The 285,107-nt window shown below is 47.2% G+C and overlaps 7 protein-coding genes, 2 long non-coding RNA genes and 1 other non-coding gene across 26 annotated transcripts; 5 read left to right on the top strand and 5 right to left on the bottom strand.

Annotated features, from left to right (window-relative positions):
• Window positions 1–255: 255 nt before the first annotated feature.
• Window positions 256–72,717, bottom strand: FIG4 (FIG4 phosphoinositide 5-phosphatase). Of its 3 annotated transcripts, none has more exons than XM_037012251.2 (23): window positions 72,522–72,717; window positions 62,345–62,443; window positions 60,934–61,057; window positions 53,894–54,050; window positions 51,341–51,391; window positions 47,240–47,388; window positions 41,399–41,527; window positions 39,178–39,278; window positions 37,896–38,058; window positions 36,771–36,868; window positions 34,988–35,121; window positions 33,583–33,699; window positions 31,862–31,907; window positions 31,046–31,194; window positions 30,532–30,698; window positions 24,348–24,486; window positions 19,868–19,926; window positions 18,500–18,647; window positions 13,746–13,829; window positions 11,817–12,012; window positions 10,663–10,745; window positions 7,793–7,879; window positions 256–609 (listed from the first exon to the last, which is right to left on the bottom strand). In XM_037012251.2, exons 1-23 carry the CDS (start codon window positions 72,585–72,587, stop codon window positions 432–434), a joined length of 2,724 nt encoding a protein of 907 aa, XP_036868146.1. In that variant the 5' UTR covers window positions 72,588–72,717; the 3' UTR covers window positions 256–431. The 3 variants fall into 3 exon arrangements, 2 of the variants coding, with proteins under 2 accessions (XP_036868146.1, XP_073076906.1); XM_073220805.1 differs by lacking the exon at window positions 72,522–72,717 and adding an exon at window positions 72,404–72,509; XR_005059698.2 differs by lacking the exons at window positions 256–609; window positions 18,500–18,647.
• A 540-nt stretch (window positions 72,718–73,257) lies between these two features.
• On the top strand, window positions 73,258–162,541 carry AK9 (adenylate kinase 9). Of its 5 annotated transcripts, XM_073220796.1 has the most exons (41): window positions 73,374–73,409; window positions 77,209–77,336; window positions 78,601–78,664; window positions 80,169–80,221; window positions 80,321–80,417; window positions 86,737–86,849; window positions 87,850–87,999; window positions 91,597–91,725; window positions 94,901–94,975; window positions 97,086–97,184; window positions 99,913–100,052; window positions 100,131–100,311; window positions 103,930–104,074; window positions 107,097–107,192; window positions 107,278–107,382; window positions 109,787–109,935; window positions 110,663–110,749; window positions 113,866–114,022; window positions 115,183–115,297; window positions 118,296–118,369; window positions 119,481–119,639; window positions 122,996–123,085; window positions 123,705–123,905; window positions 124,237–124,340; window positions 128,276–128,488; window positions 131,642–131,902; window positions 132,818–132,942; window positions 135,461–135,680; window positions 139,304–139,369; window positions 144,857–145,063; window positions 145,374–145,592; window positions 147,703–147,916; window positions 149,898–150,099; window positions 151,842–151,988; window positions 152,095–152,315; window positions 156,314–156,510; window positions 157,482–157,651; window positions 157,864–157,962; window positions 159,712–159,814; window positions 160,956–161,070; window positions 161,434–162,539. In XM_073220796.1, exons 2-41 carry the CDS (start codon window positions 77,220–77,222, stop codon window positions 161,634–161,636), a joined length of 5,682 nt encoding a protein of 1,893 aa, XP_073076897.1. In that variant the 5' UTR covers window positions 73,374–73,409; window positions 77,209–77,219; the 3' UTR covers window positions 161,637–162,539. The 5 variants fall into 5 exon arrangements, 4 of the variants coding, with proteins under 4 accessions (XP_073076900.1, XP_073076899.1, XP_073076898.1 ...); XM_073220798.1 differs by lacking the exon at window positions 87,850–87,999 and having other exon boundaries at window positions 73,286–73,901; window positions 161,434–162,541; XM_073220797.1 differs by lacking the exon at window positions 110,663–110,749 and having other exon boundaries at window positions 73,292–73,901; window positions 161,434–162,532.
• A 2,825-nt stretch (window positions 162,542–165,366) lies between these two features.
• On the bottom strand, window positions 165,367–166,306 carry LOC118971310 (uncharacterized). The gene is made up of 2 exons (XR_005059701.2): window positions 165,835–166,306; window positions 165,367–165,530 (listed from the first exon to the last, which is right to left on the bottom strand). It is a non-coding gene; the product is annotated as an uncharacterized lncRNA (long non-coding RNA).
• Window positions 166,307–166,363: 57 nt separating this feature from the next.
• On the top strand, window positions 166,364–180,180 carry ZBTB24 (zinc finger and BTB domain containing 24). The gene is given in 8 exon segments (XM_037012260.2): window positions 166,364–166,731; window positions 167,055–168,037; window positions 170,227–170,394; window positions 170,895–170,978; window positions 171,622–171,705; window positions 176,793–176,874; window positions 177,604–178,166; window positions 178,169–180,180. Coding segments are annotated over 7 exon segments (2,115 nt in total). The 5' UTR covers window positions 166,364–166,731; window positions 167,055–167,082; the 3' UTR covers window positions 178,348–180,180.
• A 5,621-nt stretch (window positions 180,181–185,801) lies between these two features.
• Window positions 185,802–195,987, top strand: MICAL1 (microtubule associated monooxygenase, calponin and LIM domain containing 1). 5 transcript variants are annotated; one of them, XM_073220800.1, is made up of 25 exons: window positions 185,804–186,034; window positions 186,997–187,308; window positions 187,396–187,603; window positions 187,814–187,918; window positions 188,228–188,332; window positions 188,439–188,594; window positions 189,181–189,281; window positions 189,898–190,155; window positions 190,424–190,539; window positions 190,701–190,827; window positions 190,972–191,053; window positions 191,613–191,751; window positions 192,154–192,344; window positions 192,522–192,610; window positions 192,712–192,753; window positions 192,877–192,960; window positions 193,054–193,210; window positions 193,520–193,596; window positions 193,873–194,149; window positions 194,277–194,371; window positions 194,632–194,745; window positions 194,840–194,933; window positions 195,114–195,213; window positions 195,298–195,371; window positions 195,718–195,987. In XM_073220800.1, exons 1-25 carry the CDS (start codon window positions 185,879–185,881, stop codon window positions 195,864–195,866), a joined length of 3,408 nt encoding a protein of 1,135 aa, XP_073076901.1. In that variant the 5' UTR covers window positions 185,804–185,878; the 3' UTR covers window positions 195,867–195,987. The 5 variants fall into 5 exon arrangements, with proteins under 5 accessions (XP_073076903.1, XP_073076901.1, XP_073076902.1 ...); XM_073220801.1 differs by having other exon boundaries at window positions 187,000–187,308; XM_073220803.1 differs by lacking the exon at window positions 185,804–186,034 and adding an exon at window positions 186,449–186,523.
• A 131-nt stretch (window positions 195,988–196,118) lies between these two features.
• SMPD2 (sphingomyelin phosphodiesterase 2) lies at window positions 196,119–199,025 on the bottom strand. Its single transcript, XM_073220806.1, has 10 exons — window positions 198,625–199,025; window positions 198,386–198,482; window positions 198,208–198,284; window positions 197,846–197,939; window positions 197,679–197,768; window positions 197,398–197,480; window positions 197,141–197,273; window positions 196,944–197,048; window positions 196,620–196,773; window positions 196,119–196,522 (listed from the first exon to the last, which is right to left on the bottom strand). The coding sequence occupies exons 1-10, from the start codon at window positions 198,672–198,674 to the stop codon at window positions 196,134–196,136; spliced, it is 1,272 nt and encodes a 423-aa protein (XP_073076907.1). The 5' UTR covers window positions 198,675–199,025; the 3' UTR covers window positions 196,119–196,133.
• A 130-nt stretch (window positions 199,026–199,155) lies between these two features.
• PPIL6 (peptidylprolyl isomerase like 6) lies at window positions 199,156–227,208 on the top strand. 7 transcript variants are annotated; one of them, XM_073220809.1, is made up of 8 exons: window positions 199,156–199,425; window positions 203,789–203,884; window positions 206,059–206,247; window positions 209,755–209,817; window positions 209,921–210,068; window positions 214,279–214,335; window positions 220,476–220,611; window positions 227,023–227,208. In XM_073220809.1, the coding sequence occupies exons 1-8, from the start codon at window positions 199,156–199,158 to the stop codon at window positions 227,039–227,041; spliced, it is 978 nt and encodes a 325-aa protein (XP_073076910.1). In that variant the 3' UTR covers window positions 227,042–227,208. The 7 variants fall into 7 exon arrangements, with proteins under 7 accessions (XP_073076910.1, XP_017516515.3, XP_073076908.1 ...); XM_017661026.3 differs by lacking the exon at window positions 227,023–227,208 and adding an exon at window positions 224,968–225,643; XM_073220807.1 differs by lacking the exon at window positions 227,023–227,208 and adding an exon at window positions 222,415–222,561.
• On the bottom strand, window positions 225,654–229,726 carry LOC140845781 (uncharacterized). The gene is made up of 2 exons (XR_012124669.1): window positions 229,608–229,726; window positions 225,654–227,926 (listed from the first exon to the last, which is right to left on the bottom strand). It is a non-coding gene; the product is annotated as an uncharacterized lncRNA (long non-coding RNA).
• A 1,109-nt stretch (window positions 229,727–230,835) lies between these two features.
• Window positions 230,836–241,328, top strand: CD164 (CD164 molecule). Its single transcript, XM_037012328.2, has 6 exons — window positions 230,836–231,063; window positions 233,614–233,700; window positions 234,857–234,931; window positions 236,272–236,307; window positions 237,344–237,406; window positions 238,806–241,328. The coding sequence occupies exons 1-6, from the start codon at window positions 230,916–230,918 to the stop codon at window positions 238,970–238,972; spliced, it is 576 nt and encodes a 191-aa protein (XP_036868223.2). The 5' UTR covers window positions 230,836–230,915; the 3' UTR covers window positions 238,973–241,328.
• A 22,825-nt stretch (window positions 241,329–264,153) lies between these two features.
• CCDC162P (coiled-coil domain containing 162) lies at window positions 264,154–276,653 on the bottom strand. Its single transcript, XR_012124670.1, has 4 exons — window positions 276,520–276,653; window positions 270,757–270,907; window positions 268,895–268,990; window positions 264,154–267,833 (listed from the first exon to the last, which is right to left on the bottom strand). It is a non-coding gene; the product is annotated as a coiled-coil domain containing 162 (transcript).
• Between the last annotated feature and the right edge of the window lie 8,454 nt (window positions 276,654–285,107).

Below are 285,107 nucleotides of genomic sequence, written 5' to 3' on the forward strand. Positions count from 1 at the left end.
AGTTAACATAAAACCATTAGAATAAATTTTTTTAAATGTTAACTACAAAGAAAAACACCCTGACTTCACTTTGTACAAGCGGAGTTTTTTGGCTTGTTCATTTACTGTTACTCTCCCAGACCTGCCATTGTGCCTGGCACACAGCAGGTGCTCAATGAATACCTGTTAAGGTGATTTCTTAAGTATGATGGTGTACTATATTGGCCACATTTCTAAAACAATGTATTTGTAAAAGAAAGCAATGACAGCAAAATACTCAGTCATTTCTTTATTACTATAATTTGTAATTCACCAGTTAGAAAAAGAGGAAAAACTTTCCGATGTCAGGACCCGCTGGGAAATTACCTTTTTAGGAAGGGGCAAACAGATCACAACATGAGCAAACTGGCGATGTCAGCCCCGCTGGGGCCGCCACGGCCCCCTGCACCTGTTCACAGGTAGCGGTTTCTGATGTATTCTCGGTACATGGAGGTGTCTTCTTTCCCGAGGGGCTGCATGATACCATAACTGGCCTGGATGTGGGCTTGGAAGATCTCTGTAGATTTTCTGTCAACTCTTGGAGGTTGAACTTCATAGATGTTGTCTTGCGAGAAAGCCGAGATGGGTGTTCTATAAGAAAGAAGACAGGGCCACAGTAAAGAAAGCAAAGGGCCAGCAGGGAGCTGGGGTCTGCTGGCACCGAGAGCTGCTGCCCTTGGGCGCCCTTGGGCGCACGGGCTGAGTAGTAACAAGAGGTCCTCCTCTGCTGGCTTCCTCCCTTGCCTGGAGGACAGACGGTCCAGCTTCGGCCCAGGCAGCCTTCCCTGAAGCACAGGCTGGGTGGGCACCCCTCCTCTGTCCCTGGGCACTCTCCTGTCTGTATACCCAGACGCCTGCCCCCTGGACTGCAGCAACTTTAGGTGGGGGCTCGTGGCACACGGTGGGCACTCAGCAGTGTTTGCACACTGACTTTGCAACTTCACTGAATTCGCTTCTTAGTTCTACGTTACTGGTGTTTTTCAGGAAGATGTATTAGGAATCTAGTACACTAGGTAGGGGGGCACTAATCATTCTTCCCTTACATGCTGAGGAGGAGCAAATGAGCTCATGTGTGTAAAGTGCTCACTCAGCACAGCGCCTTGCACGCTGAAGTCTAGTAAACGGGAACTGCTGTGAAGTCACCAGTACGTAACCCTGAGACCCCGAGCACTCTGATGACCAAACGGCCCTTGGCCAGTTGAAGCTCATCTGCCGGAACAGCTTTGCCTGAACTGACAGTTCTCACTCTGCTTCTCGTGAGTATTGACGTCTTTAATTAGGAGACGAGGCCGCAGATCACAGGGAATGTCTTCGTGAGGTGTAGTGCCATCTCGCCATGCTGACACCCCCAAAACTCCGAATTCTGAAACATGTCTGGCCTTAGGCTTTTGGTGAGGGATTTGGTCTGCAACAGGCAGCTCCCTTTTCCTGGGGGTAATTTGAAAAACTCCTATGGAGAACCTGTGGTCTAAAGAGACCAAAATGCACCTGAAATGCTAAGTGAAATCCTATTTGTGGTCAACCAGCGGCAGTGAACGTCTTCAAGCAAGAGCTGTCCTTCAAGCGACACACACCACTAGCCCCACAGCGGGAAGGCGCGATCCAGCACCCCAGCGCTAGGCGACGAGCATCGTACTAGACCCAGCGCTCGCTCCCTAACGAGGGGATGCTTGATCTACCCACAGTTTACATTTCCAAGGTGGGAGAGAAATGTAAGAACCTCCAAGACCCTCACGGGGGCTGCTGGCCGGCATGTCTCCGAGGCCCTGGGAGGACGGGGCTGCCTCGGGGCTCTTCAGTCCGGCAGGGATACTCGTGTCGCAGCTTAGCTGGCACCTGTTTCTGGATGAAAGGCCCAGCGTTCGACACTGAATGGCGTGGAGACCCTGAGGCTGCCGTAACTCGCCCAGCAGAGAGCTCCGCGGAGGGCAGGGCCCCGGGTTTCTCTCCTGGCCGGGAAGAGGCGACGCCCTTACTCGCCAGCAACTCCTCGTGACCCCAAAGGCCTGAGGCCTACTGCCCCGAGCCAAATGCTGTGAGTGTTTCTGTGAATGGTACAAATCCTCAGGCTCACTTCTTCTCACCTATAAAGCCTCGCTGTACCTTTGAGAAGAGCGCTGTGGTTCCCCTCAAGGAACGTCACGGTCTTATTTAGAAAAATGTATTTGCTTGTTCACTTGTGGGCTGCTTGACCGTTACTGCTCGGTGCGCTCCAACGCCGAGGACGCAACGGCAGCCCAGGCTGCAGTTCCACCCACGGAAGGGGACCCGCTGGGCAGAGATGCGTCAGACGCACCGCATGTTTCTAGAGAACATCCTTACTGCGGCCTTTTTGTGCTCTTTCTTAAAGTGGTACCACTGGCTCAGTTATAACATGACCGTGTCTGATGACAAACACACTTGGATGCAGAACTCATGTTTGAGCCCCTTCTAAAGTCCAATTCCTATCGAGGCTTTTTCTCTAACATGTAATGAATGCCTAGCAAACATAGGCTGGTTTCAAATAAAATATTTAATTAGTCAGACTGAAATGTCTCTGATTTTAGTAATGTCCTGATTATTTGTGAAAAACTAGACAATATTTGTATGATTTCAATCCCTGTATATATGTGAGATCTTTCCGGATGTTAAAACCTTCTTTTTCTATGACTCGCGTCTGGGCATCCACCAACCCCAGCTGGCATTTCCAGAGACTTTAGTGATGGTTCCAGCCACAGAATATATTTATTTCCTTTCCCAGGGAGCCCGTCTGGTGCTGCCGCAAGCCCACCTCTCCTCCCAGGGCGGCTGTTTTCACAGTGCCAAATGCTCCTTCGCTGGTTACGACTGTTGCAGAATCCAAAGAACATCACAGGCAGACAGGACCCTACGGAAGCCGTGACCGACCCTCTGTCTGCAGAGGACGGTCCCGTCAGGGCTCCTCAGGTTGCTGCCTGTACTTCCTGGGGAGACCGGGGTGGGGGGTGGGGGGGGAAGGGGCAGGTCAGAACTGATCGGATGCCCTGGCCTCAGCGCGGTGCACCTCGACCGATGCCTCTGGGGCACTTGCCCTGGACATTATTCTTGCCTTTCTGTAGGATCTATAATTTCTATTAGGAGGAGGAGTCCTCATCACCCTGCTGGCAGAGGGCCCATGACACACACCGCCATGAAATGATTTGCTGGCCTGTGATGTTGCGTAAGGCTTCCTTCTAGCCCTTGATGCTGCTCAGGGCCTGTGGCCCCAGTTCATGGAGGCTGTCCCGACGGGTTTTGTGGTGGTCCATTGCTGCTTCTCAGTCCCTTTATTAGGCTGCTTGTATCTTTCCAACAAGGAACTCCTACACTGAAGCCTAGTCATGAATCTATCCTACCAAGATCGTGCAGTGAGAATACACTTGCTTCTTCCTGTTAAAAAGCCGAGATAATGTGCCTACTACCCATAGTCTGCGTGTAAGTACACAACTAAGTCCAAGATGTGCCTCCCAAGCTACCCCCTAAGCAGCAGCCATTAGCCACAAGTGGCTATTTAAAGGTACATTAAAATCAAATAAAAGTTAAAGTAAGTCAGCAGCACCGGCCACATTCCGTGTGCGGTGAGGGGCACTGGAGGGGGCAACAGAGACAGAGCATCCCCGTCACACAGAAAGTCCCATTTGACAGACTCTTTGAGGACCTCTTCCTTGTAATCTCTTCCCCAGAGACCCTGGGTGATTGTGCGTCTTTCCAGGCGCCCGCTGCTCTCACCCAGCGCGTCCCTGCGAGGCGTGCTTCACTCCTCATCTTTCCTTCGCGTTTACATGCTCGCGAGGACGCGGACTCCAGTACCCACTGGCCCGGGTCTTCAGGGAGGCTCGTGGGCTTCATCGCTGTCCAGGCTCCCCGGGACGGACAACTGGGTGAGCGGCCCAGTGGCCATCTGACCCGCTGCCGAGGCAACACCTGTGGAACCTGGCTGGTCACTGCCTCCAAACGGAAGATGTCGTAAGGCTCAGACTCCCAGGCCCTGGCCCTCTGTACTGAACAGGAACCTCTAGCAATAAGGTCCTGAATTCTGTATTTTGTATCCCTATTAAAAAACAGTTACAATGCTAATTATGTTTTTAATATAAAAAACCATAAAACATGGCCTATGTTAGTATTAACTAAATAAAACTATATGTACAGGTAATTGAAAGAGTAACCAGAAGTCTGAACTGAAAACGGAATGCCTCCTGTTACCTATTTAACCATTTCTGGGGACACTCTGCTTGCTCCCAATTTTTAATGCTGTTTTCTGTTTGCTTGGGGACTTACAGCTCAATATGCTTCCCAAGGTGTTCTGGTATAACCAGAATCTGGAATCCATCGCTCCAGGAGAAATGAGCAGTTCAGCTGTGGAGGAGCAGATGCCCTTCTGTGCTGACATCCTTTATAGAACCACGAGGCCTGCTCTTTCCCCCGCTCCCCTGAGCAGGGGGCCCTGGAGCCATTAGATGGGGTGGAGCAGGGAGGGGCACCCTGTGGCAGCCCGGGGGGGTGGCTGAGCCCAAGTTGGTGGGGAAGGCACCCACACCTGGCAGGGGCAGGGTGAGGGGGGACCCAGAGGCATCCCCACGGGCCCACGGAGGGGGCTGAGGCCTGCGCAGGTGAGAGTGCACATGAAGGGCGGCGCAGGCGGTGCGTCAGAGTCTGAGCAGGGACAGGCAGGTGCGGGTACCCACGTGGAAAGGGGCTGGGGGCCAGGGGGCGAGGGGGCATTCATGAGGGTGGGTGCCTGCAACGGGCGTCAGAGCCTGAATGCAGGGCGTCCGTGCTGCAGTGGTGATGGGAGGTGCTTATGAACGGGGGAGGGGGGGTTAACTGCACAAATGAAGGTAAGATGGGTAAGGGGGGCCAAGTCCCTCACTGTTGAAGGAGGGGGTCACCAACACGGAAGGGGAGAGAGGGGAATGGCCTCTGAGCGCCCCAGTTAGAGGTGTCAGCATGAACTGATACACACACGTATCTGTATGTAATTTATACGCATACACTTGCATAAACCTATGTATGTGAATGTATTTATATACATGTGCCTATGTATGTTTACCTATATTATGTAAATGTGTGCGTGTCTTCTACGTGGGCCTGGGAGCAGCGACAGCCTGTGGGGACACGCCTACTGCCCAGACCTTACACCTTGGCTTTGACACCACTTTGCACTGAAGAGAGGCAGGGATCCTTGGAGAAATGACTGATTTCAGGGCTTGGGCAGGCAAGGAACACGATGAGATTAGAACATCTTGTGCCAAAATCAAGGAAGTGTTCAAAGAATGATGAGGCCGTGTCCAGACAACACAGGAGTCAGGCTGAAGGGACTCAGATGAAATGTGGGACGATTCGAGCATCAAAAGAAATAATGACAGCAACAGATTATACTCCAATGAATAAAATAGGAAACCAAGACCTCATATGAAGAAAAATAAATGAAAAAAGTTAAAAGTTTGATGAAGAGAGATATTTACATAGTTTCAAAGTATCTCCCATAGTTAAAAGAAAAAAAAAGCAATTTCACAGGAAAAGCCCAGAGAATACCACTTTAATCAAGGAATTGAACTAAAGATCATTAGTAATGGGACCAAGTGCAACTGTGTGCCACCCTGTGGGACAGAATGACAAGGACCCACTGTGGCCTCTGTGACGCTCCTGACTGACCATTAGGTGCCTAGTTGCAGAGCTTGAATTTAAAGGTGCACACACACACACACACACAGAGCCCTTCTCCCCAACACCTACAACACTTGGGGGCAGTGCCATGACAGCACAACGCTGAGCTTAACCTGCAAACGCTCTGCAAAAACACACTCATGTTAGATTATTTACTCAGTAAGTGGAAAAGGTTGTCAAAAAACTCTAGGTCCACTTGGTTCTCACGTGCTAGGACTTGGAAAAGCAAACACTACTCTAAGAAAAGAATTTAAAAGTAGTAACTGCAAGATCATTATGGATCAAAGTAACACAATTTTGAGGAAAAGGGGAAAACATTCTTCTTTTATTTTGTATGCTATATTCATTTCATCATCTTCTCCTAAGTTGCCCCATACCATTTTAATGGATGATCAATTTGCATAATACAATTTGGTCCATAGAGTCTACTAACACATTTAAATACTTTCCTTCTTTGGCTGCATCTATTTCAATTCATATGGGAGCCCATACTTGCATATGCTAATTAGACGTAAGACAGAAAAAGTGTCTCTAAATTAATAGGAGTTTATATGGCTTTTTTAAAAAGGAAAAAAAGAAAACAATGGTGATGGGGAGAGAATGATGGGGTGAGTGCCCTGGAGGCTGTGGTGAAGGAGGAAGTGTCGGCTTGGCTTCCCTCCCCTAATTGGAGGCGCCGTCCGTCTCCCCTGTAGGTGTCCGTCTGTCTGGGCCAGTGGACCCAGATTCCCTGCACACTCAGCTACCGACCTTTTCTCACCCTATTTTCTTCTCCTAGGTGGTCTCATCCGTAACTGGCGGCCTTAGTCACCACCCACGTGCAGTCACAGCCCCAGGGGCTCGCTTCTGAGTCCCGGCTCGGCTGACCCAGCTGCCTCCCAAACAAGGCCCCTTGGGCGCTACTTTAAAGCAGAGCGGACTCCCCTGCAGTGCTCCTCGGCTCAGTACAGGCGGCTCTGAGAGGTCCGGACACACGCACACTCGACACCCATCAGCTAAATGAGTAAATGAATCCACTAATCAGCCAACCTGTTAGACAAATCAGAAAGCCCCCTGTGAAGGGCTCTCTTCCTCTCCCTCGTCCTGTCCGGCTCACCTAGTAGTCCCCAGATCCACCCCCTTCCCAGGCTCCCCCCAGCCGCCCTTCTCTGCACCCGCCTTTGCCTGGATTTTGGCAGTAGCCTCCTATCTATCAGTTGCGGACGTGCAGGTGCAGCACACAGAAAACTGAGGACTCAAGTCAACCCAATCCTTTGCTGAACAGGCTGACACAGTCGGTCTAAGGAAAGCGAAGAGACATTTACTAAACATCAACCATATGCCAGGCACCGGGGTGAGCTGCCCCGGACGCACTGCCCTCATTCAGTCTCCCCAGTGACCCGTTTTCTGGAGGGAGCCCGGTGGGTGCAGCATGACGGAGCCTCTCTGGGGCTGAGCCTCTGGGTGTTTGGTCCCAACAAAGCACAGTAACAGTGAACAGAAAGCCGGTGATACAGTGACGGCCACAGCTTACTGAGGACTTATCCCAGGCACGAGCTAAGCACTTCGCGTGCGTTATTTCACTGACTCCTACCACCCTCCCATGAAGTGGGCACTACTATTACCCCGTTCTGCAGATGATAAAACTGAGCCACACAAGACTTAGGTTACTTACTCAAGGGAAAAAATAAACAAAAACACAAGTAGTAGAGCTGTGATTCAGGATATGAGCCTAATTGTGTTTAAGGATTTACTAAACACTTGTTTAACCTGCAGCAAGTTATTAGGACTGGTGGGGCCATGCAGCTGGAAGAGGCGAGCGCCTCACTGCCCTCAGTGGTCCCGTGCTGAGCTGGAGGAGCCCGTCCCCAGGGCCGGAGCTCCTGCCAGCCCACCTCTACCCAGTGGAGGGTGGAGTTTACGGAGACACTTCCGCTGACTCCAACCCCACCTCCAAAGGGTGCGTTTCAGGCACAGGCATGGCTAGTTTTCCATGGATAAGGTACCAGGAGGGGATGCGTTAGTGCTTATACAGTGGTGACAAGACTGAACATTATTCTTACAAAATCTTAAAGAAAAAAGGGACTGGCATGAACACAAGGCTTTTTTAAAGCCCTCATCAAGTACTTACAATTTTATAACTCCGTCCGGGCACCTGGAACAGAGCTGCCGGCTGCTCCTGTCCTGCTTATGCTGACTGTGGCCCAGCTGAACGAACCTACAAATCACAGTGGAGAGAAAGCAAGCTAAGGAACGTGCAGGAAGTTCAGGAGAGCTCACGACCCGGTCGGAGCTGAACCGGCCGCAGTGTGCTCATCTCAGACAAGTGCACAGGAGTCCCCCGCACAGCACAATACCCGGAAGGTGTCTGCTTTTAGGGTAGGCCTGTTAGAAGCGCAGGGGGAGGGAGTCTATTTAAAATGTTAAGTCATGACCGTGGCTATAACCTCAACTACCTGCTGAGCACCACTGAGCCCCACCCCTCAGAAAGGACTGGAACAGAACTCAGGGAACCGCCCCAGGGCAGCTCGGCAGCGAGGGGACACCTGCCATGGGCTGGGGGCCACCAGCTCTTTCTCAAGGGCACACCTGCCTACAGGGCGCCTGTGCTACGCGGATCCCTCTCCCCCAGGGACAGGCTTGTGGTTCTGTTCTGATGTCCTCTGGGAGGCTACAGGGCAGAATTAAAGAGCAGATTCCCTCTGCTTTTAATATTTAAAATATATTCTTGTGGTGACTATGGATTCTTTTATAATATGTTTTACTAGCTTTTTTAAAGGTCAAGAAAAGTGCTGCAGAAACTACCACTCATTAGATCATCACAGTGATGCTGCAAAACATAGACACCTTACTTTTATCCAGCATTTACTTTTAGCAAACCAACATTTTTTATTCATTTTTGGGGAAGAATGTCACATAGTATCTAATCTCCATATGGACTTTTAAACTTCCCAAATCGTGTGTACAATCACTGTCAGAATTTAAAAATGAAAAAGATTTGGCAGAGGCTTTGAGGAAGTGGGAAACTTTTGAGCTGGTCAAGACAGCAAAGCAAAGACGCCCGAAAAGAGGAGGCAAAGAAAGGAACAGAGAGCAGGCTCTGCGGCCAGCAGCAGGCCGGGAATCCCCAGCGGGCCGGAGGCGGACGGGCCCTGCAGGAAAAATGGGCAGGCGGGCAGGCAGCTGGTCAAGGCTGCAGGGCTGCAGCAGGAGAGGGCACCTGCCTATGCAGGGAAGAACTGTACGGGTTCTCGCCCTGCCCTGAAGCTCTGTCCTCTGGATCTGAGGGGCCCTCGGGGACCCCCAGGCCTGGCGAGGGCAGGAGGGGTGACCGTCCTTGAACATTTCGGTCACCCTGGGCCCAACTCCCTCTCTCAGACACTGACAGACAGGTGGGGGGTGGTCCTACTGCCTGTTGTGTGCTTGCCCACCCACAGGGGCTCTGCACACACAGGGGAAGAGATGCCAGGACTCTCTTCGCCTCTTCCCCCAGGTGTGCGTCAGCAGCAGGGACAGGTGAGGACCGAGAATAAAGAGCACAGCGCTGCCTACAACCTGGAGAAGGCCTCTGGATAAGCCACCAAACGGCCCTTCCTGCGCTCCTAGCCCGTCAGGGGGTAATACTATGTCTTCAGTCTACTGCAGAGCTGCCTACAGGACAAACACGGTGAAGTGTTGTGCATGCCAGAGGGGGAGGTGTTGTTCTCCGGAATATCAAACACAGAATTTTATTCTGGGACAGGGAGCCTTCCCTGCCCTGCAGGCCTGCCCTCGCTTTCTTCTTAGATCCTCTCCGGGGATGCTGTGGCCGAGCAAGGCCGCGTCTCACTCTCTGAGAAGGGGGAGCTAGAAGCGGGCCTCGGAAGCGGTCTGAGCCGGACAGGCTAGAGGTGAACGTCACACCTGAAGCCGCAGACACTTTCCTTTTACTTTAATTTCAGTCCTTGAGCAACACACGCACACACTCTGGTAATTCGCTCAGAGTTCATTCTCCCAGACCACGCTGCTCACGAGGCCCATTTCAACTGCTCCAGATGCTGGGGCAGCTCCGACGGGTAAGCGAGTGCATGTCTGTGCCCAGGGCTGGGGAGGGTGCGCTGAGCTCTGCACGACTCCGGTGGCTTCTGCTAAGACAGTGGGCTGCCCTACCAGTGCTCCTGTAATCGGGAAATGCTGTACATTTCTGGTTTTTACATAGTACACAGCAGACTCCACCAGTCTTAAGTAAAAAGCTGACAATATCCAGTTTGACGGATTCTAAAAATGAAATACTTCCCTTGAAAAAGAACAGAAGCCGAGGGCTCATTTATACTTGAGCGTTCATGCAGCCAAACTGACACGAGTGCAGCGGGCGTGTGGGGGGCGGCACTGCCTGCAACAAGGAAGTCGTCTCAGTGCACGTGAGGCTCAAGGGCGTTTACAGGGGTCTTGGCAGGCTCCTGAGGATTTCTAGGCGAGGCATGCTCCTGAGAGTCACATAACACTGGACACAGACACACACACAAATTATGTGTATGATCTCAGGAAGTGCCTTTTGCTGGTTGTCTCCCAGTGAGAACCACCTGACAACAGGTCTGCCCCATTCTGGATCAACCCCCTTATTTCATGGCCTCCTTTCTCCTCCTCAGCCACCCCTCCACTGGCCCCCAGAGGGAAGGAGAATGCAAGGTCCTTGATCACCAAGAGCCCGGGTTCACTTTGAAAGAAGGCACCTGACCTGAGGGTTTGTCGATGCGGGAATGCGGAAGCGCACCTCCCTGGGCAGCCTGCATGTGGGCAGGGGCACCACGGGCTCCTCACAGACGTCCACCCCAGGGGCAGCAGGCCCTCCGAGGATGAACCCATGGGGAGTTTGTTCTCCTGGACACCACAACTGTATTGCAAGCGGAATTCATTTCCTTCTGTATTATTGACTATTCTCACTTTGTAAAACGTAACCAGAAATGTTATTGTAATAATACATTTGCATTTTTCCTTTATCTCTATATGAAAGTAGTTTACCTTGAATAAATGGAGAGATCTTCTTCTGAGAGGCCATCTGAGAGGTTAATTCCATAAACCTCTTTCATCGGCTGGACCACATTCTGGTGTTAAGAAAAAAGGAACCAGGAAGAATTTTTAGACATCTAGCATATTAATTATTTCCAAAGATGAAGAAAATGAACCTGTGAATTTTTCTGCAAAAGCAATCACAATGTTCTTCAATGTATTTATTAAGCATATCAGTTAATGATTTTTTAAAAATCTGATTTCATTTCCACTAAATAGTTATTTTAAGGTAAAAAACTGTTAAAAGAATTACTAGTTACTTCTTACTACCCATGCCAGTGTACCGACACCAAAGGAGAAGGCGCTCCTCAGAGTATCAAACACAGAGCTTTATTTCAGGACACAGATTCCTTTTTTACTAGTAGTGCAAGAGTTGGCAGACGTTTTTCTGCAAACGGCCAGGGAGTGAATATTTTAGGTTCTCGGGGTCATGCCCTTCACTCTGTGGGTACAGTGCAAAAGCAGCCACAGATAATATGTAAACACACAGGCAGGGCTGGGTTCCGACAGAACTTCATTTGCAGAAACAGGCAGCAGGCAGGATCTTGCCACTCCGATGGTTTGCCGACTCCTGGAATAATGGGTTCGGTTCTTGTATCATCACATTCTATTTGTCACACCTACATCTGATGACATCTGGCTACTTCTGGAAACAATTCCCCCACAGCTAGATTTGGTTCTTTTACTGTTTACTTCCCTTTTATTTTGCTAAACTGGGAATGTAAATTAAACAGGATGAATTTCCCGCCGGGGCTACGCAGACAGGCCGAGGTCCAAACTGCCCACTCCAACCACATGTCAAGAGAGGGATAAACAGAGCCGGAGTAGATGACCTTCCACAAAGGGGCAGGAGTCTTTAAAAAATTCTAAAGTGCTAGGAAATTCACTATTACAGGTGGCAGCAAAGTCACCACTCTCATTTCTAAATGAAACCATTTGAAGTTATGTCTATGCTGAGCGTGTTCACCTCTGCAGGGCCTCGAACACATGAGGACGGCGCGCGACAGTGCGCGGGCGACGGCCTGTCCCCACACTCCACCACGGCTGCAGGCGGCATGGGCCACCTCCCCCAGAGCCCCATGCGGGCCCCCCACGCCCTCCCGCACCTCGGCCACCCGGGCGCCGTCTCCCGCGTCGCCCGTCTTCACCGGCGTGGAGCGCTGGGACGCAGGGCCCTCCTCCTCGCGGTCGGTCCCCGAGTCGTCCTCCGAGCTGCTGGACACAGCCTCCTCGCTGGGCGGCGGCGGGGCGCTGGCCGCTGTTTTCCGCTGTAAAACCGCTTCTTCTCTGTTGCTTTTGTTCCTTTGAAATGGGAGCATGGGCGTGAAATATCTTTAAACTGAACCCTCAACTCTCAGTGTGTATCACGCTGTCTAAGACCTTAGTCCCACTGAAGTGTAAGAAATGGACTGTGAGAAACCTGTTTCTGAGTTCAAGTTGTGCTACAGAGAAACCTCTATATTTTATCATGTACCTATACTGACCTTATATGGATTTAAACCCTGTTACATATTCATAAAATAAACCGGTTATGAGCATGTAAACCAGGGAAGACGAGTCTCGCCACTTGGTCGCTATGCCTTCCTTTGGTAACTGAGATCAGTATTTTCAAAGTTCATGTCACAGTAACAGAAGTGTTTGAGATATTAGTAAAATTATCTATAACTAATAAAAGCATCAAGAGGCCAACAGCCAAATCCATGTATATTTCCTTCCCTCTAATGATTTTTATCAATCACAGTGTCAGCTGATTATTTATACCAAAGGAATGAGTAACTGCTGGACATAAACTGAATTTTAAAATTCACTGTATTATTAGTAAATAACTGTATTTGCAGGACATTCCTTCTAACAGTAGAGAATAGATGGAAAAAAACCCAGATAAAACCCTACACTTACGAAAGTGTTTATTTTTATTTTAGTTCCAAATTTGAGAGTAGTAAGAATTGTTCTTTTAATTCAGAAAATATTCTATAAAAATACTTTTGGATTTTATGAAAAACATTTAACAGTTTACTCATTTAAAAAATTTTCTGTAAGGGACTTAAAATACTCTAATATTCTGAAATGCTGTAGGAAAGGAAATGCAATCTGTCTGACCATGGGTTGGATATTACTGAAAATAAATTGGTTTCTGACTTTCTACAAAAATTTAAGTTAACAACATTTCTGTGTTTTACGGTAATGGATGTTTATTGACATGTCTGTCCCAGTAGCTCCTTTAAACTCCTGAAGATATCCCTTTTTAAAATTCCTTAGCATCTGGTCCAGGGCTTAACACGCAGCTATTTAAGGCCACACATTTAAGCCACAGAAATGCTGTGCCTGGAAGACGGTAATTTCATTGTATGAATCCCAGGTATCCAATTCAGGACCCTATGCACACTCCGGACTACAACCAGGACTCAGGATCTAGTCTGCCCAGGGCTTCTGGTGAGCATCTGGAAGAAATCTTAGCACTGGGGTTTTCCAGGTCAGTGGCACTGACAGGGGTTCTTTGCTCGGACGAGCAGCGCATTTCACTCCAGTCTCGAAGCATGAAGATGTAGACACGGGTTGTCTTCTTCCTCGTATTACTGGATATAATGAAGTGAGTCTTCCCAAAAACAATGCTACAGTAATAAAAACTATTCGTTTACCTTAGCTGAGCACATATGTTTCAATGTCTCCTCAGGATATCAACAAAAATAAATACAAGGAATATAAATTTTTACCTACATATTTTATGTTGTGGGAGACAGGATTCTCAGCTGTTTACAGGACAGAACACAGTATCTACTACCTGTCTATGCCACCTGTGATAGTCCTAACTTAAAATAATGAAATGCACTGTATTGCTGAAATTCCCATAATTCTACTTTCAGTGTTGAACACTTTAGTGATCCCTGTGCTATGAATAAACCATCTGTATAAATGTAATAAATGGACTGTGTCCCAAACTATGTGACTTGAAGTTACTAGTTTTTGGTGGAACTTATATTACAACTGTTATTTTACACGAATCTTTAAAACTTCATTCTATATTTAAATCTTACCCCAATACTGACTTTCCAGTTTCATCTGGTTTACGCACAGTAAATGGACTTGGATCAATGCCAACGGTCTTAGGCATAAAGTCACTGAAGAAAGGGGAACAAAAATTTCCGCATGAATCACTGTCCATCCAGAAGGTTTGGTTTCCATTCGATTCACATTCTTATAAAAACCCTCCTGCCCTTGGAGATACATACATTCTGAGCCAAATGTTCAGGGGAGCTTAGGTGATCAGGGCTGTAAACCCCGTGAAGTAACAGCACTAGGTAACTTTGCTATTATCAGTCTTCCCTGTGAATTTTCTTTATGATTATGAGGCCCAATAGTTGTAAATTTAAGATTTCATTTACTGGGACAGAGTTGATACCCGAATTACTGCTAGGATGTATATCCTCTGGTTACAGAGCATGATTAGTTTTCTGGTAAAATTAAACTCATACAAACCAATAGTAAAACACTCCACCATACAGTCTTACGGACAGTGTTTCAATCACGCTGTATCACCTAAGGGAGCTGACATAAAGAGCCAAAGCAGAGCGGTGTGCATTAAGTATCAACTCCCCCAGCGTGAGGTCGGGGTTAAGTCACTCAACACTGTTGGGTCACTGCAAACAGAAACCCCCAGCTGACCACGTCCTAGCAGAAGCTGACGCCACGGCCTCACCATGCAAGCCCGACTCTTCAGATGCGAGGCAAGCGGTGTGGTTCACGCCGTCAGACCTGGGGCTCGGCAAGGACCCTGCTCCGAGTGTGCCTCAGTGCCACACTCTTTGAAGGAGAAAGTAATGATGCACCTGACTCAAAATGCCTATTTAACAGCTTGAAAATGTGGTCTTTAAAATTTAAGTGGCTCAACTTCTTTCTTTCTTTTTGAATATATATCATAAATCCTCATTACATGTGGACTCTGTATTTGAGAATTTGCTTACTCACTAAGATTTATTTGTAACTCCCAAATCAACACTCGGGTTTCACAGTCACTCACAGACATGCTCGTGTGCAGAACAGTGACAAAGAGAGAGAGCCAGCACTCATCTTCCCAGCCTAGGCAGAGCGAGATGACACTGTCCTTGGAACTCTCAGACCGTAAAGAAGTGTTCTTTCCACAGTCTGCTTCGGGCCATGTTTTCACATTTTTGTGCTTTTTGATGGTGATCTACCTGAAATGGCCCCTAAGCACGGTACTGAAGCCGTCTAGTGTTTCTAAGCACACGGAAGCTGTGTGTTACAGAGAAAATACGTGTGCTGGAGAGGCTCCACCAGGCATGAGTCACAGTGCTGCTGGCTGTGTGAACTGCATGTTGATGAACTGACAATATACATTAAACATCCTATTTAACTAAGTAAATTAAATATTAGACATGTTTAAACAGTATGATACAAAATAAGGTTATGTGTTGACTGGTTGATGAAAATGTTGTGGCCAGAGGCATGCAGGACCCTAAAACTATTTCCCCTAGGAGCAATGGTTCGCTTAGTTCAGTGTCCAGGAACTTTAAAGAACATAACTCTTCTTACTAAAACTTACTTGTAACTCCAAAATCAACACTCAGCTGTCACGGTCATTCACAGACATGTTTGTGTAGAAAGCAGTGAAATAAATAAATAAAATCTACTGTCTATCTCCACGCACACACGTACAGGCACAGCTCGGAAACATCGCAGGGCCGGATCCAGGCCACAGAAAGCCAAGACCACAGTGAAGCAGTCAAATGGGTTTTGGGTTTCCCGGTGCATGCAAAAGTCATGCTTTCACTACACTGTAGGTGGTTCAGTGTGCCACAGATTATGTCTAAAACAATGTACATATGTTACTTACAAAGATGCTTTATTGCTAAAAACTGCTAACTATCATCTGAGCTCCCAGAGGGTGGCGATCTTTCTGCTGGTGGAGGGTCTTCCTGCACGCTGGCGGCGGCCGACAGATGAGGGGTGGCCGCTGAAGGTCCGGGCGGCTGTGGCAATTCCCTAAAGTAAGACAACCCTGAAGTCTGCCACATCGACTGACTCTTCCTCGCTCCAACAGTCTCTGGAGCATGTGACGCTGTTTGACAACATTTTACCCACAGAACTTCTCCAAACAAGCCAATCTCCTCAACCCCTGCTGCCGCTTCACCAACTAAATTCAGCCCTGAGGGTTGGGATGAACTTCTTCCAAACTCCTGTTCTCGTTGGTGTTTTGACCTCTCCCCCTGAATCACAAATGTTCTTGATGGCTTCTAGAATGGGGGAGCCTGTCCTGAAGGTCTTCAATTTACTTTACCCACATCCATCAGAGGAATCACTATCTGTGGCAGCTGTAGCCTTTTATGAAATGCATTTTTTAATAAGTGAGGCTTGAAACTCAAAATTACTCCTTGATCCACGAGCTGCCGAATGGATGCTGTGTTACAGGATGAAATCAACATGCACCTCATCGTCCATCTCCACCAGAGCTCCTGGGTGACCAGGTGCATTGTCAACGGCAGTAATATGTTGAAAGGAATCTTTTTTCTGATGGTAGGTCTCAACAGTGGGCTTGAAATATCCAGTAAACCATGTAGTGAACAGTTGTGCTGCCATCCAGGCTTTGCTGTTCTGTTCGCAGAGCACAGGCAGAGGAGACTGAGCGTAAGGGCCTTTGGATTTCTGGAATGGCCAGTGTGCACTGACTTCAACTTAGTCACCAACTAGCCCTGAACAAGAGCCACAGCTTCTCCTCTCCAGCTGTGAAAGCCCTAGATGGCATCTTCTTCCAGCATAAGGCTGTTACCTACCTTGACGATCTGTTGTTGAGTGCAACCGCCTCATGAATTTCTCAGCTAGACCTTCTGGATAAGTCTCTGCAGCCTCTCCATCAGCACCTGCGGCTTCACCTGCACTTCTCTGTCGTGGGGACGCCTTCTTGCCTTGAACTGTGAACCGACCTCTGCCAGCCTCCTGCTTTGCCCCTGCAGCCTCCTCCGCTCTCTCAGCCCTCACAGAATTGAAGAGAGTTGGGGCCTTGCTCTGGACGAGGCTTTGGCTTGAGGGAATCCTGGGGCTGGTCTGAGCTTCTCTCCAGGCCATTGAAGCTTCCCCCACGTCAGCAGTGAGGCTGCTTCTCCTTGTGTCACCTGTGTGCTCACAGGAGCAGGACTTTAAATTGCCTTAACTTTTCCTTTGCCTTCACAGACTGGCTCCCAGTTTGCTGCAGGAGGCCTGGCTTGTGGCATATCTCGGCTTTCGATACGCCGTCCTCACTAAGCTGGATCATGTCTGGTTTTTTATTTCAGGTGAGAAATGTGCGATTCTTCCTCTCACTCACACACTTAGAGGCACTGGAGAGTCATTACGGAGCTTGACATCAGTACTGCTGTGCCTTAGGGGTCAGGGAGGTCTGAGGGCCGGGGAGGGTCAGGGGACGGCTGGTGGGTGGAGCAGTCAGAACACACATCACCAATCTCAGTCACCATCTGCTATGGGCAGTTACTGGTGCCCCAAAAGAATTACTATGGTGGCATCAACAATCACTGATCACAGACCACGTGACAAATATTATAAGGAGAAAGTCTGAAATAGTGCAAGAATTACCAAAATGTGACACGGAGACACAAAGTGAGCAAATGACATTGGAAAAATTACTCTGACAGAATTGCTGAACACAGACAGGGTGGCCACAAACCTTCAATTTGTAAAAAGCTCAGTGTCTATAAAGCACAATAAAATGAGGTGTGCCTGTACGCAGCAGTGTCATCCTTTGCTGAGCTGAAAAATTCTGGAAATGACAGCAACCTTACCATTAAAACTGCTAATCACTAATAAGTTTAACTGAAGATGAAGTAAGTAAAAATTTTGAACTTTCCATCTGAAACACTGAAGCCAAATTCAGAGTGACTTCTAGGAAACAAAACCATAGATTGTGTGTTTCTACATGTACCACATTAAGTTTAAGCATACATGTGTCACATCTGAAGAAAATGCAAAATACAAAAAGGTAAACTTTAGTATAAAACAGGAAGTGATTTGCTTTGCCCAATTTTCTTATTCTAGTCCCACCGTTTTTCTAAAAGGCCGCACCAAACTGTAAAATAGACCCAGAAAAAAATTGAAGTATGTTCAAAGGTGACAGACCAGATGGAGAGAGTCTGGAAACAATGTCATATGATTCATGAAAGAAAGGAAGGATACTCTGAAAAATGTTAACATTGCTCCTCAAATATCTCGGGGCTGTCATGTAGAAGAGGCATTAGACTTGTTGTGCCTAATAAAAATAGTAATATAATGATAGCCACCATTTAATAGTCACCCACCCAGGTCAGGTACTACAGCAGGCACTTGGTATGTGTGTGTGCACGCGTGTGTGTGTGAGAGAGAGACACCCCCCTATCTATATGAAATGAAGTTTCTAAGACTCAGGTAAGTTGCATAATTTTTGTTAGGTCACACAGGTAGGCAGTGGCTGCTCTAAGATTCACATCCTGGCCTTTCTAGTATAAAGATATGCTTTTTCCCTGAATTTGTATTAGTTCTCAATTTCTGTGTTCAGTTTAAAAAACTGGGTTTATTCCAAATGACAAACCAGGACCAATGGGAGCAGATTTCACCTCATCAAAGGGAAGAAACTATCTTCTGCCGTCTGACACGGGGGCTACCCCTGAAGGAGACAGTGAGGGGCTGGCCGGCTGCCGGACAGCAGGCTTACCGAACAGATGTCTGGTGACGGAAGATGTTTCTCCATAGACCAGGAGGACTGCAGTCCCCAAATGCTTACAGTATCAGAGCACTCACAACATACCGCACTGAGCTTGTCATAGCCAAGCAGAAGGTGTCATCGAAACTGCTCAGTTCATACGGGCGGAAGAACTCGCTGTGGATATCAATCTCTTCTTCATATTTGTGACATTTCTTCACGGTCAGCCTCTTTAAATTCGCAGCACAGATAACTAAGAGAGACGCCGCCTGTCAGCCTCGGAGCCGCAGATCACAGCCAGCAGACGTTTCTCTTCCATCAACTGCGCTCACAGATCGCGGTGTGGCCATGGCTCAGCTCCTGCCCCGGCACGTGCACACGTGCATAAGAGACAAGATATGTGCACAGAACACACAGCGTGATGCTGAGTGTGACCAGCTCCAGAGACAGGAGGACCTCTGCGAGTCCAGGCGGGAGCCGGGAGTTCTTTTAGAAATCAAATTAGATAGCTCTCTAAATTCCTGTTTGCTTTGAAATAAATACCTCTGCCTTCTAGATAAAAATCACACAGCTATTCAGTAAATTTTCCTTCATATTTCAAATCCTGGATATAGCCAATGTTAGACTGCTGAAGTCCTTTCCTTTTTCCCAAAGGTATAATTTCACCCACAATTTCAAGGTTACAAATATTTTAAAAGACTAACTGGTAACTTATTAAGAACTAAAAATAATTTGCAATCTTCTTACTTCCTGGCCTTCACCACCAGAGCTGGGAGGGCCACCCGTGACCAGATGGGGACCTCAGCTGAGGTTCTCCAGACTGGACTGGCAGCAGGTCTTACTCAGACCTTTTCACAAATAGGAAAATTGGTTTTCTCAAGATCAGAGGAATCAGTAAATTCTATTTAAAAGTAGTCAATTAGGTAAATTTAGAAATAGCATTCTAATATATTGTATGCTTGAGGGTATTCTTTTGATATAAAAACTTTCCTGCCTTTCTGACAAATTAATAAAATCTAATTTAAACTTTAGTGACTAAAATGTACTTTGATACACATATCTACCCTTTTCCACTGCTTAGATATAGAAGAAGTTTTTATTTCTCCTTGTAAAGAGATCTTCACTTCCCCCAAATATCTAGAAATACAATCAGAATGATAAAATATGAACTAATTTTAAATTAGTTTAAAATGATGAACTAATGTATTATATTCATTAAACATTGAGGGACATGCTAATAACTGTAAGATACAATGTACTGGCCTACTTAGATAAAAGAAGTGTAATACAATCCCTGTCCTTTAAAAAGCTAAGCTGTTACAATGCCTGGCCTGTTATGACAGCAACATAACACGGAGCAGCTATTCATTTCTTTATAACAGAATATTACATGCAAAGAACTTAATGCTTCAAGCTCACTGACGAACAATTTCAAAATATGGCAGTATAAAAACTAAAAGACATTGTACCTACCTTCATCATATGGCAGTGGTAAATGTTTTATTACCTCTGGTGTCCACCAGTAAGTGTAACTATAAAATTAAAAAAAAAAAAGATAAGATGGGCCAAATGTGAATGCTGGTTTTCTACAATTCATTGGATAAAAGGGATTGTATGGCCTATAGTAAGATGTTGCCTCTTACTTTAAAATTAATTCTTATTCTTTTCAAAACATGTTTGTGAAGCGTTTGGCACGGGAGGTCTTCAGCGTGTCAGTTACTTTCCAGCCCCTTTCTTGTTTCGACCGCATCACAGACCTGCAAAAGCACATCTGAGAGCGAGCGCTGCGACGTTCCCGACCCGCAGCTGAAGAGGCCGGGCGCACGGGGCAGCCGCCGGGCGCACGGGGCAGCCGCCGGGCGCTGCCTCCCCGCCTCCCGGACCTGGGCCTGTGTTAGTTACTCTGCAAGCTTTCACTGCTTGATGGCCGAGGGGCCAGAGTAAGGCAGGACATTTCTGTCATCTGGATTTCTGCTACAAGACTCCCTGTGAGCAGAGAATCTGAAGGGATCCTGAACTTTCTCCCTGAACACTGAATTTAACTCAAAATTTTTAGTTTAGTTCTAAATCTGATGGAATGGATATTTAGGGGGGAAATGCTATACCAAAGCTCATGAGAGCTAGGAAGGGGGGGGATGTGAAATGTTATATAAAAAATATTTAGAACATAGATGGTCAGAAAAAAGATCCTATTGCCAAAAATGCTAGGAAGATAATTTTTAGGTAAATAAAAGACTTCCTAAAAGTAAAATGCTGGCTGGCATCAGTCTTGAAGAATCCCAGTCACGAAGAATGGGGGAGTGTCAAGACCAACAGGCAGCACAGAACACTACCCTGGAGAAGGCGAGCAGAATGCGCCCCCAAGGGTGGCCAAGAGGTCACGGCCCCTATGGAGCCGGGCAGAGCGGGAGGGGGCTGCTGCGGTGGCAGGGAAGGCTCCTGACATTCGCCCGAGACTGAGTCATGCTCTAGAGCGGTGCTCCCCAAGACCCAGCGCACAGATCACCTGGGGGCCCTATCAAAAGGCAGATCCGGATGCAAAGGTGGGGCCTAAGATTCTGCGTTTACGATAAGCTCCAGGTGGTGCCAAAGGGCCTAGTCCTCAGACCGCTTTTTGAATAGCAAGGTTTCAGAGCATGAAAAGAACAGAAAATGAATAAACTGACTGTTGCGGAGAATTCAGTCTTTCAACATCTATTAAGTACCTACTGTGTGCCAAACATTGCTCTGTGTGTCAGAAATGCCATGTTGACAACACTGACACAGAAAGTAGAGCTACTTAACCCCAGGACTGTTTCTATGCTCACCAGCCATGATAAGTTTCATGCCAGAAAGAGAAAAACACAAGATCCGAGGAACCTGCGCAGAGCCCGGGAGGCAGAAGGGAGCAGCAGAGGGTCTCTAGGTGTGTCCAGCGCCCCGCACAGCGGGGACCGACCCTCTGAGCGCAGTGAAGAGGGACCACAGGAGACGGGCAAAGGCGGTCTCGATGTGCCAAAGGGAGACGGGGGAGAGTCCGGAAATGGCACGTGAGTGACGCCAACCCAGCAACGCAACAGAACCAAGCATCAAACAGAGGCGTGCGGTGGTGGCCTCAAAGATGGCCACTGACTTCTGTGAATCCACATAAATTTACTAAAACAAGCCACACCTGGCTAGTTTCATTTTCTTTTCTGAAGGGGACTCAGACTATCACAGGCCAGGGGAATGGAGAAGACATGGGCCAGCTGTTTAAGACGGGTGTGTGTGCAAGGTCTGTTTTGTGATGACCTGACCTTGGCAGAGGGGAAAGTAGGCAAGTTATCAGCTGACATGTAAGGAATTTCCTGAAGGATGTTGCTCATAATTAGCTTAGAGGAAAAAGAACCAAACCTTATGAAGAATGTGTTTTAACTCAAAATGCTTCATATGGAGAAAAAGAATGAAGAGATGATTTTGCATTAGTGGTTGAGACAAGGCCATAATTCTTAAAAGCATTACTTGACTGTATTTCCCTTAGCAAGATAAAGCAATTTGATGATACTTTTTTGAAAATTCAACTCCTGTAAGTGGGTCTCAGAAGCAAAAAAGCCCGTGGGAAATAAGTACCTGGGGAGGATGGGCTGGGGCGGGTGGCGCTGGGAGCGTCTGAGCGCAGGGCAGAGAGGCTCTCATTGCACCAGGCACACTGGCCAGGGGAGCAGAACCTGCCCCGGGGAAGGCCTGCTTTGGCACCAGGGCCTGTACGGTGGCACCACTTCTTCCTCTGCGCACAATACCTCGTAAGTCGGCTTTTGTTTTCAGCCTCTCACGGTAGGAGGCTCCGTCCCACGAGCCCACTCAGGAAAGTCAGGGAGATGGGAAAAGACTCTTCCTTCCCCGGGCTACCTCAAGAGCCCTCCCAAGTGACATTATATATGGACTTCAGCAAAGAAACTGGTATTTGTGAACACGGCAGAGGAATGTGGGCAGGATGACAACATGGTTAAGTGAGTTACAGCTGCTCACGAGATTCCAACCCCACATTGTGACGCTGTCAAGGGGGAGGGGCTGTTCAGCGGTATCTCAGGGCTGTGTCTACCCTACCGCAGTCAGCATTCCCCATCAGGACTTGTCAGGGGCAAGACGGCCAGCTGGTTAGATGTGGGAAGCTGCAGAGCCAGAGACAACGGATAATAAGTAGGACATACACTTCAATACTTTTGGAAGCAGGCAAAGCATATGGATGTGACAAGAATGCTCAAAAGAGCAGGACAGGATGGTACAGGTAAGGAAGGCACACAGCAGAACACTGACACTGGCTGGAACACATACAGAGGAGAGCACCCTGAATGCTGAACAGACCTGGAATCACGCGCACGAAGGGAGTGGGGCTGTGTGACCAGAGGAAGGGGCCTGCAGGGCGTGCAGACTTGTCTTCAGGTGTGCAAAAGACTCTCAAGTGGATGAGGACCTATGGTCTTAAGGGGTCTGTGGACACAGTTAGAGAGGCAGAGGAAGGAGTGTGTAAGCGGGCCGTCCAAACCCAGCTGCCTCCCCGCCCAGACACGTCCACACCGGTGAACCAGGGCTGTAAGCAGGGGCCGGGGCCCCCTCCCCGCAGGGGCGCAGGAGGGCTCACGTGCCGGACAGGGAGGGCAGCTGGGGGATCTCCCGCCTCCAAGTCAATAAAACAATCAACACTTAGTTTCTAAACACCTTGGTGACACTGTATAGATACTGACTCAATAAATGGCATCTTAGACGATGTGCAGCACAGTCACCTGATTCGGAACACAGCTTCAGTCGGTGGTCTGCGGCAGAGCAGCGAAGGGGGGGTTTCGAGTGACACGAGGGGGCACCTCACGGGGACCAGGCGTGGATGAACTCTACACAAACTAGGCTCATTCCTCCTTACCTTACTTGTCAAAAATATTATTTCAGAAGAAATCATTGGTAAACACAGTATTAAGTACAGAAAGCCCACCAAGTTTGGAAACAAGTGAATATATAATAGTGCTTATTGACAGGATATTATAATATGTGATAAAATAGTAATGCCTTAAGTTTCCAGATTTTATGGCCATCTTGTGTGATTTTTAATAGATGTTATGACTAGGGAATGTAAACCTCCTTTAAAAATAATAACACTAACATCTACTGGACTTACTATGTGCTAAAGATATTATCTCATCTAATTCTCAGAAAAATCTACAAGTTCAATCTTATTATTATGTCTATTTTACTGATGTGAAAACTGAGAATTGGACCATTTATGTGACTTGTCCCTGGTCACACAGGTATTGACTACAGGCAGTCTCTGCAGAGCACGGCTGCTTCAGGACTGTGTTCATTCTGTGTCGGACCCAGTACTACTTCCCACACGTTTGCCCACTTGATCCTCAGAGTGGCCCTGCAACCTGTGCATGGGCATCTCCACTTGGCCGATCAGAGAGATTGCCAGAGGCCCCATTACAGGTCCCGGGTAACGTCTGCGCACAGCCCGGCCCTCAGCCCAGCCCTCAGCCCACGCTTTCCTCCGCTTACTGCCTTAGGCTGACCCTAGGAAATGCAAGCATTTGCTAAGATGCCTGCAATCTGTCTGCACAACCAGCACAGACTGACAGAGGCCCCTTCAGGGCTGGGGCAGCAGTGCCACATCAAGGGCCCCAGCAGACAGGCGCGGTGGGCGCGAGGGTCACACCGCAGGCCTAACCCAGGCGGAACACTCCGCTCACGAGGCACAAGTGTTCGCACCAGCACACGACTCCCGAGGGGCCGCCCTGTCCACTGAATTCTCATCGAATCCTCACCAACTGCTAGCACGATTTCCCAAGCCTACTGTCAGGACCTCGACGATGCTAAACTCCTCATGGCAAACAGGTACTAAATGTGATGACTTTAGCCCATGTGATTATTTCTCAAAAAGAAAAGTATCTCATATTCAAAATAACATCAAATCTGAATTTACGCAGTAGACTAGGAAGGAAATTACCTTCTTCTTGTTGGTAGAAGCCTCATGGTGTTTTTATGATGCAAATAAAAATCTGTTGGGAGCTCCCAGAGATGAGGCTTCCCTTCAGCGGGGTGGAAAACTCCCAGGAAGAGATTGATGGAATCTTGTCTATCAGCATCTAAAAAGCAAAAATACGTATTTCAGGAAATCCACTACTGACATATACAACTCAGGAGAATGTTTTCTGACTAGGAAACCTGTGATTTCATAATATGTACCTCTGGAAATGATAATATTTATACTTCAAAAGTCATACACATACGCAGAATCTCAAACAGTCACCAAGAATTTGAGCAGAATTAAAATCTTGCTTCAAAAACGTTTCTTTTTTGCTCCTTACCGCTCATAATGTAGCGAGGGAGAATATAAACTGCTTCTTGAATTTTGAGAGATTCTTAAAAATCTTTAATAACTGCCATAGTACTATAGTAACTTGTTCTTAGAACAAAAACATACTCTCACCATTTATTTATCTACCTGAAACAAATACATCTTCGCTCTATTGCAAAGACGAGAGGCACTGGAAACAAATAAAATCAGTCCAATTCCTACTCATACTGCTGCACAATCTGGAGCAAGGTTGTTTGCACAGCTTCCACTTCTAACCCTTGCAAAGCTGCTCTCCGTTTCTTTAAGCAGAAACGATGTTTACAACACTTTCTGTCCCCCTCAGCTGTGGGCCTGGCCCCACTCCCTTTGTGCTGGATGATGATGGCAGAGCGGGCACACGGACAGCAGCCTCATTCTAACCATCCGACCAGCCCCGAATCCCTGATGATAGACATGTGGTGTATTTCCTCTTCCTTTTCTAATTATATTTGGGAAGAAGTGATGACAGGCACTGAAGCAGTCCCAGGCACCACTCCCCCGTTCTGCACCCTCTCCTCCCTGGCATCCTCCGTTCTTTCCCCCCATTTCCTTCTTTCCATTCTTGTCTCAGAGCCCTGTATATTCAAGTTTGGGGCGGACATCCACAATATCAATAATAACCTCTTTCTGAAAATGAGCAAGAAGTAGGAAGAGAGTGCAACAGAAATGACTGCTTTTGAAACAAGGTAACATTGTCAAAGAATCAATTTTCTTCCAACAGCTATAGTGAACACAGTTATTTCTGAAATTAGCAACATTGCTCTCATTGGGCTGTTTGGCCATTTCAGCAAAAGCAATAAAGGAAACATGGTACATCAAATATGTATTCAAGTCATTAGTATTTTGACAGGAAGCATTCCATTAAAACAGCACTTATCTTTCAGGTAAAAGTAATATATAAAAAGCATGTATTTATATGCTGAATATATTTGAAGCCTTTTTCGCCATTTGTTGAGGGAAAACATCAAGTGTTAAATGATGCAGACATTAACGCCCCAAGCTGCATCCTCTTTACACAATACGAAAGTAAACATACTGCTTTTATAGTAATTACACTCTTTCTGCTTCTTGAATAGCCTTAATGGCATTTAATGATTCATACTATGCAGTACCTCAAAATATCTTAATACTATCTAAAGAAGCTTGCCATTTTCAGCCATATTTTCAAGGAGTTTCTTTCATCCTTTAAACCTAGTAGCTTCCTTTATTTTAACAAGTATGATAAAATGTAAGATGTGAGAAACATGACCAAATAGAGGACATTCATTCAAAGGATCATAATGGAGATGTCTTGAATGCACTGCTGTTGTTATGACTTAAAACGTATCTCTGGTGCTAAAGGCCACTTACTAAGCATGCACCGTAAGGCCAGCCCTAATGGGCCTGAGGATTGTTTACTGGCTACTTTTGACTGCAAGTAAGAATATCGATGCCAGGAAGACAGCTGTCCTTGGACTATAGACAAGAACTTAAAACAGGGTAAGTCCTCTGTAGATGCAGATTACAAAGAGGACTAGATGAGTACCTACTGTGTACTTTTTCATGCTTTAAAGGAAAGAAGAATACACACCTATCAAACCCCATTCAAACAGGTAAACACTAACCAGTTCTGTTACACATTGTATTTAAATAGCTAAGGCTCAAATCTAACAGTTCTTTTTAATTTGCCAAAAGAATTTATTTTGGAACTAGAGTCTTTGTTGTTCTAATATTAAAGTAAGTTTGTGTTGAGGGGCCTGTGAAGCCAGTAAGGGACAGGAATATTCCTCAATAATGAGCACTGCTTAACTACTGCAAGGGGAAGGGATACGAAGGTTCGATCCCTAGCTCATACTATACACTGAAATAAATACAATTATATGTAAGAAAGACAAAGATTGACACCCTTACAGGCAAAGAGAAACACAGAATTTTTTTAAAGAAACAGAAATAGACAATGAGCATACAAAAATTCTATTTTACTAGCTATCTAACAAATGCGGGTCAAAACAATATATCATTTTCTACTATTAAGCTGGCAAATATTTTTTTTAAATGGGCACGTCCATACTCCGCTGAAGGAGCATTAACTGCTATATCCTTTCTATAAGGCAATCAGGTAAAACACACACACATGTATGCACACACACACATGTATATGTGTACACACATGTATTTTAAAGCCCTGAAAGTATCTATACTCTCTAATAAATATGCTTCTAGAATTTTCATAATAAAAGATCAAACATATGCAAAAAAGGTATATGTTCAAAGATGTTTGTTTAAAAGGAACCCAAATGCAAAATAATAACAACTGAATCACAATGCTGAAGGACAGGCTTCCATAGGCTACTAAAAATCATGTTGTAGAAGAATATTTAAGGTCATAAAGATTGCTTACATCATCTAAAAGGGCAAAAGTAGAATATAAATTATATGTGTAATAAAACTCGAAGGATCATATTCTCGTAAATATAAATAACTGGCTATCTCTGGAAGGTGAGGACTATATGATTTATTTATGAATTATTAAAGTTAACATATACTACTTTCACAATTGAAAAAAAAACATTCACTCATTCCTCCAAGAACCCGTTACGTCCCGCACTGAGGATTCAGTGATACACACAACTGACTTTTGGGGGGCTCAAACTGAGCAGTGGGAAACAAAAATACATGCAAGCAAGTAACGGTCAAGGGACTTTCAGGGGACATAAGTTCTATGAAGAAAATAACACCGAGCACCTGAGAATGGTGGGAGAGGAGAGGGACACTCATACTGGTGGTCAGGGAAAGGGGCAGAGGCGGAAGCATCTAAGGAGGGCGAGGAGCAGGCAGCCTCCTCCGAGGCCTGTGCCCGTCAGGACAAGTGCAGAGACCTGAAGGGGGAGCGGCCGGGCAGCTCCAGGAGCGGAAGGAAGGCCAGGGAGGATGGGGGCAGCGGGGAGCCAGAAGGCAGGTGAGGGATGGAAGGGCCAGACCACAGAAGGCTTGTGGGTCACAGCGACGAGTCTTGTTTTAAGAGCAACAGCAGCCCTGGAAGGGTTTTTAAAGAGGGAGTGAAGCGATCTGGGGTCCTTGGTTAAGAAGGAAATGTGACACACACACGCACACACACACACACACACTCAGGAAGGAAGAGGACCACGTGGCGCCACGGCAGGATGGGGGTGCCGAGGGGATGAGCCGAGGGCGCCAAGGCGGCTGGCGGACTGAGGGTGCTCCCCTTCGGCCTCTGTGGGGCCCGGTCCCAGCAGCATGCTGGGTTTGGACTCTGGCCTCCCCACCTGTGAATCACCCAATCTGTGCTGCTCTGTCACAGCGGCCCTAGGTGGTGACACAGGTTTCCGGGCACGGATGGGATCTATGATTTGCTTCTGAGCACCGGGCGTGGCCGAGGCGGGCCAGCCCCCCCCCCGACGCAGTGTGGTTTATATGAGACCCCGTCTTGCTAGCAGACTCATTCTAGAGGCTCCTTTCCTTGCTGGCTGTGAAGCAGCAAGTTGCTACGAGTCCTGTCGCCACGGAAACTGCAAGAAATTTAATTCCAACAACAGACACGAGTGGAGAAGTAGATGCTTCGTTCGTTAGGCCTCGAGATGGGACAATGGCGTGGCTGACACCTTGAGCACAGCTTCATGAGAGACTGCAGAGAATCCAGCTAACCTGGGCCTGGACTTCTGACCACAGAAATCCTGGGAGAACAAATGCATGTTGTTGAGCTGCTACGTTGTTAGTAATTTGTTACACAGCAAAGAAAACAAATACACTTGAACTGCCGCATAGCAAAGTGGCTCTGCACTCCCTCTGGGCATGGACAACGGTGAAAGCTGACCCCTGTGAGTGTTTTCATGCATGCCTCAGGGACCCCCCACTGCTGGGGGCTCTCCTGCCGTCCCCTTCGCGCAGCACATGCCTCTTCTCATGTCAGTCTCTCGCAGCTCCTTCCCCAGGAACCTAGGGACCATCTCTTGGTTCTTGTGCAAGGGTCCCTGTGGCCAGGGACAGACTCCCAGCACTTCCGCACCCTCCCCCGGGAGGCCTACATCTGGTCACAAGCAAACATGCAGGGACCGTTTGGCCCAGCCAACTTCAGGAGGGCTGGCTGTTCCCGACGTGGCAGCCCTCTCGCCAGCCTGTCCCTCTGCTTCAGCTCAGTCACACAGCGGCCCAAAGCCAGCAGCTGCACGGCCCCCAGCACCACTGCTGCACCAGGTGCCCAGGGCCTGCTGAAAGCTCCCCTCTCCAGGCCTGGCGTGAGCGAGTCACTCCAAGAGCTCACGCCGCACAATCTCCTCACCAAACTTTCTTCTCCATATTTTGTGCTTTTTTTTAGTCCTTGATCTGGTTCAAGAGCCCAAGACACTCAGAATCGCTGAGCACTTGCCATGTGAATTCTGGGGCTGGGGGTCTGACTCACAAGCACTCTGCTTTGCAACGCCTGCTGTGTGAAAAACTGCATCAGAATGGAGGCAGGAAAAGTGGCACTTTAACAACCTGTTGCTTTTAGTATTCACAAGTCAGAAAGTAAGGAAAGGGCATAATTTAGTGTTAATGTTACTATTCATTTCTAGTTGACATTTAAAAAAATCAGTGATGTTTACATTCTTAGAGAACTGTCAAGATAGGAGCCCTATTTAAAAATGCTTCATTAGCTAGTATCCAGAAGATAGGAAAAAACAAGTGCTGGTGAGGATGTGGAGAAAAGGGAACACTTGCACTCTGTTGGTGCGAATGTAAACTGGTGCAGCCACTACAGAAAACAATACGGAGGTTCCTCAAAAAATGAAAAATAGAAATACCAATTTAGCATTTCCATGTGGGTATTTATTTGAAAAAAATAAAAACACTAATTTGAAAATAAATATGCACCCCCATGCTCACTGCGGCATTATTTACAATAGCCAAGATAAGGAAGCAACTTGAGTGACCATCAGTAGAGGAATGAATAAAGAAGTGGAGTATGTATACATGTATTTGTGCATGTGGGTGTATATATGCATGCATGGAACGGAATACTACGCAGCCATAAAAATGAATGAAATCTTGCCATTTGAAACAACATGGATGGACTTGGTGGGTATTATGCTAAGTGAAATAAGTCCAACAGGAAAAGACATATACCCTATGATTTCACTTACATGTGGAATCTATAAAACAAAACAAATGAAGGAACAAAACACAGGAACAGACTCATAAAAACAGAGAATAAACTGGTGGTTGCCAGAAGAGAGGAGGTTAAGGGGATGGGCAAAACAGGTGAAGGGGATTAAGAGGTACAAATTCCACTTATAAAGTAAGTCACAGGGAAGAAAAAGTACAACATAGGGAATATTGTCAATAATACTGTAATAACTGTGTGGAGACAGTGGATAGACTTATTGTGGTGAACACTGTAATGTGCATAAATGTCAGATCACTGTGTTGTACATCTGAAACTAACACAATACTGTATGTTAACTACACTTCAATATAAAATTTTTAAAATAATGATTCAATACCTTCAAACAAATTTAACTGTTGTAACAAATACACAGAAATATAGGAGACAGAAGCCAAGGAATCAAAATATTTTGCTTTATGTAAAAGCTGCAATTATGTGTAGCACAGCAAAAGTGCCTTATTTAAAATACAAAGTTCATTCATTCATTTATAGAACAGATGTTTATTCAGTACTTTCTAAGTGATAGACTATTTTACTTAGACTTTTTAAATATTTAATTTTGATTTTATATGGCTTAAAAAAAAGTGTATGCATGAAAAGGAAAACTCGCAACAGTGTAAGTCTTAGAAATGCCTATTTTTCCAGAATTACCTGAAAAAGCATTACTGTAATATCTAGACAGGGTCTGCATGATGTCTTTTGAGTGCTGGGTCCATGGTGCTATCTTCCTGTAGGTTTTTACACGATGGACAAGTTGAGAACCCCCATACTGAAGGGACAGGGTGTCCCCGTGATCTTCATAGAGCTCCTCAAACAACCTAAGCAAGAGAAAAACAAACATTAAAGATTTTTGCCAAAAGCAGTATACATTATTCACATAGCCACAGATCCAAAATAAGTCTTTTACTTTATGAACTCCACTGGGCCTGTCCTTTCAAGTAGATTTTTCAACATCTTGAAGATAAATTAATGCAAATGCAAAATGTATTGGGTTAATAGCCCAATAAGCAATAAAGTCACAGAAAACGATAATTAACTTATATAATGTTGTTCAGCAACATGTTTCTGAGGAGCTCAAAGGAGAAACATGCTCACAGAAGTGCGTGCTATTCCCCAGGTTTGCTTCCTGCCTTCTGGCCTTCAAAACATGAAAAGTAAGGCTCACCTGACTGCATCTGTGTCAAACTGCAGGTGCGGCTTGTCGATCAACCCCAGGGAATACAGCTGATAGGCCAGCGCGCATTTGCCCACCATGAACTGGGCCGTGTTGGTGCGATCTAGGCAGTCCACACAGTTGGTTCGAAGAACGCCAGTCTAAAGAGAAATACCTTAAGACTTTCATTGTCAGCCAGCAAAACTACTTCTATCATACTTTAGATTTCTTCTTAGAAGTAGAAGAAAAGCTGTAGGCTGGTATTATTCCTGAACAAATAATGAATGTTTCCTCAATTAGAAAAGGTTCTCTTTGCTGCTCACTTACAACTCCGCAGCAGCATCGCTGCCCCTTCTAGTCTATGCTTGAATTTTCTTCTTTAGTTTAACAAGATGAAACAAGCAGCTCAGTTTCCACATGCACCAATTAATAAAATATGTGCTTTTTTTCTGATATATCATCTCTACTGTATAAACCAAATTAATGCTTGAGGCTGTAACATGCTTAAAGTTTAATTCAAACACATAGTGACTGTATTCAGCTCAGTCTCAAAAGTCATCCCAATTTGTTCTTGTCATATTCCTGTTTATGTCCTATTTCCAATAATAAAATTCATAATATAGAGAAAAAAATCCATGGGCCGTTATTAGTTTAGCTGCACATACTCTGTAAGAGTTAAACAGGAGCAGTAAAGCTTTTAAAAAAAATCACTCTCAAATGATTAAGTTTTGCATTAAATAGGAAGTGTCCCTCTCCACGACCACTTTCCAGAAAGCATCATACACTGAATACAGACTCTAGTCATTATTAATATGATGTCATCCGTACCTGCAGGCGGCCAGTGGGAATCACACACCCTCCTAGTTCATTCCACCTGTTTAAAAACACATACTTTAAAAACACTTAATAACATTATCTATATTAATTTTTGGTACAAGCTCTTTATTAAGATCAAAGAAAGTAACAGAGCTGAATGCATCTGAATAATGAGCTGATTCTACTTTCTTTCACCCTTCCAAATAAATGAATACGCATGTAACAGAGATGGGATGCTGTCCACGCTTCCTCAAGGAAGCCAGGGAAGGAGCATCTTAAATGCCCCACTGCCCCATGTGCTGGCATTGCCACCCATGCCAACCAAACTCCCTCTTGCTTTAACTGAAGCCCATGTCCTGCCTGGTCTCTACAGACATGAGTAATCACAGGGCATATTCTCCGAGCCTTATCCTTCTCCCTGCAACACTTGGATTCTCCCCTCCTCCAGCTCTTTTTCATGGGGCTTTGTTACATTCCTTTGCCTGTTTTTACAGACTTTCTTATTATTTTCCCTCCTATTCATTTTCTCCAAATGCTAATGAATGCACAGGGATATGTTCTAAGTACTGTGAAATGATATTAGTATCTTATTTTAATTACTTAAAACACTTTGAAGGCGTGGCGCAGAAAGGAGCTGACAGCAGGCCTGACGGCTGCTGGCCTCTCAAAGGCTCACTCCCAAGGCCAGCCCCTGGCCAGCACCTAGGGGTCGGGCTGCGGCCATTCTCGGTACAGTTAAGAGAGGCTCGCTGCGCCTAAACTGTATGGTTTTGTGGAACATCCTCTTTCCTTCTGCGAGCCTGAAATTTGGGTACCTGCCAGGCAAAGGCTGTCCACGGGACCAGCCTCCAATAATAAACCCAGGCACTGTGTCCACCATTCTCCCCTGCACAGCACCTCACACCTGCTGCCATGCCAGCTGCTGGGGGTATGAGGCCTATGCTGGGCAGCTCTGCCAGGAGAAGCCTGCACTCGGCTTCCTCCGCACTCTGCCTGTGCGCCTTTGCCCTTTGCTAATCCTGCGTCGTGTCCTCTGACCGTCACAAATCACGGCCATGTGCACAACAGTCCATGAGTGCTTCCAGCTCTCCTGGTGGGTCACTGAGCCGGGAGCTGTCTTGGGGGCCCTGTCATGGGTGCCCTAAAATTCAAGCTATAAAAAAAGAATTACTTCTGAAGACATACACCCTTATAGTTGGTGGTTTTCATTTTTTTTTTAGCCATTATAGGAAGTTAATTTTGTTAACTGAAAATAGTGCTCAAAGTATATAATAATGGATCCCAACAAAGATAAACACAGGTCCTTGATCTGAAGAAGCTCACAAAATAGTAATGAAGGAAGATTTCTGAGTAAACAACTAGAGTACAATAATAAACATTATTTTCATTAAAATGTTAATTTAGTCTATAAGAAAAAAATTCCTATTCCTATTTTAAACTGAAAAATAGAATTCATTGCAGGAAATTTTTCTTTACAGAAATATTTTATGTAATGTTGATTCCACGAGGCAAACCAAAATGATTCCGCGGCTACCACCCCAAGGTGTGTGCCTGCCGGAGCGAATCCCTGCCCACAGCGACTGTCCATCACGCTGACCCGAGCAGCCTGTCTTGTCTCCCCAGAGGAGTAACTCACCACCTCTCACACAGTACAAACTGCTCCTATTTATAGAGTACTTTTATCTGTAAGCAAAATTCTTGATTTATCTGAAGTGTTTAAATACCATACATACTTTTCATCTGGCCGCAAAATGCTACAGTAGGAATCAGGGCGGTTCACAAAGAAACCTGTTTTCTTCACCACACTTTCTGCGATCACATTCAGTCGGTCAAGAACATTACACAGCTTGCTGAGGAGAAGAGGAAAAATCACAAAAGTGTGAAGAATCCCAATTTTAATACATATTTATCATTATACCTGAAGTGAATAAAGTCTACAGTGATGATAACCAGTGATTTAATGTCTAAACTCTCTTATACTCAACAGAAATAGTGTAACAATTTCTAGAATACAATGTATACTCAATAACCAGCATGATTTGGTACAGAGGTGGTAAAGAGCTGTAACTTAGTATCAACTGCTGGCAAGCCTTCATCTTGGCACATTACAGCCCTTCCGGTTTCCCAGAGCCTTTCAAGTCAGTCAAGTCTGTGCATTCAGAAACAACAGGGAGGGGGGCACAATGCACAGTGCAGGTGTCTGGGAAGAAAACCCTGGAAATAAATGAATGTGAAAGGCTCCAACCTGCAATGAGGCTTATGCTCCGGGAAGGTGTGTATGTGTGAGCCTGTGAGCGTGGGTATCTGATCTGACTGCATAAAATGATTCAGAAAAAAGTACAATGAATTAAGTGCAAAACAATAATACAGTAACATCAAAAAATGAGACCTCAAACTAATCCGAGTGTTTACAGGATGCCAAGAAAGTGAGCGGAAAGGCAAAGGCGGGTCCATCAACTGCCTCCGGGGACGGACTTGGGCACATATGGAGGCTGCAGAGGTGCTCTCTGCTGGGCCAGGGGTCGGCCATCCGGCCCAGCGGGCTTCTGTCTGGTCCTTGGCTGATGGATTTGGATGAGATGAATTCTGAATGAGCCCCTGGAGGAAAAAGATGGGTGGGAAAGCAGCCCAGGAGGTGGGGGAGGGCCACAGGCTGCTACCGTGGGGGCAGAGCAGGAACACAGCAGCTCTGGGCATGAAGCGAGGGCACTGCCTTCTGGAACTATCCAGGTGATGGGCTTTATTTGGTATTACGCTAAGGAGTCCAGACTTACTACACACGGTCAGGAGTTACTTAAGGTTCTTCTCCAAGTGAGATCACTGGGAAGTAGTGTCTGAGAAAAGCGGTTAAGCAGGGAGAGAGAATGAAGTAGAAAAAGTGAAACTAACGTCCTCAAGGAAATGTAGTGGACTAGAGAGGTTCTGAAATGACTAGATACTTCAAAAAGAATTTGCAAATGGTGTAAACAGAGGGCTAATTTAAACACTGAAATGACACACCAAAAGCAAACAGCCGCTCAGCAGGTTCATGACAGAAATTTAAAGCCAACATTTACTTTTCCAGAGATCAGCTTCCTGCTATTTTACCATCAGGAGAAAAGTAAGATGACATAAGCAGACACATGCCTATCTCCTTACCTTTTGGTGTACTTGGCCATATCCCAGGGAATGTAAACAATGGTGTGCTCAGGAGGCAGAAACTGGTTGAGGTATGTCACAGCGGCTACGAGCTCCTCACTGAGAATTCTCTCATGCTTTCTCTTCTCTCGTTCCTTTAACAAAATTAAACATTTTAGTGTTCTAATAACCTTAGACTAGAGGAACAGAATTTTAACATTTGTGCTTTTCAGCTAAGACAAAAAGCCTAAGTCTTAATCTACTACAATGTAGTCTAGTAAAATTGAAGTAATATAAATGCTAAGAAATAAATACTTTACTGAATTAAAGTCAACAGATGCAGCTTCCAGAAGCCCAGCTCGCTCTACCTGGGTCTGGCCCACACAGCCCACATCACACTCTGGGAGAGCAGAACTCCCCAAGGACCAAAAGAAGGGACCCCCACCCCCCAACTCCAACCAGCTAAGGATCAGGCAGGGATGAACAGGGATGGATGGGAAATCCCCCGGCACATTTCTGAATTCAGCCTGCACACAGCGCCCTGCAGGCAGCAGAGGCAGGCCCTTTCTCCCCTTTCATGCTGTGGCTGAATGAAGTTGATAGGTGTTCACAGGACCACATCTGGCCCTCTGCCTCCTTGCCTGAAGGATCCCTGCAGGTCTTACACCGTGTCTCATTCAAAAGCGGCCAGTGCATTACCGTGCAGCTCCATGAATGGAACACCAGAGCTGCCACTAACTAGCCACGTGGCTATGGGCAAGGTTCGCAACTTTCCTAGGCCTCCATTTGGTCTCTGTGTGAAATGGGGTAACAATAGTGTCCCCCTTAGAGCATCAATGTGGAGCTTAGAGATACAACACGGTAATTTCTTGTTAGTGCATCTGGCACATGGTGCGTATTAGTAAGAATGAACTATTCTTATTGTTACCCCAATCGGACCTTCACCTAGAAAGAAGGTAGCATCAGGGACGCTGACATGGGGTGGAGGCACTACACTGGCACTGAGAGGTCTACGCTGCTCAGCCACGGTGACTACTTCTCAATGGTCATGAATTTAATCAGATAACTACTGTAGAAACAAAACAGGGTATCTATTTTGACAGCTAAGTAAATCAAGTAGATGAATTAGATAAGAGTTGATTAAGTTAAGGCAGTTTTGGATGAACATATAGTTTATTTTTACATCTAAGAAAATTATATACTTGGAATTTTTCTCAAAAGGACTTTAAATCAACTAGGAAAACAACTTCATGAAATTCTTCCATCAAATCTGACCTTTTTATGAGATGGAGAGAAAAGTTTATTTAATCAACCTTCAGTTGTGTCCATGTAAAGCATCTGCTTTATGCATTGTCTGTTCGCAGTGCATCAGTTCGTCAGCCTCCTTAGGGTCACAGACCCCTTTAACAACCAAAGAAAACTTCAGATATACAAGTGATTTTGCGTACCGCTTCAGAAGGGTCAGAGACAGCCCCCGCCGTCCTCCCCTCCCCACATACACACACAGTCTACCCGTGGCCCAGGATTTAAAACCTCTGACAGACTTGTGCCTGACCCGGGCTGACAGCCTACTGCCCAGGGGCAGCGCGGGAGCTGCATGGACTGCTGCCCCTGGTTCTCCGAGGCCCCCAGGAGGTGTCACACGGAATCCGCGGCCAGTGGGCACCGGCTTGGACAGCTCAAGACAGAGAGCTGTCACAGCAGGACCAGCTGGGGGGAGGCAGAGCAAGCCTGCAGAGCCCCCTGTGCTGAGGAAGAGGCAGGCAAAGTGCATGGCCGTCATGGCCGGATGAGCATGTCGTACCTTCACTAGGTTCAGGATGACGACCGGGGAGCCGAACCTCTGAAGCATCTGGTCGAAGTGAAGGGCAGCCACGTGCGCGAACGGGTCTGCCTGGTCCACTGGTGAGAAAAAAGGACACATGCAAATTAGAAGGCAAGAAAAAAAAATACAGGATTTTGGTTTTTAATGTTTATAGAAATGCAATTCATCTCATCTTCTAGTTATTTCACTCCCCAAATTCAAGTTTAGCAGATGTTTATTCTTCATGAATTTATTGAATTGAATGATTACTACATTTCTGACGTGAAACATGAGTAATTTAATAGCTGACAAAATTTAAGTAAAATATAAAGGTATTCTAGCCAGAGACGGGTAAGATTCCTCAAGGGAGGAACAACCTAAGACAGGCACAGTCACAGGGGAGCCATCAGGTGAGAAATTGGGGATCAACAGAGGTGAGGCTTAGAACCTCACCCCCCCCCGTGTTTTGAGAGAAATCTTCTGTATCCGTGGATGTTTTGTTGCCCTTGTCTAGCTTGGATTAATACTTAGTCTACAGGCACAGACCTGATCATCTACATTTGCTCTCTTACAACACTAAATTATGTTTTCTACCTTTATCTTGCATCTACCTACCACTTCAGCATTTTATTAAATAATAATAATAATAAGGGAGAAATGTGGGATTCACATATAAATCAAGTATAAAAATCAAACGAATAATCATATCTGACTTGATTGTTTATAGTTCATGATGCGTGATCAAAACGGAAAGTTTCTGTGATGACTGCCCTTGCACTGTTCACCATGTAAGAACTTATTCACCATGTAAGAACTTGTTCGTTATGCTTCAGAAGATTGGAGACTGACGAGAATTAGGCTTGGGGTTGATTAATGATTGTGCATTGAGTCCCCTATGCAGAATTTTATTGTTGTTAACAACCATTTGATCAATAAATATGGAAGAAGCTCTCAAAAAATATATATAAAGGTATTCTAAAAGTAATAGAAATCTCTCTTCTAAATTATCTACTTTCTACTACTAAAACTTTGTCAAGACCCAAGTTTTTATGAGATTCCTGCAACAGCAGTTCATCCTAAATGTGGGTAAAGAAGAGTCACTACTAAGAAGACCGCCCGACTCACATGTGATCGGTGGCTTAGGCATCATAGTTGAAATGTCCTGGGACCAGTACAAAGGGACTGAGCCTCTGACTTGCACATAAGAAGAGTAACTTCCTGCAGAAAAAGACATCACAGAAGCATCGCAGAGTATCTGCTCCGTTTCCACCTCATTTGCAACATCACCCTGCAAGGGAAGGTGCATGTGAAGGTATTAGGGTTTTTCAATGGAAAACATTTTCAAGTTAACAGTGGAATTATAACTGCTATTCCTAGAATGTTTTAAAAGATGTAAATATTGATCAATATTCAATGTGCACATTAGAAAAGGAAAACCATTATAATGTAATAAAGGAAGGCAATTAAAAATAGAGAATAGCCAAGGACAAAATCTAATTAAATAGCTAGTAATACAAGTAGTAGATAGAGGATAGCTTGAGCTGTATAAATGGTAGAAAGGGAGAGAAAAGAAAAACAATTACATGAAATTATAGAGGAGGTTAGGAAGACCAGTGGAATATAAAGATCCAATTCTGAAAACCAAGGAGGAATCAAAGGACAAAAGAGTAATATTCAAATAATGCCTGATGGACAAAAGGGGAAAAACGGGGTCTTGAGTTAGTTCACATATAAAAGTATATAAAGATATGACAAAGAATCATTTTAGAGGTATTAACATCTACCATCCTTGGAATACTCAAAAGTACATAATATAGCTGCAAAATTCTGGTTTTTCCTAAAGCACCAGTTAGAATTTTAAGAACGATGTTGCTATTTTAAGTCAGGACCAAAACAGTGTCTCACTCAGTCACACATCTGCTTGAGACTCGAGTTGTCCACTGCAAACAGATTCCCTGACTTGCAGAAGCAGGGAGGAATTTTTGCCATTTTCTAGGGGTGAGCAGCTAAAGACAGGGAAGAGGGGGAGGGGTCTCCCATGCCGTCCTCTACTTTGTCTTTTCAAGGCTGTTCTTCCAACAACTAGTTTTCCCCTCCACTTACTCCTTGGGTGGAGGTACTCGGCTAATTTGGTCTCTAACACTATGTACATATTACATTTTTTCATATATTACAGAAAAGGTTCAGCTCCCAAACAATGGCCATTTCATAACTCCCTAAGGCCTTGAACAAATCTAAGCTCATTTTTCAGAAAATCAGTATATTAGTATATTTCTCTTAAGTTTCAGATACTAAATTCAGATTTAAGAAATCTCACTTTCTAAAACCCCACTTGGCTTCAGCTGTTGCCAAAGCTGATGTAAATAACGGCTGAAATGTCAGCAGCGCTGCCGTTTCCCCATCTTACCTCACAGTTTGCACCTCTCTTGAGAAAGCGCGTCCCAGCGAATCTACTGGATCTTCTGGCTACTAGAGTGACATACACCGGTCGTCCGTAGATCAACAGCTCTTAGAGATCAAGTTAAAGCTGTTCAACACTCGGGCTGCCACACCAAACCCAGAGATCGTTAGGCCTTAGATACACATCTAAGTACATCCTGCAGGGGGCCCAAAACACACCAAAAAACTCCAGCCGAGGATGGGACCAGCATTGGGTCTCATTGTTCTTCCAAACTGCAAGTTTTGCGGCAGAACCAGGCCTCCCTCAGAAGGGGTTTCCTGGAACTTCAGAGGAAACGGTAACCGGAAGTAGGGTTACTAGCCGAGGGAAGACCGGCCTCTCCTGGTGGCCCAGTGAAGGGTGTAAATGAGTACAACGAGCTCTTTCTTGGTCCTCAGAGGTCACACACCTCTCAGGACGTGTGCCACCGAGCAGGGTTCTCCCCAGGAAGCATACCTGCAGTAAGGGACTGCAGTGAGCATGACACCGGGAACCATTTAACCAACATCAGCATAGTAGGTCCATTGCCTTACCCAACCTCTGCTTCATCTTCTGCAAGATGGTGTAAGTAATAATAAGGAAGCTAATGTTATCAGGCGGTTAGGAGGACTAGGCTGGGTAATGCATATTGAACTAGTGCCCGGACCAATAAATGTTCAATAAATCGCTATGACTTCTGTCATATACACTTCTAGAACTCGTTAAATGCTTGATAGCTAGGAGACTGGTGAGCTAAATTATAATCTAAAATTATAACGCCTGGTGCTATTTGCTCTTTTAAAAATGTATTGGACTTAATACATCAGGCCCCAAGTCAGCTCTTGGCAATACAAATCAGTGAAGAGATGCCTTTTAGGAATTGTAGCACATCCTTTTTGGTGTCGTTGCTGGTGAAAACCTTGTGTTCTTTCCAAGTAGATTTAATGTTCGCAACAGAAGAAGTAATTCAGGGCCAAATCTCTTTATTCAGTGAATGAACAAGCAGATAATATTGCGCTCACTGGTCAAAACGATCATAAAGTAGTCAGCCTGATTTTCAAGCACAGCTCTTACACCTCACTCATCTTCACTTCAAAATTCCTCTGTCTTCATCTAGCCTCCCCTCTCCCCGACCCTCCACAAAGGAGGTGGCCCTGGCCCTCGTCCAGGCTAAGCCCTCCAGCTGTACCCTGATTCTGCTCCTCCCCGTGCTCTGCACAAGAAAGCGTAACACTGACTCATCACACCCACCCACTTGCTGGTCACAAAACAGCTACTCCTTTAAAGTTTTCACCATAGGTCTTTAAACACCTAAGACACAAAAGAACATCAACTAAAAAGCATGCTGGGTGCACAAATGCTCTACATGATCTCAGAGAGGCAGGAAAAACCCAAACACCACTTCTAGGAAGTACACACTGCCTTCCCGAAGGCCAGAGCACAGGAACACTTCACTGGAAGGACATGGCTAGAAATTAAAAGACAAGAAAAACAAGTACTTATATGACCGAACCCAGATTAATCCACAGCTCAACTTACTTCTATTTAATCTCCTATGCCTCTTTCTAACCCAGGCCTCGTTACATTATACCTGAACTGCTGGAATCTTTTCTTAACTCATGTCCCTTGTTCCAGTCTCATGTTAATGAATCCAGCTTTAAAATGGCTGTCAACTCAAGCTTCCTAAGTATTACTTTGTACATACTTTGTTCACCCTCTTGAAAGAGCCTTTCAGAGGTCCCCGGCCAAACCCGAAGCCCCTGGTCCGACCACCGAAGCAATCTGATCCCCCACAAGGGTCCCTGCCACCACACTGTGCCCCCTTGGGGTTTTATGCTCAAGCCACGAGGTCACTCCGTGGGCTTTTCCACCTCCACACTCACAGTGCCTTCAGCACCCACACTCTTGTTCCCTGACTTCTGTTTAGGGCCCAGCCTGCCGCGTCCTTGCCGCCTGTGGTGGTTCTGCTCCTTTGCTCGGGCCAGGAGTGCCGCCTCACTGCCTCACCGGCGGGGCACGCAGCTCGTCTTCCTGCACGTCTCTTCAGGGGCCTGCATTCCGCTTTGTACTGCCACTACACGGCACCACGGGTGAGTTTCCTGCTGGGTGCACAGTGATTTTATAATCTTAGGATTTGAACGTGGCTTTCCACAAACTGGCAGAGCATAAGTTTAGTAATATGTATCTTAATTTTTTTAAAAAAGGATACTTGACTGCCCACAGAACCCATGAATGATATACAGCAGCCAGTCACGATGCACACTGTTTTTAATTACATCCAGAAGTTCACCGTTCCACACATACTTCATGTAGGGCTCACTACGGATCCCAAACACACCTGCAAAGCAAAAGCTGGTGTCAGAAAGAAGGGAACTGGTTGACGTTCGACTCACTGTTAAATTCTTAAACTTCTGTTTTTAACTTCAAAATTAGGCCTGATAAACAGCACTGCCATTTTCAGTGAATATCATTCATATCATCACACAGAACACTGCTGATTCTGTACCTGGTCGAAGTATAAATACACTTTCTGGTTTTTGAGAGTTTTTAACCTAAGAGAAAAGAAACAACAGAAAAATTGTGGATGCGTGTACAGATATAAGAATATGCCAGGAGACGCCTGGCATGTGGCAGGGAGTGCTGCCCCAGGGCCAGGGTGCTTGGGTCCAAGTCCCCCTCTGCCTCGCGGCAGCAGGGCTACAGGTGTGACTGAGAGGGTGGCTCACTGCCTCAGGGTCCCTGTCACCTCAACCGTTATCTGTGATGTGTGTCTGCTGTGAAGGGGAAATAGCTGGAAATGCACACGACGTGCTGAGAACAGCCGGGTGCCCTGCTGATACTCCCGTAAGTGGTGATCACAGCTTTATCAGGCCTTCTCCGTGGGAAGAAATCAACCCCATCACACTTGATTTCAGCATATCCAGATACATTTATTAAACATCAGTCTTACAGAACTCCTATGAAGTACGAAACAAGAAACAAGTATGTTTATAAGATAATAACTTAAAAGATTCTACAGTTCTGGATAGCAGGTAGTCAACACTATTCTTTCCAAAAATATGTTAAAAGTGTTCATATACTATGACAACTACGCTCGGGTTTCATTCATAAAAACGGAACCTCCTCTGCCCTCTACACACAGCAAGAGCAGTGCGGGTGTGGGCTGGGGTCCTGCCTCTGCCACCTACCAGCTCTGTGACCTTTGTCAAGTTACTTAACATCTCTGAACCTCAATTTTCTGAGCTGCAAAGTGATGACACTACTACTCGCTTCAGAGACAACTGTTCAGATCAAATAAAATATCTGCGCAGTGACTAAACCAGGGCTTGACACAGGAGGGGCTTTTTAAAAAATGTATTCTTTTCCTTCCCTACCGACCTGTGCGCCTCCTGCCCTCACTCTGCTTCCTATCAGTTTCCCCAAGCGGTAGAATGATGCCACCGCACCAAAGACGTCCTACGTCCTGACCACTGTTAATATGTAAGGTCACCTGGAAAGGAGGAACTGAAGTTGCAGACAGAATTAAGGCTGCTCATCAGGAGTCCCTGAGACGGGGAGGTCAGTCTGCACCCTCCCGGGGGGCCCAGTGTGACCACAGGGTCACTCTAAGTGAAAGAGGAGGACACAAGCGTTGGGTGTCGGAGTGATGCAATGTGGCAGAAAACCTGGTCTGGACTCTGCTGGCTTTGAAGAGGAAGGGGGCCGTGAGCCAGAGACTGGGCAGCCTCGAGACGCCAGAAAGGTAAAGAAAATGGGTTTTTCCCTAGGATCCTTGTCAGGAAAGGAACGCAGCCCACACACCCTAACTGTAGTCCACTGAGACCTATTCTGGACTTCAGAATTCCATGTAAGATGATACATTTGTACAGTTTTAAGCCACTAAGTGTGTGGTAATTTGCTACATCAGCTATGAAAACACAGTTTCTCATCTCTATCAAATGGAACAGAGATAGTAAAAAATTCAGGGGCTTTCAGAGGCTTAATTTAGATCTCGGAACAAATATTTAAACTCAGATTTGGGATGACATGCAGTGCAAATTTAGTAATACTTGCAGCTTTCCTACCACTAAGTGTGAGATTTGGAGGAAATGATGCAAGTGAATGCCCACGCACACATTCTCTTACCCTCTCTCTCCTAGCATAGGTCTCATTCAGGTGTCTGACCCAAGGCAAACCGATGGGATTGAGATGTTCCAGGACAGCGAGGGAACCCCAGGTTTGGCCTTAGAGCAGATGACAGTCAATCTAATAAACTATCAAGAGTCCAGGGCAATGGAAGGGATGGCATTCAGTTTAAGCAACAGCTGAAGTCTTCTGAGAGCGGATCAGGACCATTGGCAAGCGTAAGGAGAGCCCAGGCCTGTGCAAGAGCGCCCCACAGGGAGACACCCGCAACGTCACCACACACTCTGCCTCGGCAGCCTTATCTCCACCATCACCGTCTAAACGGCACACGCAAGGCGCCCAAGACAGCGTTAGCTTACTATGTTTCCACAGCAAATCTAACTCAGCTAAACTGCTGTCAGGCTGAAACGATTCCCTCACAACACTCCCTTTGGAAACGCCTCTGGCTTTAGAGCTCCAGGCCTAAAGGTACCCGTTCTGCCGTGTGACTGGTCAGTCCAGGGTCCCTGGGTCGCGGTGAGTCACACAGGCGATGACCCTACAGTGGCCCTGACGGAGGCAGTGCCCACAAGGAGCCAGGGGCTCAAGCTGGGACCAAAGGAAGAGCGACCTCTGACCTGTGCCATGGTCCCTCTGGACATTGGTCATGGGGCCCTGAAGTGTGGGCCTCAGTTTCCCACTTAGTCTTCTTTTCTTTAAAAGTGGCACCATACCACTAACAGGTACCAAAGGGAAAGGAACTGGGGAGGATGGGTGGGCAGGGAGGGATAAGGGGGGGGAAGAAGAAGGGGGGTATTAAGATTAGCATGCATGGGGGGGAGGGAGAAAGGGGAGGGTGGGCTGCACAACACAGAGAGGACAAGTAGTGACTCTACCACATTTTGCTAAGCTGATGGACAGTAACCGTAATGTGGTTGTTAGGGGGGACCTGATATAGGGGAGAGCATAGTAAACATAGTATTCTTCAGGTAAGTGTAGATTAAAAATTTAAAAAAAAAAGAAAGAAAGAAAGAAAAGGGGGATTACTCCTTAACAGGATAAAACTATTGGTAAATCAAAGATCAACGCATGCTTTAAATATCCTTAATGTTGATCACTTAAAGGGTGTCAGATGATCAGCTATGGAGGTACTCTTTTCTGATAATATTCCTTTCTCTTAATTAAAAAAAAAAAAAAAAGCAGTTACTGTGTGCTGACCTCCAATGAGTTCTGCACAGTGGTATAGAGGGCATGTCAAAGTGTGGGCAAAGGGTCTATTTGTTTCTACGCAGAAGATCAAGGCCTAGCTTGGATACCCAGAAAATGAACTAAGATACGATATGAGGAGGAGCTTCCGGCATCAGCACTCTCTGGAGGACTCGTGCCGGGGGATGATCATCAAAAAGCCTCCACAGGGATCCGGACGATGCTGTGGTTGTGGCTGCATCCAGCCCACCGTCTCCTGGACTTGCCATAAGAAGGAGGAGGGAGATGTCTAGGCTGGCATGTGCATACAGTGAGACAACGAATTTGACTGGATCTGTACTGTTGGAACTCAACCAGGAGTTGGGAGGGGTGCAAGTTGTAGCACCCCAAAATCTCATGACTATAGACTATCTATGGTTAAAAGAACATATGGGATGTGAACAGATCCCAGAAATGGGCTGCTTTAATTTGTCTGATGGTTCAAGTACAGTTGGACAATATCCATCATATCATAGATAAATTTTCACAAATGCCTAGGGTGCCTAAATGGTTTTCTTGGCTTCACTGGAGATGGCTGGTAATTATAGATTTGCTTTGTTTATGTCACCGTATTCCTATTATGTTAATATGTGTGTGCAAATTAGTTAGTAGTTTAAAACCTATACATAATTAAGGTACTATACAAGAAGATATGTCAAAGAAATAATCAATTCTCCCAAGTTTCCTTCATATGCTACATCTATAGCTTTTCTTCTTCCTTCCTAATTACAAACCTTAAATAGAATTCGTGCCTCATATCGAATTTACCGAGTATCATAATTCCTCCAGGTGGTAAAGATACCTCGAGACAAGTGCTGGGCATAGAAGCCACAGGGCATAAATCTGCAAAGAAGTAAAAAGCTAACCTTTGCAAACAATATGGCTTCTCTCTCACTTACCAACTTTACATTTCCCTGTATGGCCCCGGAAGATGACTGGTTAGCCAGAGACGGGTAAGATTCCTCAAGGGAGGAACAACCTAAGACAGGCACAGTTGCAGGGGGGCCATCAGGTGAGAATTTGGGGATCAACAGAGGTGAGGCTCAGAACCTCACCCCCCCTGCTTTGAGAGAAATCTTCTGCATCCGTGGATGTCTTGCTGCCCTTGTCTAGCCTGGATTAATACTTAGTCCATAGGCACACACCTGATCATCTGATCATCTACATTTGCCTTCTTACAGCACTAAACTATGTTTTCTACCTTTATCTTGCATCTACCTACCACTTCAGCATTTTATTAAAAATAAAAATAATAATAATAATAGGAGAAATGTGGGATCAACATATAAATCAAGTACAAAAATCAAATGAATATTCATATTTGACCTGATGGTTTATAGGTCATATTGCATGATCAAAACCGAAAGTTTCTGTGATGAATGCCCTTGTACTGTTCACCATGTAAGAATTTATTCACTCTGTAAGAATTCGTTCACCATGTAAGAACTTGTTCGTTATGCTTCAGAAGATTGGAGACTGACGAGAATTAGGCTTGAGATGGATTAATGATTGTACATTGAGCATTGACCCCCCTATACTGAATTTTATTGTTGTTAACAACCATTTGATCAATAAATATGAGAGATGCCCTCTCAAAAAAAAAAAAAAAAAAAAAAAAACCACCACATGCAACATGCAACCTTCACTGTATTCTCAATTTTTAAGGAAATGCGATAAAAGACATTTGGGGGAACAAGTGGGGAAATTTTACTGGGCAATATATATTAGTTAATATTATGAAATATGTTGCTAATTTTTTCTTAAGTGTGGTAATGATTTTGTGATTATGTTTGAAAATGTCCTTATTCTTAGGAGACATGTGCTAAAGTTATTTGGTTCAGTGCCATAATGTCTGCAAGTTATTCAAAATAGTTCAAGAAAAATATAGTGTACTGGAGCCAGCTTTTACCAGTTACTGAGCATAGATTAATATTCAGGAATTTTGCAAGCCATTTGTTAAACCATCAGTTTAAAATTAGCTTGAAATCAGCCATGATGGGAGTTTTTACACCACAGATATTGGCAAATACTACAAATGAGGGCTTCCCCCCTACCCAGAGACCCAATTTATCAGCACACCACTGTATATGGAATCAAGTGTTAATAATTAGCAAAACAACTCAAGTGTATATTGTGTTCAGCATGATATTCTTTTGTTTGACCTTTGGAAAGTTTTAAAATTTTTCAAAATAAAAAGTTGGAAAAAAAAAAAAAAAAAAAAAAAAGTGGCACCATACCTACTGAGCCGAGTTTTTACAAGGATTAGAGATATTGTATGTAAATGTCTAGCACACAACTGGCAGCCCATAGTGACTTTTTTCCCAAAACTAAGCCCACATTGAACTGGTCTCTAAGGAAATAAGGTGGTGGTGCATATTCTTCAGTACTCAAAAGATAATTCTCCATTTAAGCCAAACCAAGTCTAGACCTACATGTAGTCCATTAAAAGTGCATGAAAATGTGCTAAAAAATGTCAGCACATAATTTTCTGGTTGGCCCACAAATGCAGTCACATGGTGATAAAGGTTTTTACAAAATGAATTGGTCCAATTCATACACTAAACAACCTCAGGTGAGGAAAAGTTGTTTGAAGACGAGCCCGTGTAGGAAAAACAGAAAGGAAACACTAGTGAAGTTCAGGAGGTGCATTTCGTGGAAGCTGCATTATTAACATACATCAGATGTGCTAAAGGCCACCTACCACTTCCACCCTGTGTGATTAATCCTTCATCTTCAAAGATGTCGAAACTCTCCTGGCGAGTCTGGGTCGTTTCAGACTTTAACATCTCCAGGGGCATTCGTAAGACCGTGAGGTTATACTGAAGTGAGTGGGAGAGATCATAGCTGTAACTGAGAACATAACTGAAGCTTAGTAAGAATCATAAAAGCAAAATGCATTTCACAGTCTTGACTCCCAAATGGAGTTAAAATCTGTGAGTTAAATCACTTAGCACTGTTCCTTTACTTGGAAGCAAAGCTGTTCAAGTAAGCGCTGTGAAACACCAAACCACGGATGTAACTGGGAATTAAAAAACCATCACATGACTCAGGCACCTGCCTCACTAGAAATACACAACAAGATGTGACTGACCTACATTCACTGATTTGCAATGTGCACTTCTGCTTTCTATTGAAATCAATTAACTTCACAGTGGTGCAAAGGTGTCATGCTCAAATGTATTTGAGTGGAGTTCTATTGATGTTACAAATACCCGCTGTAATAGTGCATGGCCTGCACTCTAACTTACCTATGAGCAAAAACAGTTCTATAACTGACTTCATAATGAAACAGCAATAAGCAGTAACACATGCCATTAAAGGGAAACATGTTTCAGGAGAGTAACAACCACGCAAAAAACAATAACACTCTGTGCAAATAAAATATGGCCTTTAGGCCAAAAGGAATCCTTTACAATTCTGATTTCACATAATTAGTAATTTCTATGAGTATCTCTAAAGTTATATACTTTTAACACATTTCAAAAGGTTATCTAGAATTCCTCAAGTTTGTATAAATTTGTATTTAGTCATGTTATGATGATTACAATTCTGTCTAAAGACACATTGTTTTAATTATTACTTCTTTAATTTATTCATATAATTTGATTGAAATTGGTTTGTTTCATCTGTGAAATTCAATTTTACCACATTGGCTTGATGGGGCCATCAATTTTACTAGCATCTATTCTCACAGGGAGAAAAGTCATACTGAGAGGTTGGTATTTCAATCACATTCAGAATAGCATCCAAAAAATTAAATCCTTTGAAATAAATTTAACCAAGAAGTGGAAGATCTTACCCTGAAAATTATAGGACATTGATGAAAGAAACTGAAGAAAACACAAATCAATGGAAAGATTTCTGTGTTCTTGGAACAGAAAAATTAATATTGTTTGAATGTCCATGCTACCTAGAGCCATCTATAGATTCAATGCAATCCCTGCTAAGTTCCAGTGACATTTTTCACAGAAACAGGAAAAACAATGCTAAAATGTGTATGGAACTGCAAGACTGCTAATATCCAAAACTCTTGAGAACAAGAAGAAAACTGCAAACACCACACTTGCCGATTTTAGACTTTTTTACAGCACTCAGAACAGCACGGTACTGGCATAAAATCACACTGATCAATACAACAGCTAAGAGCCCAGAGGTAAAGCCATGCAACACGACCAACTAACACTTGACAGGGAGCCGAGAGGTGCTGCTCAAAGGAGAGCCTCCTCAGTGACCACTGCGGGGGACTGGACGGCCACACACAGAAGGAAGAAAATGGACCCCCACCTTAACCACTCAAAGAGTTAATTCAAAATGGACTAAAGACTTAAACATAAGACCTGAAACTATAAAACTACTAGAAGAAAACATGAGGAAAAAGTTCCCTGACATTGGTCTTGGCACAGACATGACACCAAAAGCACAAGTAATGAAAGCAAAAATAAGTAACTGGGACAACATCAAAGTAAAAAGCTTCTGCACAGAGAAAAAAATCAGCAAAATAAAAAAATCACCTATAGAATGAGAGAAAACATCTGCAAAACATCTATCTGATAAGGTTCAGTATCTAAAATACATTAGGAACTCATGTAACGCAACAGCAAAAACAATCTGATTGAAAAATGGGCTAGGGACTGGAATAGACATTTTCCCAAAGAGACTGCCAATGGCCAACATATACACGTGACAGAAAACAGCAACACATGAGAGAAAGACAAATTAAACCACAAGGAGATAGCACTTCATACCTGGCTGAACAGCTATAACCAAAAAGACAAGAGATAGCAAGTGTTGGCAAGGCTGTGGAGCAAAAGGAACCCTGTCGGTAGGGATATGAACTGTGCGGCCAATGTGGGGACAGAATGGAGGCACCTCGGAAAGTTAGAAGTATACGTATATCCAGCAATCCCACCTCTGTGCATCTATCCTAAGACAGGTAAACAACCTAAGAATTCACCAATGGATGGAGGGATAGATAAGGTGTGTGTGCACACACACACATGGGATATTATTCAGCCATAAAAAAGAAGGGAAATCCTGCTGTTCACAATAACAAGGAATGGACTTTGAGGGCATTTGCCATGTGAAATAAGTCAGAGAAAGACAAGCATTGTGTGTTGTCACTCACATATGCGATCTAAGAAAGCCGAACTCAGAGAGCAGAATGGTGGTTGCCAGGGAGGGGGGTTGGGGAAATGGGAGGTGTTGGCCAAAGAGCACAATGTCCCTTCTGTAAAGTAAGTAAGAGCTGGGGATCTAATGCACAGCAGGGTAACTATAATTAACAGTACTGAGTTATACTTGAAATTTGTTACAGGAGTAAATCTTAAATGTTATCACCATACAGACACACAAAATATCAAAATTATGTGAGGGGATGGAAATGCTGATTAACTTTACTGTGGTAATCATGTCACAGTATATGCCTAAATCCAATCCTCACACTGTGTACCTTAAACTTACAAATGTTACACATCAGAACCATCTCAATGAGGCTGCTGGTTTGGGAGAGAGGTGGGAGACATTTTAACAATCAATTCTTCCTATTTAAAACTATTGCTTTATTCTGGCTGAATCTTAAGAATGCAGCATATCTTTTTTAGCTTACTTATGAAATATAAAAACTTTAACCTACACACTTTTACTTATGGAATAACTTGACCAGAACTCAGTATGGGAGGCAAATGAAGATGAACTCCATGAAGCAGGGAAAGACAGTGTCTAACGGTCCCACCAAGCTTCCACAGTGCCTCGCAGATGCTAAAAACATAAACTTAAGCAATAAAAACTGGAAGCAGATGACTGACACAAATAGAATAGAAATACACATTTAATAAACATTTGTGGAAGTGCAAATTATTCCGTTAGGAGCCCCTTGACTACGCTACTATTAAAATAACTTTCTTCAGTTTTATGTCAATGAAAACATAATCCACTCGACACAGTCGACATGTCTTTCCTTATTTCACAGATATAAGTAAAGTTAAAATAATGCCAAGTACCCCCATCAGCATAACACACCAAGAGCTACACATCCTAGGTCCTCTTTTAGTTCCGGTGACTCAAGTCCTCACTGTGATGCTACTTTGTGTCTATTTCAGTGGATACAGTTCCCAGACAGCACATCACTGTCTGCTAGGCCTCCACGCTGGTCACCTCAGTGCTGGTAAATACTCTTACCACAACCTCTGCTACAATCAACTTGCATGTTGTTCTGCTATTGATATTTGGTTTAGCTCTGTGTTGGTTATTCGGGTTATGCTAAATAGAGAAGCTATAAATGTATTTTTATAAATACTGACTAATATTTTCTCTCCTGACCTATTTCCTTAGGGTATATTTTCACATCTACTTAATGTTACATTCCTCTTCTGGGAATACTATTAATTAATTATAATGCTATTAGCAGTACGTTGATATTGCAACCTTTGGTATTGCTTCCTATTTTCAATTTATTTTTACCTAGTTTTGTTAACAATTTCACAGTTCAATTTTCAGTTATCTCTGTGTTAGAGACTGAATGCAAATTTTATTTTTGTAATTCAAAATATAAAATAAGAATCTTTCATTAAAATCCCATCCAAACAAACTTGATTTTTATAGTAAGAAGTCCTTGCAAATTTCAAATATCAGATTTTTAAAAGGAGGAAAGATCTGTATCTTGTGTTTTCAGATGGAACAATTTGGCCATTTTAAAAAAAAGAACAGAGCAAGCACTACTGTGTCCTCGATTCTTTTTATACCCCTTAGAAAAAGATATAAACATTTAAGTGACTGATAGGAGAAAAACTAAGTTCAAACTTACCTAAAGTAAAAATTGCTAGATAAGTCCACATTTTGAAATATTCGTAGATACCTAAAAAAACAAAACACATTATATTCATATAACTCATCACTTTTTCATAGCTTAGCATATCCTTATATACACATTTGTATGTAAAGAAATGCCTCTAAAACTGAGGCATTCAATCCAGAACTGGGGTAGACATTTCAGTTGCTTAGAAGCAGTTTCTAGGTCTGTGGATCCTCCCTTCAGAGCTCCTTAGTTCCACAGTCTGACTGTCCCCTCATCACTAATTATGCCAGAGAGAGGAAGTCACGCACTTACATGTGTGGGGCACTTAGATTTGAGGCAAGAAAGAAGTAAATACTGATCTTGTTTTTACAATGTGCTTGGTAAATGCTTTGAGGTTGGAAAGAGGGGAGTTAAGAGAAACGCAAAAATGGTTGCAGATCACCACAATTTTAAATTGGGAAGTTTTTTAAACTGAAGAAAAGGTGTGGAATGAAATACCCACATTTACCACTTATGATTAATAAATGTGAACATTTTTCATATTATTTTCAACATTTTAAAGACATTTTATCACAAATGAATAATGAATTTGTCAAACGTCTTTCTACAAATATTAAGATGATCATAATTTTCCCCAGTGGATTGCTCTAGTAAATGTTCTAATGTTGATATAACCATGCATATAGGGATAACCTCCATTTGTCATTAGGTATGAAATGTTTAATATAGCACTATATTTCATTTCCTAATATTTTACCAAATATTTTTACTTAACTGTATTATTGGATTATATTGTATTATAAGTATGTTAAAAGTTTTACCTATCTAGTAACAGCACTTCAGTTAACCTATAACTAGGTATTAGTATAACTGTGTATTATTTTGGATAATGTCCATTTACTACAAGTACTAATCGTAAGATAATTTCACTATTTAAAGACAGTCAAATCACTATAGATAACAACATAATTTGATTTGTCTACTATTCTTGGCTAAAGAATCATAAGAATGGGGTTTATAAATAACATAATGCTTTTCAATATTTGCCCATCCCTTGGACTCATATCCACTGGTCCGATTCACCTTAAATCAATATGCTACACATGCCTGTAAGCTATATAGGATAGAGCATTTTTCACTTCATGTAAGACAAAGGCTACTTTGCCTGGTAAATTCAACTTAACTTCATCTGAAACAAATCATTTTTTAACAACCCCACCTCCCGATATCAAAGACAACATCACAAGAGTCCAGAAAACTACTAGTTTAGGTCTTAAGCAAGTGAGCCACACCACGTTTAAATCGGGTTCGTGTATCCAGAACTACATCATAAAAGTCTAGTGTAATTAAAAATCTAAACTACCGTCCCTAAAAATACATAGACATGTCTTTGTTCCTCTTTAACCCTTATATTTACAATAAATTAGTACAGTTAGTAAAATAAATCAAATCTATTATTTCTCTATCAATTTACTAACAGCCTTTTCCTACATTCTCAAGGCTCCAATAATTTTCCCCGAAAAGTTTTTGAAGATTTCAAGTCTATACAAAAATAAGGGAGAAAAACAGTACAGTGAGCGCTTAGCATGCCCTTCTTCTGGACCCACTATCAAACCTCTCTCCTAGAACACACACATGAACTTCCTCTCCAAGCACACAAGTACCTTTTATTTTTCTAGACCACTTTCAGTAAATAGCAGACAAAATGACACCTCACTCCTCAATATTGTAGTATATACCTATAATGAACAAGGATGATCTCGAAACAACCACAATATCATTATTATAACCAAAATTTAATAATTGATTCAATACCGAGTATGTAATCTACATACAAACTGTCCTAATAAAGCCCTTTATAGCTGTGTATGTGCGCACATGTGTGTGTGTGCATGTGCACATTTTTAACCAAGATCTAACAGAAATTCACTGGTTGCATGTGGTCACTGTATCTGTTCTAAAATCTAGAATGGTCCTTGGGCTTTTTCTTTCTTTGATGACGTTGACATTTTTGAAGAGCCCAGGTCAGAGGCAAAGTCTTTAAAAACAGCTTACAGAATGTCCCACAATACAGGTTTGCCTGATAATTTCCTTATGCTTGGCTTCAAGTTAAGTACTTTAACTAGTAAAAGTACTTAATGCTTCTAATTTTTTAAGAAAACTACACAAGTAATCTGTGTCCTTCCTGTTGCTTCACATTAAGAGGCAAATAACGTCAGTTTGGTCTCATTATTGGTGATGCTGTTTGAACATCTGGTTAAGGATCTGCAATTTTTCCTCTTTGTAAATACAAAATTGGTGGAGTGTATGTTGCCACTGAGTGAATATTCTGTTCCTCAATAACAACCTCTCACCCAGTGGTATTGGCAGCCATTATAGATCCTCACCTGAGTCAACTGTTACAATGGGGGTTTTTAATAGCCTTTGAACAAAAACTGCAGAACTCTAAGCCAGTGTTCTACATTTTTTAACATAACATGTATAATCTTTTGACTATATTATGTATTCTAATTGGTCTATCACATTAAAAAAATAAAAATAATAGTTACTACCAGTACATACCTGGCTTCGTCAGGATGAGTAATTCGCACAGAATCATTGGGTAGATAGATCATATTTGTATCTTCAATCTTATATATTGCATGACCTCCAATATCTGCCATCTTCCTCCTTTTAGTTATTAACACAATATAATAGCCTTCCAAAAACCTGACAAAACCTACACAACAAAAAAAGAGAAGTAAATATAACATTTCCTAAACTTAGCAGTACTTTCAGATACATCCTAAAAAGGAAAAGACTTTTGATACATTTCCTACTTTATTTCTACAACATAGCCACACAAATTTTCAGTTGTCTTAGAATTGTTCTCAGAGGATATTTATGCTAATGTTATCTCACTTAAAAATATGACTCTTAACAATTTTATTTCTTTCATTCATTAAGAAGAACTGTTGGTCAGCAGGTATAGAGTTTAAGTTTTGCAAGAAGAAAAAGTTTTAGAGTTCTGTTGCACAGAAAGGTATATGCAGTTAAAACTAAGCTGTACACTTAAAAATGGCTAATATTGTAACTTTTAAGTTATACTTTTTACTTATATGTGTAAAATAAAATAATATATATAATCAGTAAAAAGTATGCCAAAACAAACAAACGACAATGTAAGTTCTCAGAAACTTACAATACTGAGTTAACATACACTGTGAATCTCGATGGGCAATAAAGGCGAAGCACCTCCTGAGATGCGTTTGATCACGGATCCTCACCCCACATTAACCAGTGGATAGTATGTTCTGAGGAACATACTTCAGGATATGCTGCTCAAAAGAAGAGCAAACTTCATGGACTCTTGATTACTGGTGGCAAAACCCAACTTGAGCCAGCTTTTAAAAAAGAAATTTATATTAAGGATACTGAGGTGACCCTTGACACCAATGAGCAACAGTATGATTGGGGATCAGAGAAAAACCTAGTCAAGATGCATCTCTGAGCATGTGCCCCATTCTCTCTCTCCACGGACCAGGCCCCTCCACGTCTACAGATCAGGTGGGAGGAGACACTGCTCACACTCCAGGGCTCACATCCAAGACCTTCACTGGAAAGAAACGACTTTTTTCTCAAGTTCAATTTCAGAATTCCTGGAGAGGGACTTGGATTGAACCAGCTTGGGTTGGATACCCAGCCTTAGAGCCACGACTATGGAATGAAGTCACATTGAATCAGAAGCCAGCTATACAATAACTAGGTGACTTAGATGGGGTGGGAGGGGTGGGGGAAACAGTTCCCAGGAAGTGGAATGGTTGAGCAAACAGTGTATCCGGTAAGTCGCATGTCCTTCGTGCAATATTCCACAAATATCACTTCTGATGGTTTCAGCTTTTTATGAATGTTGGGAGTGCTATAAAGTTATATTTGTGTCAAATCATTGGAATGCACAGGCGCTTGGCGATTACAGGAAGGCCTCATGTGTTAATGCTCAGTAGCACTAAGTTCTCAACAACACACTAGTTACCATACAGTCTTGGTCAAAAATCTCTTGGCTCCCAGAACTTTTGCTTTGGGAGTTAAAACCAACTCTCTTTGTGGTGGTAGGGAGCGTCACTTCCAAAAAGGCAAAGTGAGTTACTCAGCAAACCCTCTCCATAGTCAACCAATCATAACTGGCGAAAATGATAGAAGAAACAGAACAAATCATTGAAAGTTTCTGGAAATTGTCCTAATGGCATACGGCAAATGAAAAAGCATTTATCCAGGAAAACCTACTAAATTTTGGTAAGAACAGCCAGTCTGTGGCATTTGAGTCCTAACCTGCTTCTCTTTCACACTCTTCTCCCAGGTCAGCGAGACAGAGTACCTACTCCGGGCAGGGGTAGTCAGAGAGAGAGGGCTCTCCCACCTCCCTGCAGAGCTCCGCCCGGGGCCCCAGCTTCTGCTCAGGAGGTGCAGGTCGCCGGAGTTTCCCTGCCCCCAGCTCTGTGTGTAGAAGCCCCGTTCCAGGCAAGCTCGGCTGGCATCTGGGGCTCCCACCTCACCCGGCCCCTGCCCCCAGCAGGGAGCTCCACCCCAGCATGACACACTCACAGTCAGACACAGGCAGATACAGTCACATATAGCTGACTTCCTGTCAGAGGCAATGGAGGCCAGAAGGCTGTGCGACACCGTATTCAAAGCACTGAGAGAAAAAGCTGTCGACCAAGAATCTTGTATTTAGCACCGCTATCTTTCAGAACTTTCTTGCTCGTGTGCGCCTGCACATGCGCAAGCTCTCTCTCTCTCTCTCTCTCTTTGTTGCTCAGGGTGTTATAATCTATAAATTCAGAACTAGGATTTTGGTCCTATGAATTTTTGCTCTAGAAGTGACAAATACCTATTATCTCTGTCTTGTTCTTCTCAGCTTACAAAAAAGGAAACTAGCAACTGAATATATTAACATAAATGAGCTGAAATTACAAGAGAAAAATACTTGAAGGATTTTATGAGCCATGCTAAGAAAAAATGCTACTAAAATAATGAAAAATATTTATTGTTTAGAGATCCACAAAGGACAAAGTGGTTTTTTTAAAAAGTTCATTTACACTCCTGTCCTGGCCTTGGACACTACCAAAAATTCCGAGTAAAGCTAAAGGATGCAGGAATGAGAAAGAAAAATAATTGATGATAATCCCGTTCAAAGCAAGTTAGGAAGTAGTTTTCCTTTCAGAAGGATACAGCTTACAAAAGTAAGGGTCTTGGAAGGAGCAGAGAAACACTCCAAAAGAGAATCTAATTGGGCTAAAGTAATAAATATTTCCAAGATGAAAAAGTTTCCCTTTATTCTTGCTATATATTTATTTTTACACACAAAAAAATTCTCTGTAATATTTTCTCTGAACCAACATTCCAATTGAATTTTAATTTTATGTTTTTAGCTCTAGACTATTCATATCATTCTACCTTTTCCCTTCGTAATTCAAATAAAGGAAAGGAAATATATTTCACAAGAGACTCTTTTTTTTATCAGCACAAATGCCTCCAGCATATTATAAATGAGATTATTTTCTTCTTCCTTTTTACTACCAGTTGGAAAAAATCACTCTTTTTAAAAAGATTCCTATCAAATATAGCCAAGAATTAAAAGGCCTCAGTTTGGCACAGACATCTGCTAAGAGTTAGCCTATTCATCACTTTAACACAGAAAACTAGAATACTTTTTTTTTAATCTTCATCCTATGTACTTCTGATCCCAGACCAATTTCACTGAGTACTTCCCAGAAGCCTAGATGGCAGTCATTATGCAAAAGTGATTTCTCTCTAAGTAGAGGAAGCTATGTTATCTGAAATGGACACCAAATGAGGTATCTAAGAAAGGATAGTATGAGAGGACAGAGTGGTGTGGACGGTATGAGGGGATACATGGTGTGGAGCTCTGGCGGCTGGAGGGGACCCCAGCAGCCCACCGACAGGGAAGGATGCAGTGCCCTGTGTGGGGCCAGGGGTCACCATGCCAGCTAGTCACTATCTTGAAAACTTTCAGGGCGAACAGCATATACCAGCAGGGAAGTACGAAAAACCTCCCCAAGGTATCCAGGGCCTTAGCATAGCACAGCCCCCTGGAACCAAGGCAACATTAACACCAAATCTACTGCTCCCATCTCACCTGAGCCCTCAACTTTATTGTTGGTTTTCTTTCTTATCTTGGATGTGCAATACATTTCTGAGGGTGATGCTTCAGTAACAACGCAGTCCGTCACTTAGTCTGCTACACTGACACGCATGCTACCATGTCCCCTCCAGCATCCTGCCAGCTTAAAAGAGTGCCCTCTGACAGGTGACCTGGGCGGAGAAAGGACAGAAGCCTGAGGCTGGGATTATCACAGAGCTGAGAGCAGTCAGGTCTACAGGCCACCAGCCGCTGACCCCAGCCATGCACCCCTGCACCAGGTGAAATGACTGTGTGAGGGAAACTCATGATCCCACCCAAAGGTTTCCTGAGCCTCCCACTGACAACAGAAAACAACGGAGCACATCGGAAATGGACAAGGCGGCTAAGGGACTGGATCAACCCATGACCAGGGACCAGTGACAGCCCATGAGCTTTTGGTACCAGTCCATGAAAGGACGAGGACACAAACTGAATGGAAGGGTCTAGAAACCTTAGAGCAATTTGAGATTGCCATGATATCTGAGTGCATGATCAGTGACCTTGCCTTGAACAGGGCACAGACTAGTAGGGATGTTACTGATCTTCTGTGATGAGTTACATGTGGCCCAGTTGCAGACAAGCTATACACAGTAGGATTACTCACTGGTCTGTGACACACTGGAAAAAATATGGTCCCTCACTATAGATGGTTGAGAATCACTCACTACTGTAGATCATTATAGCTGTGAACTAGATTAACCACGGTAATGTCCAAAACACATCAGAAAGTACCACCCACAAACTAAGCCTGCTGGAAAAGTCAGCAGAGAAGATATTTTAGTCATGGAATAAAAGAACCATCCTAGTCATGTCACACAAGTGTCATTTCGCAGCCAGACCACACATTTAGCATTTTGCCTTTGGCTATTTCAGTATCTCTCATTATTTCTAAGACAGTACTGGACAAATCACAGGCTTTTATTAACTCCCTACTTATTCTTCACTGATTCTAAGTTTTATGTGGTTGAGCTAGAATATATAAAATGCATTTCCTCGGATATAAAAAAATGCTTACCTAGTAAGCATTATTGCGTCACTTTACTAGCAGATCAGTTCTTCAGTGACTTCACCATCCAAGGATACTCTCAAACCTAAGAGGCCTCTAATTGCAAGAGAAATGGCTACCACAACACCTTAGAATTCAAGGTTGAGAGAAATATGGAGACATTTCCCCTCCCACAAAGTTTATTAACTAACGCTTGTGTATAAAATAAACTTCTCGTTACAAACTCGGTTATCAATTGGTTAAAATAAAGCCTCTGGTTTGATAAGCTTACTTATCAATAGATTTAAAATGAGGCAAGGAACATTTATAAAGCAAATTTGCCAAGAACAAAGAAGAATGAATGAAGAACCATAGGAACAGGAGTCCAGCAGTCCAGTGGCCATTCATGGAAAGGCAGGCTGCCCGACACAACTCCAGAACACCCACGGGCAGTGACTTTTTAAACACAGTTCAGTAACTGATCTTCACTTCAATTTCTTAATCATCATGGAAGATTCAATTCTGAATAATTAACCCTGGTTAATGAGGCATTCAGTATCACATACACCCTAGGAAATTACCATTTTAAAAAGCTGTGATAAAGCATCAGTATTTAAAGGAATAAGTTTAACCTATTAAGAAATACTTACGTTAAGCCTCCTGTACTTAAGACACATTTTATTTCCAGTTTTTTCTTTAACTTGAAACATAAGCAACATTTAAAGTGGAATTTAACACACGTGGAATTTATGAAATTTAAACATACGAGCTCACGTGACACGCCCACAAACACTTAAATGTGAAACATATGACCTCAAGGGACTTGTCAAGCCACCTAAGGCAAACAATGGACCTAAAGGGATCATACATGAAGAGCTATGAGGGCATACTGAGAAAAACAAACTTCAAATGCAGCAGAATATAATCAAAGTTTCAAAAAATGGAGTCACAAAATTGAAAGTGCTAATTAGAAAAACTAACATGAGAATTTGAATCAATTTAGCACAGTTAAGTCCCTATTAATTTCATTAACTTCTATAGATACCAATAACTCAGTCGATATTGCATACAACCCAATAGGTTTAAGAAGCACAAAAATAATTTTAAGTTTAAAAAAAAACAATGCACTCAAGGCTCTGCCAGCAGTGAAGTGAGACACAACTCCCTCTGCTTGGCTTCCAAGGCCCCAGGCGGCCTGGCCCCACCCACCTACTCGCCACATTCCAGAACCCGCAGCACCTTGGCGCCTGTGCCTCCACTGTCACTCCTCCCTTCCCACATCTGTCCCCTCCCTTCCCACATCTGTCCAGGTCTCGCTGCTCCTGCTCAGGGTCCAGCCAGAGCCTCATCTACTCCAGGTAATTTTTTCGGGCCATTCCAGGTCCAAGTAATCTACCTCTCGGGTTACCTTCAACACCACCTACCTTTTCCTAGACCGCTTGGGTCCCAGCGCTGCCGAGCGTGCACTGGCTTTTGTCCCTCCTCCGAGTCCCACCAGCCTGAGGTTCTCAGGGACAAGGACGTGACGGCGCAGACAGGTTTACGGAGCCACCGCAGTGAGGGACAGTGTGCACCACAGGAGCTGGGGGCACCCCACAGGGCCCCACAAGCCAGACAACAGGCTCATTAAAGGCCAAAACTGCATCTATATTTGCTCTTACTATAGGATCTGGAGGAAGGATGGAATTTATGTGAAATTTAAATAAAGAGGCTCAAACCAAGGCAGGAGTGTATGTAAAGAGATGAACATCAAGCCTGGACTATGAAGCAGCCTCAGGATCCCATTTCCTTGAAAACAATGTCAGCACAGCTGAGGACAGAGCGTCGAGAAACCCCTTATCTGAAAGCCTGCATCTGAGTTGTGCTTCTCTGTCAAAATGGCTTAGATCATCTAGGCAAGAGGGGAATGTTTTATCTTACTATATAATTTCAAGCAGCAAAGATTCTGATGGTCTAGAATTCTAGAGAACAGAGTTTTTCAGTGGGTAAGAAAGCAGTGCTCATTCAAGGAAGGAGTCAGGCACTTCATGACAGTGCCTCGTCCTTGGGAGAAACCCCTCTTCATTTTAAGCTGGATGCTACATGTATCTGTTTTTCCAGCTGACAACAGCAGGCAGGGCAAATGCAGACGATCCAGTCTAAGTTTTACTGTTTCATTCCTCAATAAACCAAACAGCAGACTCTTCAAAGGCCAAACCATTTGTATATTTGTTCATGTCCTATGTGAAACTGAGCAGCAGTACTTAAACTGAGTACTAAGCGCATGGAGATGCTACACAAAGGCTATTTGACATCCGTTTGATAGATAATGAAGTTTTAAATGACCAAAGCCACAGACAATGGGTCACAACTCCACAGCTACACAGCCTTGCAAACTATCTTTAAGTAGTTAGTCTACGCAGGAAAAAAGTGGTAAGAGAGAGACACGATTCTTACCTACAACACCAAAAGCTGAAACAGCTCGAAATAACCCGGTGGATCCTTTCTGTCCCATCTTTGTTCTATTTCCTAGATCCAAGCGGCCAAGAAGTTCTCTCACTTCTTGCTGAGTATATATATGCTAAAAATAAGCAAATTTAATCTGTAAGGTTATGTTTACTTTTTAGATTGATCATTAATTACTCACCCCTGAGAACTAAACACTGTTTACAGGAATCATTAGCTCTTTCATAGAGAGGTATGTAGCAGTGCATGACCAAGATACAATTTAAAAAGTCAACAAATTCTACAATATTAGCAATTAAGGGTGATTATTGGATCCCATGTTACTCTACAAAAAAACTGTCAAAACCTTATCCTCTGAACCACACATTTTAAGGACCCATAGACAAATATCAAGATACCTATGAACTCCTTAAAACTGCATGAAAGTTTTGGTTTTGTGTGTGTGCACACATGTGTGTGTGTGTGTACTTTTATGAGACCCATAGCTTTTCTTAGATTCTCAAAGGTATCCCTCATCAACCACTTAGCCCGCCAAATGAAGCCAAGAGTTAATAGGTTATATTAATAACACTCCCAGATTTTTGGGGAGTGAGGGAGGCAGTAACATCAGGAGCACAGGAAACCACAACACACAATTTATCTAAAATTATCTTAACAATGAAAGTGGTTTTGCAAAGAACTTAGTGAAAATGGCTTGTAAACTGTAGCTACTAACATATTTGAGAAACCAGGAATCTATATGGATTCAGAATATTCAGAGACAGGAACAAAGGGCAGGTTAGGTTTTCTCATTTTCAAGAGTTAGAGCCAACTGCTCAATACCACCGTACTGTACTTCACTTTTAATAACATCCACCTCATGTTTCTGTGTCACCTGAACTAAGTCTCTGTATTCCTGACTCTGGATAATATAACATCCGGGTACGAGCAGCTTAACGTTTCTCTAGGGCAGAGCAAGTCTTCAGGAGATCACCTACGGGTGATTTTTAGCAGCATAATAAAAAGTCTGCAGTACATAAGTCCTTCCCGACTTCTGGTAGCTTCATATGTAAAGCACAGTAATAAATAACCTCTTCAATAGATGCAATATTAAGAGTTACATTAAACCCTTAAAATATCACCCCTTTAAGAAAATACATTCATTATTGTATCCAAAGAGTTTGCTTTGTGTAACAAGTCAAAATGAGGGGCGAAGCGTAATTGCGGCATACTCCTTGACATCCATGATTTCTAGAAACCTGACTAGAGAGTCAAATTCTAGCCAACTATGAAAAATAGTTGTAAGTTTTAGATGTAATGGTAAGAGAAAAGAATTTATTACTAGAACAGTGAGGGTACTTAATAACCTTTAAAAAACAGGTACAAGAGTTTCTGTTCATATTCAGGTTTGCAAGAGACTTACCCTATCGTCGATTATGACCAAATCTTTCGGTTCTGTTCTATCAATCTTCAAAACACGGTATTTAGTTTCTGCATGATTGCTCCCAACTAGGAAGTATCTCTATAAATAAAAAGGAAATGCATTAGTTTTTAAAGGTATTTTGTCTTATACCCATTTAATAACCACTTCAGTTTTTGAAATTAAATACATTCATAAAGTCAGATTACTTTTTAAAGGAAGTATTTCTGTGAATTATGCAGATTAAAGAAAGCAGATTCTGAAAGGTCAACTTTTGAATTGAAATATTCTTAGTGGTCACAACAAACACCAGTCTGTTATCTGAAATGTACCCAGTAACCAGGTCAGATGAATTTAATTACATTATACAGAGATTACTCTGACCGATCAGAGACTGATGTTTAAACTTAGCCAGGAAGCAGCAGCTCTGGTAAGAATTAGAGAGCTCAACATATAATTAGGAATGCTTAGAAAATTACAGCTATTAAACTATTGATGTTATCAAATAAATCTTTACAAATTTTCTACAGAAGACTGAAAATGGCTTTAATATAGCAACTACGAAAATCCACCCAAAGTCCTATTAAAGATTAAAATGAGAGCACTTGCCTAAATAGCTTTTTATAGATAAGCTACAGGAAATAATTAATGTCCTTTCTTTTCTGAAACACTTTCTTGGAGCATTAAACCTGAACACATTAGTCTTCTTAAATGATTACTGAGAATAAAATGAATAATAAAAATGTAAAAAAAATTCTTAAATTAAAAAATGCTTTAAGAAAACCTAAACATGATGAATAATTTTTAAATTGCATTTAAGAAAATAAGTAAAATTCCATTAGGAAAAAGATATTATTGACGATATTTTGCTTCAAAAATGTCCTTTAAGTGGTACTTTTTCAACATTGCAAAAATTGAGAAGACATTGCCACGACCAGCTGGCATCTTACCATCTCACTGGTCAGGCAGATGGAGATGACACCACCCAAGTAAGTAACACACAAAACTCTCCGGACTAACGGCCAAACCCAAGCACACAGACCATCAGAATTCACAGCAGGGAGATTAACGCCAGCCCCGCGGATACGTCAGAGAAGTCAGGCCTGGGGCCTTTAAAGGATGGGTAAGATTTTTTAAGGTAAGATCTACTGTATATAAGAAGATAAGCAGTTGGTTATACTGTTTTAATGATAAATCTGTAATAATAGATGAGGTTTTTAATATTAAGTATATATCTGTTTACAAGGGCCTGATCTAGACTTCCCGGTTATGAAGAACAAAAGACAATAATTGAAAAATGACAGGCTAGGTCCGTCTTAAGAGAAAAACTAAAAAACTGAATCCCTCATCTCCTAGGAGAGGTAGTCTGGATGACACTACTAGTTATAATGAGGTAGAAATAAAGAAATCTGAATAAAAATGAGTAGACCAACTGGAGACATCCAGTGGCCAGGACTTGATGCTTTGGGGGAGCAGCTCAAAGGGCAGGGAGACTAAGGGGAGGGAGGCCAGCGACCCCCAGACTGGCCTCTGCCGACTCCTGCCCCTGAGACCCCACCACCGCCAAGAGGAGGGGGGGTAACCAACCGAGCAAAATTAACTTGGGAAGAACGGTTCGTGAACTGCACATGGCTGTCGGCAGAAGGGGCGCCACCTTCTTGAGGACTTAAGGGGGGGCAGTTCTCAGCGGAGCAGAGAGCGAGTAGAGACTGGGGGGGAGGGAACCCGGCGCGCTCATTAGAAGAGCAAGATGGGCGACGAAATGCTCCTCCCACGGGAGCAGCAGGCGGCGTTCGGTATGAGGACGCCGCTCGGTGCTCCCGGCTGTCCGTCCCTTCCAGGATGCGGTCGGTCCCGCTGCACTTGAGAAACGACTAAAGAACGGGAGGTGGGGGCACCCGGAGGAAGGCGGCGGTGCGGGCGGCGGGAAGCGGCACGGAGAGCGCGGGGGCGCCCCGTGCCCCAGACGGAAGGGGGTGCCGCGGGGGTGCTGCCTGCGGGCGATGGTCCCAGCAGCCCGGCCGGTCTCTGGGCCCCCTGACTGGGCCCCACCGTCCCCGCCTGCCCCCCACCCCAGGGCGCACTGCTCATGCCGAATGCAGCACCCAGCCCTGCAGGCCTCGCCCGGACGTGTCGGGGGCCGCTCGGCCCCCCATGTGATTACCAGCACCGAGGGGCCCGGGGTCTGGGCTCTGCGGCCGTTAGTTCGGCCCAGCAGCAGGTCCGGTCCGCAGGCGTCCCGCAAACATCAGGGCCAGGGGCCGCCGCCGCCAGCCGCGCACTCCGCCTTCAATCTGCGGGGTGGCCCCTACAGCAGTTACGCTGACCCATCTTTTACCGGGAAGCACACAGAAGGCCGGCCCCGTTAGGTCAGCCACTCGGGAAGCACATCACAGCTCTACGAGGTAAAGTCCCTGAAGTCTGGAATTTTCATAGGTTCCAGGAAATCTAAAGGACTTGGCGGTTTGTAATAAAGAGAGAGAATTCCTGCGATGCTGGTGGGCAAGTGCATCTGGCCTCTGCGGTGCACACCCAGGAGGGCGCGTCTACACCTCCCACACCCAGAGGCTCCCGGGGACCCCACGGGGCAGGGGAGCCACAAGCCGACATCCACAGAATTTACGAGCAGCTTTGGGCAGGGAGAAGGGCACGGGGCGCAGGGAATCGTCCACATTCCCTCTCCTCCCAAGCGATCGGAGAATCCTAAGGGTGTTCTGTGCAGAGAAAAGTGACCTCGTGTGGAGCCAGTTACGTGGCAAAAACCCGCAGTTCTCGGTGGCCTGCTGCGGACACAGGCACCGCCTGCCCTGCCCCTGGTGCGCCCTCGACCGCGGACCTGCACACCAACTTTTGAGAGCGGGAACTTTCCTCAGAGGCCTTACTTCTACTTGGTTTTACTTCCTTCTCTCTGTAACTGTGAATGACTCTAACTATCCTTGGGCTTTGTTATATATAATATTATACTTCAAAATGGATGTCAGCATTTAGGGACTGTAGTTGCCCTGATATGTCTTTTCCTTAAATTGTTCTCCACTGCTGATTTTTTCTTTTTTCTTTTGAAAAAATCTCAAACCTACAGTAAGATGAACAGAAGAGTATAATGAAAACCCTTATACCCTTTACGGAGATTCACCAATTGTTAACATTTTGCTACATTAATTTTTTCCCTCCCTACCTCTGGGTACGAGCTTTTTACCTTCTGAACCATTTGAAAACAAGTTGCAGGTATAAGGACATCCCCACACACGATCATAACGCCGCCGATACAATATTATCTATACACAATCCATATTCAAATTTCCCTGAGTGTCCCTATAATATCCTTTATAGCTGGCTTTTTAAAAACTGGACTCCAACCAAAGACCATACATTGGGTTCGGTTACCATATCTTTCTTTAAATACTTTTCATCTGGAATAGAAACACCAGAAATTCTCAACGGTAACACCAGAAGCTAGGGATACAACAGTGAAACAGTAATTTAATCCTCAATCAAACATGAGGATGGGATAAGAACATTTTAGACACACATGGGCTCAAAAATGACCACCCATGAACCCTTTCTCATGAAGCACTTGGAGGAGGTGCCCCGGCAAAATGAGGGCATAAACCAAGAGGAAGATACAGGATCTCGAGGAGAAAAGAAATCATCAATACAAAGGCTATTGGACGGTGATGAAGGGAGAGTCCAGGAAAGCAGCTGTCTTGGAGAAACCAGGCCAGATCTGATAAAACTCATAAAAGCTAACATGTGAATGTGGTGAGAGATCCCCGCATCTGGGAAAGTTGAGGTTGAACTCGTTGTAAGTTTTTGTGAGGAGCAGGGGCGGGACTGTCCCGGATCCCCACAGCGCAGGCGCCCGACGCAGACACACACGCGGGGCTGAGTCACTGCTGCAGGCACGTTGGCGGTGGTGGCTTGGCAGGCACTGGGATGGAGAATTAGGAGACTACCCAAAAACGCTGTATTAAAATGCCCAGTAGAATAGAAGATGATCTGAGCTGGCTCTCTTCTAAAAGTTAAATATCACTCAAGTGGGACTTGTATAAAGTTGAATGTGTTTCTCAAACGCACACGTGAACTCCAAATGGATACAATATATAATCCATTTTACAGCAAAAGTCACTATCTATTCACATTATTATGTTCTTTTATAATGACAGGCTAATTAATCACTCACTTTTCATCTGAGGGAAGAAAATCAGCTTTCTCAAAAGAGGAAATCTTAAGGATGTCTGACAGCATCAGTTAATCTTAAACTTCATTTGAACTTTCAGAATAAAGGTATTATTTTTAAACATCACTGTGAAGTTACTTCTCACAATCCAACAGTGTTGCAGGCCTGCCACCTCACTTATTCGTGCAACCCCACAACCAGTAATGCAGCCCAGAAAGGGAAACAAGCTTCTGACAGTCCACAGGAGTCGCTCCAAGTTCACTCTTTACAGCTTTGTAAGACTTCACTGGGGGAGCTTCAAGTCCCCTCTTGAAAAAGTGGCAACTCTGTCACCTGCAACCACACCTTCTAACTCAGCTCTAATCACCATGTCCTTTGCTGCACAGAAGCTTTTTAGTTTGATGTAGTCCCACTTGCTCATTTTTTGCTTCCCGTACTAAGGAGACATGTACACGAAAAACTTGCTCATGCTTATGTTCAAGAGGTTTTTGCCTATGTTTTCACCTAAGAGTTTTATGCCTTCATGTCTTACATTCAGGTCTTTAATCTATTTTCAGTTTACTTTTGTGGTATGGAGTTAGACAGTAATACAGTTTCATTCTCTTGCATAGTGTCCAGTTTTCCCAGCATGAGTTATTGAAGAGGCTGTCTTTTCCCCACTGTACATTCATGGCTCCTTTATTGTACATTAACTGACCCTATATACATGAGTTTATGTCTGGGCTTCTTGCCACTTCTCTTCAACTCTGTACTAGAGGTTCTTGCCAGTGACATAAGGCAAGAAAAAAATTAAAAATAAAAACATTCAGATTTGGAAAGAATTTCTTTCTAAATGACATGATTATCCATGTAAAAAATGCTAAGGAAATGACAAAAAAGCTACTAGAACTAGTAAGTGTGATGAGAAAAAACAATTATTTGAGTTGCTGCCTAGGCATTTTACAGTATCAAAACCATACTTATACCCAGAGTCTGGACATTTTGACAAGGACCTGAGCTTAGGATTCCTACCACAAATTCCCACTTTGCTATTCCCAGGGCACCTTTTAAAATACTACCTAGAGTTAAGCCCACCACGTTAGTGATCTTCACACCAACCACCCTGTAAGTTGCAGGTGCTTGCTACCCTGTTCTCTCCCTCCTGCCCACTCGTAGCCTGGGATGGAGGACTGCCTTTCCCCCAGCTCACTGTCCAATCTCCAGACCCCGTCCCCAGGAGCTGTAAGTAGTAAGTCTTATAACTCTACTTCCTATGTGTGGGTGCACTGAAACTTGGCCTTCAATCAAAATGAGCCCTGGGTTTCACTTCCCCAAAGTGTGAGCTCGGATACTGAGGGAAATAACTGCTGACCCCATATTGGTGGCTTGTGCCCCTTCATTCAGCAGGTGACAATCTGCATATTCTTAATTCAATACACAAGCTCTGGCTTTTCAACACAGTGAGTTTACCAAAGTTTCAGGATGTAAGGTTAAGAACTAGCAATAAACAACTATTAAATCAAATTTAAAATTTCACTTGAAATAGTATCAAAACTCCTAATACTTAGGAATATATTTTTTTAAAGATATAAAATTTCTACACTGAAAATTACAATATATTGCTAGAGAAAGTGAAGACCTAACAATTGAGAGATGTATCATAGACTGAAAGATTCAATGTTATTAAGATTCAGTTCTCCCCAAATAAACCCGTAGATTCAATTAAATCCAAATCACAAACCCAATAGACTTTTTATAATAAATTGACAAGCTGATTGTAAAACTCACATGGATATGCACAGGAACTTTGAAAAGAATGAAGTTGGAGAAGTTAAACTTCCTGATTTCAAGACTTATCATAAAACTATAATAACCAAGAAAAGGTGCTAATGCCAGAAAGAAAAACAGAGTGATCGATAAACAACACAAAAAGTTTAGGAATCAACTCACATTTATTCAACTAATTTTTTACAAGAGTGCCAAAGAAATTCAATAAAGGATAATATTTGCAACAAATGAGTCTGGACAATTGATGTATGGAGAAAAAGTGAACCTCAGTCCCTGCGGTTGCCAGCTCCCAAGAACCCTTCATGATTCTCATCTCCTGTATTCATGCCCTTATATAGTCCACTACCACAGAACAGAGCTGACCTGCATAACCAACCGGCTGTTGCAGAAATGATGGAGTGTGACTTCTGAGGCTGGGTCAGTTTCACTGCAGTTTCATTCTGTTCCACTTGTGTCACTCACTCTTAACAAATACAGCTGCCATGTCATAAGGACACTCAGAGGAACTGAAGCCTCTTGTTGACAACAAGCTCAACTTGCCAAGCACGTGAGCGAGCCATCTGCAAAGTAAATCCTCCAGCCCAGTCAAGCCTTCGAATGACTACAGCCCAGTTGACACCCTGACTGCAATTTCATGAGACCCTGAGCCAGAACCACTCAGCTACGACTCCCAGATTCCTGACTACTGAAAACTATGTGAAATAGTAAATGTTTATTGTTCTTTAACGCCACTAAGCTTTTGTTACACCACAAGAGGTAAGTAATACAATCCCTACATCATACACAAGATTAATATCAAATAAATGCCTAAATGTAAAAGTTAAACTATAGACTTTTTAGAGGAAATACAGGAAAATATCTTTGTGCTCTGGGTTGGCAGATTTCTTACAGTACAGAAAGCAATCACTACAAAAGAAAAAAACTGATAAATTACAGTTCATTAAATTAAAAACTGCTCTTCAGAAGATCATTAACACAATGTATACATACATCAAATCACATTGTAGACTTTAGATACCTTGCAATTTTGTCAATTATACCTCAATAAAGCTGAAAACGATCATTAAGAAAATGAATAGGCAAGCTAATGACCGAGAAAATGTTCACAAACATGTATTACAAAGGCCTTGATTCCAGAATATATAATGAACTCCTAAAAATGAATAATAAAAAGGCAAACAGCCCAATTTTTATAAGTGGGCAACAGATTTGAACAGGTACTTCAAAAAAGATATAAAAATGGCCAACAAGCACATGGAAAGATGTTCAACATCATTGTCGTTAGGGGTATGCAAACCATAATGATACCACTACAGACCCACTAGAATAATTAAAACTAAAAAGACTGAAGGCTGTCAGTCTTTTTAGTTTTAATTATTCTAGTGGCAAGGATATGGAGCAACAGAGGTTTCCATACCTTGATGATGGGAACATTAAATCGTATAACCACCTAACTACCAACCATCTGATTAGCAATTTCATTCACAGGTATTTCCCAAGAGAAATAAAAACATATGTCCACAAATACCCTCATTCAAAACTATTCATAGCTGGATTATTACTAGCAGCCTAAAAGCACAAACAATCTAAATCAATAAGGAAAGAGGGTAAACAAACTGTGGAATGTGTATACATGAGACTACTACTTAAATAAAAAGCATCAACTACCAATAAGCACGACACAGATGCACCTCAAAGACATTCTCCTGAACAAAAGAAGGCGTACTCAAGAGAGCGTGTACTGCACAATCCCACTCATATGAAATTCCTGAACAGGCATATCTAAAGTAAAAGAAAAAAATATATTAGCTACCAGGAAGGGAAAGGGTCAGTTGATGGGATGGACACACAAGAGAAGATTCTGGGGCAAGAAGGGGTGTGGTTCACACACGTCTAAATTCTGTAGCTTAGATATGTGCATTCGATTTATGTAAATTTTAAAGGAAAAGTCCCTTATAATATGTGGTGGGTGAGGAGGGGAACAAGTTGTAGATAATAAAAGATGACAGAATGTTGATAATTCTGGAGCTGGGTAATGGATATATGGGAGTTTATGATACTATCCTGTTCACTTTGTCAATAATAAAAAACTAGAAACAAAAAACTAAAGACATACAAACCACAAATGCAACGTTCTATTATCTGACTCATCAGAAATACAATTACTCAGTCAAGTCGATATACAAGTTTCTAGTAATTTACTCCCAGTCACAAACTAGTTACAATCTAGACTGGTACCACTTTTTGTGGCATTGTTCTAACTCTCATGGCCTCATTTTTGTCTTCTCTGAATAATAATAATAGTAATAATATAATAATAATAAAACCTCTTAGAGGTTGTATAAGGATTAAATCATAAAATACAGGTAGATATGTGCCTGGCACAGAAGTGTTCCAAAAGCATTAGCTATTATTCTCATTAATATAACTTGAAAGTTTTTTAAATTTCTAAGTTCTATTTAGTTGCCAGTAATTTCAGGTTTTTTTCTGAGTTAAATCCTTAAACTTTGAGCTTATTGCTCAAATATTTCTGCATATATCTTTAAGTCAAAACATAAAAAAGAAGAATCATGTGCTTTACTGACAAGGAAACTGAGGTTTAATGATTATGTGCAGCAGACATTCCCAGGGCGGCGGCCCTGGCGCCACCATCCCTTGAAACAAAGGAGTGGTTCCATAAACAAGTCTTTGCTGTAAGACCCCTTCCTGGCCGCGGTGATCTATCCCAGGGCAGATTCCCAGCGATGGCTGAGTGGATGGGATTCCTTCTCCCAGACCTGAAGCTGCGTCCTCGGCAGCTCTCTGCAAGGGTTCTCAAACCCTGCTATCCTGTTCCCGCCTTTCCAGGGGCTGGGGAGCTGGCTCTTCCAATGGGTCTGTGCCAGGGCTTCCCCAGCATCTTTCTGACACTCACCTTTTACCTCTAAGCTGGTCACAGTCAGTTTCCATTACTTAGATGACTGAAGAGGACCACAACCAAGTTCTAGAACACATGTATCTTTGTGTGAGACACTCAACCGGCATCTGCTGAGAGCTTACTTTGCAAGGCACTGTACCAGCTCTGTGCTGCCAGGGCCAGCAAGGTTCTGACAGAAGAGCAGAAGGGACATTACAAGGAGAGAACAGCAGAAAAGCACAGGGAACTGAAAGCAATACATTCTCACTGCAGAATAAGGCATATGAAGGCACATAGCTAATCCTCAGCAAAGCTTTGCTGAGTTTACATTAGATTAGATATTATAGGAGACAGTCAGTTGTTGAAACATATACGGCATTGAATACCAAACTAAGGGATTCAGAGTTTACATCCCTCAGAACTGGGGGGCCGCTGCTGGTTTCTGCGCAGATGAGGCCTATTGTACAAACCGTGCTTTGGAAAGAACACAACATCTTGGCGGGTCCACATGAACGCTCAGCTTATTACTGGGCTGAGATTTGGGTATGTATGTCTTCAACTAGGGACATTTATCAGCACCTTGCACAGAGAGCAAAAAATTTTGTTTCAATGTCAAAATGACACTTCCGCATGACTCTCCTCAAGAACTGAAGATACTTGCAAATACAGTATATTAGACAATTTCATCTTCTGGCCTGGATCAAATTAAATGAAGCTGTCAGCAAAATTAATGAAAGGTCAACAGTGTTTCTACACTGATGATGGCGCGGAGGCAGACATCCCCTCAGGACCATGTCATAACTGAGAAACTGTTGTACTTTCCTGTACCCCGTCTAATGCAAACAGCCCAAGTTTCACGGGATGAGCCTTACAGAACTCTCTAGAGCATAAGGAAGGGAGTTATGCAGGTGTCCTGCATATGCAATCTTGTTACCAGAAAGTGTATTTTTAAATACAGATCCTGATATCATTGTCACCCCAATTTAGAAAGCTGTACTTTTTCAACCACACAAATGACAAAAGTGTGTATTCAGAAGTACACTATTCCCTAAATTTTAGGGAACTAACAACCTAAACATAAAAATTTATCTGCTTTTTCTACTAGAAACTATTTACATGGCCACTTGATGTAATAAACAATTAAGTATATAAGACGCGTTGGAAAAGCGTATCAATGCTATCCAAACAAGTAGGCTGTCTTTGAACAACTCGTTTTTCTTGCCTTTCAAATAAAGGGAACCAAAAATTTCGTCAATAGACGCGCACGTGACGATCAATGCCTGCGATGCGGGCGCTCGGCGCCGCCCGCGGCCTCCCGCCCGCCCGAGCCGCCTACTCACAGCTCTGGTCTCGTAGAGAACCAGCTTCTGGACCGAGCTGATGATAGGGGCGGCGGCTGCGGGCATGGCCGGGGGACGCGGGGCCCACGGCAGGGCCCGGGAGAGAGGACGCCTCAGACCCACAGCGGGTCCAGCCGCGGACGACACCGCGGGGCTCCGAACAACCCGGTGACCCGCAGCCCAGGGCTTCCGACCCAGCGGCAGCGGCGGCCAGCCCCACTCTGCGCAGGCGCGGGCGGAGGGCGTACCACAGGGAGGCGCGTGACGTCCCGGAGCCTGCGCGCAAAGGGCGCCATCTTTTGTGAGGGCGGAAGAAAAAGTGGGCGGAGGACAGGTCGCCGGCCTGCTCGCCCGTGGGCTGTGGGCCCGTCCCGGGTGTTTGGGGCCCACTGCTTCCCTCCAGCGGGCCTCCGGGCGGCGTGCCCCGCGTTCCCAGGTGGCCCCCTTCCGGCTCGTACTTCCTAAGCCCGGCCGCGGGCTGCTCCGCGCGCCGGTGTCCCTCACGGCTCTGCTCTCCCAACCCTGTGGAAGTCAGCATCCGCAGGGCCAGAGGCGGCGGGCTGCGGGGATTTTTTAAAATCGCCTTTTTAAAAAATCACCGGAGGTGGAGATATGGGGCTTTGCCACGTGTTTGTGCCTGCGGCCAGCCATTTGTGAGCCCCGCAGAGTCTGCGCGGCTGGGGCGACGGCGCGACCTGGGCGGCAGGCTCTGGTCAGCGTGCTCGCGGTGGCCCCGCCCACCGGGCCTGGCGCGGGGCGGGGCCGTGGCGCGCGGAGGGGGCGGTGCCCGCCCGGGGAAGGGAGCCCTGCCCGCCGCCCCGCCTGCCGCCGGGTGTTTCCTAGGCGACGGGGCAGTGGACGCGGAGTCCCCGGGCGGCCGCGGCGCGGGTGAGCTGCGGGACCGTCCCGCGCCCGGGACGCGCTGGGTGGGTTGGATGGCGGCGCCTTCGCGCGAGGCCCAGGCAGTTCCTTCCCTGCAGAGCCGACCTCGGGGCCCTCCGTGAACTGCCGGTCGCCGCCTGGCCTCCGCAGCTGAGGTGCTGGGTCGGCCGGGGACGCGTCTCCCCGGGCGGCGGGGGACGCGGGGCTGTCGGGCCTGCGCGCGGGCCGCCTGTCGGCGCAGAGCCCACCGCCGGACGGCGTCGGGAAACCAACGTTTTTAACGGAATCGTGGCACGACCAGAACCAGTGGGATCCTGCGCGGTGTGTTGTGAACCCCACACTGAGAGTCGAATTTGAATCCTCTGCCCGCCTCGTACGCCCTGTGTTGCCTGGGGAGATGGCGGTGTCGGTCCTGGCGCTTTACACTGACTTGGGTCTTTCAGCAGGGAAAATACTTAGTTCCGTTTACTAACGGAAACCCAACTCTTCTGAAAATGAGTTGAGTATTTGCAGTGTTTTCATTTAGAGCAACAGCTTAAAATACCTGTACAATTCTGCTCTCATATTTGGTTTTCTGTTATGATATTATAGTATATTTAGGCAGTCCTAATTGAAACTTGTCTTAGTTTGGCTCACCCAGAAGCAGATCCTGAGACAAAACTTGGAGGGCAAATGGTTTATATGGGAAGTAATGTCAGGGAACAACAGCAGGGAAGGGAAGGAAGCCAATGGAAGGAATATTGTCAAGCCGACTTCTCTGTGGGCTGAGTTCCCTGGGGAACACTGGGGTGTATGTCCCATAGTTAATAAGGCCAAGGAGCCGGCCCATTTATTCACCAGCTCCCATCAGTTACCAGTTGAGGCCTGTTTATGGCCGAACATTAATTCATCAGAACTTCCAGCCTGCCCTGTGCTCAGGCAGACCAGATTGTGGCTGCGAACGAGCCCTTCGGCACAGAGTCACCCACGCTGGCAATTGGAAGTTGGGCTGTGCATGCATGGAAAAAGCGCGTGTCAAGTGCTAAGTTAGCAGTAGCATCTGCTGCATTCCAACCTTTGTACCACTCACATCCACTCTTCCCCACATCACGGTCACACCATCCTGTCACTGATTCTTCACAGTGGTGGCTGGTTCCAATTTCTAATACAAAAGGACTCACCTAAAGGTGATGAGTGGGACAAGCTACTGAATCGACTTCTGCAGTAGTCACACAAGGGTGTGGCTCATCGGGGCTGACTGTGGAGTGCGTTGTCACACCCCTCTCATCCGTCCATTCACGTGCCTCGTCCCCAGAACGCTTTTTCTCTTACCCTCCAATCTTTCTCCTTCCAGGCCCTTGACCAAGCCATTCAGCCTTGTCCTCCAAATCGAGGACCTGAGAGTATTGCTTAAAGCTCTGCCCGCCGGGAGCATCTCCTGTAATCACCATCTTTCAGGGCCACCCTGAGTGCGACTGAAGTCTGGAAGCATTCCATTTAGAGCTTTCACCAGTATGTTATGATTCATCCATGATCTTTTTTCCGTTTTCTATCAGCTGTCCCTGGGAGATTTCATACAAGGTGTGGACCAAAGAGAGACAGTGGTCAGCAACAGACAAGTGACATGGGGGCCTGGGCTGCTTACTCTTGCTCCTCGAGCGGGGAGCTGCTGTAAATAAAGGTCTTTCCAGCTGCACCCCGTTCTGGGCTCAGGAACCAGGAATATACCACGAGATGATCCTGCAGCCCCTTTGGACGCACTGTGAGATGGGCTTGAGCCAAGACCCCATTCATCACTGGTTTTCCGTCTGCTCTCAGTAACAGGGCCGTGAAGGCATTTGGGGGCGTCTGCTGCTGTTGACGTCGGCTCAGACCCTGGGTCCGATAGCCCAGGAGGAGGAGAGTCCCATATCCACAGTGTATATTTCTCCAGTGAATGGTTGTAGGTTCTCTTGGAGAAGGATTGGAGGTCCCCTACTGTAAATACTTGTTAAGGTGTTACATTGTCCATCCTCGGGGACTCCTTGGCAACCCTTCAATAAGTGGGTTCTCGAGCTGCTGACCAGGAATCATGATTTTCCCTGTGGCTGCTGCCAGTAGCTCCTGGGTGCCTTGTCCTTTACTCTTTTTGGAATACCATCTCCCAGTTTAAAGAAGTGCCCTTCTCTTCCTGGTTGCTAAGAGGTTTATCTTGTATTAATCATTAAAGGGTGTTGAATTGTCTCTTGTAGTTGTTCTACATCTAGTATGATGATAATACAGTTTTTTCTCCTTCATTTCAATATGACAAGTTGGTTTTCTCAAACTAAACCAGCCTGGAGTTCCTGGGGAAAACCCAGCTTGGGCACAAAAACGTGTGCTTTTTTATGTATTGCTGGATTCAATTTGCTAATATTTTGATTAGGGTTTTTCAAATCTTGTTCATGAATGAAATTGGCACATAATTTTGCTTTTTGACAATATTCTGTTCCTTAAGATGGAGGATAAGGGAGACCCATAAAGGGGTGTAAGAAGTCTCCACTTTATCTTTCCTCTGAAAGAGTGTCTGTAAGACTTGGAGCTCTTCAGTAAAACTATCTGGTTTCTTTGTGGGGAGATTTTTTAGTTACTGACTCAGTTCCCGAAATAGTCATAGAACCATTCTCAATTTCTTTTTCTTAAGAAGCTGATTTTTCTAGGAATTTATCAATTTTGTTTAAATTTTCATATTATTTGGGATAGCTTCTTGTTATCTGTACTATAACTGCAGCACTGTTATCTCTGTAGTCCTTCCCCCTTTCTATGCCTGATTTGTTTGATCAAGTAGACACTAAACATTAAGCATCACGGAAGATTTAACCAATAAATTCACAAACTTGATCTAAACAACATTTAAAGAACACAACATCCATCCAATGTAAATTGTGCATCCCTTTCAAACATACAGGGAATGTTTTTGAATTACTAGGTGCTAGGCTATAAGGCAAGCCTCAATGAATTTCAGCGAACTAATATGTGGAGAACATTCTCTGATTATAATGAGAGTTAGAAATAAAGAATAGAAAAAGCTTGGTTTAGAGATACAAGAAAACACACTTCTAGGAAACGAATGTCTAACACTGTTCCTTCTTCATCAGTCTTGACAAAAGCTTCCTAAGTCTTTTCAAAATACCGTTTCGCTTTATTGATCCTCTATTAATGTTTGTTTCTATTTTATTAATTTTTAAAATATGTTTTTCTAATTTTCCTGTTTTTCTAATGCCTTAAGGTGGGAGCTTATCTTGGTTTTCAGGCTTTCTTTGGTTCTAATAGAAGTACTTAAGGCTTCTAAATACTACTTTAGCTATATCTTATAAATTGTATTATATATTATGTTCTTTTTTTTTCAGTTCTACTTTTCTGATTTCTATTAGAATTTCTTTTAGAGCCATTAGTAGTTCCTACACATGTACACATATTGTATTAAGTATATGTATAACATATACATATGTGTATATGTATAGCTATTTAATTTTATCTTTAATAGAATACACCATATATAAATTATACACCATATATACACATATATATGCATTTATTCCCCTGATTTAGTCTTTCAGAAACACTTGGTGAACTGTCTTTTGTAAAGCATTTTGCTGGATTTTGCTTTTTGTCTCAAACTAGGTGAAAGCTAATTGTTTTAACAAGTAAGCTTAACTTATTTGTAATTATCGGCCAAGTCCATGTGTTTAGTGGTGTGGAACGTCTTTTAGGCTAAGTAAATCCACAGGATATTCTCGTTCTCCCTGACCTGCGTATGAGTTCTCACTCGTCAGGCGCTTTAACGATCCCACTCCTCCTGTTGCAGCATTCTGGATCATGAATTCTCGAGAGGGGGCGGAAGAGCGCCCTTTTGCAGATATATTTAATGAAGATGAAGCTGAAGAAAATCTGCTGCTGTCTAAACCTGTTTGCTTTGCTGTATTTGGGAAACCAGTAAGTTAGTTATCTTTTCTAATTCATTATCTAATATAATCTTTTTATTTTTTAAATAATAATCTTCTGTTACCATACAAGAGTAAAAAGCACATAGTATGGTCATTTTTTGAGTTTTTGTTAGCCTTTCAATGAATGACTTAAAATTTGATATGACATTGATTGTAAACTCATAACTTTATTACTGTGCACCATGATTGAAAAGGGACTTAGATTGTATCTATCTTTCATTACCTTTTGTTTATCGCCCGAGCACTGCACCAGAACAACTGTTAGGGGAATGTGATCCCGGGTTGTTGGAGACTCGTTCTGCATCTGAAACTTTCTGGGTGTATGAAGGCAGCCCCGGGAGGGCCCCCCATTAAACCCTCAACGTTGTGAGGAGCAGCGTGCCTCACCTTGAACCACAGTGCGTCAGCGGACCTCGTCTGTCCACAAAGCAGGAAGACCCCAAAAGCGGTCATAATTTAGCTTGCCTTTCTAGGCCGTTGGAGTAAGGACCTCTGGATAAGAGCTTTTTCAGCCACCGAGCTAGTGGGTCGGTAGGTTAGAGGGCCTGAGCTGGTGAATTAAAGAGCCCCTCCTGAGCAGCAGAGACTAAGGTGAGGGCCAGATACCATCTCTGACTTAATTTATACAGACCCTGGGACAGGGACCAAGAAATGTTTCCGATGACTTTCAGATGTTTCTAGAAATATAGTAGAGTTCCCAGGTCAACAATGAGAGTAGTCAGACATATGTTTCCTCATTAAAATAATCTTCTGTTTTTAAAGTATGATGCTTTCAAAGATGTCTGTTAAGAATTTTTTGCTCTTGGAAGTTACTAAATGGAAGTCTACCAAGACATTAATGATTGTAAACTTTAGGAAGGAAATGAAATGATGAATCTCAATATAATCACAATGATATATACTCAAAATTACAAATTTTGAGTCAACAGAGTAAAAGTCAACTGTAAACAGAGTTTACAGTCAACAGAGTAAAAGACCCAGAATGCCGTATGGCAGTGTCCTAGTTTCGGGGCTTTTCTTAATTAAAATTCCATTTATATCATTTTATAAAATGTGGCAAATGTGACAAGTAGTAGAGAAAAATGAGGCTATAAATATCTAGGGTGTGTTCTTCATTTATTTTATGAGAAAAAAATTTATCAGATAACATTGATGTAACAGTGATCATCAATAGAATCTTTAAAAATGAAAACATCTATTTCACTGGCAAATAGCTGTTCTATTGGGTTTTAAATAACATCTTTCTTTTTAAGGGGGTTGGGAAGACAACCTTAGCCCGTCAGATAACACAGGCATGGAAATGTATTCGTGTAGAAGGTAAATTCTGCCATTTTTCCCCAATATTTTACTATAAAAACTTAAAAATGCATAGAAATGTAAAGAATTAGCAGTAAGCACCATGTACCCATCTGATCATCATCTAGATTCTATGATTAACATTTTGCTATATTTGCTTTACTCTGTGTCATTATCAACCCAGTGAAGGTTCTCTTTATAATGGCATTAAGCGTGTTTTACCCTCTGTTGTTCCTAGTTTTGTTCACAGCATTTAGGAGGGGTTATGAAATGCCTTTGACTCCCGTCTTCTGCCTCCAGTTCTTTAATTCTGTAACTTAGAACTCTTGGGGACGCGGCTGGTGCAGGTATGTCCCTAGGAATGAAGAGAAGAGGAGAGACTCACCTCTGCTCTCAGGAGCGTTTTCCAGAGTTTACTTATCTTCAATGATGAATTTTATTTTTTATTATTTATAAATTGCTTCGCATTCTTTGCAGTGTGTAAGGATTGGCATCTTATGTTCTTTTAATTAATATAACTATAGCCTAATACAAAAATAAGCAATAGAATTAATTGGCAATTCAAAAAAGAAGAAATAAAAATAAACAAATATAGGAAAAGAGTTCAACCTCATTGTTACCCAAAAAATGCTAATTAAAATAACACCGACCCATATTTGCCTATCAAGTTGTCAATAAATCTTCAAAGTTTCTACAATCATTATTGGCGAAGATGTTTTGAAACAAGGTTCTACTCTGCTACAGTTTTGGAGAAGAACAATTTGGTGACAAGTAGCACGTGTGTGCATGTGCACACACATACACACACACACACAAAAGCTTTACATTTTTCTACTTTCTTTGATCAAAAAAATTCACCTGTGGGCAAACCCAAAGAATACTAAATGTTTTGTGGATTATTAGCAGCTAGGGACACAGTTCAGCTCCTGAGTCTTCCCCTAGGTCATGACCCTGTCATTTCTGTCCCAGGTTGTCTTCCATCAAGGGTTGGAATATTTCCCCCTGAAAAGGAAATAAATCATTGGCATTTCAGCCTCAGGACCCCTTTTTCTAATCAGCATTATTTTCACATTTCTTGATGCATCATTAGCGGGTTCTGGATATGGTTGTGTGTGTATGTGTGTATGTATGGTTATAAAAGTATCTGGATCAGTAATGCTAGTGTATACTTTTGTGTGATACTTTCCAGGGTCCAAGTACCTGGGATAGATGCAACCTCATTTCATCTTCATAGTCTCCTGTATGCTCCTACGCAGGGCGTAAGCGTGCGAGGAGCAGAGGTGTTTAAGAAGTTAGCTACTCAAGATCCTTTAGCTAGCGAGTGGCAGCGAGAAGTTCTCTGTGGAATATGTTCTGCTGCCTTATACTTTGGTGGGGTTAGACGACATACTGTGTATAAATGTGGTTTGTAAACTCTGAAGTGATATACACATATCTTTTTACCAGTTACTAAGCACATGGGATATGTCTCTTCATCTGTCAGTTCTAATACAGTTTGTGCTAATACTTTGAATTCATGTTTTAGCTTTACCAATTTTGGAAGAACAGATTGCCAGTGAAACCGAGTCAGGACTTATGGTAAATAAATCTAAGTTTCAAAGCTACTGTGACTTTTTGAAAAGCTCTGTGTCCCAGATGTACTCTGCACCAATATGCAATATCTGTGCTTGTTCTTAGCTGCAGTCACTGCTGCTCAGTGGTCAGAGCATTCCAGATGAACTCGTCACAAAGCTAATGCTGGAGAAGCTCAACTCCCGAGAAGTCTCTCACTTTGGTATGTTTATTTTTATGCATTGGTAGCTATCAAAGTAGCCTTAAAACTCACGCCTTAGCTGAGGCATGAATAATTCCCAGAGTTGCTCTTTCTTTTCCCTGGTACAAGAACTCCAGAGTCTGAATTTAGTTGAACACCTCAGATAGTTTTATTTGCTTTTTTGATTCTATTCTTCAGAGTCTACCTTTGCAAAAAATAAAATAAAAAATGAAAGCATATATGATCCAACCTTCTTTTAGCTGTGTATTACCCAGCAAAAGCTGGGGTCCTCTGGCGCTGACAGCCTCTGCTGCTCCCCATTCACCCTGAGTCTTATTACCAAGTTCTGTCGAGGGTTAGGTTTTCCTGTGTCAATCCTCGTGTAAGGGCAAGAGTGGGAACTAGAATGACACCTACTTCCCGTCTGGCTCCATATGTTGGCTTCCGCCTGTTCAGTTCACCCTCTGACTCTGGATCCGGGAAACCTCAGTTGTATTCAGACAGATGCCAAGCAGGGACCTTGGACCTATCCTCAAGATAAAGGTGACCAAAGCTCAGAATGGCTAAAAAGAAAAGAGCAAACTTAGTAATGTTTGCAAAAGGAGGAAGAAGAATAAACATGTGCTTAGGGGAGAACCATCCACCTGAAACAGATTTATTGAATGAAAGAAGAAACATTTAGAAAGTTGTTTTATATTCTCAGTAAGTTAGGGGAGAACATTGGACCTATTAAGATTACAGGGATAAAAATAAGTGCAGTAAAGTAAAAACCATGGTTGCTAAAGCAAGTCAGTAATAGAGAAAGCAGAGCAGACCTGTCCTTACACACTGTCTGCAGCATCCATACCTGTAGGTAGAATGGGCTCTCTATGTAGATTATGTACGGAACCAGCTTTGTCTGTCTGTCCACATATAGATATCTACCTATAGCATCTTTACCTGTAGGTAGAAAGGGCTCTCTTTACATAGATTATATACCCATATACAGATATCTATATATCATCTATTATGTACATAAATATGTATATATATGTATACATACATTATCCATCCATCCATTCATCTGTTGGTCAGTGATAAAGAGGATGAACTTGGAAAAAACACCCAGAATGTGGTAGCTTGAATGAGTAAAAAGTTAAAAAGAACAATCACAGAATTCCAACATAGTCAATAAATGACCTCAAAAAGCATAGTGATGCAGCATAGAGAATACAGCCAGGGTTCTGTAACATCTTCCCATGTTGACAGATAGTAACTGCACTAGTGGGGGTGAGGAGTTAATACTGTGGGTAACTGGTGACCCACTGTGTTGTATACTTGACACCAATATAAGATTGTTTATCAACTATACTTAAGTAAAAAAAAAAAAGCATAGTGATAGAAACTGAAGTATGTATAAAAGTAGGTAGGCAAATGCCTTTTTGTTTATACTCTATCATACTCTATCTCACCTTATCTCTTGAAAATTTTAATTTAGAGTGATTTACATATCTACAAGAAGATGGTATAAATTACACATATTGACAAGAAGAAAAAAATGAAAAAAATAAACCTACTCAGCTATGCCATCACCATGTTCATAATTTTTAAACTTCTTATTATGGGAAATTTCAAACAAAAGTAAAGAGATTGATGTAGAATCCCCTTCATGTGTCCATCACCCACTTCAACAGTGACAACGCTTGTCTAATTTTATTTCACGCAAACCCCAACCTACCTTATTTTGAAGCTAATGCATATCATATCAGTTCACCTGCAGCTGTTTTAGTATGTATCTCAAAAAGATAGGGACTCTTTTTAAGCTGTCACATGATCATTATCATACCCATAAGATTAATAATAAATCATCTACTAACCAGTCTGTAGTCAGATTTCACTATTTGTCCCATATGTTTTTTTTCTAGTTTCGTTTTTTTTTTTTTTTAAGCAGAATCCAACCAGGTTTTACACACTGCAGTTAATTCGTATGTCTCAAACCCTTTAAATCTGTAAGGTCCCCTTCTTTCCATCACCTTGTGTTTTCTGTGTTGAGGAACCTGGTTATTTGGCTTGTAGAGTTTCCTGCATTCTGGATTTTGCTGAATGTATCCCCTGTATCATTTAATGTATTCCTTTGTCCCCCAGACTCCCCGTGTGCTGGTAGGTGTCCTGAGGACTGGCAGAGGAGAAGTGACATAAGTGATTTCTTGAGCTGAGGGCCGCACTACATGGGGCCACGTTCTGGGCTGCAGAACTGGGCTACTTTACAGGCTGCAGGGGCGGCAGAGCTCCTCCTGCCAAGACTCCCCTCACCCACCCCCTAGCATCCCCAGAGGAACTTCCTGGGAGCCTAGCCCCCTGCCAGGCTTCAAAGTGTGCTCAGCAAGGCTTCTGTCTGCCATTTGGTCTTACCCAGCAGCCTGGGAGATGGTAGAAACAAAGGACTTTCGAATCAGGGATGTCAACTTGGGTGAGGGGTGGGTGCGGCTGCATGGTTGATGCAGAGTCCCTGCCAACAGATGGGTGCAGCTGGGGACAGTGCACAGTGGAGCACCGCCAGGCTCAATCTTAATGTTTTCTGTACCAGAGCCCTTTTCTGCTTGGAACTTTTATCACTACTTAGAAGGAACTCACACAGTCTCTTCTTACACTCCTTTCATTCACAACTCCATGAAATGCATCCTCACCCAGGAGGAAAAGGGACAGTCAATGCCTGGGCCTCTGAGAAGCCCCTCTCTGCTTCCTGCTTCTAGATTCCAGGAATCCTCCTCCCCAGGTAGTGGCTGGAGGCTCTGGTCAGGCATTCCCTGCCCCAGCTGCATCACGCTGTGGATTGTCTTATAAATTGTGGGTCACCAGTGTCCAGTCTTTGTTTGGCTTGAGGCCAGACAGCTCTCAAGGCTGACACTAAGCTGCCTGATGTCTCTGCTGCCTTCAGCTCTGTGGAAATAGGGATACCTTCCTCCCACTATGCCAGGAAGAGTGGACAAAGCGATTACAGGGGCTACTTGGTTGCCCCTGGACAATCACATGACAGCCTTTTGGTTCTCACCTGGTGAGGGGGATACCAGCTGGGTGCCAGCTGGGGGGTGCCTGCTCTGCCTGTGGCGATACGTGCAGAGCTGTGCAGCAGGCAGGGGCGTGGGCTGTACGGCTCCTCTGTTTTCAGCATGAAGGGCGAGGGCTTGGCTGTGGTATTGAGGCTATGTGGGGACAGGCTGGGGGAGTCTTCAGCTCTGCCTCCCTTCTCAGCGTGCCTACGGGATTGGAGAAGCCGGCGGTGGGCTCAGGAGCCCTGGGCTTTCTACAATGAGGCATCCCCAGCATCCCCCAAGTTCTTCCCAGAATTGGGTCTAGAAAGCTAAGTTCTCCCCTAAATATTCAGTGGTGAGACACTCTTAGGCAACAGAGCAATCCTTCCCACCTCTCCCTGGACAGCACTCCTGGGGTCCAGATAGGATGATGCTGGCCACCTCGCAATGGGTAGAGCCCAAAAATCCACTGCTCAGGCAATTCAGGCAGCCCACACAACGGCCTAAGCATCTGCTGATAGATGAGTGAACAAATGTGTCTAATAGACCAATCTCAGAATCCTCCCCTGAGAACATACTCGTCACAACCTTTTATGCTACGGCTATGGGGGGCAGCCGGACCCCACGCAAACAAGCCGCTCTTGTGCTTCCACCGGAGAGATGAAATGTGAGACTCGCACGCCTGCACACGGTTCACCGGGAGTCCCTGGTGAGCTCTGCAGATGGTGGCAGTGGCCGTAGGAAGGTGCAGGGTGCTGGAGCGCACAGGTGTTGTCCTGCCATCCGCTCGCGAGGCACAGATGTTGGGCAGCGTCGCCAGCAGTGGGAGTGAAGGGAGGTATTGTGTCGTCCCTTGTTGCTTAGAAGGGAAGGGCATGACACCTGGAGACTGACTGTTTTCTGGAAATGTCTGGCGAGGAAGGACGAACTGGGCAAGGGCTGTGTTCGGTGCAGGACTGGCCGTGCAGTCCTCTACCACACTCTCACCTGTGCGGGGCGCCAGCCCTCACATCCCAGGGACACGGGTCAAAATCTTGACAAGTTCAGGTAAGGTTTCAAGTGGAGGTAGATTAACGATAGATGCCAAACTAAAGTAGGGAGTGAGAGGCCAGGAAAGCCAAAATCAAGAACAGCAGGAGAAGGCAAGCAGAGACAGGTCCGGTTCGGCCCCCGACAGTGCCCGGGCACGCTGTGGCTGTGCGTCTGCAGGGCTGTGTCCGGTCCATGTAAAAGCCCTGAACAGGATGCATGCCTTAGGATGCCACCACTGCTCCAGAGGGTCTCAAAGACAACAGCAAGAGCAGATAAGTCTGCCATCTTGGAGGCTCAGGATCATAGGAAGACGGGAGAGAATCATGATTATAGCTCATACCCCCAGAACCAAGGTGACGGGTCTCCCTTTCTGCCTTTTGAATTTAAACTACCCAGGATCGCTTCTTTGAAGAGTGTCCAACACATAGTCAGAAGAAAGCAAATGCTTGAAGAAGCTCAGGAGAAACTGGCACACGCCTTCCTAAGCATTTAATGAGACTTTGTATTGCTGTGAGAGCTGCTGGTCTGCATTTTTAGAATAAAAGGTTGTGATGAGTATGTTCTCAGGGGAGGATTTTGAGATTGGTCTATTAGACACATTTGTTCACTCATCTATCAGCAGATGCTTAGTAACTTTTTTTATTATACTGTTCTGGACATTGCATAGGACAGCAGTTCTCAAACTTACTAGCCTCGACTCCGTCATACTTAGAGAATTGTTGAGGCCCCCAAAGAGCCTTTGCTTGTATGGTTTATATCAGTATCATAGTAGAAATTAAAACTGAGAAATGCCTAAAATGTTTTTAAAGTAGTAAAACCGCCACATGTTAGCATAAATAGCATATTTTATGAACAATAATTACAGTCTTGAAAACAAAAAATTTAGTGAGAAGAGTGGTAATTTTATGTTTTTTTTAATCTGTTAATGTCTCACATGAGCCCTTGCTGGATTCCCACATCTGCTTCCACTCAATCTGTTGGAATATGTTGTTCGTGTGGAAGTCTATGAAGAAAATCCAGCCTCACACAGACCTGTAGCTTAAAAAGGAAGAAGTATTTTAATAGCCTTTAGAATATTTGTGGATATTCTTGATTCTACATGAAAACTCAGCAAGGAGGTTTCTTTAAGATTAGTTGCATTGTGGAATCTGAAATCTGATCAGCAAACCTTTCAAACTCTGTTACATTGAAATCCATTCATTTGTCTTGCACCAGGAATGGGTCTTTCCCCCGTATGTGATTTTGGGTCACCATGCTTTGGTTATTTGGAAAATACCAGTCCATTGAATTGTGCATATCTTCCAAACATTGACACATTTCATTATACAATATCAAAAAATCGCATTGGCTAATATCACCACCAATACCGTCAGGAAAGGTTTTAAGAATTGGGAAGCTGTTAAGCTTGTGGCAGTGGATACAAGTTTTCTAAAATTTGATTTTTCACTTGAATTTTATAATTGGCAACAAATACTGTCAGTTGTCCTTGAAGTGATAGTGCTTTTTATAAAATGTCTGCCAAATACTAAAAAGCCACAATTTGTCAGTTGTTCTTGCAAGAAAATAAATGTGTTATTTAAAGAGCAGAAAAATTGATTGGAGGGTTTTCATTCTTACTGAAGGACTTGAGACTTTATTAATATGAAGAAAGTTCCTCAACAAGAGAGTGACATAATGGAAGAAATGTATTAAGGAAATTAATGTGAAGATGGCAAACGGTGAATTCAATGAGAAGATTTAGTTTCTGGGTAGGGATGCAAACCAATAAATGTGCTAAAACAAAATCATATTTCTGATATTCTGCCTCTTAAGTTATATGGGGGACACATGGGTGTTTCATTACTTTGTATAACTCACGTAAATATTTTATACATATATATTCTGTTATGAAATAATTTGAGAAAGAAAAATAATATACCACGCAACCCTTATAAGGTATCTTTACATTCATTATATAAGCTTTCCTAACATGAGTTAGAAGAATAATCAGGTTGGAATTTCCTTCCTAGAAAAGGAAATAAATGGGCCTAAAGTAAATAGATTTGGAATTTTTAAAGGTAGCTCATCCTCACCCTGTGATTTTATTTATTTGTTATCAGAAAAACATTGTTCAAGTTATACTTCGAGTGGCAATAACCTTAACTATTAATCATAAATTTTTGACAGATGATTTTAAGACCTACGTTAGCATTTATCAGTAACTAAATGATAGTTTATAAAGCAGTAATAATAAATCCATGCTCTATCATAGAATGATAACATTGTAAAACTTTAGAAACTGTATTTTTATTCCACAGGTTATATTATCACTGAAATGCCATCACTTTCACAAGATGCCATGACAACATTGCAGCAGATAGAACTAATTAAAAATTTAAATTTGAAACCTGATGTTATCATCAATATTAAGGTAAGAATATTAGTTGCTTTTCTAGTATAGTTAATCATTCTTTTTGATAGTAGTGAAATTCAAGGAATGTTCTCACAAAATATGAGTGGTTAGAGAGATAATAATTATGCATCAGCCATAGGGCTGAGTTGAGCTTCCTCAGCCCGCAGTGCCCGGCGCCTGTGGGTGCGTTCAGGGCCCATGTCCTCTTCACCAGGCATCGTCAGAGTTCCCCTTCGAGAGTCATTCAGGCAGCATCTCTCCAGACTTGACTCCAAGCCGTGGTCCCCTCATGACGTTGGAATCCGATAGCAGATTCTTAACCCGCCCGAGCAGTCTGTCTCCAGTGTGCAAACTGGCTTTGATCATGACATTGGGCTGCTTCTCCTACAGGGTGCTTAAGAATTGAGTGAAATAGTACGTGTGTGGTGAATGTACTTTGAAATAAGAAAAGTTCTCCTAGACTTTGGTTTGGCTTGTTTTACTATCTAGATCCAGTTTTCTCATTTATAAAACATTTAATTATATGAAGGTTAGACTAGAATGGATGACCTTTCAGGCCTCATTCATGACAGCCACTGTATAGAATTCTTTATCCATGAGGTTGTGAATGATGGTAAATGCTGTAAATACACCATTTTTTCAGTGGAAATATGTATTATCCCCCTGCTTTTCCTCCATTCTCAGCCTTCCTAAAGTAATGTGAGTCCTATGTACTTTTGCAGAGTGAACCAATTTTTATTCTGGTTCTCTGACTCTTTTTACTGTTCTAACTTTCTTTTTTCATCACAAAACTTCCGATACTTTCTCACATACATTAATTTCAGACAAAGTATTGGTACAGCCTAAAAGTTGTGTCTTGGCCTCTCCAGGCATGACTCCAGACACTACATGCCATTCACGATACTGCGTCTGCCCAGGGTTTCAAGGAGGTTTGGTTTGTGTATTGATCGCATCATGTCTGAGTAGGAAGGAAAAGCACATTCAGAACACTTAAGTGGTCACTGATGTCGCTTCTTAGTGCCCTGACTATGATTTATGCCGAAGAATTTCTGGACAAAGGCAGCACAGCAGCACAGGGCACCTATGCGGAAGAGACCAGTGGGATCCCGAGATCATCGAGAGTCGCAGGAAGAAGGGAAGAGACGCCCAGAAGGAAGGGAAAGAGGAGGTAACGGCCCCTTTTCCAACTTACCGCCAGTAGGTTAAAGGAGAGCCTTGGCAGAGAGGGTGGCAGCCACTGGAGAAAAATTACATTTTCTTTAAATTTTTATTTAGTCTGCAGGAAATAACAAAAATATTTCATGCTTTCAGCAACTATTAGATCATAATGTCCAGGTCCTCGGGTTTGACCTTCCTGTCAGTGTGGCAGTCCCTCCATATCCTGACAGCTGACCTGAGCGTGCTTGGTCACCTCCGATGTGCTAAGCAATCCAGAATGAGGAATTACAAGAATAAAAGACAAAGTGTTATATGGGGAGCAATTTATGAAGTTAACTCAATTCCGAAGTCCGACAGAGAGAGCACATGAGAGGAAATCTGTAGCCCAGTTTCACACATACGTGTCGTTAAAACAATCCTAAGGTCAAGGACGGGAAGCGCAGTCAGCAGGGCATACAATGCCTCTTCTCCCGGGACTTAGGGAGGAAGCTCTGATACTAGGAAACCTGTTAGCAGGTGGCGGTCCGGACTCGGCCCACCAAGGCAGGCTGGGCCATAGTCTGCCGGTCCCTGCTCTACTGAAATGTGCAAGTGATCTCTCTTATAAATTAGTTTATTTATAGTTTTTAATAATGTTATGTATTTTTATAATTGCCAGAATTTATAACTTATTATGAATTTATTGTAAATAAATACTATTTCTATTAGGGTCTACACTCTGTGAAGTCAGATGTTAACTTAGAGGTGGATACATTGTGAATCATGTGTCGGGTAGAAAGGACTCCCCCAGGTTGTACTGCCCCGCAGCCTATTAAGCTGCCCCGTATCTAGCTTGGCAGTCGTATTTCAGTGGTTATATTTACTTCAGCTTTGTCATCCTGCTGGTTCCCTCACAAATGGATTGAATGAATCTTCGACTTTTCTTCTTTCATTGAGAGTAGATCTTAAAAGCTCTCATCACAAGAAAAAAAATTTGTAACTATATACGGTGATGGATGTTAACCAGAATTGTTGTGATGATCATTTTGCAAAATATACAAATATCAAATTATTATGTGTACACCTGAAACTAATATGTTTTTTGTCATTACCAATTTTTAAAAACCTATTAATGTAAGAAAACCCATTTAAAAACATAAAATAATCTTCCTAATGCAAATAAGGCACTAGATAATAGCATCTATGACAGGTTTTTTTTTTTAAAGGAAAACCTCATAACAAATGGGAATGAAATTATGTCACTTTAGCATAAAGAAAGTGCCCGGACTTAAGTCAGAGATGGTGGGATAGGTAGTCGCCACCCCCTCAGTGCCGGGGCTGTGGTTGCGTCAGCCTGTGCGGCAGCTCGAGCCTGATCCGGAGCGGGTGGGACCAGCCTAGGCCTGTGTGCACTGCCCAGGGTGGTACCTGGAGCTCCAGGTGCCTCCTTAACTTACAGGGATTAGCATTGTGTCAGATTTTAAACTTAGCTCCCCAGCGGCTCTGGCCACACTTCCCGTGCTCGGTGATGAGGTGCAGCGCACGCGGTGCCCGCAGAGCCCCCGGGAGTGAGAGCCCCGGCCCCCTTCAGAGGACAGCTGCCGCTCTGCACCGGCCCAGCCAGCTCCCTCTGTGTGGGGGTGCGAGCCTGTCTTTTATCAGGGAGTCTGCTTTTTCCAGAGAAAAAAGCCAGAATCAGCATTTTTAAAATAAAATCAGTAGCTAGTAATCCAAAATTGTAGAGCCACAGTGGAGGCCAATGCCGTGGGAAATCGTCAGATCATGTTGTCAGCCTGGATTCAGCCCCGCGGGCCTGGTTTTTGTGATCCCTGCCTCGTGGCACAGCCTTCCTCAGAAGTCAGGCAAGGAGCCCACCGCCCCGCGCGTGGATGGCTGACTGTGTGGGGAAGGTGCCCCCCCGTGCACCCGCACCTGTCAGCCTTCCCCCTGCTGTTCCGCAGCCCTGCCCCCGCCACACCCTTCTCAGATCTCCCCCAGGGGTGCCTCCGAGGCCACCCAGCAAGGCGCTGTCTAGCCCCGCACTGCGCAGAAGTTGTGTTCCCCCCATATGTGACTGTAAACGTGCTAGGAGCCCCTTTTTTAAAAGCAAGATAACAGATGAAGGTTATTTTAAGAATATACTGTATTTAATCCAATATACCCAAAATATGATTTCAACATATAATCAGAATAAGAATTCTCAGAGTGATGCATTCTTTTTTCATGCTAAGTTTTCAAAATCGGTGTATTTTATACTTACGGCACATTCCAGAACTCACTTGCCACATGTCAGGTGCTCAGTAAACATAGATGGCCACTAACTGCCATGCTGGGCGGCACAGCCCGACCCTTCTCCCTTGTTTTCCTCGGGGCACTTAGCCGCTTTCTGGAATTGCGTTGTTTGTTTGCTTCCGTGTTGTCTGCCTCCCGCCCTGACTGTCAGCCCCCTGCAGCAGCGGCCCCCGCTCCCACGTCTGTGACAGTGCAGCAGAGAGTAGCCGCCGGGAGACCAGAGTGCGGCCGGCAAGCGAGGCGGATTAAGCCGCTTTGACATGTTACAGTCTTTGGTCTGTAATTCCACCTTTAGGAACTCTTCCAAGGGAAATACTAGCAATATAAAGATTTATCTGCTATTCAGTGAAACATAATTGAAAAATTTTAAATATTCTTCTTGTTCAACTATAGAATAATGATTAAATAATTATGTATTTAATTAAGCCTATTAATAATATATTATTTGACTATTAAAATAGTGCTTAAAGCATTTCAAATAGGTTATAAAATGGCTTGTACATTAGATAAAATGATGTAAATAGTTGAAAATGTGGATGTGTATGCATTGATAAAAACTAGAATTAATAGATAATAGGATAATAATAACAGGACAATAAATATGATATTGAACCCTTACCAGGCCTTAGGCTGAGAACTTTTATACATACTATTATTCCCTCTGCCTTGAAATGTTCTTTCTGTCAAAATCTGTGTGGCTCTCTTCCTCATTTCTTTCTGGTTTCCACTCAAATGTCACTTCTGCAGAGAGCCCTTTCCTGACCACTTGATAAAATACCATCTTTCCCATTGCCCCCCATTCTCTCTGCCCTGCATGGTTTTTCTCCAGTGCTTACCATTGCCCAACATGTTATGTATTTATTTGTCTACATGTTTCCCCGACTGGAATGTATGCTCCCAGGAGCCCCAAGGTTTTGGTTTTCTCACTGTCATATCTCAAGCTCCTCGAACAGTGCCTGGCACATAGTAGGTCCTCTATCAATCTGTACAGAATGAATGAGCAAATGGACTACAAGCTCAGGTGTTCAGAGATAATCTAATTTCTTTATTTCGTCTTTAAAAATCTGATGTTCTCCCCCTACTCTTCCCTACTTACTGGGGAGAAGAAGAAATTAGGAAGTATCAAAGTCAATTTAAATCAGATGAGTTTTATCTCATCTGATAAAGGCCCCTTGGGTATTCAGTCTCTCTAAAATAAAAATCCTCAGTCCCGGATTTTCCCTACTGCCTGCTTCTCAGCCCAAAATGGCACGTAGGTGGAAGTAGGGAGAGATGTGGCTTGTATATTAGGTAATCATTAAAGATATTTAAAATCTGTCTCTTCTTTTCCATTTAGGCATTTATTGCCGAAATGCAGATGGCGGCTGAAATTCTTCAACATCTAGTTCAGAGGTCTGAGGATTATTTGGAAAATATTGAGAACATAGTTCAACTTTATAAGGAAATGATTCTTCCTTCGTTAGAAGTAAGAGCAAGATACATTGCTGAAAATGAGAATTCTGATGTTTGCATTCTATCGCTGGTTAAATAGCTTTCACATTCTTTCCTCCCCATGTGTTATCTGTTGATTCTCCTTTTCCTGAGCTTGGAATGCCGTTAGGATGAGGCTTCCATCCCACAGGCTGTTTCAAGAGCAGTATTGTCTTACAAGGCAGTGCACTGCTGAAAAGGGATTAATGGGCTGCATTTTCTGGGTCATTAGGGGAATTCATTTATGGATGGAGATTGGAAAACCCATGCTAACAGACTGTTTTGTAAAAGCATTTTCAGCCCATAATTTATGGCTTTATCAAAACAAGCGTACATTTAAGGTGCATCTTTTATTCCAAAAGGAACTGTTAATTTACTTAAATCAAATCTGAAGAATGATTCCCGGATTGGTTTCTGTGGGCATCCCACTTCCACTCAGAGCTGCCTCCGTGTAAGCACGGCAAGGCTTACAGTGTATACTGTAACAGGAAAGTTTTAATCAAAATAAGTAGCATCGTAAAAATAAGATAACTAAAATTACAGTTATGTGGAAGGCGTATTTTATATGGTCAAAATTCCAGGGCAGACTGCCAAATTTGTGTCAGAGATTTATTCAGTAAGCATGTATGGAGCTGGATCTCTGGCCAGACAGCCTGCTAAGCAGAGGAAAACCCAGTCCTCAAGCTGCCTCTTTCCTCTGCCAGAGAAACTGAAAGAATTTCTTTTATGCTGTTTTAAACTGTGTATTTATTTTTAAAGACAAATGAATGATCATTTTCATTCTCATTGTTCGCCCCCCAAAATGAGAACCGGATGTCATGGTTGTCTTGTGTATGACTTGCTCCTTTCCACCTCCTCGTCCATCCCCGGCCTTTAAACATAGCTTCTTAAAGAGTAATTCACATTCTTTCTTCCTTCAACGAAAATATCCTGCATTCTCCTGAAGTGGCTGGCATTCAGTATGAAACAGCATAATTAGAATCAGATTCAGAAAATTAGAGAACTGTTTTCATGGGGGTAGGGAGTGGGAAGCAGAGACAGCCTCTTCAAGAATAAGCACCAGGTCTTGTAGCCCAGCACCACCGAGGCCCAGAGCGGCGCCCACAGCCTGCCAGGTGGTAGACGCATCACAGATATTCTGCTGAACAAGTAATGACGTTACGAAGGCAAAGGAACGACAGGTTCAATTTCGTGACATGGAAACTTATGGAGATAAAATTTGAAAATAAAACCTCCCTCAAATAAAATGACAACAAAGCAGAAAAATGTCCACATCAAGTATGATATAAGATTTAAAGCTCTGATGTTTTAAAGCATCACAGAAATGATTTCTTCAGACCTACAGATTTACACCCACCTGAGGTAAATGGGCAACAAATATGAGCAGTTTACAAAAATGAAAGACAAAGAGTAACAAGCCTGTGGAAAAATGTTCTGCCTCACTGATAATAAAGAAATGCTGATCTAAATAATGAAATATTTCCATGATCAAATTTTAAAAGATGGACTAGCAAGTATGTCGTAAAGCAAGCGCTCTCATATCCTGCTGACAGGAAGATAGTTAGTGTGGGCATTTTTTAATAGCTTGTCCACAAAAAAGTCAAAAGTGGGAAACTTCTGGGCCCTGAAGAAAAGCACAGATTAGGGCTGGTGGCCCTCGCACCAACAAGAGTTTCAAAGCCTCGATCCTAGACTTCAAGTCTAGGTAACACGTTCTAAATTGTAAAACACTTGCCTTACATGGTAATTCCAAGGTACCGGTGTGTGTCGAAGAAGGTGCTGGAGAGCCAGAGAAGGCAGGAGCCTGCAATCCCAGTCTCCTCTGGCCTGGCTGAGATGTCAGTTCACTTGGAGGCCAGCACCGCCAAAAGTCAGTGCACCGCCAAAGGAGGAAGGCAGGTGGAAGTGAACTAACCATCATTTTCTGGTTTGCATTCTGCGTCAGGAGCAGTCCAAGTGGAAGTCCTCGCTCTCGCCTGTCCTCACATCCCAACCTGATTCCTGGTCTGATCTGGAGCATGTTTCTTTGACCTTAGGAGTGGCTTAGTAAATCCACTCTTAAGAATCTAGCTTAAGGAAAGAATCTGAGATACAGAAAAGCATCATGTCCGTCCGTGTTCAGAACATGGTTATTCAGGTCACATTAATAAAGCTGCACGATGTGCTGTCTAGAAGAAAAGAAACACTTAGAACCCAACTTCACGCAGTACTGCGAGAGACAAAACGCACTTGACAATCGAGGTGATTTTGTTCAGGCTGTTGCAATAGGGAGAACATCCACTGATGGGGACCTCTTCACAGTCATGGAAGGGGGCCTGGAGTTTTATGGAGGCAGGTAAGCAAGGGAGCCATCCTCACGTCTTATGGGGTTGTGAAGAAGGACAGAGACAGATCCTATCTGAGTCTTTGAGGAAGGGTGGAGATGAGCTTATCTCTTGACCATTGTTGCTTTTTGGGAACACATGACTCACAGAGTCCAACATTGCCAATGTACCAGAATAAAATCTGGTGGATTTTAGATATTAACATTAAAAACAAAAGGATATATAGTGGAAGAAAATTTAGAAGAATATGAATATAATCTTGAAGAAGAGAAAATTGAAGCAAAAGAAATCCAGAAATAGTGAAAACAGAGTTTATTATAAAAATCCTTCATATTGTAGAAGATAACATAAACAAAGTTAAAATATAAGTCATAGCCAGGTAAAATATTTGCAACCCACATGACACATAAAGGTTAAAGGCTTTCCATAAATGTTAGGGAAGAGAAACAGTCTAATAGAAAAATAGAGGTTATGGTCAGACAGTAGATGAAGAGGGACATCTGGGTGCTTGTCATCTACCACAGGGGAATAAAAAGAAAAAACAATCCCATATTTCAACCACCAGTTTGGGAGAAATTATTCCATGGATGTACAGAGACAAATGCCCCAAAACATTGTCTATTGGGAAAAGTCTAAGACTTCAGTGGAGAAAAAAATGAAAAAAAAAATAGAACACTGAAATTCATGGTAAGAAGTCTAGTTTAGGCTTTGCAAAAGAGCATGCATTTTATCACGTACAGAGCGAACAATCTAGCTCGAAAGACTTCTTCCTAGTATGTTACGATTCTGGTGTGTTCAGTTTCACCACAATCCTGGATTATGAGGATTCTTTTCTGTTCTCTGCAGGAAGTGATGGCAGAACACAATTCCCAGTATCTCATTGAGCTGGATGGAAATAAGCCCCCAGAGGAGCTCTTCATGGTAAGTGCATGAAAGCTTGGAAAATGAGAACATTACTGCCTGGGCTATACAATGTTAATAAACGTCAGAAACGTATTTACATGTTTAACACCATTTATTTTTGAAAAAATATTTTTGACCCTTTAAAATTTTGATGTTAATTTTATTCAGCTGTCCATATTTAAATCAAAACTGCATTTGAATCAAAAATCTCTGACAAAAAGAAAGCAAAGTAAAAGCAAATCACAGCCAATAAGCTCACAGTAAGATGCTTCACACGAGCCATTAAGGAATGCAGACCAGAGCCATAAGGAGCTACCAGTTCACACCCACAAAGAAACAGACAGCAACAAGTGTTAACGAGGACACAGGAATAATGGAACGCTCCTGTGTCGGGTAGGATTGTAGAATGATGCAGTGACTTTGGAAAATGGTGGCAGTTAAGTTAAACATAGAATCACCAACACGACTCAGCAAGTCCTAGGTATGTACCCAGAAGAACTGAAAACAGATGCTTAAACAAAAATGTGTACATGAATGTTCATAGCACTATTCACCTAGCCACAAGATAGAAATAACTGAATGTCTGTGTACTGATGAATGAACAAACAAAATATAGTGCACCCACGCAATGGAATATTGTTCAGCAATAAAACAGAGTGAAGTGCTGACACACGGATCAGTCGTGAACACACTAAGTGAAAGGAAAGTCACAAAAAAATCACATATGATTCCATTTTTATGAAACGTCCAAAACAGGCAAATCCAGGGACAGAAAACAGATTAGCGGTTGCTTGGGGAAGGGAGAGGGGCTCCCACGGCGGGAGGTCTCGGGGTAAGTGTGGAGTGACTGGTGTGTGGAGGGTTCCTCCGCGGGCTGGTGAGAATGTGCTGAGATGAATGGTGGTGGCCGTGCAGCTCCGAGCCTGTGAACAGCCGCTGAAACTGCACTCAGTGAGTCACATGGCATGTGAATTACATCTCATAAAAGTTTATAAAAAAGAATATATATGTATTTGGAAATACAGTGTTTTCACTATTTTTTTAAAAATGATGAGAAACAGTTTCTACATATAAATAAATGTTGAATAATTTTTATTACTTAAATATGAAGGAAAAACTTCTGATATTTCAATAGGAAAAAGGCAAATGCCTAAATAGAAAAAACAGGCAAAGGTCATGAACAGGTAATTTAGAAAGAAGTGCCCAACAAATATATTTTTTAAAGTTCTCTAATTAAATACTGAAAGAAATGAAAACTTAAAGAATGAGGCAGCATTTTCTTTGCAGATTTAACAAATTTATCCTATACCCAGGATTGTGGGGAAGGTTTGTGCTCTTAGACCCTTTCAGTAGGAGCATGCACTGTTACAAACTTCCTGGGAAATAATAGGGCATACATGTGTCCAGAATTTTTTTTAACTGCTTATATAGTCTGTCCAAAGAGCCCCAACTTCTAATAATTTATTCTAATGAAATAAATGGAGATACAGAGAAAGATTTTTGTTCAAATCTTTCTGATTATAATCAGAAAAAAAAGCAATTGATGTCTTCCAAAATAGGTATCTTGGAAAGCTGATTCTTAAATGTGTGAATTTTAAAAATTAATGTATGACTTTTGGCTAAAACACAATAGTAATTCTTCTGTTCATATTAACAACAATGAGTGCATCATTTCAGCATATTTCATGCGATCACTTAAAATGTAAGGAAGAGAAGGTATGGTTTTTTTTTTTTCCAAAATGAAGATATCTTCATTCTTTTTTAAAAAATTATTATTAAGGTAAAATTGACATGTAACAATGAATGATACCTATGAATGTGGCCTTCACTGGAAGCAGGGTCCATTCGGATGTACTCAGGGTAAGGGGAAGTCGTACCGAATGCGGGTGGGCCCTTACCCCATCTGGCTGGTATCTTTGTAAGAGAAAAAACTCGGGCCCACGGGGGAGGGTGGCTGTGTGACCTCAAGAGCAGATGCTGGAGTGATAAGCCCTGGACCAGAGAGTCCCCGCAAAACACTAGAAGCCCGGAAGACGCAAAGACACCTTGTACCGCCAGCACATCACTTCTGCAGAATGTTTGAATGTTCAAATGCCAATGTATTTAAAGATTCATTCTTTAAATTTAGACAGTTATGGATCGACTTAAATATCTGAACCTAAAAAGAGCAGCTGTTTTAACTAAACTTCAGAGTGCAGAAGAAGAAATTAATGACACAATGGAAAATGTAAGTTACTTTTAATTGTTTGAAAATCTACCTTTTCACTATGTGTTGTGACCTTAATTTGTATCCTTTAAAAGTTTAAGAAGAGTTCCAGGATACCATTTATAAAATGGATTTGATTTCTGGGAAAAAGCTATAATTATTAACACAATATTCTTGTAGGCACTGAACATGACAAAAGTTTGAAACAAAGAAAATAAAATTAGAACAATCAACCACAGGCATGATGAGAGAGAAAGAAGCCCAGGTTCCAATTTTGCATCACCAAAGAGCAAAGACATGCCAGTCCTCAACACTATAAACACTCATCCACTGCAGTCACTCACACAGTATTTTTGAATAACCACTGTGTTCCTGGCACTGATGTATTATGCATGTGATGGTGACCAAATTATAACTGCTAAATGCTAAAAGGGCCATAAGGACTTTAATTGGAGGATTTGATCTGGGAAGTTTATTTTCCAGCTGTATGAATAGAGATTACAAAATAAGTGCCAGAACGGTAGAGGTGATTCAAATAAAAACCCTGGAGGAAGAGGTCACTTTGTCATTCTGTGCTGCATGTGATCCTGGACCTCAGTGGATGAGCACAGCTGGAAACATGTCCTAGGTGCTCAGTGACGCGCACTGGCGCTGAAGAGGAGGAAGAATGGGCCGCTCGGCACCAAGCCTCTTCTAGGTTGTCGTTGAAGGAATTTTTATTAGGTGTTTGTAAAACCTGGGGGAATGTCCCAGGTAAAGATTTCATCCTAGAAATGATTGTATGCATAGGCCTCAGGTTATGGTTCATGAGATATATAACAGGGATGGCCATCTGTGCAGCTGCGCAGGACCCTGGCTTTAGAAGGGCCCCACTGTTAGTTCAATGCCAAGCTATCAGTCTTGAAATTCTTAATAACTTCAGAACAAATTCCCTGTGTCTTCATTTTATACTGGGCCCGGCAAGTTAGCTGATGACGTGAGGATGCGTCACCCAGTCACAACAGAGCTGGGCAGAGCCGGACAGCCTCCGCTGGGCCAGACATTAACTGTGTAGTTGCTGGATCCGGGGAGGGTCCAGGGGTCCTTTAGCGAGAGGCTCAGACTGGAGGGGCCTTGGAGTGCAGAGGCCATAGGGGCCAGCCTTCTGTGTCTGCTCCTGGCCGTGGCTGCATCTGGGTTCCCTCTCGCAAGGGCCTCTGACTCAGTCTCAACAGCAGCCAGTCTGCTGGCTGAAGGGGAGGTGGGGGGCTGAGGGAAGGAGCAGTTGGCTGCCCCAGTGAAACAGGAAGTGGCGGTGGCCCCTTGCGCCTCCTGAAGATCTTCAGCCCACCTTCCTGTCTCCTGCTCTCTATGCAGCCCCTTCGGAGGGGCCTGGGGTCAGCACGACCTGACCCTCTCTAGGATTTTTGCAGTGAGTCAAGTTGCTTTTTGTCGCCAGTCCATCCCATACCCATCCCTGCCACACAGACCCCAAGCCTTCCCTTCTGTCTGCCCTGCGTCAGTTACAGTGTGTCCGTCTGCTTTTGTGCTTGCAAAAATGTATGGGCATGGCTGGCCAGCTGCTGGGGCCTCCTCTTCTCCCATTCTCCGTGTCTGCATCAGTTCACCCCTCTTTTCATTCTTCTGCAGTCGTTTTCATGGGGGTTTGCCAAGTGGCAAACACAAATGAATGTGTTCAGCGGCCTTGTCTAGACTGTGGTGGTCCTGATCCTTTTTAGGCAGGAATATCACACTCATTTGAAAGCTCATTTCTCATCGCCCACAGCACCTGCTAGACATGTGACCCCAGGGACTTGAGAGGAGAGCATGGCCTTTTCCCAAGTTTGGACAGGAAATAAGGCTGATAAGGGGCGAGTACCCGCCTCCTGGCTTAACCAGGTGCATTTCAGTCCCTAGCTCTTGGTGGATCCCATGGAGAAGGTCGGTAGCCCAGCGTACATCTCCGCGAGGCTCCCAGCCCCTGCCCCTGCCCGGAGCCTTGGCAGCTTCCTTAAGGTGTAGCTGCTCCCAGCCGCTGGCTGGAGACCTTTGGCCACCCCAGCATCGCGCGTGCCTCTTGGCTCTGCTGCTGCCGCCCAGGAAGACCACAGCTCCCACTCTCGTCTCTCTTCCTCCACCAGCTCTGCAGCCAGCATGTCCCTGTGAGACCCACAGCTAGAGGTTGGGGGCAGCCCACCTGGACGCTGTGCCCCTGGCAGATATCCCCACGTCCTCCCTGCCAAGGGGGTTCTCTCCCCCCTCTGGGGCAGCACAAGGACAGCGAGCCTCTCAGCAACCCGCAGCCTGACTTCTCTGGGGGCCACCGACAGGATCACAGGGGGAGACACTCCATTTAAGAGGAGCGAAGGAGCTAAGGAAATGCAAAAGTCAATCTGTATACAACATCTTACCATTTAAAAAAAAACGAGTAAATCGACTAAGAATCTGGTACATTTCAAACCTTTTCAATAAAAATTTTTCAGAACTTTTCTGCAAGAGATGGTAGGAAATGCTCTGTCAACCTTATGCGCATCCTTCCTTAGAGTGGAAAGTGCTCGGTAAAATTTAACAAGGTCTTAAAACAGAAATAAAAGTATTTTATTAAATTTTGGACAAGTGCAGAATGATTGCAGTTAAGTGACAAGTCAAAATTTGCTTTCTAAGTCATTTCTTCAGGTAAAGCACTATCAGAAAGAAATGAAATACTGAACACCATCAATTTCAGAGACTTATGCCCACATTTTTACTGCAGTGCTTGTTATATTAATAGGATGAGCTGTTCCGTAGGCTGGCATCTTACAAACTTATTGCGCCAAGATATAGATGGCGGAGAAGCAGATGGGGACGCACATGTCCTGTGACTTTAAAAGAAGGTAATCTTCATCCAGGATTGCCAGATTTTTCTGTGAGGTAAGTAATTCTCAGAGTTTCATTTTAAAGTTTGCCCATACCTCTTTTCAGTTGCTTATGACTGTGGCATATTTTAAGTTTTCTAGGTAAAATATACTGTCTTTCATCAGAAGAAGCATTAAAAACATTTTTATTGAACCCACGTCCCTACCTTCTTCCACCGATGCCAGCACCACCATTCAAAGTATTCATATTTGGGCCTCAGTCTTCAGGGAAAACAACCCTTAGCGGTCTGCTTGCCGAAAATTACGGAGGAAAGGTAACTCCTAACCTACTAGCTATCTTTCTGCCTGTTTACACTTGATTATAATTGGTAGGGTTTAGGCCTCAGAGGATTTGTACTCAGTTTTCTTAATTTTCCGTGTCAGCTGGGTAATTGTTCCCCGGGGGTGCAGGGGGGAGGGCAGCCTCCACGCTCTTTCCTGCAGCTGCCAGCCCCGAGCCCCTCGCTGCCTCCCGAAGGCCACCTGATTTGCCTGATAAGTCACACAGGCCGTGACACCCATGCCCTTTTGCACTCGTCTCATCCCCTGATTCCACGCCCCCTGGATCACGGCCGTGCCCCCCACACGCTCACTCCTGTCGTGATTCCGGGAGACGCCGTTATCTGCGAGCCCGGCCCTTCCAGCTCCCTGGCCGGTCAGCTCGGGGACCTCCTCCACCGGTCCTGTCCTCCACCTCAGTAGGTGCGGTTCTTTCCAGCCTGTCAGGAGAGGTGGCAAGGAGTGGGGACTCAGGCTGGGGCTTGAAGGCCGAGCCAAAGGACTTGACCGGGGACCGGAGCGTGGGGGGATCAGAGGAAGAACGTGTGGCCAGGGCCTCGGGTATGGAGGGAGGACGGGCACAGATGGGACGCTGAAGGCCAGGCGGGGGCAGCACAGGCCCTGGCAGAGGCTTGGGCTCACTCCAAGTGCTCTTGACTTACACACAGGGACAGCACTTTCTGTTTGCTTTTGACTTTGTTATTGTAAAACATGACAAACATACAGAAAAGTGAAGTTTATGGAATCATCGCAGAACAGCCCCCCATCTAACCACCACCCAGCGCAAATATGAGCTGTTGCCAGCGCCCCAGAAGCAACGTTATGCCTCTTCCCACTACACGTCCTCGTATTCTGTCCACAAGTAACCGGGGCCCTGAACTTGGGTACCCACTCTGCACTTGGGTTCATGGTTTACTGTAGAAGTGCGCATGCCAACACCATAGGCGGTTTGCCTGTTTTCTTTAGCATGTGGATCTAAGCAGTTCATGTTTGCTGTGCCTGGCTTCTCCCACTCAGCATAGGATTGTGATACTTATACGTGTCATTACACAGGCTATTGCATATGGCTACACTTAACTCATCTTATTGTTTTATTGTATTCTACTGATTGAATTATACTATAATTTATCTGCCCATTTGATAATAATAAAGTGATAATGAAACTTAGGTTAATTCCACTTTAGCGTATGATGAGTATAATACTGCTGTAATTATTCAACATGTCTCATGTCTCTTAGTGCACATATAGTATCTTTATGTATTTTGGAGACATATCTAGGATATAGGGTATGCATATATTCAACTTGTGTAGATAATGCCAAGCTGTTTTCCAGACTAGCTCTGCCGCCTTACAGTCCCATCAGCAGTGTGCGTCCTGTTATCCCACATCCCTGCCAGCCTTTGTCACGGTCAGCTTTTCTTACTTTAGCCATTCTCGCAGATGTATCTCACTGTGGTTTTAATTTGCATTTCCCTGATGACTAATGAGGTTGAACATTTTTCCTCTGTTTATTGGCCATTCAGATAATTCACTTTTTGAAGTGTTTGTTCAAATCTCTTGCCCATTTAAAATTTTTTTGTGTAGTATCGGTAGGAGTTCCTTATTTTGTCTATCTACAAGTCCTTTTTTGATTATAAGCATTATGAACATTTGTGGCTTGCCATTTCACTTTTTTAATGAAAAACGCACCATACTCGATTCATTTAAAGCAAGTCACTAAATACTGCCAAACTGAAGAGGAGGCGAAGTAGGTTCCCCCTTCTGAAGGGAGGAGTGAAAGGTTCGCGGACGTGTTCTAAAGCCATCACAATCTGTGTCAGACAAAGAACTTATAATTTTAAAATATAAAAAGGTCTTACAAATCAGTATGCAGATAAAGCCCCAATGGGAGAAAATAGCAAACAGGTAATTCACAAAATAATAGATAAAATAGCTGTTAAACATGAGAAAAGAGGTATCACCTCCCTGATATCAGAGAGATGCCAGAAACCAGAGATTTATCATGTCCATTTCAACGTTAGAGTTGGAGATCACACTATTAGCACCCAGAGCTGGTGTGTAGCTAGGATGGAGGAACATACATTCTCACGCATGGCTGGTGAGAGTATGACCACTAGGGACGGCAAGTGGGAATATGTATAAAAGCCTAAAACCTATGCACGTCCTTTGAACTGTCAATTTTATTTTATAAACTTTTCCTAAAGAAACTATCAAAGATATCTACATATATGTGTTCATTGTAGCCTAGTTTGTAACAGCAAAACATGTATACCTGAATATATATTATTGGTATTTTAGTTAAATAAGTTATAATATATTCCTCTACCACAATACTGTGCATCCATTAAGAAATGATGGTATAGACATATACTTATTCACAGGGAATGAAATAATATAAGCATACTGAAGGAAAAGCAAAATGGAATTTAAAGGTATAGAAATATTTAAATTTAAAAGGCATACAGAAATCTATTTCTAACATCCCAATACTCAGTATGAAGTATGTTATCTACCTGAGAAAGGGCTTACATTCATAATATATATAGAATTCGAATCTAGTTGCTAAAATGTGCAAAAGGTGAACATACGCTTAAAAACAGAAGATAAGTGAATGACCAATAAGCACACAAAAAGAAGCTCAAAACTATTAGTGATTAGCGCAATGTAAATGTAAACTGCAATGAGATACTTCCGCACACCCACTAGAATGGCTACAATTTAAGATTAGCAAAACCACGTGTTGGTAAGAATGTGGAGCACCTACAACTTCCATACACTGCTGGTAGGAATGTGAAATAGTCCAGCCGCTTTGGAAGCAGTTCATGGTTTATTATAAAGTCAGCTATACACTCAGCATATGATCCAGTAGTTCCACGCCTGCATGTTTATCCAGGAGAAATGAAAGGATAGGTCTACACAAAGACGTCCTCACAAATGTTCATTGCTACTTGATACCAGCCCGTTACTGGGAACAACCCGAACTGGCCATCAGTCCATGAATGGATAACAACTGTGGGGTGTTCATTCATACAATGATACTATTCAACAATAAAAAGGAACAGATTACTAATGTGTACAATTACACTGATGAATTTTGAAGACATTATATAAGGGGGAAAAAGCTTGGAAAAGGTTGTTTCCATCTATATATTCTAGAAAAGGCAAAACCAATCCATAGTGACAGAAACAGAAAGTGGTTTCCAGGGGCCAGGAACTGACTGTAAAGAAGCATGAAGGGAACTTTCAAGGCAATGTAAATGTTTTATATTTTCACTGTGGTTGTTTGTTGAGGTATATATTTGTAAAAAACTCATCAAACTATACTTAAAATGGGCACCTTTTATTGTATGTACATTGTACACCCAGAGTTGTACTGTGTGTACATCACACTATGCATTATGTGATGCATGTATAAATATATAATCCTACATGAAAAATATGGCTGAATTTCTATGACAGCAAGTACTTAAAAATCAGCGAATTCTGAAAGTGACATGCCTCCAGTGGCAGTAGGATTTCTGAGATGGGCAGGTACAGAGAGAGAACCAGCCCAACGAACCATGTGTCCATCTGCAGTGACTGCATATGTGGTCCCCTCGGCCACTCTTTGCAGGTTGTTGACTACGTCAAAGCTGTTCAGCCACGTTTTGATAAAGCCCTTGAAAGCCTGGTGAGAAATACTATAGCTGAGGCCACGGAGGCAGCTATTACGGCTGTGAAAGAGCAGCTGCTCACACAACTGCAAGCTAAGAGACAAGGTGAGCCATCTTTTCAGTGTGTTTCAGACATAGGTCGGCCACTCAGCCTGCTCCCTGTGGGCAGTGGTCTTGATGACCCAGCCGCCTGCCCACCGGAGCCTCTTACTAATGCGTGGCTGAACAAGTGAGTATATATAAACCTAATTCATAGACAGAAAGATTGCAATTCTAGACTTACAAGGAAGAGAATCAGAAAGAGCTTCCAAATTTGGGTTTCTGTATTTTTATGGGTCTGCTTGCCAGGCAGAGATTGTTTGGGCAGAATTTACACCTTTCTCTCCACCAGTTGCGTCAACTACCTTCCCCCTGGTTCCCGGGGAGCTGGCAGTGCGGCTGCGGCTGCTGCTGCCGTTGGAGGCTCGTACGTCAGCCCTGACTGTACTTAAGTCTTACCCCCGGGAATACTAACTTCCAGTTCAGAAAGTCACATAGTGGAGAAACAGGAAGAAGCCTTAGTGATCAGTTAGCACAACTCTATAATGTCACGGATGGCACTGAGGCAGTTCCTGAAACTCACCAGCTGGCAGCAAAGCTGAGACTTGAACCCTCGTGCCCGAAGCCCCCAGTGCCCTTCTCCAGACCATCTGGTCTCCCTCTGGAGCTCACTCCTTATTTTAGAATACACACAAGGGTGTTTTTCTGTTTTTCTCATTTCACGGTGACTTTTGGAACTCGATCTGTTTTGGTAGAATTTATAGGTGTGACTGGCATCTTATAAGTAGTCGCCTTGGAGCACACGCGGGTAGCCTCACCCAAACGTCGCGTAGTCGAACGCCCTCCGCACAGCACATCTTCTGCTCTGCCTGGGATCTCTCCCCCTTCCAAAGGTTGGGATCCATAATTTGAGATCAGCTCCATCAGTGTCAGACTAGATTCAGCTGCCACCGTTTGGATTTCCCAGAAGCCATGGCAGTATTCTCTCCTCTAACAAGTCATCGCTGCCTCAATTCCAAATAGTATTTTCCTACTGAAGTTTCACAGTACAAAAGTCATAGCCACTATTTACTGAGCATTTACTATACATGGAGGCTATGCTAAACGCACTGCATGTATTATCCTATTTATCCTCATAACAGGTGTGTGAGGTGGGCATTTTATCTCTGTTTTTGATGGATGAAGAAAGACACCAAGGCTCAAGGGGCTCCATACCTTACCCACGGTTGACAGCCAGCAAGTGATTGGGATTCAAATCAGTGTTTGCACTCTACCCTCTGTGTCTCTCAAGGGCTCACAGAAAAGGGGAAAAAGCAGATGGAAGCAAAATTCACTTATCCTTATTCCCCAGAGATACCCGCTACCCACTGTTAAGAATTTGATGTGCTCTCCACACCTCACCTTTTCCTACTCATATTTGTAATGATTAATTGTGATTAGGTCCACCATGGCAGTGATAGTGGACCTTTTAAAATGTGTTCTTGCCAGTGTTTCTCTGTAAGATTATTAAGTATTTCTGTCTGGAATGGATGTTGAACATTATCAAATGCCTTCTGGGCATCTATCAAGATGATCATAGAGTTTTTAATCCTACCCCATTGATTTGATCAGTTATACTAATATATTTTCCAACAGTAAACTATTTGTGTAGTCAGAAACAAACCTTACCTGGTCTGGTATATTATTCTTATAACATTTTTTTCTTTTGCTGGTTCACCTAGGATTTTTCCCCCACTTGCATGTCCAATCGGTTTATAGTTTTCCTTGTGCTCTATTTGTCTGATTTTGCTTTCAGGGTTTCACTAATTTTCTACATAAATTTGAAAACTTCCCATCATTTTCTACGTTTGAAAGTATTTAAATCTCAAGGAAATTATCTGCCTACATGGCGTTGTTGAGCTTTACTAGGCAAGAGCCCATTATTTGCCTAACATATCTGCCGCTCTTCATCCCCGTTAGCCTATAAACAAATAGAATAGCGATTTTAGGAAACAACCAGAAGACCAGCATTGACAATAAATGCCATCCCAGGCATCATCCAGATGGTCTAGAATGAGTTTCTGTTTTCAGTATATTATCTTCAAGATGAAAACCAAAGTCTAAAAAAATAGTTATGGACAGCTCACCAGCTAAAGCTTAAGAAGCGCTGACCCAGACTACTTCAGGCTGCACAAAATGAACTCGCTGATAGATTCAGCAGGGACCTGAGTGCCCGCTCTGTGGCAGCCGTGATTCCAGGCCCTGGGCTGCAGAGGCGGGCAAGGCGCACGAAGCTCCTGTCCTCCTGGTGGTCACATTTTAATGGAGGGAAGGGGGGCAGAAAACCCCAAGTGAACAGATAGAGAAAATATCACACAGTCCTGGGGCAGGAGGTAATTGGGGCAGGGGCGCTGGGGTGTTGGTGACCAGGGAAGACCTCGGACACTGACCTGAGGCTGGATTAGGAGAGGAAGCTGGGCTTGTGGGGGAAGAAGGGTGATTGGTAATGTTTCTTGGAGTCTGGTGATTCCTTTCACACTGGATTATGGCTGAAATTTCTGGAGCTCTCCACAGATTGCCTTCTGCCACCAGAATATGGAAGTAGGTGCTCTTGCATAGGCTACAGACTTCAAGACATCTTTCTTTTCTTTTTCAAGTTCACCAATTATTCTAAATCTGACAGTGGGGTTAACCCTTCTCTGAAAATTTTTAAAATTTGGGATGTGTTTGCTAATACATTTTTCTCCAGTATGTTTTTTAGAAAAATTTGTCAGTGGAAAATACTGGAGCTTTTTAAGAGAATTTTTGAGAAATTACATAATAACACAGAGGATGGCGGCTAACGTGGAGTAGGCTTCCCGTGTGCCAGGCGTTCTCTAAGTTCAGTCCGTCCATTGCCCCGGCCAGCCCTTGCAGCAGGGCTGCTGGTCTGAGGGTCCTCACTCTGCCCAGGAAATAGAGGCTAGGACAGCACGTGATTCAGGAGGCGACGCCCAGAGGGTCAGAGCCCACGCGCACGTCTGTCCGGCCTCGCGGTAGAGGACATAATTGCCAGGCCGGTCTTCCCACCCCTGCACCTTCGTTAGCGGAGTCGGTCGCTCTCTTCCAGCCGAGTCAGCTTCCAGGGAGTCAGGTAAGGAATCTGACGAGTTCCCCAGTGATGCGCGGAGAAGCTTGGAGGACCTCCCCGCGCCCGCCGAAGGAGGTAGGGGCCGTATCACTGCTGTCGCTGGCCCGGCTTCCCAGCACAGGCAGGCCCACCGAGAAGGCATATCGCTCTTCCACTGCAGGGTTCTCTCGTGAGTCCCAAAGAGGAGGCTCTTCCCTGGACGGCGGAGAAGCCCAGACGAAGTCAGGAAACGCCCTCAGTGATGAAGCGGCCAAAACGGATGACGGTAGGCACGTGAACACCCAACGCCATGCCTACGGCTCTTGCCTCCACTGACTTTATGTTTTATCATGTTTACATTAGCTTAAAAGCTCAAAATTACCCCCAGCACTGGAAACTTCAAGAGGAAAAAAGTTAGCTTCTCTCTTACAGATTTAAACCAACAGTTATAGACCAGAAATAGATTTACTACAATGAAAAAGAAAATGTAGAAACCACGGAGTCTAATGTGATTAGAATCTCCCACCAATTTTTTTGACTATTTCCAAATGTGACACAGTCATCATATCGTAATAAGTTATTTTTTTAAAAGCTCTCTACTTTCTGCAATGTATTGGAATAAAAACATCAACCCAGAGTTTTAGCTGTGAAATGTTAAAATTGAGTGTATCTACCTTATAAAATCTTTCCATTCACATTGGAACATAATTGAGAGCATACAGTGTAAGCTGTTTTTTACCTTTTTCTATTTATGACATAACATTTGGAATATATTACTTCATTAGAAATATTTTAAACCTAATTTAAAAATACTGTACATTTTCCCTCTTCATAGTTAAGAGTTTTAACTAGTTCTTTATGTTGGAAACAAATTACTTTTCTTTTTTTTTTTTGCTATTACAAATAATGCTTCAATGATTTTTTTAAATAAAGATTTGTCTGCAGTTGCTCATGTAACAAGTCTGAAGCTGCAGTCAAACTGCTTTGCAGGGAAGTAGTTTCACATCATGTTCCCTCAGTGACGTACAAAGCATGTGTCATTGTGGCCTTAGTATTTTCTCTCTTGAAGTATTATTTTAGTTTTTGTTTGACTCTTTCTGAAGTTTAATATTTTAATGTTAACTGTTTCTATTCTTCCCTGAGGTGACCGCTTTTCTCTTTTGTCCATTTTTCTAATTTATATCAGTTATATGGTTTCTAGATAAACTTTCTATATTAGTCGCTTATTTTTCATATTTTTTTCCAAATTGAGTGGTTTGTCTTTTAAATCACCTTGCTGTTTTCGAAGTAATCTTTCATGTTTTCATAGTCAAATCATTACTTTCCATTTGTTAATTTCTTCCATTTACTTTCAGCCTTAAAAAGTCTTCCTCTCAACCCAAGGTTTATGTTTACATTCCTTTTTTTTTTTAATCAGTGCAACCTTTTCGTAGTTAGTTTTTAAATGCTTCATATTGTGTGATTTATTGTGTCATATAATGGACAGCTGATTATGCTTGGTTTCTCCTGATTCCGACGGATGCTTATTTCAAGGCTTGTGGGAAATGAACCGAGTATGGCTAAACTTGTGCGTGGCCCTCCTCGCCCAGCACACACACAGGCACAGAAACACCCCAGAAGAGCCCCAGCCATCATATCAGTGTGCCTAGCAGGAAAAGGGAAAAGGGAAGGGACAAAAACCGGCACTCCACCCAGTTGAGGTTTTCCTCTTTAAAGGGGTGACAGGAAGACTCACGAGAACTACTTGCGTCTTACCTACCAGCCACCCAAGCTGTAAGGGCAGTTGGGAGATGTGCTGATGGTAGCTGGGCACTGCGCTGAGCCCTACACAGTCAGGGTTCTGTTCCTCAGGAGGAGGAGAATGAATGTTGGTGCACACCGGCAGTTTCCAGAGCAGTCGGCATCTTTGCCTGGCTCCTTCTGCCTCGTCGCGCCCCCCTTCCCTAAGCCAGGGGAAAGCATGGGTCCTTGCCTCCTCCACTCCGGCTCTCCAGGAACTGCCGCCTCCGTCCGTCCCTTAGAACGGACTTCTCACCTCCTGGCAGGGAGGGCAGCAGGCAGTTGGTCCTCGAAGGCCCTTTGGGGTTTTCTGGCCCGGAGCAGTTGGGGTCTGGCAAGGAGCCTGACGGGTGGAGCCTTGGGGCGGCCTGCATGGCTGGAAAGGCAGAAGTGGGGGAGCCGGGCGGGCGGTCAGTGTCCTGCTGCTCTAGGGGAGCGGGCGAGCACTGACCGCATGGTCAGCCGCGTAAGGAGGCACACAGTGGGGCAAGAAGTGAGAAAGCATCCTGTGCCACCCTCTCTTCCATCCCTGCCAACTTGCTGCCCACCTGGCCTCTCACTGCCCCCTGAGGCCTCATGCGCATGATCGGAAGTGTCCATCTGGTTTTCTGACTCTCCCCTCGGTGCCACGGCTTAGCTCAACCCCAGGAATCCTGGGCCCATGCCTATTCCCCCGGCTTCTGGGTTCTAACTCCTGGACAGAACTTTCTTCTCGACTCGTTCACTTTCATTCCCAGGCACTGGCGTCAGCCCCTGCTCTCATGTTCTGTGACTCCTGACCTCACATTCCGCCCTCGTGTTTCTCCCGTCCTGTTGCATGTACTGGGTTTGGGTATCAACAGTCGCGTTCTGCTGCAGTTGGCTTTGTCCACTAAGATCAATAATGCATTTTTTAACTTACTTTACTTTAGACTCAATTGAAGACACGATAGAAGAGGTGACTGCAGGTCACCCACAGGTCCTTTCCATGATAGAGGAGACTGTAAAAATGACAAAGGATATGAGTTTTGAAAACCCATATGAAAAACATGCTGAAATCTTAGAGGAAGTTCTCCAAGAGGTAAGAAATCCAGGCTGTTGGTGTTTATCACTGATTTAACAGTGACTGAGAAAATGTTAACTTAGTGTAGCTATTTTAGAGTCTCATGTAACAGCATCAAAATCCGTAATTTTTTTTTCAAATTCATATACATTTTATAGTTAATGTTGTTCTGTGTAATGCACTCCAGTGAACAGTTGCTTATGTTCTCCAGTAAACTTTCCTTTATCAACAATTATGCAGTATAATTTTATAGCTTTAAAGTTAATTCCGTTCATTGGTGAAGAGACGGTATATATGAAACCAGCACAAATGGTAGATATTTCAACTCTGAGCTGATTAGTTGTAAACCAAGACAAATTTCGCTCCCTAGCTAATTAATTTCATCATCCAATCTAAGGGGCAAGTAACACCTCAGAGGCTGTGTCCCACCTGTGCAAGTCGAAAGGCTTTTCTTTCATTTATAAACACAATATCCACACAGGCCTGTCTTGTAGACCTTGAGTAAGCATTCAGAGCAGAAGTCTAAGACCACAAATCAGTTTGGGGCTCCTAGTGAATTTCTTCTGTATTTTGAAAACTGTGTAATTTTAAATTATCAGGTAAGAAGAAAAATATTTTGCGAGAGTACAGAACCACTCTGTAATGCACCAGCTGGGCACCTCGAGCCCCAGGCTGTACCCAGAACGAGTTGCCATTTCTTTCTGAGCTTCCCAGGGAGATCTTTCAACATCTTCTGCATCCCCAGGTTTTCCTGTCATCAGTTCATTCCTCCAGGATCACTCTGAGCACCTACCGCTTACCCTGTACTGCGCTGGATCCTACAGACATGAAGGTGAATTAGCCACAGCTCCGTCCTTTAAGGAGCTGGCAGTCCAGTGGGGAAGGCTGACGTATGACCCAGGAATTGAGTTACCATGTGCTAAGCGATGGGACATGTGTGCAAGAGGCAGGAATTCCATGGAGGTCAGGGCTACCGTCTCTGCCTGGGAGGTGAGACATGCAGGTGAGGGTGTCTTCAGCACTCTGAAGTCCCGTCCTCACCCTTCCCTGAAAATTTCTTCAATTCTCTTCAGAGTATATTCCGGAGGCTGAAAATCTGCAGGGAGTCCTCCTGGGCCTTCTGATAGAGGAATACGTGCCGTGTCTTCTGGTGGCAAACGGCAGCTCAGGGGTTTTGGCATCAAAGCTCCTATCAGATCGTCTCTGTGTGGAACCTGTCATCCGTCCTGTGATCTCTGTGATACAAAAGCTATTTGTGAAATGTAGCTAGATTTGAATCTAAAACTGCTCCAAAAAACAAGGGCCTTTTAAAACAAAGAAGTAGCTGAAGAGATACGCTGCTTTATGAAGTCTTTTGCTCATTTTTTCAGATAGTCCGTCTTTTTTTTCACATGTGGATCCTTCTGCAGTGAGTCCTCTGTTGGATATATTGCAATTATCTATAATTATCTTCTATTTTGAATAATAAGAGTTAATTTACTAAAGTGCAATTTACCAACTTCTTCATTTACAATGAGTGCTTTTATGACCCAAGGTCAGAAAGATATTCCTCCAGGTTTCCTCTGGAAACTCTGTTTTGCCTCTTATGTTAGATCGAAGGTCCATTAAGAATTAATTTTTGTGTATTCAGAAAAATATCCAAATGGCCAATAAGCATATGAAACAGTATTCAGCATCATTAATCACCAGAAAAATACAAATTAACATCACAACCCAACAGGAAAGGAAAAAATATTTAATAATGTTGGTAAAATTATCTATTGGACAAAATACAATTCAAAATCTCATATCAAAATAGAAGTATATTCCATGTAAATTAAATAGTTAAATAGCTAAATGTAAAAATGGCACTTTTTTTTAACTAGATGGCAGCATCGTGTCACTGGAATGACCCTCCTGCTGGTCAAGGACTCTGGGCACAGATGAACTCGGGAAGCAAAACCTCAGTAGAGAGACTAGTTAATAATGAGTTCTTCCCAATGAAAAAAATCTCAAAAATCAAAATTTCAAGACAAAGGCCAAACTGGGAAAGTATTTATAATAAATATGATATGTTAATTGCTTAATATAAAGATTTCTTACAAATCAAGGAAAGTCTAATACTGCAATATAAAGCAGGCTAAAGATGAAAACAGATTATTTCATCAAAGAGGAAATGAAAATAGTTAATTGAAAAAATTTAAATTCAAATTGCAACAAAAGTATGAAAACTAAAACGAGATACAAGTTCTCACCTGTCAAATCGGCAAAGATTCTGAAAACATCTCACGATCCGTACTAGTGAGGCCATCACCACAGGCACACAGAAGTGGAAACGATGCAGATATTTGGAAGCGACGCGACGGTGTGCCTGAGAAGCCCCACAATGGGCATCGCCTCGTTCCCTTTGACCTATAAACACACCTGCTAGGAATCCAGCCTAAGGACATACATGACATTTGGATAAACATTTATATTTAAAAATGTTCATCACAGTATGATGTTAAAATTATAAATGATGTAAATGTTTAGCAGTAAGAGAATTAAACAAATTAAGATTTATCTGTTTAAAGAAGTATTATGAAGCCATTAAATTTTTCTCAAAAAAATTTGAGGTAAACTAAATTATATTGTGTTTTAATTTTCATATCTTTAAAACTTGGGCTGTAATGTGTCTTATTAGCATTTACGTTTCCTTTTTTTCTATTGTATTGAGTTATATTTGGTATATAACATTGTATTAGTTTAAGGTGTACAACATAATGATTTGATATATGTATATATTGTGAAATGATCACCACAAAATTTAGTTAAATCCATCACCTCACATAGTTACATTTCTTTTTTCCTTCGTGTTGAGGACACGTAAGAGATATCTCCTCTCTTATCAACTTTCAAATACACAGTACGGTATTGCTGACCATGGCCACCATGCTGTACGTCAGAGTCCAGGAATTCTTCATCTTGTACCTGGGAGTTGGCGCCCTTTGACCCCTTCACCCACTCCCCTCCTGCCCGTTCTCCGTTTCTGAGTTCAGCCTTTTTGGAGTCCTGCTGTCAGTGAGAGCAACAGTATTTGTCTTTCACTGACATTTCACTTACATTTCTTCTTTACAGTTTTGTTCTTTTTTCCTCCTAATTCTCTTATGTTAAACATTCCAAAGTGTTTTAAAATTCTTGTTTTCAAAAGAGTCTTCATTGAGATGGAAATTCAAAAGGAATTTAAATTAAGTTAAATTAAATTATTAAATTCTGCAGAGGAAGAGGGTTCTGCCAGCCTTCATGGCACCTCTGCCCTTTGACTCGTAATATTCTGTGGTTACCTGATGGTGCATAAACTTGTTCAAAATCCTCCAAATTGGGGTAGTCACAGATCTACATCACTCATTTCCATACTTGTGTTGAAGCTGTTGCTGCCGGGCCAGGTCAAGGGGCGGGGGTGCCAGAATGCAGCAGAACTCCTAAGCACCTGCAGGGTCCGCGGTGGCCCAGCTGCTCCCTGCCGCTTCCAGTGACCGTGCGAGCGCCTCCTTCTCTCTCACGCCCAGGGACGAAGGCAGAAGGGAAACCAGGAGCATCGTGCCTGGAGAAGGAAGCTGGACAAGGCCCTTACTGCTCAGGGTGGTCCACGCACTGCAGGCACCTGGGGGCGTGTTAGAAATGCAGACTCCTGGGCCCCACTGCAGACCTGAAGCTGGATGCAGATTCTGTGCTGCTCGACAACATGTCACAAAACACACAGCTCCATTTATTTAGAGGCTTTGCTTCCCGCTCTTAATTTGTAAAATGTAGAGCCTTGTTGCTTTAAAATTAAGTCTCTCTTAAAACTAAGTGGCTCTTTTTGTTTTTCCTTCTGAATCAGAAGAACTCAAAAAATACTTGGGTAAAAGTCCACAATGACATGCTAAGGTTGCACCCTCAACTCCTGCAGCTGTGATGGAAATATCAGTCTCTCTAATTTTTTCATAGGTGGCTGAAGGAAACAAGGAGAGGTTCTCTGGCACCCCGAAATACAGAGGGTGGGTACTGGACAACTGCCCTGTCACAAGAGAGCTGTGGCTGGCCTTGATGGAGAAAGGAATTGTTCCTGATTTAGTAATCTGCTTGTCTGACACAGAAAACAATGGTTGGTAAATATTTATCATGTAATTTGAAAGTCAAGTTTTTATTGCTGATAATGTTTTTAGTTGAAGAACAAAGTGGAAAACTCTCCCCCATGACCCCAGGTACACATACCACCCCAGCGATGCCTTCACGAACTATAGGTACAGAAGACGAGGCATTCACCCACCACACAGGCGGCCAGTGCTGGTGCGGGGCTGCTGGATATTCTATGAGGCCCTTGTGATGTTTCTTGGGAGCGGAAATTTTAACACCCCCTTCCCAGTCAGCTCTATAACTTACTAGTGAAAACGAATAAGGCTGCGCATTAACACTATGTGTTCCACCTTCTTCTTCTCAAATGGGAAATATTAAGTAGGTAAAGATAGCAGAACTAAATTGTAATTATTCTGTTACTTTGTACAAAGCTATAGGAATCAAAACAGTATGGTACCAGCATAAAAACAGACATGTAGGCCAATGGAACAGAATAGAGAGCCCAGAAATAAACCCACACATTTATGGTCAACTAATCTTTGACAAGGGGGCCAAGAATATGTCATTTCACCTCTTAAGGAACTATATTTGAAAAGAGTTTTCAAGGGGAAAATGTAATAAACTACCTTTTCCTGTTTTAGTTATTTCTACCATGCCAATATATACCTTTTAAAAAGGATTTAAGATGATGATCTCTTAATGTTTAAAGAATCTGGACTCTATTTAGATGAATACTTAAAGGAAAATGTATTGGGTATATGCAGAAATAATTTCTCATTGTTAATTTCCAAAATACACTTGACCCTTGAACAACTGTGGGTTTGAATTGTGTGGGTCCACTTTTACACAGATTTTTTCAGTAAATATATTGGAAATTTTTTGGAGGTGTGCAAGAATTTGAAAGAACATTTCATTTTCTGTAGCTTACTTAATTGTAAGTATACAGTATGTAATACAGAATAACATACAAAATATGTGTTAATCAGCTGCTTATGTTATCTCTAAGGCTTCCGGTCAACCGCAGACTGTTAGTAGTTCAGTTTTGGTGGTGTCAGAGGTTACACTCGGGTTCTTGACTGCGCAGGGGTCAGTGTCCCCAACCCCTGCGTTGCTCAAGGGTCAGCTGTGTATCTCGCTATATTTTATAGAGCTTCAAAACTAATATTATTCTCCTTCTCTGTATTTCAGGAAAATGTTTACTTAACAGACTGTATTTAAAGAATAAACTTGAAATTGACTTAAAGATTTTAGAAAGATTATCAGGTGAACTACAAGAGGAAAAAAAAGAGCAAGAAGCAGCGAGGTAAGAAACTGCCCCACATGTGGTAGGAGGGTTAATGACTCTCTTGTAACTGTTAAATATCTACTGGTAATTTACACTCGTGAAATGTCTTTAATATCAAGATTGTGATCTACCAACTAGACCCAGTCCTAATTCATACCAAGAAAGCAGTGATATCACAAATTCTTAGAGAATCTCTCAAGTACAGAGTTGTGGGTATTTTCATGCCCCCAAATCAGACTTGTTCTAAATCAAATGTCAGCTCTGAAAACACACTGTAAAGAACTGAGAGCAGGTAAGATTGTTTTTGACGCATTTATCTGTGACTTAAATAATTTTGCTATTATCCACAAATTGAAGAAATAATATGATAAAAGTACACGAAAATACTCTTGTGTGATGGAATTAAAGTCCAAAGCCCGACCACGTTCTGTGTGAGGAATAGTTATTCTCTAGTCTGGGGGCAGTGAAGAGCTTTTTAAAAAATGAACATTAAAAAAGTTTTTAAATCCGACTATCTGTGGCCAAGACTAAACTGTAAAGAGCTATCAAGTTCTTCAGATTAGAAAACATAGCATGTAAAGAAACTGACTGCTGAGCCTTGCTCTGTAGACCCTAAACAGTTTAATTTGCCCCCTGGGATTCCCACTTCGCTAAGCCATTTAAGAACTGAAAGTCTGTCTTAATCCACTAAACCACCTCAGTTAATCCCCCAGCGCTCCTCCTTTTCGCCCCCAGGTATTGGTGGTGCGGCCTGACTTAGGGCTGCTCTTTAAACTCGGGGAGTTACGAAGCTGGGAGAGGGGGCTAGTGAGGATGGGCAGATAACGGACAAGTGTGTATAGAGGATTCTTTTCAGCGTTCATTACTCATCTAAATTAGCCATTCCTTTGGAAACTTAACGCAAAAATATATGAAGTAATCTGCTTACATTAGTTGATAAAATCACTGATATATTGACTAAAAAGTATTAATTCAAACAATAATTACAAACTTGCTACATTACTTTTAGCTTTCAAAAGTTCTATTACAAATAGAGCTACAATCTGCTAGGATTTAAGGGATTACCTAATTTTTTCACCAGTATATGAGAAATAGTCAAGTATTTGAGAACAGATGAAAATAACAACTTAAGAGTAAAACAAAGTTCATGTGATTTCTAGACTGAAGGTCTGGCTGCATTTTAAGTAGATAATTTAAAATACATATACATCTATAATTTTTTTTTAAGGAAAAAGATCTCCACTTTCTCCCAGCTCTCTACCTTTGCCTCTCTTTTACCATATGGAATTTTCTGTAATATCAATTTTCACTTCTTTTGAATCTAAAGTTTTACAGCTTTATAAGCTTCTTAATGGCCAAAGACTTGCCCAGATGAAAGCAGGCTCCTCTACATTTCTATATGTTGTCTTTAAAAATTCCACATGAGTATTTCAAAAAAAGATATTTTTCATATACACAGAAAATACAATGTAAAGGAGTTAAAAAGAAAAACAAAAGATCAGAGGTGCGTTTAAAGGCCATACAACTTGGCTGGAAAAGAGGTGAGATGCAGAGGACTGAGAGTTATCCCCCGGGCCAGCACCCCGGCCCTGCTGAGTTCCCCGTTTCTGCAGGTCAGCGGCCAGACGCACCTGTCGGAGGCGGGGCGACTGCTGCCGCCGCCCTCGGTCACCTCTCCGAGGGCTCACAGAGGCGGCCAGAACCGGCGGCCGAGTCCCTCCTCCCTCTAGTCGGGCTCAGACGCCCCGCAGCAGCGCGCCGGGAGCCGGGTCCGGGGTGGGCAGCCTCCTCGAGGAGCCCGGCCCCGCTAGGCAGAGCGACACAAGGTGGGGACGATGTGCAGAGACAGGGCCGGTGGGAGCGCAGGGACCTCGAGTCATGCCAGGGCTTGAGGCCGGACCGCGGCCAGAGAACACCCCCGCTTGGCAAGGGACCCTCCTGTCTGGAGAAGAGGTGTGGTGACGTTTTTTGGGAGAATATATGTAACTAAATGTTCACAGGACGGGGCAGGCAGGGACACCAAGGATGCTGAGTGGGAGAGAGTGGCGGGCCTGCAGAACGGCCTGAGGAAGGCCCCCGAGGGTGCTGCCCGTAGAGAGGCCACGCCTGACTCCTGCCTGCCGGCAAACGCTTGCTGCCGCTTTGGGCCGTTATCTTACAAGATGCAGCCGACATCCTTACACATGTTCTTCGTGCAGTAGCACGCCTGTCCCGAGAGCTGGCCTGCTCCATGTAGAATATCTAGGTCAAAGGCATACACATTTCAGTTTTTAATGAATATTGCCTGTCTCCATCTTTTACTAGCCTTATACCTGTCATCACCATTAAGGCAGGCTTAGTGCTCAACCCTAATGAAGAACAGATTCCCTCCTGTTACTTAAGCTTCCATATTCCAAGCCTCCTTAAATCATTACTATGTCAAAAAGAAAATGAATCAGACTAATTTTTCTGATTAAAAGATAAATTTACAAATTTTTATTCATTATAGAGGATTTTTTAAATGTAAGAATAAAGATTTAATAAAATTTAAAACTTTCAGAATGCCGCTGTCCAGAGATAATTCCTGTTCGCCCTTGGACTGGCTTTCTTCCATCATTTCGCCATAGTTCATATACAATTTACCACGGAATCACGGCGGCGGCGTGCATAGATTTCCATTACACCTTTTTTCACTTAACATTGTACTGTAAACATTTCTCAGTTAATCAGAAGGGGAAATGGTACAACTTTCCCCATTTGTCTTTTCAGCATGCAGTTAGACTATCCTTTGTCAATTTTCACAGATTTCCTAATTAATAGCTAGTTTTCCAAAGTATAACATTCCAACTTTTCATATATAAAACACTGAAAATTAACTGGCCTCAGTATGAGCAAACTACACATTTACACTGTAAAGCAAAAAAGTATAAAGAATATTATACCTAGTTTATTTTTACTGCTATACACCTTCAGATCCATTAATATTGAGATGCCTGAATTTCCAAAGATAATTAAATTTTGGACCTTTTCATTTCAGAAAAGCCAGAGAAGAGGCATTGAGAATGGAAGAAAATCAAAGGCTACTGGAAGCTATGAATGAGAAAGCAAAAGGCAAACACAGATTGATATCACTAATCATCTGCCATTGAATTTTGTATTGTTAGAGCAGGCAACTGCGGGATTTCCAGGGACTGACAGACAGGGTGGCATGCCTCAGTCTGCCCATGAGAGGCCAGGTCTAGGTGGAGGCCCATGAAGTACTTATTCGACCCCCTTTCATTCTCTGTGTTCCAGCTTGGGTAATTAATTGTAAGGTCACTGGAGTAATGGATCCATAGGAAAAGACCCCTGACCCAGGTACCTTCCCCACCCCACCAAAGAGGGGCACAGAGCAGACAGCGGGGGCAGCAGGTCTGAGCTGTGGCCCCATCACTGATGGCTCACGGCTGCTGGAGTCACTGCTGTCAGAGGGTCCTGCAGGTGTGCGCACAGGGCCACACTCTTCCTGTACCCCTGGCTTTGGTCTGAAACCACCATTCCCATTATAGAAGAACTTACACCAGCAGTTTCTTTAGGACAAATTTCTACCCTGGAATCCACGGGTGAAACTCCAAGGCCTGTGAGCCTGAGTGGGAGAGGAACTACAACTTTATTTTCACCACTTTAATTGAAATTTAGTATTTCCTTCAACTAGCATTTAATGTAGGCAACAAACCACAATAATATAAAAAGGACCTTGACTTTGTCAATTACTGATGTATTTTATTTCCAGTGTTTTGTACTATATTTGAAATCCATTGCGTACTTTATACTTACAGCACATCACTGTTTGGATTAGCCCCGCCGCAAGGGCTCAGTAGCCACCCGTGGGAGTGACTGCGCACCAGACGGTGCAGGTCTACCTGTCCCCTTGCTGCATGGACATTTGGGCTGCTTCCAGCCTGCTGCTGTTAACAGTGTTTGGGAGGCTGTGAACTTCCCCTCTTCGGCCTTAATCCTTGGGCTGGTGCTCACATAGCACTCTGAGCACATGACCATCACCATTTACCACTGCCTTTTAATAGATAAAATATATCAAATGAAACTTCATTAAACCCCTGCTTCAGGAGGGAGGGGCCATTCCTTACTTTTTGTTTTGGCCTCAGCACTTAGAGTGCCTGGCCAATTAAATGTTTGTTGACCTAAACTGAATGATAATTCATTTCTTCTCATTTTTTTCTAGAAGTGGAAGTGACTGAAATTGAGGCTGAAGAAGAGATTGAAGGTGAGGAGTCTGAAGTTCATGAAGAGTCTGAGGCCCTTGAGGTCGCCAAGGAGACCCGAGGATCCTTACCCGAGGGGTCAGAAGTGTCCAAGGGCCCTGAAGTAGAACCGGAATCAGGTTAGACTCTATTGAGGGCCGTGCCCTTAACTCCGCCACGCCCACTGCTGTGTCTGTGCGTGCGTGCGTGCGTGTGTGTGTGTGTGTGTGTGTGTGTGTCTGTGCTAATAAAATGGAAGCAGGCTGCGGCTGGACAGATGAGCCCCCGGACAGCAGCCACGTCCAAACCCCACGGCTCAGTGCGGCGGGAAAGCTCTGCCCCAGCACCGGGAGCAGGGCCGGCTGCGTGATGTGGAACACACTGTTCAGAAAGCAGGAAGAAACTGTCATTTAAGGTACTAAAATACAAAGCTTTTTCTTTTCTTCCATGATCTGTCTGTCTGTCATGGTGCCTCTTGTTTGCCCTTTAATGCCATTGTAAGTAAAGAAAAATTAAGAATTTAAGTTATTAGCATGATTCTACCACTAGTCTTTATGTCACACAATGCCATTTTTAAATGAAATATAGGGCACTTAACTCATATACAGAACCTACCAAATTACAGAATTGTATTTCACAGCTCTGCATGCATATACATTTAATTCTTACCAGAATACTAAGTCAGTTTCGTGCACAAAAGTAACTCAAGTTTTTATTTCACCTCTTAACATGACACACATCCTACCAACACTCACCGCCTCTAGGTGCCTGATGATGAAGGAGGGTCTGAAAGGAACAGGAACCCCGGTCAGCTTGTCCTTGCCCTTCCCCCTTATCATCGTTCCCAGCCTAGGTATTCAGCTGACACAGGAAGGGGTGTGGTGGGGCTCTGTGGTCGTTCATGTCTCTGAATGCTCTCACCTTCTTCTGCATTGGAAGCAAGTTCTAGTTCAAAGGGAAATCTCGGTGTCTCAGGCTGTGAGCACTGTCCCCTCCCCTGCCACTGAGTCGCACCTGCTCCCACACCTCAGGTCCCCTGACGCTATGCTCCTTGCTCGTGCTGGGGCACCAGGAATGTTCATGAGAATGAGGTGCAGGGAATGACAGATACATGCACAGATCTCTGCTCACATGCACTGCTCTCCCAGTGGAGTCCCTTTGGGTTGTGCCTACAAAACCCAGTTCCCAGACGGTCACTGGAAAGCTCCCAGTGACAGCTGAAAAGCACCTAGGCGAGTGTGAGGCCTCTTTCAGCAGGTGACTCTGTGCATGCGCACAAGCCCGCTCTGCCCCAGAACCAGCTGGGCAGGTGGGTGGGCAGGCCAGAGTCACAGGCCCAGACAGGAAAGCAGGCTTAACGTAGCATGAGAGGGCACCCTCCCTGCAGCCCCGCAGGGGAGTGAGGCCCAGAAACACTTTCAAGCATGGTCAGTGCTGGATTAGAAGGTCCTAGGCACCTGCTGCGAGATGCCAGCATGAAGCAGGTAGGGCCTGGGAACCTGCTGTCAGCTGGTAACAGGGCCAGGATAAGGGGCCATTTTATAATAAGAAATCTCAAGCTCGCCATGGATCATTTTTATCACGGAAATTGGCATTCACTTTATGGGACAATACAAAAGCAGATTCCTTGTGCCAGGCAGAGGAGCTAGCAGGATGGAACACGCAGTCATCGATGCTGTGGACGGAGGACCCTCCTATACTTTAGCTTACTTAGAAGGCCGTTTCCACGGTTTCCCGATGGCTGTGTGTGTGTGTCTGGCCTGTGCGGAACGTGAGTCTCAGAACTGGGACAGACTGTGGTATGAGAAGTTAGGCAGGTAAGTAAGTAGCCTCGCTCTCCCTGAAAGCGTCTGTGCTGGTCTGTGTGGGAAACTTGCTCACATCTTCCAGGAAAACCGTTTTCCATCCTTGCCTTCAGCAGTGATACTGGTTGAGCTCCTCCTCAATTTCGCCCCACCTACACCCACAGCTGCGACCTCAGCGCAGCACCGCCCTTCACTGCCCCCTGTGCCTTCACTGTGGTCTTCCCGTGCGTCTCCGCGAGTGTCGTGATAGAGTGAGGAAATAGCAGGTCCTGCTGCTCCAGTGCCATGTGAACACAAGTTAGAGTAGCATTTAACAGCAGATGATAGACTTACATGTGCCCTGTATCAGTTGTTATTCTGGTCCATGCCCATTTGTAAATTTAGGAATATTCTCCATCTGTGGCCTTATATGACTGGGTATTTTTATGCCATATCTTACCTAGCAAGAACTGTATTTTCAGTGAGCCATAGCATGCACGCTGGGGGTTGAGTTTCTTCTCTCGTCCCGCCGCAACAAGAGTTGAAGGGCAGAGACACAGCAGTGAAGTGGAGTTAAGGCTTCATTCCAATGCCCTCCAAGGGAGGGGCCAGCCAGAGTCAAGGTCAACACAGGCAGGTTTGCTTGAAGAAAGCAGAGAGGAAGGAAAAACGGAGGGAAGGGAAGCGCACTGAACTACTGCTCAGCACAGGGCAGTCCCCTGCCAACTCCTAGAGCCAGGCCCACCTGGCACCTGTGTCCGCTTGAAGCTGCACAGCCTGGGAACTAAGCCCCCATCACCCCAGGATTTGGGGGAGCCATAGAGCTGAGTGGAGTGAGATTATGTTCTCAGAACTTCCCAAAGGCAAAGAGGAAATTTTCAGGTAGGCTGCTAAGGAGCACGATCATGCAGCTGAGGTCCTGTCCTGGTCATCCAGGCGACAGGAACTTGCCAGCCCAAATCAGAGCTCTCAGGGGCCCCGCCCTACTTACCTGGAGTAAAACAGAGAGTGACACACTCGAAGACAGGGGGTTGTGGGCAACCTCAGAGAGGAGGAGGTGTGCTTAAGGGTTTGGGTCTGGGGTTTTATAGGGCCTTTGGGTAGGGGTCAGCGTGAGGCATGATGTGTACAGGTGACTCATAATTCCTTTGAAGTTTTGTTTTAAGAATAGGGTTATTTAGGTGACTGCATTGGCCTGGATCTCAGTGTTCTTTATTCGCATAGGTTTGTTTACACTTCCAAGAGGTCTGTCTGCTGCCCTGTTCACAAAGTCACTTGAGTAAGGGGCAGGAAGAAGAGGAAAAAACAGCATATAGGTTAAGTTAAAGAATAAAGTGGACCTTTTTTCAGGCTAAATAGATCTTACAGTGGCTTGATCTGACTGATACCATGCAGACAGGGGCCGCACTCTGATGCTTTTCCTCATCTGGAGAATGTCCAGACACTCCAAGTTGCTCCTGGCCTTTGGAATTTCAACTCATTAACTCACTGACTCTGGGAGTCCTCCCTGGCACCCTGGTTTTACATGGTTACCTTTTTGAGTACCATTTAGTGGGCTTCACTGGCTTTATTCTCATTCTACCCACTCATGTCTATTTTTCTGCCTAACATATACAATTAAACTGTGTTTTGGAATTTTATTTGTGCCAAAATGTTCATAAAGGATTAATGTTTTAAAATTCAAACACTATTAGATTTCTTTATTTTTATAGTATCCGAGCCTCCTGAGGACACTACAGTCAAAACAGAAATCCCAAAAGGATCCAAAGAGGGCCTAGAAATGAAAGAATTAACTGAAACAGGTCAGAACCTAAAATAAAAGTAGTCAGTACATAAAAGTGTTATTCATATTCTCTTACAAAGGGTCCAACCCCTTATTTTTAGGCCTAGTACATACTTTCTACCTCTTTCTATATTGTATCACAGTTGATGTGTGTTATATTCATTTAGCTTATTACATTAAAAGTGTATCTATTCTACAGCATCTCACTACGCTGACGGCCGTGACTGTAATGGGGTTTGTGGGGGGACTTGGTGAAGCGGGGAGCCTAGTAAGCCTAATGTTCTTCATGTAATTGTAGATTAATGATAACAACAACAACAAAAAGTGTATCTAGTCAGCTTATAACACTTTTTCATCAGATTTTATTGTATGCATTTTATTAAAAAAGTTGCTATGTGAAATTCACGTTAATTATCCAAACAATTTGGATTCTATTAATAATGATTCATCTGCGACCAATACAAGGAACAAAGCATTATTAAAATATGAATTTGTGAATGCATTTTTTGCTTAGAACACTGAGTTTATTTCTTTGAAATGTTTTAAAAATATTATAAAGTATGAATTGTTTTGGCAATATGGCTAAAGATACCATGTTTGAAGCCTCTCTCTTCTTTCCTTTAACCTTTATTCAAAAGTCGTACTGCCTGAGTTTCCGGAAGATGCTTACCCTGAAGTTCCCGAAATGCAGCCAGTTAAAGATCAGATTAGCTCTTTCAGTGACCTCTGGAAAACACTGGAAGTGACAGTCAACGACTCTTCCGTTCAAGTCTTAAACTTGGAAATTGCTGGCAAAACACCAGAGGAGCTACTTCAAAAAGCCGCCGAGGCACTGGAGAGTAAGGGCCCAGCTCGCCCACTGTCAAGGGCAGCCGGTGTCATCAAAAGCACTGCGGAAGCCTAAAGCCCTTGGGGTGGTTCCTGAAGTGGACCGTTCGGTACACCCTGGGACGGTACCTGCAACATTTCACAGCTCTCAGCCCAGGCACCCACCAATCAGGGCAGCGCTGGTCCAGACAGTGCCGCCCGCCTGGCCGCGGTCACTTGACGAACGTGTAATGCGCTGTTTGCGTCTGAACTGTAATGGCGTTTCCGTGTCTTTGACGCTGGGATATGCTGGTATCCTTTTACACTGAACTTACCTTCCCGATGTTTCTCCTTTTTTTACAGAACCTTTCCAGTATGCGGCGTGGGAGTTGGGTACCCAAGACTATGATGAAGAGACGGAAGACTTCCAGGCCGAAGCCGAAGTGGATGCGGAGCCGGCAGAGGAGGTAGGCGCCCCTCTCCGCTGTTCCTTGACCTCGGCCCCGCCCCCGCCAGTGCACCGGGGATTAGGGACCGGAAGAGGGGGGAGGGGGGACAGCCGCCTGAGTGTCGCTAGAAGCAGAAGCGAAGCAGAAATGCATTCAAGCAAAAAGGCAGCTTGTCCTGCCAGAGGCACTAAGGTGGCGAGGCGGGATGCCCGTCGGCGGCAGGGGAGAGATTCTGCGCGAACCGACCTCCCGTGTGGACAGAGGTGAGGGAAATGCTGGACGGCGGTGGAGGGGGGTGTAGGCAGGGGGCAAGCAGGGGGCAAGCAGGGGGCCCGCGGACTCACGGAAATGGAAGCGTCCCAGCGGCTGGCCGCTGAGAGTGCGGTCGGGCCGGCCCAGCCGTCGGAACGAGGAGACGGGCGCACGCGCCCTGCGGGCAGGCGGCGCTGGGCCCGCAGTGAGGCGGCCCTGCAGCCGCGGATTCCCCGAGGCCCACCCTTCCGCGTGGAGCGGCCCGTCCCGGGCCGGGGCCTGCGGCTGGCGCGGACTCTGCTAGTGTTCGCCCACGCCCTCGCCGGTTTTCCCAGCCCTGCCAGCTGTACTTGACGTGCGACATGGTGTGACCGCCGCGGCAAGGCCGGTCCACACAGCCGCGCCTCGTGTGTCCGCAGCCTGCGCGGCGGCGGGAGCATTTGCGATCTGCCCTCTTACCGCCCTGGGCACGTGACGCAGTGCCGTCCGCCACGGTCGCGCTGCTGTTCGCCGGCCCGGGACTTGCTGGCGTAGAACTGGAAGTTTGTACCTTCGACCGACATTTCCCCTTTTCCCTCACCCCTCAGGCCCGAGGAACCACCATTCTAGTCCCTGTTTCCGTGATTCTGTTTTTTAGGTTTCACTTATCAATGAGTCTTACAGCAATTTCTTTCTTTGGCTTATTTCACTGAGCATAATGCCCTCACGGTCCACCATGTTGTCACAATGGCAGGATTTTTTTTATAGCCAAACAGTATTCCATTGTGTATATACCACGTTTTCTTTAGCAGTTCATTAGTCAGTGGTCACGTCCTTCTAGGCCAAGGTTGAGGCCTGGTTGAGAAGAGGGCTCAGGGGAGCTTGACTAGAATTTGGTCAAGGAGAGAGTCTTTGTCAATCCTGAAAAATGGAGTAAAGAATGTAGGTTACAAATCCTTATGTACAAAATAACATCAAATATTATGAAGCAAAATCTTGGAAATGCAGAGAATATGATGCCACTACAGGACACGCCTCTTGGAAACTGACAGCGCCTGTAGGCGAATGATCAGTAGGGCCGTGGATTTGGGAAACACCCTGCATGAGCTGCTCTAGTAGCCGGAACCTGTGTGCCCACCCGCCCAGCCTCCTGAACGGTCACGTCATAGTTCACGAAGAAATCACAGTGAATTGTAAGAAGCAGAAATCTTACAGACCACATTCTCTGATCGCAGCGCAACAGAACAAAAATTACACCACTCTCCCTCCCCCAGTTATAAACCCTTGAGGTTTACAAAATACATGCGTACATTTTCTTTCCAAATGCCGTGAGTTAAATAAGAAATCAAAATGAAACTACATTTACATTTCCCTGTATGGCCCCGGAAGATGACTGGTTAGCCAGAGACGGGTAAGATTCCTCAAGGGAGGAACAACCTAAGACAGGCACAGTCGCAGGGGGGCCATCAGGTGAGAAATTGGGGATCAACAGTGGTGAGGCTTAGAACCTCACCCCCCTGTTTTGAGAGAAATCTTCTGCATCCGTGGATGTTTTGTTGCCCTTGTCTAGCTTGGATTAGCACATAGTCTACAGGCACACACCTGATCATCTACATTTGCCCTCTTACAGCACTAAACTATGTTTTCTACCTTTATCTTGCATCTACCTACCACTTCAGCATTTTATTAAAATAATAATAATAATAATAATAATAATAAGGGAGAAATGTGGGATCCACATAAAAATCAAGTATAAAAATCAAACGAATAATCATATCTGACCTGAATGTTTATAGTTCATGAGGCGTGATCAAAACCGAAAGTTTCTGTGATGACTGCCCTTGCACTGTTCACCATGTAAGAACTTATTCACTATGTAAGAATTCGTTCACCATGTAGGAACTTACGCTTCAGAAGATTGGAGACTTGAGTATTAGGCTTGGGGTTGATTAATGATTGTGCATTGAGTCCCCTGTACAGAATTTTATTGTTGTTAACAACCATTTGATCAATAAATATGAGAGATGCCCTCTCAAAAAAAAAAAATGAAACTACAGATTATTTTTAAATGAATGGTAAGTGAAAGATCACATATAAATGCTTTGTGATATGGGAGAAGTAGAAATTAAGAGTTGCTATATTAAAAAAATTAATACCCAATAATACTTGAATTCTAGATAAAACGTTTTTGTGTATGGTATATACCTACACTAAAAAAATTTTTTTATCTGAAATTCAAATATAACTGAGCGCCTGCATTTTTATTTCCCAAGTCTGGCAACCCTACTTTAAGTGCATGAATTACAAGAAAGATGGGGAAAAATTAATTAAGCATTCAAGGACCTGGAAAAAGGTGCAGCAAAATAGGCCAAAAGAGAGGAGGAGAAGAAGGAGATTGAAGGCCAAAAGTAAAGTAATGCGGGCAGGCAAGCTAATAAAAACAGTAGCCCTAGTTTCAAAAAATGAAAAGTTGACTCACTGGCAAGAGCAATAAAATAGACAAACTTCTGACAAGTTGAATTACATTAAAAGAAGCAGCAAATAACACTTGAAGCAGAAATGGGTAGAAACGGGCTTGTTTTATATTACAGGGACTTTATTCTAATAAAGGATTTTCAGAACATTAATTACTAAAATTTGCTTAGGAAAAAAGTTAAAAACTGTACAAACAGAACTGATAGAGGGGAATTGTTGGTCAATTCCAATATACCTTTGTGAATTAGATAATTCTTAGGTTGTTTAAACTCTTCTGCATCATAGAAAAATATCAATACTTTCCAGGTCATTTTGAAGCTTGCCAAACTCTGATACAAAAACTGAGCAAGGGTTAGTCTCATTTTTGCATCTTTACAAAGTCCTTTATTATATCTTCTTTTGGGGAAAATAAGAGGCTTGTAGAATAAGCATGTAAAATATTATTCCGTTAGTATTTTTTTAAATGTTGTATTTGTTCCTAAATAGATTTCTATTTTTGCATGTATATTGGTAGGATATACTTAGAATAAAGGATCTGGAAGAATATACATAAAATTACAAGTATTAATATAGTATTTGAAGGATAAAAGGGGATTTTTACCCTGTGCATTATAATGGGTTTTGAATATTTTTACAAATTGCATGTATTTCATAACATAAAAAATTGGTTTTAAATGTACTTCCACTCCTTTAAGTAAGTTGTAAGAATCCTTAAAGGACTATACACATATAGTCTTTATTAAATCACAAATGAAAATATTTTATACATTTCCAATTGAACCAAGTGAAATTTTCCAAATTATTATTTGATTATGTATCCACTTTGTAGGAAATAAAGCAAATCCTGAGGTATCTCCCATTTCATTTTCAATGAGTAAGATGTTGTGACCCTGACTCAGCTTTTAGTTTTGGGGAATAATTTTATCTTAGAAATTGACATCACAGTGACCCTGCTCAGCACATCCTGGTGTTTTTCATACGCCTGTGTCGCAAGGCTCGGGACGCTTCTTCCTCAATGTTGCTTCATCTTTATGGAAATAAAGAAGCTTGGGATGTGAACCTAGAGGGATATGAGAAGCTGATTTTTTAATTACTTAAAATAGTGTAAGAACTGGCCTTTTGTGGACTGTGTTAAGGAGGTATTGTTATGGGTTAAATATTATTCAAGATGGATACTATTCTAATTCCCTTTTGTATTGCACCAAAATGCTCAATACTGTTCTCTAAACTTTGAATGATATTTCTAGAATGAAGAAAGAATCAAGGAGAAGAGGAGGCTCTTGGGAGATACAAAACACTTCTGTCCAGTGGTTCTCAAAGAAAACTTCGTCCTACAACCGGGCAACCCAGAAGAGGCAGCTAAATATCGAGAAAAGATCTACTACTTTTCAAGTCCTGAGGCTAAAGAGAAGTTTTTGGAGCGTCCTGAGGAGTATGTGGCTCACAAAGAACCACTCAAGGTGACAGCAGTGTCCCTATCCTGAAGGCTGCCCCTGAGCAATCCTCAGGGCCTCCGACCGACCTTCACCGGTTCGTGTGATAGTGAGCTCCCCAGTCCGATAGAAGAATACAGGGAAAATATCTGTTTCTGTAGTAATGCCTTGTGTCTAACCAATACTGAAAGTCTGTCTTTTAGCAGAAGTAAAAGGCACGGCTGAGTTGACTGGTTGCTGCGTTACAGGCAGCTGTGCTGGCTGGTCTCTGGGAGCAGAGAACCCTGCTGGCCCTGAGACAGACCTGGGGGCCTCGGGTCGGCGGCCTTTCAGTGGGTGACTGTAGAGGTGCGGTCACTCGGGGAAGGCTGCCACAGCCCCCCTCACATGCAGGCATGTCACGGGCACACCCAGGCCTGACCCGCTCACTGACTTTTAGGAGCAAGGGCTGCGCTCATTCAACAAATTGCAAGACTCTTATGATATGGTTTAAGAACTCTCCGTCTTCTCCTAAATTTGTGGGAACATTTTTTATTCTCACTTGTTTATCATCCTTAGAATAGTTTCCTACCTTCTTTAAGGATATTTATTGAATCCAGACACAAAAGAACAAATACTGTATAATGGTGATTTCATAGCGACAGAAAATAGAATAGTGGCTGCCAGGGCCTGCAAGAAGGAGAAAATGGAGTCAGTGTTTAGTGGGTAGAGTCTCAGTTTGGGGTGATAAAAAGGTTGTGGAGAGAGTGGTGATGGTCACACAGCATTGTGAATGTACTTAAAGTCACTGAATTATAAACTTAGAATAGTTAAAATGTAAAATTTTATGTGACATATATTTTACCGCAATAATTAAAGACTGTGTTGCAGTAATATTCCCTTCATTTTTAAAAATAAAGCGCACACACAGCTAAGCCAGCAGTAGAGAAGTCTTCACCTTTGTTTCACTTGCTCATCCTTTTCCGCGCTTCAGTCTCTTCTTTCTAGTGTATGTGATGTTTTATAACCTGCTTTTTCACTCGACCTTGTATCGGTGAAAGCTGATCCACTTCTACATAAGTCTTACAATGCTTAAATATTGTGACGTATGATTTTAACATCTGATTTTTTTGGTTAGACATTTCTTTCAGTCCTTCTCGTAGTGTGATTTTGTCATTGTGGACACGAAGTAATAGTATTTAGGGAATCTTTGGGCATATCATTCTTGGTTTCTCCTGAATTATTTTATTAGCATGACAGTGCCTTGGAACGGGATTACAAGATCAAAATTTATGATTCACAGTATGTTGTCGGTAGCACCCATGACCTCTTAAGCAGAACATAGAGTGCACAGTTTAAATTCTGGATCACAGGGCCATTCCCACGAGCCTCAGTTCTTCTGTGGTGCCCACGAGGTGTGCTGCCCAGCCCTGCTGGTGCCGGGCCCCGCACAGGCCGTGGCCTCCTGCCTTTTGCTTTGTCCCCTCTTAGCCTGTTTTGCTGCTTGTGATCCCAGCCTTATTTTACACAAACCATGTGGATCAGAGCCTGCCATCGGGGTGGAGATGCCACGGTTTTCCTGCAAAGCGCCCAGCGCACTGGCTCTGCCAGAACCTTTCCCGCCCACCGGGCCGCCTTACAGCCTCCGGACCCCAGACAGCTTGGGCCACCAGAGGTTTGACCCGTGCGTGAGTGAGGTCAGCACAGCGGTCCATCCCTGAGGGCTTTGCAGTGTGGCCCAGAGGTGCCGTGTGAGCCCGCAGCCTGTAATGCCGTAACGTCCTGTCTTCACCACGCGCCTTTCCATCTTGCATCGTTGATCTTTCCCAAGTCATGCACCGATCGACTTCAGTCTTATCACGTGCCCAGTTCTTGAACCCGGGAAGCACAGAATCTGAGTGGAGGGTGGGCTCCCAGCGGGGGTCCAGATGTGGTCGGCGAGAGCGAATGAATGCCGGGGGGCAAAATGGGCAGACATTCACGGCGCGTCTGCCTCTTGCTCTCGTGCGCTTGTCGAACCCTTGTTTTGAAAACGCCGTTATTTGGTCCTCATGTTTGATGATTTATACGAGCATAGAATCCTAGGTTGGAAATCATTCCCTTTCAGAATATTAAAGATCCCGCTTTATTGTGTGTAGCTTCCAGGGTCACTAGGCTGATTTTAATTTCTTTGTAGGTAAGCTTTATTTTCTAATATCTGAAAACTCTTAGAGCTTCTTCTCACTTTTTGTGTTCTTAAAATTGCCGGGTGTCCTTTTTATTCACTGCAGCAGACACACAGTGCATGTTTAATCAGCTGTTTTTCATGCTAGGGAATCCTGTAATTCCACAGTACCATTGAACTTTTCCAGCAATCGTATTTTTAATCTCTAAAAGCTCTTTCTTTTCTCTAATAGTTGTTTTTTTCAAATATCCTCATCTTTAGTGGTCTTCTTAAACCTCTTAAATTGCTTTAAAAAAATTTATTCCCTTATTCCCAGAGTTACCTGACCCCTCTTTCTTGCGTATTTCTGCGATACAGCTTTTCCTTTAGGTGCATCTCTGAACACTTCCCTCATGAGCCCAGAAGGTGCTGAGGCAGTACTCTTGCTCCCCTCTGGTGCCCTCAGCCCACGACTGCCGACCCTCTGAGGCCCACTCTTTCCATGTGTCACCATGCCCCCTCCTCCTCTGGCACCTGCCCACTTCACAGTCATTTCCCCCATTCACACAAGGCTTGGCTCCTGCTTCACCGACTCCCACCATTGTTCCCCTGTGTGAGCGAGCACCCAGCAGGCGATGTGAACAACTGGGTCTCCGCAGGTGCTCTGGCTGCAGGTCCCCTCGGCTCTGAGTGATGGTTACGGGAGTCGGTGAAGGAGCCCCCAGGGCCCTGGGACTAATGGGCTTTTTAGTTGGCAGAGAGGTTTTCTTTTAAATCATGTTAGGAAAGCATCTTTCATTCTTTTTAAATTAAAAATTTTTTTAAGGAAACAAAACTAATTTTATCTAATGCATGTTGGCACGTGACAGCCAGGTGGCAAGTGCTTGCTGACGTTCCCTGGGGCCCGTTGCCAACGTGGTGAGCCTTGCTATGACGTCGAAATGCCGAAACGTTCTTGGGGGTGTGGGGCGGTGACCCCGTCTAAGAAGGGTGGGTAGTAGCTTCGTGCCCTGCAAATCTCCCAGCACCTCCTTCTCCCCCTTCTCCCCCCGTGGCAGGCTCCCCCGCTGAGAATCTGCCTCCTGGGCCCCCGTGGCTCTGGTAAAACCGTCTGTGGACGGCAGCTGGCAAAGACATGGGGCATTTTCCACATTCAGTTTGAGGAATTTCTTCAAGAAAAACTAATGCTCAAAACTGAAAAGAAAATTGGGCCTGAATTTGAGGAAGAGTCTGAGGAAGAGCAGCTGTCCAGGCAGGAGCTCGAGGAGCTTGCGATCCGGGCCAACGTCACCCTCGGGGGAGAAAACGCCAGGAAACCGGTAGTGACACTTATACTCTGAGATCACTGTACTTATCGAATTGATTACTTTGGGGAAGTAGAGTATAAGCAGCATAAAAGTCATAAAGTTTCTAAGAAGGAGGGAAAAAGCAGCCCATCGAAGTCATTTAAAAGCCGCCCCCACGCAGGCTGCTGCTCATCTGCAATGGGAATGCTCAGTTCTCCACAAGCCCAGTAAAACCAGACAGCTTTCCCCAGCAAGACAAGGCACAGCATTTCTTTGGGCCGATGTGATTTGCTAAATCTGACCTAGACTAGAAGGTTCTTCACTATTGTATTCCATCTTCTGTCAAATGTCAGAAACATCAGCCCAGCACCAGTGGAGATCTCAAAATACTAATTTCTCATGACGGCTCATAAGAAAGTTTTCATGCATCTCTCATAGTTTCTGTGTGGGGTTATAAAGAGAAAGCTCTTAATTTGAACTCACTTTTTAACCATTTCTGATATAGGCAGACGCTTTTCTTCTCAAACGATTCCCCGTAAATGAATCCAGTTACCGAGTATATTCCAGATGACTGCCTGGCTGGCCCATTTTTAATCAGGATCTAGATTAAACAATGATAAGATAAATGACAAAAACCAGTTCAGCCTCACAGGTATGTGAGACAGAGGGAACAAGGTTTTAGCAAAAGGCAATGAGACAGACCCTGAAGCCGCGGCTGAACGCCAGTCACGCTGGTCCTCAGCCACTCCGCTGCTGTGAGAGATGTGGGTTAACCTTGAAGCCATACTAGTTATGCTTTTTTTAAAAGGGCTCAAATTTTAAAGTGTTTTCTGGCAACAGTACAAAAATGACCCGAGAAAAACAGGTCTCATCCTAATCAACTGTAGAATATAGTGTTACTTACTGATAGAGTTTTAAAGTTTTTGTTCTCTGGTTTTTTGTTTTTAGCCTGAAGAAGTACAGCTTACAGAAGAGGAAGATGCCATCAAAATGAGTCTAATGGAAAATGAGCCACTGCCTCCTGAAATCCTTGGGGCAATTCTTTCTGAGTGGTGGTTTAAGGAGCCAATACGGTATCTTAATTTGTATAGGATTATTCATTTACTGACTTCTATTTGATTTATTCTTAAAACTTTAAAATGTAATCCAACTTGAATTTTCTCCTTTTCTGTCATGTAAACTAGTGATTGTACACATTAGAAACATCTGGGGGATTTTAAAAAGTGCTGATGTCAGGGGCCCCACCCCCACGGCTGAATCAAACTCTTTAGGGGGGCGAGGTTGGGACGCAGACATTGGCACTTCTGAAGGACCCCGCTGATTCTGATGTGTAGTCGTGGTTGAGAGCCCCTGGCCTAACCCCATGTACGCTTCTAATGTGTAAACCTTCCTTGTAGCCTTTGATTGTAGAATTACAATCAACACCACTTAATAGCTGTCCAGGGCGTTATCCCCTCAGCAAAAGCCAGGAAAAACCTGACCCCAGACAGGATGAATTTAAGAATCTGCAGATCACCAGTTTAAGCTGTCACCTTGATTTCCGAACCAGAACCTCCTGCCTTGGTGCCCACAGTGGAAAGTAAAGGGGCAAATGCTTATGTGGGACCTACTCGGTGCAGGTTCTGCCCTACCATGTTTTATTCATATTAATTTACTTCATCCTTACAACTACCCTATGGGGTAGAAACTTCTTTATCTAATTTTGGAGATAAGGAAACTGTCATATAAAGTCGAAATAACTGGCCAGTTCCACACTCCTCTGGGGCCTCCCTTGTGCACAGTCGTTGACCTAAATGAGTCAGGGAGATTAGATTATAAGTCATTAATTTTAATTCTAATTTCCTATTTCCTAAATTAGATAAAAAATTGTAGTAACCTTAGGCAGGTTACCTGCACAGGTAACCTTTAGGCAGGTAGCAACATAGTTATGGATTGTTCTTCATTAATTTAGCTACCGATCTTATACCATACATTAAAAAAAAGCGTATGGATGGAAAAATTAAAACCTATATTATAAAAGCCTAAATAAAATAGCTGAATATTATGCAACCATTAAGCATGATAATGAAGAATTTGTTAGAACTAAAGAAATGTTTTATTTAGTGTTAAGTTCAAAAAGAAGCTACAAAGCTATTTATAATATGGTAAAGAGATGGGCACATGAACAAACTGGGAAAAAACAGAACAAAATGGCATAACCTCTGGGATATGAGATCATGGGTAATTTTGCCTTTTTTCATACTTTTTCTCTATTTTCCAATTTTTCTAAATTTTTGCAGTTTTCATAATCAGGGAAAAAATCAGCACATTTTAAAAAGGCTATTGCATTAGTCCTGGAGAGAGATAATAAGGCCTGAGCAAGGTGCAGCCACGGAAATGTGGGCGCAGAAGAGGGCATGCCGGGACGTGGCCAGCACGTTGAGAGGCAAGCAGGAATTGAGGGAACAGTCCGGGTGGTCTCCGAAGCCTGGCCCCCAGTGCTAGTGAGCCAGAGGACGAGCAGCCGGAGGGGTGGCGGCGAGCGGGGTTTTTGACGGTACAATGTCCGCGGTCCCTGAAGGGCGCTCTGATGGAGAGACTAAGCAGCTTTTTAAAATTCTGAATTGAAACTCAGAAGAGTTGCTAGTACAGAAGCACAGGCTTAGAAGTGAGTGACAGGGGTGACAGCTGCGACGCGGGAATGGGACTGTCCCTCACAGAAGAGACTAGGCTGAAGGCATCTCTAAAGAAAAGGACACATACCTTAGGGCCAGTTAAGGAAATGTGCCCCTTGTAGGCTAGGACACATTTTAAATGCCAGTTAAGGGCTGAAACTGTCAACTGTTCATATTAAGAAGAAACATATTTAAATATAAATATTTAAAACAAACTTGTATTAAATACAAATACTTAAAATTATAGGTAACAGGATAAACTCTTACTCAGAAGGAGACAGCATTGACTGTCTGTGAACTAAACAAAGTTAAACAAAGCCTGGTTGTTTTATAAGGACTTGTTAAGGAAAACATTAACATTCTAGCTACTTTTATGCTCCTTAACATGTTATCCTACTTGGGCAACTTTGATAATCCTACTTGAGTGTGATCACCTTACCCATAATAGTCAGGATATATATGTTAATAATTGTCATTGGTCACAAGGGGACTTGGGGAGTTGGGTATGAACCGTCCCATGGGGGATGCGTCATCAAGAGGAGAACCATGGAGGGGCAGACCCCACCCAAGGTGGCTGCCAGGCCCACCTGCACATAAAGGGTGGCACAGGCAGCAGCCTGGGTACCCCCACCCCCCGAGCAGAGGCCTGATTTTCTCTTAATTTTTCATCAAATATTAAGACTATTTATAATCAAAGAGAACTTGTCGATACTTTAAACATAAGTATAAAATCTTACAATTTTAATCTAATTCAACATATTTGAGAGAAGAAACACCATGTTTACAGAAATAGAAACATTAAAAGAAATAAAAGATTTCATGTAAACTCTTTATTCATTACACATCTTAAAGTTGAGATTTATGAATACTTTTTTCATTTTAAGTGAATATTTACAATATTTAAGCAACTAAAGTAAATTATAAAATTTCCACCTAGTTCCACAGGTTTTGTATTGGATGGTTTCCCACGACACCCTGAAGAGGCTCAGTTTCTAGGGGACTATGGATTTTTCCCAGATGCTGCTGTTTTTATACAAGTTGATGATCAAGATATTTCTGATCGCCTCCTTCCTTCACAAATGGAAAAGTGGAAACTGAAACAAAAGAAGAAATTAGAAAGGAAAAAGCTCATCAAGGAAATGAAGGCAAAAATCAGGGTATGTATCCAGTAAAAAGGTAGATTCGCTGAGCACCTATTCAGTTCACAAAGCAGTGTTTGCAACAATGTAGTTTCCTGATTTATATACCACAGTCAATATGAAAACACTTTTCATCAACAGTAAAACTTTATAATTAAAAAGTTAAGAATTATTTAAAGTCTGTGTGATCATCAACACTTTCATGCTTCTCTCTCCAAGGCAGATAAAACTGAAGATAGTGGCCACCCCAGGGTGTCCCTCTACCAGACCCAGGAGTGAGGTGGGAGGACCCACAGGCAGAGTCAGTGGCTTTCACTAGCTCCTGGAATGACGACATCCTCTATCAAAGCCGTATCAGCCTATAGGGAAACATCTAGAGATTAGCTCAGAACAACTTTCCTAAAACTACAATTGGGGGAGTATTCCATAAAATGTTCAAAAGTGTCATAGGGCACCCAGCAATTCCACTCATAAGCATCTAACAGAGGCAAAAACAGGTCCATGTGAAAAGTTGCATATGAATGTTCATAACAGCACTATTCATAGTAGCCAAAAAGTGCAAACGGTCCGATATCCATCAACTGATGGATGGACAAAATGCAGCACCTCCAGGTAGGGTGCCCTGGGTTCTGGCCCAAGCTGGCAATGAACCCGCCTCCTCGAGGGACACACCGGCTCTTCACAAGGCAGTTCCCTCTGGAAGAAGACCAGGAACTAGCTGAGTGACTCCTCACACCAGGCGAACAAGGAAATACCCGCGTTGCCGACATCACGGCCAGGTCCAGTCAGCCTGTGCTGGCTGCGACCCTTCTTACGCATCCCGTGCCCTCAACCACTGTGAGCCGCTGAGGACCAAGAGGGCAGCTTGGGTAAATCACAGAGGTTTCAGAGATAGCCAAGACCTCAGGTGCTTCTCCCACGCAAGACCCCTCTGTCAAGACGGGAGAGGACGCTGTCTTACTGAATATGCAGAAACCAACACAGAGTCAAAGAAAATGAAGAAACAGACCGATGTTCTGAACAAAAGAACAAGATAAAACCCCAGAACCAGATCTCACTATAAAGGGGAGGTAAGTGATTCACCTGATGAAGAATTCAAAATAATGGTCATGAAGATGCTCACCAAAGTCAGGAGAACAATGCATGAGTAAAGGGAGGGTTTCAACAAAGAGAAAATACAAGAAAGGACCAACCAGGCGTCACAGAGCTGAAGAACAATAACTGAGCTGAAAAGTTCAGTAGAGAATTTTTTCTAATTCAATAGCAGACTAGACACACAGATCAATGAAACAGAGTGAGAGTCCAGAAATAATCCCACACATGACATATGTATATCCCCACATATATCAGCAGTTAACTTACAACAAGGTATACAGTGGGATAGGACAGTCTCTCCAATAAATGGTGTTGGGGAAACCAGACAGCTACATGCAAAAGAATGAAACTGGGCCCCTACCTCTCTCATATTAGACACAAAAATCAACTCAAACTGGATTAAAGACTTGTACATAAGACCTGAAACCATAAAACAGGAAAACACAGGGCATAAGCTCCTCAACATTTATCTTGGCAATGATTTTCTTGGATTTGACACCAAAAGCAAGAGTCAGTAAGCAGGAAGATACCAAACTAAAAAGTTTCTGCACAACAAAGGAAACCATCAACGAAATGAAAAGACTGTCTACCAAGTGGGAGGAAATACTTGGAAATCATGTATCTGAGAAGGAGTCTATATCCAAAATATATAAAGAACTCATGCAACTCAACAGCAAGAAAGCAAACAATTCAATTAAAATATGGGCAGATGAACTGAGTAGACATCGTCCCGAAGAAGACATACCAGTGGCAATAGGTACATTAAGAGGTGCTCCACGTCACTCACCATCAGGGAGATGCAGATAACCCGTGAGACATCAGCGCACACCTGCTAGAATGGCTGTCATCGAATGTGCTGAGTATGCTGTGGAGAGAAGTGAACCCTTTGCACTGTCGGCAAGAATATAAATGGGTGCAGCCACTATGGAAAGCAGTATGGAGGCTCCTCAAAAAGTATAAAACAGACCTGCCATATGGTCCCATAATCCCACTTCTGGGTATCTATCCAAAGGCAACCGAAACAGGGTATCAAAGAGATACCTGCACCCCCGTGTTCTTTGCACATTGTTCACAGTTGCCAAGATACGGGCATCACCTAAGTGTCTTGTTGGTGGGTGAGTGAATAAAAAGCCACAAGAAAGAAGGAAACCCTGCCGGTGGCAAAACCATGGATGGACCTCAAGGGCGTTAGGCGAGGTGAAATTAGCCAGCCAGCCAGCCAAATACCGTGTGGTATCACCTGTATGTGGGATCTTCATGGAAGTCAGGCTCATGGAATCACAGTAGAAAGTGGCTGGCAAGGGCTGGCAGGTAGGGGAAGTGGGGAGAGGTTGATAAAAGGGTACAAAGTTTCAGCTGTAAGATGAGTACAATCTGAGAGTCTGATTCATAATATGGGGCAGCTGTAGTTGCTACACTGTGTTGTATAATCAAAATTTGCTGAGGGTGGAACCTAAATGTTCTCACACAAAAACAGGATACTTATGTGATGGACGTGTTAATTAGCTAAATGGGAGGGGTCTTTTCACAATGCGTACATACATCAAATCATCACAGCACAGACTCTAAATGTCTTACCAGTTTAGAACGCTAGATAGATAAATAAATAAATGGTATGCCCATGGGAGGAAGGTTCAGGGAGACGTATCTCATTATTAATGAGATTCCAAAGAACCAAGATCGAAGGCCGTGAGCTACTCATCAGTAGATAAGCACAGACTGAGCAGCCGCTTGGCAGGGATCGGGCAGGTGGAAGCTCTGTGCTTCGAGAGCTAATCAGTTGATCCCAATTTTGAAAGAGTACGGCATAAATTATTTAATGCGTGCTCACAACTCATTCTCATTAAATTACAGATGAAGCGTTAAAACTGAAGTTCCTCTTTCACGGTTCAGACACAGTCGCCAGATTCTTTTCCTCTCGGGGTTAGCCAGAGAAATCCCTTCCAGCGTCCTGCCAGCCGCCCTTCGCTCCAGCACACGGAGGCTGCGTGTCCCAGGGCACCCCTGTCCCGCATGGCACTGGGGCCGGCCGAGTGCTCGGCCCCCCAAGAGCCGCGGAGGTTCGCGAACTGCACGCCCCCTGGCCGTGTGACGCCGCGTGAGTCGAGCCCTCCGACGGGTCGGCTCCCCTGTGGAGGGCTTGACGCCGCCTGCCTTGCTGGGATAGGCTGGTGTGACTTCATAGTATGGTGAAAGATCATCAAATGTCTTCTACAAGGTGCCTCCAAGTATTTCCCTATTTTCCATGTACAAAATACACCTCTCCACCAAAAATGAACTAATAAGTAATAAGTTTAGTTCTAAAGCTCGGGGGAAGGGTGACTGACCCTGAGCACCGTCCCTCACTCTGGAGGGAAACAGCTGACGAAGAGGCCCCGCGGTGCGAGGACGCGGTGACATGATCGCCACCATCACACGCTTCTCTGGACACTTCACCATCCTTCCCACCAGTTGTTATTCCCGCTTTGGGAAACCACATCTATTGATACGTAACAAGTAATTTTATCATTATCTGTTAAGGATTTCAATGTTTCTTTCTTTAACAGGATGATATGATTTCTAAAAGAAGGGCTGAACTTATAGCAGAGCGTGAGAAAAACCAAAGAGCAGAGGTAAGTAAATAAAATCGCCCTTTTTTAAGCAGGGCAGCCTTATTTCTGCAGTGCAAAATAATAACATGCACTGAAGAACATCCGGCAAGAAACAGTGCTTATGTGCGAATAGTGAGATTACGTATCATTTTTATTTTCTTTATACTTTTGGTTACTCCGTAGCTGTTTACAGGGACTTTTTATTATTTTTGTCATCAGAAAAGTGAACATTTTTAAAGAAAGCCACAAATTCACCATGTAACACCGCACTCTGCTTCCTTGGGATTTTCGTTTCCACCTTTGGCGCTTCCAGCTCACGCGGCAGGAGACGCGCTGGGCGCTTGGGGCTCAGGTCTAGACAGCCTGTGCCGTCGGGCGGGAACTAAAACGTACATTATTTCGAGGTAAAGAACGGAACGGGCAGAGCCTGGGGACCCTCGCAGCACTGCGCTGCCCAGGTCCAACTGCCAGGCCACAACCACCCCTGCGGCCTTCTCCGGGGGAGGCAGAGTGCAGAGACCCAAAGGCCTGTGTGCACGGGGCACCCCAGGCCAGAGCAGAAGGCAGACGCGCACATGGGTGCACAAGGCACTGAAAGCCAGGTGGTCTGGAGTAGTGTCGAAACTCGGCCCCAGAAGGCAGCCTGGCCCCCGGGGGTCTCCTGAGTTGTTAATCTGTGTTGTTTTTCTCTAGCTGCTCTCAAGAAATTCACCGTTATCTTTGCTTTTCAGCAGTTTAATCATGACACACCCACATGTCATTTCCTTCATATTTATCTAGTTTGGGGTTCACTAATCTTCTTTAATCTATAAATTTATGTCTTTCACTACATTTGAGAAAACTTTGAACAATATATCTTCAAATATTTTTTCCAACCCATTTGCTCTCTGTCTTCCCTTTCTGAAAATCAATTGCACGTAGATTAGATCTTTCATATTGTTCCATATAGCCCTGTTAATTTTAATTTTTTAAAACTGTTAGTTATATCAGTCTTTGTTCTTTGTTCTTCAAGTTGGACAATTTCTATTGATCCATCATCGAATTCACTTATTCTTCCCTCTGTCCTCTCCATTCTATTGTTAAACCCATCCAGCTTTTTTAAATTTCAAATATTGTACTTTTTGGTTCTAAAATTTCTAGTTGGTTTGTTTTTATATTTTTTATTTCCCTCCTGAGATTTCTTACCTTTTCATTTATTATGAGGGTATTCCCCTTGTCCTCATTGACTGTAATAACTGCTTTAAAGTTCTTGTTTAGTGACTCCAACATCCAGACTGGGTGTTTGATGATTAGCTTTCCTCTCAAGAAGGGGTCACACACCTCATGAACTTTCATGTTTTGAGTAATTTTGGATTCTGTCATGAAAATGTGAATGTTGTGTTTTAGAAAATCTGGCTTCTGCTACAAATGTCCAAAGAGGGCTGATGACTTTGTTTTTGCACCTGCAAACTGCCCTGCCTGCAGTGGGTGTCAGCTCAGTTTGTGCTGTGAGCGAGGTGCTGTATGTGCGTGGCTCAGAGATTAGCCGGGGGCTTGCACAATCTTCACGCACGGAATCTGGTGCCCGCTTCTCTGCCTCCCTCAACTCCGGGCTCTGCCCTCACTCTCCAGGGCCCTGGTTGTGCCTCCTTCCCCAGCTGCTTCAGCTGCGAAGGCTGCAAGCTTCTATCAGAGTTTTAGTGTCCTGCACGACCACCACTCCAGTGGGGGCTGCTCTCTGAGCAAATGCACAGAATCGGGGAACTCACTCTAAACCAGCTGCTCCTACAAAATTTTCCTGATCTCCTTGAATGAGGGCCGGGTGTGTGTGTGTGTGTGTGTGTGCGCGCGCCAGCCAGAGGCTAAATGAATCTGTTCCTTCATGTTGGAGGCAGATCTCTGAAACCATGCATTTTAGAATACGTATCTCCTGACATAAGCAATAAAAGAAATAATATGTTAGGAAAAAAAGCACTGCTCCAAAAGAGAAAATTGCCATTTATAGAAAAATGAAACCATTTTTCCCTAGGGAGAACTAATCTATTTGTCTCTCAGATGGTCTACTGTGAAGATTTTGGGACATTAACCTTTAAAAAATACAACATTTGGTACTGAAGGACCAAGACAAAGCAATATAATAAAATTAATTACATGCATGTTGAAAAGAAAGAATACTATTTGCATATAAGTTGATTATCTAGAAAGTTTGAGAGGGTTCCCTTCCAAAAAATTATTTAAAGCTGCCCCCATCAGCTCCTCACTGTAGCAGTGACATTTGCCCCCATGAAGAAAAAGGTTAATGAAGTAATTAAATAATCTATCCAGAAGGTGCTAGGTGCCACTGAATATTAGCAAACCCAACCTGCCTGTCTCATCTCTTCCTCTCTCTTAAATGGAAGCAGGTTACAGCCTGCTCTGCTCACACACCAGAGCTGGCAGTTGCTCTGAGTTAATCGGCTTAGTTCTTCATTCCTAATAATGAGGTTGGTCAAGAGGGATTACCACACACCTGAGGACAGTTATCAACACAAAGAAAAAGGTGAACAAACAGAACAATTGACCCTCAGATGCATAAACAATCCAGGAAACAATATTAAACATGTAAAAAATTCCAGTTTCCCTCAGATAATTCAAAAACTTGTATCTATGAAACAAAAACAGGATGCTATGAAAAATCAGCAAAAAAGGTTCATGTTACCTAAACTTAAATTGATTGAAGTTGAATAGAAATAATAGAAGGAAAGAGCAAAGAATTTTCACAAATATGGAACAAGAACAAGAGAGAGAAAATATGAAAGAAAAAACTAGACATATGTGGGGCCAATACAGGGGGTCAGCACCCACCGTGCATTTCAGACATCAACATGCATTTCAAAAAAGTGAAAAGAGGGAAAATATAGGAGGAAATAATTTAAGAACTATCAAAAGAAAAGTTCCCAGAGAGAAGAGGATCATTGACCTGAAAGGGCTCAATGAATGCCAAGCAGAATAAATAAAAAGATGCATTAGACACCTCCTCGTGAAATTTGGGCTTGTTATTGAGAAGACCTTAACTTTCTAAAATGAATAAAATGTGGCTAAGCTCTGCATCAGACTGCTCACCAATCCTGACTGACAGAAGACAAAGACAATGCCTTCAAAATTCTGAGTGAAAATGATTTTCGACTTAGAATTCTGCACCTAGCCAAACTATTTATAATGTGTGAGGATTAAGTAGAAACATTTTCAGGTAATTAAGATCTTTGAAAACTAGCCTTTTGTATGTACTTTCTGAAAAAAGTAACCAATTAATGTGGTAAATAATGCTTCCTCAGTCTGCCAAACAAAGCCCAGAAATATGGGGATAAGAGAAGAACAAGAACAGTATTACCCAAACAAAGGGCAAGTTAAAACTCATGATTTGGAATAAGGAAAAATAATATTTGACCTTGATACTTGAAACATTCTCCTTAGAATGGCATGTGTTTCTTGATACGGGGTCTCACGCCCTCCGCCAGTATCTGTGGCTGTAGTGAATAAGGGTCTGTAATTAAAATATAGCAGGTGTTCTTTATTGGGTTTCCATTTTCAGGATCAAAGGCTGTTTGCTTTCAACTTTTAGGGTCAATTTCTACCTGAATCACTAAATACTTAACTGGTTACCAGACAGTAATGGAAATGTAATAACATTAGAGACAAAAATTTGGTAACTGAAAAGAGGGAAATGTGAAAGGAATAATAAGGACATCCTCTTGAGTTGTAGGAAATCAAACACACATCTAAAAATAATAAATAGAGAGTTGTCTAGTATTTAAAGTTATAGACACTCAACTGTAGAATTAAGATTTAAAAACAACTAAAAATGGAGAATAGACAGAAAAAGAAAAGAGAAATTTAAGTCAGCTAGATTTCTCATCATCACTAACAGAAAAGAGAAAAGAAATATCACCAGGGTCAAAAGTGGTGACCTCATACCGCCTCCTCTGTTACTTCCTGAGCTAGTATCTGTAGAAGAACAACAAATTGTCAAATGCAAGAATGGCAAAATAAAAATAGTGAGATGTGTGTTCTGTCACAGAAAGAAATTTAAATATATTGCTAGATTTTATTTTTAAAAAGCAAATCATAGAGTATAGAATGATGTATGTTCAAAATAAAATGTAACTGTGTGTGTCTGTCTGTCTGTAAGCATCTGAAAGGGTCCTAACCCAAACTTAACCAAAATCATTTCCAGGTAGGAGAGTGGCAACAGAGATGGGAGTGTGAAGGGGACTTTATACCCTGTGTAATGCTGTATAACTTTATCTTTATAGCAAAAAAATGAATTCCTTTTTAAACATATGTAGTTTATTTATTTTTTAATTAACCAGCAAGCTGGAGGAGCTGCACGCAGAGCCAGAGTCCGTGGAGTTGGTCTGGCGCTCAGGGGCCCCTCGCTGGTGCGGAGGGCTCATCCCACCTGCTTCCAACGATCCTTAGAAAATCCCATCTCAGGATTTTTTTGGTTAATGTCAAAATGTAAGAAAATGAAAAAGTAGTAAGAGAATCCAATGATTTCAAAAGTCAAATAAAAAAGAGCCAGAACTGAGAAACACTGCCCCCCAGGCAAGCTCCTTTTGGAGATACCAGAGCCTGGGCCCTGAGTGGGAACGGCCCCTGTCCCCTCATCCTCCCCCGAGCAGGTCCTGCACGTCCGAACCCCAGCCCCGGGCACTTTTTAAAGGAGCCAGGGTCTAATCAGAAAGATTAGGAAATGGTGAGTTAATCAGAAGTTTGCAGGAAGAGATAGAGAGAGGGCTTGGAGCTCTGGTTAGGGTGAGAGCCCCCATGGGGGAGAGCGAGGCCGGGCACCCCGGCCGCTGATGGGAGGCAGGGCTCCAACCGCGACGGAATCCTGCGGGAGCAGAGGGCGGGCAGCAGGGGTGGGTATAAAGCCTGCGCCTGACTAGGTACCGGTGCCCTGGCAGGGTCTTTAGTTCCCAGCCGTGCGCTCCTCTGGTGTCCTAGAGGGGCTGTACCTCCTGAGGGGCTCAGGCCGCGCGCTCCTAGTACAGCGCCTATTCCGAGGGACAAGAAGGGCCCGATGGCAGAGTAATGGCCGTGCTGGCTCTCGTTTGCATGCTTACCGTGTGCAGTAAGGGCACTGCACGTGTTAACTAGTTAATGCCCCCAGCAACCCTGTGGGGTGCGTGTATGGTTCCTGTTTTACCTGTTTCACGGATCTTGTCCAAGCTAACACAGCTAGTGCTCAATTTATAGTCAGAGTTGCGTTAAGTATTGTCCGTGGAGGCCATTAAGAACATGTAACAATGTGACAACCATAGGTGTAAAGAATAGTTAATATCTTGTCTATATTTATTTACGTGATCGCTATGATGTCAGTCTTAAAGGTTTTAGATTTCTGGATGCCAGATATGTAAGACGTTTCTCTATGCGATGATGTCGCCACCCCAGCCAGCACCCGGTTATCACAGTGTTCCAGGTGGTTAGCTGGCAGTCATTCGCTACGTATTTTGTAGGTGTAGTAAAGCGGAATGTTTTCTTCCTTAGACGGGGAAAGAAGATGAAGACATCGGCGAGGAAGAGCCCGAAGCAGAGGAAGATGGTATCGAGGACATGCTCGCAGACGAGTTTCCCAGGGGCGAGGACGAGGCCAGTGAGGGGGAGGAGGAGCAGGAGGCCCGCGCCCTGCGGCGCCTGGCAGGGGAGCTGGGGCAGAGATTCGAAGCAGATGCGAGGGCCTTACAAGCAGTACAGGTAAGTGCTTTCGTTTTTCGTAATTTAAATGAGAATGAAACAAAAGCAATTTGCTTTATGCCTTGGTTTCTGTTGAACATTTCAAAGGAAATGTGTATTCTAGAGCTAAATTCTCTGTAGTCAGCACCATTTACAAGTATGAAAACAAATAACTCAAGGGCCACATGGAAGCCACGTGAGGGGTTTAGCTGCCAAGGCGCAGCCACTTGAAGCTGAAAAGTACTGTCCTCCAGGCTGAAGTAGTCGGTCACCCGACACTACCAGGCATCTTCCCACTACAAATACGTGGTTTTATGATTATTTTCATCAGGAGGAATTTGACAAGTTTTTGATCCCAGTAATTCTCATTAACGGAGCTCGGAAGATCCACATTGTACAGCGTATGTTGACTACGAGACTGAAACCTCTGGTGGAGAATCGCGCGGGCATCTTTGAGAAATGTTACCCAGTAACCCCACACCTGGCCCAGGAAATGCTCAGCTTCACCTACAAGTTCATAAGTGCGTTTGGCTACTGGGACCCTGTGAAGGTAATGCCAGCAAATGCATCCGAAAGGCACGTTCTTTCTTTTATCTTTTTAAGTATGCCTAAAATGACACTGAACGACTTCAAAAATTGTGAGTATTGTACAGTAGTCTTAAGTAGCTATTAGAAACATGTGGCAGTTTTGTCTTCCTGAAGTGGGAGAAGCGACTGGAGGGTCTGCCTTCATCTGTTATGCTTGCCAGCTGAGTGACCTTGGGCACCTCTCTTGCCCTCTCTGAGCCATCCCCTGTGCATGGGAGCGTAGGGACAGTCCTTACTTTGCCATGTCTCTGCCCTGATCAAATGGGTTAATCACTGCAGGGGCCTGCAGCAGTGCTTGGCTTCTAGTCAGCGGTCAGGTGATAGAAGCTCCTGCTTGTATTAGCATGTGACGACTGCTGGTCACTGATAGAAAGCATTTTGGAGCACAGGACCTAGAGTGGAGTCACACACGGGTTACCTGAAACCTCCTTCCTGGCTGATACTGACACAGTCCCCGTCCTGCTTCGTGGCGCTTCTTAATCTTAGATGTGAGGGCATCAAGAGAGGCCTTGCAAATATCAGGCTGAAATAGAGAAGCGCTGTGAGAGCTCTCTAGCCATGCCCTGACCTTCCCTCGGAGATGGGCAAGAGGTAAGAAGCAGGCCGAGTCAGAATCCGGCTCAGGGAGAAAGAAACAACTCGTGTCCACACTGTACAAAATGTACAAAAATGCCCTGTGGAAAAATGTGCGCTTGGTCATAGGAAGGGTTTAGGCATCTAAATAGTCATTTTGCAGGGCTTTTGGGCATATCTCTGGCGTGACAATTTGGTATTTCTGATTTGACTACATCTTGGGTATTCTGACCTCAGGGGAGAAGGGATGCATACTAAATAATTTGGGCAATAGCAGAAACTACTGGAAAGAGTCACATGTAATCTGGGAATTTGAAATGGAGTCATTAAGCTTTCAGCTTTTCTTTTATTACCAAGTGTAAGAGATAGAGCAGACATTCCCACCCCACCCCTGAGCCTCACCTCACCCTGCCATTTATTTGCTCCCAGCCGTGCACTGCACTCCAGCCCAAGGATGGTGATGCACAATGCCGCTGGCCTGTGACAGCTATCTTGGAATAGCCCGGGGGGGAGCCCGTCCCCGTGCTGCCTGCGCCTCCTCTGTCGGTGCTCGGCCGGGCGGGGCTGAGGGGAGGAGACGGGACCCGCCTCCGTGGATCCGCAGCTCATCCTCACTGGTGCAAAGGCGGGCCCACGCCCACCCCCACCCCGCCCCATGCCTGCACCTCAGGTTGCCTTTTAGGTGTATTTTTCCCTTTTGGGGCTGCTCTTGCTGTTTACATGAGTGGAATTTTATCTGCATAAAAATATGGAAGACAAGCCAGGGGTATTCGTCCTACCAGTGTACCCCAGAAAGCAACTCAGGACCCCACTTGCGTGAGGCTGCCCAGGCTGCCATACAGAATACCACACCCACTGGGGGGCTTCAATGACACACCTTTATCCTCTCACAGCCGTGGGACTGTGAAGTGCAGGCTGGCGGTCCCAGGTGCCCGCAGCGGTGGTTTCTGCTTACAGAGGGCCGCCTTCTCCAGGCGTGCTCGCACGGCCGTTTCTCTGCGCTCACGCACTTCTGTGTCTTCCTCTCATTACAAGGACACAGTCCTGTCGGATTAGGGCCACATCTTATGCCCTCATTTAATCTTAGCTACCTCCTTAAAGCCCTTTCTCCAGTAGTCACTTTGGGAGTTGAGATCCAACCTATGAATTTGGGGATACACATTTCCATCCTTGACACCACCTCAGGAATGGGGTGTTCCACCTTGGCCCATGAATACATGCTTTACGCTCCTTGGCAGAAACACACACTAAAGACATTATAAAGGAAATCAGAAATTGTAATTTTTAAAAACTGGAATCCAGTTAAGACATTACTTGCATGTGGTTATAAAATAATTTGTTCTTATTATGCAGTTTTTAAAGTATTTTATTTGATTATAATTCATTTTCTCATTCTGTAAGAAAGACTTTCTTATTTGATAAATTTCTCCAAGGGCATTTGGGGGAAGTGCTGTGTGAATGAAAGCTAACTTACAAATTCAGCTGTTTGCATATTGCAGCTAAGTGAAGGGGAGACACTCAAGCCGATGGAAAATGCAGAAAATCCATCCTACCCTGTGATTCATCGGCACTATATTTACTTCCTGTCTAGTAAGGAGACTAGAGAAAAATTCATGAGGAACCCCATCAAATACATCCGCCAGCCCAAACCTAAGCCTGCTGTGCCCATTAGGATAGCAATCGTGGGCCCTCCAAAATCTGGGAAAACTACAGGTAAGGGTGTGTGTGTCTTTGTTGGCTTTAAGTGTGAAAGAATCACCTGAAAACTACTGTCACTTCTCCAGGAAGCCTGCTATCAAAATTGACTCAGAAAGGGTAAGAAACAGGAAACCTAAATAGGCCGGTTACCACTGAAGGGAAGTCATTCCAGGACAGCCTGGATCAAATGGTTTTAGAGGAAAACTAGGTCAAACTCTCAAAGAATTGAAAGCTCAAGAGATAATTCCTGTACTAAGTTTCTTTTTTATAAGGAATATACTCCTGAACAAATATGATCAAATATTTATATGGACTAAGTAGTCCACATAATCAAAAATATATAAAGAATACAAATTCATTTTTAAATTAGCATAACCCTGATATCAAAGCCTAACAAAGCTAATACAAGAAATCACCAACTAACATTACTAATAAATATAATTGAGTAACAGTATATAAAGATTATATTAATATAAAATTATACTAAAAGATTTTGTAAATATAATCTACCATATTAATAGTTTAAAAGTGAAAATCCATTATCTTAGTCATTTCTGAAAAAGGTCTTTGGTACAGTGGATTCCTGTAATGTTTAAATTTTATGTAACTTTGGACCGTGCGTGTGTGTTTTTTTAAGACAAATGGTCCAACAGCAGGTTGTAGTATTTCAAGGTGACATGATCACGCCATGGACAGTGGCTGGTTCAGTGAGGACAGAATGGGAAGGACAGATGCAGGAGACATTTCGAAGGGAAACAGTAGGACTGAGTGACTGGCTGAGTAGAGAATGAAGGGAAGAGATAAGGTCACAGATTGATTTGTCACCAGGAATGATAAAAGGGAGTTCTGTGCTCCAGTTCTTCAGGCGAGAAGTGTGTTTTGCCCGTCTAAGCTTCTCAGTATGTGCTGAGAGTCTTTGAACCATGTTCCAAACGCTCACAGAGATGATGGCATTTCCCGAAGAAGGCAGAACACCGACACTCAAAATAAGGTTCCACAACCGAGTTCTCATTTCACTGTTGAAATAGAGGTGAATTTTTAACAAGATGTTAAACTGTAAATGCTTATAATTTTTAAAACTTTAAACAAATAGGTCTGATTCCAACATTTGTGGTGAAGCTGCATTAAGAGCTCTTAATCCAGCCTCAAGCGGTGGCGGTCGACGTGCACTCCCGTCAGGCGGAGGAGCTGCCCGGGCCCCATACTCACTGCCCCCTCCAGTCGGGGCTGAGGCGGGGCGCAGGGCACGCAGCACACCCAGGCCAGCTGTCGCTGGGAGCGCCTGCCTGCAGGCTCGTGTAGGAGCGGAGGCCCAGGCGAGGCCTCTGCCAGCCGGCGGCGACATGCATGCACCATGGAAGGACCGTTCCATGGGGCTTCAGTTCTCATCTATAAAACTGGAATTTCATTATCTGTTCTACTCATCTGATGGAATGGTTGATAATATCAAATAAGGTCACAGAAGAAAAATTGCCTCATAAATTGTAAACGAATATGAAAATGTCAGGAATGCCATTGTAATTTTTAAAAAACTATCCCCTAGAAGATTATCTGAGACCTACAGTGTGTCGGGTCGCACCATGGATCCGTAAGTGGACAGACAGGGAAGTGGTGCTGTCCTTACACTGGGGCAGTAAGCTGTCATTTGGGACCTGATACCAAACATTAATAGTAGGTATAAGATGCCTTGTAAAGCCCTCAGAAATTTTGCTACCTCAGGCAAAAAGAAAAACACTCAGTTTGATTATGAAAACGCACAGAGTTGGCTTATTAACCAGATCCATCAGCCACATATTTAAAGCGCTAATAATGATTCACCATTGACAGTATTAATTCAGTAAAATGTAACATTTCCTGAAATAATTTTAATTTTCAAAATTTCTTTGAAGCATATGAAGACTATTTGCTGTTGGTGTCAAGTAACCAGAATCTGAAACTAAATCTAACTAACTGATGAATTTGTGAAATAGAATGTTTGGATTTTAATGTTTTTCAGTTGCCCAGAAGATTTCGAGTGAATATGGCTTAAAGCGCTTGTCAGTAGGAGAAGCTTTACGTTATGTATTAGACAACCAACCAGACACAGAGCTGGCACTCATGTTGAACTGGCACCTTCATAAAGGAGTGGCAGTGCCCGACGAGCTGGCCATTCAAGCCTTGGAAATATCTCTAATGGGAAGTCCATGTGACACCGCAGGGTAAGCGGGCACCGCGGGCGGAGCAAGATCTTTGAAGAAATGACTCATTGGAGTGTCAGACACTTGCCCCGGACAGGGTTTAAAGCCCTTGTAAACGGTGTGATCTGCTTCTCAAACTTTGGGCCACCTATTTGGTTACGTATTTTCATTTTCTGTGTGGCCTGAACACTCAGGTGCCAGAACAGCCTGCAGGCAGCTTCACTCCCAGCAGCATCTCCCAAAGTGCCCAGAAGTCTCCAGGCCCCCGCTGCCCACCAAAGGGCCGGTGTGAACCCCCCAGCCCAGCCCTTCTCACTGCCCCACGGGAGATGGAGAGGTGGCCCTCCCCTGCCACCCGAGGAGGCTGGTCCAGTGAAGGTGGTCCTCACAGGCCCAGCCCTCCGCACAGGTAGCAGTGCCCCCCGCCATGCCCAGTGGGCAGGAGGGCCCAGGCCTGAGCTCCCTCTTCAGGTCACTGTCTGCCCAAGCCCTGCAACCCCGGCCCCACCCAGGAGCAAAAGCCAGGGAGCCCTGAGGCCCGCTCTTGAGGCCAGGTCAGGGCCATGGCGCCCCCTGACTGACATCCGGTGTTTTGCATTGGGTGCCTTGTTCCCCTTGCCTGCCTCGGGCCCTTCAAGAAGCCCTTGTACAGATCTCCCGACTGCAGTCATGGCGAAGCAGGTTCTGAGGGGTCAGATTTCCCCCAGAGAAGGGCTCGGGGCTTGTGGGGCTGAGTGACCTCCCCCCTGGCACTCAGCTTTCACACACGGGATCTTAGTGAGGGCCACCTTGACTGGGGCACGGAGGTTTTATTTCACCTTCACGCTGGGACAGTGGCTGCCCACTCACCCTGAACTCCCCCCATCCTGAGCACCTGTCGAGGGCTGGAGCTGCTGCCCACTGAACACGGCGGCAGTGGTGCCCTGTGCGTTCCCCGCTGGGCGCTCCTGGCACGTTGGGCTCACGGTCCCTCTCTGCTGCAGAGCCAGAGCCAGGGCCTGGGGCACGGGCGGAAGAGCACGGAGGGGGCCCTTCCTGAGCCATCAGCCCGCAGGCAGTCTGCTCCCCACCCAGTGAGCCTCCTGCTGCCAGAGAAACCTTTATTCTGGAAGCGAGAACCTGCGAGCGGCCTTTGTTCCCCCCAGCTGGCAGTAAGGCTCTCTTTACCTCGGCCCGCTGCCCCAACCTAGATTCTCCATCACTGCTGCCCAGAGGCGTGACGGGCGCTGGCGGCCTCTGTCCCTCCCCGGCTCCCACTGGGCCGCAGCAGCAGGCCTCCACGCTCCCATGCTTGTTCAGTCTCTCACTCGGACGCTGGTCATCCTGAGGACCCGTTCTAGGTGCTTTACCTGTCTGATCAACGATCTTTAAGACAGCTCCAAGGGTTAAATATTATTCCCCTATTTTACTGAAAACTGAGGCTCACAGAGTTCCAAGTCCCAGTGTGTCTGCCTCCGAAACCTATGTTCTTGCCGCCTTGAGTAACAGCACCAACTGAAGAACAAAATGTTCACGGTCAGCACGTGTGTCACCTCTTGAGCGGCCAAGACCCAGCTGTGCGATGCCCAGTGTGTGCGTTCGGAGCTGAGCCCGCGTCTGCCGCCCTCCTCCTGGCTCTTGAAGCGAACAGGGCAAAGCGCAAAGACGAATGGGGTCGCCTAAGGAAGAGCACGGGGCTCTCCGTGACGAGAGGCTGTTCTGGGAGAGCACAGGAGGCGTGAGCGCACACGAGCCTGCCGTGCTCTCCCTCTTCTCCCTGCCAGTGCTGTCCTCGACGGGCACCCCGTGACTCCACACCAGAGGAGCCTCCTGGCAGCCAGGTCGGTCATCCCCGTGCTCATCTTTGAGTTGGATGTGCCTTCGAAGGAGATCTTCAGAAGATTGCTCCTGGAAAAGAAAAAGGAGCAAAGGTGATGTATACGATGAGGACAATGATAAAGGAATGAACTTAATCATCCAGGAAAAAAAACGTATGCTTTTAACACTTTTTTCCATTCCTTCTCTGTTTTCTATCAGTTTGCCTTATCCATTACACAATAGCTCACAGATCATGGCTGTCAAGAACTCAAACTACCGCAAAAATATTGTTGAGATTAGGCAGTATTATCAAAAACAGCACCAGAACTGGTATGTGATTGATGGATTTCACAGCAAATGGTGGGTGTGGAATGAAGTCATTAAGAATGTTCAAGTGGTGAATAAATATATGCAGATATACCTGGAAAGAATAAAAGCAGGTAAGAAAATATTTAACTGTTAAAATAGAATAATATATTAATTTGAAGTTCATGTTACCATAATTCATTCAGTTTGGACATTTGTTCCCACAATCTTTATCAGTATTTTGAATATATAGTACTACCCAGTTATTGTGGGCATGCATATCTGCTCTAATAAATAATTGCTGCTACTCAACCTACCATTCAGTAAATGCCCTGTGAACCCAGCACATAAAAATAATACGTGGTCCGTCACTAGAGGCGTCTATTCCCGTGTGAGAAGCTGGCCTCAACGCCAGTGACACAAGGCCCTGGAGTGACACTTAGTGAAACTTTGTTTAGGAATCTAGAATTATTTTTAGATTCTGTATAGTTACATATGTATAAAATTATTTTTAGATTATATATAGTTATATATATGTGTGTAAAATTATTTCTAGATTCTATATAGATATAAATGTGTATAAAAAGTAAAAATAGTTATTTTTACTGTTCACACTCACTGTGGTATTATATAAATGTTGAGTCTCTAAAAAAATTAAACTTGAGCATAAAATGTCTTTTGATCTTTTAAAGAAAATGTCTAAGTATATATTCCTACAAGTCTCTTGATTATTCTCTGCAAATACACAAAATAGAAGGAAAGTTAGTTATGAGCATCTGGTGCCTCCAGAAAGAGTGATGACTCCACGGAATTCATCTGTGGGGTCTCAGGCGTCCAGCCTATGACTTGCTTACGCTTGGCAACTACAGAGGTGACACGGTGAGGCCTGGGGGGGGCAAGGGGACTGGCAAAACCTTATACACAGGAAAACCCAGGGAGGATTCTGATCCTCGTTACATGTTGGATCTTGACCTTCATTTTGGGGGCATAAGCCGTAGAGTCCCCATTTGTCTGCAGACTGGGGATTCGTGCTCGCCCGAGGGTTCCGAGGCATGAAGATCAGAGTGCAAGGGAAGAGAGAAGTGAGTGTTTAGAAACCTGCTCCAATATGTTTTGGACAGCATCACACTATAAAACATTCCACAGCAGATTCTGAAAGCAAAAATTGTGCCTCCCTGACTTCCTGTTGCCCTGACCCACCTCCCTGCCCTAGGCTGGGCTCCAGATGAAAGGCTGTGCGGAAGCTTTATCAGCAAGTACCCTCAGGAGCAGAGCTGCCAGACTTCGCAAACAAGACTTCAGGATGCCCAGTTAAATTGGAATTTCAGATAAACAATGAATGATTTTTTTAGAATAACTATGTCCCAAATATTGCATGGGACTTACTGATCCTAAAAACTAGCCTTTGTTTATCTGAAATGCAAACGTAACTGGCCAACCTGTACTTTATCTGGCAACCCTAAGCAGGAGACTCACCTCTGGGGAAGTGAGGCTGGTAGAACCGGACAGAGAGAAATGAACCTACCTTGCGGTGGAAGCAAAAGCCTTGGCAGATCCCGTAGGGCAGCCCTGGTGCCAGGATGGGCCTGCAGAATGCCGCAGACTGGGGGAGGGGCCGGGCTTTACGTCCCTCCGCTGGCCCGTCACCGACCACAGGCTGTTCCAGGACCGGGTGCGACCCACGACAGAAGGGCAGTTTGCACCGCAGCTGTGAGCCGTGAGCTCCGCTGTGCCCAGCCACTGGGGAGGCCCGCATCGGCCCTGCAGAGGGGTCTGCACGAGGCACACGGCACCCACCGCATCATCCCACACGTGCTCGCCTCTGCCTTGAAGAGTCTGATCTCGCTGAAATCCACCTTCTTGCTCTTTTCTTCAACTTCCACCTGATAATCTATCTAGCCTGTATCACACTGCTTTTTTAAAATTAATTTTTAATCTTTTTTCCTTCTGCATTTCCTACGTAGGCTATTCAAATGACCCTCCCTGTCGGGACTCGGGTTTCCTCCGACAGAGATGGAGCGAGATCAGGGCGGAAGATTAGAGAGGTTCTCCCTCGTTCTGCCACAAGCCAGGCTAAGATGTACAGACATTGTCAGTTCGGGAATAGCCCCGAAGTCAGAAAAGATATTGGAGTGATTTTAAAACTTGAAGCCATGTGATTCTAAATTACCCTGTCACTAAACTTGTCAGGACTAGTGAGGTTTAGCACCTGGGCCCCATGAGCTGCTGAGGACTGTGAACCTGTAGGACCATATAGCACAATAGTATGAACTACATGACACCGTATCCTTTAATAATGCTACATATGATCATGCCATAGAGCTGCATATTATGATACCTTAGAAAAGTCATATTATACCACTGTAGTAGTATAGGAGTATAACATTCTTTGTAGAAAAGGAATATTAGGGCTTCTTAGCCTTTTCACCTATGTCATAAACAACAGATAGAATAATGTATTAGTTTATCTATTGCTGCATAACAAAGTATTCCAAAACTTAATAGCTTAAAATACACACATACACACACAGTTTCTGTTGGTCAGAAATCCGGGTACAACTTACCTGGGTCTCTGCTTCGGGGTCTCTCACAAAGCTTCAGTCAAGGTATTGGCCAGGACGACAGCTTCAGCTGAAGGCCCGACTGGGAAAGAACGCGCCGCCGGACACGCTCATGTGTTCTGGCAAGATCCCACAGTCCTCGAGACTCGCCGGGCTGAGGGCCTCCATTCCCTGCAGGCTGTTGACCAGAGGCCACCTTCCCGTTTCTCGCCACAGGGGTCTCCCCAGCCGGGCAGCTGCTTCTTCAAGGAGCAGGCTGAGAAGGCAAGGACCGCACCAAGACAGCAGCCAGCGCTCTGTGACTGTTCCGACCTCCCAGAGCTGCTGCAGTGAAGGCCGAGCGGGGCGGTCCCCGGAGTGGCGGCGTGTCCTCTCACGGTCCTGCAGGCTGAGAGCTTGAAGCAAGGTGCCAGCGAGGCCACCCCTCTCTGAGGGCACTCGAGGCCCCCTCTGAGCTCCCAGCACTGCCGTCTTCTGCACTGCTCGGCTTACACACACACCACTCCAATCCCAAGGATAAACTTTACACATTTGCACTGTCACACAACAAACCAAACTACAATTTATGCTTCATGATCTTAGAGTATGATTTAAGAACTTCCTAGGTACATAATTTTTTAAAAGGTAAAACTTGTCACTGATGAAAGGGACCATAAACAAAATATACTGGGGATCAAAAATTTACTCTTTATGACCAAGATGATTGTAAAAAGTAGTGTTATTATCTATGTTATTATCTGTAACATCTCGTATCACCTTGGAGTCCTCATTGCATTGGGGTGTTGGGGAGAAAACTCTTATTAAACTTGTCTGCTCAAGGAACTTGGGCCTGTTCTTTAAAAATAGACTCTTTCAGGTAAAACTAGTTGCTTTTAGATAAATGTTTCTTTCGTTCTCTCTGGTGCTGTCTGGACACAGAGAAAGGCTTGTGTCAGTAACATTATGTCAACAAACTGTTTGTACTTCCTGAAATTTATCCCACAGAGAACTTTAAAATATGCAGCAAATTTATGTGTGTGGGTGTGGGTGTGTGGGTGTGAGTGGGTATGTATATATACATGCTGGTATACAATACACATATTTGTGTGTATATAGTTTAAAATACCTAAGAATTTAAAACAGCCAAACATTCATTAACAGATAAATAGTTAAATAAACCATTTATATGTATATTTATATAATGGATTACTCTGCAGCAATCAAAAAGAATTAGGTAAGTCGCTTAAACTGATATGGAAAAGTGTCAAAAACTGTAACTAACTGATAAAAGCAAGCAGCAGAAATTATGTTTACAGTATAGTGACATAAGCATACTACACACGGAAAAGGCACATGAATATGCAAAAAAAAGTCTGAAAAAGGTACAAACTCAACAGTGATTCTCTCAGAAGGGATATTGGATGGAGAGGACAGAGATTTGGAGAGAAACATTTACTTTTTACTCTGTTGTTCAGAATTTTACAATGTGTGTGCATTTATATGGTGCTTGTATAATTGAAATTATTTTTATTTTAAAATAGAATTGTGTTTTCTATGAAGAACAATATATAATACCTCATCGGTTTAAACAGGGAAAGCTGCCTGCATTGACAAGCTATGCATCACGCCTCAGGAGCTGCTCTCTCGCCTGGGTGAATTTGGACAGTTCTGCCCCGTAAGCCTGGCAGAATCATATGAATTAGCTGATTGCTCTGAAGCCGAGTCCTTGGAATTTGCAGCAGAGTTCAGAGGCCACTATTATCAAATGAGTTCTCAGGAAAACCTGCATGTAAGTTTGTTCCTACTCCATATATTTGCTAGGCAAAGAAAATGCCTGTCTTGGACTTCCTCCAACAGGGAGGGGTGGGCACAGCTGGGAACACCCGGCAGCTGGGGGCCAGGAGCCCCGCCGTTCGCTCCGAGGCCAGTGAGGGGGACATGGCGAGGCTGAGACTGAGTCCCAAGATGCATTTTGGCACAAAGCAGACATTCAGGGTCAGCGATGGGCCCTTGGCCAGGGCCATCTTAGCAGGTGGGAGACCCAACCAGAGACCCCGCAAGAGGGAGATGATGAGCCCGGGCTCAGGCCGCAGGTGGGCGTCCGGGGGATTCAGTCCAGGGTGCAGAAGGGAAGTCAAAGTCAGTAGGACGGAAGCAGGGGCTGACTTACGTGTCCTGGGCTCACGATTTCCTGTCTCTGGGATTCCCTGTGTGCCTTATGTTTCACTTTAATTAACAGAACAGAGCACAGATTTCTTCGGCCATAATGTGTCTAGTTTGATGACACGCAAAGGTCAGTAGTTGATGACTAATCAGCTGCCTCTGAACATTTTCTTTTCCTCTGAAGAATTAGAATTATTAAGCATTAGCATTCCCTCCCATAACTGAGGCTGGAGAAGTTAACTCACCTGCCAGAGGGCACGTGGCTGGTGAATTATAATGCAGAACAGGAAGATAGGCCAGCTGGTGACTGAGCACCGTCCAGTGCCTGGCACACAGTAGGAGCTCGGGGGACAGTCCCATGGGAAGAGGGAGTGAGTGAGAGCAGGAGAGACCCTGGAGACGATCACTTTGCAGTGTTACCAGAAGGCGCTGGGCTCAGGGAAGGCGGCAGTCAGTGCAGAGAGCAGCCCTCAGAGGGTCTGAAGGGCCGAACACTGCTTCTCAAGCGGGGAGAGTAGCGGGAGAGCCTCGGTGGGCTTTGGATGGCCGTTGTTTCCTGTTTTAAATGGTCTTGCTGCGATAATCCCTTTTTTGTAGAAATTTTTGGAGAACCCAGAATTGTATGTGCCTCCGTTAGCACCTCACCCACTCCCATCCCCGGACATGCTCCCCAAGAGGCTGACGCTGTCGGAGCTGAAGAGCCGATTCCCCAAGAGCGCTGAGCTCCAGGGCTACTGTCCGGTGACCTACCAGGATGGACGGCAAAGGCAAGTGCCCGCCGCACGCACGTACAGGAGGGCCTCCCGGAGTACACGGTTCCTGTGAGGATCACCACGTTTCGGTCAAATGGTTGCTGTTGTTTAACTGGAAAATACTCTTTCTTCCTTGAGCTGCATAGGAAAAATAAGACATTTCTGACATTTTATTCGCACAGCACTGCACATTAAATACACAGGAAATTTTATTTTTTGTCTTTCAGATACGAAGCCCTAGTACCTGGTGACATTAACTATGCAGTAGAGTATCGTGATCATATATATATTTGTGAGAGTAGAGAAAAACTCCAGAAATTTTTGAGGTGAGACCATTCATCATGTCATAAATATTTATTGAATATCTTCTGTGTTCAGTGTACCAGGCTGGGATATATGTATCTGTGTATACAGATACACACACACTCACATGCATACATATACACACACACACACATGTATGGTGGAGGGCAAGGACTGGTCTCTGCTGTCCCGAAGCCTGAGGCCCTGGGGTGAGGCAGACTTCCCATACTTTATGCCACTAGAACGCCGTGGGGTTGGGGTGGGGAAATGCCAGGAGCTCTGGGGAAGCGTAGCCCCAAGTCTGGCTGGGTTGTCTATCGGGGTATGGCCTGAATGTAGAGTGGAATGAGCCAGGTGAAGGGAAGGAGGGACAGGCACCAAGCAGAAGGACCTACGAACAAATTTGTCCTGGAGGTCACAGACCTGCAAGAAATTCCTAATGGCTGCAGGCGATGTGGAGAGGGAAGGAGCAAGCCGGAGGCTGGAGACGGCGAGCAGGCCGGGACCTTGGGGACCAGTGACTCTCCATGAGTCACTCGGACTGGGCCTGCAGGGCAGTACGAATTCACTGGCGGGTTTTGTGCATTATAATCAGGTTTGCTTTGGAGACAGATGTCCCTGGAGTTGTTGATAATGTGTGGGAGGCAGGCAGACCCGTCCCGAGGCTGTTAGAGTGACCCTGTCCTCCGGAGGAGGGCTCCAGGGGAGAATGGAAAGACCCACAGAGAGGAGAAGGGGGGCCGGGAGGGAGAGAGAGGGGCCCTGGCAGGGCAGGGCCGATGGACAAGAGCCGAAGAGCACATCAGATTTAGGTCATAGCAGGTCGTGGACAGTCTCGGCAAGAATGGCTTCAGCAGAGCGAGGCAGGGGAAGCCAGTGACAGCGCCGGGGAGCGGGTGCGGGGGCAGCGGATGAGGACCTTGCCAGTGCCCGGGAACAGCCAGGTGCCCAAGGGGGCCAGAGGCGAGGTGCAGGCAGGAAGCGGCCGGCGGGGAAACGACGGGAGTGGTGGGGGCCGCTGCAGACGGGGCCCTGCGTCTCCTTACGGACCTCCAGACATCGCTGTTTTTCACAAAAACTGGGAAACCAAATTTCTTATTAAGTTCTGTTTTTTAAACATTTGTGATGGATTCAAATTTATTTTTAAAAAATACTATGTGGATCAGATGACATCTGCAGACAGACTTGCCCAGTGGCTTATGCTCCCTGCGGCATCGCACCGCTGGAGGTTTAACTGTAAAAACAGAAGACACCCGTTGCTGGAAGGGATACAGGCCTGGGGAGAGAAGGCGGTTTTCCTTTTCTCTTACTTGCAGTGGGGCCCGTGTGAGGGGGATCAGCAGAGGGGAACGCCAGAGGCGAGAGGGAGGGAGACGGCTCCCACGAGGCCCTGGGAGCTGGCGAGGGGCAGGGCCCCGGGGAACGGGACTCCGGCAAGGTCAAGGGCCTGTCGCCTGCTCCCGGGCGCCGTGGAGGACACTGCATGCTCGGGGCTTCTCTGCAGAGCATGGCTTCTGTATGGGGGACACTTGGCAGGGTCAGGAGTTTGAGGAGAATGAAGAAAGTTTTATGTAGTTGCTGTGAAAACTAAGAACGCTGAGCATAGGTGAGCAGGGCAGGGACCCAGGCCAGGGTGGGGGTGTGAGTGTCCGGGAGCCCCGTCCCGCCCGCAGAGCAAGCAGGCGGCGCACCTGTGTCCCGTGCACGCACATTCCCGTAGACGCACGTCGGGTGATTCGTGAGCGTCCATCTAACGACCCTCGTGTTGTCAGGTCGCCACTGAGATACTGGGATCAGAAGCTCCCACGCAAAGTCCCGCCGCCGGAGGAGCCGGTGCGTCTCTCCAGCCTTCCTTTGCCCGGATACCTGGAACAGGTCCCGTACATGACTCTCTGTGTACACATGTGTTAGCAGGCTACGATGATCTCTTCCTTAAGGATAATTTTTATTTTGGTGAGAGTGAGATTCAAGGCACAGTTCTCTGGTTCTGAGCTGTAAATCCACTCTTAGCCTATCTTGCTTATGGGTGGTTGTGAAAATACAGTGTGAGAAAAGCCCCTGGTTCCGTAGCCAATTCCCAAATGCCTGTGCTCGTGTGGAGAGAGAGCAGTACAGTGGCATAGACTCATTAACATGTGACCGGTTACTTGGGTTCTTATTTTTAATTTCAGTGACTGTAAAACTTGTTTCTTAATTTGAAATGTACAGATTCAACATCTGAGATGGTTCATTCCCAGCTCGAGAGTCACACTTCAGTGACCGTGTAACTGAACCACCAAATCCAGCTTTTGCCCAAAATCTAGGGTGGTGCGTCTCCTGGTGCTGTCTCCTCGGGTCACATGTTATTTATCTAAATATAACTCTTTATAAATATGGTAAAAATTGCCAGTAGCTAATGACCATTTTTAAAATCCTATAAAATAAGTGCCTAGGGCATAATTTCATACCTTCTCCCAGATTCCTAACCATTTTGGTTTTTCTCAACTCTCACGGATGGCTTACTGTGGAAAGGTAAGGAGACGCCCCACCAGAGAGGCCCGTGGCCCTGAAGGCCGACTTTCACCCGGAGGGCTTTCCCGCTGCCCACCTTTGCCCGGGGCTCCAGAAGCCCGACCCACTGGTGACTGTGGTCTCCGGAACCCCGCCCAGGCTGCTACCGGTTCTGACAGTCCAGCCAGTCCTGAGCAATGGAAGCAGAGATGGGCCAAGACAGCCCCCTTCTTTCTAGCATTTTGTTGCAGAAAATGTCAAACATGAATAATGGAGAGGATTGTATAATGAAGTCTCCGCAGCTGTCACCTAGCTGGCACTAAGCCAATTTGTAATTTTTCATTTTTTTCCTATCAGATGCATTTTATATTCCCTGTTAGCTAAGTGATCATCTAGCCATCTTTATAAGCACCACCCCCAACCCCAGGAGGCTACTTTAGGCAAAGAATTGCCTCTTTATCTATTTGCCACTAAGAAGAGAAACCAAACTCTAATGTGCTCTGTTTGAATTGTTCCCTACCTGCAGGGCATCGCTACTTCTCTGATTAAAGCAATGAACGCAGCAGGATGCTTAAAACCCAAATTCCCCTTCTTGAGTGTGAAGAGATCTGCACTGATATACATCGCATTTCATCTGAAAGGTATGTCTGTCTTAATAATATGCTGCTCAGAGCCAATTTAACCGCGATTGCAGTAGGTGTGAATAGGTTTGTTGGGCTGGTTGGTCGTGTGTGTGTTAGTAGCAAATATTTTAATGAAAATATCAAAACTGAGTTTCCAGTTTTCAAAGCAGGGGTTACGAATGATATGACCCATGCCATGCAGGATGGTGAGCAGAGGCAGTTGTGATCTAGAACGGATGGATCCGCCATTCTTATTTGGGATTTGGGTATCTTCTGAGCTAGAGCTTTGCAACTCAATCACACACACAGCTCCGTTCCTCTTTAATTTAGTGATTTCGCTAAACTAACAAAATAGTCACAGTTCTGTGAAATGTTCCACAGCCTCTAATCCCAAAGGTTCTGCATATACAAGAAACAAGTATAAGAAGAAGATGGAGCGGTTTGTGGAGAGATGTGAACTCATTACGTACCTCAGTGCCGAGATGACCAGAAAATACAAGGAACCTCAGTTTAGAGCCATTGACTTTGATCATAAATTACAGACTTTTCTCTCTCTTAGAAATATAGACCCAATTAATGAGTAGTTTGCTTGGTAACTGCAACCAGAATCTTGAGGGTGATCTGAAAGGAACAGAAGGAAATCGATGGAAACCTGGCCCTTTGATGTGCTCTCCCCTCCTGCGTGATATACCGCGGCTGCCAGACCCTAAACGGGCTCCCAGGCCTGCCGGCCAGGAAGGAGTCCTCTTCTGTAAGCATGTTTCCATGTCATTTTAAGGCTTATCGCTCTTTGCCTAAACTTTGATGCATTAACAAAATAGTTTAGAACTCCATTTAGAATCCACTTGGTATATTTAGGTAATTTATTTTGCTAAATCTATTGTACATTTTCCTTTATAAAATTTTCAGTAGAAAACTCTCTGTTAAAGAAAATTACACAATATACATTAGAAACAAAATTAACACTGATAGAAATAAAATAGAAATACTGGTTGTACTTTTAATATAAAGAATTTGTAACTTTCACAAACATAAGATACTTTATCATTTTCCCAACAAAAATAAATGGATTTTGAAAGAACTAAATGTCTGCCTCTGTTCTTTTTCTTAAGTACTGAAAGAAGCATGCTTTATACTTATTTTGTAATTAGAAATCATCTGGAGCTTTATGAAGGATGAAATCTGGAGTCTTATCAAGACATTATGAAGTATATGCTAGAGGAAAACTTACTAAATTGGATTTGAATGAAATTTTCAAAACAAGATTACCAATTTTTCAACAGCAGTATAAGAAATCTAAAATCTGAAGTAGCAAGATTGACTCCTTTAAAAATAAAAAATTCAACTATTAACTGTGTAACCTTGGGGAAGTCTGAATTTCTTGGAGCCTTTGTTTCTTAATCTCCAAAATGAGACTTAGCTTTCTCCACAGCTTTATTGAGGTATAACTCACAAACAAAATTACATATATTTAAAGTGTACTATAATGATTTTGATGTAGGATACATTGTGAAATATTTACCACAGTCATATTAATACATCTATCACCTCACATAGTTACTTTGTGTGTGTGTGTATGTGTATGTGGGTGGGTGGGTGTAGTGAGAATGTTTAAGAACCATTCTGTTAGTAGATTTCAAGTACACAATCCAGTATTACTAATTATAGTCACCAAACTATATATTAGATTCTCAGAATTTAGTCACCTTGTAACTGAAAGTTTATCTTGTCCAACACCTCCCCATTTCTCCCAGCCCCGAGCCCCTGACAGCCATCATTCTACTCTGCTTCTGTGAGTTTGACCTTTTTTTTTTAAGGTTCCACACTTGAGTGTGTCTTTCTCTGTCTGATTTATTTCACTTAGCATAGTGCCCTTCAGGTTCACCCATGTTTTGACCCCTATAATTTCAACAATATTAATAAAAACTGGAAGCCTTTATATATATTTTTTATATGATTATTTCATTATAAAATGATTTTTAAACAAAAGCTAGGAGCCTATTGTCAAACTTAGGATAAACCCCAAAATCTTTGAACAGTTGCTGATATGCCCATAGATGAATCTATCCTTTTTTCAGGAGACTGGGGGTTGTCCGTGGCTACCAAGCTTGCTGTCCACATAAGACCCCATCCACTCTTCTCCCCTTCCTGGTTCTCAATACCTGCAATGTAATAGCTTCCCATGGTAAATGGGTGATCTTGCATTCTTAACAAGATACTAATGTCTGCAGGCGTCCTCAGCCTGTGGGTATGGGAGTTTGCTTTAGCAATGAAACCAAAACTTTATTGCTTCAGTGTCCTCATCTTTCTGAAGTACCTCCAGGTATTTCTGGGGTCTCCCAGGCTCCATCCAGAACAAGTCCACACCCAGCAGACAGCTGCCATCTCCTGGGAATCATGCCTCTAACATGGCTTCATTCTGAGAATTCTGTGAACCCAGAAGTGCTGTCTTCTGAGTTCTCAAACCTCATCCGTCCTTGCTCTGGAGCTGCCGAGTTCTACACCGACGTGGGGTGAATGTCCCCTCTCTTTCCAGGGAGAAGCTAAGTCTGTTGAGTTGAGCAAGGGACAAGCTGCCACTGATTCTCCCTTCGCATACCTCTCTCCACATGGTCTCTTCCTGCAAGTAAACCTATGCAGCAGAGCCCTGGGTGGGGAGTGGGGAACCCAAGTTCCCAGAGGAGCTTATGACTCCAGACGTTCCAGGCTCCAGATGCTTCCGTGCAAATCCAGTCAGTCACGCCTAGGGCCTTATTTAGAATGACTACTGACAGGGTTACCATTTCCAGGCTTGTGCCAGATATCTCATTTAATTGTGACACATTGCATTTATCCTATCAGAAGAGTCTCTTACCCAAGATCACAGAAGCAGTAGATACAGATTCAGCCCAACTCCAGAGCCTTCCCACTCCGTTCACTTCCTACAGTGTGATGGCATCAGCGTTCCTAGGGCACTCCATTGGCCAGAGTCCTTTGCCCACTTGTGCTTGTGTACACATACATGTGTATTTGTGGGGTGTGTGTGTGTGCACTTTATAGAAATATTAGAAAAGACTCAGGAAAACCTTGAGAGCCTGAGACCCCCACCCTCACCCCCAGATGCACTCACCCACAACTTGTAATGTTTGCAAGTTGTGTTTTCTTTAGCAAGTTAGAAAAGTGTCCCTAATAATGGAGGCTGGCATTTCTGCAGTGAGAAAGGTGAACATGCATCATTTTTCCTCCTTTTTAGAAATTATGCTTGCATATTGTAAATATTCCATCAACTCATGCCCAGAACTTGATGAAAGAATAGTTTGCCTAGGTGTTCAGGGTCTCGTGTCTAGATTCATTTTTTTGGCAGGTGGATGTCCAATTATTCAGCACCATGTGTTGAAAAGACTGTCTTTGCCCGTTGTCTGCTTCTTTGTCAAAGATCAGCTGATTATATATATTAGGTGGCTTCTCTTTTCTGTTCCATCTACTTGTCTCTTCTTTTGCCAGTATAACATTGTCTTGATTGCTCTGCCTTTATAGTGAGTCTTGAAGTTGGGTAGCATTGGTGCTGACTTTGTTCCTCATTGTGCTGCCTACTCGGGACCTCCTGCGTCTCCATAGAAACTTTAGATTCAGGTTGTCAATCTGCACAAAATAACTTGCTGGAATTTCGGCTGGGATTGCACTGAATCTACAGATCAAGCTAGAAAGAACTGACATCTTGACAATATTGAGTCTTCCTATCCATGAATATGGAATATCTCTCCATTTATTTAGTTCTTTGATTTCATGGATCAGTTTTATAGTTTTCCTCATACAGACATTGTACATATTGTTAGATTTATGCTTATATACTTTATTTGGGTGCTAATATACATGGTATTGTGTTTTCAATTTCAAATTTCACTTGCTCATTGCTGGCAGACATGAAAGATTAAAAATCATGAAGGCCTGTTGAGGGTAGACAGCTGACTTTAACCCAAACATTTCAAGAAAGTCAATGTGGATCCTAAACAAAATTGCCTTTTAGAAAGGACTAGTCTCTGCTGCAAGTGGCTGATGCTGCGAGATTCTCCAGACCCACCCCCGTCACGGAGCCTGTGCTCTAGCGGGCAACCACCGAGTGAGGACGCGGCTTAAATCAGGGCTGTCATCGTCAACCGCTGGGTAAGGACCTGTGGGGGCCCCTGTTTCCACTGCAGTTCTCGCGGCAATGCAGTCAACTCCCCGGACGGCCGCTCTTCCTGCTGGTCCGCAGAGCCCCAATCCCACTGACACATCCCACCTGAGCCACAGACACGGGGTTTAGAGGCAATTCAGGACAATGGGAGAACCGCAGAGAATGAGCTATTTTTAATAAAAACGAATACATTTTTAAAAGAGCCAGGCTGGTAATTACACCTCCAGCTTCAAAATTTTGGAGGCTACGGATGGCGTGTCGGCATCTGCAAAGGGGTCGGCGTGGGGGATAATTTATACGCTCAGGTATTGCCGCGGCAGAGCTGCAGAGAGAAAATGCTGGAATAGTACGGGGAGAAGTCGCCGGAGGTGGCGGGCGAGGCTGGGCCGCCCTGGGGACGCTCCGGTGAGCTGCAGGGACCGCCACCCCCGAGACCAGGCCGGCAAGTGGCAGGACGGAAGCTTGAGCGGGAAGTCGCGCGGGACGCGCGTTCACGCAGCGTCGGGCGCTTCCCCCGTGGAGGCGGTGCCCTCCCCGCGCTGGCGCCGCGTCTCGGCCCGGCGACCGGCCGCAGCGTGAGCGGCCTGCCCACGGCCACGGGCCCGGCGCGTCCGCAGGGGCGCTACCTCGGCGCCCCGGTCACCGCTCTGGGAGGCGGCGGGCGTGAACCCGCGGGAGGCAAACGCTCACGGCCGTTCCCACGATCTCGGACTGGACGGGGGCGGGGGGGCCAGGCACGGAAGGGCGCCCGTCCTCACTCCTCACGCCCTGGGACCTTGACGCCAGCGCCACGTCCGGCCCGGACGGCCTCACCGCGCAGCCCCGGGCAGCTAGCCGCGCTCACGCACAGACGTCCACGCCCGCGCAGCGACAGCACCCCCTCCGCACCGCGCCGCCACCGGCCCGCCACGGAGGCCCGCGGGGCTCCCTGCGGCCCCGCTCCTTCCGACCCCTCAGGCCCCGCCCTCCTGACCCCTCAGACCCCGCCCCCGGCCCCATCAGGCCCCGCCCTCCGCCCCTCAGGTCCCGCACCGCCCGCACCGCACCGCACCTTAGGCCCCTCCCCACAACCGGGCACTTCAGGCCCCGCCCGCCGGAGGCGCGTACTTGGGCCACGTGGTCCTGCGGCGGCGCGCAGGCTACCGGGGCGGCGCTTCCGGGTTGCGGCGGCGGTGGCGGCGCAGAGGCGGAGGCGGAGGCGGAGGCGGGGGTGGAGAGGGCCCTGCGGCGGGAGCGGAGCTGAGGGTCGGGGCGGGCCGCCGGGTGGGTGGCGACGATCCGGGCTCTCCCGGGCCCGCCGTCCCTGGTTGCGGGCCCCGCGGCCCTGCCCACCCCTCCCCAGCCTGCCGGCTCCCGGTCCGGCCCGGAGGCCCGAAGGGGCGTCTCCCGCGCCCGCTCCCAGCCCCGCGGGTCCCGCGCAGCGCCCGGCGGCCGCCAGAGCACCCCGTGCCGCCCTCCCGGCAGGCCCGTGCGCCCTGCGTTGCCGCCTCATTGCAGCCGCCCCGGCGTTCCCTCCTCCACGTGTACGTTTCTGCCCCCTCCACGCTTCCAGACAGAATGGCTAGTGATGTATGAAGTGACGGTCCTGCCACCCAGCCCGCTATGGAAAGTTAGTGCTCAGAAAGGCTTTCGAGCCGCTCCGTCCCAGTTCCTTAATTTTACAGAGAACGCACACCCTGAGCGGTAACGTGGATGTTGGAAATTCACCCAGCAGGAGTGAGAACCCGACTTTTTAAAGTGGTAAATGGTAAAATTCAGTTAATGACGTGACTAGTTAGGCGCCTTGGGTCCGCGGTTGATCTTGATAGACGATGCTTCCTCCTCAAACCGTGTTTTCTTATTTCAGGCGCAATGCTTCCTGGCTTCTAAGGAAAATGGCAGAAACCCCAGCCGAGGCCTCCGGGCGGCTTGTGCTGCACTCAGACGCTCACAGTGAGGTTGTGCTGGCCAGGTTTGAGGATCAGAGGAGGAAAGGCTTCCTCTGTGACATTACTTTAATCGTGGAGAACGTGCATTTCCGGGCCCACAAAGCCTTGCTTGCTGCCAGTAGTGAATACTTCTCAGTGATGTTTGCCGAGGAGGCGGAGATCGGTCAGTCCATTTATATGCTGGAAGGCATGGTGGCCGACACGTTTGGTGTCCTGCTGGAATTTATCTACACGGGTTGTCTCCAGGCCAGTGAGAAAAGTACAGAACAAATCCTGGCTACCGCTCAGTTCCTGAAAATCCACGACCTGGTAAAGGCTTACGCGGACTTTGAGAATAATCATTGTTCCCCAAAGCCGACAACTTTGAACACGGCGGGTGCCCCAGTGGTTGTTATTTCTAATAGGACAAATGATCCCCCAAAGCGGAAACGGGGAAGACCTCGGAAAGTCAGGAGTTTGCAGGAGGGGAGATCGGAATTGGCCGCCGAGGAGGACATGCAGCTGAGAGTGAACAATTCAGTTCAGAATAGACAAAACTTTGTGGCCCAGGAGGGAGACAGTGGCCTGCTGAATGACCAGCTGCCAGGGAAAGAAGTGGAAGAATCTGTGTCTGCCGGTGAGCCAGGCAGAGCGGAGGAAATGCCGGCTGAAAAAGACGAGAACTCTGATCCTAAGACCCAGGAGGGCCAGGAGGGCCAGAGTCGGTGCGGCAAGCGGAGGCTGCGGAGGTCCATCAAGCTCAAAGACTACAAACTTGTTGGGGATGAAGATGACCAGGGTTCAGCCAAGAGGGTCTGTGGAAGGAGGAAGCGCCCTGGCGGCCCCGAGGCCTGTTGTAAAGACTGTGGCAAAGTGTTTAAGTACAGCCACTTTTTAGCCGTCCACCAGAGGAGCCACACAGGTAAGTGACCCTTGCGCGGCCTACTGGGGCGTGCTCTGGAGTGGTGATGGAGATAGCTTCCGTTTGTTGTTGAAGCGCACGGCTGCCGCGCCCAGTTCGGTCCTCACAGCTCACCCGAGACACGCAGCAGTACCTGCATTGTACGGATGAAGAGACCGAGTCCTCAAAAGCTTCAGTAACTTGCTCAGGTCGTCCATTTAGTGACAGAGCCGGATGTGAACCAGGTCGCCTGATTCCAAAAGTCCTCTTGGAGTTGTTGGTTCGAGGCTCCGATGTCTAGGTACCAGGCTCCAGCCAGATTTACTCTGCCCTCTGATTTCTAGAACATTCCTCATCTTGACCACGGCTGCTTTTGCCCAGGTCTGTCTGGACAGCTTTCTCCCTCAGCCATGTGGCTGTAAATGTCTTCTCCCGTTGGGTGCCTCCAGCCCAGCACTGGCCAGTAGACCCCTTTGTGAAGTGGCTCTGTATCTGCACTGTTCTGTATGGTGACCACCAGCTACCATGGGGCTTCTGTGTGCTTGGCATGTGGTGAGTGTGGCTGAGGGACTGAACTTTTTATTTTAAATCATTTAAATGACATCCTGTTGGACAGTGCAGGCCAACCCAGAAATCCCTCCTCTGAGCTCTCTTACGCACATAACTCACTCTGTGTCAGGTTGGGGCGGGGCTACAAGCCCTCAACTTATTTGGGAGCCTCCGTCTCCTCTCATCCTGCTGCCTGTTGTCATCTGACCCAGCAGCCTGTAGCCCTGCGGCCCCCAGCCTGGCTGCACCTCACAGTTGCCTTGGGAGCTGCTAAAAGCACCAGTGCCTGGGCCCCACCCCCAGAGCCTCTGATTTAATTGTCTGGGGCTCTTTAAATGTATCAGTTGAGAACTCTGAACTTAGTTCTTTAAACAGAGACACCTGGGAAGTATTTGTTGCGCTGCCGCAGGATAGTTTAAAGACATACAGTTCTGTGAGCTCAGGTAAGGAAAACAGCACGTAGGATCTGCCCTTTTGCCCCCAATATTCTGAAATTTTGCAGTGAATCAATTTAGTGGTCTGTTTTCTTCCACTTGGGTGGATACCAGTAGATCCACTCGGTCTGGAAATTTCTCTTTCACTGCCGAGTGATTCTGATGTGCGCATAGGTGACTCTCCCCCGGCTCGCTCTGCTCTCTCTCCGGGATGCCCGCCGTTTGGATGCTGCGCCTCCCGGACGGTCCTCAAACTTCATCCTTTCTCCTCTTCTCCATCACGTTTTGCCCTACTTTCTGAGACTTTTCTACCTTAACTTTCAATTCTTACACGCTTTCTGTTTCTACTCTTATTTTTTTTTACTTTTAGGAGTTCTTTTTCTCTATATTCCCCTTTTTATTAGGCTCCTCTTTGTGTTTCGCCGTGTGGCATCTTAGCTCTGAGCATGTTAACAGCAGCGTTCGCTCCTAGGCCTCAGTGTGTCCTTCACCTTGGGCTGCCCTGTGCTCTGCAAGCTGCTTTTTCTTCTTGTTTGTTTTGGTGTCTGTTTCAACTGCTCATGGCCTTTCAGTGGTAATTTTTAGGAGTTCATGCATAATCATACGTTCAAGCGGTTTGCGAAAAGCTACTGACAGCTCTGGATGTTGAGAGGCCACTAGGTAACGGCCTCGCAGAGGGCAGCATAGCCGCCTCCCCCCCACCCCACCCCCGCTCCTTGCTGCTGCCTGGCGTTGCCCTCCCCCTTCTCCCCTGGGCCCTTCACATTCCAGGGGGCGCTCAGCCTGGCTGCTGGCGTCTAGAGCAGGAGGAGGGAGGGGGAGGGGCCGGGTGGGGCTTCATCATCCCGAATGGGAACTTGGACTGCCGCCCCTCCCCCAGTCCAGAGATCTTTGCCTCGCCCTCTGCAGCGCAGCCCCATCTCGGCTCAGGGAGGCGCCGGGTTCCTCGGCCGCGGGGATCCAGTCGGGGGTCTGTCTGCCTTTGAAACAACTGCTGCCATCCTCCTTCTCAAGGCCCTGCCCCCATTTTCAAAGGTTTCGGTGCCGCCAGTTCCTGAGCCATGCGGAGGCTTCCTCGTAGGTTGCGTCATTGCTGCTCACTGCTGGCACCCAGGTCATTTGTTCCAGCTCGCCCTGACCACGGGCCTTTTTTGTCATTTTAGTTTGGGAGGAAATGGAAGTGCGCAGATTCTGGCTTACACCTTGCTTCTGGGACTCTCATTCCAGGGGAGCGACCTTTCAAGTGTAATGAGTGTGGGAAGGGCTTTGCCCAGAAGCACTCGCTGCAGGTCCACGCCAGGATGCACACAGGCGAGCGGCCGTACGCCTGCACCGTGTGCAGCAAGGCGCTCACCACCAAGCACTCGCTGCTGGAGCACATGAGCCTGCACTCAGGTAGCCGGCTTGCACCGCAGGGAGGACCCCTTCCCAGGGTGGGCGCTCCCGCCACCTGAGTGGTCTTTTCTCGGCCTGGTGTCATTTCCCACATGATGTCACTGAAACACAGTGGACCTGGTCCATTGGACCATAGTTTATAGAGTTATGCACACACTGAGCCTTAAACTGGGGCTTAGAAACTGGCTGCCGGGAGTTCAATATGCAAACATGTTTTGTAGCCACCAGAATTTAGATTTGTTTTAGTTTGGGCCCCTGTGGGGGAAACTCAAATTCTCCATTTCCTCCACAGTCTCCACCACTCCCTATTACCTTGCCTGCCTTTGCACAGCCACGTCCTGTGGTAGACCCCAAAGGTATTCGGGTTGCAGGTCGCTGTGTCATTCGTAGAAAATGTGGACCTGGGCCCAGTGTAGTATCTACCTTATTAATGTGCATTTTCATTCTTTATAGTTTTTTGCATGTCTTAGTATGTTGTCTTTTTTTTTTTTATTTGGCAGGACAGAAGTCTTTCACCTGTGATCAGTGCGGAAAATATTTCAGCCAGAAAAGACAACTAAAGAGCCATTACCGAGTTCACACAGGTGAAATAAAGGGAGAGAAAGCCTGGGTTGGTGGGCAAGAGATGCAGGCGAAACCATTTCTGAGACATTAGGTTCGTGTTGTAGAAGATAAGTTAGTTTTTAGGGAAAAGAGTTAAAAAGCAAGCTAAATTAGATGTGCTTATGTTATTCCCTACTGCCTTGTAATTTATATTTAATTTATGCTACAGTTTAGGTGCCATACCCAGAAACCCCACAGAATTGGTCTCTTTCAAAAGTGCCACTTGACCAAGAGGGCCCCAGTTGACAGAGCTGTCACCACCCCAGAGCTGTCAGTCCCACCTCCGCCCACCCAGCACTGCCCATTGTCCTTCTTTCTCTCCTGCCAGCTGATAGGAAGTGAAGGGGGGTCGGGAGCGACATCTGAGATAACCTGGCCACAGTCACACCAGAGCTTCGTGGGAAGGTGGGGATAATTCTTAGGGAGATTGGAAGGGTCCCGGCTCTCCTGGGAGGCAGTGAGGTTGAGACGCGAAAGAGAATGTTAACTGTTTCCAAGTTAATAAAGAACATTGCTTTGCTGAAGTGTCATATTTCAAGTGGTTATTTTCCAGGGAGGGGCTTTAACAGACCCCTGAGGTGTTGCAGGGACATAGGCACTGACACTTTTTATTGTTGCAACAAGGCCGCTCACTGCCGGAGTGCGCTCACTGCCATCGCAAGTTCATGGATGCGTCACAGCTGAGGAAGCACCTGCGAACCCACACAGGTGAAGCCGCCCGGCCTCCCTCCTGGGCACGTGTTCTTGGGAGGCGGGTAAGGGGAGTTACGTGCACCGGGCCCCCTCCTCAGATGGTGGGGGGAGCTTTCTCAGTAGAGCATTAAAAGCTTGGGGTGGATGCTGTCAACACCATTCTGCAGAGGTCACGACTGTAGGTCAGCAAAACGGAGGTCATTGCTGGGCACTAGTCGCACGTGAGAATTCGTTGCACACCACAAAATAGTACAAGTCTGTTAATTTACATCAGCACTAAAGATTGTCAAGGTGACGTTTTAGAGAACGAAGCGTGTGAAGCAGGTGGCATAGGCTCGGCGGGTTTACACTTGGCCACTGGGACCAGTGCTTAGACCTGAGGCGTCCCGTCCCCAGGAAACCGGCTTCTACATGAGGAGGAGGCAGGGCCTCCCAGGGCAGGTCGGGTTCTTCCATTTGAGATCCGAAAGGAGCAAACATGGGCCTTTTAGACCTTTTGGTGATGAGCCCTTCCTGAAAGCAAAACTGTTAGGTTTTCTAAGAGAAACTAACTAGTGTGGGTTGGTTATTTGATGCTGCTGCTAAATTATCTACTAAAATCGTCGAGCAGATTGGTTTAAGCACGTTTTTCCCCTTAAAGTAATTTGCATTCTTAAATATCTCATAGGGCATGAGTTTCATAAACCTGGATCTCTATGCAATCTTCCTGTAGAAGTTATCATTAAGAGGTTCTGTGAAACATGATTCACCCATTTAACACACATTTACACAGCAGGTAGGGGGACTGCGCCCTGTCCTGGGTCCTGAGGACGCCATAGGCAGTGAGACGGGCAGAGCCCCTCCCTCCAAGGGGCCAGTGTCCCAACAGGAGAAAAGCACGAATGACTGACATGGTGGGCGGGCCAATCCCAGGGTGAGGGGACCGTGTGGGAGGGGAGCCGCCCTCCTGGCAGCTTACCTGGCGGCGGTGGGGGGCGGGGGGGGGGTGCTTGTGCAGGAGGGCCTCTCTGGCGAGGTGACATCCTGGGTGCAGGTCCGGCTGCCACGGGAGTGAGTGGTTGTGGCTGTCCAGAGAGGAGCACCTCGGGCTGAGGGAGCCGCCGGGGCAAAGCCCCGAGACAGGAGAGTTTCTGATATGATGAGAAACCCCAGGAGGCAGTTGTGGCTGAGGCCAAGCCAGGGCTGCAGGAGAAGGTGGGCCCGGGGTAGGTGGGTGCCCAGGGCTAGGAGCAGGCGGGCCCGGGGTAGGTGGGTGCCCAGGGCTGCAGGAGCAGGCGGGCCCGGGGTAGGTGGGCGCCCAGGGCTGTGGGAGAAGGTGGGCCCGGGGTAGGTGGGCGCCCACGGCTGCGGGAACAGGTGGGCCCAGGAAAGATGGGGGAAGACAACTCAGAGGAGCGCCCTGGGCCTTGAAGCCAAAGCGCTGGCTGAATAGGACGTGGGAAGAGGTGCTCCCAGACAGGAGCAGCCTGAGGACGCGAGAGGCAGGCAGCCAAGGGCCCCAGAGAAGAGCAGTGAGGTTGCCAGCAAGGGAGAGACGGGTGGTGAAGGCAAGGGCTTGGGGCTGCGTTGGACAGATGGGAGGCAGGTTCGGGTCTGTGCGTGCAGAGCTCAGGCAGTCAGTCCCAGGGGGGTGGCCAGAGGGAAGGTTCTGGAAAGCGCAGTGAGCAGGCCCTTTTGGGAGGAAAGGCAAAGGCCTTCCAACCGAGAATGTGGAAGGAAGAGCTGCATTGAGAGGCTTTTAGTCTGGGAAAAAAATAGTCACTGCATACGTGACAGTGTGTTAAAATCCCACATGTGAAAGTGGGCACCCCAGCTGGGCAGGAGACAGGATAGGAAAGGCCAGTAGATGGAGAGCATGATGTCAACTGCATCGGTCATCAAAAGAAAAGAAATAGGCATTTCTTTTTGCCCATTAGATTCACAAATATGTGAGGAAATGGCCATCTTTTTATTCTGCTGGTGGGAATATAATTTGGGAACTTTCTGGAAAGCACTTTGGCAATGTGTATAAGAATGTAAACTGCCCAGTTGTGAAAAGATGTTTGCATAAGGATTTCATCATAAACAAAATTGTTTGTAATGTCACAAGTCTAAAAATGTCCTAAATGTCTACCAGCAAGGGGATAGTCAGGTAATTTTGGACCCAGACATGCAGTGGAACACAGCATACCCTTTGGAAACGGTGGTGTGGCATCATGTGACGTCGTGGACCTGCGTGACTGGACAGGCCCGTGGTGTCAGGTTGTTTGCTCGTATGTGCACACAGGTGTGTAAAAACGTTCATCATGATGTTAACTAGCCGTCTCAGGAGGAGAATTTGGGGTGGCTTTCACTACTTGGACTTCTATTTTACTTGAGTTTTTTAGAGTGAACATGGGTGGTTTTTAAAGAAAAAGCAGCTGTTCTAGGAATTACCGTGTATAGCACTGGATTGCCGCTAAAACGCGACCTGGAGGCAGGCTGGAGGTGTCGTGTGCCTGCTGGGCCTGGCGGGCTTCCATGGTGCTCCCCGTAACCCACAAGGCTGTTCGGGTTTCAGCCCACGGTGGTGGGAAATCGTACCAGGCGCTGATACCCAGCAGGCCTGAGTAGTCAGGACTGCAGGGAGTGGGAGCCGCGGGGCCGGGTGGGGGTTCACACTCAGCAGAGGGCGGGGTGGGCGGGGTGGGGAGGATGCGGCAGACCAGTGAGGAGAGGGTCTGGAAGGAGGCCCTTGAGTCGCTTACGCATTCCTGCTGCCGCCCCAAGGGTCGCACTTGAGCTCTGCCCCGTCCTTTAATCGCCATTCCTGATCCTCCTCTGCCGCCACTGCCACCCAGCTGTCCCCTCCCTCCTCCCGCCGCCTGCCTCCTGTGCCTCCCGGACAAGCCTCAGCACTTGGGGCGTGGGCCGTTCCTGGCGCTCTGCCTGCAGCCCGCCTCCCGCCACCCACACGGGCAGTGTTCAGGGCTTCCTCACGTCACTGTTGTGCTGAAGTGTGCCCGGCCGCACGGGGCCCCTGCCCGAGGTTCCAGCTCTCTGTGGCCTGGGCTCCCCTTCAGCTCCACCTCCCAGTGCGTCCTCACCCCTCGTTGTCCGCGTCTGCCCAGGGAGAGCCTGCCCCTCCGCGCTGCCCGCTCGCCCGCACTGGGTCCCTGCCGCTCACCGGACACTAGGTCAGACACGGCCCGGCGCTGCTGGACTGTGCGTGTGTCGTCTCTCCTCAGACCCATGTTCCTGCTGAGCGGGGGTCACGCGCTTCATGCCTCTGTGTCACAGCTCTGTGCCGTTGCTGGTATGTCAGTGCTTTAGAACCGGGTAAACTGGAGAAGGGACGGGTCACTCAGTGGAGGGCCGCAGAGCGCTGTGACCAGCACGAATCAGAACCTGGAGGGGTAGGAGGACCTCCCCCAGACACCTCGGCTAGGAAAACTTGTCTTCTAGCCCGAGGATGTTTCTGGAAAGAATCCGTGATTTAAAGCATTTGCTAACAAAAGGATGTTCTGCAGTGTTTTAAACCCTGTTAGTGACAAAGTCGTCAGTGACAGAGTCAGCGTTGTCCTGCATGTTTCCTGCGCAGGACTGCACGGCGGTGTGCAAACAGGGCAGCTGCTCCGCGTGTGACCCTGGAGAGAGGGCAAGCCCAGATGGGAGTGGGTGCCGGCTCTGGTCTGGAAGCTGCTGGCGAGGCCAGCTTTTGGCCTTTGCAGGGGTGAGAGGTGCTGATGCGAAGATGCGGCTCCCCCAGGTTGTCAGGCATGCCCCTGTCTGGGCGGCGCTGCAGGGTAGTCCAGCCTGAATGTTCCCGAGGGTGCTGTGAAGGGGGCACTGCCTGGCGGCCCCCGCTGCAGATGGCACTCAGCCCTCGCTGTACCGAGCTGAGGGGGACTTTGCTTTATTTCCTTTTCTAAAAACTAGTTCTGGTGCCGGCATCAGGGTCGCCTTGGCAGCCTGGCCCTGGGTGCGCGGGGTGCGGATGAGCACCGAGTTCGTACTGCTGGGGCACTGGGAACTCGGGAGGGGGGGGTCCGGAGCTGCCGCATCCCCTGTGTGGGCCCTAGTTCCCATCCTGCGAAGTACGTGCATTCGACAGGGACTCTGGGGACAGTGTGCCAGTCACTGGGGGTACTGGGAGTGGACCACCCTACGTAAGAATGGGGGAGACGGGTAATAAGTGACATGTGTACAGCATATGAGGCGGGGATAGCATGTGGGAAGTGGACTAGGAGTGTTTGGGGGCGGGAGGGGGACAGTGCTCTCCTGGTGATGGCGCCTCGCTGGTGACGTGACGTGCCACCTGAGCCGAGACGTGGAGGCCACGTGGCAGCGACCCGTACTGGAGACATGCCAGGCAGAGGGCATGGCGACCGAGAGGCTCAGCAGGGCTTGCTGGGGGTTGTGTCCAGGGACTCCAGAGTGCTGAGAGGCTGGGCGGGGAGCAGGGGGGAGTGCCTGGTGCTGTTAGGGGGTTCTGGGGTGGGGTGGGGTGGGGTGGGAGGCATGGACAGATCCGTGACTCCTGGGCGGCCCAGGGCTCTGGCTTTTACCTCGGGATGGGGCCAGGGGCCCCTAGAGTGCTTACAGCAGAAGCAGGAAATGATCTGACTGCCTAAGGGGTTGCTCTGGTGCCACACTGAGTGTGGGCGGCAGAGACGCAGGGACAGAAGTGGGGGCTGCTGCGGAGGTGGTCGCCCAGACTAGGGTGGCGAGACATGGTCGGATTCTGGGCACATGTGGAAGGGGGATGGAAATGTGGGTAACAGCTAAGTCTGCCCGGTGCTCAGGGGTCCTTCCGAAGGTCAGTGGGGCTGCCCGCCTAGCAGCGGGTCTGAGTCTCCGACGTGGCGGCTCGCTGGTGGGTGCTGTGTCCCTTCGCAGCCGCTGCCTTGCGGCCTCCTTCCCCGCTCGGCCTGCAGGGGGCAGCCCACACCTGGCCCTCTGTGTCCTCTCGGCCCCTGCTCGGCTGCTCAGGTACGCGGCCAGGTGCTCGGTAAGGTCGAGTCATCCAGCTTGTTGGAGGTTCAAGGAGTGTTTATTGCCTTTTTTTTGTATTGTGAAACTGAGGAGTGTTTCTGCTTTTTGTTCTGTGTTGAGTGTTTATTTCTAACCTTTCCCTCGTGTAGGTGAGAAGCCCTTCACTTGTGAAATCTGTGGCAAATCTTTCACGGCCAAGAGTTCTCTGCAGACCCACATCAGGATCCATCGGTAACGTTTCTCACATGGGGTCGGCACCCACCCTGCTGGGCGGGACAGTGACTTGTTACCTGTACAGCCCTGTTCCCTGCGTTGTTGTGCTGGTACAGTGTTCTGTGTACTTTATTGTTTTGTTTTGCCTTGTTAATAAAGAAATTCTTCACTTAGGCAAAATCAGGAGAAATGATTCTGGCCAGCATGCTTGTACCTTATCGGTTTCATTTCCTGAATTTTGACTTGACTTTGGGGTCCAAAGCTTACCTCTCCAGTCAAAAATAAATAGCAAATTTAATGTTTTCTGAATAAACGTTTTTGTTCACACAACTTCCAGATTTTCTTTAGTAGTTCTAACACAAATAATTAGGAACTACTCAGATACTTCATATTGAAAATCGTAAACGCTTATTTGGCCACTCGAGTCTGAAAAGCGGCTGTGAGAACTAAAATAACAAAAAAAAAGAACTTTACGTGTAATAGATAAAAAGGTACTTCCTTGTCTGAAACACGTACTGTGGGATCAAAGTCCCATTGCGTCCAGCCCAGCTCCGCCAGCACCTCCCCTACTTGGGTGCTCACCCCAGGGAGGCTGTGACTTGCTCCAAGCCCTTGAGTTAGTAGGAAAGCCCTGACTTAGGACCCGAATCGAGTCCACCTTCCTCTCTTCTTGAACGCTTCTCCCTAAATAATTGGAAGCAATGCCTAGGTCTTTCTGTTTCTCCAGTAAAGTGTCCCTTCTTGCAGGGGAGAGAAGCCGTACTCCTGCGGTATATGCGGCAAATCCTTCTCCGACTCCAGCGCCAAGAGGAGGCACTGCATTCTGCACACGGGCAAGAAGCCCTTCTGCTGCCCCGAGTGCAGCCTGCAGTTCGCCCGCCTGGACAACCTGAAGGCCCACCTGAAGGTCCACAGCAAAGAGCAGCACGCGGCAGACGCCGGCAGCGCTTCCGGCAGCAGCAGCACTGACGAGGTCGGGAACATTCTTCAGCTGCAGCCGTACCAGCTGTCCGCGCCCGGGGAGCAGGAGATCCAGCTGCTCGTGACCGGTTCCGTCCACGACATCAGTTTCGTGCCTGGTCCCAGCCAGGGAATCAGCATCGTCGCCGCAGAGAGCTCCCCGGGCGTGACCGCGGCCCCCGCGGCCGGCCTCACCCTGCTCACGCCGCAGCCGGAGCAGCTGCGGGGTCTGATCCTGTCGGCTCAGCAGGAGCGAACGGAGCACATTCAGAGCCTCGGTGCGATGGGGGGCCCGATGGGGCCCTCACAGGCCGAGCCGGTGCACGTGATCGCGCTCCCCGAGGACACCCTGGACATCTTCTCGCCCATCAAGAACGAGCAGGGGCTCCAGCTGGCTGCTGCCTCGGGCCCGGTTCAGCAGCTGCCACTGCCGCAGGCGCCCACTGCCCCGCCAGCCCCCCACCCGGGGCCCCAGCCTGCACCCCTCGGCCAGGAGCCCAGCTGAGCACGCCGTGTCCCACGGCCACGTGAAGCCAGCCGTCTGCAACGTGCTCACTGTCCTGGAGACGCGACAGTGCCTCCTCCCGGCCACACGCGTGTGTCCACGTCCTGCCCCTGCGGTGTTGGGACGAAGCGTCTCAGCGTGGATGGATGGGTTCCCTTCCCACCCGCTGCATCTCTTAGGAGAGACGTGGGTGAATCTTCCTTGGGGGCCCTGATGCGGACTTTGGGTAAGGATTAAATGCCCACAGCATGGGCTTTGGTCTTGCTGACCTTTCCGGTTACATTTTTTATTTCAGAACAAAGGAAATCATGTTGGGTGAGTGGAGCAGAAAGGTTAGTCTGCTGTCAGCCTCTTCAGCAGCGCGAGTCTGGGGAGTTGTCAGTAACTTCAGTCTCCTAAGACGGAGGAAGTCACTCAGCATTTCCTCTTTGTGAGGGACAGGAGGGTCCTAGTGCCGTGTAGCAGGTAGATTCAAAGACATGTGAACTACATACTATTTTAACTCAGAATTTATATGACAAGAAACCATAAGCATAGAATTATTTTTTAAATTCTGAACTCAGCTTTTTTTCTGAGAAACATGGATTTACATATATTTTTTAAAAGCAGGTCATTGAAAATTTAAATATCTGATTAAAGTACATAATTGGCTCAAGACACCACGAATGAATTGTGAATCTCCATCAGCAACGACACTTGATCTTCCTGATGTAGTTGAGGCTTTCTCAATTATCTTGGAATATAAAATTTTATTCAGTGTAATTTAAAGTGTCAAATACTCTATTGAATTCTAAGTGATCTCTGAAAACTTTGATCTGTGTGTTGTGTCTAATAACTTTCTGGAGATGGGACCTTATAAACTTTTTGGGAAGTAGGTTAAATTCCACAAACTTGACAAGGCAATTTCAAAAGTAAATACCTTCTAGTCTCAAAAATAATTTGAGCCTCGGAGACTTAGTAGCCAGCATGTGTCTGCAGATGGATGAATTTTAAATAATGGTCAAAAGATAATGCTATGTTTGAGTTAAGTTTTCAACTCCAGCATATTTTATTGAATAGTTGGCTTTCTGTCAAACTGGTAGAGGATATTTGAGAAAAGAAGGTAAGTACTAGTATTTAAAAATTACTCTAACACTGGTGGAATGTAGAGGTGGCTGACCCCAAAATTGACAGGATTGGCACATCAGTTACTTTCATATTTTAGAGTCTTTGTTTTCTACCAGAACCAAGTAACTTTTATGGAGGTTCAGGTAATAGAGAATTCTTCAGGTTTGAGAGGAAGTGAAAGCATTTTTTTTTTTTTACATATTTGCCAAGTTATATTTTATTGTATATAATTCACAAGATTTCCCATCTTATCTGTCAACTGAGAAAAAGTTCAGTCAGGCCTCAGCAGGGCCAAGATAAAGGCTTTACAAATGCAGTTTGACGGGGGTGTTGTTTCAGGTTCTTGATTTAGTCATTCGAACTTTATTGTAACCTTAGTCTTAAAATGCAAAGTGTTTACTACCTTTTCAGAACTTACAGGCCCACATTTCCTCCAGAAGATACATAGTATAAAAGTAAGTTTTTAACTGCTGGCTCTGGATAGCTGGATAATTTTTCAGGAAATAGGGTGACTTAACTCTAAGTTAAGTGTAACTGGCTTTATGACAGCCTACCTCTGCTATGGAAGAGAAATGTAAAATGAGCCACATAAGTAATTTTACATTTTCTGGTAGCCACAGTAACAATGTAAAAAGAAAGAGGTATAATTAATTTTAATAAAAGAGTTTATTAACACAGCATTTGCCAAATACTATTTCAACTTGCAAGCAAAATAAAAATTAAGATGTTTTACATTCTTTTTCTCATACCAAGTATTCACAATCTGGTGTGTATTTTTACACGTTCTGCACCCTCAGTTTGAATGCTAATATTCATGGACATCCTTGATCTGTATTTAGAGTTCATAAAATTTACAGTTGAAAACCTAGATTCACCATATTCAAGTAGTTGCAGATATACTTAATTTTGTTTCAGTAACTGAAATGACCAATTTAAAAATTCATATTAAAATTAATTAGAATAAAAACCCAGTTCCTCGGTTGCACTAGCCACATTGCATGTGCTCAGTAGCCATACGTGGGATCCTGTGTTGCGCAGCATGGGCCTACCTGCTTCTGGCTTGAGAGCCAGTCTCAGCCATAAAAATACCTTCCAGAAGAGTTCTGGGTTATTTGCTGTCAAAGGGAAACAAGAAAATGATAGTCTTATAAATCTCGCCTCTCTTCTGTGTCCCAAATACACGTTCCACCTCTTTGAATGAAATCACGGGTTTTAAAGGTCAGTGATTGTGCACCCGAAGGAAATGTCATGACATACAAATACTTCTGCTGTGTCTTTGAGAAATTGCTGGCTCAGTGTTTCACGACTCATTTTGTACTAAACTTGCACAGTTTTTCAAATTGCTTTAACAAGTGCAGAAACACAAAGCATCATTCTTGGGAAATAGAATGCGATGCCTCCAGGCCGCTGTGCGTGCTCTGTCGCTCTGCAGGGCGAGCGCTGGCTCTCGGGGGAGGGCTGGCCGCCACGGTGTGTCCTTTGTCAGTGCGCCTGCCCCTGTACTCTGCGCTTCCTCTCTGCGCTTCCTGCAGTTGGTTCCTACGTTGTCTGTGTCCTGAGCAGCCCGTTACATCAGCACGAGATTCTCATTACAAGTGCTGACGTCTCGGTTTTCACAAGTTGGAAGAGTAGTACTTGCCACATGGAGTCTTTATTCCGGCCCGGCCGGGAGTGGAGCCAGGAGCCGCGGGTCCGTCTCAGTGCCTCTGGGCTCCCCGCGTGTCCTGGGATTTGCCCAGCGCCTGAAGCTGGGGGACCCGGTCTCTGACCGTGGCTGGCGCGTTGGCCTGCTAGGGCTGCTCTAACAAATTGGTTTTCTTGAGTGGCTTAAACAGCAGAAGTTTCTCACCACGAGGAAGTTAAAGTAACCAAGTCCAGGTGTTGGTAGGACTGGCTTCTGAGGCCGCTCGGCCGCCCTTCGCTCCGTGTCTTCACGTGGTTTTCCTGTGCGCCCTACTCTCCTTGTGAGGACACCGTCATGACCAGGTTTTAACTTAGTCGCCTCTGTAAAGGTCCTGTCTCCAGATGGGGTCACGTTCTGCAATCCTGGGGGTCAGGATGTCAGCAGGAGTTTGGGAGGGGACACAGTTCAGCCCTAGCGCCTGGCTGCTGGGACGAGGAGGGAAGCAGCCAGGGTCTGAGATAAGCCCGTAACCCATGGGAAGTGCAGTGTTTTTCTTCGTGACATTCCTATGAAGTAAGTAATATTACTGTGCCTCTTTTACAGATGAGAACATTTGAGGCCCAAACACAACTGAGGCAGGGCTGCCTCTCCCACCGTGTTGCCACACCAGGCTGCTTACCATCAGCCTGTCGAAGCTTTAAGCCGGATTTCTCTTTAGATATGATCTGCTTGATGGAGGACAAACTTCTGACTAAAATTGAGGGTCTGAAATTTTAGCACACAACCGTAAACTTTTTACATAAAATAATAACAGTAGAAGTTAGTCTTTCTCCTCCAGAAACGTAGTGACTTGCATATTAATGATCATACTAGTACTTTACTAATATTGATTTAAAACTTGATGGGAATTTATCAATTGGATAAAAGTTACTGGTAAAGTGAAAATGCCTTTACTAATATGAACCTCTGTAAGCCCCTTTTTCAAACTTCTGACAGGATATTTTGTGTTGAGGCCAGATTCGTTTTATTTTGGCTACCCTTATTTGTGAGTATTGCGTAGTTTCCAAACAAAGCCTAAATTCTTAAGAACTGAAAGAAAAGTCTTTGTCTTGCTTTTGGAAGCATTTGGTGTGCAGGAATGACCCCTATAAAAGCCCTTGCCTGCCTTTTATGAACAGCATGTATGAGGAAACGACCTCTAAGAGGAGCCGGAAACCACTGATGGGTTATCTTGCTTTCAAACTTGTCACACAAAATGAGCAACAAACACTTTTGTTGTGTGGAGATACATACTTATAATATGTCACACATAATAATACATCATTATTATCACTTGAAACAACACAGGAGAGCTTTTTTCTAAAAGTACCGTTAATGTGCAATCTTATGTTAGTTTCAAATGTACCTCACTATGGTTCAACAGTCCCCAGAATCAACTTAATACTGTGATTTCAAATTATTGTGCCCTTTCGTTCTCCTCCCCACCCCCACCCCTCCCCCAGGGTAACCTCTGGTCATGTTTCAGTGTCTGAGAATCTGTCCAGTAGGAGAGCTTTTAAACTAAAGCACAATCACAAGATGTAGGAACCTGAACACGTTTAGGTAATAATAGCAACAGATCTTTGCTTTTGTTGTTAGAGCTCTAAGAAGAGTTCTCTATCTTTACATGACATATGGAAAGGGGAAAATTGAGCAGGGGAAGGTCAGGGAACATCCTTGGTTTTAGAGTGTGGATTTATTACGTACTTGTAATTCTTAACATTCATAACATTAAATATTTTAAATATGGATTTGAAGATTTTCCAGATAAATAGTTTGGCTCTTGGTTTTAGTTCATTCACATTACTTTTACCCTTATCAGATGAAAAGTGAAACAGAACCTAATTAGAGTTAAAAACAAAACTGCCTACCTTTCTGAAGCCCACCTCTCATAGGTGATTCCAGTGTGACGAAGTGGCTTCTGGACAACTGTTTCCTATGATCCTAGTGTTTAAAGAAAAATGCTCTCATAACAAAAATACGGGAAAGTACTTAAGCTGATCTTAAAAACCTGTTTGTATGTTTAACCTGTGTCCCTTGTATTGTCTTGGGGCCTACGAAGTCGTCATCCTTTGACTTGAGTAACAAAAGCAGCCGGTGGAGGGGTACGGTTGCAGGGAGGAGTAGGAAGGCATGAGGGGCCCAAATCTGTGCTTCACTGGCTCTTACCTGGAGCTGGGGGTTGTCTGACACGCCCACGCCCAGTCTGTCACCAGTTATGTCACTTTCACCTCGACCTGTGCTTTGAGTCCATCCACTGCCCCCATCCCCGCTGGCAAGGCCTGCACCACCATGTTCCCTCGCCCGGGTGCCTGCCGAGGCCTGACGGACGCTTTCCACTGCTCCCCACAACCCTTTTCCCACTGGAAGTGGTGACCTGTTCGGCTCAGCGCTGTTCCCTTCACATCAAGCTGTGTGCCTTGCTAAATGAATGGATATTGTGTTAATTAAGGCATATATCCTGTCTGCTCAAAATCCTCCTACATTTCCCACCACACTCAGAATAAAACTCCAAGTCCAGCTTCCCCTTGGGTCCCTTCCCCACGCCCACTTTCAGCCACGCTGACTTCCTCACTACTCCCCAAACGCACCTGTTTCTCTCGGGTTTGAAAGGTCTGTGCCCTATTCTCTGGCTCATGTTTGCTCATCTATCAGAATGCAGTGTAAGTGTCACGTCCTCAGGCAGGCCCTCCCTGACACTTCGACCTCAGTGAGGCCACCCTATGCTATCTCTTCACAGCACCCTACACTTTGGACTCCGTAATTATTTTTACACCAGGGACTGTGTCTGCCCGGTTCCACTGCAGGCACAGCTCCTGGCCCAGGCTCATGGGTGTGTTTGAACCCGTGGACCTACCGGTGCAAGGCCATGTTCCCCGGGCGGCTTAGCCACACCACTCGCCCTGGTAGGGACCTAGTTTCCGCCTCTGGGCTCAGGAGAGTTGGGAGGTGAGGTGGGGAGAGCGGGATGGCCCTGCAGGAGGAGGGAAGGGGGTGTGGATGGGAGGAAAGGCGTTCCGTCTTCCTGGCTCAGGTCTGTCACCTAGGCCCCTGCCAGCATGATCACTTGCAGAAATCCTAGAATGGGATTCTTTTAAAATGACTTCTCACGTATCAGCCACTTATCAGATCCAATACGAATTGACCACTGTGATTGGGCCAGTATTTTTAGTTCTGTATACACACATTAATTATATGGATCATGACACAAATTAAGATTCTAATTAAGAAGAGAAATGCTGGTAGATCAACCGTGAATTTATTCTTTTATCTTTGAGAGAGGCCTTTTTTTCTTTTTTCCTTTGGAGAAACCTGATGAATAGAGCTTGGTTTGGGTCTTCAAGCCTGCACTTTTCTTAGATTCACCAACACTGAATAGTAGGGTTTTTAGAATTGAAATGGGCAGGAGAGGTTGAATAATCAAACTCCCTCCAGTTGAAAGTAATAAGACCAAAGCACGGTGGCTGATGGCTTTTCCAGGGTCACAGCAAACAAGCGTGAAGCAAAGTGGGAACCTGCCAGGCCTTCTGTACGCAGACCAATGTGTCCCCCATTGAATTATACACCAGCCGGTGTCTTTCAATTAGCATAAAGTGAAATTCCAAGTCAGCAGTTTTTTTTTAGCATTGATGAAGTTGTCATAGTTCTGTGATCTTTTTTAAAGACAAATTTTACCATTTGCCATTCAGAGGTCCACACACCCCCTGCCTGGCCACAACTTGCGGCCACCACAAGCCCTGAGGAAAGGCCCAAACCGCGTGGGGCCTTCGCAGATGCAGGAAGTAGGAGCAGCGGCTTGTTTGCCATCTGTTAGCAAAAGGGAAGTGGGGTGATTCTAAAGCCTGGCCACCTGTTTATAGTGGACATTAGAACTTTGCATAGTGTGTTTAAATACGGGTGTGTCAGGTACCTGGCAAATCCATTTCTCGCCGATGTGGGTCCCTCTCAGGAGCTAGCATGGGCCCACTGGGAGGCCGACGCGGCTTCCTGAGTGGGACCCGCCGGGTTCCCTGCCGCCCCAGGCAGGGGGCAAGTGTTTCCCCCTCCTCCCCTCCCTGCCCGCGGCTGCCTCGGGCCGGGCCGGGAGCGGTGTGTTCCTGCTTACTGGGTCTGGGAGCGTTTCCAGACAACTGCGAAGTGACAGCAAAGAGAAAGGAACAGCCAGAGAGCTCCTGCCGGTCCCTGCTGGCCCAGGAGCGCAGCCCGACCCTTTATTCCCGTTTTCGGAGTGTTTCTAGCGTGTCACTTCCTCTAAGCAGAAACAGCCTATGCTGCCAACCTTTCAACTGTCACGTTGAATCCGAACTGGCCCGCGGAGTCCAGAAAGACCGGGGCCGCAGACGGGGCGGGGCACAGCCTCCGGGTCCCTGTCGTCCCCGGGGAACTGCTGGGGTCCTTCGGATCGCGATCACCCGCAGACGCGCAATAAATGAGACCCGATGTTCTATTAACACTGTCAACCCGTCGATGGCCTCGGGCAGGTGTCCTCGCGGTTTCCTTACCAGGCGCAGGAGGAGGTCGACCGCCCGTCCCCTCACAGCCCCGGGGACCCTCACTCCGGGGCCCCGTGCGGAGCCGCCCCCGCCCCCGCTGGCCCCCCCTTCCCGGGACGCGGCGCGAGCCGCGGGGCGCGAGAGCCCAGGACCCTGACCGGCCCTGCGGGCGGCCCCGGCAAGCGTCCGGAAGGCGGCGCGGGGCGGCGGCCACGCCCGGGAGGGACCTGCTCTGCGGCAGCGCGGCCGGCCCGAGCTAAATAGATGCTGATGAATGCTAATGTATGCTAATCGATGCTAACGAGGCGCGGAGGGGCCTCCGCGGGCCGCGCGCCGCCGAAGCCAACACCCCGCGGGACTCCGGGCGGCCGCCGGCGCCGCGCCGCCTCCCTCCGCCCCCGCACGGGGCGCCCACCGGCGGGAAGGGCCTCCCGGCCGAGGAGCCTCCTGGTGAGTCGTCCAGCGGCGCCCCGGGAAAGCGCCCCGGGCCCGGCCGGCCCGGCCCTCGCGGTCTCCGAGGCCACGGGCGCGAGCCCCGCGCCGCTCCCCGCGCCCTCCTTCCGGCGCGGCCGCGGCCCCCGCCCCGAGGGACCCCTGCCCCGGGCGCCCCCTCGCTCCCGCGCCCCCTACTGCCCCCCGCCGACGCCCCGAGGGGAGCGCGCCCCGCCGAGGGAGGGTGCCGGGGCCGACCGGCGGCTGTCGTCGCCCCCGAGCTGCGGCAAGTCACGGGGAAGCGTTCCGACCGCAGTGAGTCAGGAAGAGACCCGGGCGTCTGTCACCCAGTTCGTCGCAACATCCTCTGCCGTTGAGGCGCTTGTGGTGGAAAGCGGATCCTCCGCAGTTACACACGTTCCCCGACCCCAGCAGGCGGTCGGGAGTGCCACGCGGAAAACTTTGTCCGGGGCATGAGACGCACCCCACACCCAGCGTGGCACCGAGGTCAGGGAGGCGCCCCAGCGCAGGGCGTGGGTGGTGGGGCAGCCGTGGGTGTGCCCTGTCCCTAGGTCCGTCCCTGTCCGCTAGCAAAGCTCTCCCCTGGGGCAGCCCGCCCTCCCCACGTGTGCGAAGCTCCCCGGCGCGCGGCCTCCGGGGCCTGGGGCTGCCGGAGCGGACCGCCGGCTCCCTGGGCCCCAGAGGCGAACCAGGGCCTGGAGATCCCTGGACAGGGAGGCTGAGCTGGAGACCCCCTGGCTGCCCTCGTGCCCGCCGTGCCAGGGCTGCTCGCTGGTTTTCTGTTTGCAAATCGGTCACGTTTCACTTGGAATGGAAAGGATGGGGCTGTCTCGGGAGCGGCCTGGGAGTGAGGAGGGGAGGGGACCGGGCGCCCCCTGGGGACCCCAGCCTGCCCTTCCCTCCCCCATTCTCCTCTGTCCTCGGTTCTCCAGCCTCTTCTCTTCCCGCCTTCTCTCCAGCAGCCACCTGCCTCTGCCTGCCTGCTCCCCTCCCTGGGAGCCCCAGGGGCCTCCATGGCTTCACCAACCCCTGCAAACCCAGCACATGCCCACTTTGAGAGCTTCCTGCAGGCCCAGCTATGCCAGGAGGTGCTGAGCAGCTTCCAGGGTCTGTGTGGGGCCCTAGGGCTGGAGCCTGGCGGCGGACTGCCCCAGTACCACAAGATCAAGGCCCAGCTCAACTACTGGAACGCCAAGTCGCTATGGGCCAAGCTGGACAAGCGAGCAGGCCAGCCTGTCTACCAGCAGGGCCAGGCCTGCAGCAACACCAAGGTGGGTACATCGTGCCTGAGATGGTGCTTGGGGAGGGGGTATGTGGAGGGAGACAGGCACCGTGCCCACACGGCCTTGTGTTCGCAGTGCCTGGTGGTGGGTGCTGGGCCCTGTGGGCTGCGGGCTGCTGTGGAGCTGGCCCTGCTGGGAGCCCGTGTGGTGCTGGTGGAGAAACGCACCAAGTTCTCCCGACACAATGTGCTGCACCTCTGGCCCTTCACCATCCATGACCTGCGGGCACTCGGCGCCAAGAAGTTCTATGGGCGCTTCTGCACGGGCACCCTGGACCACATCAGTGAGCACCATGTGGTGGCCTGGAGGGGTGGGTGGGTGGGCCCGGGCCTGTCCCCAGGCCCGTGCGGGCTGCTGGGCTATCCATGGGGCAGGGGGCTCAGGACTCAGGCCCAGCCCTGTAACTGGGCAGCTGGGCGGTGCCATCCCTGAGACCTTCTGCCCTGAGCGGGCACACACAGGCAGGCTGCCCCTAACGCCTTCTCCCTTCCAGGCATCCGGCAGCTTCAGCTGCTTTTGCTGAAAGTGGCTTTGCTCCTGGGGGTGGAGATCCACTGGGGTGTCACTTTCACTGGCCTCCAGCCCCCTCCCCGAAAGGGTAAGTACGTCTCTCTCAAGGACATCTTGGCCTGTGAAAGAACTGGGGTGGGTGGGCATCAGCTGAGCTCCCCCTTTCTAACAGTGTGGCCTTGGGCAAACCCTAAGCCCCCTTGTGAGCCTGGAATACTTGCCCCCTTAGCCGCCGTCCACAGCTGTGGCGAAGGTGTATTTGGGAGACGCCACCTCATTGCTTTTTGACCTAGGACGCCCTTTACACATGTATTTAACTGTCTCACTGGCTCGTCCTGAGCAGACAGGGACCCCTTCCGACTCCCACACCTTTGTGCCCTCACACCCTCTGCCCCAGGGAGCGGCTGGCGGGCCCAGCTTCAGCCCAACCCTCCAGCCCAGCTGGCCAGCTATGAATTTGCCGTCCTCATCTCTGCTGCGGGGGGGAAATTTGTCCCTGAAGGTAAGCGACCCATTCCCTCCAAGAAGCCAGCACCCTGGGCTCCTCCTGGGCCTTCTGAGGCGGTGATACCCTGTCCTCCTCCACTACCCACCCGCCTCACATCTAGGCTTCACTGTCCGAGAAATGCGTGGCAAACTGGCCATCGGGGTCACAGCCAACTTCGTGAACAGGCGGTCGGTGGAGGAGACGCAGGTTCCCGAGATCAGCGGCGTGGCCAGAATCTACAACCAGAAGTTCTTCCAGGGTCTGCTCAAAGCCACAGGTCAGGGCCTGCCACAGGGCCGCTCCCCGCCGGGGTCTGCTTCTTCCCCTCCCCTGCAGGCCCGCCCACAGTCCCGGGAGTCCCACCCTTTGCCACCTTTGTGGCCTTGGCAACAGAGAACCTGGGCCTGGGGTTCAGCAGGCACAGCCCCACTCAGCCGTCCTGTGTGACAAAGCTTGGAAATCTGTCACAAGGCGCATGGACTGGGCTTTGTGATCCCTTAGATGAGCTTTCACTTGACAGCACGTGAACTCAGGGTGAAAGCAGCCCTTGAAGAAGATGCCCTGTGTTTACTGTGGCTGCGCGCGCCCCAGATGAGCACGCAGGCTGTCCTCCACCCCTGTGACCCCGCGGTGCAAGTCCCCACCGCCGGCCACCCCCGTCTCTTTGCTCCGCGTCCTGAGGCCTCCTGGCCTGGGACAGATGGTCCTTTGTGCCACCAGGACTCATGCCCTGTGTCGGGGACACCTGCTGCCGTCTGAGCTGTGATCTGAGTGCCCAGAGGCCAGGCACAGCTCGGGCTGGCAGAGGTTTGCAGAGGGGATGCGTGGTAAGGAGACCCATGTGCCCGGTCCTGTCCCCGCAGGCATTGATCTGGAGAACATTGTGTACTACAAGGACGACACCCACTACTTTGTGATGACAGCCAAGAAGCAGTGCCTGCTGCAGCTGGGCGTGCTGCGCCAGGTGGGCGGGGGACCGGGCCCGATGGCCTCCCCAGTGGAGGAGCCTCTGCCCTGACTCCATCCCAGCACGTTCCCTCCCTGGGGATTCACATGGCAGCAGTGGAGTCACACTGTGCGCCTGTCCCCTTCTCAGCCACGGGCCAAGTGCGCGCCTCCCAAGGGCAGGGTTTCTCCCAGTCTCGTTTGCTTACTGGCTAGTCCCAGTGCTCAGAGAGGCGCCTAGGGTGTAGAAAGCTCCCAACAAGTGTTTGCTGACAGAGCTAGCTGCACGCCTATTGTGTGTTGGGTACCGTGTTGCCAGCTTTACTGCTCTCAGGTATGTCACCTCTGACTGGCCAGGAAAGTGAGGCTGCTGGGAGTTCAGTGACGTGTCTGCAGCGAGGGTACCATACTAATCATACGGCCTTGGGCGCGGCAGGGCCCGGACTGCTGGCTGTTTTGTGAGTGCCGAAAAGCGGCTGGAGCCTGGAGGCAGAAGGGTCCGGTTGGAGGCCCAGCCCAACCTGCAGCGGCTGTGTAGTCTGGGGAAGCCCCTCTTCGGGGTCTCGGGATGTGCACCTTCTAGACGCAAGGGCGCTGCCCAGGGGCCCTGCTGGTTCTAGTCTGTGGTCTTGTAGGACTGGCCGGAGACCGACCAGCTGCTGGGCAGCGCCAACGTGGTGCCAGAGGCTTTGCAGCACTTTGCCCGGGCTGCTGCGGACTTCGCTACCTGTGGAAAGCTGGGGAAGCTGGAGTTTGCCCAGGACGCCCACGGGAGGCCTGACGTCTCTGCCTTCGACTTCACCAGCATGATGCGGGCAGAGAGCTCTGCGCGTGTGCAGGAGAGGCATGGTGCCCGCCTGCTGCTGGGGCTGGTGGGGGACTGCCTGGTGGAGGTGAGGGGGTCGGGTGTCTCTGATGGGGGCAGGGCTTCCTGGCGCGTGGGAGAGGCGGGGACTCCTTGGGAAGAGGGCAGCTCAGCCCGTGGCTGAGGGAGGAGGCCGCCTCGTGGGAGGCCGGGGTGAACGAGTTCTGCTGTGGGAGGACCTGAGGGCTGCTGGGTGGCCGAGGCGCCCCCTTGGCTGCGACCTGCGGGTACCCGCCGAGCCTTGGCTGGATGTTTGGGTGCTCCCTGAGTTGTTTCCAATTGTTCTGACCCTGCAGCCCTTCTGGCCCCTGGGCACTGGAGTAGCCCGGGGCTTCTTGGCAGCTTTTGATGCCGCCTGGATGGTGAAGCGGTGGGCAGAGGGCGCTGGTCCCCTGGAGGTGCTGGCGGAGCGGTGAGGCCTGGCTTTGGAGACGGGGCGGGGACAGGGCTGGCAACAGGACAAGGGTCAGGAAGAGGGCGGGGTGCCAGGTGAGTAGATGGAGGCATGGGCCAAAGAATAAAAGGCCTGATGCTTCTTGAGAGGTGGGTGCTGAATGATGCCCCCACCCCCAGCGAGAGCTTGTACCAGCTCCTGTCCCAGACATCCCCAGAAAATATGCACCGAACCGTGAGCCAGTACGGGCTGGACCCCGCCACCCGCTACCCCAACCTGAACCTCCGGGCTGTGACCCCCAATCAGGTCAGACCCCCGGCGCCCCACAACGTCCCAGGTCACCTCCCGCATCCTCAGGCCTGCCCAGTCACTGCCCCCTCCGGGTGAGCCCATCCCAGGGGCTGGGGCCGTGTGCAGTCCGCCTGCCTGAGTCTGAAAGGGCTGCCTTAGGTCCGCGACCTGTACGATGTGCTGGCCAAGGAGCACGTGCGGAGGGACAGCGACAAGATAGACGCGGGAAAGCGCCTGACGGGTGAGCGGCCTTCCTCCAGGGCCATGTCCAAGCTGACCGGCCTTTAGAGCGGCGTTGGCCGCCGCAGGCCCGGCTGGGCCCTGAGCCCTGTGGGGTGGGGGTGGAGGGTGTCTTGGAGGGCGGAGGGGCCGCGGGGCATTCAGCCGCAGCTGTCGGCCGGGCTGTGTGAACATATTTCTGTGTCTTAACAACTGTTACCGCGGTGGCCGCCCAATGGCCACCTGACCCCTTCCAGCCTCACAGGCCCCAGACCAGCCTTTCCTCTGAGCCTCTGGGCCTCCCTCTGCCCCACAGTTTGGAGGCTCTGTCTTCTCTGTGGCAGCAGGGACTTCATTCACCCCCAACCCCCCCACACACACCCGCCCCCACACCCGTCATCCCTAAAGGGATGTGTTCTGAGGAGAACACAGGGCTGGAGGAAGGGCTGCTGACTGAACCCGGGGTGGTGCCAGCGGGGCAGACCCCTGCCCCCTCCTGTGCACATGCCCCTGCTCCCTGCCCCTGCCCAGCTGTGGGCTGCAAGCCAGGGCCTCGGGCACAGCACAGCCTCCTCTCCTAGGGGCCCAGGAGGAGCTGCTGCGCTGGTGCCAGGAGCAGACGGCCGGGCACCCGGGTGTGCAGGTCGCCGACCTGGCTGCCTCCTGGGCTGACGGGCGGGCCCTGTGTGCCCTGGTGCACCGGCTGCGGCCTGACCTGCTGTGAGTGGCAGAGGGGGCTCTCCTGCCTCTGCCCCTCCCTGCACCGCAGGCCGAGGCGCTGTGGGCGATCAGCGGGTGGGAGGGGGCTCACCCAGCTGGGTCCCACGGGACATGCTTGCTAAGGACCCTTCTGCCTGCATCACTGCCCCGCCCTGGAGACAGCACTAGCCCCTGGCTCTACCTGCCCACCTGCCCGAGGGTCCTTGACCGTCAAATACATCCAGTGGGAGAGCTTCCCGAGTGGCACAGGTCCCCAAGGCCAGACAGCCGCGGGGCGGTGGGGGGCTGGTTAGCAGAGAATAAGCCCTGCAGGCCGCCCCCTTGGCCTTCCCCCAGCCCCTGCCTGCTGCCTCCTGGGGTCAGGCTCTGGCCTCCCACTGCCTCCTCCCTGACGCCCCGCAGGGAACCCTCAGAGCTGCAGGGCCTGGGGGCTCTGGAAGCCACGGCCTTGGCGCTGAAGCTGGCGGAGCGGGAGCTGGGCCTCCAGCCGGTGGTGTCCGCTCAGGCGGTAGTGGCCGGGAGTGACCCACTGGGCCTCATCGCCTACCTCAGCCACTTCCACAGTGCCTTCAAGAGCATGCCCCACAACCCAGGTGACCTGGAGGGTAGCCTGGGACCAGGGTGGGACGGAGAGGTGTGTGAGGGACAGGGGAGAGGGCACCCTCTGGGGGACACCTGGGGGAGGGACTTCTGGGCTGGGGTGCAGCTCTCTGTCCAGGCGGTGCAGTCCTGGTCTCCTGTCCACGCTGACGCTCCCCCTCTCCCTGCAGGCTCCGTCAGCCCCGGCTCTCCGGGCACCCCCAGTGCTGTGCTGTTTCTCGGCAAACTCCAGAGGACCCTGCAACGGACCCGGGGCCAGGTGGAGAGCCGCGCCAGGGCTGGGGCCGGGCGGGGGTGCCTGGGCTGATGGGGAGGGCTCCGGCCGCAGGGCCCCCGCTCAGGGCACGGGACTCGTTGCAGGAGAACAGGGAGGATGCTGGCGGCAAGAAGGCTCGCCTGGAGGTGAGTGCACACGGGGTCCCCCGCCGTGTCCTGTCCCCCGGGTCCCACTCCCCACCCCAGGCCCTGTAACTCCGCACATCTGCTCCCCAGCTGCCTCTCACACCTGAGCACTTACATTCTTAGGTAGAGGCTGAGACCCCCACTTCCGAGGGGCCTCCTGTCCCGGAGTCCAGTGTACCCCAGGTGCCCCCATCCCCCAGTAGGGAGGTAAGAAGGGGTCCCTGTCTGCCACCAGGCCTGGGGAAGGGGCAGGGGCCAGGGAGAGCCCTGCGGCTGACTCGGCCACCCGGGGTGCTGCAGGCCGGGGCCGGGGCCCTGTGCGCCCTGTGTGGAGAGCGGCTCTACGTCCTGGACCGCCTCTGTGCCGATGGCCAGTTTTTCCACCGGACCTGCTTCCGCTGCCATGTCTGTGAGGCCACGCTGTGGCCAGGGGGCTACGGACAGCACCCAGGAGACGGTGAGCAGGTCTGGGCACCTTCACGAGGACTCTGGGCCTGGCCCTGCCAAGGGGGCGAGGAGCTGGAGGGTGGAGGGAAACGGGCTGGGCACGGGGCAGAAGCACGGTCAAGAGGGCACTTGGTTCCCCTGAGCTCGGGGACTTCTCTGTCCCCCCGAAAGCCCCAAAGGTGAGGCTCTAAGGAACCAGGTCAGCAGAAATTCACTGGCAGATCTGGAAATCCTTTCACCCCCACCTTCCCTGGTAAACTGAGTATCTGGGCATTGGGCGCCCTACATCTGACATGCCCTTCCCCTCCACCCTTCCCAGGACGTTTCTACTGCCTCCAGCACCTGCCCCAGCCAGGCCTCAAAGAGGACGCCAGTGACAGAGGCCCCGAGAGGCAGGTAAAGTGGGGAAGTGTGTGTTGGGGGTGCGACGAGGAACTGGTCTCTCCGAGCCCCACAGATTTCACTGGGGACCTTGGATGCCCCCCTACACCAGGATGAAGCCCTGGGCAGACAGAGGCTTCTGTCCCGTTCATGTATGGAGGCCCCAAGTATCCAGAGCGCTGCCCGATGCTGCTCAGTAAATTGCACGTGTGAACTAATGCTGGGGCTGCAGTGGGCAGCCTCCAGCCCACAGTGGGCCGGCCACTCAGCAGAGCATTGTGGCTTTTCCAGGGCTCCCCCACACCGTCTGAGAACAGCATGCCATCGAGCCCCTCGGCCCCCACAGCTCCCCAGGAGGGGACCAGTCCTGTCCCAGGGCTCAGCCAGTCCGCCCGTCGGCTGATCCGCCTTTCGAGCCCAGAGCGCCAGAGGCTGTCGTCACTCAGCCTCACCTCTGACCCGGACCCAGACCCTCCACCCAAGCCGCCCCGCAGCTGCCCTGCCTTGGGGCACCAGGCCCTGGAGGGCAGCCCTGTGGGCTGGGGCTTGGCCATCCCGATCCCTCAAGGTAAAGCTCTGCCCAGACCTGCTGACCAGGGTGGGGATGGGGCAGGCGGCACAGAGATTCCTGTAAGGGGGATGCTGGGGAATGGGAGGGGAGGGGGGTCCCAGGCTGCGCCTGCCCCTCTGCTCAGTTCTTAAGGCAATGGAGGCGGGGGAGTCTCCGTCCTCCAGCGAAGAGGAAGAGGACGCCGGGGAAGAGGTGGCCTTGGAGCCAGATGTGGAACAGGTGAGTGGCAAGAACCCGACCACCTCCTCCCGGGCCAGCACCAGGTCCCCCGCCTCGGCCCTGGGGAGCCCACCAGGCCCCTCCTCGGGCACTTCGCTTCGGCTTCTCACTGCTGACTCGTGTCTCTAAGTGTCCACCTTCCATACCAGGACCCACCCCACCTGCAGCCCAGATTCTTTTCAGTGCCTTCTAAACAGAGCCTGCGAGCCCCTCCCAAGGGGCCAGGCCCTGCCCCTCACAGACCTGACACCCTGCCGTAGACCCTGCGGACCCTGGCCAGGGACTGCGGCACCCTGGACAGGTACCCGACCTGGCGTCAGTCTCTGCTGCGCCACGCCAGGGAGGAGGAGGTGAAGAGGTTCTCCAAGGCCCAGGTGAGGCCCCGGAGTCGGGACTGGGGGACCGGGGTTCCTCTGGTGCCATTCCTGAGCAATCTGACTCCAGCGCCCCTGGTCCTGTGCCCCTCAGGCCATCCAGAGGCGACTGCAGGAGATCGAGGCTGCCGTGAGGGAGCTGGAGGCCAGGGGCATGAGGCTGGAGCTGGCCCTGCGGAGCCAGTGCAGTGAGTGCGGGTGGAGGGGCCGGTCGGGACACCCCCCTGCCCTCGGGCATCGTCCAGTCCCCTGCCATCTCTGGGACGGCCGGGCTCCAGCTCACAGCAGGCCCCCTTCTCGTGCCCAACCACTGCGACCCTGGCCGGAGGCCCCCCAACACCCCACTCCGTCTTCTTCCTCCCTGCCAGGTTCCCCTGAACAGCAGAAGGCCCTGTGGCTGGAACAGCTGCTTCAGCTGGTTCAGAAGAAAAACAGCCTAGTGGCTGAGGAGGCTGAGCTCATGATCACGTGAGTGACAGGGGTGGTAACGGCACGTGAGCCAGGCCCCCGGGCACGGGACAGCTGTGCCCATTCTATCCCCACCCTCCACAGGGTGCAGGAACTGAACCTGGAAGAGAAGCAGTGGCACCTGGACCAGGAGCTGCGGCGCTACATGAAACGGGAAGGTGGGTGGCATGTGGCGGGCCTCGCACAAGCCTTGTGACCTCAGATACTGACCGGACCACATGGTCCTCTGGTCTGAGCTCCTCTGAGGCAGTTCAGGAGGAAGCCAGCTGATGGGGCTCCAAGCCCCATCCTTCAATTCTGCCTTCAGCCCAGAGCTGCGTAACTTGCGCTTTTACCAAGATTTCCTTTATACTAAATAATCCTAGAAAAGCACCGGTGCTGAGAAACCTAGTCCTACAGCTGAGGTCACGGGACTAGGGGTGCGGAGGTCATGGGAGCCAGGTCAGGCTGCGTCTGTCCTGCCCCCCGCCCGGGTCTCTGCTAAGTTTCGTCTCTTCCCTTCAGAAAGCCTGAAGACAGCTGCCGACCGGCTGGCGGAGAAGCAGGTGCTGAGAAAGCTGCTGGACGTGGTCAACCAGCGGGACGCCCTCATCCGCTTGCAGGAGGAGCACAGGCTCCGGGAGCTGGCCTCAGGGCCCGGGGCCCAGAGCTAGAGGGGTGCCAGCTCCTGCTGCCCTCCCTGCAGGAAGCCCTCACCCCAGGACTCTGCTGCCCTGCTGCTGGGCTGCCTGGAAAGGGCCTCCCTGGTTACAGTAAAGGTGCTCTGCCACAGACGCCTCGGGCTGCCTGTGGGGAGGTGGGGAGTGTGCAGGGAGGGCAGACGTGCAGAAGCTCCAAGCCAACACTGCAGACAGCCGCACGGAACAGGGCCCCAGCCACTGGCTATGGAAGGAAGAAGGTGGAGCCACGAGTCCCAAGCTTTATTGTTCCTTAGCTCTGTGTCCCTCCTGCTGCCCGGGGAGCAGGGTGGCCTGGGACCCTGGACCCAGGTCCTGGGCCTCCCTCTCCCTCCGCAGCACATGCTGGAGCTCAGCCCGGGCCCTGCATAAACCTTTGGCCTCTTGCATGTGGACGAGGCAGGCTGCGCCCGCCCCCAGCACCAGTCCCATACCAGGGGCCCAGAGCAGTAACACAGCTTCCCTGGACCCTCGCCCAGCTGCCAGCACACCCAGCAATGCCAGAAGGAGCAGCCCTAGTGTGGCCGTGTACCCAGCGAGGGCGGCCCACCGGCGAGCTCGAGCCACACCCAGGTCCAGCTCTGTCCAGGCTTCCCTTAGCACGCTGATCGACGGTGGCCTCTCTGCTGGGCCTAGAACAAGGCAGGGCAGTGGGGCAGGAAGGGGAGGGTTAGGATGAGGGGTAGCCTTGTGGTAGGGGAGGACCAGGGGAGGGGGAGGGGGACTCACCGTGGACAGGGCTGGGATTGTGCTGGGGGGAGCTGTGTCTCACACACAGAGTAGCCATCAGGGCCTCATGGTCAGACAGAGGGCTGCCGCTGTGAGGGTCGTGGCCAGTAGTAGTTTTGAGAGTCTTACAGGAGATGTAGAACCTAGAAACTGCCTAGGAAAGTAAGGACCAGAGAGAAACGTATTTGAGGGCCTTTTGGCAGAGAACCCGTTCCTGGCTTCTGTCCTCCAGCCGTCAGGGTGCTCGGTACAGGAGCTGGACAGGGCCAAGGGCCAGCAAAGGCTGGCAAGGGGGTGAGGGCACTTTGGGGGTAGAGGTCTGACCTTATAAAGCACATAATCGATGCGGATGCCAAGGCGAAATGGCTCCAGCTCGCGCCGGTTGACATAGCAGTTCTCGGGTACCATGGTACAGCCTTCTTCAGAGCCCTGGGTGAACAGGTGGCTCGCACTAGGATGAGGGGAAAGGAGGTGGCAGGGTCACTGGGGTGTGGTGGGCAAACAACTAGGCAAGTGCTCACCCTGAAGTCCTGGGTCTCGAGGTAGGCGTCATGCAGCCCCGTCCACTCCTTCAGCAGGCGGCAGCCCAGGTCCTTCGGGTGCAAATTGAGGTCCCCACACAGCAGAACCACGTCAGCTTTCCTGGACGTGTGGCTGGGGAACCAGGTTGGTGAGGCAATAATTCTTCCCTCACCGGCTCACCCTGCACGTGGGGCTGTGGCTGCCCCTCAGCCCCGGGGCCCCATCCCGCTTCCCTGCCAAGGCCAGGCTCACACACTGGATGAACTGGGCCAGTTCCCAGGCTTGGGCCACACGGTGTGTCAGGTAGATATCCTTCTGTCGATTGTACTCGGCGTGGAGCTGGGCAAGACAGGTAGGACCATTGCAGATGAGACGCGTGATCCCGACGGCAGGTCTGAACCGAGGTGCGCCTGCCACTCGGCCTGACGCTCAGTTAAGACAGGGGTGGGCCTAGCCTACACCCTGAGGAGATCCTGCCCCACACCTCAGCCCAGCCTGCAGCCCAGGACCAGGCCGCCCGACGCCGGTTCCACTCACGTGGGTCACGTAGGCGTTGAGCACCAGTCCGCTCAGCTGGAGCACCAGCAGCCCCACAGCTTTCCCGCAGAACCAGTCGCCGTGGTGGATCTGGGGGCGGGAGGGGATGCCTCCTTCACCTCGTTGTCGGTGGGGTGAGGGGAAGGGAGGGAAGAGGGCAGGCTTACCATGTAGGGGTAGCCATTGAGGGTGTACACGTGCTGGGTCAAGTCCTGGACCGGGTGTTTGGAGAAGACGCAGAGGCCACTGCCAATGATGCCGCTGAAAGCCACGCCCTCGTTAACAGAAACGCAGGGAGAGAAATCCCCGTCCCCTCCCTCGTCTCCCAGCGCCTAGCAGCTATCTTTTACTTTGTGCTGCTCAGACCTGTCCCGGAAAAAAGCTCAAACAGCCTTTGAGGGAAGACAGGGCGGCCTGGCAGTGCGGCTGCAGCGGGCGGAGGAGCTAGGATCCTCCCGAGCCCGCCCCCTCCCGTCGGGAGAGGACGCGGGGGCGAGGGGTCGGGAGCAGGCCCGACAGGGCGCCCCACCTCTGGAAGTAGTGTGCGGCCGGGTAGATGGGCGACAGCTTCTGTCTCAGGTAGTGGAAGTCCTGCTCGCTCCACACCTGCGGGCAGCGGTGAGATGCCAGATGCCCGCCGGGCGCTCCAGCAGGGGCGGAGCCCCGCCCGCGCCCCAGCCCGGCGCCCGCGCCCCGCGCAGCCCCACCTCCTCCAGCAGAGCCAGGTCGAAGCCCTCCGCGTTCAGGAAGTCTCCCAGGCGCCGCAGGCGGTCGGCGCGGCGCCGGCTCAGGTAGGGGATGTCCCTGCGGACGGGCGGGCCGGGGAGGCGGGGCTGGGCCGCGCTGCGCCCTGCAGCCGCGCGTCCCCCGCCCCGGGCCTGAAGTGGGCGGCCCCCTCCCCAGGCAGTGGGTGCGCGCCCCGGACGCGAAGCGCGGGCGCTCTCACCAGCAGTTGAGGTTAAAGACCCTCAGTCGCAGGGAGAAGTTGGGCCTCATGGCGGGGACGCCGCTGCCGGTGGCCGGACGGCTCTGCTCGGCAGCTACGGCCGCTGCTGGGCGCGGGCGGGCGGCCTCCTCCCGGGCGGCGCGCACAGGTGGCCGCGACCCCCGAGCCCCGCGGCCCAGGCCCGGACCGGCCCCCGCGGCACCCGGCCCACCGGCCCGCTGCCTCCGAACTGGCCGCCGCCAACCCGGAAAGGCGACGAAGTAGGCCGCTGACGGGCGGCGAGGGCCTCGCGGAGGCCCCGGGGAGGGCGGTGAGCCCCTCGAGCCTCAGCCCGGCTCTCCGCGCCTTTTCACCGAAGCTGGTCCCAGGTTGCTGCCGTCCGCCCGCGCTCCCCCTCCTCCGGCCCGGCGGCCCAGCAACAGGGCCAAGTGGGCAAAAGGAGGCCGGGCCGTCTCCGCCCGCCCCGACGCCGGCCCCGCCCCTCACCGGCCACCCGACGCTGGCCCCGCCCCTCACCGGCCGCCCCTGCCAATGGCCCCGCCCCTCGTCGTCCGCCCGGACGCTGGCCCCGCCCCGCTCACGGCTCTGCCCGCCCCCTCCCTGCGATCTACGGGGGCGGGGCCGCGCGGTTGTCCGGGCGACGCGCACTGTTTGAGCTTGCGGGTGTCCAGACGTCGCATGGCGGGCCTGCTCGGGTCGGGGCCGTGCCGCTCGCAGGCTCCGCCCGAGCAGCCGCTGCGGGTGAAGGTGGTCGGACTCTTCAGGAGTTCCAGCTTTCAGATTGCGAAGGGCGCCGCCGAGGTAACCGCGCAGAAACCCAGGGCCGGCGGTCCTGCCCACACCTGCTGGTGGGCAGTGGGGGCGGAGCGAGAGGTGGGCCCCGCTGCAGCCCAGCGGCTGGGGGCGGCCACCTGGAGGGCTGCCTTTAGGTGGGTCCGGGCGGAGAAAGGTTCACAGGTGGGTGTCCCGCCTGCATATCCACACACTTCATTCCACATTAATTTTTAACTGAATTACAGATTTTTAAAATTCACAAGAAGATTTAGGAAGAGGGTTACAGTATAACCAGCTGATTTTTTACCAACTCCTTCCCCAAGTGGTATCTTTAAAAACTGTTCATTTGGGAAAGCTTTCCGTTGAATTTTCTGTAGCATTCCAACCGAATGAGGTGCTTCAGGGATTTCTTAACAAATGACCCACGTGCTGGAGAATCCAGATATTTCTTTGTAAAAACGTGGAATGATAACACTTCAAGCAACTAGGACTTTGACCAGGTCAGTAATGCCGCAGCACACCCACAGCCTGAAAGCAGGCTGAAATGTTGGAATGCAGAATTCAGCATGTCTTTGGGGTTTGCTCCAGAAATGCTGCAGTAGGATTATGCCAAGCTTCTCTCCTTCAAAACACCCTTAGACTCCAGCACCGTGCTTTATCCATGTTGGTGTCTCCCAAAGTAGCAAGCTGGTTACTTAACACAAAATGTTACCAAATGGAAAAAATCTTAATGTTGTCTTGCAGCTAAACCTGGAAGGGACTCTCCCTGCGCACCAGGTGAAACCTCAGCCTGGACAGAGGAGGGTTCTTGACTCTGATCGAGAAAGTATTAGCGAACGGGTGTGACGAGTGTAGGTAAGGAAGGAATTCATTAGAGCAAGAGTAGCAGGGAATGGCAGCTTCCAGGCAGGTGGCAGAGGGCCAGAAGAGCAGACGGAGGGAGGGAAGGGCAGCTCACTGAACTCCTGCTGGGCACAGGGCACATCCCCTGCCAACCCCTGAAGCCAGGGTCACTTGGCATCCAGTGTCTGCTTGAATCTGCACAGCCTAGGAAGTGAGCTCCTAAAACCCCAGGATTTGGGGAGCTGCAGAGCACTGGATGGAGTGAGATTATGTTCTGAGAACTTCCCAAAGCAGAGAAAGGAGACTTGGGCAGGCTGCTAAGGAGCGTGACCGTGCAGCTGCAGTCCTGTCGGGTCACCCAGGCCATGGGAACGTGCAGGCCCAAATCAGAGCTCTCCATAGCCCCTCCCTACTTACCTGGAGGAGGAGAGTGTGAAGACTTGTGCCTAAGTCTAGAAAATTGAATGAAATAGCCAAGTAACAAAGATGCTTACCACTGGGAAAGGGGCCCCTTATTAACCTCCCAACAGGCTTGAAAGAGCAGTAAGTTGAGCAGCAAGAAGGCTTTATCTAAGGCAAAGTATACACTCGAGGAAAGGGGAGTGCAGGTGCCTCAGAGAGGAGGCGCGTTCCAAGGCTTTGGATTTGTGTCTTTTAAGGATTTCAAGAATAGGGTAAAGGGCTGGGGAAGGGTGTGTAGGCTTGACATGTGGTCTCATGATGTCTGTCTCTGGTAAGAGACCTTATGACCTTATGTCACCACCCATAGTCCTCTAGATGTTCTGTAAGATAAACTTAAGGAATTTATCGATCCTGTTCTTCTCTAAGATAGTAGTGGCCCTCAAGCACCGGGACCATACCGCCCAGGACTGCTTGCTCTGCCTAAAGGTAGGGCCAGTTGTTGGCTAATCACCATGAACTACGTAGGAATCTTACCTCCCAACTCCTTGCTTTTTCAAATGGAATCTTAGCCTTAAGATGGAGTCTCTCCTACTCATGCTATGCTGTTTGTATCTCCGCATTTTTCATCACGGACAGGAAAAATTAATCATGATGCCTGTCCATGCCCCTGCTCAACCTCATTAAGAAGTTCCTGCCTTCTTGCCTGCTCCACGCCCACAGACTAAAAGGGAAGTTTGTGTTGATAATCGTGTTGGAAGTAGTAACTGTCAACCTTAAAACAGCCAGTTGTTTTACCAGCAAAGTACGTTTTCTTCAGGAATAGCAGAGGAACTGCAGTTTGGGACACACAAGCTATGGCAAACCATAGGCAAGTCTGGAGATCAAAGGAGAGGAACTTCACTTTAGAGAGAGAAGCAGGAAGTTGGCAGGTGCCGCTCTGAGAGGAAGGCCATTGGAGGACGGGAGAATTAAGGGTGGCGAGGTTTCTCACGGGCTGAGTCGCTGTGTTTTTTAATGGCTGAGCTTGCTGCTGGACAGAGAGAAATTCTTCCTTCCTGTGGCTGCAGTTGTAACATAGGCTTCTCCTGTTGGGAGTGCAAGGTCTTCCCGTTGGGGTGTGAAATTGGCCGTGAGTGCGAGGGCACAGGAGCACCCCCGTCTGGCCTCCTGACTCCATTTAAAAAGTTTACTTTATTCAGTTTCAGTTACTAATTCGTGAGAGAAGTTTGGTTTTCTTCAAGAGAACACGTGATGAGAAGTCTATGAAAATGATACACGCGTCACCAAAATAAGTAGAATTATGTACTGTTAGGTGGGTTGATGGAATCAGCAAAGTTTCATGAGTCAGGTTTCATTTAATGAGTTTGAGAGATTTTTTCCCCCTTGTTTTTCTTGGGTCCTTTTCTGAAAGCACATGTTTTCTGCCTCTGCTCCACGCTGTAGAGAAGGTGTTGGAAATTCTCTTCTGTAAAGTCCAGATATTAAATTATTAGGCCTTCAGGCCACAGGCTCTCAGTCACAACTATTCAGCCTTGTCCTTATGCAAAAGCAGCCACAGACAGTAGGTAAATGAATGGCAATATTTGTGAAAACGTAATTATGGACACTGAAATTTGACTTGCATATAATTTTCATGCATTTAATTACATAATTTCATGACATGAAATGGGATTCTTTTGAGCCGCTTAAAAACTAAAAGTTTTTCTTAGCTCTCAAGTCTTACAAAAACAGGTCATGGGACAGATTTGGGCCACTGGCTACAGTTCACCAGCCCCATGTTTAAGTCAAGAAAACAGTGTCTTTATTAGGCTAATAAGGTTAATTTTCCCTTCCTTCAACTTTTGCCTAGTATATAGCTCTATTTGAATATGAAAACATATCAATGTAAATTCAGTTAGTTCTATTTTAGTGAAGGTTCCTTGACTGTATTCCCAGCATGAACGTTTTTAAGGAATCCCAGCTGCCTAACTGACTGACAGACATTCAGATTTGCCAAGAATAAGTTACATAAATTCTACTTTGGATAGAGTCCTTTCTAGAACAAACACCAAAGTAGGGAGAGTGTACAACTAAGGAGGCTAGATTTGAAATCCGTTGGGCTCATTAGCTATTCCAGGTGGTCCCTCAGTTAGAACACGGTGGCCTCAAGCTGAGCACAGACACTGGGCTTGAGACGAGGACACACGCCCTTGGCTGGGTGCAGCCGTCCAAGAGGGAGCGAGCCCGGTCATTGTCGCCCTCCTCCGCCCCCCCAACCCCAGTCTGAAGGCGGGATGCACTCATGTCCTGGTTTCTCCTGCTTGGAAAACGTGCAGCCCTGGTGAAGCATGCCAGGCCGGTGTCCCCTTCAGGGCCCAACAGGACCTCCAAGCCCCGTCCTTAGTGGACAGCTGCAGCCGCCGGCTGCCACTCTTCCTGTCGGATGCACCTACTCCTCACACCTACTTAGGAAGGTGAGGCCTGGGTGTTATTACCTCGACTGTCTTCTCTTACTTGAGGAGGAGGCAGATTTTTGACAGGCACCATTAACCAGGAGGAATTCTCTCATACAGACAAAATAATATATGTTAAATCAAAACATGGCTCAATGTCTAAACCTGAACGTGTTTAGTATCTATATCCTTTTCTCCCAAGGGGTGTAACGACAGCAATGTCCTCTTGGTCATTCTCAATGTATCAGTGAATTAAAGTAATAATGTTTATTTATTTTAGTTAAAAGTATCTGTAGAGTCACAGAAGTTTAGTATGAGTTTAATTTAGGGAAAAACCGGTCCTAAACCAACAGGGCAGATCACAAAAGTATTGGCAGGAAGTCGTTTATTTGCTCCGTTGTTTATGCAGTTGCTGTGCGTGGGTGGTCCACTCCGAGCCGGATGCTGGGGCCAGTGGGGATACAGGGAAGCTAGGACACAGTCTTTGCCCTGAGTTTGCTTGTCCTCCAGGCCAGGAGACAAGGACGCCTAGCCCCAGTGAGGACGGGATGGGGGGTGACTCCCCGGGGGCAAACGCAGGCTCCGGAGGGGGCGGAGGGGCGTCTGAGCCCGGCAGTGTGCTCTGCCGCGCGTTGTATCCAACTTCCTGGAGACCTCACGACAACTGGGGCAAAGAACTTACTCTAAAATAATTATTCTGCTTTGAAACCTAGAGTCTGAAGAGTACTTATCCATCCAAGTTTGCAGACCCCGAAATAGTTCCTCTTCAAGAATTTGCCTGGGATCAGTATCTACAGGAGAAAAGACGGGTAAAGGATGTCTGGGGTGTGGGATATGAGCAGAATTGTGCTGGAATTGTTTATCTGTGCATTCGTTTGGAAAAGCTGAAGCAGTAATTTTAATGCAACTAGATTTTATTTCTCTAAGTTGTGTACTTTCCCTAAATTACTAAAGGCTGATTTTAAGACAAAGTGAAACACAGGATTTTCTTTTGGAAGACATGTGATAAGGGTAAGTTTTAAGTCTCTGTGGCTGTTTACCCCTGCTGGTGGTTACCCCTCTGTCCCTGCACGCCGCTTCCTGGGACACCCGAGCACGTGGGCTACAGTGGCCTGTCATTCTGCTTGGCCCTTACTCTGGAAGGTTTTGGGGGTGCTCAGCACAGACACACGGAAGGGCTTGTGTGGGGCTGTCGCCTAGAGGAGCTGTGACCGTAGGCACCAAGTTCCTGCAGGGCAGCCTTGTTCTGATGAAGCCCCGCTCTCTGCCCTCTGCCCTAAGTGCCCCTGGAGAAGCCTGGACCGTGGGCTGGCAGAGCTCTGCTTGTTCGCCTCCTGCGTGTCTTCCCTGGCCCAGGCCTGTAGAGGGCCCCAGTCCCGGTGTCCCCGTCTCACCCCGTCTCCCCACTGCCCCAACCAGAGCAGTTTGAATTGTCCGGTGCTTGGCTGCTCACGCATGTCCTGAGGCCCTGAGGTTATCTTGTGGATGGTATTGCTTTATAAGCACGCTACGCTCTCTGCTCAGTCACGTGAATGCTGCCAGATTGGGTCATGAATATCATTTGTTAAGCATCAAACTATTTTCACAGCCGCCATACATTCCCACTGGGATTCAGAAAGAACCGTGGCGCACACCCACATGTGCGGCTTGCGTGGCAGACAGCAGTCTAACGACTCATGTGCAGGCTGATTCTGGGCCGGCAGCTGCTAGGGTGACCAGTGGCCCCGTCTGCCTGGGACGAGGGGTTTCCTGGGTGTAGGAGTTCCCGCAATAAAGATGGGACGGTCCTCGGCAAACTGGGACAGCGGTCTCTGTAATAGAAAATGACACGTTCTTAGTTTTTGTCATCAAACTTGTGTAGTGTCTGTGAGGACGGCGCACTCCACGCCTGGAGAGCCATGACCTCACGTGTGGTTTGTGTCCCTAACTCTTCCCTGGTCCCACTACTGGAGGCCACCGTGACCTGCAGGGCACTTCCACGGCCTCCCCAGCCTGGGGCCCTGGCCTCGAGGTGCTTGTCTGCCTGCTTCTCTTGGGGGGCCTGCAGGAGGCTCCTGGGTCATGGCTGCTGCTGTCTTGTCACCTGAACGGTTGCTTCATTTTCAGGCCAGTGTTCTGTCCTCCTCCAGCACGTTGTGTCGTGTTACCTACGGGGCTTCCCAGCACAGCTGGGGTGAGGTCTGGGCTGGCCTTGTGTAGCAGCAGGACGTGGCACCAGCTGAGGGGTGGCTCCAGGGCCTCTGGAAAGCCTGGCTCTGCCCTCCAGAAAGGCAGCATCTTACTGGCAGGGGGCCCCAGAAGGCCCCAGAAACCGCTGGCTCCAGCCTGCTGTCTCGAGGGGGGGGGGTCTCCTCAGGGACGGAAGACACTCAGACGCAAGGCATTGACATTAGCCCCCCAATAAAGTGCACCTCCTACTGTATTTCTCCCCCCAGGCTAGTGGAAATACCCACCATTAAACTTTTCCCCCTTTTAAAGTTTTGTGTCCTGTATGGTGTAATCACACTGGCAAGTTTAAACATTCTGCAGTTCTCACCCGTGGGCTCTACCAGCGATTATGGGTCAGCATGAACAAGTTTATTCCTTTCCTCGAAGCAGAGTTTCAGAGAGGGCCGCGGGCCGCGAGCTATTGGATGTGAGATATGAGCGTACAGAATGCCTTGGAATTGTGCAAAAGCCAGAGACTGCATTTTGTTTTCAAGGGAATATAACAAGGATGCTGTACACACATTTTTGTTACCAGCCATCTATTTTCTTCGATTGTGCCATTTCCCAGATGACTTTTGGGTCGTTCATTGCTTTTGGGAGTGTCAGATTCTAGAAAATATTCTTAAATTCTTTTTGAGAGCAAAATTCTGAAAGACGGCAAAAAATACATTTTTTAAAGATTCAGGCCTAGAGTTGATCCTGAGCTCTGGCTGGTGGGCTTAGCAAGTTGGATTTCTCCCCCCTCATTACGTGTTTCTGTCCTTTTCCTTCACAGGAACTCAAGAATGAAGTCTGGGAATATTCTTCCTACGTGATGTGTTTTGTTAACGATCAGCTCCTGGGGGACGCGCTTGACCTTCAGAAATGGGCGCACAGGGTGTGGGATGTAGTCGATTTCAAGCCCCCTGCACTTTATGAGGCGCTTACTGTGGATTTTTCTGCTAAATTCTTAAGGGCCACCAAGGTAAGTGACACTGATTTTTAAAGGAAAGCAGTGATCTTTGGCCATCTGCACTGATGCGGCGTCACTTGCTGACACCCTGACAGGGGCCTTGAAGGGGCAGAAGGACGGGTCTTTAAGTTCTCAAGCCTCCCACACAGCTGAGAAGGGTCGTCCTGTGGCCGGGTCGGCTTGGCGCCGTGTGAACCACGCGTCTCCCCCAGCAGGCCGACCGCACAGAGGGAAGCCGCCTGTCCCAAACATTTCTGCTCCCCAGTCAAGATTCATGTGCATTCATCATCCATTTTAAAATAGAAGGATCCCCTCTGAGAAGGCTGAGCCTATCATTCATTCACCCTTAGTACGAAAGAGTTTAATTGATACTTTCTAACACCTGTGTGAGAGCCTCTGCCCTATGAGAACAGAACGTTTGAGAGGTGACATTTTAAAGTGTGACACATGGCTGCTGAGCACAGGACTCAGCCAGCTATAGCCCTGGGGAGGCTTCCAGGCAAAGGACAGTCACAAAGCGTAAGGTCCAGAGGGTGAGACAGACATGGCAGGGCAGGGGGATGGAATAGAGGCCCAAGTACTTTGTAGTTTTGCTCAGAAACTTGTAGCAACAACTGCCACATGCTGAAAGTCATCTCATGTCCATGGTGGCCATGCCCGTAGAGACCTGGGCTAGGCTCTGAGCCGTGGGAAGGCAAAGAGCTGGTCTCATTCATCACCTAACCACTGCCTCAAACAGAAGCCGAGACGTAGGAGGTGCACAGTGAGCGTCGACTAAACAATGCGCTTGGAAAAGGCTAGAGACACCGTGCGGGGAAGGAATGTGACATTCCCAGCAGTTAGTTCCCACAGGACAAGGGTCTGGGAGTGCCCGGGGTGCTCTGGGAATGGCAGGGGATGCGAGGAGGCCAGACCCAGTGAGAAATGGGCCTGGGAAGATGAGAGTGCCCGTCAGGGTTCTCGGGGCCCACGATACCCAGCCGCTCCGATTAACTTAAGGAGGATGGTGTGTATTGAAATGATATTGGTAGCCCCACAATTGACAGGAAGGCTGGAGAACCAGCTTCAGAAAGCAGGTGGGAGCCAGGGGAGGCCTGGCAGTGAGAAACACGGCCTGACTCACTCCCCAGGGCTGTGCAGGTGCAGGTGCTGCTGGCCCTGGGTTTACGCTGCCACCGTCCCCGAGCTGACTTCTCAGCCCTCCTTGCATCTGTCAGCCCCCGGAGGTGCCAGGCCCCCGGCAGGAGCACGTGACAGTGGAGCCCACCTCATAGCCCCGTACCCTGGCTCTCACAGGCTGGAGATGGGGAGTATGGCCCCTCAGCTTCTGCAGAGGGTGGTGGGGCCCTGTGCGGTGCTCCCCAAATAAGAAAGGTATGAAGATGTTAAGTAGGGAAAAAAACAAGCGGATCCACTAAAGAAAAGTTCGACTTACTGTCCATTCTGGACTGAATTAAGGAGTTAAATTTTCTTCAGAGGGAAGCTGATTCAACAGAACTTTTCAGAGAGGATGACGTAATCCTCTTCGCTTTTATGGAAAAACGTGTAGGGCTGTGCAGAAACAGGGTGGAGTGGGGAAGGCTTGGTGGCGGGGCGGCCGTCCGGGAAGCTGCTGTCGTCGCGCGGCTGGTGAAGACGGCAGCCTGAGTTGGAGGGGCAGTGAGGTGAGGGCCTAGATGCCTGAGAAAATCCTTAGGTCTTTTTGCACAGGGCTAGATTTTTCTTACCCAGGGACTTGCTTCCTTCTGGGTTGGAACAATATACTAGATGGTTATACCTGCATGCTTGGCTGCTAGGGGACGTAACCTGCATTGCATGCATTTGCTCTCTTTCCATTAGAATTCTCAGCATTATCTACTCTTGACAACCACACAGGCCTGATGCGCAGGAAGGTTAATGATGCCTGAATGGACTGACGCATTCACAAGTCTTCCATGACTTCCAGTATAGCCTTTTTTCTTTTTTAAGTTTTTTAAAATTATTATTAAGGTATCATTGATATACCCTCTTATGAAGGTTTCACTTGAAAGACATTGTGGCTACTACATTCACCCATATGATCAAGTCCCCCCCCCCATCCCAGTGCAGTCACTGTCCATCAGCATAGTGAGATGCCACAGAGTCCCTACTTGTCTTCTCTGTGCCCAGTATAGCCCTTTTTCCTCCTGAGCTTGTGAAGTTTACTATATTATGCCACTTATTCTAAAGTAATAATACTCTTTTATAATTAAGAACCTGCTTTACAGAAGCTGACAGGCACAAACAAATTAATTATAATTAGTATGGATATAATGCTTCATTCCTGGATGTCAGATAGCACAAGATTATTTCAGTCTTTTAATTAAAATAAAAAAGATTGGTATGACAAAATAATGATGGGCATGTATTTAAAAGTGATTTCATTGTATTTCCTAGATGCTTAAAAATAGGGCAGGGCAAGCCACCTGTTAAATCAGGTGGCATTTTCACATATTGTAATGGCACCTAAGATTGGAAATGTATTTCATTCAATGCGCTCTGCTCACTAAATGAATGAATGGAGACTAGTGTCTTGCCAGTGGGTTTCAGCCCGGGCAAGTTCGCTATGGATTCAATGTGACCAAAGAAACTGACAACAACACGTTCTTTGGGGCAAAAGGGTTTGTTACTGGACTTGTTCTCCCGGTGGTAGGTCGAGCACTAGCATCTCTCTCTCTGCCCAGAGCACTGGGCCTGGGCCGAGCTCTCTCTATAGCGTGATAATGGCTTATTGCCTAAAGGTGTGGAAGGGGTAGCCCAGCAACAGGCCAGTTACATCATCAGGCGGTTTAGGTTCAGTGAGGATCCTGGCCGTAGGAACCCCGACTTCCCCACACTAGTGTTTTCATTTTGGAAGTCTCTCTGTAGGACTAGACAAGACCTCACAGATGTTGGCTGTCTCTCCCATAAAGGATGTCAGTTGAAAACAAGAGCTGGGGGCTTCTGGGAACATGAAGACATGATGAAAGTAACCCCAGAAGCATGGCATCTGCCCTCCGCAGTCCTGGCTCCCCACGGCCTCTGGATGGAGTGGCCTCATCTGCCCGCCCAGGAAGGCTGTGGCCTGGCTCTGGCTGGCTAGTCTTTGCTGTCTCTGAAAATCCAGAACACACAGTAACCGAACCATGGCTGTCACATTGGATGTTATCCCACAATTATTCGGAAAAGAAAATCCCCGGTCTGCTGCTCTTCCCAAAGGGGCTGATGGGTGTTTGATTTCGCGTCCTCGTTTGTGAGCTGTGGGTGGCGAGGCCCTGTGTCCTCTGTAGGTTATTCAGAGCTCCACTAAAGGGTTTTTAAAGTGTGTTATTTAGATTTAAAGACAATAAAAAAAAAATAAGCTTCTTTAAGCCATTCTTTTAATTTGGCTGTTAATATTATCCACTGTTAGTGCTGTTGAAACCTTATCACTGAAAACATTATTCTCATATTTTTGGTCCTTTCTAAAACTTTCTTCCAAGACATTGACCTGCATGATCTTTTTCTCCCTCATTTTAATAGCATGATTTTGTGTTCTTGGACATTTCTATTGACTTCTGTCCAATTGGAAGATTGGTTTTTGAGGTAAGAGTTTTTTTGTTGCTGTTATTTAGTAAGTTGGGCAGGGGTAGAAATCTGTCAAAATGTTAAATATTAACCTTTCAAACCTTATATCTTTATTTTGTAGCTATACTGCGATGCATGTCCCAAAACATGTAAAAATTTCCAGGTGTTATGCACAGGAAAAGCAGGGTTTTCGCAAAGTGGCGTCAGACTGCATTACGCAGGCTCAGTCCTTCATCGGGTAGTACGGAGCGGCTGGGTACAAGGAGGGGGTGAGTTCAAAATCTTAAATACAACTTAATGACAGCATCAAATCAAAATATTCAGACTTTGGTTTATCTACCTGTGTGAAATGCATACAGAATTAGGTACATTTAATATTAGATGTTACATATATTTAAAGAATGTTTTATATGGCAAAATGATTAAAATATTCATACTCTTTTTAAAAATGTCCTGATTTTTAAAGTAAACGAATGTAAAATATATCATACATAATATTCCAAAGTGATATAAGGAAGCAGGAAAACATTTTATATCAAAGTGTAAATTTAAGTGCTTACCTAAGTAAATAAGGGTGCTTAGAACATTCAGGGCTTTGAAGGAACTACTAGAGGCAGGAATTTGAAAACAGAATAAATGGAAAGCGACACCCTAAAGACGGCACATAGTCACAGCTGAGGAGTGGGAAGGAAAGCATTTTGGCCTGCATTTGTGCTTTCTTTTCAGAGCAGTGGTTTGAGTTTTTACAGGCCAGGTGCCTGATGAACAGCACAGAATTGAATTTTGGAAGTCTTTTGGGAGATCTCCCATAGGGAACAATTAGGCAGCAATTTAAAAATAATTGGCTTAATGTGGAAGGAGATTTGCTTCCTTGAAGTATGCGGAGGCTAAAATTAATAATGTTTAGTTATTTTTCTGCCATCTGGAACATTCTGAGGTTGATGAGGAGAAAAATGTAGATTTAATCCAAGCACCTTGTATGTAAATCTTTTTCCCTCAGTTTCTTCAAAATGAGATATCACTAATATTGTTATTTAGGCTCATTATTTTTCTACTTTATAGATATGTATATAGAATGTATATACCTACATCAATTAACAAAGAAAAATTTTAAGGTCTGCTTTCTTTTGCTGCATATTGCTATGCCAGTGTAATTGATTCTCATTGGTAAACATTTGGATATTTTTCAGTTTTGTATTAGTATGAAACAGCCACCCACCGTCAGGGTCTCCTGACACTTGGCTCGGTGCTGACCCACTGTGCTGGGCTCCCAGATGCCACGTTCCTTTCTGTTTTGGTTTGGTTTTTGATCAGACCTCTCTCATCACCTCCCCACACCCACTCCTGCCCAGAGCCGAATTTGGGAAAAGTGGGTCATATTCTTTGCTTGTTTATTTCAAGTAAAACTTCCAAGTCGTAAAGTGCACAGATCTTGGGGCATGTTTCCAGTGAGTCAGCAATGGTAAGGATGGTTTGGAAAAAAATCCTGATTACGGATTCAAATCCAAACACACATACGAGTTGTGCCACCTTGGGTGAGGCACTTAGCATCTCTGAATCAGTTTCTTAGTCAGGAAATGGGGATGATCTTAATATCCCAGGCAGCAGTCAGGATGCAGTGACGTGGAATGCTGGAAGTACTCGGCTCTGCGAACATTCCTCTCCCTTCAGATGTCAGGTTCCCAGGGGCTGGGAGTAGATTTTGGAATGCAGGAGCTGATACGGCTTTCATGCTGTGCCTTGGGAAGCCTCCGGGCACTACTGCGTGTCCTCTGGGACCAGAGCCCCGTCCCCCGGTCTGCACTGTCCCCAGCCCGTGTCATCTCCTTCCGCCTCCCTCTCACACTCTCTGCTCCACACACTGGCCTCCTCACTGTTCCGAAGCTCATGGAGCATATGTGCCTTGAGGTCTTCTGCCGTTTCGCCTGGGACACACTCCGCCCGGCTGCTCCCCCAGATATCTCCTTGCCTTTCAGCCCCGATCTGGTTCTGATTTTTGTCCCAAGTTCATCTCCGCAAGGACTTATCCAGTCACCTTATTTGAAACTGCCACCTCCCTCTCCGCACAGCTGCCCTCACCTGCCTCCCTGCCACACTCCTAGGGCCTTGCCCTATTTTCGTAACACTTTTTACCACCAGACATGCCGTTATATATTTCTTAGGTAATCTGTTCAGTGTCTGTTTCTCTTCACTAAACTGTAAGTTCCACAAGGTCAGAGATTTTTATCTATTCCAGAACAGTGCCTGGCATATGGTAGGTGCTAAAAAAATACCTGTTAGAAGAACAAATGAACTAGCAGATAGCTAAACAGGAAATGTACATTCCATTCATTTCTAAGGTACCAAGTCCAAGAAGGCACTGAGCCATCCCGCCACATCGGTAGGATTCTCTCTGTGCGGCGCCCCCAAGGCCTGCTGCCTTCAGAAGGACCTCTTGGGATATAGTTCAGAACATTGTACAGCCCCGACGTCATGTTCCACATAATGACGGTGCGGGTGAAGCTAATGAGAGGGTGCGCGCCGTAAGCACGCGCTGCGCCGTGATAGCGGCCACTAGCGGGGAGCAATGTGCTGCGTCGGGCGCTGCCCCGCGCTCCACCCGCATAATCCAACCCTCAGAACCCCCTGGGAGGCCCATTATTCCTGTCCACACAAGAGAGGAAACAGGCTTGGAGGAGGCAGCTGACATCAAGTTTTAAATCAGAATCATCTGATTTAAAAGTTGACTTTTAACCACTATTCTTACTGCTGAGCTTTGGTCTCAGAGCTATAAAAATAACATCAGATATTTAAGGCTGAATTCAAGGGGGTAGGTGACGGTCCCAAGAAGTATTAAGTACCGACTGAAGTGGTGCCAATACAAAATATTTACCTGGGAGAGCTGAAGCCAAGGTGCACGAGCGATGGTGGCATTGCAGAGGCAGGACAAAGGCGTGTCCCCAGTGTTTGAGTTAGTGGGGGCAGGGACCCACCTGGGCATATTTGCCTGGGCAGTGCAAACGCTGTGATGGGAAGGAGCTGGTGCTGGGGATCGGGCTTAGCCCTCCGCCGCTGCAGCCTGCTCATGAGGGCCACCCAGGGCCGTGACTGAGTCATGGGGGGAGTATAAGGTGGAGTGGGGTTGACTTAAGGTTTGTCAATTACCTTCTGAACCAACTTGTGAATAGTGTAATTTAAATGCTGCATGCCTGCCCTCAATTCTCTCCACCTGTATGCTGTGGCAGCGCATTTCTTTGAAAAAGCACGCGGACTTTCATTCTAGATAAATTACTCCTGGTGAGTTCAAATGGCGCAGTCTTTCCAGAGCTCGCAGTGCCCACGGTGCTCAGGGAGCATGCGCAGGAGAGCAGAGGACGCAGGGGTTTGTGGGAGGCCGGGGCAAGGGCTCGGAGGCTTCGGTTTCCGCGGAGTTGGCTTTGCTCCGCTCTGAGCGGCGAGGAGGTGAAAATACCTCGCACCGGCAGGATTTCTAGGGTAGGGCGCTCCCGAAGCTAGAATATCGCATAATGCAAAACAGGCCGCAGAAAAGAAACCTCATTACATTATAAAGGAACTTCATTTGCACAATACTGGCCAAATAAATCTGTTATAGGTTTCCAAGGAATGAAAATTTGAACATTCGTTCTTTTTAGAGTGTCTGTTTTTATTGTTGTTCTAAGACCTTACTGTTCTTATTTCCCCCTCTCAGTTTAATCTTTCCGTTTTTCTGAAAAGCAAGACTGTCTTGCCACTGGGTTTCAGCCCTGGACAAGTTCACTATGGACTCAGTGAGACTGAAGAAGTGACAGTAGAACGTTCTTGGGGTGAAAGGGTTACACCCAACTTTATGCCCACGGTGGCAGGTCAGTCACTAGAATCCCGTCTGCTCAGAGCGAGTCTTTAGGCAGCAAGCCCGTCTCTGCCTCCGGGCCTCTCCAGCCCCGCAGCCGTCTCAGTCTCTGTCCTCGGCGCTGCCACCACTCCAGCCTCGGCTCTCCCGCAGCCGTGCCACCGTGTCGCCCAGAGCCCTGGGCAGAGCTCTTTATATAGAGTCAGTAATGACGTATTGCCCACACGTGTGCAGTGAGCTACCCAACCAGGGCCAGGTGAGAGTCCTGGCCGCAGGAACCTTCATTTTATCCACAAAGATGGACTGCGGAATGACTTGTGAAGTAAGCAGAACTGATATGAATACATTTGCTTTAAATGTGACCACAATTATAATTTAATTCATCATTTCAGAGGTTTTGCATTATAATTTAACCTACCTCAGAGAGCTACTATGACGGAATGAAATAAAATGGGATCACAAATGTAAAAACGCTTAGCAAATACAAATAAAATGATTAGATTAATATTTTCACACTGTAGATATTGAACGATCATGTAACTTAGTTGAATCACGTAAGTGGAATCATAATTTAAAGCATTTTTCCTGTCATTACTATATTCTCTTTTTTAGTCTCAGAATTCTTATGTTTGCTTGCCATTATTTCTCAGATATAGTAGCTGGAAAAGGAGATGGGGGAGAGTCAATTTATGGACCAACATTTGAAGGTATGCATCTTTCAATTTTGTCTGTCATATATTAGTTGATTATTCAAATCTAAAGGACTGGAGAATTCACAGCTCCAAATAAGATAGTATTTGGAATAACAGACTAAAAGTACACCTACTAAAAGTGGGAGTTAAAAATGGACTAGCAGCACCCTGGTCCAGTTGGGAACAGCCTTGTATGCCTATTATTTTTCAGTTGCCTGATTATATTATTTTTGTTAGGATAAATCCCTAGAATTAGTATTATAGGGTCAGAGGGAGTTTGTATTTTTAAGGCTTGTAATATACTATGTTCACACTTAGAGCTGGTACTTGTGCCAAGGCCTTGGGTTGCACTGCTGTTTGCAGACTTCTCGAAAACAGACACAGCCAGACATTGTGAGCCTTCTATTGGTTGAACACACCACCCAAGGGACGGGCTGACCAATGAGCCTCTGGACCCAGCCGCCAGTTTGCAATAAATCAAGCCAGTTCTGCCCTAATGTGGTTTTAAAATCTCTGCACTATGCAAAATCCTATTAAGACTGCTGTTGGGGGTCCTAGGGAAGATGGTGGAGGTGGTGGTGGTATAGTTTTTGAATTTTTTCAAATTCCAATGATTAAACAAAAATAATTAGATAGAAAGACTAAAAGTCCGTGGACAACATCTACAACAAAACTAGGTGACGAGGTATCTACCTGAACTGCAAAACTCAGACAAGTAGGACACACTACCAACAGCTCTGAAACCCGCATGGGAGAAAGTAGGGCATCCGGCAGGCCTGGGAATGGAACCCCAAATAGCCCATCACGGGGAGTGCAGGGGGCCCTAGAAAGGTCTGGAGGGGCTGGAGCGCTCTAACCTCCAGGACCTCCCCAGACTGGTCTGACGAGGCTCTCCCAGAACTGGCCCGCTCTGAGAAGGAACTGACTAGAATAGGATCGGAGCCCTGCAGGATGGGGCAGCCGTGATCAGAGGGGATGGGAACAGAGCCCGGAGGTCAGCACGCACGCACGCAGCCGTGGTGTGGAACTGCGCGAAAACAGCGCAGGAGGGACTTTGAGATTGTTGCATATGGAATGTGGGAAAAAGTAAGTGAGCAATTATAGGATAGTCTAATTTTATCACTTCCTGTGTCCTTGAGAACCAGGATTTTCAATGTGAGAGAAAGAAGAGAGATGAAACAGGACAGAGGGTAATAAGTAAACTATTCTGTAATCCTGAATTTATATATATATATATATCTGTTCACTGAACTGGTCTGCAAACAGCGACCCACCCAGTAGCAATACACACTCCTAGCATTTAGATTGTTGTTTCAAAATGTCATTTCTCAGTTAAAGAAACCAGGTTCCTGGGAGAAATGGCAGATTCCAGTTATATTCCAGTGAAATGAGCCTGGAACCTCACGTGCAGTCGTGCTGTCGAACAACTGAGCACTGGTAATGAGTCGCTAGGGTCATGCCAGGCCTTGGGTTGCACTGCTGTTTGCAGACTTCTCGAAAACAGACACAGCCAGACATCGTGAGCCTTCTATTGGTTGAACACACCACCCAAGGGACGGGGCTGACCAATGAGCCTCTGGACCCAGCCGCCAGTTTGCAATAAATCAAACCAGTTCTGCCCTAATGTGGTTTTAAAATCTCTGCACTATGCAAAATCCACAGGACTTATGGCAAAAATGAGGTAGAGTCTTCCTCAGTGACACACTGCAGTATAAGACAGGAACCTTATAAAAACTGTGACACACATCCCGTTAAAAAATGGGCAGGCGATCCGAACATACACTTCTCCAAAGAAGAAATTCAGATGGCTAACAGGCACATGAAAAGATGCCCCACATCACTAATCAGAGAAATGCAAATTAAAACCACAATGAGGTATCACCTCACACCAGTAAGGATGGCCACCATCCAAAAGACAAACAACAACAAATGTTGGTGAGGTTGTGGAGAAAGGGGAACCCTCCTACACTGCTGGTGGGAATGTAAATTAGTTCAACCATTGTGGAAAGCAGTATGGAGGTTCCTCAAAAAACTCAAAATAGAAATACCATTTGACCCAGGAATTCCGCTCCTAGGAATTTAACCTAAGAATGCAGCAGCCCAGTTTGAAAAAGACAGATGCAACCCTATGTTTATTGCAGCACTATTTACAATAGCCAAGAATTGGAAGCAACCTAAGTGTCCATCAGTGGATGAATGGATAAAGAAGAGGTGGTACATATACACAATGGAGTATTATTCAGCCATAAGAAGAAAACAAATCCTACCATTTGCAACAACATGGATGGAGCTAGAGGGTATTATGCTCAGTGAAATAAGCAGGTGGAAAAAGACAAGTATCAAATGATTTCACTCATCTGTGGAGCATAAGAACAAGGAAAAAACCTGAAGGAACAAAACAGCAGCAGAATCACAGAACCCAAGAATGAACTAACAGTTACCAAAGGGAAAGGGACTGGGGAGGGTGGGTGGGAAGGGAGGGATAAGGTGGGGGAAAGAAAAGGGGCCTTACGATTAGCAGACATAATGTAGGGGGAGCAGGGGAAAGGCAGTATATACAGAGAAGACAAGTAGTGACTCTACAGCATCTTACTATGCTGATGGACAGTGACTGTAATGGGGTATGTTGGGGGGACTTGGTGATGGGGGGAGTCTAGAAACATAATGTTGCTCATGTAATTGTAGAGTAATGATACCAAAAAAAAAAAACTATAACACAGTTTACATGCATCGTATGGTCAAGAAACACGTAATGGCTGTAGTAAATGCAGCACTCTGCCCCGCAGACCTGACATGCACGGAGGGGCCGCCTGTGAGTGGTACTGCTGTGGTGGAGGACGGGTCCCTGCAGGTGGACGCAAGTTCTGACACCTGATGTGGGCGGATGTGGCTCAGAACTCAGTGACGGAGGTCTGGTAGATGTCTGAGGCGTGTGTGTCCCTGTGCAGCTCTGTTCACCTGGTGTTTCTCCTGGAGGGAACTGCCTATAAGCAGGGGTGGGAGTCCTTATGCTCAAGTCCTTCCTTAATATATCAGTCAAGTTGAAACAAATTTGCATTTTTCAACACAAATATCATGGCCCAGCTGACAGCACAGAGAACAGAGAAGCATTCTGGGCTGCACGTGTGTGCGATCGGCAACCTGCAGACCCGGAGGAATTAAGTAGCTCAGGGTCACTAGCAGACAAAGCACGAGGCAAAGGAGCATTGGTCGAACCTGCTCTTTAAAGGAGACTGAAAAGGCAAAACAAGGCTTTTAAAATGGGAAGGCCGCCCACCCCACGAAGCCTGGGGTTGGCCTTCTCGGCCTGAGTGGTGGACGAAGGGTGTTTGTCCATCTCCCCACCTAATGATAACTCTGCATTTATTTTCTGTGGCTTTTTGTGTCTCTATTTTAATACAATAAAAAGTTTTTTAAAATAGTAATATTGAGCCGGTGGAAAAGTGAAGGGAATTTTTATCAAATGAAAGCACTCCAGGGACACAATTCATTTGTTCGTTCATAAAACAAACCTCTCAGTTGCCTCCACGGGGCTAGGACCTTAGGAAACAAAGGTGGGACATCAGGTTTCCACCCTCAATGGTTTTGTGGTTTTGGGCTGCCAGATGTTAAAACATAGACCACTAGTGCTAAGAAGGAACCGAGCGGTGGGGAAGGGGACGGGGGCCTGGGAGAGCGGGCGGCGGGGGCCCAGGGCAGCTTTTGAGCTGGGTCTTAAAATAAGCCATTGCAGGTGGAGAAAGGGTGTTCCTGGAATGTGTTCTGGCTCCCTCGTTCCGGACGAGACTCCCCGCGCCCTCCCCCCACCCTGCCCGACCCCGAGGCCATGACTGCCTCACCCAGGAACCTCTTGGAGGCGCGGACTCCGAGCTTGGGCCTCCGTCTGAAAAGTGTCTTTCAAATTGTTGCAAATCTCAAAAAATTTTCCAATGTATTTACTGAAAAAAGTCTGTTGAGTGGACTCATGTCTTTCAGACTTATGTTGCTCAAGGATCAACTGTAGCTCCTTATCCCAGTCGGACATGGGTGTGTGTTGGTGGGGGGGAGTGGTTGTTGATTTAAGGGTCAGGTTCTTCCTAACCTCAAAAAGATGATGTGAGCAGACTACATTTTTTATGTAACTCAGAAGTGTCAAGCTCGATACTCACACTCGGATGGCCGTGGGCATTTAACAAGTATTTATTGGATGAACAAATGTTGAATTAAACCTTGGGTTTTCATTCTCGATTTTAATATTGTTCCTTGGGTGAAAATATTTCTATCTCTACTGATGTAAATATATAGTATTAGGATAGCCGTTTTTTAGTAAAGCTTTTCCAAAGAAAAAATTTTAAACTTTTTATCTTGAACTGTACCATGCCGTCGGCTCCCGTGTTTTAGTGACAGCGTGCTCTGCGGGGCACGGCTGGGGGACCGCCCCGCTCCCCACGTGCGTGGGGGAAGCAGGTGCCAGCAGCCCGTCCTGGCGCAGCTCGTGTCGGGTTTATGTGGGCAGGGTCACCGCGGCGTGTGGTTCTGGGCCGAGGCCCTGGCAGTGACTGTGGGAGGACAGGGAGGGGAGGGATGGCTCCGCCGCCCCCCCAGTGGGCATCCTGTTCCACGTCAGCATTCTGTGCCCACAGAATCCAGGGCATCATCGCTCAGAGTCACACGTTTTTATCACGTCCACACAGTTTGAATTTGTAAGTCAGGACCACCTAGACCTTTGAAAGTCCCCTAGAGCCACAGTTTCCCAGCTGTTCTGTAAGGATCCCCCCACGGGGGGCTGAGAGGTGTTAAGGTCCAGGCCGTTTTCTCTGTTTTGTACGTGGGCTTTCACACAGGCAGCATTTCTGCAACAGGTGCTACAATTAACTGCTTTAAAAATTATCCCACAATCACCGAATTTTTTATGAAAATGTTACAGCTCTAAGTTTTCTTTCCTCTTACAGAATTTAAGAGAAATTAATCATAATATTTAAGAGCAATGACAAATACCATTTTGTTAAAATGGAATCTTTGGACAGATTTCTATTCCAGGCAATTTTCCTTGAAGTTGGTGGGGTATTTCTCTATTCCACTGAAATGAATATGGAGCATCAATGTGATTATATGGCCTTGGTTGTATGAAAACACCTCACTCACATTTAATAAGATTTCAGAGGTCTTTTTTCACTTTGCAATTTAACAATCTAAAAGTAACTACAGCGCATCTATGGCTTAATTGCTTAGTTGGCTTAGCTTGTAAACTTAAAATAACAGTGATTGCAGCTTAAGAAAATTTTATTGACAGTTACTAGTCACATCTCTCCATAGTTCCCAGAAATGGATAAAGTTGCTGAATTAAAACATTTACTGAAATTCTCTTCCACCACCTCCTTTTGTGTTCTGAGTTTGGGGGCAAATCTGACTTCGTCCTGGGGAGGGTCCTTCCTGAAGACAGCGGCCTGATAACCACCATCTGCCCTTTTACTCGTTAAGCCGCCCTAAGAAAAACCACTTCCCAAAAAATCTTGGTCAATCAACATAAGGTTTGAGATTCAAATTTATTTAAAGACTACCAAAAATAAGCATAAACTAATTTCCTTTCCTCACTAACATGTAGGGCCACACATATGCCAGGTAATATGCTAGGAGGCCCTGGGGGTAAAATGATAAAGGAATGAGGTCCCTGCCTTTGCCTGCTAGAGAGGAAACCACCACAAGGGGGTAAAAAGACTACATGGGGTCGTCAGAGGTGCTGTGAGGGGCAGAGTCACGTCTGTGAAAGCCTCCTCGGAGGATGTATTTTTAACTGATGTTGGTTGTTTGAATAAAACACTACTGCCCGAATAGTACAAGGAGGGCTGCTGACTTTTACTTCTAAACAAAGCATGCGCCTCCTTTTACGTCATCGATTTAAAGTGCTCCCCTCTACATTATTTTTTTAGCACACTGTTTTTAGCTATGGTTATAATAAACTAAAGGTAAATGATCAAATAGTTCTAAGACTTTACAGCTTTTTTAAACAGCCCAGATGAATGAAAGGAAAATGAAACAAACAATATTTACAGTGTGGAATGAATTGATAGATGTGGCTAAGAGCCTTGTTACCAAGGGCCCTGTGTGTGCTCTATGTGTTACAATTGAGAGAATAGAGATATTTTCATGACTTAACTGTTTGTTGTCTTTTTTAGATGAAAACTTTTCAGTTCCTCATAATAAAAGGGGAGTTCTCGGAATGGTCAACAAAGGCCGTCACAGCAACGCATCACAATTCTACATCACACTGCAGCCGGCTCCCTACCTCGATAGAAAATATGTGGCTTTTGGGTACGTATGTTGTAGGTTTGTCTGTATAGTGTTCATATAAGTAAAAATGTGACTCAGAAAGATTTAGGTGATTATGGTATGAAGTCTGTGGGTAATGAAAGATAGAACTTACAAGCAAAAGTATTACAAATGTGGACAAATGTGGAAAAGATATTTCATAAGAAGCTTGCTACCTATAAAAAACACAGAAACCATTTAGGCACAGCCATTATAATGTTCTGTCTAAGCATCTATCCATCCATCCTTCTTATCTTTAGTCTCAAGGACATCGGCAATTTTTTGTTTGTTTGTTTTTTGTTTTTTGTTTTCATTAATCTACAATTACATGAAGAACATTATGTTTACTGGGCTCCCCCCTTCACCAAGTCCCCCCCACATACCCCTTCACAGTCACTGTCCATCAGCGTAGTAAGATGGACATTAGCAATTTTTGGTTGCTATAAATAATGCCGTAATGCTTAATAGTGTAGATATATTTATGTGGTGAGATGATATCAGCAAGATGCTTACAGGCACGTGGACCTACAGTGGGCAGTGAATGCGTTCTTCTTTGCTCCAGCGTCTCATGTCCACACGCTGGCTGAAATCAATGTAAGCTGAAGCTAACGTCTTCCCTGACGTGATGTAAAGTATGAGAAATTTTCTGAGTAGGTATTCCAGCCATTCCATAGGGTTAATTACTGACTCTTTATCCCATGAAGAAGTTTCATGACAGTGTTAATTTTAACCACAATTATTCCTTCAGTGCAATGCAGGTGGCATTTCCGCGTTGAAAAAACAAAGTATATTTTCATCTGTAGGAGATTTCTCTGAAGAGATGGTTTTATATTAATAGATGCATGACCTAAAAATATGTGTTGTTCTTCATTTTTCCTGGTCCTAATAAACTCTATTCTGATTTTGAAAATGCATACTTCAACTATTTTTAAATCCAAATAACCCCATAGTTTCTTGGGTCATTTAAATATCTTCCTGTTATCTTGCTGATACTATCTCTACCTTCAACTACATGCTTAGTTGATCCTTTATATCTTTCCAAAAGGTACTTCTCTTGAACATAAACGTGACTACTTACAACATGCAATGCCTTCTCTGTGGTGCCCACCCCAGATGCAGTGCCCCATCTAGTGTGACATTCCAGGACCTTCCCTGACAGGCCCCACATCTGTCCTCAGCCCGCACCTCTGAAAGCTCCCGTTTGTTTGGCCAGCATTTTCTTAGGTCTTACCCTCCATCAGTCGCGGTCCTCGGTCCCGGGAAGGACCGCTGCGACACAGTCCTTGCCCTTCGGGCACTGGCACCTAGTGTGTTAGCCAGCCAGCAGCCGGAGGGCAGGACACCCAGGCTATGCCATTCCGTAACATGTGCTCTGGGGGTGTGGAGGGGGGCAAGACAGAGCCCTCCAGCTCCTTTCATAAAAGCAGAGCAGGTGCTCACGGGTGGCAGTGCAGGGGAGGAGGGCTTCGGCCCCTGGTGGCGGCTCTTTTCCATGGGATTCACCTTCCTTGAGGGGAATCTCACTAAATGTGGGTGTCACCACAACACCGGTCTTGGGAGGCTGCTGCACCTCTTCCATTGTTCTAGTCCAGTGTGGTCTCCATTTATCCCTCAAATCTCCAAATCACAGCCGAGCATGGGCTGAAACATTTAAACAAGCCCTTCTGGAGCACTAGAGAAGAAGCAAAGGGCAAGTCTGTCATAGGCGACTAGGCGATCTGGTGGAGTGTGGTGCCCCACGGACACCTTCCTTCCCAGGCGTGGGGCCGCCTCTAGTGGAAGCTGCTTTCTCTCCTGTCCTCTCAGAGCATCCCCAGCTTTACCTGAGCTTCTGGAAGCCCAGACATGGTTGGTGAGGTCCAGAGAGGTACAGCAGGTTCCTGTCTGAGACGGACCCTCCTTCTGAGCCCTAGACTCTGGTACCTGAACTGACCCCTTCTTCAGGTAGATGCCACTGGGAGCACCCCACGGGGGAGACTGCATCACCCACTGTCTTGCCTTCTGGTTTCAGAGGGAAAGATACCAAAATACAAGCCTGGAAGATTCCCCTTCCTGCATACACAGAAGGGGAGTCTCTTGGGGCAGGGGGAATTACTTTCATTCCAGGAACCCCTGAATGGGGGGGTGAGTCATGGAAAGCTTTATGGGAAGGTGGGCTCAGTATTGAAGTCAGGCAGAAGTTAGCTGGGTGAAGAAGGGTGGCATCAAAATGAGCAAACTCAGTCTTAGGAGAGTGGAGAGCCCTCTCAGGCAGGGGCTGAGGGGTGCAGGAGCGCCTTCTCCACATGTCATTGGGTCTGGCAAGGGCTTACTGCCCGGGAAGCTCAGAGAGAGTGCAGGCCGGAGAAGAGGAGCCGGCCAGGGCCCAGCGGGCTGGGGTGCGGGGCTGCTGAGCACGGACCCCCACCCACAGCGATGGGAAGCCATGGGCAAATTTTAAGTTGGGAGCCACCTGACCAGCTTCTCATTTTGAAAAAAATCTTAGCAGAGGCGAGGAATTATCTGACAAAGGATGGAAACAGGTGGGAAGGCTGGTAATAGGCCGCAAAGAAATCCTGTTCCGAGACACTGGCGGTACTGATGAGCAGGGGACACTTAGAGAACTCAGGAGCTGCTGGAAGTCAGATTCAGCAGGACTTACTGACTATTGGGATGGTGTGGTGAGGTCCTGGGGACAGTCTAGAAGAGGAGAGCCTAGTGTGACTTAGCACAGACATGCAAATTTACTCCAATCTGTGCTGCCCAGTATGACAGCCACTAAGCCACATGTGACCTTGAGCCCTGGAAAAGTGGCTGGTGCAATGGAGAAACTAAATTTTATTTAATTCTAATTAAGTTTAAATAGCCATATGTGGCCACCCCATTGGGCAGCGAAGGTCTAGAGGAACTCTTAGGATCTTAGAACTGGTCAGATGGTCAGTGCCACTCACCAAGATAGAAAATTCAAGGAGGAGGACATGGGAACGAGGGTCCTGAATTCAGGACGGACAAGTTATGTTACAGATTCAGTTACCTATTTGACAGGTAGGTGGCCACTCCTGAATACCAGGAGCAGGCATGCACACTGGTGAGGGCCGGAGATGGAGGTTTGGATGTCGTCACCATGGCAGCTGAGCTGCAGCCAGAATGGAGAGCCATCGTGCCCGGGACGGCCTCTGGGCTCATCTTGCTGGCCGCTGCCTGCCTCCAGCCTGCCAAAGGCCTGGTCAAGGCTTAGATCAGAGGCCTCCCTGGTTACCAAAGCCAGACTCCACACTGTCCTCTTGGGCTCACTGTGAACAACTGAAGTGGGGACTGGGACTTGCTTGCCTTGTGCCCTCACGTTTGTCCCATGGACAGGTGCACACAGTAGGTGCTCATTCGATGTTTATGAAACCACTTTGGAGAGAAGTCTTCACATGCTCTTTGGACAGAGATGCATTGGCCCTTTTATCTCCTGCTCGTCATCCTTGGAATATGCCTTGTGTCCTGGTGACAGTTTCTAGATGGGGCATCAAACACAGAGCCCGGGGCAGGCAGAGGACGGGGGAAGTCAGTGGCAGCGTGACCACGTCTGCATGAAGGCTCAGGCAATGGGAATGGCACCTGGCCCGCAGCCCCTGCCTCAGTGCAGACCCTACAGGGGCGCCGTCCTGGGCGTAGGGCTCTCCCTCCAGCCCCTGCTGCCCTTTTACATGAGAAACACAAGGTCTGGCTCCACTGGGAGGTCAGCTGGGGTCAGAAGCAACGTCCACTACCTCAGGTGTGCAGGGGTGGGGAGGGTGGTGGATTAGGGAGGTGCCTACTACGTGCTGGGCATTGTTAGGCTGTGAGCACAGAGCCAAAGCCCGTCCTCTGTCCTCAGGGGATAGCCGGAAATGAGTCGAAGCAGCAAGCAGATGAGTGTCAGTCCAACCCTGATCACCTCTCCTAAGGCGCAGGGTGTATGGGAACTGTCCCACGGCTGAGCTCTGAAGGAAGCCCAGAGGGGGCCAAAGGCAGCCAGAGCAGGAGCAAAGGAGACAGCTGGGGTGGGGGCGCGGGGTGCCTGCTGCCAGAGAGCCGCGGTGGGAGGTCACCCCCAACCTTCCCAGAGCCATAGAGACTTCGCCTTTTGGAAAATAATTGCAGTGTTTTAAGCAGGGAGGTGTGATCAGATGTGCAGTTTTATAAGTTTGGCAGCCAGCAGTGAGGACAGCAGATGGGAGGGTCCGGGGCAGATGCAGGGGACACACATCCACAGCCATTGAAAACGTTTTCGGCTGGTGCTGATTTAATTTGTGGGGCGTAGCCTTAGCTAAGCCAGACAGGCCTCAACTTGGGCATGTAAACGAAACGTGAAAATGTGTTATTAAATTCCCCATTTTTTCTCCTACGTAGGCAGTTGATTGAAGGAACGAAAGTTCTTCAGCAACTTGAGCTGATTCCAACAGAGAATGAAAGACCAACACAGCAATGCATAATCATCGACAGTGGAGATCTTTATGCCTGATTTTTGGGTCATTATTTTCTGACAATTATGTATCTGATCAGCTGTTCCTAGATTTAATTAAATAGTGCTGGACAAAATAAAAGCTGCAGCTGACACTGCAGGGAGGCTCACCCAGCACCCGCCACCCTCCCCACTTTCCTTTTGTGCCTCTGCCATGCAGACCATGACAGCAGGGGCACCCGGTTTCCAGCCTCCTCTGCAGCCAGGAGGGCCAGGGGATGGTGAGGCAGGGCAGCCGGCAGCCCTGCCCCTCTCCCGCCACCTAACCTTGACCACAGAGAGGCTGGGCCGTGAAGGAGACGCGGAGGAGCTGCAGAGACGGCAGCGCCAAATCTCGAGTCACTGAACGAGTGCCAGCAGCTGCCACCTATGTCCGGACCTCTCAGTACTTGAGACAAATAGACCCTGTTCGTTTGTGTTACTGTCGGTTTAATATCTTGCCACTTTAGCAGCAGTACCTAATGGCCTCCAGATCCTAAAACATTTGTAACAGAATCATGCTGTTTGTAACTACATTTCTGCTGTGAGAAATTTGGTAAATAACCAGAAGAGAAGCAATAGCAAAAAAAAAAAATTGTGGTATTTCATTGTTTATACATAGCATTCAGAAAAGGGTATACATTTTGGATGTTCTTACATGTCAGGAGAAGATGCTTGTCTCTGGGCCACACCAACTCCGTGCAAATCAACAGCTTGGGTTGGTCATCGCCATCCAAATCAACCCGGTGTGGTTGATTCTTGGTGTTATTGGGGATCCTGCTGTATCAGCTGCTCCTTAATCTGAGATCCTCAAACCCATGTCACCTGGGATGCCTTTTAAAGAGACTGGGGGAGCCTGTCGGCGGCTGAGTCAGTGTCTAGCAGGGTCCAGGATTCGTGCATTAGTCCAGCTTTCTCCCCAGGAGTTCTTGCTTTGCCAGCCGAGAGCTCGTCATTTGGGAGTCAGCATAGGTGTGAGCAGCTGGTCTCGGCCGCTTTGTGAAATCAGTGATGTGTGGGACCTGTTAATGGCGACCTTGGCCCGCTGCTGCCACGCTGCCGTCCCGCCCCGCTCTGCTCACAGCCACCGAACTTTCCTGCTCCAGTGATCCCTCTTTGAGCCAATCTTCAGGAGACAGGCCCTAATGGACTTGGGGCTTGCAAAAGGGAGGCATACGCTTGTTTTTTTAACTTTGCATTTTGAAATGATTGTCGATTTTCTGAAAGTTGCAAAAATAGCACAGCTCAGTCCTGTGTACCATTCATCCGTTATCCCCAATGGGAACATCTTACGTAACGTTACTACGATTATCAAAACCAGGCAATCGACATTGGTACAATGTGTGTGTGTCACTTTATCGTGGGTAGTTTTGTGGGACCGACACCACAAGCAAGACAGAGAACCTTTTCAGAACCACAGAGACCCCCCGCGGGCAACCCCTTTAGAGTTAGACCTGCTTCCTTGCCCCTGACCATCTCTAACGCCTGACAACTGGCATGTGCTTGTTTTTTTTTAGTGCTTTGTTGCTCTATGTCATATGCTTTTATTCTAACCTCTGAGGCGAATGGGAAAAGCATGGTGCCTCTGTCACATTTTCAGCAGACCTGGAGGCACCATCGTGTGAAGAATGCGTGTTCTTGACCCGCCAGCCGGGTTGGAGTCCGGGCTCCGCTTCTGCCCACCTGCACACATCCAGGCACGAACGTCACCGTGCCGCTCTTTCCTCACCTCATCTCAGGAGCGCCTACCACACAGCGTTGTTGAGAGGGTTCAGGGAATCGGTCGTTTGTATCCAGGACCTGGAAGAGGACCTGCTGTGCTCTGAGGGCTCATTAAACGTGTGCTCAACAAATGACTGGCGCGTAACCTTCAAGGTGCTGCCTAGGAACGTGTATTTTTTAAGAGCTCTTCAATGACTCTGATTAACAGTCAGACGCTGAAGAGGTATCTTCTCTTCCTCCAGGGAGTTTTGGTCAAGCTGAGAGCTCCTGCTGCGGGCACGAAGCCTCCTGGTCCTCACTGTGCATGGGTTCCTCTGGCCCCCGGGGAACATCGCAAAGGGGAGCTGAGCTTCCCACAGGGACGCTCACCACCCCGGGAAGCACACGGTGAGTGCCACCGCTGCTTTGCAGAGATCTGGGAAACACAGGACGGCACTCCTCAGGGAACACAAGCGGCAGAGCCATTCTTCCCGACAGTGAGCCTGCATATTGGGGCATTAAGCATTTTATCTGATATTGGGAAAGAATTGAGATATTTGTGTGAGCATAAACTGATTTCAGCTCCCTTTATTTTTTAGTTTCGCTATGATGTAAAGGTAAAACTTTTTCAATAGGATTAATTCGAAAAGGTATATCCTTAAAGTTAAAACTGATCTCCGTCACACCTACTGATACTTTCTCCCTTACAGCAAATCATTCTTTAAAATACTATGTTGACTACAGTATCCACCACCCTTCCCAAAACGGAGTCGCAACTTAAACTGGAAAATCCAGTCAGTCCATATCGCAAGTCAGTTTTATACATCATACAAAATATTTGTAACAAACACAACCTATCATACACAACATAAATTGCAAAGTTTGGTATTTGATGGTGGGGGCTTTGAAGATGTGGAAAGTCATAGGTTCTTTTGCAGTCTTGCACTGTGGTGTGCATCAGAAGTGCTCAAGCCAAAAGGCGCACACCCCCGAGCCTCAGCCCAGTTTCTGACTCAGCTGGGGAGCAGGCCAGGGAATCTGCATTCTTAACGCATCCCAGGCGACCTGCTGCTCTGGAGGCTGCAGGTGAAGACCACCTGAATGTACGAAAGCTGTGGATAGGAGACTTGAGGCATGCAGGTATGTGGAAGAAAAAGCTACAAAACACTGCAGGGTGACAAGAGAAAAGACAATGAGGAAAAATGATGAGATGAATCAACTTCATCAAGGCAGCAGGGAGGTTTGCAAACATTAACCAGTGGGAAGGGACGGCGAGTAGAGGCCTGGCACAGGGGCCTGGAGCTCCTGGCTGGCCAGGAGGTGAGGCACCACGGCGGCCTGGGGGCTTGGGGACAGCCTGGGACTCTCGGGCTGCCCGGGGCAATGCTCTTTACCAGACAAGTACAGAACCACCTGAGTGTTGTAAGTAACCAGAATGCCTCTCTGGGTGTGAACGGCTGGCAGCGAGCTCTCCAAGACAAGACTGGGAGCACGATGGATGCCTGGGCACCGGGAAGTAGTGGCGAACGCAGGACGTCAGAAAGCTGCCTGGGTGCTGTAAATCTGGGGAAAGGAAATCCCGGGGCAAAATACCTCTAAAACCAAAATCAGTCAAAGGGAGAAATAAAGTTTAAAACCCCTTTATTGCTTACAAACTGCGGTCTGGGGCCACTTCTCTTTCCTGCTCTGGCAGAAGCAAACCAGACCTCCTCCTAACCCCTCAGGTTCACATAAGCCCTCGGTCACCCAGGTAATTGTCCATCAATATGGAGATGAACTACCTTTCTCCACCCCTGAGGAACACCTGTTGATATGCAGATGCACTAAAGCCAGGTGAGATATTCTGGAAATATTACAATTTTACCCACAGGTGCAGTTTAGCCTGAACTTAGGAGTTATTCCTAAGAAATGAGTTAGAAATAAGTGTTTCCTTCTATTTCTAAAAGACTAAAATATAATGGAAAAAGCTCTAGCAGATACAGAGTTTGGAACAGAATAGAAATAAAAATAAGTGCATCTCAGATGCCAAACTAGAGAGAACCTAGGCTGGGCTTCATGCACCCTGCCCAATCAGTTTTGTGTTTATACCTTGACCTTACATTTGTAAGACAAACAATAGCTTTTTTACAACATGTCTTGTTTGATATAATTTTTAGACGAATTACTATTACAGAGAATGGGGTCAATTTAGGAGGGCAGAATAGATCTCCACAGGTTACAGTGTAAACTGTCTTCTCAGACATTATTACATGTAGACGTACACATCTCGTTACAATGCAGATTGTGACTTAGACCTGAGATTTCACATTTCTAAAACTTTCAGGTGATATGAATGCTACCAGTTGGTGAACCACACTTTGAGAAGCAAGAGTAAAGCAGTGGCTTTGACCTTCACTGCAGAGTAGGGACACTGGGGAGCTTTTAAAAGTCCTGATGGCATTATTAATATATTATTCCAGACTAATTAAATCAGTACCCTGACATCAGGATTTTTCAAAACTTCCCAAGTGGTTCCTATTCAGCCAAGGTTGAGAACAACTGCTCTAAAGTGTAACCCTTCTGAAACCCAGAAGCAGTTACCAAAGAAATATCCATATTCAAAGTGGAGTCTTTTAATATCTCTAGTATTTTATCATCAGTCCTAATCACAGGGCCAACCATGTAAGTATGACACGAGGTTTAATGCGTATTAAAACCGTATTGTAACTGCCAGGCAGTATTGTAACTCAGGCACGGTGAAAATGACCTTGGGAGTCTTCCATGCTCTAGCTCAACAGATACCATGGAAAATAAAATAACCGATGTTTTTCTAGTCTCAAGAGAGCAATATTTAAGGACTAACAAATACCTGAGGTCTAGAGTTGAACGTGCAGATGACAAATTGTAAAAAATGGCCTCCACAGTGGGCTGTGTTCATTCTAGGACCTAAGCAAGTTGTAGAGTGTGGGAAGAAAATGTAACTTCTATCATATTTTTTACCTTAAAAAGTTGAGTAGTGTCTTCATTCGGTCTGAGGGTCAGGTGGTGACATACTAAATACTGTATGACAGGCACCCTGAAGAGAAAAGCAGGTGTTTCTCTCCGCGGGCTGATGGAGGGACCTGGGTTGCTGGCTGCGCCCTCGTGCCTCCGGCCCCAGGCTGGGTCAGCCCCAAGCCCTCAGTTTGTTTACATCCGAGCAAACCTCCAACTACTGCGGTCAGTGCAACGAATGTCCAGTCATGAAGCCACAGAAGGACCCCGACGGGATTCTAGGGAGTCACAAAAGCTTTCAACTTCAGGCAGGAAAACGCAGCCACGTTCTTGGTGTTTTCATGCAGAGCAGATCTCACAAAAGCCATCAGTGTGTGTGATTTTGTTAGGGAACATGTGCGTGGTTCCGCGATAAGCACAAACCGCTGCAACGGGCGGCATCAAACGCAGCCTTCATGACCTAACCTCTACCGTTCGCTAGAAGCACGGGCGCCCCGGTGCGTGTTTCTGCGGCGCTGGGCATGGGCGGGCGCTGCCCTTGGGGAAGCCGAGCAGCGACAGGCGGCGCCCTCCCCCGGGCCGCCGAGTCGCCGGGGTCTCGGTCCCCCGGCAGCGCGGGGTCGGCGGGACGCGGCGGCTCCCCGGCTGGAGGGGGACCGCGCCGCCGGGACCGTGGGACAAGGGCTGGGGGAGGGCGGCGGCGCACACGCTCAGCGGGGCAGGCCAGGCCGGGTCCCCTTTCCCTGGGCGGGCCCAGCAACCAAGGGCACGCGCCCGCACTCGGGGCCCGGCACCACCCACGCCCGGGCCTGCCGGGGGCGCGCCTGGGGCCGCGCGGGGCGCGGAAGGCAGCCTGGCCCGGGGCTCGGCCGCGCGGCGCCACGTCCTGCGGGCCGGCCCATCCGGCGGGGGCGCCCTCCCCGTCCAGGGACGGGCGGAACTAGGCTGCGCACCCCGCGGCAGCCAGAGGGCAGGAGGGCGGCTCCCGCGCAGGCCCGCGCTCCGCCGCCCCGCCGCCGGCCTCGCCCCCCACCCCCGCAGGCCTCCGTGGTGCCGCCGGGCCCCGCCCCCTGCACGTGACCCGACGCGCGCCGGGCGGGGCGGGGCGGGGCGGGGCTGCCGAAGACGGAGGCCGACGCCGCGTGAGCCGCAGCTTCCCCGGGACTCTGCCGCTGAGGCCGCGATGTCGGCGCCCGCGCGTCCGCTGCTGTGGGCCGCGGCCTGCTTGGTCGCGCTGTGCGCGCTGACCGCGTCCGAGCCGCCCACGCCCGCCGCTGTGACCACCCCGCCGCCCACGACAGGCAGCTCGCCGACCACCACTCCCGCGCCAGGTGGGCGCCGACCCCGCGGCTCCCCGGGAGCCGCCCGCCGTCCCGGAACGCGCGCGGGCAACATGGCGGCGCGTCGGGGGAGGGCGCCGGGGCCGGACCAGGGGCGGCTGCGCCCCGAGGGAGGCGCCGCGGGGCCTCGGCGGCCGGCGGGCAGTCGCCGGCCCGGAGCGCCCGGCGCCGCTTTGAAAAAATGCCTCGTGATTCTCAGCGCCGCCAAGTGCGGCTCGGCAGCGGGGACGTGGCCTCCCCGCGCGGCGGCCGCAGGGCGGTGACGGGCCTCCGAGGGGCGGCCTCTCTGGGAGGTGGCGGAGGGGAAGCTGGGGTCCCAGGCGCGATGCGAGGAGAGCCCTGGGCTTGGCTGCGCCGGTTTTGTGGAAAGTGCGGGGATAGCCGAGGTTTGGGCGGTTAGTTCATGAGAACCTGACCCTCCGACGCAGAGGAAGGAAGTGCCCGCTGGTCTGTCCCCGGGGCGCCGCGCTCCTCTCGGTATTGGAGGCTGAGCCAGAAGGTGGATCCTGGGGTCCTCGGCCGGGGCCGTGTGCGCCGTGCACCGCGGGGCCGGGGCCCAGGTCGGCTGGTGTCTGCGACCCGCTCGCGAGCACCTTCTGGCCGGCGCCGCGGGGCGTACGCGGAGCCTTGCAGCAGAAACGCGCTGCCGCGGCAGCACAGGAGAGGAAGGAGGGTAAATCGAGGTAGAAAGGCGAAGAGCCCCTGGCTGTTTAAAGTCCGCAACCTGGTGTGACTAGTTATTCTAGTTAATACTGAGTAGGCGGTTAAATGGCATCTTGACTGAACGTTGGCTTAAGTAAAGGTTTTTACTTTGGCATTTTTTTCAGGCTAATAGTAATTGTTTTACAACCTCTTCCTTAGTTTTTGTATTCCGTGAAAGTGTAACAAAATATATAATAAACAGTGTTGGGTACATTGAGACTGATGTAATAGTAGAAGTTAAAAAATTTTTTTACTGAATGTAAATTGCAGTGCCATACTGGAAAGTTTAAACTGCACTATGTTTATGATAGAGCAGGATGCCTTATCTCCTGCTTATTTTATTTGGCAGTTTCCTCCCAGAATCTTTTTTTTTTTTTTTTTTTTAGAGAAGTTTGGGAATATCAAGTTAATTGCCTTTGTCTAAGTGAAAGCGTGTCAAGGGGAGGGTTTGCATTTTCTAAGTAGTACTTGCATAAGCTGCAGTTTTGAAAGGTAGCAAGTTTAGTTCATTTTAAGTACCACTCTGCTACCCAAACATTCATCTTTCAAGCACAGGTTTTAAAGTAGCATTTTTCATCTGTCTACACATCTCTGAAGAACTTATTTCTACTTTGTTGACCATCCCCACACCCTCAGAAAGCCCCATTCTCTGATAAGTATCAGTGGTTAAGTATTGAGATGCAGTGTTGCTGTGCAAATTACGTTTTTGGGCACGGGGAAAGCAAATGAGAATGTTTTTTGAAGGCATCTAGCTTCTAGGGAGGGACAGAGCCCTCCCTAGTTCTGTAGTCCTTTGTCTCGATACTGAATTGTAATTAGCCTTCTTTGAGGTCTTGTTTCAGGACTATTTGTCTTAAATTGACAAAGACTTTGCTAACTTGTCAAAACTGTGTGTATGTGAATGTAGCGCCTTTCAGATGTGTTGTCTCTTACTCTTCAGTCATGGAGGACCCTTGAAGGAGTGGAGTTTTTATGAATTGTGAATCTGGGGTTTTCAGAATGGGCATCATTGGAGCTAAGGTTCAACCTGTAATCTTTATTACTATTAAAAATTCTAGTGTCCCATCTGATGTTTCAGGGCAGTAATTTCCTATGTGTAATTTTGACCTTATAGCCTGTTTTCCAATATTTTTATTTCTTAAAGATGGCTTTAAAATGCCTCAAGAAATAATGTCAGTGTCTATGAAGCAGTTGCCCTGTGAAAAGGATTGTTTAGATGGGTTGTTTACATGAAGTGCTGAGCGTTCCCACTAGCCTGTTTTTTTCCCCCTTTCTCTTGGGTTGATTTCTGTCTTCATAAGTCATTTATGATGATTGGAATTTCATAGTCTATTTATGAAGTTTGTGTGTGTAGTTTAAAAAAACACATAACATGAGATCTATGCTTAACAGATGTTACATGTACAGTATTAACTGTAAGTCCGATGTTGTACAGAAGATCTCCAGGACTTGCACCGGCTTGCGTGGAACTTTATAGCGATTGAACAAGAGATACTTTCCCCAGCTTCTGGCACCACTGTTCACTTTCTACTTCTGAGTTTGACTCTTAAATGCTTTGTATAAGTGGAGTCACACAGTATTTGTCCTTGACTGGCTCATTTCACTTAGCATAATGTCCTCAAGGTTCATTTGTGTTGTAGTGTATGACAGGATTTCCTTTTTTAACAGCTGAATAATACATTTTGTGTGTGTAACACATTTTTCTTGTCCACTCATCTGCTGATATGATAAAGTTTCACCATTTCTCTGAATTAGTAAGTACTTACTGTCGTTTAAAAAAAGTACAAATTCAAAATGAGGTATCAGTTAACTAATTCCATATCTTCCCCACACCCCCAGAAACCTGTGAAGGCCGGAATAGCTGTATTTCCTGTGTCAACACCAACATCACTGATATTACTCCCTGCTTGTGGATAGAATGTAAAGGTGAGCAACCTTGAGATTGCTTTAATTTTGAAAATGCAAAACTGGTTTGTTACAATATTTTAGAATATACTACGGAATATTCTTGAATGTTTGAAAATTATATGCAACATTTAGTATAGTATGCACTATTTATTTTGCAAATGAAATACTTTTCCTTTGAAGTGCCAATTGCCTCACCTCCGCAGGTAGAGAGATTTTAAACCTTTGTAGGATTAAGTATGTTGCTTAATACTGAAATTAACTGTGAAAGAAAGTTGTGAAGTTTTACATTTACCTTTAAGGGATAAAGAGTTAGAGATACACTAAAATGCCAGTGAGGTTTTGTTAGAACCATGGAATTACAGCATAAATTGTTTTTTTAATGTAAGGTGGCTGCATTTTTTTTTTTATTCATAAAACAGCCCATCAACTTGTATACAAATACATAAAAAGCTGAAGCTACATGTTAAGTTTTATTCTTCATTGAAAAATTTTAGAATTCTGAAAATTATATCACTACATAACAGTTTGAAAAGCCTCTTTTAGAATTAACATTAGCATAATTTGGGGTTAAAATGAACTTTCTTCTTGTATGAGAGTCACCTTTTTTTTTTTTAGGCCATAAAATTGAGTTTAAACATCCCCCTCTCCTCCCTCCCCATGACATTGAATGCCCTGCTATAGGATATGTTGGGGAAGGTGCTCCCTTGTTCTGCTGTGTCTGCCAAGCCAGGAAAGAGGTTTTAGAAAGTAGAGAAGACGGAAGTGGAGATCCGAGCAGAGGTCTTCCTGCTGCTGTCGGGGCGCCTCCCTTGTTTGCTAAGCCTGTATAGGTCCTGACCGCCTCTCCCTCCCTCCTGACTCAGCCGTCTGGTGGATTTCAGCTGCCTGCCTTGTACAGTGGTCATACCACAGTTTTGAGATCGAAGTGTTTCTGATTTCTCTGTTTAATGTATTCATGGGGATTTTAAGGTGATACTATTAGGAGAGATAACTGTAATATTTCTAAAACAATGGAAAAAGAAAGGAGTAATGGTATTTTGTTGATCTGTGGACTTCTAGTGTTTATTCCTGAATTCAGTTTTGAAAGTGGTTCTGGAGCTTAGTAACAGAAGTGAGAGATAATATAAGCAAGTGACTTAGTGCTTTTTATCTTTTTCTTCCCCTTGCATAACAGATAATAAAAGCTACTGTTCACGTAATTCAACAGTTAGTGACTGCCGGGTGGTGAATAGCACAGAATTCTGCTCAGGTAAGTAAGTGCTCACATGGGCTGCTGGGGAAAATGGCCATAGAGAGGTGAGGAGGTCAGCGCCCCAGGAATCCTTGCTTCAGTATCTGGTTGGAGGAATTTCCATGATCCTAATCTTGTGAGAAGGTTGGGTGTGAGCACAGGTCCAGCCTGGGGCGTGTGTGCTGGTGCTGTTGTCACTACCTTTTTTTTTTTTAGACTCTTCCAGAAAGTCACTGCAGTTTAGACCCTTTCTTTATTTGCATTTTATAGGCTGGACAATTTTGTTCTAGCACTTTCTTAATCACAGTCTCCAGCATAGTTTCTACTGTGGTTAAGTGACTCTCTGCTCATCCATTTCTGTACTTCAATTTGAGGAACTTGATTACTCTGTCACCTTTGCTCTTGTTTAGAAAATCATTAAAATTCTAGATGAAATGGCTGATTTTCTAATAAGATTATAAATTAATGGGAAAGTCAGATTCCTAATTTGGCATATAGATAATAAGTAGAGCAAAAGATTTTTCTTGAGTGTATCAGTAGCCTTGAAAGACTGCCTATAACTGTTTAATTTGGTAGGTGTTTCCCCATCATCAACCCCAGCTGGAGGTTTGTAACTGAGAATTTCATTGGTATGAGGTCAGTTAGGCCTTTGTAGAGTGCATAATACGGTTTGGAAGTAAACATTTTCAATATTTATTTTAATGTGTGTTAGAAAAAACTGGTAACTATGTCAGACCCGTAATTTCATGATAATGCTGAGAAACAGGATTAAGTAAAACATTTCAGAAGACATTAACATAAAGAAAAATTGAATAAGTAATTCTGCTTACTTGATGTATCAGAGTTAGTTTTGGCTATGAAAGATACAAAACCCCTAATTAGAGTGGGTGAAGCAGTAGCCGACTTGGCGTGGGTGCGGAGGGCTGGAGCAGCACGTCACAGCCAGCGGGGCTCAAGCAGCTCCTCTTAGGTTTTCACTCTTGTCGATCAGCAGCGGCTCTGACCTCACCCCCTACGGTCAGTGCTCAGCGGAGCTGGTTTTCCTGTTGGGAAGAAGGGAGAGCCCGGATCTGTCATGTAGCTGCTTCCTGGGAGTTCCCCAAGGCTGCCTGGCTGCAGGGGAGGCCAAGAAGTATCTCTTCTAGGGGGAGGGAAGTGTCACTAAAAATTGGTGCTACTGTTGCTGAGGAAGTGGGGAGCGATGTGGGGTGAGAGCCACTGCGAGTCTCCACAGGCGGGGTGGGACTTAATTGTAAAAATGGTCAAAATAGTCCTCAGATGACTGCAGGTTGGGAAATGTGTTACAGATCATGAGATTTTAGACAGCTTGGACTGACTTTTTTTTTTTTTTTTACTAGTGCCCACTGCCACTCCATTGCCAACCAATTCTACAGGTAATGCAAGATGGTTGACCCTGTTCTTCTTCCTCTTTTCAGAATTTTTAAGCTCTCTTGATGGACACCTTTTTAGTAATTAAATACCTGAAAGTTATAATAGTTTTAAAAATTAGTAGACACATTTAGTCTTGGACCACAGTAATTACATTACTATACACTGTGACAGTGACATGTGACTCCAGTGTTTCCCAGTCATGGAAAATGAGCATATTTGCTGAGCTTTGTACATTGAGTCCACAAATTGCTTTTTGTGAGAATCTTGGGAACCAGAGAACCCTATGGGAAACAAACCTTGTGACTCCATCATCCAGGGGTATAGCAGAGTGTTTAAGTTCTTCTGGTCTTTTCTGTGTGTGTATCTAAATATGCTTACTATGAAATTAGGTAATTATGTACATGCATGTTTGAATATTTTCCCTCTTACTGCAGGCATTGTACACTTACGTCCTGTTCCTGGTGGGATGGTTAGGTCATCTTTCATTCTACATGCAGTGAATACCCTATGGCCATAGGTTCTTAAAAATAAAGTCTTCCTGGGGCAAATAAAGTCTGTCCATCGATCCGCATGTTGGCTCTGATGGAGGGCGAGCTGTGTTTCTGTCACGCCAACTCTGACCCCAGCATGAGAAATGCCGAGCTGTGCTTGGTTCCTACCATAACTTGTTAATAGTTTTTGTCTTAGAAATAAGATCTTTTATAGACAATCTATAGTTCTCTCTCCTAAATGGTAATTCTTGCCCTTCTGTGTCTTTTTGAAAACTATCCAGATGTATACATGGATTTTATGCTTTGATATATACACAGACATTACCATAGATACCATTTTACAATTGCTTAATGTTTTCAAATACATTTAAAAGCTAGTATTCTGGGTATGTAGGTATGTTTGTGAGCCATTAACTAAAATTCGGCTTTCAGTCTTTAAAAAATTGAAAGCATGTTGAAGTAGGCAGTGTTATTTTTAGAAGGTTGATACTAGGTAACTTGGAATTTTAGAAATACAAGTTTTTAATCCATTTTGTTTACATTCCAGCTAAAACCACAACTCTGCCTCCCTCCTCTACAGCCTCCACCACAACTACACCTGCGACATCAGGTACTGAAGTTCTGTGGGCTGACAGCGAGGCGGGAGGTGGGCCCGCCGGTGCCGTCACTCTTCCGCTCGCGCCCAGTCTTACTCATGAGCGGTTATGAACTGAAGCTCATCCCTTAGGTGTAGAGGGGCGGGCAGTGGGCTGACACAGCTGTGGCGATAGGTTTGCCGAGTCCTCTTACAGTTTTTAATGGGTGACCACATATGGCCTGACACATTAGCATTGAATGGTAATGTTTTTCTAAAACCTTATAGTACAACTTGTAGGTGAAATCTAATTTCTTACTACCTAAAAATTAAGTAGTGATTACTGTTAGGGGTTGGTTGCATGCTGTCTGAGAGAGACCACGGCAGTTTGAGAGAAGGTAACACAGTCATCCTCTTTATTATAAAAAGCCAGGGTCACTGCCAAGCGTGTACCTAAGCTGTATTTCTTCCCATTTCTTACTTTATGACTCCAGAAAGTGCATGTGAGATTAACTTATTATTTAATATTAATTGGTGATTTGGCACATTACAAACTAAGTGGTGCCTAGGCTATGCCACCGGCGTCCTTAGGCCCACAGGGCGGGAGCCGCCCCTTCTGTCCAGACCAAGTGTGTCTGGTCCTGATGGGCCTTCCCTGCTTCCCTGACTCTCCTGGCTCTGTCTTTGCTGCCTCAGTTTCAGTGACGCCGTCTTGTCTTCACTAGACACACAGAGGAGCTGTAGTTGATTTTAAATCTGGCCAGCTTACTATATGGTCACCAGAACCAGTGTTTGTTGAATATTCTGTTTAAGAAAAAAGTAACATTTATTTTCTATGAACTTGCTTCTTCTTAAAGTGGATGGTGCTCTACTGGGAGTGTCTTACTCCCTGAAAAGGAATTAAAATAGTTGTGCTCTTTTCTTTTGTGACTTGGTAACACTTTCTCATAATATAAAGTTTGCAGAGTAAGATTCAAGGTAACTATAGTAACGTGATCTTTTGATTGTTGGAATTTTGAGTTGCAGATACTAAAATTACTTTTGTAATTTGAAAAATTGCAACCAAATTTTTATATATAGTGAAACTCAAAAGTATGAATTTTCAATGCAAATATCAATATTTACTCAACTAAAAATATATAGTCTGAAGAAACTGATGATTTTTTAAATGTTATGCCATGTTCCCAGGGCATAATTTATATACCAGGAGAACCTTTTTTTCATGTTGAAGTTGGGCAGCAGCATTGATCCCTTAGGTAGGACTGGAGGGAGGGAAGAGCAGGGTTGGTCCGTGGTTGTCTTCCTTAGGTGTAGGGGTAAGTTCTGGCCGTGAAGACTTGACTCACGAGTCTGTAGAATTTAGCAAAGTAGAGACTCAGGTGGGCCTTGTATTGGAGGCTTATTAAATATTTTAATCTTGTGTCTCGTTTAATAGGTCCCACTAATACCACTCTAACCCCAACCTCACAACCTGTACGGAGGTCGACCTTTGATGCCGCCAGTTTCATCGGGGGAATTGTCCTTGTCCTGGGCGTGCAGGCTGTGATTTTCTTTCTCTATAAATTCTGCAAGTCAAAAGAACGAAACTACCACACTCTGTAAACAGATCCACGAAGTTAACAAGGACTGGCATGTAATTCACAGAAACCAAAATAGTATCTTTTAAGATGTCCTACATGGGAGATGCTATTCCAGGATCTTTAAATTTTCAGAGGATGCATATAGGGTATTTTGGAGCATCGTCCTTGAAGAAAAATCAGTTAAATCATTTTGCTGAACAGGAATATTTAAAAATATGCTGCATGAATCCTTGTGGCTGTTTTCTTTTCTTTTAAATGGCCGTCTCTGTGGGATCAGGTGCTGGATGTGGCCCTGAGTGGTGGGCAGCGCTATCCTGCACAGACCACCTCGTGGCTCTCCTGGCAGTTTAATTTTAAATTCAGTCATTTTAAGGCCTGGAAGCTGCATTATATTCGTCCTAACTCAGGATGTAGGTTAGTGATTAGAATTGAGAGTGCCAAATGGGCATCAGTCAGGTGGGTTTTTGGCTATCATTTCAAAAGTGGAAAAAATTTATAAATTTAGAGTACACTATATCCTTAGAGTAAAATTTCATGCTTAGTAAGTTATTTTTTCTACATTAGAAATAAGATGCCACACAGGGAATTACTTTCCAGGTTTAAAGAAATGAACAGATACAGACTATTAAAGTGTAGCAGGTTATTCGTATTTGTAAAGCACCTTGTGTCATTGAGAAAATACAGAATCGTGCCTTAAAAGACAGACTGAAAGGTAGACTGTGACTTAAAATGTTTGTGATTTGTGTTTTCTCGTCAAGGAGGGTCACGGTTGGTCTGAGGACGGAGCTAGTGGTGAGCAGAAGCAAGCCTGCTGTCAGGTGCCCGACTGTGGGTGTTGGACGGGAGACCCCCCAGCTTCAAGCTTGAGGGACGGACGCTAACAGATGTCACACAGAATTAAAAGCCTTCATATACTGAACCTCCCAACATTTTTCTTACAGCTGTTTACAAAGTATAGAGACAAAATTGATTTAATTATATTTTCCTTTGTACTTCAGAAAAGTATCCTGACACTGTTTGTACCTCAAAAGGAATTTCCACCAAGCTTTTTTCATGAGGCAAGAAGGAAATAAGTCGTTTTAGAATCTTTTATTATTTAAATGAGACAATCATTTTAAGTTTTGAGATAGCAGATGTGACCAGTGTAAATTCAGGAAAAGCTAAGGGTTTGGGTCGACTGATTGCCGTAGGTTTTAGTGGTGATGGCCCTGGACAGACGGACGGACAGACCGCGTGTGCTCTCTCTCTCTCTCTCTCTCTCCCCCCCCTCCCTTCCTCCCTCCCTTCGCCCCTCGCCCCCCCCAAGTCCCCTTCTTAGTTTCAGTTCCCATAGCAGAATGGGCATGCTTACTGGTTACGTTTTCTTAGGAAACCCCAGGTTTTTTGGTTTGAGAGGGACATTTCTCCCCTGCCTTTGACTCTTTGGCATAGTTCAGAGGCTTAAACCATTTTAAAATGAGATTTTACTTTTTTCTAGGTCACGGAGGCTTTTTTGTTTTAGTTCCTTTAACCTACAGTGGCTGAGTTTAGCACTTGGTTTTCAATATTTTTATAGTAGGCAATGACAAGTTGCTTTGGTCCATTTCATAAGCCAAAAATTCCCTGCGTTTAGATAATTACATTAAAGGTTCTTAAAGTAAAGATTTAGTGTTTCTTTGTTACTTGCTGGTACAGCTGAAGTTTGTTTTACTTGCACATTTGTACATACACCTAATGTTTTCAAGTGCCTTAATTGTTTAAAATCTCTGGCTTCAAAGGTTTTTGGGAAAGGATAGGTTTACCTCATATTTTTGTGTTCTCATTATTAATCCTAGAAACCTCACCAAAAAATTGTATTATGGTGCCATGGCTGTTAGTTTTTAGTGAGTGCTATAAGATACAAGATTCATTTGAAAATACAGAGCATTTCCATTCCAAAGTGACAGAAACAGCTGCAGTGGTACAGTTGCCATTTACCTGGAGAATACATGCTGCTCGTCAGGGTCAGAACACAGAGCGTTTTTGTGAAAATGTAGCTGATGAAGCCTCTCTGTAACTTTGAGTAACAACAAAATTATACTAGGAAATCAGATTTTGCAAGAAGAGCTCTTACAGCAAAACTCACTGTCTTTTCTTCCCTTCTTTTTGCAATTTTATGTCTTTAGCCATTAATAATTGTTTTTTTTTAATCCAGACGGTATGTAAAAACCTGTTCAGATTTTTCCTGATTTGTTTATGCAGATGCAGTTCCATGAAAACACTTTATTTTGCCTTACAGAGACTTGTTGCATAGGCAGACACTGTATTTAGAATTTATATTTCAATTCATGATAAACTGCAAAACGAATCCATATCATGTACCAAACTGATTTAAAATAAATCTACGTTTATTGAATGAATCTGCTCTTTTTTATTGACTGAAGTGTTTGTGTTCTGATTGAGAATCTGCCTTGTCAGCCTGAGGAAGGGTTGTCCACTTAGTGTTTATTGTTCCCCGAGACAGCAGGTAAGAACGAAGGTGCACCTCCGCCAGTGGAGATCAGCCTTGGCGTTGGTAGTTGGAGGATTGGTGTGCCTGTGGGAGGGACGTGGTGGTGGTTGGAGGATTGGTGTGCCTGTGGGAGGGACGTGGTGGTGGTTGGAGGATTGGTGTGCCTGTGGGAGGGACGTGGTGGTGGTTGGAGGATTGGTGTGCCTGTGGGAGTGTGGGAGGGACGTGCACTTCAGTCTCCCGTAAATCAATAGAAGTCAACAACTTGTGCTCTAGTGTACCAAGTGAATACATGAGACTGCCATCTGTTACCTGTCTGAAAGTTTGTGACTTTCTGCCTTGTTAGTTCAGGTTGCATGTAAAGTAAAATTAGGCTTCTTTTTAGAGTACTTTGTATAAATATCTACTACTAAGCCATATGCTGGTATGTGAAATCCGGTTCTGTTGGTCCATGTTTTGGAGAAAATTATACTCGACATTTCAGAGAACTTGGACTGAGAAGAGAATGAACACTCCCCACTAAGCCTTAGAACCCAGGAGAGTAACCTGACTTCGCCATAGAAATCATGAACTCTTAGTTTCATATGAGCCCTGTGTATGGGCGAGTTTGGTGAATACGAGATTGTGCTCCAAGATGCCCTAAAACATTGCCAGAGGCACATTATTTTGGTAAGAATGGGGTTCAGAATGTTTTTTTCAGATGATACAAAGTTCTGTGTATTTTCCCATGTAACCATTCCTGTGCCCCATCTGTGCAGACACCTCTCGCTCCTGCTATGAACCTTCTGCCCACAGGCTGTCCTTGAATCCTGAGCATTGCCAGGTAGGATGGCACAGGTGTGGGTGAGTCCTTCCAGTCTGTGGGTGTCTTGCCTGTCTTCACTGGGTGTAGGGCTCTAGGCAGACGGTTTTTGCTTTCAGCCCTTGAATGGTGGTCCTCTCGCGTTGTGTCCTGTGACATCTATTCTTTTGTCCCTCTCCACATTAACGCCCTTTTTCCTTCTGTTGCGCTGTAGATTTTTCTCACTTGTTCTGAGCGATTTGATCATGATTTGCAGCGCTGGCATTTCTTTGTGTGTTGTACTTGGGTTCATTGAATATCTTGGGTGTATGGTTTCCATTAAATTGGGAAAAATGTTAGCCATTATTTTTTTCCTGTCCCCTCCTCTCTCTCTGCTGGGACTCCCCTCAGAGAGTGCTGGAAGTTGGTGCACAGCTACCCACCCCCTGCTCCGTTTTTTCGTCTTCCTCCGTTTCATGTCAGGTCATTGCTGTCTTCAGAGGCCGCGGAGCTGGTACGTCTGACCTGTTGTTTCTCTTACCCAGTGTGTTTTCCATTTCAGGCGTCTTCATTTCTACTCCATTTCGGGTGTGTTTGTATTCATCTTTACATGTTCAACGTTTTCCTTCGTTTTTAAGTAGCGTCTAACAACTTCTAGTGCCTGTGCCTGCTAATCCAGCATCTGGGCTGGTTTCTGTTGATTGATGACGATGGTGATGGTTTTGTTTATTATGGGTCATGTTTTTGTTCCTTCGCATGCTTGGTGATTTTTTATGACATGCGAGAAGGAGACTCACTTGTTAGGGGCTAGTTGTTTTTGTTCTGGGACATAGTTCAATGGCTTGAAAACAGTTTGATCCTTTCAGGCCTTGCTTTAGAGCTTTACTAGGTTTAGAGAGCAGGGCAGCCCTTTTTCAAGGGCATGTTTCTAATTCTGAGGCCAGACCCTTCTGAGTACCCAGCATGCACTGGAGCAGGAGGCTCTCTAGTGCGGGCCAGTGGGAATGGGCTCCGGGTACTGTTTCCCCCCAGCCCGTCCCCAGCCTGGGGCAGCTTTGTCCTGTGTGTGTGCTCACCACCCCACTGCTGGACACTTGAGGGGCCCCTCTGCGCATCTCGCCCCTTGCTGGTCCTCTGACCCGGGAGCTCAGCCTTCGTCTCCCTTGCTGCTGGGCCCCATCTCTTCATATCAGGAAGTCACTGGGCTCTGGGGTCCCCTCCGTGCTTCACGGCCTAGAAGTGCGTGGCAGTAAGCAGGGTCAGTGGTTCTGTCAGGGCTCCTGACCTTCCTGAGGTCCAGTGTATTGAAAACCTGTTCCATGTGTCTGTCCAGTTTTCCAGTCACTTCAGGGTAAATGCAGTCTCTTGTTTCATCTTGACCAGAAGAAAAAGTCCAATATGGGGATTTTAAAGTCTTAATTTTTAATTACTCAAGTAATACATAAATACATATTCTTAATTTTTTCCCCTTAAATGATTAGAGGTGGAGAGAACTCTGCTTTGATATCCTCAGTCCGCCCCTCGTGCTTGCCTTTCTCTGTTTCCCAGAGGTAATGACTGGAACTGGTTTGGAATTAAACTTTTCCCCCTAACAGTTTCTATACACATAACTATATGTACCCTTAGAAAATATATTAATACAGATTCTTAACATTTTGCAACTTTTTTCCACTCACTGCTTCTTGGAGAGCTTCCCAAGTTAATGCATGTAGTTACACCAAATTCTTAAATTCTGTTGGTGTATGCATTATGAATATCGTAAATATCTAGTGAAGGACAGGTTGTTTGCAACTTTTAGTTTTCACTGAAAATTTTGCAGAGTATCTTTGTACATGTGACCTTGCTTATGTGTGAATATTTCTCTGGAGTAAACATGGGAAGATGGAAAGCTGTGCCATAGGGCAGAGGTGGAGGGGTAGTTTGGAAAGAGCCAATGACTGTCTTCACATACATGTACAACATACATGTTGAGAGAAACCTCAACATACTTGACTACTTTTTAGAATCTCCCAGGAAATGGAAATTAACTCTGAGCTAGAGAGGCCTTTGAGACGCTGTTTCATGAACCTCCCTATTTTTGTGGTGGCTTTTAGAATAGCATGATTCAAAGGACAAATAGGTGACACCGGATTTTTCTTACGCATTTTAGTTTACTTTTCACAAAATAAATGTGACATTCTGGTTTTCTTTTATTCTAAAGCTACTCTTCTCTCCATTTCTACAAAAATATTTCTCTAGCATTGCCTCAATTCCATTTTTAGCCCTTTTTCTGGTTGTTTATTTTTGTAGGATTTCCTTACTGATTTCCTCCCTGAGTACCTGAAATAACTTGGCCAGTAATTTAACAGCTGCAGGGGCTAAGGACAGGCCGCTGCCGGACAGGCCACCGTGACACGCCATGTTTCAGAGCCGGGAACAATCAAGGCCCAAATGACTCAGAAAGAAACTTTGACCTCCCCACCCAGCTGCGTAAAAAGAATTTAGATGGGGGACCTGCTCGGATGGGCGCTGTCACCACCGGGGGCTGTATCACAGCGAGAAGCAGGTGTGGCAGACAGAAGTCTGTTAAAATTCCTCCCCGGCCCCACTGCTTCTGTGCAGCCCATCAAGGATTTTGTTTACCAGACATTTACGCTTTTCATACTCCTGTGAATTGCTTCCTTTTTCTTTTGAAGTCTCAGGCCCCCAACCGCCTTCTCTGCTCGGGACGGTGCGTACACCTCACTGTCCCTGACTGCCTTGGGAGTCCATGTCTATGGCTTCCTGTACATATGTCATTAAACTTTGTTTTCTTCTCCTGTTCATCTGTCTCATGTCAATTTGATTCTTAAAGAGCCTCTTAGGATAGAGGGAATTTCTTTCTTCCCAACAATTTCCAACTTCTGTTTCCTAATGTCTTTGATGAATTAGCTGACTGGTTCATCCATTGAACACGAATGAGAGTGAAGTGTGGGCTCTGGTCCCCCTCTGGACTGAATCACAGTCCATGGCCTCCTGTCTGGGACCTGCATCAACCCACACGCCATTATACTATGTCCTCCTCTTTGCTTCTTTTTTGTGGGGTGTATTTAACAAAAACCTGTTGTGTCTGGAAACCGCTTTAGTCTTTCCTTTTTGTCTCTGCAGCTTCAGAAACACTGAATAAAATCCTCTCCTGATAGCTTCCATACTCCCTGCTGCTTTTTCAGGTCACTCTCAGGATTTCCTATAGGGTCCCTGGTTCAAAGAGCAGAGCCGGGTGGGAACATGATTTTCAGGTGGGTCCCAAGGGTGCCAAGATTCTGGGCCTGAAGGCAGCCCAGCCACCAAGTCCATAAGCAGCCAGCGTGGGCACAAATACGTCCCACTTACCTGGTGCCTGGAAGGGACAAGGGTGCTGGGGTGGGTGTGAGCAGTGGGGGGACGCACGGAAGAACGGAAGCGGCCCTGCAGGCGCCCCGCCGTGCCCCAGGGTTCCCTGCTGGAGCGCTCACCGGAGCCTCTTCTGCGGCAGCCGCCCAGCTCGGAGGCCCTCCCCGCCTCTCAGGAAGGAGCTGCAGGCCCTGCCCCGGAGGCCGGCTTCCCGGGTCACTCCGCTCTGACCGAGCAGGTGAGCCTGTGCGGGAAGAGCCGAAGGAAGCGAAGAAGGGCTGTCTTCTCAGCAGCAGGCAGGGAACTAGAGGTTGGCCGGCACAGTCACCACCCCCTCCGCGGGGCCCTGGGCAGAACTCCGTGGAGGGGTCGTGGGCTCAGGACACCCATCACGGGGGAACCGGAAAACCAGCCCCCCCGCAAAGGCCGGCAGGTGGGGGAGCGGGTCCGATAACTGGGTCTCTTAGTGACGGTGCTCAATGATCCCGGGTGTGCCAAACAGCCTGTGAAGCGAAGAGCTGCGCCTGCCCCAAGCTGCGTTCGCGCTGCCACCCCCTGTCAACCACAGACGAGGGGAGGGGCAACCTGGGGACAAAGGGGACACACTACCTGCCCTGAGTGGGGGGTGGCGGGCCTGACCTCGCCTCTCAGACTTCCAGAATGGCTTTGGGGAGACCAGATGCCAGACGGGTAAAGAAGGGAGAGCGCAGCAATGCTTTGGCTCTGTCGGGAGGTTTCTCTAACCAGCAGCACCGTGGGTCCCAGATGACTGATCGTTCCTCACAGTCCTACTGCTGACCATCCGTATTCGTGTGGGGACCTCACAGCTCACAGCCAGACTCACCTGCTGCACAGTAACGGAGGACCCGGGGCCCAGGAGGAGCCAATCATATCTCCTGGATTCAATGTGCCCGGCTTTCCCAGGCTGTCAGTCAGACCCAGTGCTTCTCTCTCTAGACGCAGGGTCTCTCTGCCCATTCGTGCTCAGGGTCGGTGCCGTTACTAATTAGATGTGGGAACCTTTATTCTGGCAGCAGCCCCCACTGAGCAGCAGAGCCTTCTGAAATTCAAGGTGTTGCAGGGGCCATCAGGGAGGACCCAGGGCCCAAGGCTGACAGCCGGGCGTGCCGCGCGCGAGCAGGGTTCCATTGGTGCAAACACGGGGCACGTGAAGGGCTGTGTGAAGGCAGAGACCTGGGCCCCAGGAGGCCCTCTGGGCGGAACACACACCACACTCCACCGGGAGAAGTCTGAGGCGTGAGGCTATTTCCCCCTCTTAGCCAAACACGAGTAAGAACAAAGGCCTTTTGGGCACTGCCCTTGGTCTCGGGGCTGGAGGGGGGCTGAGGTCCGGCTGTCTCACTGTGGTGCCGCCCCCGCCCGCCTCGTGGTGTGGGGCCCTGGTGACCACCCCGGTGGGCACGTGCCCCTCCCATTGCTACAGTCAGCCTTGCAGAGAGGGACCAGGGACGGGGGCGGGGAGGTCCCAGGGCTCGGGTACCTGGCTCTCCTGCTGCCCGTGCGTCCTCAGGCTGCCAGCCCGGCTGCCGGCCAGCGCCCTCCGCAGAGCCTCCGTCTGCTGTTGAAGTGAAGTCACAGGGTGGGGCACCCATGCCAACGCGCCCCTTCCAGGGGATGCCACACTGCAGGGAGCTTCAGTGCCTGATGCCTGCTTTCTCGGGGAAGCTAGACTGGAAAGCCAGCAGAGTGGGCGGGGAGGGCTGGGGGGCCGGGGCCAGGACAGCTGCAGACACCCCGCCGTGCAGGGAGGCCCGCCCTTCGGCTGGGGGTTCTTTCACCCCTTCTTCAGAGTGGGCAGAGCCCCTCTTGGCCTTCAGGCCCTTCGGGTTGTCGGCCCCTTCAGGTCTTACCTCGCCGATGAGGCCGCACACTGCCTGGATCAGATCCAGCTGATTCCCACCCAGCGTCTCCTGCAAGTCACAGACTCCGGCTCAGGAAGGGCCACCCGTCCTCTAGGCCCCACCTTCCAGAAGTGACTTCGTGCCAAAAAGTCACCCAATTACCCCATTGGGGCTCACCTGGGGGTCCCAGTAGCGGCCCCTTTAGTGCTGTCTTCAATCCCAAGCCCGCGGCCCGTGGGCACCTGCGCCTCTCAGCTGCGGCCGGGCTGCCAGAGGCCAAGGCACGAGAGCAGGGACGAGAAGGGAGGCAGCGAGGGAAGGCCGAGTCCTTGTCCCCCCCAGAGGGGTGCCTGGGAACTTGACCCCACAGACTCGGCCATCAGGCTGTCAGCGGACTCTGACCAAGTGGGACCCTGCGGATGACCCACTGACAAGGAGCCCCGCTGGACACAGAGGCAGCAGTCCCCCTGGCTGCCTTCCTCTGTAGGCCCCAGCGGGCACCTCCTTATGTCTCATGGCCCATGGCCCACAGCTTGCAATGGAATGATTTGGTCCTTGGTAAGTACGGCGGGAGCCCTGGCATCTGGGGGCGAGGGGGAGGGTCCTCCCATCTCTGGACCACTTCCCTGGAGAGGGAAGGAGGAAGGTGGTGCCCAGCTGGGGGGCCACATGAGAGGCCCAGCTGTTGGCTACACAGCAAAAGGCTCGCCTTTTGACCCTGGGGTGGGGCAGGGACTCCCTGCCGTGGGGGGCCCACAGAACTAGTCCAGCTCGGGACAAGCAGAGACTCTGCTTTTTGTCTAGGAATCTGGCAGGGGCCAAAACAAACTCAAGAAATGTTTCAACAATTTCATGCCCAAAAGACTAGCAAATCCCAGACTTCACTGTCGGCTCACGCCTCTCCCACAACACAGGCCCCAGGCATTGTGGTTTTGACCCTTTAACATTTGCAAGCACTTGCATTTTGTGGACCTTTCACAGGTGACAGGGAATCTCTGCTTCTCTCGGGAATGACCAGGCTGGGGTTCTTCTCACACAACTCCAGGGACTGCCCCAAACCCCTAGGGAGGGGCAGTGGTGTAAGGACCCAAGGGGGGCTGGCTCCGCGGAGTATTCAGTAGGGGGGACGGGGCAGGGGGCAGGTCTGGGGGAAGCTTTGGACTGAAATTCACATTTGTGGGGCAGCTGGACCAGATCCCATGATGGCCCACTTTAGGCACGGGGTCTCCATCTCACAGCGGCTCAGACATCAGAAAGGTGGCAGCCTTCCACGTGCTCTAGGCCCTTGGCATCCCCCCACTCCTCTTTCTGGTGGGCCTTTCCCGACACATCAGCAGCTTCCTGACACCAGATGTGAGGCATTTTAAGGGTTGGAAGACTCTGAAGACTGATTCAAATCTGGAATCTGCCCAGTGAGCCTTCAGGAGGTACCTACAATGTGGCCTGGCCTGGCCTGGGTGCTGGGCTCTCCTATTTGGACGGCCACATGCAATAGAAAAAGCAGTGGCACAAAATACCGAGTTTTGGAGAAGAAAACCCTCAACGGCAATCAGAGGGCAGCAAGGGTGCGCGGCGGCAGAGTGAGGAAAGAGCAGATACATGGACTGTCTATCCGTGTCTAGCGCGGGAAACTAACGACAGCCCACTGCTGACTCTGCAGCGACAGCTCGGAGCCGGAGAACTCCTGGGCCCGGCCCGTCTTGTTGCCGCAGAGCCGGCCCGTCGCCGATTGTGTGTGTGCGGCTGCTGCCAGGCCCGACCACACTGGCTCCCCGCAGGCCTGCCCGGACATCCAGCACAGGTCACTTACTTTTATGTGTAAACACGTCGCAAACAAAGCTTGGATTAAGCCTTCATATTCTTCTTGGACTTCTTCCCTAATCTGCTGCTTGAGATTCACGTTCTCCTCTTCCAGACCTGTGAGCCGGGCTCTCAGGGCCGCGACCTCCACGGTCATGCTGTGGCTGAGCTCTGCGACCTGGCAGCAGAAATAGTTTTGTGGCAGGAAGTGCTGCAGGAATTCCAAACTGCCACCACAAAATAGTTCTCTGTACCTGGGTGTGTGTTTGCCCTTCTGCTTTGCCTATAATGAAGAAGGTGAATATCCTGTTGTGCAAATGTGGATGCAAGAGTCTAAGGTTGGCTGCAGCAGGTGCTCAATAAATGGCTGCTGAATGAATGACCCCAGAAAATCGGTACCTGAGTGCTTTTCATTTGGATAAAACACTTCCAACTGTCCTGGCCTCCATTTCCAAGGAAGGAAACTGGTTTTCCTGGACACCTCAGCCTAAGTCCCACTGCTTCTTGGGAATGTACTTTAACTGGCCCCAAAAGAAAACAATAAGTCCTACAACTCTCAAAAATAACAACAAAAAGAAAAAGAAAAGCAATAAAAGAGAAAAACTACCAAAAATCTAAAAAGAAAAAAAAAAAAAGAAGCCCTCCCTGCTTCAAGAGGGAAAGCACACGCTCCTCGGGTTCACAGGCCACGCCTGAAGGGGGCACGCGAAGACGACCTGCGGGCTCGTGGGGGGGAAGAGGCCTCCATCGGAAGCACTGGCCTCCCTGAGCGGCGCCGTCCTCCGGCGGGCCCAGGGCCCCTCGGACGGCATCTAGTTCCTGAAGAGGGGGAGGCAGTTCGCAGACTTTCATCGTCCAGCCGCGGCGCCGTCCAGCGCAGCGTGCCCCGGGTTCCTCCTGCTCGTGGGAAGGGAACGTCCCTCTGGGGTCCTCGGGCTCCGGGAGCCGCCCTGTGCTCCTCGCCCTGCGGCGTTTCAGGATGCGCAACGCGAGGTCGAGACACGGCATCGACTTTCGGGTGCCCACCTGAGGCCGAGAGCCCGGCTGTTGGGATAAACCAAACTGGGGGGTGAAGCCGCGGCTCCTGACTTGAAACTTTAACGTTTCGTTGGATTTTTTCAGACTTTTGCACTTTTCTTAGGTACAAGCTAAATTACCAGAACCTCTTGCACTATCCATCTCAAAGCAGCGTGCAATCTAGGACAGGAGATGTGACTCATGGCTTTTAAGGAAGCCTCATCAGTGAGACCCACGATTTGCATCCTGAGGACAGTTTACGCCAGGATCCCGTCTTCTCTGCAGGACCAAGAACAGCACGAAGCGCCTGTGTTCTCCGGTGGGAAGGTCAGCCATGCGTCTTCTGCAGGGGGCCGGCTCCTTTGTCACAATCTAAAGTGCCTGATAGTGGAAAGCAGGTTTGATCCCTTTCATCCATCTATATAATAAAATACTAAATAGCCACCAGAAATGGTGCTGTGGACATGTTTTCTGGCAAGGAAACATGTTTGCAACATATAGTCAAGGGAAGAAAAGGACACTAACCAAAAGGCATATAGAGTAATCTTCTTTGGTTAAAAAATGTATGGGAATACTCTATAGCTTTTCTTCTTCCTTCCTAATTACAACCCTTAAATAGAATTCATGCCTCATACTGAATTTACCGAGCATCATAATTCCTCCAAGTGGTAAAGATACCTCAAGACAAGTGCTGGGCATAGAAGCCACAGGGCATAAATCTGCAAAGAAGTAAAAAGCTAACCTTTTCAAACAATATTGCTTCTCTCTCACTTACCAACTTTACATTTCCCCGTATGGCCCCAGAAGATGACTGGTTAGCCACAGACGGGTAAGATTCCTCAAGGGAGGAACAACCTAAGACAGGCACAGTCGCAGGGGGGCCATCAGGTGAAAAATTGGGGATCAACAGAGGTGAGGCTCAGAACCTCACCCCCCCTGTTTTGAAAGAAATCTTCTGCATCCGTAGATGTTTTGCTGCCCTTGTCTAGCTCGGATTAACACATAGTCTGTAGGCACACACCTGATCATCTACAATTGCTCTCTTACAGCACTAAACTATGTTCTCTACCTTTATCTTGCATCTACCTACCACTTCAGCATTTTATTTAAAGAAAAAATAATAATAATAATAAAGGGAGAAATGTGGGATTCACATATAAATCAGGTATAAAAATCAAACGAATATTCATATTTGACCTGATTATTTATAGTTCATAATGAGTGATCAAAACCGAAAGTTTCTGTGATGAATGCCCTTGTACTGTTCGCCATGTAAGAACTTATTCACTATGTAAGAATTTGTTCACCATATAAGAACTTGTTCGTTATGCTTCAGAAGATTGGAGACTGACGAGAATTAGGCTGGGGGTGGATTAATGATTGTGCATTGAGCATTGACTCCCCTATACAGAATTTTATTGTTAACAACCATTTGATCAATAAATATGAGAGATGCCCTCTCAAAAAAAAAAAAAGCTGTGTTATAGGCAGATAAACTCGGCCAGGGTGTGCAGAACAGATTAGGAAGGGAAAAAGCCTAGACTAATGTAAAATTCTAGGAGTGAAGGGATGCGAGATACAGGCTATTGGACGGCAGCAAGGCCAGAAAGATTAGGACAAACCCAAGAGGTTTCCTTTTTTAATGAAAAATATTTGACATATAACATTGTCTAAATTTAAGGTATACAGCCTGTTGGTTTGATATATTTACATATTGTAATATAATTGCTGCTGTATGTATAATTGCACCTCTATTATGTCACACCAAGAGCTATTTTGAGACAGTGCTGTCCGAAAGGATGTGAGCCACAGAGGTGAACCCCATATGTAATTTTAAGTTTTCCAGAAGCCATGTTAGAAAAGGTAAAAATAAATGGAAAAATTAATTTTAATAGTATTCAGCAAATATGTCAAAATATTTCAATAGGTTATCAATGTAAAATGATAAATCAGCTAGTTTAAAATCCAGTGTGTCTCTTACTTGCATTATATCTTTTTTTTTAATGTTTAAAGAACCTTTATTCATAATTGCTAAAAACTGGAACTAATCCAAATGAACTTCAGCTAGGTAAAGGAAAAACAAATAGTGGTATATACCCATAATGGAATACTACTCAGCAACAAAAACCCAGTGATACACACAACCACTGAGAAACCTGAAACTTATTATGTTAAGTGAAAGAAACCAGACTCAAAATGTTCCATACTCTTTAATTCCACTTTTCTGCTCTTCCTGAAATGGCAAATGATAGGGAAATAGAACAGATGACTGATGGCCAGAGACTGGAGAGAGGAGAGGCTGTGTATAAAGTGGTATGAGGAAATTCTGGAAATGTTCTTCTTATGGGATGGTTATATGACTGTGTACATTTGTTAAGCTCATAGAAATGCTCACTAAAGTGAGTGGATTTTACTGCATGTAAAATATACCTCAAAAAACCTGCTATATATAAAGTATGTTAACATCCAAAAAAAAAAAGTATGGGAATAAAAAAAGTTATAAATAAAATTCGGAAGGAAATATACTAAAACAGTAACAGCGGTTACCAAGGAGGTGTCCACCATAGGAAGCAGCCCGCTGACTTGCCCTGTCCAGGGGCAGGTGGGTCCTGCCCAGCTGGGGTAAGTTCCTGCTAATTTCACCAGCCTCATTGAATATGCATGAACTCTGTCAACTCTGCATAAACCTTCTGGATAAATTCTGCATCTCTCTGCATCTAGGGCAGAGATTTGAGCTTTGCCCCCGTTCTCCTTGCTGATCGACCTCACAATAAAGCTTTTTCCTTTCGCAAAAGGCAGTGTCCCGTGTTTGGCTTATGGCTTATGGGGAAGGGGGCGCTTGTCACAGTTACATGGGCGGCAGAAGCAGGTCGGTGGTGGCAGCTGGGCTTCTGAATATATATACTTTCATGTCATTTTGAGTTCTGCACCAGGAGAATGTTGTCATCTATCTTAAAAAGATGAATGTTTTAAAAATAGCATGACAGTGCTGGACAACATAAGTACGCCCACAGAGCCGAAGTCCCGTGGGGAGCGGGGAGGCTCACGTGCGTGTTGGCCGGGCTGCGTGGGGCCTGCTTCCCTGTGTGCGGCCCCACGCGAGGCTGGAAGCAAAGAGAGGCCGTGGGGTCAGGAGCAGGGGCCAGGCCCCCCACTCCCCTCTCTGTGTGGGGGTGCTGGCCGCCCACGGTGGGAGAGGGGTCAGGCCCCACCCTCACTGTTTCTCGTTTTGGTCCCGCTTCCCGGCTCCCACCTGCATTTTTCTGACCGGAGTCGGCGGCCACAAGAGGAGGCGCCTAGCGCAGCCCTCCAGGGAATGCAGATGTGACAGCACAGGAGCCTCACCGTTGGCCGTGGTGGCTCTGGGTTTGAGAACAGGATTCCACATTTCCTCTTATAATTGGCTACTTCCCATCATAAACATAGAAATACGATTCTGCTCTTCCCTTAGGACAGTAATGGTGAGTGGACGCATCACCCTGTCCCAGCAAAGAGAAATCCCAAAGAAGCGATGTGCCTAGAAGTTCACACTCCTTGAGATGTTTAAGACTTTCACAAGTCTAAGCCTTGACAGGACAGAGCTCATGTACATTAGGTAAGAATGGATTCTTCTCCCAGGCCACGTCCGTGGCAGGTCTCTGGCTCACGGACAAGCCTGGTGAGGGTCCATGTCCGTCACACGGTTCTGCTCTGGGGACCCACAGAGCTGGTCTGGGGCTTAGCTCCGGGCTCGGCTGACGGGGAAGGTGCTTCTCCAGACTGCTGGCAGCTCTGCCCCTCCAGTCTCCTCCTCACGGGCTCACGTTCAGACATGCACCTGCCTCTGCAGACAGGAGTCAGGGGAAGCAGGGAGTGCGGAGTTCCTCCCCCAGAAGCAGCTCCTGGCCACGTGGCGCGGCCTCCTTGGGCGTGTCTGCAGTGCAAGCAGCCAGGGCTTCCTCAGAGGGAGCAGTTCTGGCAGAGGCACGGAGGAGGGAGGGCCACAGCACACCAGGGGCTGATTGAGGGTTTCGTTCTGCCCTCTCCCTTCTTCCCAGGTCCTCTGACTGGGGGGCCCCCCTCCCCTCTCTCCCTCTCTGAACACCCCCAGCCTTGTGCCCCCGCAGCCTCTTCCCTCTGGAAGGAGCATCTGGGTTGGTGGCCGTTCTCTGCTCTCTGGGCCTGAGCGACTTCTGGGTCCTAAGCCAGGCGGAACTGAAAGTTGAAGGTGCGCAGCTGCCAGTCAAAGCTGTTTTCCTGAGCAGCTGGGGAGCCCCGAAAGGCCTGTGGGCTGAAATCTTGTTGCTTCAAGCATGTGTATTTTATACTCCTGGGTTCCTCAAACCACTCCCCAAAATACTAGTTCCTTGAGTTGTTAGATGTTCCCAAGGGGAGGAAAGGGTTTCTGTGGTCAGACAGATTTCGAGGGCATCTCACGCTCTGTCTCTGTCGTGGATATTTACAACGCACAGTGGGGTAACAGAGGCCCAGGAAGGCTTGGAGCAAAGGAGCCCTTTTAATATTCCTCACCCGGAGGTTTCCAAGCTTCCAGGGACAAAAACAAGCAGAGTCCTTCTCCCCCAACGCCTGCACAACAGCAGAAATCCTCCCGTCCAGTGGACTGACATAAGAGTCAGGTTCATCAAGAGAAGTCCTTTAAGCCAGAGAATGCTTAAAAATTACACGTACTATCTCAAATGCTTTATCTTAAAAATACACACATTTGCCAATCTTCTAACCTAAAGCCTGGGCCTTCTCTTTGTGTGCACCCACTCCTCAGAGTTCTGTCTGCGTTTCTTCTATAAACCGTAACGCGTAGTACATGGTTCCCATTTCCAGTGTGTGGTGGGTTTTGGTTTATTGTTTCTTTTTAAGAAGAGGAAACTTAAAGACCATAAATAATGCAAATGTGTCTTTTTTAGAGCAGTTTTAGGTTCACAGAGGAGTTGAGCAGACAGTGCAGTGTGCTGTACGTCCCTTGTCCCCAGAGCCCCGATGCCCAGCTGGCAAGTAAAGCCGGTATGAACAAGTTGGGAGCAAACAATGGTCAATAAAACGTGATCGATAAGCATGCCACCCAAAGACTGAGTAGTGAGGCCCTGGCTGGTGTGGGCCCCCCAGGGAATGGGACGTGACAGGTGGCCCTGGGCTGTGGGCGCAGGGGGGCGGGTTGACTGCAGCAGCATGTCGGGAACCGGTGCCCGGGCCCACTGCTGGGCGCGTGCTGGTCTGCGTCAGGCTTCCCGGAGGGCTTTGATAGGGCTTCCCTCAAGCAAAACATTTTTTGCTCACTTGCTTTCAACATGTTTACATATATGTTTATACGTATCCTGCAGGACTGTTACCGGTTGGCCTGGCAAAGCAGGATGTGCCCGGGGTGAGGCTCCTTAACAAGGGGAAAGGATCTCAGTCCACAGTCCCCAATGTTCCTTGACCCTTCACAATTTTTTGTCTGACTTCTTACCAGATATGATTACGTTATCTTTTTTGACTTTATGAGGCTGAGATAAGCAACCGGAATTAGAAGTGTCAACTCCACTATTTCCTAGCATTCACTTGTGGATGGCCTCCTCACAGCCACTTCAGGTCACCTCCATGTGACAGGTGACTTCTTACATGTGGACTTAACCTACTTAGACGTTCTAATATTTTCTTTCCACTCCCCTGGGAGAGATAAACTCCGCTTTGGAGACTGCTGGCCTTCAAACTGCTCAGAGAGAATTAAAAATCAATTACAGGTTACTACGGGGCCAACACAGCGCAGATGGGGTGCAGCAGAGCCCTTCCGCGTCAGAGGAGCCCGGCTCGCGGACGTGGGCCCTGAGGCTGCACCGGGGCGCCTGGAACCCCCTTTTGGAAGTCCTCAGGGTGCGCCAGTTCCCCACCCCCAAGAATTAGCACCGGACCAGGTGTGGCTGCCACGCGCTCAGACGCTCCCGAACAAAGGGGGTACCCAGAGGCTGCACAGAAAGCTCGAACCCCAAGACGGGGTGGGGGGAGGCTTCCTTTCCAGCAGGTATAAATGTAGACACTGGCATCACCTGGCAGGGGCAGAGGAGGCCCCGGGGGGGACAGGAGCCCGTGGCGTCCCCTGGGTCCCCGTGCTGTCCGTCCCCGAGCCACTCATGTCCCGAGGCTGGACTGGGCATGAAAAAGGCCCCCGGGTGGAAGCCCAGCCACCACGCTGCTGCCTGCTGCTCAGAGGAGCAGTAGGTGCGTGGGGGTCCCAAGGTTTCTGTGCCCTCTTTGAAGGTCCCCAGCCCACGGGGGTGGGGAAGGGTACATCGAAGAAATGTAGGTAAAAACACTCCTGCACCCAGCGGGGCCTCCATCAGAACAGGAGACCCGGGCCTGCACACCGAGTCTGCCGAACAGGCGGGAGCGGCGGCGGGACAAGCCGGGGCGCCGACCAGCACGAGCTCTGCGGGCCCCTGTGCCACCCGCCCGCTGGGCCCTCGGCCCGTCCCCCACCCAAGGCCCGCTCCTAGCACGGCGGCCGGGCCTGCAAAGCGGGCGCTTTCCGCCCTGCCTCCCGGGGGTCTCGCGGACCCCCAGCCCTGGAACGCGGCGGGGGCCTCTTTACACGCGCGGGCCTGGAGCTCAGCCGCCCGCCTGCGGAGGCCCGCCCCCCGGGCACCTCTTCCCCAAGCCTCCGGACAGAACCCAGTTCCCCGAAGCGCCGGTGAGGCGACAAGGTCTCCGCCTCGGCGGAGGTCAGTGTCGGTGAGAAAAGCCCCACGTCTGGGGACTTGGTCTCGGAAGGAAAGCCTACTTTATTTTGCCAGTCAAGACAGTTCCTCTGGCTCCAGGGCTGTGGATTTTTCCTGCAGAATTAGGGGTTAGGAGCGGCCACTGCAGCTCAGAAAGGACCACCACATCATCTGTGGTCCTTGTGCAAAGAAAAAAGGCAAGTTCTTGTTAAAAAATCGGGGAAAACAGCCGCGATAGGTATAAAAGTCCCAACTCTCCCTGCCTTTTGCATTGTGTCTGACCCGGCCCGGTGTTTTTATTTGTTTAATGTTGGTCTCCCTGGGCCATGGGAACACCCACAGGGCAAGTTCCACCCTCGGAGGCACTGGGGGACCCCCCCGGGGCACTTAGAGCCCCTGGTCACCAGCTACCGGGGGTACCCGGCGCCCTGGCCGGAGGCAGAGAAACTGAACCAGGCTTCTCCCTCCCCACGGCCTATCGCCCCCAACCACCGAGGACAAGCGGCCCCCGGGGGGCTGAAGCTCTGCCTGGGGTATTACAGGTCTCCTGGGACCGATGGCAAGCTTGACCCCTCCAAGCCACCCATCACACACACCGGGTGCTGCCAGCCCGGGTCCCGAGTCACCGCCAGGCACGTGACCCCTACAGACCTCGCCATGCTAGGCCCTGCTGGGGTGGAGGCGGCAGGAGGTGGGGCCTGTGTGAGCCCCGTCCAAGCCCTGGTCAGCCTCCACTGGCTCAAGGGGCTCCCCTTACAAAACAAATTCTCCTTTAGAAGTGAGGGTTTCAGGATGGTGCCCACGGATCATGAGGCCCCAAGTGCCCCGAGACCTGGGTGATGGTCTGAGAAGTGACCCTGACTTTAGACCTCAGGTGAAACACTTTAGACCTCAGGTGAAAGATTCCCACCCAAAATATATGCATATGTATGATTTCGACACATTAAGTCATATATTTGTGTTATATATTCTTGCATATGTAACAAGTGAGTAAGGCTTTATGTGTTTCCCCCATTTCAGGAAGTTGAAGCTTTCAGTTATGAGTTCATCTTTCAACTTTTAGTGATGAGTTTATCAGCAGAGTTGAGGCCGAAGTGAACACATGTTCTCTGTTTAAAAGCCCTTTAAGTGGTAAGAAATGTACCAAAGTGTTAATAGTACTGCTCTCTGGGCCAAGATGTCAAAAATAATTTTTACATCACTTTCTGGGTGTTGCAGGGCTTTTTACCATGAATATGGATACATGGATTGCTTTTACAGTAAGGGAAAGACAACAAATGTGTTACTGTGAAAAAATAAACACACTTTACCTGTAGGAAGAGCACACTGCTCCTTGGACTTTTCTGAAACAACCAGTGTTTTCTCTCTGTGATCTTTTCTTAATATCTCCTGGATCATATGAATTTCAAGACTTTCCAGAAGTTTCTGAAGCTAGAATAAGCAGTTGGAGAGTCACTCTCTACACTCAGCTTACACTCTGGACCCCTAAGTCAAATTCCTGCGCAAGGGCCTTGGGGCAGGTCCTGTCCTTCGGCGGCTCCCTCCCGGGGAAGAGATGGAGGGCTCCCTTCTGGGGAGGGGAAGAGGTGGGGGGCTCCCTTCTGGATCCCTGTGTGCTTCTGTGGGGCAGACACACCTCTCCGGAGACCAGCACCTTTTCTTCTGGCCCATATCCTGATCAATAAAATACAACTTTTTTTAAAAATCGAATTCTGCTAAATTGCAAAGTGCTCAATGTCTGGGGTGACCTCATGTGTTTTGGGGGTCTCTAAATGCGGCCAGGAACTTTGTGAGCTGTTATTATAAGAGAAGCCCTCAACTCTGAAACTCGATCAGATCCCAAGGAGGATTTCACAACAAGAGTGAAAACTCTACACAATGAAGAGAAAACTTCCAGCAGCCGTGAGCCCTGCCTCTTCCCACAGCTCCGTGTGGGCTCAGCCCTGGGACAGAGGAGGCGGCAGGCTCAGAGGGCGGGCATCCCGGAGCACACACCCAACGACTGGCACGTACACAGAGTGACGTGCTGCCAGAAAAGCAAACGCAGGGGCTGCGTCAAACATTCCATCTCCATAGCCGTGTGCTGGGTTCCATCTTCACGTGTAGTGGTTATGTTTTCTTTTTAGTGGTGCTGCACCTTCATTTGAGGAAAATAAAAATATGAAAACCTAGGCTTAGAGAACTGCGACATTGAGGGGTGGTTATTGGCTAAAGAAAGCCCCGTGTGCCTTTGAATACTCACTTCCCTCTGGGCCTGCTCACTAATTTACCCACCTTCAATTTACATTAACCTGTTCGGAAAACACCCCTGGGGCATATCTGTCGTTTTACATCTGTTCCACAAAGCACGCATCCAAAGCTAAATTCTACATACCTGCTGAGTTTTTATTTCGATTTCTGAAGCTCCTCTGGGGGGAAGAATAGACTGACTACTTATTAGGAGTCCTTCAAATTCACCTTCTTTCCCCATCAGCCGGGCTGTAGCTCTCATGCTGGGATAGAGAATGTTCGTTCTACAAAAGAAGGCAGACAGAAATGAGCAAATATTTTTTCTCATTCAGATTCTGTGCCAATCATTGCATTCATGTTCTGTTTCCCGTCATCTGCACAATCCCCCCACCCAGCACAGACACTCACATGGACACCCACATTCACACAGTTGCCCCCTCCCCCAGTCGATAGGAAATAGGAAACCCTGAGGCCTTTTCCAGGTGGTACACTTAATTTCAGTCTTCATTCTTCACAAGATTGACATGTCTCTTGTTCCTTAGTTACCAGGAAAGCTGACTGAAATAACTCCCAGGACAGACAGTTCAGACAGGGCCACCAGTTAACTCCCCTGTGTCAGGTGCCAACAGACACATGGTGGAAGCTGTGTGTCTTTCCTACCAGCAAGTCATCCCAGCTTGAAACTGCAGAAGCTGCCCCCAGCCTGCACCGTATTATCCGTCTGGCCGCACTGATGACGCTCCAGAGCCTCAGCTCCTGGTCTAATGGGGCCGAGAGTCCGGGGGTGTGGAGGAGCTCACCCCAGCAGCTGCCCACCCAGGCCTCGCCTGCAGACTGAGTGCTTAGAGCCAGCGCTAGGGGACGCCGCAGAAGCACATGCTCCCAGGCACAGAGCTTGCATGTACGATGCCAGGGCAGCTTCATGGAGTCCAGTCCTGCCCCTGCAGCCAAGGCCCAGCTTCTCCTGTAAAGTGCCATTTGTGGAGAACGGTGGCCGGCTTCCTCTGGACTCAGTGGGGCTGGGCGTACCAGGATTCATGGACCACATCTCACCCTCAGAGCAAGGGGCAGGAATTTGCCAGACCCCAGGTTTCCCTGGGTCACGCGAATTTCCACGTGAGCACCATGCACTCATAGAGCTCTGAGAACTGTTTGTGGAAGGAGACGGGATCCATGTCCCAGCCTCGCAGCCTGAGTCGGCCCCAGAGGTCCTTGAGCACCTCCAGCTGCTTCCACAGCACCAGAAACGATCTCAGCAAAGTGACGGACGTCAGGGCATCACGCCGGCCTCCCAGCAGCGTCCAGGCCTTCGGGCTGCTTTGGTGCTGACTTCTGCATCCTGGCACTCCGGGCAAACCTAGCTGAGAGCATCACAGAAATTCCTTACTGATGATGGACCAGCGCAGAACAACCCTTTCTAGGCAGCCCACGCAGAATGACGTCTTTGGGGAATGATTTTTTCCCTAGGAGGGAGGGCTGGCAGAGCCGAGGGGGTGGTACCTCCAGGGTCAGGCAGTATGCGGAAAGCAGGGGAATGGCTCTGCTGCAGCTTTCTGCCTGAGCCTAAATCACTCGTGAAAACTGTTTTATTTGGGTGCTAACATTTATCGGCCTTGGAAAACCTGAGCCTTTCCTGGTTAGCCTCTGCATTCTGGAAATGCGCTCTTCAACACAGGCGAGATTTAATTCCCGATCATGGCACAGCTACAACATAATCTTAAATTGAGGATTCTACCTACTTCCTGGATGTTCTTCTTGAAGCAGGATGTTTCACCTACTTCCTATCCCTTCTCACATCCTTTAGAACTTAGGCGGACAACATGACTGAATTTGAACTTGCTATTCAATAGGCAATTTTATTTTAAAATTATGATTTGTTCATTCATTCATTGGCACTTTCCTTAATTCAGTGTTGGTTGAGGGCTGAGCCCTGGGGGGCTGTGGAGGGAATAGGTGCTCAGGTCCCCGCTCTCCTACAGCCAGAGGTGAGAGGGCTGGGCTCACCCAGAGGGCGACAGACAGAACAGGGCCCTGCGTCCAGGCCCTCAGCCTGACGAGAGCATCTCGGTGCAGGAAAGGGGGCTTTTCCTCTGCAGGTGAAGGTGGCAGATCCGGCCATGATGTCAGGAAGAGCAGGGTGTTCAGGTGACAGCACCTTGGACACCCAGGTTGCCTGGCCTGGAGCCGGAAGAACAGCCCAGTGTAACTGGATCCTAGATCAGGGCTGTTAGCTTATCTACATAAAGGTGTGGCTGCTGGAGGGAGGGCTGGTCAGGCCCGGAGCTGGCCAGCAGTGAGCAACTCCAGGCAGCTCATGACCTCTGAGCCTTGTAGCCTCGCCCCCCAAACATCAGCACAGCCATGCGTGTCCAGATCTACTCTATCCTCAGAAACCTTTTTATCAAAGTAAATCTTATGCAGCGGCTAGAAATATCCAACAGACCAAAGCCGAACATGGTGGTGGGGAGGGGGTCACCTACAGGCCACGTAGCTGGCCCCTCTGATCACAGAGCCCCAGGGGGCCACTCCTAAAGGGCTCGCATGCAGCCTCCCTGGCCCCCAGACCCAGTGAAAAAACAGCAGTTTGGAAAGCACCTGGCTATATGTAAAGGAGATTCATTTGCTGATCTGAAACATCTGCTGGAGGGCAGGGGACAGCTGAGACTCCCCGGGGACACCAGGTTCGCACACCCGCCTACCCTGCAGGCCTCGGTGGGTGAGTTTGCACACAGCCCATTCCCTGGGTCCTGCTGAGAGAGGCAGGTTGGGGGGCGGGAGAGCAGTCATGGCTCTGTGCCTCCCTGAAGCCGGAGAGGTGGCCCCGGCAGCACCCCAACCCTCCCTCCCTGGGGCGGCAGGACGAGTGGCCGCAGGGACGCCCCTGCTCCCTAGCTAACGCTGGCCAGGGCGGGGCGGGGGGCCGGTGGCCCTGAGCGGCCATGGCCTTCTCCCGCTCCCCACCTGGCGTGTGCACACAGACGTGGCCTTCCTCTGCTGCATTCCCGGTTCCCTCCACTCTCTCGGTGGCTGACAAAAACCAGTGCGTGCAGGCGATCCACACAGGGAAGGCCCCTGATCGCCTGGCCCTGGTGGCCAAACGTGCTGGTGTTTCTGAGCTCCACTTGGAAAGATAGCTCTTGGCAGGCCCCCACCCAGGCACCACACACACAGCAGGCTGAAGCACAAGGCCAGTCACCCCATGAAGGAGGCCTGTTCATGTAGCCTGGAGCTTCCTGGGGCAAGCGTCCTCCTTCTCACCCATCTAGAGGCTGGGCCTGGGCCCAGGACGTGAACAGGGAGACATCATCCTCGTGCACCTGCTCGGCCTTGGTACGGCTCTGCAAGGCTTCCCGGAAGGGGGCTTAGACACTTGTCTGGAGTCTTAAATTTTACAACTGTCACCAGAGGCCACCTCCAGATCTCTGGTCTGAAGGCCAGCAGGGGTACGGTTGTAGCCCCACAGGACTGCATATATTTGCATACTTTAAAAGCTGTTGTCTGAGGGTCTGGCTTCTGATTGTCCTGAAACCAGTTGCTAAAGGATATTCGTCCCCTTGGGACACTGACAGGTCTTGCACACCCTCAACAATGGGGCACATCAAGAATGAACTGGGTAGGTTCAGACAAAGGTGCAGGAGATGGCCAAGAGCCAGGGCAAGGCTGAACAAAAAGGTTCCTCACCTGCACAAGGCTGCTTCTGTAAGACGGAGAGGGAGCTGTTTGGGCTGATTCATAGAAACAGACACAGAGAATCAAGCAAAATGAGGAAACAGAGAAAGAAGTTCTAAATGAAAGAATAAGACAAAACCACAGAAAAAGACCTTAATGTTGTGGAGATAAGTAATCTACCCAATAAAGATTCAAAGATCATAAAGATGCCCAGCAAACTTGCGAGAAGAATGGATAAACACAGAAATTTAACAGAGAGACAGAAAATACAAGAAAGTAGTAAACAGAAGCCTCAGAGCTGAAGAATGCAATAACTGAACTGAAAAATACATTGGCAGGGGTCAGTAGGAGACTGGATGGGGCAGAAGGACAGATCCGTGAGCTGCAAGACAGACAAGGGACGTCCCAGGGCAGAGCGGTGAAAAAGTAAGAAAAAGTCTTTGAAGACAAAGACCTTAAGGGAGCCATAGGACAACGCCAAGCAGAGTGAAATCTACACTGCAGGGGCTCCAGAAGGAGAAGAGAGAGGAAGGGGCAGCAAATTGATTTGAAGAAATAACGCTAGAAACTTCGCTACCCTAGGGAAGAAAACAGACATCTAGGTCCAGGAAGCCCAGCGAATTCCAAGCGAGGTAAACCCAAAGAGATCCACACCAAGACACATTATAAGTAAAGTATGAAAATTTACAGATAAAGCAAGAATCATAAAAGCAACAAGAGAAAAACAAACTGTTGCATACAAAGGAAATCCCACAGGCTATCAGCAGATTTCTCAGCAGAAACTTTGCAGCCCAGAAAGGAGGGGCTGAAAGGAAAAACTTCCAACTAAGAATACTCTAATCCGCAAGAATTGAAGGAGAGACAGATTTTTCCAGACAATTGAAAGCTGAAGGAGTTCATCACTACTAAACTGGCCTTACAAGAAATGTCAAAGGGGCTTCTTTAGCCAGAACAGAGATAGCACGAACTAATAACAAGAAAACATGAAAGTAAAAATTTCACTGGAAAAGATAAATATAAAGAAAAGGTAGTGGGTTAATCACTTATAAAGCTACTATGATGATTAAAGACAAAAGTAGTAAAATTAAAATAAAACTACAATAATTGAGGGATACATAAAGTAAAAAGATGTAATAAAAAGATGTTTTAATGTGATATCAAAAACATAAAATGGCACAGGAGTAAAACATAGTGGTTTGGAACATATTCAGATTTAAGTGGCTATCAACTTAAAATGGATTGTTACATATGTAGGATGACATACGTGAGCCTCACAGTAGCCACATAGCAAAAGCTTATGTAAATACACAAAAGAATATAAACATAACATTAAAGAAAGTCATCAACAACAACAGAAGAGAGGAAGAGAAGAATGGAGCAGAAAGGAACTACAAAATAGCCAGAAAATGGGTAACAAAATGGCAATAAGTAAATATACCTATCAATAACAACTTTAAATGTAAATATACTAAATTTTCCAATCCAAAGACACAGAGTGGCTGAATGCATAGCAAAACAGGATCCATCTATGTGCTGCCTACAAGAGACTCACTTCAGAAGGAAGGACACACCACCTGAAAGCGAAGGGATGAAAATATATTCCATGCAAACTGAAACAGAAAGAAAGCCAGTGTAGCTCTACTCCCATCGGACAAAATAGACTTTAAAACAAAGACTGCGATAAAAGACAAAGAGGGGATCTATGTAACGATAAGGGTGTCAATCCATCAAGAAGATACACTTGTAAATATGTCAGTACCCAATCAGGGAGCACCAAAATATATGAAGCAAATACCAACAGACTTACAGGGAGAAATTGACAGCAACACAGTAATAGGTTCTTCAGCATCCCACTTATATCAATAAATAGATCGCCCATACGGAAAATCAGTTAAGGAAACATTGGTGTTAAACAAGATTCTCAGGCCAGATGGACCTATCAGATACACAGAACATTCTGCCCAGTGATTTCCTGGTGCCTTAGCCAGACCTGCACAAGTTGACCCCCGCCAATATCTCTGCCCTCCCTTCCCCCATTTTGTCAGAGCAGCATGCCCTTCCCCAGTGCCTGCACAGGAGCCGGTCCCTCCGGCGGGAGCCCGCCTGCTCCCACTCTACTCCATCTTCTGATTAATGCCTAACCTGTCCTTTGGGTTTCAAACCTCTTTTGGAAGCTTTTTCTGATCTTCCACTTTTTTTTTTTTAGAGGGCATCTCTCACATTTATTGATCAAATGGTTGTTAACAACAATAAAATTCTGTATAGGGGACTCAATGCACAATCATTAATCAACCTCAAGCCTAATTCTCAACAGTCTCCAATCTTCCGAAGCATAACAAACAAGTTCTTACATGGTGAACAAGTTCTTACATAGTGAGTAAGTTCTTACATGGCGAACAGTGCAAGGGCAGTCATCACAGAAACTTTCGGTTTTGATCATGCATTATGAACTATAAACAATCAAGTCAGATATGACTATTCGTTTGATTTTTATACTTGATTTATATGTGAATCCCACATTTCTCCCTTATTATTATTATTATTATTTTAAATAAAATGCTGAAGTGGTAGGTAGATGCAAGATAAAGGTAGAAAACATAATTTAGTGCTGTAAGAGGGCAAATGTAGATGATCAGGTCTGTGCCTGTAGACTAAGTATTAATCCAAGCTTGACAAGGGCAACAAAACATCCACAGATGCAGAAGATTTCTCTCAAAACAGGGGGGGTGAGGTTCTAAGCCTCACCTCTGTTGATCCCCAATTTCTCACCTGATGGCCCCCCTGCGACTGTGCCTGTCTTAGGTTGTTCCTCCCTTGAGGAATCTTACCCGTCTCTGGCTAACCAGTCATCTTCTGGGGCCATACAGGGAAATGTAAAGTTGGTAAGTGAGAGAGAAGCCATATTGTTTGAAAAGGTTAGCTTTTTACTTCTTTGCAGATTTATGCCCTGTGGCTTCTATGCCCAGCACTTGTCTCAAGGTATCTTTACCACTTGGAGGAATTATGATACTTGGTAATTTTCTATATGAGGCATGAATTCTACTAAAGGGCTGTAATTAGGAAGGAAGAAGAGAAGCTATAGATGTAGCAGACGGAAGAAAACATGGGAAGATTGATTATTTCTTTGACATATCTTCTTGTAGAGTAACATAAGCATGTATAGGTTTTAACAAACTACTAATTAAATTGTGCACACACATTAACATAATAGGAATACAGCTACATAACAAAAGCAGACCTACAATTACCAGCCATATCCAGTGAAACCAAGAAAAACCAGTTAGGTACCCTAGGCATTTGTGAAAACCAATGATATGATGGATATTGTCTAACTGAAGTTGAATAGTTTGAGAAAAACCAGACAAATTAAAACAACACATTCCTGAGAACTGTTCACATCCCATATGTTCTTTTAACAGTAGATAGTCTATAGTTGCATGATTTTGGAGCGCTGCAACTTGCACTTCTCCTAATTCTTAGTTGAGTTCTGACAGTATAGATCCAGTCAAATTTGTTGTTTTACTGTATGCGCAGGTCAGCTTAGATATCTCCTTCTTCATTCCAATGGCAAGTCCAGGAACCGGTGGGATGGATGCAGCTACGACTGCAGCAGCGCCAGGATCTTTGTTGATGTTTTTTGATGATCATCTTCTGGAATGACTCTTCCAGAGGATGTTGATGTTGGAAGTTCTTCATATTGTATCTTAATTCGTTTTCTGGGTAGCCAAATTAGGCTTGGATCCTCTGTTAGTCCATTCTTGGGTTCTGTGATTCTGCTGCTGTTTTGTTTCTTCAGTTTTTTCTTTGCTCTTATGCTCCACATATGACTGAAATCATTTGGTACTTGTCTTTCTCTGCCTGGCTTATTTCACTGAGCATAATACCCTCCAGCTCCATCCATGTTGTTGCAAATGGTAGGATTTGTTTCTTTCTTATGGCTGAAGAATATTCCATTGTGTATATGTACCACATCTTCTTTATCTATTCCTCTACTGATGGACACTTAGGTTGTTTCCAATTCTTGGCTATTGTAAATAGTGCTGCGACAAACATAGGGGTGCATCTGTCTTTTTCAAACTGGAGTGCTGCATTCTTAGGGTAAATTCCTAGGAGTGGAATTCTTGGGTCAAATGGTAAGTCTATTTTGAGCATTTTGAGGAACCTCCATACTGCTTTCCACAATGGTTGAACTATGATCTTCCACTTTTGAGCCGATGCCCCTCTATGCCAGTTAGGGTGCACCTGTTTATAAGTGACAGGTTGTCCCACTAGCCGCAGCCACAACTTAGATCAGAGAAGTGTATTAACCTTTCCAAATGAGGCTGGAAGGAGGCCGTTCAGGTTGGTGCAGGTCCCTGTCTGGTTCCCAGAGACGCACAAAATTATGTCAAGTTAGGATCTTAGGTGGGCTAGGGCTCTAGGTCCCTTAGCACTTCAGAGGGACTTGCCTGGGGGTCCAAAGGTTTGCTGCGTGGTGGAGAAGGGAGTCCGGGCTGCAGAGGCCCACCTGGAACCTCTATTTTCACCCCTGGGCCCTTCCAATTCTGATCCTACATGTGTGACTCACAAGGAAAAGCAGCCGGTTGCCATATTTATTACGTCTGCTTTCAATGGGTCTCCCACAACCCTTGTTGTATTCTTTAAATGAAAGGCAATGGATAGACCACTGATCGTGGGACACATCATGAAAGAAAATACTTCGGAGTGGCTTTCACAGACCACCGCTGCTCCACTGTGGCGTTGGTGGTCCTGGGACTCACCAGAGAGGCTGGGGACAGATGTCTGCTCCACCTCCGGCAGGACAGTCCTCCAGGCCCGCACAGCGCTGGCAGGTCACACAGACTCTTGGCCAGGAATAGCTGTGTGTTCTTGCCCAGTGTGGCCTGCGGTCCTGGGGGCCCCTCCACCATCACAGGAGAGCTGCTCAGAAGTACGGTGTCCATGAGCAGGTGGAGGCCCACGAGCTCCCCGTGAGCTACCTTCAGGTCACAGTCACTCAGCCTACAGAGGCACAGCTGAAAACAAAAGAAGACAAAACAAAACAAAAACACCCATTTTGAAGACATCTGTGTATCTTTTCCACATGGCCTCGCAGGAGAACACTACGACTAATTCTGGTTACAAGCCCTGACCTCTCAACCATTAAAAAAATCCATAAAAATCAGAGTGACATTTGTAGCTCAAAGTCCTCCATGAACATATCAGACTTCTGGTTTGTATGGAAGTCCAAATTCCGCAGCCCTAACAGTGAGGTGAGGTCTGTGCGTGCTGAATGCATAGTGTGACATCGATTTTCCCTTAAAGTATAGAAACAAACACATGTGTGCTCAGGGAAAATACTGGGAAAAACAAATCAAAATGTGAACTGTGATGGTCTCTTAGTGGGGAACTGTGGTTGATTTTTTTCAAACCATTCTTAACTATCTTCATTAAAAAAAAAAACTTTTGACTTAAGGAGAATTTTGAGCACGTACAAAACCAAACAGAACAGGCCCCATCACCCAGGTTCATGGACCACCAGCCTACGGCCAGTCCTGCCCCCACCCCCTCTACCCCCTCCACCCGCATGTTATTTTGAAGCAAATTTGTAATTGATTTTCATGTTGTTCTTAATACTTTTCTATATTTTCTATTTTTAAAGATGAAAATCCAATAGTATTTGCTTAAATAATCAGGGTTAAGACACATAATCAAAAGTTCTCCCTGTGGGTCCCACTTGAAGAGTTCTCTTCCCACCACCGCTGCAGGCAGGTTGGGAGGCAGGCATCTCTGAGCCGGCAGCCTGGGAGTCCATCAGGACCGTCCATCCAGGGTGCTGGGCCACCCTTCGGTCAGGCCTGGCCGTGGGAATTTCAGCTAAGTCCACAGCAGAGGCCCCCTAGCTGCCACCAACTGCCCCCTGTCCTGAGGAGATGCGACCCCTCCTGCTGCACTGGGCTAACAGCTTCACGCTTGCCCTGCTCACCTCCTGACTCAGTCACCCCCAGCCAGGGTGTGGAGGGTCTGGCCCTCAGATGCAGGTGCCCACTCTGCGGTCTGCCCGCACCTCTCTGACCAGTGGGAAGACTTGACCTACCTGCATATCATATTCTAGGGTATCTGGACAGCCACTTATAACCGGAAACGGTCCCCCATCTTCCAGCAATATTCTCCAAGGGAATAGCACAAATGCCTAAAAGAACCAAATAATAAACATGACAATGCTGTACTGTGTCGGTAAGTACTAGGCATCTGCGTGTGTGCAGGATGTCTGTGTCTGCACCCCAAAACACTGGGATGATCTATTTATTACATAGGAATAGCTCTTGATGGAGAGTCCTTGATGATTAGAAGACAGAGTAATGATCTTTTTTAAATTAATTTTTCAGAACGTAGTTAAACATAGAAGGTTACTCAAAACTTCAGAGTTTATAATCAACAAAAATAAACTTCCTCAAATGTTCTCAATATTAAGAACCTTAAAAATTTGTCCCTTACCATTGTGTTCCAGTTTTAGGGAACAACTCAAAATCGATGCTGCAATGTTAACACATGGGCCTCTGTCTTCTCTACAACGCTGTCTGGCAGTCAAGGCATCTACTCCCTGTGATTCCATACATAGCCATGAGCATAGTGGGCCTGTTCATCTGACCCCATCCCCACTCCCAGACCTGGGACTGGCCTCAGGCAAGTCCTAGAGTTAGAAGTGATTTAGGTAGCAGGTAGCCAGGACACCTGCGGCTACCTAATTAGGCAATACCCGAAGGCACAAAAACAGGCCTGCCAGTCATGACCTACGCTGCCTTCTGGGCCTGAACGAGGGCTCAGACTTGGAACAAGGGTCATTGCCCTGTATCCAGGGAAGGCAGAAGTGTGGGACTACACGGGGATGATGCTGGCATTACTTCACTTTGTAACATCAAAACATCAAGTTGGAGGTTTTGGAGTCAAAAGAACTGGGCTTGTGAGGTGGTTTTAAAGATCTGTCCATACAGTCTTTGATCCTCTTCCCATTAAGAGGTGGGGTTTCATTCTTCTCCCCTTGAGTGTGGCCTGAAATTAGAGACTTACTTCCAATGTACAGTACGTGGCAAAAGTGATGGTATGTCACTTCTGAAATCAGCACTAAAAGGGCTGTGGGCTCCGTCTTGCGTTCTCCCTTGAATTGCTCACCCTGGGGGAGCCACCGGCCAGGCGGCGAGGAAGCCCCGCAGAGAAGCCCGCGTGAGTAAGCTCGGATGGGATCTTCCAACGCCTGTCAGCAGCCCTGCGAATGGGCGAGGAGGCAGCCTCTCCTCCCCTGGGACCCTGAGGTGGCCACAGCCCAGACTGACACCTCCACAGCAGCCTTACAAGAGGCCCCGAGCCAGAACTGCACAGCCAGTCTGCTCCCAGACTCCTGGGCCTCAGAACTATCCGAGGTAGTGAGGGTTCGAACCTGCTGAGTTTTGGGGTAATGTGTAATGCAGCCATAGGTAACACAGTTTGTGACCGAGGGCTGCCATGCCTGCCCAGCAATGTGACCTCTGAACCTTAAATTCTTCAGCTGCAGAGGGTGGGTAATATTGCTGTGCCTAGGAGCAAAAATAGTTGCCAGAATTACACTCGATGATAACACAGGTTGGAACCAGGGCTGTTCGGCGCTCAGCTGCTGACCTGATTTATGTATTGTAACTATTATTATCTATTAAATGGAAAAGAGCAAGTGTTGGTTTTTCTACCAGCTGTGAGCAGGTAAGCTGTGGCCCCAGTCAGCTTGTTGCACAGCTTGGAGGCAAGACCCTGACTAGAAAAAGCAGCCCAGCAGGTGCCCCAACAGCTGTGCGGCATGAGTGCAGAGGCCGGCCAAGAGCACAGGGCGTCAGAGCATGGAGAGCCCCCGCAGAACGTAGCCCAAAGGGAAACAAAGTGATGAATGCACAACACCTTTCATAGGTACAAAAATACATCTCGACACACCTGGAGGCTCTGTGGGTTGAGTGGCTGGGGCAGGCTGAGCCGGGAAGCACACACGCTCCGGGAGAGAGCTGCTCAGGGGCGTCAGCCGTGGTTCATGCCGTCTGTGACAGACCGGTAGGCAGGCGCATTTCCAGCAGCCAAGGAAGTTCTTCTACCAAAACAAAGGAAGGGATCTCATTAAAAGCAGCAACTTAAACTTCTAAAGCTCAAAACATTCTTCAGAGTTCCTGTACCAAGATACTTCTTGAGACATACACAGGTTCCCTCCTCAGCCACTCATTCCTCGTCCGCTGTCTGTGCACAGTGCCTCTCGCTCTTACAGTTCCCAGCCTTCCAGAGGAAGGCAGACACACCTCCGCTGAGTACCGTCCCGTAGGACTTTCCACGGCGCGGTAATGGTCTGCGTCTGACTGGAACCACACGCGGCTCTCAGGGAACTGAAATGTGGCTGCTATGACTGAGGAGCTGAATTTTAAACTTTACTTCACCTAGACCAATATTAATTAAAACGTTTAAATAGCCACACGTGGCTACTGTATTGGATCATTCAACTGCAACTCTAGAACAAGGATATAGATCGTTCACTGAATCGATTATTTTAAACCAATAGCTAAGACAACCAGTCTTGATAGGTAAAAGCGAATTTTAAATTAAGTAATAAGAGCCTGGGGTTTGAGAGAGAAAGCTTTCGGTTTTGTTTTGAACAAAACTTGGCTCTGCATATCGAGAACCAGAAACCCTGAAGCATGAAATTTATACCATAAATTGTAGAGAAGGAAGTGTGCATGATAAATTACACTGACTTTCTTGCTCAAAAGGAAATAGGAGTTTAGCAAGCACGAAAGACTGTTTCTAGAACTTAGGTCTCGAAAAGATGCTAAGAAAAGATGCTAACACAGGACAAGCTGGGGGGAAGGTAAGACCAGGCCGGGACAGAAGGACAGTTTGTTTGCGTCGTCCGCGGGCTCAGCCCGTCTCACACAGAGCAAACACCAAAGGAGGGAGACAGGCAGTGACGGAGGGGGATGTTAGCACTGATCAAATGAGGCGGCCTCCCAGAGGCTCGCGGACAATCAGAGTGCTGGGGACAGGCCCGAGGGGTGCTGGAGCGCCCACACAGGGGTGTCCAGGTGGGGTGCCGAGCAGCAGGCCGACCGGGGGACAGCTGGGGCGGGACCAGCTAACCCACAACAAAAAGCGAGGTGGCTGCCCTCTTCACCTGCTGGGCTGACTGTAAGGCCCCCAGGAGCTGGGATCACCTCTGAGGGGAAAGAGGAGAAGAGGTCCAAGGCTTAGAATTAAGGCGCGGTGTTACATGCTGCCTTGACAGCTGGCAAAGTCAGGAGGGCCTGGAACCCGCTCCCACGGAGAAGGTCCTCTGGTCAGACCGCCCTCCTTATCAGAGGCACCCACCTCTGCTGCCCCTGCGTGCTGGTCTCAGCTGTCAGTACAGAACCGTTCAAGTGAACCAACCAGTGGGCACCACTCCCTCTTGATAGGGGCCGGCCGGCCTCTCTCAGCCCGTGGTGCTCACTCGGTCCCCACGGGCATCCCCGCGACCCGAAGGGCACAAGCGTCCTCCTCCCCGGGGCTGAGCCCACGTGCCGCTCAGGTCCGTCTGCTGCTTCCTGTCAGGTCCTCAGCATCCCCGTAAACCTAGGGCAGAATCCCTGCCTCACCAGAAGGGTGACTGAGACGCAGGTAAAACAGAAGGGAGGGGTGGTCTTGAATTACTTGATTTTAAATCTCAAACTGCCCACTTTTAAACTCTAAGTGTGGTTAAATGACATGGACCTGGAACGATCTTTTTGCCATCAGCAGAAATAGGGGCTTAGGAACTCAAGTTCAGAGGCACAGAAACAGAGCTCTGTACTTGCACACCAAACCGTTGTACCGGTGCAAAACTCACACCACCCTTTTCACATTTCCATGAGCATTAACAAAAGGTAGGTGAGTACTGTTACCCTGAGACACCGCATACAGTGACCCATCCATCCTGATAACTCAGGGAGGGGCCTGGAGTCGCTCAGCGGATATATGAGCATTTTCTCCTGCTTCTCTACCTCCACGTGCCTTCTCATGCTTCTCACCCGGCCCTGCCGAGGGACGCATGACTCACGCACACCCGTGTGACCGGGGTGTGTCCCGCACCCACGCTGTACAAGGCACTGTGCTAAGAATGTCTGAGATACAGAAGTGGGTCCCGCACGGGTCTGACCCTCCAGCCGGGCAGGGCCTGGAGAGGCCGGGCCTGTCACCCAGCTGCTCGGGACTGTCCCCTGAGCTCCCACGGCGCGTTCTACATGCCGCCGCTTAGTGTACTTACGGGTTGTATGTAGCTACTTAAAACAACGGTACCAAAAAGCAAAAGATTCTAACAGAAGCATTTATTTTCAGCCCAGACCAAAGGCACAGAGGCCAGTAGCCCGGGTCCCCCCCCACCCCGGGTTGGCTCCTTCCGAGCCCTTGCTGCTCTTCAATCTCACCAATCCACAGAATTATTTCTCTTCCTCTCAGCCTTTGGGTCCAGCTTTGTTCACATCTGGCTTGATCAATCCTTGACTGTGCTGCTTATATTTAAATTTTTATTTTCTATTTTCTATTTATTATGAGTTTTGACATCATAAAAAGCCTTTCTGGCTGGGGAGAGAAAGCCCCTCCCTGGACCGGCCAGTTCTCAGAGATGGCGAAGGGCTCAGCTGGGAGCACGCCTTCACGCACCTGACCGATCGGAGCCCTACCCCTCCAGCTGGGCCTCACCACCCCCGGGGCGACACCTCCCTGCCCTGACCATCCCACGGCTGGTCAACAGGCAACCAGAGACCGACCTACTGACCGTCCCCAACCAGCCAGCCTGAAGCTGCTCACCCGGACCCGCCCTGCCCGTCCAGGCCGTGGCTGAGGAGCTCGCCTTACTCCTGGCCAACGGGATGCCTCCCATGTGGTCCTGTGGGCACCGCATGCCTCCTGTTTCTAGGACACGTGAATATGATAAACTGTGTTTCCCTCAGTCTTTCCTGTGCCTCCTCTTACGGCTGCACCTGACCGATGATCACACGAAAGAACATAGAACACAGACAGGCTCTCTTACCCGACAAGTCTGTGCAGAAATGACCACAGTCCTTGGCAGAGTTTTAGAGCCCTCAACACATCTTTGTGCACACATTAGGCCTATTAATTCACGAATATTTGGAGACTATTAAAAAATACCAACACAGTTCAAATATAAACATTCGCTGCCACTCTGAGCTGCAGACCCATAGAATACACTCTCCCGGGCCCAGAGTCGGTGAGAGGCCCTGGCATTGATCAGATCACTCTTGTCTCCCTTTCCTGGCTCCTCGGCCTAGATCGCTGTCCCGTGTAGGACCCATTTCCTCTCTTTCAAGCAGGACTGTTCGTTAGGGAGCCGCATAGTGTAATGCTGTCCATAAGGAAAGGGATCTCCAGGTGACGCCAGCGTTTTCTGCACCAGATCCTCTTATTTCCTCTCTCCATGGGCCTCATGTTTTGAACGAGTTTTCTACCGAACATCTACTGACATTTCCCTGTTTTACACTCGGTGTCACGCAGCCCATAGCCCAAGCTCTGAACTCAGGGAAGGATGAGGAAACCTGACGTCAAGGAAGAACCAGCTGTGGAGTCTGCGGACTGTGTGAATGTGAGTTCTGCCAGTTTTGCAGCCACGAGCTGGGGGACCCTGGGCGGGCCGGGTGGCTTCTCTGAGGCTCTGTGTCCTCACCTGCAGACACGGCGGGAGTGATGTCTGTCCTGCGGTGCTGACACTCGGTGGGAACTCGGCAGAGGCAGACACCCTCTCCCCTTCATGTCACTCAGCTCTTAACGATCCCAGGTCATAAGTGAAGAAATGGCATTTTTTTCACTTGCAAAGTGTTTGGACAAATGTATCTTTTTCATTATGCCTTCAAAATACCGGAAACGGCTCATGAGCCAGGGGGACAGCTTGCCAGACCCTCAGGCGCCCGGCCCGCGTCTCCTGCGGGTGGGTCTGCTCTGGGAGGTGAGACCCCGGCGCCCCGGGTCCCAGGAGGCCCAGAGGGACGGACAGCTGGCTTGTTGCTGTCAAGCCGGAGGCGCACCTGCTGAGCACCGGCCCCTAGAAAACCAGGCCCCACCGCCCGGGAATCCCGGGGTGGACAGGCTGAGCCCCCCAGGCCACCCTGCCCGTCCGTCTGCCTTACCATCGGAGAGCTCTGGGGTTCCCTGGAGGGACTTACCCAGAGCGCAGCAGCGGGGCGCAGGGAGCCCACAGGGCGCGCACTAGAACCCTCCCAGGATGCAAGGACGTAAAGAAGGAGAAGAACAACAAGCAAACAGAAACACCTGCCCAGTGGCCCTGAGGAGGCCGGAGATGCAGCTCTTGACTTCCTGAGACCACAGAGGCCAGGACATGGCCGTGACCCCTCTCTGTGTCTCCCAGAAATACCCAGATGGCCCCAAACACACTTTATTATGTGCCTGTTTAGAGACACTTAAACCAGATGAGCATAAGAATAGATGCTAAAATGAAGGGAAAACCACCAGAAAACCAGGTCCTGGGAGGTCGGTGGGGGTTTTTCCAGATCCCCCTGTGTACCCCCGGAGCGGCTGCTGCAGGAGCTCACCCGGCCCCCAGGGCGTCTCCTCATCACCCCCAACGTAGTGGCCCTTTGCATGCCTTACGTTTTACTCTGTCCTACAGAGTTCCTTTAAGGGATTTTATTTATTTGTTTTGTCCCCCTTCACTCCTGAATTGCAAAGGAATTCAATCCTCTAAAGCCAGGAGTGGCAAACTTTCTCTTGAAGAGTCACATAGTAAATATTTTCAGCTTTGTGCAGTCTTCACGCAGTCTCTGCTACCCACTCAACTCTGTGGTTGTAAGTGAAGCAGAGATGATCCGTAAATGAATGGGCATGGCTGTGTTCCCAGAACACTTCATTTATGGACGCTGACATTTGAATTCCATATACTTTCCATGTGTCACACAATATTGCTCTTTTCTTGAAAATGTCCTCAACCATTGAACCATGTAAAAACCACCATTAGCTCACAGACCATACAAAATCAGCCTGGGCCTAGGGCAGTCGTTTGCTGAGTCCGACTCAAACAGGTGAAATGGATCAGAATCTCTCTACACCCAGTCATTTACCTTCGACACAAATGATCAATTCACCTGAAATCACAGATAAGCTCAATTTGCAGGCGTTTCTTACACTGGCTGGTAAATAACTCCGACAATTTGGTGACACGCTCAGAGTAAATGACAAGCCCTGGGCAATGTGACCCCAATGTCATCAGCCGACAGGCCAGTTCCCATTGTGGAGGGCAGGCAGCCAGGGCCAGGGCGACACTCATGTGCTTAGAGACATCATGTCCTGCAACCTGAGCTGATCTGTGCCACAGAAAAGCAGGAGCCAGGCATCAGGTGACTGCAGGGCCACCGTCCTGTCGGCCTTGAGCACCTGCCTCCTCACCTGCCCCCGCCTGTGGAAGCACCTGCCTCCTACCTGCCCGCCTGTGGAAGCTGCTCTCACGCCAGGGAAAGTTCAGTCCTTTTTTTTCAGACCCCGGAGACGCCTTCAGTTTACAGAAGCAAAAGCTCCCTGGGGGGCGGGGGGGGCGGGCATTGTATTTGCTCAGAGCTAGTGAGCGTGGGAAGCGTGGGGGGACTTCCCCAAGCTTCCTGTCTTCTGGGAGCCCAAGGGCTTCTCCCTGTTTGCAGGCTCAGCACTCAGTCAACCACCGAGAAGGCTGGCACTTACCCTGCAGATCGTCCTTTTCTCCTGCCCCGTCACGCTGGTGCCTGGAATTCATCCTCATTCTCAGGTTTTGGACTCAAACACACCTAGGTTCTAATTCTGGCCTGCCGTTTATGAGCTGTGTGATCACACACACACACACACACACACTCCAAAGAGCTCTGAAGAAAATAGGTCGGAGGAAATGCAATGAATAAGGGACTCGTGGGGGTGCGCCACCCTGGGTGGGGCCACTGAGGTCCTCTGAAAAATATACTGAAATACTGAAACCAGACGCAGGATGCGGTGCCTTCCACTCCTGCAGCCTGGGTGTGCCAGGACAAAGAGAGCTGGCCAGGCGGCTCCTGGGGAAGCAGTGCTTCCTATGGGAGAGCAGTAGCGGCTGAACTCCGTGTACTGGGGGGGAGTCCTATTTCTTAACTGTAGGTCAATTCCTTGCAAATTCTGAGTTGGGATTCCAGAGCCCAGAGGGGTAAGGGAGGCCTTTCTGACCGTTAGAGTCCTACGTCCTGCCTGCTTAACTAAGCCATAGCTCCGAAAGCCATTTGTCAATAAAAAGAAAATGAGTTAGCCTGGCGTTTTGTTCTGCTGATTTTGCACTCTAAGTCCAGGGTCCCCTGATGCTCTGATAAAAGAAAACGCAGAGTAAAAAGAGAAAATATAGTTCAATACAATCCGCACGTCTCCATTCTCTGTCGGTGCCCAGCTAGCGCTGGGAGGTGGTTATAATCCACCGGAACAGCAGGTCTGAGGGCCCCTCATCCGCTAACTGTTACCAGTGGGAAGCAATCAAAGGAGGTTAATTAACCTTTACAACCAAACAGGAAGCCCGGACCCTTAGGCCTGACCTCTTCCCTTCCCATTCAAAACATTTATATTGGAAACACTGTGACTCTTAATCCAAACTAATTTTCTCATCAGTTGTGATGAATTAACCAAATAATCATTCCTTTTGTATGCAGAGTAGTAAGTAACCTACAAAGCCAGAGGGAAGTAGCCATTCCCAAGGCAGTAAAAATTCTGTTCTTTTCAGAGAAGGAGGGCTGAAACAAACAAAACTCTTGAAGCAGCTCTACAAGTATAAACATTATTCCCAATAAAATAAACTGAACTTTGAAAGCAGCACTTGTTATGCAAATTAACTGTACTGAAATCATATTTAATAAAATACAAACTATTATTATGTCATGAGAGCAGCTCCGGGCGGACGGCCTGTGCAGTGAGGCACGTTCAGCAGCCACAGCTCTGGATCACGTTGTACCCGTTTCAAGTTCACTGTCTAATCTTGCCCAGAGGGGCCTCATTCCACCGCCACTCAGAAACACCTCCCTGTGCAGGTCGCCGGCAGGATCGGTGCTCCAGCCCTCACCGGATGAGGTGCCTCGCTGCAGTGTCAGACTGCAGGGTTAGCACCTCCCTTCAGGCAGGGGCGCCTGGGTGGTGGGGTCTTGGGGGTTCTGCAGGCTGTCAGTCATTTTCTGCAGCTCTTGAAGCTCAGACCCGAGAAGACGGACATTTTAATCAGACAGTGTGAAACACTGGTTGCTAGAGCTAACCCGGTGAGCCATCCCTTCACCTCCAAAGCTAACTCTTTACCTAAACGGACTTCTCTTTCTGGGTTTGTGAGTGTGCTAATTATATGTTTTGCAAGACCCCCAAAACCTTATGCTCTAGAATCCAAGGTCTGATTTATCTTTCCTTCCTTCCTTCCTCCTTCAGGAAGATAAAAACTTGCTTTGCTTTTCAGCAGAATAAGAACACACTGATAAAAGAAATTCTTCAGATTTACAGGGCTACAGGCCCTAGTCCCTAAGTAGATTGAGAAGGAGAAATTACAAGGAATGGCAAAGTATAGGTCTCAGTAGATCTATTAAGGGCTTGAAATGATTGTAATCATAAACCAGCAATCATTTCTCGTAGCCATGCCATCCCAACCAGCCCTCTCACTGGCCCAGCCTATCCCTGGCACCCTGGATTAAAGAGTCAGCACCATCCGAGGCAAGCCAAAAATATGTCTGCCTCTATGTATACATGTACACACACACACACACATCCTTCTAGGAGCTTCTCGTCATTTTAGTAGGCATGGGAGATCCTAAATGGGCTTATTTCTTGGACCCTTACTATACAAATAGGCGGGGTATAAATAGACGCGTGTTTTGGCCAAAAGTTTAAGTCAGGAGACGTCTGGGGCACTCAGTGCTGACTCAGCCTGGGTCTAGGCGGCCGTACCAGCATCTCCCTCGCTGGTCTGGGAAGGAGCCGGTCAGACGCAGGAGCGCAGCAGGCGATGAGCCCTGGGGGAGCACTAGCAGGGTGGGTGGGCCCCGGCTTCCAGCGCTGCAGGAATGTCAGCCCATCGGGGAGGCTCACGCGCTCCCTGTGAGGGCTGCGATGACTTTATTCTCAGGAAGGCGTCCCCGCCGCGGGTCGTGAAGGCCTGTGGGAATCCGTCATAATGCCTGTAGGCAGCCCGAGGCAGAGGCGAGATGGGCCGTCCGTCCGTGAGGCATGTCTGGACTTCCTCTGTCCCTACACCTTGTCCAGAAGGGAGCAGCCTTCACCCTGTGTGGCCCAGTCCTGGGTCTCTTTCCACATTTCCAGCATGGAAGGCAGAGGACTTGAAGGAGTGGGGAAGCCGTCCATGAAAGCCTCATCAGGAACCAGAACTGAGAAACGTCGCTAATCCTTGAGATGTGTGCTCTTGACTTGGGGAAGCAATGAGCAGCCCAGCTTTCATACCTGTTTAATGTTTTACACACAATAGAAATTTTTTGGGGGGCATCTTTCAAGCCCCAAAACAACTGGGTCCAATTCTCAAACTTTTTAGGATTCCTCTATAAATCTGATGGTCATATTGAACCTAAAAGAAACTTCCACCGAAAGAGTGAACTGTTCAGGAATGTTAGTGGAGGGTGGGGGGAGGGGCAGTCCGCGAGCCCTGTGTGTTCAAGCGTGTTTCAGCCGTGTTTGGTCTACAAGCAAGACACTGCCAGGCTGAGCAGCAACCGGGCGAAAGGTGTATAATTCTGCGGAATGAAAAGGACAGAAGAATATGAAGTTGCACAAGCCGTGGGGCTGAAGTTCAGACAAACGCAGATTCAAGTGTCTGGGAGGGAAGGGAGCAAAGATACACACACACATGTCACGTGTTAGAGCTGCTGGACCACAGGCGGTTTTCTCTTTTCATTATTTCCATTATGGCTTATACGGTGCCCTGTGCACTTTCCCACGATCACTTCCTAGCGGAACTGTTCTGTGCTGACGGTGGCGTGGAGCTGGGGCCCCCCTTCCTTAGTTCTTTACCCATTTGCCAACCTCCTCAGCTTCGCCCTCTCCGTGGGTCTGTGCTGCCCGCTGCTCTGCCGAGGGGCGGGCGCAGGCCCGGGACATCAGGACACCAGTGAGCCTTCTGCCGCCTCTCCCCAGGAGGGTTCCCCCGGGACATCAGATGGAGCCCGGAATCCCAGCGGCCCCGTCTCCACCCCAGCGCTCAGGGCCAGGACGGTTCGTTCCTACTTTGTTCCCGAAACCTTCAGTTTAGTGCGTCCTATGCGGGCTTGAATGGGCCTCCGGTTCTTTACGAGGAAGCCGCAGTGTGGCCTCCCGCCCTGGTTACACCCCCTGCGGCAGGCCGAGTAGAGTCCGGTGGGAGCCCCCGGCTGTCACGGAGGGAGGGGTCGGCAGGGCCCGCCAGGCGGGGGCAGGTGCCTGGGAGCCGCCCCCTCGGCCAGGTGGGCGGTGGAAATTCGAGTCTGGACGGTCCCTGTATAACGTACTTTACAGCATTTAAGCCACAAAAATCATTTTATCTAATTCCAAACAGCTCTGAGATGGCCGAAAGGCGGGTGAGTGGTCTCCGCAGACCCGTCTCGTCTCCTCACCGTGGTTCTCCTGGCCCCTCCGGGAAGCGGCCCGGGAACTCAGCGACCCAGTCTTTTAAAAAGATGATTATCTCAGCGTGGGATTGTTTTTAGTTCAGTTCGCTCTTTATCTATTTTCAACAAAGCAGAGCGTGCAGAACTCTGCGTATTACCCCCGGGGCACGAGTGTTTCTGCTGGCAGCACGATGCGTGTCTCGGACTGCACACCTCAGGCCTGCGCCCCACGTGCTTCAGTGGTTCCGGGCTGTAAGGACACAGAGAGTAAGAAACCAACTTTCTTCGTCCTGCATTCTAGGCCTGCAGCACTGCGGCCTCATTCCCGGGGGTCCTTGGTGCGTGCCGGCGACTTCGGGGTCCTCTGGGCACATCGCGGGGGTCCAGTGTGGTCTTCTCCAGCGTGTCCTGCCTTCTGTTTTCTGCATTGATTTAAGTGGGGGGGCAGGTCGCCCCAGCTCTGCTTCCCTGTGGGCCCTCCCGGCGCTGCAGGACCCATGGATCTGACTGTCGTCACCGAGCACCCGTCTCCTGTCGCAGGGGCAGGCCTGGGGTTTCTCCTGGCCCATCCTTTCTCCTGTCCCTTCCCCGAGTCCCAGCGCCCGCATCCTCCCAACATCCCGCATCACCCCTAGGCGTGTCGTAGCTTATTTTCCAAGCAAACCCCTTTCACAACAGTCCTGAATTGTAAACGGAAGGGATCTAGGAGGGCTTTGGAACTTCTCTGATCTCTGCATGCTTGTACTGAAGACCTGCTAGCGGTTTGAACGCTCAGTAGCCTGCAGGAATTCTGTGCTTCCTCCTGAGGTGGGGAGACCCTGCCCCTGGCTCGTGCTGCGCCCCCTCGGATGCAGGCCCCGCTTCCTCCCAGATCACCGCTCATTCCGCCCCATGACGTCAAGCTGAGCTTACAGTTTCCTTCAGTGTCCATTAGCACGATGCAAATCTACCCTCTAACAAGTCAGGGTCTCCCACAAACGTATTTCCTGTATGAACTGGCCAGAGTCGAATAGATTCAGATTATATTTGTTTTAAGACCACTAGACGCAAGCGGGCATATTCCCTCATTTTACTGGCTGTTCTCATCCTCCAAAATGCTTGGCTACTGTATTATAATATATCGCTACTAATTAATATTTACATGACAATTTGGATGGGAGTCAAATTATTAAAATACCAAAATTGGTGTCCCTGCTTCTGATAAACCACCTTCCTATGCATCTCAGTGTCCTAAATCACTCCTGCATTTACCTTAGAACCTAGCGCTGAGTTGTCTATGGATTAACAATAGGTAGACAATACCAAAGACTCATTCTTGTTCCAGGTTTCCCTGACGAGTTTGAGGATTGATAAGGAACACTGGGAGCCGGAGTGGGTGTCCATTCATGACCAGGGAGAAACAGAACTCATGGAAGCATGAAGCCCGACAGGACTGTGATACAGCAGGCGAAAATGTGAGGAGCTGAAGTGGGATAATATGCGTGGATGTGCTTTTAAAGCTGTGAGTGACTGTGCTCATTTTGGTGTATGCGGTTGTAATGGCTGCAGAGCGCCGACTTCAAGGATTAACACACCCCAAATAAGTGCACATTCGAGACACAAGTTCCTCGGTGCATAAATGTCCTCTTGTAAGTCAGAAGGCTCCCCGGATCTCACAGCCTCTCTGGGTCATCACTGGGAGGACCTCCTGTCACTGGCGGGACCCACACAGCTGGGCCAGGCCACTGAGCATGTGGGCAGTTTGCACTGATAGGCTGACTCCAGCTGAACAAAAATATGCCTGATTTCACTGCAGCCTAAAATGCGAGCGCCAGCACGAGGTGCTTGGAAAGCCAGAGAGCGCTGGGCTCCGGGTGGAGAGCGGGCCTCACCTGGCATGCCACCCACTTCCTGCCCTCCGCATCCAAGATACCGTGTCCGTGACGAGCAACCCTTTTGGCTTAGCTAGTGTGACAGAGCAGAGCAGGCGAGATGCTTCCTCTAGCGGACACGTGACAATGTCTGGTGGTCACAGCCTGGAAGGGGCGGCGGTGTGACTGGCATCTGGCAGGTGATGGTCAGGGTCGCTGCTAAACAGCCCTTGGTGCCCAGCTCGGCAGCCTGGGCACATTCAGCCCCAAATTTCAGTAGTGTCTGGGATGAGAAACGCTGGGGTGCTGGTGTTCCTGCATCCTGACCTCCTGCCTTCCAGCCTGTGCTCTCTGGGGACCGTCTGTGCTCTGCTGGGCAAGAGGAAGCCCCTTCACCTATGAACAGGCAGTAATACTCAGAGCGCTGACCCACAGCAGCAAAACAAAGGGGACTTTCCCTTCTTGGAGTTGTCTTTGCCTTCCCTGGTGGGGGACCCCCCCAACCTGCTCGGCAGGGGCTAGCTTCTCTGGAAGGCAGACGAGGAGAGAAGAAAGGGGAGGCACAGGTTTCTCCTCGGCACACACCAAGGCTGAGACCGCGTGAGGGAAGATTGCATTTCCGGCCGAACAGGTTCCTGAGCTGCTGCTAGGATGAGGGTTTTCTTCCTGGCAATGGGCGGAACCTATGGGGCATGGAAAAGGGGTTTCACAGGATTGAGTCCGCGCGGTCTGGTTCGGGCCATGAGCTGCCCTGAGATACCACCGTCAAATGTTAGAGCTGCTCATTGTGTTAGAATTTTGAGGAAACGGCTGCTCAAAACCCTTGACTGACATCCTGGTCCCAGGAAAGTGAGAGAAAGGGGTCTGCACATCTAAACTACGGTTCTTGCCCCACGAGACCAACGCCCACCCCTCTTTCTACCCAGAAGCTACCCATTCAACCAGGGTGGTGCTGAGCCTGGGAGTCCATCTCATTTGAGCTCTGATCTGATTCTTCAACTTCTCAGTTACTTGGTGTTTTCAAATCCAATTATCCCCCTTGATTGAGATCTTATGGTTTTCCTTTCCTTCTTAAAAAGGAAATAACATCAAGGTAGACAGGAATATAAGGGAGTGAATGCGCCTGTGGGTCCAGCAGGGGCAGGGATTCTCTTTCACGGTGGTTCCTTGTACCGTCACATCACATCTGCTCTGCCCTCTCGAGGCCCACCTGTCCACGCGGTCATTGTCCCCCAGCAGAGGTGACAGAGGCAGCCGGCTGCTGGTCCACCTTGTCCTTGTGCGGCACAGATTCAAAGGGAACAGGTCTCAGGTGCAAATGGAACTCTTCGAAGCCCGTCTCCCATGCCAGTTCCTTGTAGAGACTAAAGGCAGGAGAGAGCCAAGGATGTTTGCTATTATTTTCCCCTAAAAGGAAAGCAAGTGGTAAGAAAACCAAAACATCTGATAAGTACAAAAGCAAACAACCAAACCAGGGCAAGCTAACCCTGGCGGGAAGTGAGTGATTCACAGAGGTCTGTGTCTGCTCTGTGCGAGGACGGTTCAGATAGAAGGCGACGTAGGAGATGTGCTTGGCCGCTTCCTCAACGCCCACTTCCTGCAAGGCGGCTCCTGTTCTAGAGGCCTCACGAGGTCACCAAGGCTGCCCTCGAAGCCTGCGGCACCGGCTTTTCCCAGAGCCCTTTGCCGCTGGCCTCCGGCCTCTCCTTGAGGACGTCTTCGGTCTCCTGGATGCAGGCTCCTGCCTCAGGACCGCCCTCCATCTTCCTTGGCTTCTCCTCTTTCTTTCAAATCCTGATGTTTCTCGGGGTTCCAAACCTGGTCCTCTTACTCATTTTCTCCATTCAATAGCATCTTACTACGCTGATGGACAGTGACTGTGATGGGGTATGTGGGGGGGACTTGGTAATGGGGGGAGTCTAGTAACCATAATGTTGTTCAAGTCATTATACAGTAATGATATCAAAATTTTAAAATTAAAAAAAAAAAAAGAAAAAAACACTCAGAACCAGTCCTGGGTGAACTGCAAGGTGACCATTGTTCTTTGATGCCCCTGCCGCAGGCGGCCCACCAGCTCTGATGACTCTGCTACTGTCCGGTGCGCCAGCCCTGCAAGGACCCGGTCTGGGTGGACCTGCTGATCGGCCTTTCTTGGTTTGGCCCACAATGCGCACAAGCTCCCTTATGTATCTACTTACCCACCAAAGGCCTTGTCTACTCAAGATGCAGTTTCTAGATTCTTGAAGTGCCCCACAGTGATGAAGAAACTTATCAAACTAATTCCTGCATGTCTGAGGGCAAGACCTGCCCCATTTTCTGGCCTAATACAAAACATTAATCTGAATATTTGTCATTTCTAGGCCCAAATTTAAACACATTTCTAAAACAATAATAATTAAAACTGTGTGGCATCAATGGGAAAGTAGACAGATATCTTGATATTCATAAGAGAATTTAAAATATACCTTAAAAATCTGGTACCATAATACAACATGGAAAGAATCCTCAATAAATGACCGGAGGATACATGTCTGGTGATTTTGGGAAAAATTTGGCTTTGAGCCATTTCTCATCACACATACACCCACACACATTCCAGGAGGAATACTAAAGGAGTTAAATATTTTTTAAATAAAAGCAAAACCTTAAGAGACTAGGGTAAAAAAACAAACAAATATGGAACATCTGGAGGAAGATTTGTTTTCTGGGTTTAGAAAAAAGTAGAAGAAATCACAATGGCAAACAAATACCAACAGATTTTACTATATAAAAATAAGAAGTTTCTGTTAAAATAAAAAAAAATGGGGGGAAATATTTGCAGAAAATCTGATGGACAAAAGGCTTAACTTTTTATTTAAGAAGA

This window comes from Manis javanica, chromosome 13, assembly GCF_040802235.1.
Source record: "Manis javanica isolate MJ-LG chromosome 13, MJ_LKY, whole genome shotgun sequence".
Classification (NCBI taxonomy): Eukaryota; Metazoa; Chordata; class Mammalia; order Pholidota; family Manidae; genus Manis; species Manis javanica.

Coding starts and splice junctions, on each gene's coding strand:
- FIG4 (XM_037012251.2), bottom strand. CDS start 72,587: ATGCCCGCAGCCGCCGCCCCTATCATCAGCTCGGTCCAGAAGCTGGTT. Junction 33,700..34,987: donor ATGGCCAAGTACACCAAAAG/GTAAGGAGATAG, acceptor TCTTCTCCTCAG/CAAGCTGTGTAATGTTCTTG. Junction 10,746..11,816: donor ACGGCGCCCGGGTGGCCGAG/GTGCGGGAGGGC, acceptor TCTTAACACCAG/AATGTGGTCCAGCCGATGAA.
- AK9 (XM_073220796.1), top strand. CDS start 77,220: ATGAATTCTCGAGAGGGGGCGGAAGAGCGCCCTTTTGCAGATATATTT. Junction 119,640..122,995: donor TGAAGTAGAACCGGAATCAG/GTTAGACTCTAT, acceptor TTATTTTTATAG/TATCCGAGCCTCCTGAGGAC. Junction 139,370..144,856: donor AGAAAAACCAAAGAGCAGAG/GTAAGTAAATAA, acceptor TTTCTTCCTTAG/ACGGGGAAAGAAGATGAAGA.
- MICAL1 (XM_073220800.1), top strand. CDS start 185,879: ATGCTAACGAGGCGCGGAGGGGCCTCCGCGGGCCGCGCGCCGCCGAAG. Junction 187,309..187,395: donor AGGCCTGCAGCAACACCAAG/GTGGGTACATCG, acceptor TTGTGTTCGCAG/TGCCTGGTGGTGGGTGCTGG. Junction 194,372..194,631: donor TGGAGCCAGATGTGGAACAG/GTGAGTGGCAAG, acceptor ACCCTGCCGTAG/ACCCTGCGGACCCTGGCCAG.
- SMPD2 (XM_073220806.1), bottom strand. CDS start 198,674: ATGAGGCCCAACTTCTCCCTGCGACTGAGGGTCTTTAACCTCAACTGC. Junction 197,049..197,140: donor TCGAGACCCAGGACTTCAGG/GTGAGCACTTGC, acceptor CTGTTCACCCAG/GGCTCTGAAGAAGGCTGTAC. Junction 196,523..196,619: donor CAATCCCAGCCCTGTCCACG/GTGAGTCCCCCT, acceptor GCCTTGTTCTAG/GCCCAGCAGAGAGGCCACCG.
- PPIL6 (XM_017661026.3), top strand. CDS start 199,156: ATGGCCCCGCCCCTCGTCGTCCGCCCGGACGCTGGCCCCGCCCCGCTC. Junction 203,885..206,058: donor ATCTACAGGAGAAAAGACGG/GTAAAGGATGTC, acceptor TTTCCTTCACAG/GAACTCAAGAATGAAGTCTG. Junction 214,336..220,475: donor TTATGGACCAACATTTGAAG/GTATGCATCTTT, acceptor TGTCTTTTTTAG/ATGAAAACTTTTCAGTTCCT.
- CD164 (XM_037012328.2), top strand. CDS start 230,916: ATGTCGGCGCCCGCGCGTCCGCTGCTGTGGGCCGCGGCCTGCTTGGTC. Junction 231,064..233,613: donor GACCACCACTCCCGCGCCAG/GTGGGCGCCGAC, acceptor CCACACCCCCAG/AAACCTGTGAAGGCCGGAAT. Junction 237,407..238,805: donor AACTACACCTGCGACATCAG/GTACTGAAGTTC, acceptor CTCGTTTAATAG/GTCCCACTAATACCACTCTA.